Genomic DNA, 240654 nt, shown 5'->3' with positions numbered 1-240654 from the left:
GACAATGTTTTGAACTGCTCATATATACCTATATTCACTCCCATATTCCTCTTAATTGATTTTTTCCTTACTGTCATCCATTAAGACAGAAAGGACACTAGGGTATATAGTACTTTACTGTCTACAGTTTTGCTCCAAGTAGAACCAAAGAAGGAAAGAGGAGGAAGAGAGGGTAATGCTACCTCTGACACTTTGTGCACAGACACTTCATATGTATATATTTGTTGAATTGAACTAACTTAAATTCAAAACTTATGTTGTATGTGCTTAACACTCCTTTGAGTATTGTAGAAATTATAAAAAGAAGCTTTTAAGACAGGGATTCTTAACCTTCCTATGAGATGTGGATCCAAAATCTTTTTCAGAATAATGTTGTCAAATGAATAAGATAAAATACATAGGATTTATAGAAGAAACCAATTTTATCAAAATAAAGTTCTCAATTAAAAAAACAAGTTCACAGACACCAAGTTAAGAATATATAATATATAATATATAATATATATTTTCTTACATACACACACACACACACACACACACACACGACATTGTGTGCTTGGTTCTGGGAATACAAAAGACAAATATGACATGGACCCTTTTCTCAAGAAGCTAAAAATATAAATCTGGAAAAGATGAGGACATAAATAACTATGATAAAAGAGAGATTAAGATAAGTGCAAAGGAGAGATTCTGGCACTTTATTAGAGATTTTAAAAAGAAGAGGTCACTTTCACTTTAATCACTTTCACCTAGGTCCTCAGAGAAAACTTTTTAAAGAAGTGATTGTTGATTGCTTTTATAAAGGAATTGGAATCTGAATGGAGCCTTGAAGCAAAGGAAGGTTAAAAACAAATAGAAGTGGGAAAGAACAGGAAAGTGAGTCTAGTCTGGGGAGTGGGGAAGATGCCCAAAGTGGGTGAAGATACAGAGATGGAAAAGGGTAGTTCAAGGACAAAGGATGAAGGTTAGTCCAGATAGACTAGAATACAAGGTATAAGAGGAAAATTTGAATGAGATAAGGAAAAAGTAACATTGAGCCAAATTTTAAAGGACTTTGAATGGCAGAATCTGGAATTTATTATGCTTTATTCTATACTCAGTAGGTAACCATTGAATTCTTTTGAATAAAGTTGTGACTTCATAGAAATGTAGTGGAAGATTACTCCAGAAGGAATTGGAAGATTGGATAAGAAAACTATTGGAGGGGCAGTTAGATTGTGCAGTGGATAGAACACTGGCCCTGGAGTCAGGAGGACCTGAGTTCAAATGCAGCCTCAGACACTTAATAATTGCCTAGCTATGTGATCTTGGGCAAGTCATTTAACCTCATTGCCTTAAATAAATAAAAATTTTAAAAAATCTATTGAAGGTTTGAATATTATGAGAAATGTTATTATAACAACATTAGCAAGAAGAAATGAGAATCTGAATGAGGATGGGTTCAGTAAATAGAAGCTGAGAGTTAGAAACAACAGGATTGTCAAATGAATTGAATGCTTGGGGTGAGGGAGAAGGAAGAATCAAATCAAATATGACTTCAAGATAATAAGGTTGGATGACTGGGAGAACAGTCATTTTTTCAGAAATGAAGAAATCAAAAAGAAGACAATGTTTTGAGAAGAAATTATTAATTCATTTTTAAACATGTTCATTTTGAGGAGCTACCTGGATATCTTGATAAAGATATCCAGCAGGTATTTGTAAATATGGATCTAGAGCTTTGGGGAGATACTGGTGTTAGACAAACAAATTTGGCCTTCTGTCTATAGGGGGCAATTGAAACCAAGGGAGAGTTCAAAATCACTCAGAGAGAGAGAGAGTGTGGAGTGAGAAGAAAAGATTCAGACTTGATATCTTCATTCAGAGGAAGAGAAGAAAATGACGATACTGAAATATGTACAGTGGGGTGACCAGAAAGGTAGAAGAAACCAATTTTATCAAAATAAAGTTATCAATTAAACATGACCCTACAATAGCTAAGAAGCTTAAAGAAGAAGAAAATATAAAGATGGGAGACCGAGAAAAATATTTCCAAGTATCTCATGTCAGAGAGGTCAATGATGATAAGTACCTAAACATTGATTTTAGTGATAAGAAGGTCCTTACCACTTTGGATGCGGAATTAGATGATTGGGATGGAAGCTTTGGGTTCATTTAAACATGTAAAAAAATTTAAGGAAGGGGTAAAAGTATTCATTAATCCTCTTTACCCATTTCCCCCATCCCCTACCTCCTATTGACTTTATTTATAAGATCATATGATGTCTTTTTTTTTTTAGCAAGTTGCTGCTAAGGGAGAGGTCTAAGCCAGAGGGAAACCTGGTTGGAACTAATGAGCTTTGCTTGGACCTAGACATTACGTGCTCTCTCTTAGGCCCTTTCCCTCCCTGCAACTGGCCTGGACCATAAGTATTAGAAGCCACTGGAGGCTGAGTGGTTAAGTCAAGTTTCTCTTTATTTCTTTTATAAATAAAAACCAAATGTTTATGAACTAAAACCAAAGGACCTTGGGATTAGCCAACGTGTCAAAGAACCTGGTATTACTATGGAAACATGTTAGCTCAGGGATCAGGGGTTGGGGAAGGGAGATGTACATATAGGCTTGGACATATGACTAAAAAAGCATATCTTAACTCATATGTGTTGAGGAAAATATGAACAATAATGTACTTGAGACAAGGTTAAAGGCCCCTGGTGCCACTTCTTCTTGCCCCTCTTTTTTTTATTACCCACATCTTGTTTGACTACTTTTTGTAATAGATCTTTTATTGTCTTAAGGAAATTGCATCAGTGGCAAAAACACTCCTTTAATTCTGTGACAAAGTACAAGCTCTTAATGTGCATTCATAATATTACAGTTAAGTGTCTAGATGTAGATTGCCCACTCAGCATATTCTCTGAACAAATGATTAATATGAGGTTGGTTTCCAGCATCATCCCCTCACATTTCTGAATTTCCTTTTTTTTTACCTTTGGTCCATATGGGCTTGGGAAAGCTAACTATATAATTTTATAATGGGCTAAGGAAAAACAATTGTTAATATAAATCTATTCTCTTACCCCCAACCTATCCCACCCCAATTTTGTACCATTCTGAGAGAACTACAGGATTGAATTACTTACTGAGCCACTCTCAATGATCTTTGAAAGATTATGGAAGATGGGAGAGGTACCATGGGACTAGAGAAGGCAAACTTCTCAGTTCTTCTCTCTCTCCCCCACAAAAAAGGTAGAAAATGGAGTTTGCATACTATAGATTACTGAGCATTTTTGCTACCTGGAACAATTCTATCATGTATTATAGATGATTAATGAACTACTAAAAACAAAAGCAGTGATCACAAAAAGCCACCATGGCTTCCTTAAGAACAGATTGTGCCAGCTTAATTTCATTTTCTTTTTTTTTTTGACAGATTATTTGACTGGTAAATTGGGGAAATTGCATAGATAGGGTTTATTTAGTTTTTAGCAAAGCATTTGACATTTCTAACCCTGTTCTCAGGAATGAGATAGAAAGATATAGGCAAGATAGGAATGAAGTTAGGTGGATTTGGAAATGGCTGAATAGCTAAACTCAAGGAATAATCATGAATAGTTTAATTTCATCCTTCAAGAAAATGTCCAGTTGGGATCTCTTCTTGATTCTATACTATTAAGATTTTATCAGTGACTTGGATGAAGGTATAGATAAAATGGTTATCAAAATTGAAGACGAGGATGGATAAGTTATAGTTAGGATGGATACAATATATTGGGTAACAGGACTCCAAACATGTCAATAAGCTATACAGTTGAACCAAATCTAATAATATGGAATTTGCTCGGGATAAATATAAATTTTTACACTTGGGTTTTAAAAAATCAACTTTCTAAATAGAAAGAGTGGGAAATATAGGTAGACAGTAGTTAGTTCATATGGAATAAAATTGGAGGGGTGGGGGTGTTACAGGATTACAAGTTTAGTAAGTCAATAGTGATATGTGGCAGCTAAGAAAGCTAATACAATTTTGGGCTTTATGGGGACTTTCCTCATAGTGCCAGGGGTAAAAGAAGATAATCCTATCATCCTTTGCCCTGGACAGGACAGGTGTATTGTGTTCCATTCTGGCTGTTATATTTAGATGCCATTTTGATCAATTAGAAAGCATCCATAATTATAGGAGCCCTTAACATTCTGACCTATGAGTATTGATTGAAAGAACTGGGGGTATTTAGCTGAAGAAGAAAAGACTTAGACAGGATGGTTGTGTTTTCAGGTTGTTGAAGGACTGTCACTTGAAAAAGAAATGAGACTTGTTTTAATTGACCCTGGAGAACAGAAATAGCAACAAGGAATGAAAGTTGCAAAGAGGCAGATTTAGGATTGATGTATGCAAAAATTTCCTAACAATTACAATTTTCCAAAAGTGGAATGGATTGGGAGCCAGTGGGATCTTCCCTTCTTAGAGATCTTCCAGCAAAGGGTGGATGACCAGTTATTGTTCTAGAGAGACTTCTTTTCCATAATTGGATTGGACTAGAAAATCTCTGAGCTCCCTTATAACTCTGAGATTTTTGGGGATTCACATGTAGGTGCTCCAAAAGTCTTGGTGCATTTTAAAGTTTTGACTAAGTTTAAGCTTGCACTAAAGACTTTTGGAACACTGTAGCTGTGAGTGTGTGTATGTGTTTATGTATGTAAATAGATTTATCATATATATACATATGCTCATCTAAATGTATATAAACACATTATATTTCTATAAAAGTGGCCATTTCCCTTAGCAAATAGTAGTAAGTTAAATCACATATTAGAGTGAAGGTTCAAAACCTCCGATGCAGTACAACTTTCCAACCTGCTTAGCAGGACAGAGGTCTTGTCCCTAGGTAGTTTGAATGACTCCATATACTCACCAGTGAGTAGTGAGAATAACTTAGGGAGTTCTCCTCTCCCCCCCCTCATTACCCCCTTTACTAATAAGGCCAATTAAGATGCCTTTTCTAGCATGTTAAGAAGGCAGCATGGTATAGTGCGTGGCAAGAGAACTAGATCTAAAGTCAGAAGTTCTGGGTTCAAAATCTGTTTACTACTGACCACCACCTTTAAGTCATAACTTCTAGGCCTCAATTTCTTGATCTCAGAAGTCCTTTTCAACTTTTAAGACTTGGGAACTCTGAAAGCTACCAGAGTATTTCACACTTTGGTATTTTCCTTTACTTTTTTAAAAAATAAGATAAAATATTACTGGTCTTCAAAATTTGCACCTGAGTTACATATGTTGAAAACTACATCTTAAGGAAAGAGCATTCTGGGAAAGCAGGACTAGTGGGGGTGGGGGGGGAGAAAGTGGGGAGCTGGGGGCTATTTACAAGTATGTAGTTGCCATTATTATTTATGTATGTGTGCGTATTTATTCCTACTATTCCATAACCAAGGAAGTCCAGAAGAGCAGGGAGGGAGGGAAAGAAAGAATACCCAGAAAAATAATATTCTCAGAGTCTGAGCAAGGAAAAGAGATTGCTTTGAGGACACTAAGGATAGCTCAATCCTCTGCACACAAATATAGGTAGATTTGAATGGTTTTTTTAAAAGAGAGAGAAAAAAGTATATAGTTCCTAAAAACTTTAACAGCTAAGGGGTTTTATAGGCAGCACCAGTTCAAATTCGATACAATTCTCTATTGAAATGAATTTGGTGACCACGGCTCAGTTTATAGTTAATATCAGTATAGCTCCATCAGTATTTGTGGTATGGTATGCTAGGTAGACTGTTCTCATAGGAAACCCTCCTTTGAGCTGTGAAGGAATGACCAAGGCCTCCTTCCTCCAAAAGACCCTAGGCATAAGAAGTCATATCTCAGGTGTATGGAACTATAAAAGAGGGTCCTGGGCTGGGAAGGTGAGGTTGGCAAACTCCTAGAGAGAGGGGCATTTATATTTCAAGAGCATTAAGAGTCAACACATGGTGTGATCACAGTTTGAATCTCTTGAGTCTCTTGCTTCTGAAGAAGGCAAAAAAATTGGGCTTGTTGATGGTGGAGTCTGCTCTCCTCTTCTTAGAGTAGTTGGTCCATAACCCAAGGGTAAGAAAGAGACTTTCCTCCACACAATGAGGGAAACAGGATCAGATGCAGTGGCAGAGATTCTCTGATCTCAGTGAAGATAGGTGGGATGATTCCATCGGTACCAAGATCTAGAGTATAGAAAGAAACCAACAGGGAAAGTAAAAACCACATTAAAATAGATACAGATAGCCATAAATGTATGTATATATATTTATATCTATATTCATATAGATATATTGATAATGATACATAATTCTATAGGTATACATATGATACTACATAGACACACATAAGTATTGTATGGGTATGCATATAAACTTATACATATTTATACATAGTTTAGGTAGATGAAATTTATATATTATACATACAAATGCCTGTAACGTAGTATAATAGAAATAGCACTGGATTCAGAATGAGAGATACTGTATTTAAATCTTGGTTCTACCACTTATTACATGCTTCATTTTGAATAAACTGATTCCCCTGTCTGGGCCTCAGTTTCCTTCTCTGTAAAACAAGGATGAGATGACCTCTAAGAATCACTTCCTGCCATAAGATCAACTAAAAGGGTGAATTCTCTTTTTTTCAGGTCTCACTGATTACCTTACTGATCTATATCAGAAGAAATTATCTGGACAAATTGAGGTCCCTAACAACTCTAGATTTTAAAATTGTCCTGGTCCTTTGAACTTGGATCAAACCTCCCAGAATATGTTTCTAAAGTGATCCTTTGCTTCATTAGCAAAGGAGTTCATGATTCCTTAATGAAAAGTCTCTTCTTTTGTGTGTTTACTGGGAGAGGGGAAAGTTAAAGTTGAGAAGGATAGGAAATAAGGAAAGGAAGAGTCTGGCACAGTCCTGCTCCAGACTCAGTGTTTTCTTTGTGCTTAAACAGTAGGTCCATTTTAGAACAGCTTGGAGAATCCAGGGTTTGGCTTGAAATTAGCAGCACACTTGCAAAGCCCAGCACATGATCTAATCCTTTCTAATGGGAGTGTTTGGAAATTTCCATCATCAGAAGAGAGGAAAATGTTGGCAAATCTGTTGACTTCAACTACTAACCAGGAACAGTGACTGTGACTTCCCCTTTAATTCCCACCCTCCCCAGGATAAGCTCCAGGCTCTCTGTTACTCCCTCTTATATTTTTTTTTCCCAACACTTATGGCTTGAACTATTTCTCATGGCATTGACCCCAGCTTCTCATTCTTCTTTCGCCTGAAGTGAGGCATGCTGGGAATCTCCCACCTTACCCAGAGGAGTTAAAACTGGAATTCACTGATGCTTTTGAGTGAGTCTGAGATACACTGGGGCTACCGGCATGGAGTCCTGAGCCAGGAGAAGAAGGTCTGCTGTTGTTCCCAGGGGAACAGGATGACGTTACTACAAAGAGAGGCAAAAACAAAGGTGAAATCCTTCCTGTAGACCTTTCTCTCTTCCCATCAACTCATCTTCACTTGCCTATCCCAGGAGGAATTTTACTCAGTGGCAGCTGGTGTGTCCACAACCTTCTCCATCACTCCTCCCCCTTCCCAGTTCTCAGCACATTTATATTAATACCACTCTGAGCAACCCTGAACATGGTGCTCTTTGCATCCTAGGACTCAAAGAGTGGAAGAGCTTGTTCAGCAAGCCTGAGATTTGGCAAAGGTGGATGCACAAATCAACCTCCTCCAGGAGGACACACCCAGGGCTGGGCATGTACATGGAGCTCTAGCCCTCCACTCCCACTAGCCAGAGAGATGAAAAGGAAGGAAAAGAGAAAAGAGTATGCAAGAAGGGGAGGTCTTTAAAACATGTCCAGTTTTCCTGACCCTTTCCAGCTTGATTCTTCTGCTTTTCAGAATTACTCAATCTCTTTTGAATCATCCTTATAAACTTACCTGCTCCAGGCATGGTGCTGTGAACAGGAGTGACAGACAGGGGACCAAGAGACCCTGTAGTAGAGACCTGAAAAGCAATAGAGTTTAATTATAGTCTAACTCCTTTGTATACTTCCTTGAGATATCCCTTGGCATGCAACTCCTAAGTTGGGCCAGAGCATGATCCCATATACACAGTTTGTTGCCTTTCTCCCAGGAGAGTCTTCTACACTGGACATGTATGAACATCCAGTCCATGTGCTCCACATACAAGCTCTCCTAGTGTATTGGTGAACGCAATGCCACAGTGCCTCCTGGTGCCAAGGCAGGGATAGAAAGCTGGATGCCTCAATCCAATGCAGCTCTTTCCCAGAAACAAGATGAGCCAAAAGAAGCTGGACCAAAGAAAGGGCAGGAGGACAAATACCCAGCTTTCTGATAGAAACACTTGAAAGACTTGAATTCAGACCTTCTCCAAATTGCCCTGGAGATTTTAAAGAATTATAGATTCGTACTCGTTGGAACTGGAAAGGACTTCAGGAATCAAGCAATAAAGAGCAGAATTTAGGGCAGCTAGGTGGCACAGTGGATATCAGTCTGACATCCAGACCCTCGAATCAGAGGACCTAATTTCCAATCCAGACCCAGACACTCATTAGCTATGTGATTTTGAACAGGTCATTTGACACCAATTGCCTCCAAAACTAAAAAATCAAATAATTAACAGAATGTAGATTAAAATAAAAATCCATAGCTCTTCAATCTTAGACTTGAAAAATTCAAAGACTCTTCAGTAGTCTACTTATGCCTCCTATTCAGTGCAAGATTTTGTGTGTTTTTTTTCCTGCATAGGGGTTTGAGGAATGGATTTGGAGTCAGGAAAAACTGAGTTCAAATCCTGCTTCAACAAACTGGTTATGTGATCTTGTAAAAGTCATTTAATTTCTATCAGGCTTAATTTTGTCATTTATAAAATGAGAATAATAATAGCAATAATCTTTCAGATTTGTTATAGTTAATTTTCAAACATTGAAGTGACCTATAACTGGTATTATTTTTATTAGACATCCTTCTGTAAAATGTAGGTAATAATGTCATCTATCTCATCTTGTTAAAGTTTTGTCATTTCCATCCTGACTGTCATGATCCTATTTGGGGTTTTCTTGGCAAAAATAATGGAGTGTTTTGTCTTGTCTTTCTCCAATTCATTTTAAAGATGAGGAGACTTAAGCAAACATGACTAGTAAATGTCTGAAGCTTTCAAGCCCAAAACTCTATCCACTATGCCACTAGCTGCCCTTGCTCACAAGACAGTCCCATTTCATTGTCATTATTCTGAATGGAACCTTATGTAATGGTCCTTTCCTTTTCTATTTCCCCCCTTAAATCAAATGGGTTTCTAATTGTCTAGATGGAATAGTAGGCAAGATTTGGCTTTGAAATCAGGAAGTATTGAGTCCAAATTCTCTCTTGTGTCATCACTACCTGTGTATCTGTGGGAAAATAAATTAACCTTTCTCATCTTCCTTATCAGTAAAATGTAGATAACAATAGCAACCACCTAGAGGAAAGATCTAAGGATTAAATGAAATGAATTTGTAAAGTACTTTGTAAATCTTAAAGTGCTAAATAATAACTATTGACTATGTTGTTGTTATTATTGTCAGTGGGTTTTGGAGGCAATGGAGTTGTGACATGAGCCAAGATCACATAACTAGCAAGTGTCTGAGGACAGATTTAAACTCAAGTCCTCCTAACCCCAGGGCTGGTGCTCCATCCATTGCATCACCTAGCTGCCCCTATCATTGTGACAATGTGGTGTAGTAGAGAGAGTCAGTTTTGAATCCCAGATTTGGGTTCATTTCTGACTCTGATACTGATTGTGTGACCCTTGGCAAATTACTTAATGTCTTAGTGTTCTGAGCAATTCTTTTGGACTACAAGTGGCAAAGAAAGTAGCAATCTGCTTTGGTAGAAGGAGTTTTCTCACTCAATAATTCCCTATTTAATTAATTTAATCACAGGTATAATCCCTATCCCTATTTTTGGGACATGATTATAATGGGACATCTATTGATTGTTTCAGTCTATAGACTTTTGAAGGTCTAGATGTTCAGGGAATTGTGATTTTTTTTTCTCCTACATTCTGGGATCCACAATTCAAATATTCCATTTCGGCAAGATGCAGCATGCACTTGTTTTCTAATTTATTAGACCCAATTCCAACTGTGGTCTTTTTTCTTTTATTATAAGGCTCATCAGTAGGCTGGAAATGCACAGATATGGGAATGGAGTCAGGGTAGGGGGAGAAGCTCCTAGTGACATCCTGAGAAGTTCTGCCACATAGTCCCAGACTTGTCATCTACAGCCCTCTGATACCTTTTATCTCCTTTGTCAAATTCCAACTCTGCCTCTAAAAGACAGTGTGACCTTGGGCAAATCATATCCCATCTCTAGAATCTAATTTCTTCCTCATTAAAATGAGGGTATTGGATCCTTTGGCTCAAATATTCTCTGATTCTGCCATCCCCTTGTCCCTCTCTGCCTCTGTCACAAGAGCAACTCATTTAGAGCAGTCTTAATTCTTACAAAGAATAGAAAAATCAGGTGTGGCGTGATGACAAAGGAGAGTGAGGACAAAGGAATTACAAAGCAGGACCCTTTCCTCCAAAAATCCGGTTTAGGTTATCTTGGTCAAGTGAGCTAGCAACACTTTAAAATACTGAGAAGGGTAGATAGAGAAATTCTTTCTTTTCTGCTTCTCCCTCCTTCTGGCAGTGAAGTTCAGTAATACCATGTGCTGGGAGAGAACCCAAACCAGAACCTATCTAGCTCTTGATCTAAGCAAAGTCTGACCCTGAGCCCTAGGCAGGAATCCTCTGAGTGGACACTTCCAAACCACAGGTGCTGAAACAGAGACAAGACCAAGGAGATGGAAAGAAGAACAGCATCTCTAAACAGAGACCCCATTTGGACATTGGAAGGAGACCCTTTTGAGTCTTTGTTCTATTTCCCAGAGAGCACAAAATTTAAGGGAGACTAAAAAAGACCTTCCTATTTCTCCTTTCTCATCTTTCATTTTTCTCTCTTCTTCCCCCAGAAAGGTGAAAAAGCAGGCTATTGCCATCCTTATGTTAGGTGATGTTTTGTGAATTGGAGTAAAGTGAGGCAGGGTCATCTGAGTCCAGTGGCAAGACATACATCAAGACAACTAGAGATGGCCCTGGATGCAGTGGGAGAGCTTAGCCTTTTTAAATTAAGATCTTTCCAAGGTCACAGTTTGTCTGAGGTATTACCCATTCAGTAATTAAAGGTTAGGTAACAATGGAGTCAAAATAAGGCCAAGATTGCCTTCACAAGAGAATTAATCCAGAAGGGAAAGACGCTTAGAGTTTACAGGAATAATAGCTCAGGTAATGGTAGTTACCACAGAAGGGACAAATTTTGTGCCAAGTCCAGGGTAGATTAACTCATACTCCCTGCAGTGAGCAGGAAACTAGGGCAGATTTGGGTTGACCCTATGGTCATTTTTTTCAGTGCTTCCATTAATTGAATTCTCATAATTAATTGAATGACTATTTCTATAAAAATAATTCTTAAATCTTTATCCAGTCCTGGTTTGTCTCCTAAATGAAAAACTAATCATGTCATTATTTGTTGACTACTTCTACCTCTACCTCAACATATCTACAGTGTCACTCATTAGCTTTTTCATGAAACCTATCCCAAATTGATACCTCCTTATTTTTGGTAAGGGTCTCACCATCCTTCTAGGCATCCAGATTCATAACCTCAGGTTTATCCTTGACTCTTCCCTTTCCTTCACTATATAGATCCAATCAACAAATCCTTAAATTCCACTTGAACAATATTTTTTCATCTGTACCCTTTTCTCCATTCACATGATACCTATTTTCATTTGAGCCCTAATTACATTTCACTATTCCATTAGCTTCTTAAGTGACCCCCCCCCAGATTACTGTCTTTTCTTTCTCTAATCTCTCCTCCATATGGCTACCAAAATACTTTTCTTAGTGCATTGGTCATCCTCTTTCTCAAAAACCCTTAAGGTTTCCCTATTATTTCTAGGATAAGATGCCAACTTCTTAACTTAATATTTAGATCTCAGCAACCTACCTTTCAAACAGTTCATATTATACATAGTCTCACTTTATCAGCAAAATTTTACTATAAACCTGACTTCTTCAATCTTCATGCAATTTTATAAGCAATTCCCCATACCTGTAATATGCTTCTTTTTTACATCACCCCTATCACTTCCTAAGTATGACTTTCCCTGATCCAGGAAAAATTTGAGAGCTTTCTTTCTTCTCCAATCATCTTTTATTTCCTATCTATGGACATGTTATATCTCCACAATCAAATTCAAGCTCATGAAATCCAATGACTGTCTCTTGTATTTATGCCTGTATCTTTAGCCTTAGGAGAGACCCTGTGCAAAGCACTTCCAGTGTCCGTGGAAATGAATGAATTTCCATCTGCCCTAGGGGGATGAACAAGGAGAAGAAATAGAAAATAAAGAGCAAATAGAATAAAGTGGACTGTTCATAGTAGAGTCAAGAACAATCAAGCACTCTTCAGTAGATTCTCAGTAGGGTTTTTCTCAGCTTGCCTTTAGGTCTTAGAGATAGGGAAAATAGGACAACTCCAAAGATGGCAGCTTTATAGATTCTTTTCCTGGGAGACACCACTTTGTATTTTTCAATTTCTCTTTCTTTTTTTTTCTTGGGAATAGCAGACTGTAGTGGAAAAACATTGGACCTGGAGTCAGTTGTACTAACTTTCCATTTTGTATCTTATTGCCACTTAATAAGTGTATGATCATGAATAAATCACTTAACTTTGTTATGTCTCAATTTCTTCATCTGTAAAACAAGGAGTTTGAACTAGATAGCTTCTAATGTGTTCTAAATCCTATAATTCTCTCATCTTGGCTTGATGCAACTTATTCATTCACATTCTCAAAAGGCCAATAGAAATAGACCTGATGGTCTCTCTCTTCTCCTGAAAGCTCCAGTTGCTACTGTCAAGTCCTTTAAGTGGTCCAAGGGGGAAGAGCATTGGATCAGTTGCCCTGGCTTTAGCTCTTGGTGATGATACTTACTACTAATATGCCACTAAGTCAGTCATAAAGTTTTTGAATCTCAGTTTATTTCTCTATCAAGAGATTAGACTAGATAATCATTTAATCTAAATTATGATTGTCCTCCTCTTTTTCCCATGCCCCTTTATCACAGGGAACTAGAAGGCATCTTAAAGGGCATTGAGTTCAATCTCCTCATTTTTATAAATGAGGAAACTGAGGCACAAAAGAGGTTAAGTGATTTGTCAAGTCTCATATTTAGTAAGTGGGATTTAAACTTTGGTCTTCTTGACTTTAAGTCTAGGGTCATACCAATTTGCCAAGCTGCCTGTCAAAAACAACACTAACAACTCTCTTGTTATCTTGAGAAGTTACTTTTCAGCATTTATCCCTTGTTCTTCTCATCCCTATATGGTGGGGGGGGTGGAGTGAGATAGGAACACTGATCCAGATTCCCAGTTTTTTGAGTGACTGTTCTATTTCCCCCCAGAAGAAATGGAAAATGAAGAACAAATTGAATAAAGTAGACTTTTCATAGTGGAGTCAGGAACAATCAAGCGGCTCAGAAGAGGAAATATATTTTTTCATTAGTCCTTGAGTACTTGGGAATTCAGGGCAAGATTGGACTAGAGTGACACTTCACCCACTCTGTTACCCTTCACGCATCATTCCTTTCACACTTTTGTGGGCTACCATACCAGCCTTGAGTTGTAGATGGGTGACTTCATTGGGGTGGCCATGGGACAGTTGATTCGTTTTTCTTTCTGGCGCCGATTGCAGAACCAGACTCGAACCACCTCCTTCTCCATAGAGAGCTGTTCAGCAATTAAGGAGATCTCTTCTGAGCTCGGCTTGGGGTTCTACAAGGAGAAGAAGGCCAGGAAGGGGAAGTATAAGTGAATGGTCAGGACTGGGGAAAACAATGGCCTTCCAGGCAGCCCTGAAGAAGGGAATCTAGGAGGGGGGTGGAGTATGATAACCAAACACTTGACTGGTGGTCTTAGGAGGGGAAGTAAGCTTATATACTTTGCATTTTTCCAGGTCAGGGGAAGAATGATTCTACATGGACTGATATTCTGGGAATGGTTCAGAGAAGATGGACCCACCTAAATGAGAAATAAACTCACATCCTGAAATCTCTTTTCCAGAGTCAAGCGGATATTAGTCTCAATGCTGGTCCTCTTCTTCCTTTTGCGACCAAAAACCTCACTGAGGGAGGGGTAAGAGCTGGGGGTGCTTACTGTGGAGTCTGAAGGAGAGGACTCTGTAAAGAAAAGAAAGGAAGCACAAGAAAAGCCATCAGGAGAGAAAAGGGATTAGTATAGATCCCAATTCCAATGGTCTGGCCATGTTACTTTTCGTTTACTTCAGTTACTTCCATGGCTCTCCATTGCCTCTGGGATAAAATACAAACTGGCATTTAAGGCCATCCATAATTTCTACTCACCTTCTCTGTCTTAGAGTATATCCATTCTCCCACTCCCAAACTATATTCTAATCAAACAGGACTTCTATCTTTTCCTTCTAGGTGTTCTCTGTCTCTCATCCCTAAATATTCATACTTGGAATGTACTCTCTCCTCCCTCTCTCAGAATTCTTTGTTTGCATAAAAGGATATCTCAGGTATTACTGCCTAAGTAAATACTTCCCCAATTTTTCTGGTAAACACTCTCTCCCTCAATTTACTTTATATTTTGTTTATTTGGGCACATAATATTTACACTGCCCTAATGAGTCTTTGAAGGCAGAAAACTATTCCATTTTTATCCTACCTTCAGTTTCACACAACAGAAAGCCTTAATAAATATTCATTGAATTGAATTGACTTAAAGCCAGAAACCACTGAATAGGTTCTGTGTGAACATGTAGTATTACTTCCATTACCAGGGCTGCTCAGGAGGGAGAAAAAGATATGTTTGGTTGGGAAGAGCCTGCCAGATTCATATTTTTTTCATCTGGGTTGGTCCAAGACTTCTTAATAGTAATGGATCTCAGATTTGTAGCTCATGGTAGAAGGAAGCTTTAGGAAGTGAGGGAAGGTATATGTGTGCAAACAGACACAAACTAAAAAAGAAAAAAAAAATATATATATACATATATAAGTATATTTGCAATAGTTTAAACAATTCATTTATTTTATCTAACATGCCTGGAAGTTTAACTAAAATTAAAATATAATTTGGCATTTCAAGCTAAGAAGCTGATACTTCAGGAATTGTTATAGTTGTTATCATTATTTTGCAAGATTACCTCTTCACTCTCCTAAATGTCTCATTGAAATCTCCCCAAGGTATAATCAAAGCTGACAGACTCGAGTAACCATTTTTATCAAGTTCTCAAGGATCAGGCACCAACCTCTTTGGGTCTCTGAAATTCCCATGCATGTCATCTGCACTACCCACCTGCATCGTTGAGCCACTTTTCCAGGAGTGGTTTGAGTTTGCACATGTTCTTAAAGCTCAGATTGAGGGCCTCGAATCGGGAGATCGTGGTCTGACTGAAGTCATTGCCATACAGCTTCCCCATGGCCAACCCTACATCACCCTGCTCATTGGAACAAAATGGAGGACTATAAGAGAGACCATCCTTCCCTTCATTTCCAACTTCTCCCTGCTTCCCTATTTTTTCACAAACCACCCATGATCCAGTCCTCATCCCACATATCATATAAGTTTCTTTACAAGCCCTGTTTCCCATTAGACAAGAAGATTAGTTAATTTCCATTCAATCTCTGAGTAAAACTACCCTATCAGCCCACCTGGATCTGTCATCTCTATACATTGAAAGTTCAACTTTTTCCTTATTAATACAGCATTTACTTGTCTTTCTTTTGTCAAACCTTGAACCAGTGACTTTTCTTTTTGGTTGTTTTGGGAGGCAGAGTGGAAGATATACACAGTGTAGAAAACACACAGGAATAAGAGGAGTAAATATGGTTTCTTCAAATGACAAAAGGGATGCAGAAGGCAAAAAAGTCTTAGACCTTAATTGGGGAAAAGGCATGACTAAAGATGATGCTTCTCCAACCAGTTCTGATGCCAGTCCCTAAGCCAATCACTCCCACTTAGGATGTCTTTGAGAGGATAGATAGCCTATCTATACCATTAGTTTCCCTATATGTGGTCTGAATTTCAGACTTCTCCAACTTCCCTACTAATAAAACAAGATTTTTTTTCCTTCCCTTTCTCAAAATTTCCTCTTTTTCTCCCTGCCCCAAATCCCAACCTGAGTGAAGCCAAGCTTGATGCGTCTCTGCTTGAAGGTCTTGGCAAACTTTTCTAATTCCTCCAGGTCACTGGGTTCATCTGGCCCTCCAGAGTTGGGCAAATGTTTGGAGACTTGAATATGTTGTGACACATCAAGATGAGAGTCTAAGGATGATCCTGGCAGCCCAGGGCGACCAACTGCCTGTTGGGTTAAAAAAAATATGAACCCAAACTCACAAATACTCTGAAACCCAGGAGGTTTTCTGTTTGATACTTCTAAACAAACAGATTCTGAAGAAGTATGCAGGCCTACTTGCATTTCAGGGGTGATAATGTCATGATATTTAGAATTGGAAGAAAGACTTTTCAGACCTATATCTTCTGACTCCAAATCCAGGATTCTTCTCATTTCATTATGCTACTTCACTCTGAATGCAACTTAGAATACAAATATAAGTGCTGTTAATCACTCCCATTTTACAGCTGAGGAAACTGAGGCAGATCACTTTTAAGTGACTTGCCCCAGGTCACACAGATTGTAAACATCAGAGGAGGTCTTTCTGATTCTGGATCCAACACTCTACTGTATCACCTAACTACTTAATCATAGTTAGTATTTATATAGTGATTTAAGGTGTGCAAAATGTTTTATAAATTTTATCTCACTTGATCCTCCTGACATCCTCATTGTAGGGGCTCTCATTATCTCCATTTTGCAGATGAGGAAACTTAGACAAACAAAGATTAAGTAACTTGCCCAGGGTCATCCAGCTAGTGTCTGAGGTCACATCTGAGCTTAAGTTTTGTTTTATCTGTTTCTTGAGGGCAGACAGAAGGTGTCCAATAAGTATTAATTAATGATGACAGAGGGAGGTAAGACAGCTAGAGAATGTATCATTAGGTTTATTACTCAATTATCCTAACAGAAGTTCCAGCCTTCAATACAGACATTTTCAAACTATAATGACTACTCTTTTTACTTCCCAAAACACCGTCATCTTTTCTGGGAGGAGTTGATTTTATTGTTAACAGAGGATACTGTTTTGCCTTTCTACAACCTTGTATCATCATATCATCCCTTGGATATGCAATAACATCCCCCCCCTCCATTTAATCTAATATTATTAGTACAGAGGTGTGGCTAGAAATTTGGACTTGAATTCAGTAAGGCCTGAGTTCAAATCCTATCTCAGATACTCACTGGCTGTGTAATGCTCGACAAGTCACCTAATGTCTCTGAGTCCCAGTTTTATCACCTATAAAATAGGGATAATAATACCTCTAGTACTGACATTATAGGGTTTTTTGTGAGGTTTAAATGAGATGATCATGTATATAAAGCACCTCATACACTTTGATGTTAATAATAATAATAAACTAACATTTATATAGCATTTGCTATGTACCAGACACTGTGCCATTATTATCTTATTTGATCCTTGCAGCAATCCTGAGAGGTAAATACTAATATCATCCTCATTTTACAGATGAGAAAACTGAGATAAATAGAGGTTAAGTGACTTGATCAAGGTCAGACAGTTAGTATCTTAGGTTGGATTTGAACTAAGATTACTGATTTCAGAACCAATGCTCTGTCCATTGTGTCACCAAATCCCCCATATTATCAATACATTAAAATGTACCTTACAATTTACATGATACCAGTGTTGGGAGGAGGAAGAAGGGATCTGCTCAATTTTGCAAAATGTACTTCATTCCAAAAATGATGCAAAACTCCATTAGCTCTGGATTCTAGAGTGGTTATATATAGATTCCCAATTAAGTGAATAACTGGGGCAAGTTCCTTCCCTTTGACATTAAGATAGCTGACTCTTCTAAAGAGGTATATTCAAAAGGGCACTGGATTTGGAGTCAGACAGCCTTGTTTTGAATACTGGCTCTGCCATTTAGAACCTACATGAAACTGGCCAGCCAATTTTCCTTCTTTATGTCTCAACTTCCATATGTAAAATGAGGGAACTAGGTGATCTCCAAAAACCTTTCCAACTTTTAAAAGTTGACTGAAAGTGTCCCAGAATATTGATGTTGATGATGAAAGAAGGCAAGTCAGATAGAGCGCTATAATTAGGTTTAATACTCAATTATCCTAATATAAGTTCTTGGTTTCACCTCTGAAAATAGAACTCAAGTCTCATAATTCCTTCATTAGTTCTTTAAAATGGAATAGATAGGTACTTGTCTGGGCTGATTTAGATAAAGGCTTGGTTTGTCAAGGTCCTCATAAATATTTTTTGAGGACTTATATAACTAAGGTCAACTAAGATCCCTTCCAGTGCTAATATTTTCTTATTCTAGGATGCTGATAAAGATGAGAAAAAAAAAGGGTGGTGATGGAGGAAAGTTAGAACCTAGGTGTCCCCACTTTTATAAAACCACCAGGTGGCACTCTCTCATCTTGTAGACTCAATCAAGGACAGACTTCATGGAATTCATCACCTAGCTTGATTCCTGGAACCTAAGGTGAGGAATAGGACTTTTTTATTTTACATATACATGAGAATTCCAGGGAATGGATATGATATTCCTCTCTCCATTAGATTATTCCTAACTGTTTTCCTCATCCATCTCAGGATCCTCCATCAAGATCTAGTGGAAAGAACATTAGATTTGGATGAGAAGACTTCCTTTTTAATTCTAGTTCTGTTATTATCTATGTGACACTGAGTAAATCACTTTGGCCTTAAGTTTCACTACTTGTAAAAGGAAGGTGGTTGGACTAACTGATTTCTTAAGTCCTAGCTCTAATTTTCATCATTTTTCTTCCTTGTGCAGCACCATAGCAGAATCAAGCCATAGGTATTCTCTTTGCTGGCCTCAAAGGAGTTCCAGAGCTTACTTAAATGAGACTCTAAATATTCCTCTTCCTGTGGCCACATGGCTTGCCAGTTCATCATAACTTTTAGCTATAGAAATAGAAATTTGGGAAGCTGACCTGGTGGTCACCAACTTGAGGAGCCTAGGAAACTGAAACAAGTTCCGAAAGGTGTGATGCCAGTTCAGGATGTTCTTCCTAGAGGAGGAGGCAGCTGGGTAGCACAGTGGACAAAACATTGACTTTGGAGTGAGTTTGAGTCCTGCCTCAGACACTTATTAGCTGTGTGACCATGGACAAATCATTTAACTGCTGCTTGCTTCAGGTTTTTTTAACCAGTAAAATAGAATGAATAATAGCAGCTACCTTCCAAGGTTGTTGGGAGGATTAAATGAGATAATATTTGGAAAGTGTTTTGTAAACCTGAAAGTACTCATGCTAGCCATTATAATCTGAGAAGGTATGTGACTTGATGGGGAGAATGCCAACCTGGAAGTAAAGTATTTTGGTTCTGGGTCTAGATCTCTTGTTGATATTAGGTAAGCCATTTCCTCATTGATGTAATTCTGGTTTCCTTATCTAGGACAGTAAGATCATAGAATTGAAAGGAACCTTAGAAGCCTTTAAGTTCAAGTCCCCTCACTTTACAGAAGAAAGTTCTGTTAAAAAGAGAATGTTTCTTGCTGCTTTCTCTGCTCATACTTGCCAGAGTAAGGTTAGAAATGAGAACAAGTAGGTTCCTTAGAGAAAATATAGAGAATATTGATTACCTGAGATGCCAGGCCAGGTCCTGTCTGTGGGAGAAGGAAGCTGCTTTGTTGCTGAGGAAATGGGAGAAGATTTGACTGTAGACCTGAGGGAAAAGAGAGAGGGAGAAACATGGTGAGGATAGGAGAGGGAGAGAGACAGAGCCAGAGAGAGGGACAGAGAGACAGAGAGAGAGATAGAGACAGACAGACAGACAGACAGAGACAGAGAGAGACAGAGACTTTGGAGTTCTAAAGCAGGGTTGATGCCACATCTCTCATACCTGTCCCTTAGTACATTTCACACCCCATGAAGACCTGCTCTCAGGGCTGCCAGGCATTGATTGCCACATGCAGGCGGTGGTGAATTAATGAATCAGACAGGGGGACAAATAGGGATGGGAACAGTAGTCCCCAAACCAGTCCTTCTGCTAGTCAGGGAGAGGTGTGCAGAAGAGTGAGGGAGAGTCAAGCTGATAACTTAGGGAGGTATAAACAAGATAGGAATCAGATAACACAAAGACTGTTCATGAAGACACCTAAGAGGGGAGGAGACCTGAGGGCCCAGGCCAGGGGGTTTCTTCTGAGCATTCAAATGGGAGTCCAGGTATTTTGGTTTATCTCACAAGAAAACACAGCTGGGCTAGGTATGAAGATGCTGGCCATGCCTCAGGAAGCCCCCAAGCCTACACCTAATTGGTCCCTTGTGTCACATCCTGAATGGTAAATGTCATACTCCTTTTCCCTTTCCCCTCTAGTAAGACAAACTATGGGGGAACCATTCTGACAGTAGTGCTTTGGGACTCAAGCTATCCCAGAAAAAAATGAAGCAATGGTCTCCTATGATCCTCTTCAGAGACAGGGACATAGAAGTCAAAATGGATCCCTGTCATTTTCAGAACAGGAAGGAAATTTTTAAATCATATAGTCCAACTTCTTTATTTGCCACTTACAGAAGCTGAAATCCAGGGAGACTGATCAAGAATTTTTTAATTGCCTACTTCTGTGTGCCAGGCAAGTATAGTAGACTGCTACATGCTTGCTATATGACCTTGCTATGTGATACTTAATCTCATTGGTATAGTGCAGAGATGGGAGCTCTGCAACACTCCCAGAATGAGGTCTAATGAGTAAAATGTAACTGGGAAATATTTAACAAAATAAATAAAAATACAATAGATGATATGTGGTTTTCTAAGTCACTGTGTCTCCTCAGCGGGTTGGTTTTTTAATTTGTTAGGCAACTCTCTAAGAAGGTAAATTATATCTGCTTTGGTGGAGGAAGCTTTTTTGAATGAGTATTCTTTTTACCAGTGAACTGACAGCTTGGATCCCTACCCTTTATCTCCTATCCACTATATGCCAATCACTTGAATTAAGCACTGGTGAGGTGATTTGGGGCGTTACCATTACTTTATAAAGGACAGAGCCAGTGGCTGTCCTTACTGTCTACATGGAGTAGAACTTACACTGATGCTGACATTGATTCTCTAAAAAATAAAAACAAAAAACTCCCAAGCAAGCACCCAGGAGGGTCAGCTATCTCATAGCATTGCTGAACTTTGGGGGTGCTTTCTCTGAATTCTTAGAAATAATGAAAATTAGCCAGCTCTGCTTGTCTCAGCAAAGGGATGAAGAAAAGCTAAATAAATCCTTGAAAGGAAGATTCTCAGCACTGTAATTTTTCCTCAGAAGCTTGAAAACTGAGTCTAGGTGGTACCTTCCTGACAAATGTTGGAAATAAAAGGAAAGGATGAGCAGATTTTCTTCTTTGATTCCCACACAGTCCCCTGGCATTTTCAGGAAGTAAAAGTGGAGGTAAGGGGCAAGGGAGTATTTAGAATATAATTATAGTATGGTGCCTTGCCCATGTATTTTCTGGCCACCCAGTGTAGAAGGATGGGTTTGTGGGTGGATGGAACAGAGAAGGAGGGATCCAGGAAGTGAGAAGACTGGACACAATATTCTTGAGCATTCTTCCAAACTGCCCAGGACAGTCAAGTGTAGCAGCTTACTCCACCAACTCCAGACCTCCCAGCAGCCCTCCATGCTGCCCCTGGGTGGCACCATTGTTCTGCCCAAGCAGAGCCATCATTGTTTAGCCCCACCCTGGGGCAGTAAGGTTTGGAACAACCTTCTTACCCACTGTAGCCACAAGGGTGGTCAAGATAGATTTCCATGGAACTAGGATTTCCTGGTGCCACATTTACTAGTCTGCTCTTGGAGTGACTTATCTTACCCCCTTTACCCCTGGTCTGGGGCTTAGAGAGGGGAGAGATTGAAACCGATCTGGCAAGAGATGGGACATAGGGACAAACAGTAGAACCAGAATGAAATGTTTCAGGGGTCCATTTCTTGAGTACAGGCTCTACTCCCACAGAGGGGTCAGCTGTTAACAAATGGGCACTCAACAAAAATGGTATTTGGGTTCAGGGAAAGAACCTTAGGGCATCTTACCTTGTTGCCCAGACTGAGATTGAGACAGCAGGAACTGTGACACAGACTGTAAATGACTGGGAACCAGGACAAGTTGCTGGAGAGGATGGAGGGAAGCCATGTCCTAGACACAGGGAGATGTAGTTTACAAATCGTATGAGTTGGGGTTAACTGTTCCAACCCAGTTGAATCTAATCTTTAACATAGCCACATTTTCTCTCCCTAGCCCTTAATCACACAGATCCTCTTGAAACCTTTTGTACTGTTCTCCTTTCTTTGCCTTGTCATTTATTTTTTAAAAGATAACTGCTAGATTTATCTGCCTAAAGTCCCTTATGCTCTTTGAGAGCACTGAAAGCTCAGAAGCATTCCCAGACATCCAAGCTGATTTAACCCAAGAACAATGATCAGAACAGAAACCTTGCTAGGAATAGCAAATTGGAGACCATAACTTTGGCTAGATGGGGCTAGGTCAGAGACCTGGGGTCTAGGAACTCATTAAAATTTTTTTGATTATTGTATTTTAATATAATTGGTTGCCTTTGTACTTTTCTATATTTTATTTTAGGCATTTTAAAACATCATTTTGACAAGGAGTCAATAAGTTTTTTAAGACTGCCCCACCAAAAGAAAAAGATTAAAACTCTGAGCTATCTAGGTAAGAGAATTCCATCAAATCATTCAAGAGCAACATGTTGTACAAGAAAGCCTCCTGATGGGGCGGCTAGGTGGCACAGTGGATAAAGCACTGGCCCTGGAGTCAGGAGTACCTGGGTTCAAATCTGGTCTCAGACACTTAATAATTACTTAGCTGTGTGGCCTTGGGCAAGCCACTTAACCCCATTTGCCTTGCAAAAGAAAACCTAAAAAAAAAGCCTCCTGAATTTGAAGTCATAGGTCCTGAGTTCAAATTCTAACTCTTATATTTACTACTTGTATGACACTGACCAAATGACTTATTATTTGGGTCTCAGTTTCCTCATCTGTCAAATAAGGGTGACTGTAGATGATCACTAAAGTATCTTTCCAGTTCTAATTCTACAATCTCTTTAAAAAAAAGTTTTGAAATGAATTATTGGCTTATATCAGACCTAGATCAGATGGATACTTCTCTCCATGGTCCTTTTTCCAACTTGCCATAGGATATTTGGGAAGCTTAATGAATCTTGTCTTTTCTGGTGCCATGAAGTTCTCACAGAGTATAGCAGAGTTCATAGCCAAATGTTCAAAAAATATTTGTTTAAGAAACAAAGAAGTCTCCTAGAAGAGGAGACTCCTGTCTACCCAAGTCACCAATTTAAAGAATGGGACATTCCCTTCATCTCTGTTCTTATTCTTCCCCAACTTGAGTTAATTCTGAGATATGTTATATCTGACTTAAAACCATGATAGGAAGGAAGCCACTTAGGACTGTCAGATCATTCAGAAGTAATTCTTGATGAACATTGTCAGCGGGCCTTTCTGAAGACATTGACATTTCTGAAATAGCCTTCTATTTTGCATCTTTGACTTTCAGCTTTCCAAGAGAACTAGAGTACTCCCCCCCACAACTTCTTAGCCAGGCTGGTTCTTTGAAAAATCTCCTTTTCTCTCAGTTTTCTACCACTCACTGCTTGGGGTTTCTTTTATTTTTTTTTTTTAGGTTTTTGAAAGGCAAATGGGGTTAAGTGGCTTGCCCAAGGCCACACAGCTAGGTTATTATTAAGTGTCTGAGGCCTGATTTGAACGCAGGTACTCCTGACTCCAGTGCCGGTACTCTATCCACTGTGCCACCTAGCTGCCCCTTGGGGTTTCTTCAGACAAAGTATAGGCTGACTTTGGAGGGAATAGGTTACAGGGTGCCAGCTCTGCCTTCAAGTCCCCTCTGAGGAATGCCACTTTCCCACTGAAAAAATCCAGGCTTCCAGAAAGTGACTGATAGTTACCCCAGGCATCTGGTTTCCTGACATCATAGTAGGTCCTTGAGACAGGTGGCAGGGCCTGTGTGACAGTGTTGGCTGCAAGGAATCACTGAGGTCTTCAGTTTTGATCTACAAGAAGAAAGAGGAGAAGAGGTAAAGTAAGCTTCTTCCAAAGGGGTAGTTCTGGAATAAGCCAAGAAGAGGTGGGAGAGAAGGAGGAGGAGAGCAGAAAGTTATCAGACTTTGTAAATGAATATTTGTTTCACTACTCTGAAAAAAAAAGTATGATGAGCACTAGTTATCATCTTGCTTCAACTGGCTTTCCTACCTTATGCAGGCAGGGTGGTGGTGTTAAGAGTGTCAGACTTGGAGTGGATAGAGGGCTAGATTTAGAGAAATGAATACCTGTATTTATATCCCTGTGATGCTAGCTGTATGGTCATGTCTCCTGTAGACATGTTAAGTTCATGTTATCTCATGTAGAATGTAAGCTCCTTGAGGGCAGGGCTATTTCAGTTTTTTGGTTGTTTATCAAGCACAATTCCTACAGTATAGTAACTAACTTGCTGATTTATTTTTTTTTAAGATTGGGTCTCCCTATCTTGTCTGGGCTAGAATTATAGCAACTATGCATCCACTGACCCCCAAAGCTGATCTTCACAAGCTTTGACCTGCTCTATTTCCCACCTGGGCCAGTTTGTCCCTTCTTAGTCAGCTTCCCTCAGGCTAGGCAAGCCCATAGTGTAAGAAAAGGGCCAGACACTGTGAATACTTGTTTACAAAGCAAAGATTCTGCCACCCTCCAGCCCAAGGATTCCCTTCTGATTTGTAAGGTATATTGCAGATTAAGGGTTAAGGTTCATTTTTCAGTGTCCCAGCTTTTTTCCCCTCCCTTTCCACTCTCCCATTCACCCCAACTTTCCTCCTCCCAGTTTACTCCATCTATTCTGTATTCGGACTCTACACCTATCTGAAATATAACTATTTATTTATTTATACAATTATGTCCCTCCCATTGGAGTGTGAGCTCCTTGAGATCAAGAACTGTCTTAGACTTTTCTTGGTATCTCTGGGATGTATCAAAGTGCCTCAAACAATTTAAAATTTAGTGAATCTGGGTAATCCATTGATTGTGCAGGTAAGTTTAGATGACCTGTGAAGCTATTCTAATTCTGCTATTCTGCAACCCCACAGCACTGTTATTTCCATTGCTGTTTGCCCTTCACATGTGAAGCTGCCACCACACCCCAGTGAGTTTGGTGACAATCTTTACCATCCCACCCTCTCACCCCCTCCACCCCATTGTCTATTTGCAGGCATCAACATGTCTACTGACTTAACAGCAACTGCCTCAACAGGGGCCCAAAGGGTCTTTTTATGCTTCTTAATTCCCTCTCCTATCTCCACCCTACAGTCAACAAACCAATTTGGTTCCTAGGGAGTTCTTCTCCCTGTCCCACCAGAATAATTTACCCATGCTGCTCCTTTATTGGATGACCGAGAATTAGTTTGAGGAGACTGGCCACAGACCATTGCTTGTCCAGTTTGTCATGTATTCCTTTAGCACTCTGGGCTAGACCTGGGGGCCCAATATGTCTTGAAACTGGTTTTCAAGTCTTTATAGGGAAATAGGGTGTTAATCCTCCTAGGCCTCTCCCAGGGATTACTTTGTCTTTATTTTGTATTTATTCATCTTTGTTCATACTAATGCCCCCCCCCCCCCCCCCCCGCAGAATGTGAGATTTTTGAGGGCAGGTACTTTTTCCATTTATTTTTGTACCTCTAGAAAGAAGCACAATTCCTGGGCAATATGCATAATGAAATAAAGAAATAAGGAATGAATGAATGAGGAAAAAAAGGAATTTCAACTCATTGCAAAATTCAATCTGCATTATTAATATTTCCCCATCATTTTCTTAAGTCTAGACAATCAACAAAATAATAAACCAAGATCTGATTTATAGGATGGAGCTCCAGGGAGATGGTTCCAGAATACACACACACACACACACACACCCCCCTTTCCAGTCTTCTTACACTTTACTTCCCCTCCATTCTTACCTTCCTTTCCTCCTCCCCAACATACTCTTTGATCCAGTGACATTGTCCTCCTTGCTGTTCCTAGCACAGGATCCTACACATATGACTACAGCCTGGAATTCTCTCTTCCTTTCTCTCTCTTTATCTCTTCCTCCTCACTTCCCCAGTTTCCTTGAAGCCTCAGCTAAAACCCCAACTTTTTTGTTTTTTAGATTTTTTTTCAAGGCAATGGGGTTAAGTGGCTTGCCCAAGGCCACACAGCTAGGTAATTATTAAGTGTCTGAGGTCTGATTTGAACCTAGGTACTCCTGACTCCAAGGCCGGTGCTCTATTCACTGTGCCACCTAGCCACCCCCCAAACCCCAACTTTTTACCAAAGCTTTTCCTGATTCTCCTTAATGCCAATGTCTTCCGTCTGTTGTTCACCTCCAATTTTTTCCTATATATACTTTTCTTGTTTGTAGCTGTATACATGGTGGTTAAAATATGAGATCCTTGGGAAGAGAATTAGTTTTTGCCTTTTTGTGGCAAATAGTAGTCTCTCTTTTTCTAAATTATTTTTTGAGTTTTACAATTTTTCCTCCAATCTCGCTTCCCTCCTCCCACCCCCCCATAGAAGGCAGTCTGATAGTCTTTATATTGTTTCCACGCTATATATTGATCAAAACTGAATGTGTTGAGAGAGAGAAATGATATCCTTAAGGGAAAAATAAAATATAAGAGATAGCAAAATTACATAATAAGATAGCTTTTTTTAAAAAAAAAATGAAAGGTAATAGTCTTTGGTCTTTGTTTAAACTCCACCATTCTTTCTTTTGATACAGATTGTATTCTCCATCACAGACACCCTAAAATTGTTCTTGATTATTGTGCTGATGAAATGAACAAGTCTATTAAAGTTGATCATCACCCCCATGTTGCTGTTAGGGTGTACAATATTCTTCTGGTTCTGTTCATCTCGCTCAGCATCAGTTTATGCAAATCTTTCCAGGCTTCTCTGAATTCCCATTCCCTGCTGGTTGTTAATAGAATAATGGTGTTTCATGACATACATATACCACAGTTTGTTCAGCTATTCCCCAAACATAGTAGGCTCTCATCAAATATTTATTGACTCATCAATTATCAAATTCATCATTTTTTAAGCATTTAGAAATTCAGCACAGGTGGTGGGGGAGCTGTAGATGAAGCCAGATAGAATCTATTCACACTTCCCCTCCCTCCCCTAGTGGAGCTTCTGCTAAATATCCATGTGAAGTTCCTATGTGAAGAAGATTGCACTTACACTGTTTTTCACTGACAAAACCTACTATGGCTGGAGAGACATGAGGATCTATCTAGTGACTATCTAGTGGCATCTGAGAAGTGAATTACAGAGATTCAAATTTCCCATGGTCTCCAACATGGCATATTAAAATTGGCCTGGAAATTAGGACACTTGAGATCTAGTTCTAACTTTGCCACAGATTAGAAATGTGCTCTTAGGTGAGTTAATTTTTTTGGATCTCACATTTTTTTAGTAACTATTATAGACTATTAGAGATGGGAGTTTATGTATCATCTAGTCTATCCTTCCTCTTTCCCCATTATTCTGATGAGGAAACTGAAGCACAGGGAAGTTAAAGGACTTGCTCAGTCACACATCTAGGTCCTTTCCTGCTAAAGTGTTATGGTTCTATTATTTTTTAATTTATTTTTTAAAATTTATTTAAGGCAATGGGGTTAAGTGACTTGCCCAAGGCCACACAGCTAGGTAATTATTATTAAGTGTCTGAGGCTGGATTTTAACTCAGGTCCTCCCGACTTCAGGGCCTAGTACTCTATCCACTGTGCCACCTAGCTGCCCCTTGTCCTATTATTTTAAGGACCCTTCTAGTGCTAATATTCTCTCATTCTATGATTCCTTTTCATCAACCTATGAAACAAAAATGGCAATCCTTATGATTCCAGAGATTGGGGTATTTGGTGAATATAGGCTTTGCCAGTGCTGTGGAGGTGTTGGGTAATACAGAGTATAAAAGAGATCTGTTTTCACAGACATTAGTTGAAGACAGTTCTTTTTGGAATGGTTTTACTAATTTGCATCTCCCTCTCCTCCTCAGCAAACCACTCTTGGGTCTTTCAAATAAGGGTCGAGAACAGAGAAGAAAGGATGAATCTCATTCAGAGGAGAAGTGAATGCCTCAGGAACCTGTAAGTTACTTCTCAGGTACTGGCCCACAAGAGAAATCTCTGAGACTCTTACCCCACTTGCCCCTTCACCTTTTCCACCCCCGCCTTGGATGGCACCATCATCTGATCATCTCTGAGTTACTTCTAGATGTCCTACTGTTGCCCCAAGAATTTTAGATTTCCACATGCCAGATTCCAAGAAGATATTTGGCAGCTGGTTTTAAAAAAAGAGTGAGAAATGGAAGAGTTTTTTTAAAAATGCTTAAACCATGCTCTGAAGTTGAGGGAGATGGGGATTTGGGGATGTAGTGATATTGTTACTCATTCTAAGTGAAACCTATATAGTTGGGTACCCGAGGTTCCATAGAGTTCTACACTATAATCTTTTTTGCAACCCTCTACTCCTTGTTGTCATTGGTAACTTTGGGAGTTTAAGAATTAGGATTGCTGGCAGGGGGTGGGAGGAAGGGAATGAAGGGAGGATATGGAAAATGGGGAGCCAGAATCTCTCCAGTGGAACCACCTCAGGCAGCTTGGCAAGGTCTTAATTTGGGAGGCAAGTAGTAGGGTTCCTTTACAGACTCATTATGCGCAATGTGAAGATAAGGAGGAGCAGCTATGACAGAGCTCCAAAACATGTGCTCTGCCTCCAAACTGGGTGCTATCTGTTAGAATCAGTGCCAGGTCTTCCTGCAACACTTACTTTCAGTACCCAGTGCTATCATGAAAGTAAACTCACCCTTTCATCTGTTCCCTGGATCAACTGCCCTCCAAACTAGGGGTCTCCTGAGTCTCCAGTTGATCCCCTGCTGAAAATGATGTTCACAGCATGCCGGAAAACATCCTTGTGATGTTAACGTGGGGTTTCATACTCTTCTCATTCTCTTGCTTCATAGGGACTCTCTTAACCCTCATCATTTCATATTGATGTCTTGATTATCCATTAGGCATGGGGTAGGGAAAGCCCCCCCTCCAAGAACAAAACAACTATTCTCAAACAATCTGAATTTAAAAATTAAAGTAGCAGATGATTTCTCCATTTTTCCAATCGAGTTTGAGGATTTGGCTATCTGGATTTTGTGGGTTTTTGAGACTCCACAGCTGGAGAAGAAGTGGGGGGAGATATTACCAGCTTCTATTGCTGCCAACTGACTTCTCTAATCTCAAGATGGCCTCCAAAGAAGGAGCCAAGTGTACAAGAAACACAGTCCTTTCCAATGGGGGGAAGGGGGTAGAAAACGTTTTCACAGCTGCTGAGGGGAAAAGGTTGGATCCCTTCCAGGCAACTGGGTGTTGCTGTGGATTTGGGAGACAAGATAGAAAAGACTTCAGTTGGATCCCATAACTTCATAACATGAGAACCTGAGGCAAATTGGATGAAAATGTGATTCCTGCCCCCCCGCCATACATTTTTGTGAAAACTAAATCAAACCCACAGCCTAACTGGAAACATAGAGATTGTCCCCTGGCTCTGCCTCTGCCTCTGTCTCTGTCATTGTTTCTATCTGTCCATCTTTCTATCTGTCCATCTCTCTCTTTCCCTCTTTCTTTGAGGCTCTTCACATAGTGTAAAGTACTTCTTTAGGCTCTAAGTTTCACTAAAGCCTAGGGACATGGATTGTGATATTTGGTCCAATTTTGCCAGTTAGTCACTTGAGCATGGCCACCTACTTACCAAGTCTCAGCTAAAATCCCACCCTCTCCAGATACCCTTTAATATTAGTGCCTTATTTTCACTGATTATCTCTACCAACTGAGATGGATATTCTGGTACCCTATTTCTTCAGTGGTGACTAGGATGGTTAAAATGGCATCATGATTTATTTTCTTCCCTAATCCCAATGAACTCCTTGGCACCACTCACATCAAAAAATAGTGAGCTCATCTTGGAAGGAGATAGCCCCTTGAAAGGACCTGAAAACATTTTACATAACACTTGGCGTCACAACCCAAAGGGAAGATAGAGGACAGGTGTTACCAGTGCCATTTTACAGATGAAGAAATAAAGACCTAAAAACATTAAAAGACAGAATGTAAAATTTCTCTTTGAAACAGTTGGCTCAGCCACATCAATAACCCAAGTCTCCAGATTTACTCATTTAGTGTCTTCTCTAAAAACAACGACAATAACAAAACCCAAACTTCCTAAAACTGAGGAAGATAATGTTGACCCTGGAAACGAATTCAGGATCTCCCAGGATCAAGAGGGATAAGATACGGAAAGGAATGCATGTTTCTACTAGGATTATTTCCCACCCATCAGCCCCTGTCTTGCTTTGCTGAACAGAAGTGAGCAGGTAGTCAGTCACCTTCCACAGGAAGAGGTCGATGACATTTTCACATGACCCACGAGGGAAAAACAACCAAACACTAATGAATATATCGCTGGCGATGAAAGTGATCAAAGCTGTTGCCCTAGTTGCATAACTCGTTTGTGGAAAGTGTTTCATAAACATTTCACAAGAAGTAGAATTTCAAAGCATGAACATCTCCCAACCTGCCTTCAATTACTGCCCAGTTTTTTTTTTCCTCCCCTCTCCCCCTTCTCTACTTCTCTCTACCAGTGAAGAACAGTTTCTGTTTTGTAACTGATCTATAAAGGTTTGGCAAAGGTGCTGCTCATGAAAACATCCTGCAGACATATTGCAAGTGGTGGAATCCAGCTTCAAGCAGGTAGATAACTCATCATAGGTGAGCCTGCAGTGACCATCGCCTGTGCCCTAACTTAAAGGACTCTTTCTTTACTTCCTGCTCCATCCCACAGGCCCATTGCCTCAATCTCTTTAGACATCTGTGCAAACCTTGCTAAGTATAGGATATCGAGAGGTCCTTTCTTCCATCCTTCTGTTTCCAGGCAGGCCTGGAATGAAACCAACTTGAGCAGGAGAGCCTCCTTTGCTCATACAAATTGTGCAGATTTCACATTTGGTTTAAATATGTGACCTTGGGAAGGTCATTTTAGCTCCTCTAAACCTCAATTTGTTCCACTATAAAATGAGGGAGTTGGATTCCACAATGTCTAAAGTCCTCTTTAAATCTAGAACTTTATGACCTTTAGATTTGCTATTTACTGGCTGGGTGATCCTTTCCATAAACTCTACAACCTATCTATATTAGCCTATTCAAGGCTCTTCAAAATGACAGGACATTCCATTTCCTGTCTCTGTCCCTTTCTACTTGTTGTCCCCTATGCCTGTGAGATTGATACTCTGCTTCCTCAAATGCAATTCCCTCTTGGTTTCCTTGTGCCCTTCAAGACACAGTTCAAATCCTGCCTTCTGCAAGATGTCTTTCCAGTGCTTAACATAGTATCTGGCAGATGCTTAATAAATGTTCATTGATTGCTGAACTGATCTTCTGGTTTCTGCCCCTCTCCCAATTCATTCAGATGACCTTTTAGCTTCTTTATACATAGTTTATAAGTACCTAGTTATTTGCATAGTGTGATTCCCCCTACCCTCTATTAGAATGTCTACTCACTAAGGGTAGGGACTGTTTTTGCATTTCTTGTATCTTCAGTGACAACTTCCTCAGTCACTTAATATAGTGATAACATATAGCAAGTGACAACTTTTCTGAGCTTTGATTTATCTATCTGTAAAATAAAGAGATTGGATTAGAGGTCTGCTAATGCCCCTTCCATCTCTAAAAAGTCTATGATTTGGTTCTCCATCTGACACTTGAAGCTGACACCTCCAGAAATGAAATTCTCAAAATTAGAGATAACCTAACGGTGTTTTTTTCCCTTCTGCTTGTAGTTACCCTGGAAATACTACAAGCTTATCAGTCACAGTATTTCAATACTTTTTCATTCTCTCTCTAGCAAGAAGGGAGATTTGCTGCCAACTGTTACAAGCATGAAAAATACCATCATGTTATGCCTATAAGACTCTACTACCTCCTAGGAAAAAATAGAGAAACCCATTAAATCACATATAAAGAGCATAGGAGACCTCAACAGGGGCCTATAGAAATATTTCTTTTCTCACTGAAACCTAAATTACAAAAATCACAACCTTCATAGTTGTTGTTGATCTGTTACCTATTTAACTAGTAACAACACATTTCAGGATTTCCACAATCCCCATGTCTGATTTTCTGGAAGTTGTAGGCAAGTGGCTCCATAATTCTAAGATGGGAGTTCTTTGGAATTCTGATCCCTAGGGAAAGGAGGGAGACCCCTGGGTTCCATTTTACAATTTATTTGCCTGGGATAAATGATATAGGTGAAACAAGGGGGTACAATGGAAAAAGAAACTGGGTTTCAAACCTTGTCCTGTAATTTACATGCTTACATGACCTTAGGTCAGTCATTTCCCCCTTCGAGTTAATTTTTCTGATCTAGAAAATGAAGACAATTTATAAGACTACTTCCAGTTCTAAATCCCATGGCTGCTTTCCCAGCAGAAAGAAATGACTTCAATCTTGACTAGGGGCAGCGCAATAGACTAGATAATGATTATGATAGATATTAACCTCTGAAGATTTTCCCCAAGACTTTTTTTCGATTTAATTTGATAAAAATCTCCACCACTTCATCATGTCCATAGGTGGTGTAATGGATAGAGCACCTCAGACTCTTGACTCTTACTAGTTATGTGACCTTGGGTAAGTCATTTAACCTTGATTGCCTCTCATCCAGGGTCATCTTCAGTCATCCTGATTCATATCTGGCCACTGGGCCTAGATGGCTCTAGAGGAGCACAACACCCCCTCACTCAAATCCAATTCATGTGCTTGTCACTGCATCACCTCCCTGATGTCATGGTCTTCTTCAAAAAATAAAAGACATATTCCTATACTGCCCCTTGTTGCAGAATAATGACTTTCTTTTCTTAATTGGGAATAGTTAAGAGAAATACAGGAAAAGAAGAAAGGAAGGGACAGAAAAGACAGAAAGACAGAGGCAAGCAAAGACCAAAGGACAAAGAGACAGGAGACATAGAAGGAGAGATAGAGAGAGAGATAGAGAGAGAGAGAGAGCGAGCAATTTCTCCTTTTCTATTACTTAGCCTGGAAACATGCCTTACCCTCAGTGTGCTCTTCTCAACAGTCACACATGATAATTCCATTTTGAACTTGTTTTGCTTTTTACTATTCTGGTCCCCAATTTTAAGAAGAAAATTTCAAAAAGAGGAGAATAAAATATGACCTTGAAAGAAATGCATATCCTAGCATTTATTTCAAAGGTTTTAAATGAAACTAATAAAAGACAAAACAAAGTCACCACCTATTGCAGGAAAAAAAGAGGGTTTTATAAAGAAATAGTCCCATGTTTACAAAACTACCACTCTCTCTTCTTCCTACCATGGCAGCCAGGCACAGCAAGGGAAGGGAGTGTGTCATTTAGAGTTGGAAAGAACTTTGATAATCATCTAGTCTAGGGATTTTAAACCTTTCTTTGTGTTTATATACCCCCTTTGCTGCCATGGTGAAGCCTAAAGTCTCCTGAGAATAATTTTTTTTCCTAAGGCATAAAATAAATCCATAAAATTACCCCCAAAAGTCAATTATGTTGAGATTCAGTTGTCTATCTATGTTAATTTCATAGGTCCCAGAATAAGAACCCTTGGTCTAGTGTGACCCTTTCATTTTATAGGTCAAGAAACTGAAGTCAAGAAACTGAAGTCAAGAAAAAAGAAATGATTTTCCAAAATCACATAGATGATAATCAGGATTCAAACCCATGTCTCTAATTATAGTCTCTAGAACAAGACCATTCCATCTAAAGAGACGCTTAGTTCTGTCTGTCACTCTAAGTAGCTTTTATTAACAATCAGCATAGGTAGCTCTTCAGAGGAGAGCTTTCACAAGGGACTCTAAATGTACTTTGCATTTCCTTGCTAACTGAGGATTAACTACAATTGGGGTGGAAAGTTTCATGATGTTGCTGTATGGCTATGCCAGCTACATCTTTAAATACAGAGAATAAGAGAATCTATCTCTTGTACAATAGCTACAGTTGTCATCTCCCTGAGAGATTTTGAGACCTTGGTCCATTTGAAAATATTCAGGTCCCAATTGGAAGGCCCTCTCACACCTCCAGCCTTATCCCATAGTGTGCTGGTAATAACTCTCTATCTCTAGAAAAAAAAAATGACACCTTTACTTAAAGCTGTAATGTTACCTTTTTCTCCATCATTTTCTCAAGTCTAGATAATCAACAATAAATTAAGCCTTGATTTGTAACATTTGTTGATTTTTTGAGGTGTAGAAGCTCACAATGAAATTTTTTATATTTGGTTCTTTAGAATGGTTCTAGCAGTGTTATGTCTGGGATTTGAGCAATATAGACCCATGAGGTCCAAAGAAAATGAAAGCACAATTCATACAATTATCTTAAAATAAATCATATGATTTACTGAACTGGAAGAAAATTTGTGGGTCATCAAATTCAATCCCTCATTTCATCACAGTTAGTAGAAATTAAGTGACTTTCCTGAAAGTTTAAGAGAAGTAACTAGTATCACAGTAGATAGAACACTGAACCTAGAAAGAGGAAGATTTGAGATCAAATTTGAATTCAAATACTTAGTAGCAAGTCACTTAACTTCTGATTGTTTCTGTTTCCCCATCTATAAAATGACACCACCCTCCCAGGGTTTTTTGTGAAAATTAAATGAGAAATTGTCAAGCTTAGCCCCTACAATACTTGGGGCTCCCTATTAGAATTAGTTTAGGGGCAACCAGTTGTCACAGGAACAGACCCTGGAGTCAGGATGGACTAGAGTTCAAATTCAGCCTCAGACACATAAAAATTACATAGCTGTGTGACCTAGAACAAGTCACTTAACCCCACTGCCTTGCAAAAAACTAAAAACAACAACCAAAAAAGAATTTGTTTAAAACCATTTCATTTTAAAAATAAAAATGATGTTGGTAGGTATTAAGTCAGTTGAATTTAATAAGTATTTTAAATACCAAATTTGTACAAAGATGTGCTAGAAACCTTAGCTATAAAATAGTTCCCCATCTTAAAGATTGTTACTGGGGAATGGGGTGGGATGTAGTGGGATGGGGGTGGGAAACAACATGAATACAGATAAATAAAATCAAATTAATTGACAGAATCAGGAAAAGCCTTAGTCCTTAAGTTGCATCTTGAAAGGAGTTTGGACTCTAAGAGGCTATCACCACAATAGCCCACAGAGGGCTGGACCTTATGGTCAGAAAGATCTAGGTTTGAGTCCTGCTTCTGATACCTAATGGCTGGGTGTCCACAGCCAAGTCACTAAACCTAGCAGTGCCCCAAGCTACTCTCCAATGCTTAAGTTAAATGATGCATTGCCAATCTGCATGAAGGGAGTTTCCACGCTCATGAAATCACAGGCCCAGACCAAAAAGAAAAAAGAAAAAAGAAGCCAGTATCCAATATTATCACTTTATAGAGAGGCAATCTGGCTACTACTTCACACTGGTGATTCACATAGACCTTGAAGTCCACTAAAATCCCCAGAAGCTTTTTAGACAAACTCCTGTCTAATCCTGCCTCCATCTTATTCATGAGAAGTTGATTTTTTGAATCCAAGTAAAAGACTTTACATTCATCCCCACTGATTTTCATCTTATTACAATCATCATATTGCCATAATTTGTAAATATGCTTTTGGATTTTGACTATCAGCTAGTATGTTAGCTATCTATCCCAGCTTGGTGATATTTGCAAATTAGACAAGCACTCTATTCATATATCCAAGTTACTGGTCAAAATGTGAAAGAGCACAGGGCAAGCTCAGGTTGCTTGGGATTTCCACTGGTGTTTTCCTGAACAGTTGAACTTGTCATTAATAATTATTCTTTGTCTTCAGTCATTCAAATTCTTCCAATCTATCTAACTTTTCCCATTTAGTCCATTTCACTCTATTTTCTCTTTAAGAATATTGTAAGATACATTATTAAATACTTTGTTAAAATCTAGGTAAATTTTAATGTACTTTTATCACCTCGATCTACTATTTAGCTATGCTGTCAAGAAAAAGAGGATACAGTTTAGTCTGGCATGGCCTGATCTGACAGAAGTAATCCTAGTTAATTATAAAACTTGCTTTCTTTCCTAGATGTTCAATAAGGAAGGGAGAATTATTTATTAAGTACCTACTGTTTGTCAGGTACTATCTAATAAGCAAATATTATCTCTCACAACAACTCTAGGGAATAGGTGAATATTATTACCTCCATTTTACAAATGGGAGAACTGAGGCAGACATAAATAAAGTGATGCCTAGTATCTGAAGTTGGATATGAACTCAGGTCTTCATGACTCTAGATCTTGCCCCTGTCCACTGTGCTTCCTAACTAACTCTAGAATTTACTTAACTTTAAGTTTTGAGCATCAAAACTTTATAAAACTATCAGAAGTCAATGAAGTACTGACCATTTTAATAACATGCATTTTGTTATTATTATTATCATATAATTATTATTAGTAGTAGTATATGTATTGTGGTTCAATTATTTTCAGTAGTGTTAGACTCTTTGTGACCCCTTTTGGGATTTTCTTGGCAAAGAGACTGGGGTGGTTTGCCATTTTTCTTTTCCAGCTAATTTTTTAGATGAGGAAAACAAGCAAACAGGGTTAAGTGACTTGCCCAGAGTCACATAGATTGTGTCTGAAGCTGAATTTTAATTTGAGAAGATGCCTTCCTTATTCCAGACCCCGGCACTCTACTACTATATCACTATGGGATAGAGGAAATCATAGAGTAATAGAGCAGAAAGTAACTTCATTTTATAAGATAAGGAAACAGAAGCCCCCCAAAAAGCTAAAATGATTTATTTAAGGTTTTTTTTTAGGTTTCAGGTTTTTTTTTTGCAAGGCAAATGGGGTTAAGTGACTTGCCCAAGGCCACACAGCTGCGTAATTATTAAGTGTCTGAGACCATATTTGAACCCAGGTACTCCTGACTCCAGGGCCAGTGCTTTGTCCACTACGCCACCTAGTCGCCCCAATGATTTATTTAAGACCATACAGCTAGTATTGGCAGAGCTGGGATTCAAAATTAGGCTTTCTAACTCCAAATCAGCATTCTTTTTACTATACTATGCTGATATGTGGTATCACTTGGCTTGGTCTTAACAATAAGGACAGCTAGTTTATTATGGTAGGGTGTTTTCATCTGAAACCTGGATAATCAGAGTATAAGCAAAAGTAACTAATTTCAGCAGTTCTCTTCTCTTTCAAACTCCTCTGATCCTATGGTTGTGACTGTTGGTGATGGTGGTGGTTGTAGTGATGGTGGTGGTGACATCATTGATAAATGGAAAGAGTGAGAGAGTATGTAGACACACAGCCATTCTTCCTCCTAGCTATGTTCTTGCATTTATCCTGTTCAGTTTGCCCAGTCTCTGAAGGAATGAGGGGTTCTACGTTGAATACATCTTGGTACTTGATCCTATTGTCAGAGCTATTTCAGCTATTGTCAGACTTGAGAAAACTCACACCCCATATTATGCAGGTTAAAATGAACATTTAAGGTGGGGAAAGAAGCCATCAATGGGCAACCTGGAGCCTGAGGTAGGGGGTGTGGCAGAGGGAAGGGCAGGCCTAGTCCTTTGCCAAGGAGGTGGGGGGGGGACTATTTGTATGTAGATGTGACCTGGGGATTTTCAATATTCTGTAGGCCTGCTTCCTCTCCCCAAATTACTTCCCCTCACTACCCAGTCACTGTCCAACTAATAGAGGCCCCTAGAACACAAAGTCCATGTCAATCATCCAAATTTTCTACATAGTAGGAATGAGTTTCTCTTAACCTTAAATCTACAACCCTTTCTTCTCACTCACTCTCTAACTCTTGTATCTATGGGCTCCCTCCAGAAATGTTAAAATCCTTGAAGCAGTGGCCAATAGTTCTTTCAATTGATCTCAGTCATACTACTGAACTATCATTAACATTCCTGCAAGTGGTAAATTCAAAAATTCTGAGAAGAAATTCTTTGGATGATTCACTTCCTCTTGTCCCCCTCCCTCCAGATTGTGATCATGGAATGAGAGAGCTCTGGATTGGGAGTCAGCCAATAAAAATTTTAATCTGAGTTTGGGGACTATTATGTATGAAAGTTTGGACAATTCAACTGGAAATGAACATTTGATAAGCATCCACTTGGGTCTAGCATATGCAGAAAGTGAGCTTGGTACTGATACAGACAAAACCCCAAAGAAATCAAATCAAAATACAAAGCAATTCCAAGGAATTTCCAGTGGGAAGAGGAGGGAAGCAATTGAGTTTCCTGACCCCATTTGGTCCACAGCTAGGATTTCCAAAAGGGGAGGTGAGGAGGGAGAACATTGTTGTTAATCTTTTGGAAGAGGACCAATGACATCACCAGGGTGATGTTTTGATTTCCATGAATTAGATTTAAATGAGGCAGAGCAAAACTATGCAAAGTCACCAACCTCACTTTGGGGAAAACTAGCTCAAAGTCAAAGATCACCCCCACACTCAATCTCATTTCTTCTCTCCTCTTTTTGTTTCAATCTTTAAAGAAGAGGTCCTTCTTTTTTGAGGGCAGGGATTCTTTCCTGTGAAAGAAACTACTATAGGCATCCTTATTATTATTATTTCCATTTTACAGATGACAAAACTGAGGCTCAAAGATTAGATTACTTACTTACAGTGCCCCAACTAGTAAGTATCAGTAGAAGGATCCTAACATAGATCTCTCTTGACTTTTCCTGGTCTTTCTATGTTTTCTAAGATTGAAGGACAGTAATGCTAGCAATGAATTCCTAGAACTGGTTATCGTATTTTTTCTCTTAGTAAAATTCTGGGTAGGTGAACTTGAGTCAAATTAAACTTAAACTTTTAACCCTTTGGTCTCAGTTTCCTTATCTGCAAAAAGGAAAGAATAATCCCTACCCCATTTGTAGCCCTCAGGGATGGTCTGAGGATAAATGGGAAGATGCCTATAAAACCTGTTAAAGATGGAGCTTATTAAAGTATTGTTATTATTAGCATTATTTTTACTGCCATGATGCTAGTGTGACATCTTAAAGACCTGGGGTGTGTTGATTAATTAACTGAGTCTTTATCATACATAGGATTCAGAATTCAGATGATGCCAGACAGTTAGTCAACAGTATTTATTAGGCACCTTCTGGGTGTCAAGCACCAGGGTTACAAAGAAAAGTAAAAAGCAGCCTCTGACATTAAGAAGCCCACATTCTAAAGCAGGTGACAACATGTAAATAACTAGATATATATATAAGATTTAAAGAAAACAGATTAAGAGATTAAAAATGTCTGCCACATAACAAGGAGATTTCTCTCTAGCAATAGAAACTTGTAGGAGACTTAATCATATTGTTGCTCTGTGTCAGTACGAGGTGAATTCAAAAAATAAAAGTAAAATCAATTTATCAGGACACCAGAACCTGCTGAGGTTACTATACTTATAATTGGTTTCAATTTCATTCATTGAAATTGGCCAGAAAAAGGCTGACCTAGAAGCAACATTAAAACAAACCTCTTTTAGCTGACAGGGCTACCATCAAGACTTGAGAAGGCCTTCTAAGGGCTGCTCTGATCTGAACTCTGCCAGGTCTCCATGCCCTTGATCAACTGCTGACCTCAAGAATATGGGCAACTGGGTCAAACAGCCTTTTCTCACATAGTGCTTCTCTTCCCCTTTCTTTCCTACTGCACTGAATTCTCTGACTAGGCCCCCATTCCCTCAGTTCCTACAGACCAAACAGCTGGGATGCCTCAGCAAACAGTTTCCAGGGCCAGAGCCAGGGGTTATGGAGAATTGGAAAATATTTACCAATGGCTGGCTGGATTGAATCCTTTCCACACCTCTCTTTGTATAGAGCCAATCTAATCCCCTCCTAGTAAATAAGCTCTACCTTCTTGTGCCCCCACCCCCCTGCCTAGGTGTGAGCATGGTCCTATGAGCAGAGAAGTTCCACACTAGTCAATGGAAAGCTGAGGCAATATAATCATGGGACATTTGGGCCAGGTGGCCTATGGCAGTATATAGAAAATCAGGGAAAACAGATCCACTGTTTCAGATTTAACTCCTTTCTCTTATTTGTTTCATTTATTTCTTCTTTTAAAATGCATATTCTACAATGCTCTGAAGTTTAAAAATCACTTTTCTCACACCAGTAAATAGTGTAAATTTCTTATTGCCATTTTTCAAGAGAATAAAGTAAGTCTAAGTGGAAAGATTTAAAGACTCATAGGATTTGTAGAGCTCACCTAGTTCATGTTACAGATAATAAGGCTGGGACTGGAAGGTCCTCAACAGAAATGGGAAAGTAAGAGGAACACTGGGTTTAAGGGGGGGAAATATAACAACAATATTTATATACCATTTTAACATTTACAAAACACTTTACAAATGCTACCTCATTTGATCCTCACAATAATCCTATAAAGTAGGTATTATTATCTAGATTTAGCAGGTAAGAAAACTGAGGCTGAGATTAAGTGATTTATCCAAGATCTCACAGTGCCTGAAGCATAATTCAAAATCCTGGTCTTCCTAACTACTTCAGCACTTCAACTATTTCATCTGTTAGTTTCCTGAGATGAAGAAATGGGCTCACAATGCTTAAGTGTCTTTGAAAATGTTGACTGGAGGCAGGCAAACCATGATTCAAACCCCAAGCCTCTAGTTCCAAATCCAATGTTCTGTCCTTTAGACCTGTCTGATTCTTGACTTCACCATGTTGATCTTTTGTTTTCTGGATCTGTCACCCTTTCTATTTAAAAACATTGTCTTTCCAAAAGAAGAGATTTTTTCCCCCTCATTTCTTAAATGCAGGTCATTGAAATAAAGGAAAAAGCAGCTAGGAGATATTTGGAATTCTTAGAGTATAAAGTCCTGGAATAGGTATGGAGAGTTAGACTGGGAAGAAAGGGGGAGTTCCTCCAGTACTATTAGTTATTTGCCCTTATAGCCTGTAAAGGGACCTAAACAAAAGCATTAATCCTTAATAATGCTCAGAATCAGAGCCTTGGCAATTGGCTGACCTGTTTGACAGAACTCATCCAATTTGATTGATCACCATTCTATCAATAGTTCCATTCCACCTGAGAGCTAGGAAAGACATTCTTCTTAAGGACAAGATTTGGGTAATTTTTTTTCACCTTTGTTCCTCCGCCGTCTAGAAAAAATGTCTTGCCCATAATGGAATATAGGGACTAAACTCCCTTGTGTGAAAGTTTCCTCTACCAGTACAAGTCAGTGCTGTCTCTGAAACTTGTCTTCAAGAGTTACCTAGATCACTTAAAAGAACAGCTGGGGGTGTAAAGGTTAGAGTTCTGGGCCTAGAGTCAGGAAGACCTGAGTTCAAATTTGATCTCAGAGACTTAAGAGCTGTGTGACCTTGGGCAAATCACTTAACTCTGTTTGCTTCAGTTTTCTCATCTGTAAAATGAGCTGAAGAAGAAATTGGCAAACCACTTCAGTATCTTTGACAAGAAAATCCCAGATGGGATCACAAAGGATCAGACATGACTGAATAACATCAACAAAAAAGCACAAAAAGTTAGTGGTAGATTCCTAGTTCTGAGACCAGGTCTTTATCTACTATACCTCTGTTGTCTTTTAGTAAAGCTGAATTTATTTGCTACTATAATGATTCATACTCATATAGGACTTTTAGGTTTGCAAAGCACTTTCCCTTGATGGGTACAAGTATTAAGAAGCAGGTAGGTAGTATAGTGATTAGAACATTGGAACTGGTGTAAGAAAAACTAGTTCAAATCCAACCTCAGACTACATATTAGTTATATCACCTTGGCCAAGTCAGTTAGCTTTTGTCTGTTTCAGGTTCCTCATTTTTGAAATGGGAATAATAATAGCACCTACCTCCTAGGGTCATAGTGAAAATAAAATGAGATGACATTTGTTAAGTACTTTGCAAATTTGAATATATTAAATACTAGCTATTATTGTTGTTATTGTTATTATTTCCATTTTACACACCATTAAGAAGTTATATGTCTAGGGTACAGAGCTATAAAGTGTCACCTAATATGAAGACCTTTGTTCCTGCATGAGATGAGAAATGACAGGTAAGAGAAAGTTAGGAGTTCATAAACCTAAATCTTCATCCTTTTGGATCAAATTTTCCTTTTCATGAATTTTACAGCAAAGAGGTCAAGCACATGGCCTGTTTGTCGAGAGTGCAATCTGAACCAAATTAAAATGTAAATGGGAAATATTTAACAAAATAAATAAAAATAGAATAAAACAGAGATAATATAATATTTTAAAAATAAGCCAAGATATGCCCACCAGAGATCTTTAAGTTTGGTTGAGTTATCTCTTTTTTTTTATTTGGTTCTAATATCATTGCTTTATGACAAAGTAGTTCAGGAATGCTCAAAGTATAGGCCACACTGAGTATAGGAGTGACCTCTACTTCTTCTTTACCCTGGGAAAAATACAAAGAAGTACAAGAGCTCCCCTGACCACAGGACACTTCCCTGATTCTTGGGGAATGCCTTCTCCTGCTGCATAGGTTAGGAATTCCAACATAGAACACTGTGGATCTAGCTAAGGTGAATAGGGGTGGTGATGGTGCCAAATGCTTATTCAGATAGTTGGTTCTGGCCCCATTTTCAAATCTGAAAAATGGGATTTAGCCTAGACTTCATAGAACCTCATTGTCCTCTCAGATCTATTTAACAGGCCTGTGTTAGGAAATCTTCAGTTGTATTTTGTCCTGATCATTTTAATCACCTAAGTGAGAAATACTTCTCTAGCATGGAGGCTCAGATCTTCAGAAATAATCCCCAACCTTTCCAACACCTGCAAAGTACCACTCCCCACCACCTAGATCTGACCTCCTCCTTTGGAAGGCTTCATGTCCATCAGGTAATAATGTCAATGTACCCCCAGAAATCACCCACTCTCCTGGGCACCTATTTGAGTAGTTGTTTCCAAGATTGTACTCACCATTCACCTTGTTTGGACAAGAAATCATATTCAAAATTCTAATACTGTGCCTGAATTTCATACCAGAAAGCTTGAGATAGTGTACTAAACAGAACCTGTTAGGGGATTTTGCTTTCTTTGAAAAAGCAAAAATCATTTTTTTAAAAGTAGGAATATCGATGTATACTCCTGTCTGACTCTGACCCTCTTCCCCACCATTTAAGGAATTCTGATGTGAAAATTCCTTTTGTTTAACAAAGAGCACAGACCCATTCATTATTTTACATTAGATTTACCACCAAATTCCTTTAATTAGCAAGTTCCCTTGTTTCACTGAAAATATGCTCTAGCAAAAATTTCAATTCCACACAACTTTTCAGGAATGCCTATGATATAAAAAGAAATATGCTTTCAGTTGTTTAGAAACACTTAATTTCAGTAAATTCCTCTGTTGTGCTATTAATAGGCTATTAGTAATAGATATCTAGGCACAAACTGGCAAAGGCAAACATCATTTCAGGGAAGATCATAGCATACAAGAAAAGATATCAGATCTGAGTCATCTATTCTAACTTCCTAATTTTACAGATGAGAGAATTGAGGTCCAGAAAGATGGGACAACTTGTCCAAGGTCATAAGGAAAGACAGCAAAGCTGTGATCTCATCTCAGGTCCTGCACTTCCAAACTTGGCACTCCTTCTGCCATAGCACGCAGGTCCAGGACTGTGTCCCCAGCTCTTGGTATTACTCAAGAATCTGAACAAAACTCATATCCTCAATCTGGTAGCAAAGAAGAAGGAGCAAATCAGACAAGCCAATGTAAATTGGGAACTGGCATGTTGGAGGGAGAATTGGAGGAGGATACCAGGCATGGGCAGAAGCCACAGTGAGGAAAAGCAAAGCAAAATATGAATGAAAATTCCCCAAGGAAGGGATCAGAAGCAAACTGGCTTTTGATAGCTTCCTAGAAGTGAAAGTCCTGGTGACAGAGATAAGAGGCTGAAATCAGACCCAAGTGGGCTATTGGGGTAAAAAAGAAAAGGAAGACTTTGGAACAATTTGAAAAAGGTTGAGAACTAATATCAATATTTGTGGGATTTTGGTTGATGGGCAGCACAGACTCCTGGTTGGAATACAGAAGGGAAACGGACAATTCATAATACTTTGTATCCATATTGCGCATTGTGATTTTCCAAATATTTTCTATATATTGTTTCATCTGATGTTCACATTAACAAGGAAGGAGTGGGGTAGAACAGAGATGGCAGGCAAGTTCCAAAAGTCAAATCCAGGGTCTTTTGGGGTCCAGGAAAGAGAGAGAGAGAGAGAGAGAGAGAGAGAGAGAGAGAGAGAGAGAGAGATCTGAAGGAAAAATTGTGTTTGTGAATGAAGCCTGTGATGCTGGGGAGGAGTTAATCTGTTCAATGTTGAAATAGTCATTTCTAATGGAGAACAGAGGGAGCTCTGTGTACCCTTTCTCTTCCCCTCCCAGCCCCTCTCTCCACCCTTAACTATTATACACACCCAAACATCTAGACTCCTTATCTCTGGCATCTGCCCCAGGGAGTCTGGGTTGATGCTTACCACAGGGTCGGAGGCACCCAAACTTTTCTCATCCCTACTCAAACCATTCATCAACCAATGTTTATTAAGCCCCCACCAAGTGTCAGACTATACTAGACTCTTAGAGATAAAAATGAAGGTCCATGCCCTCAAAGAGTTTATATTCTATAAAGGGAGAAAACATGTTCATGAATAAGTCTACACGGTATATGCACAAAATAAATGCAAAGGTGGGGAAAGGTGGAAATGAGTAACTGAGGTCAAAAACTTCATATAGTGCTCGAGTCATTTTCTTTCTGAAAACACTTTCCTATACCTCTCCCTAAAGATACTCTACCAGTCCCAGCTGAAGGAGGAGAATCATTTCTTAGAAAACTTCCCATTTGGTGTTGAACTGGATTGCCCTTCAGAATATACCCCCATCCTGAAGTGTACCCAAATCCCGAAGCCTACAGTCTCATGAGTGCCTGTCCAACAAAGTGATCCTCTAGTGACTCTGGGGGAAAACAGATTTTCTCCATTTTCTTTCCTCTTTCATGTTGTCTCCCCACCCTCACACCTGGTCCTGGAGGAAAATTCTATCTTTAGTCTAGGTTTGGAAACTCCCATTGCCTGGGGAACTTGGGGGGGGGGGGGAGAGAAACAGAAGTATTTCTGGAACCCAGCTGGGTTTGGCCAGGGTTTGAGATGGCGGGGATGGTAGAATTGATAGGAGTTGGGGGTTGTACCGGGGCATATCTTATGAACAGTTAGGTGATCTTTCTCTTTTTCTCTGATGGGTCTGTCTCTTTCTCCTCTCCTCCTGTTTGCCCCTCATTGCTCAGAACTAAGAAGATCTCCCCTCCCCCTTACTTATAGCTACTGCCTTAGCCACAAACAGGAAGCTGATGAGGTAGCACCTGAGCCTGGGGCCAAGAGGTTGGACCCAACTGGCAGAGGAAGGGCCCAGACTCCCACCTCTTTGCATGCAATCATACTTATCAACAACTGCTTTCCCATGAAAGTCATGGTGGAGTTTAAGGAACGAACATAGGTGCATTAAAAGAACAACAGGGAAAGAGAAATTTCCTATTATGAATCCTTAGTTTTTTTGAAACTAAGGAGCTCAACTGAAGAGACCAGGGATAGGATGATTAGGATTTAAGGCTGAGAGATCAACCAGCCCAAGCACTTAATTTTACAGAGGAGGAAACTGAGACCCAGAGAAATGAAATAATTTATCCCAGACCACTGAAGTAGTAAGTAACCAAGGTTTTTGGACTGCAAATCTAGAGTACTTTCTACTCCTCTGAAGGGAATATTTTATTATTGAATGGTAATGCATGTTGTAAGAGATTTTGGTGGAAGAGGTAGGAGGTAGGGGTATCCTCTAATGCACTGGTAACTAAACAGGAATCAGTTTTGTGAAAATCACTTCTTCAAAACCTACACTTGAAGACTAAAAATTTTAGTCACTGCCCAGTCCTCTTTCCCATGGTTCCAAACTGCTTTCCAAAATGGTTGGATTATTCAGAGCTCCATACACAGTGCCTGTTTTCCACAAGTTGTCCAATATTGACTATTTTCATCTTTTTTTATCTTTGCCAATTTGTTGGTTGTGAGGTAAAACTCCTGCTTTGTTTTGATTTGCATTTACATTTCTCTTCTTATCCTTAATACAGGGAAGTCTTTCATATGGCTGATCATAATTTGAAATTCTTTTAAGGGCTATTTCTTCATATCCTTTAACCACTTATCTCTTGGGGAATTACTTTTGATCTTATATATTTGTTAGTTGTCTAATTATATCTTCAACCTTTATCAGAAATATTTATCACAAAGATTTTTTCCCACTCAACCATTTTTCTTTTATCCTAGTTGGAATAATTATGTTCATTCAAAAATCTTTTCAATTTCATATAATTAAAATGATCAATTTTGTTTTTTTTTATAATTGCCTCTACTCCTTACTTGGTTAAGAATTCACTTCATCATAACTGTGAAACATACCTGATCTTGCTCTCCTCTATGTTTTTATGGTATGACTTCTATTAATTAATATCCATTTTGTGTTTGTTGTGGTATGTGGTGCAAAATGTTGGTCTAACCAGTGGTTTTTTACTTGGGATCTGGGGACTAATTTTTTTAATAACTGTACTTCAATACAATTGGTTTCCTTTGTAAACCTATGTATTTTATTTTATCTTTAATCTACCTTTAATTCAATATTTAGTTTTTTAATTTATGGAATAAAGCAAGCATTTTCATAATAGTATAATAAAAAAGATGATTGCATATGAAACTGGAAATCTCCTATGTACAACTTGCTATTCCTTTCAAATATACAACATTGTTTTATGTATTTAAAAATTCCATTCTAAGGAGTGGTCTTTAGTCTTCACCAGATTGCCCAAAGAATCTATGATACAAAAATAGTTATTTGACTCTCTAGTCTACTTTCCACCAGACTTTTCCAGCTTTCCTTGAAATACTTATCAAAAAGGAAATTCTTTCCTAATTTATATCTTCAAGTATATTAAATATTAGGTCATTAAATCCAATTATTTCTTATTCTTCCTTGTCTAGTTTACTTCAATGGGTCATTTTTATATTTTTAAGTCAGTTCCACAGAATTCTGATGATTATTCACAAACACATATAGTTTAAGGTCTAGACATGTTATTCTCCCTTTATTCCTAATTTATAAAAGTCTTTCCTCTGTATTCTAGATTTTTTTGCCTTCAAATACATTTAGTTAATATTTTATCTAGCTTGATAAAGTAGATTGTTGGTAGCTTTCCCCTGTTTCTGTTTTCTTAGTGATCATATAAGGATGGTTCTCTGAGAGAGAACTTTAATGGGAAATTAAATGTGTAAAAATAAAATATATCAATAAAATTATTTTAAAAAAGAAATAGTGTGTATGGGGGAGCTAGATGGCTAAGTGAATAGAGCACTAACCCTGAAGTCAGGAAGACTCGAGTTCAAATTTGACCTCAGATACTTACTAGATGTGTGACCCTGAGCAAGTCACTTAACCTCAATTGCCTCTTCTCCTCCCTCCAAAACAAGAAAGAATAGGGAGAGTCTGCTTCTCATTTTACCTGGAGAATACTCAGTTAAAATAAGGAGGGGATCTCAGAGAAAGGAGCCATCACTATTTACCAATTCCTTCTCCCTTAAATGAAGTCTTTCAAAATTTCATTCCTCCACTCTAGTCATCACCTCCAGGAAGTCTCTCCTGACTAACCCCATTCAGTTCAGGTCTCTCAGATTATTCTGTAGCTCGTCAATGTATATAGATAGTTAATACCAATCCTTGTAACAGTCTTGTACTTATTTGTCTATTTTTTTGAACTGTATTCTTTTGCTTGATTTATTATTTTGTGCCTTCCTCCCTTATTAAATTTTAAATGGGGACTAAATTTTGAGTCTTTTCTTGATGTAATAGGAATAAGTTTGAGTTTAGAGTCAGGAGACGTGGATTCAAACTCTACCTTCTAAAGTTGCTTCCTATGTGACATAGATAACTCACTGGAACTGTGAGTCTCAATTTTCTTCTATAAAATGAGATTAATAATACTTATAGTGTTACAGGGTTATTGCATGAATCAAATTAGATAAATGCATATAAAAAGTGTGATTGTTTTTCATGATGTCTAGGAAAAGGACTGACTTCTCTAAGGTCATGTAGGCAGAAAATAGAAAGACCAGGATTTGAATCTAGAAAATCAGAATTTATATTCAGTGCTCTTGCCACTACATCACACTGTTGTTGATGATTAACTCTTCTTGTTTCCAAGAACAGGAGTGAAATAGAGGTGGAATCAGACTATTTCCCTTGAAAATCAGATGGAAAGGACCAAAGGAATACAAACCTCTTGGAATCCTTAATTCCCTTTTCTAGTGTCTTCATTTTTTCAGAAGAAAAATTTCCCTCTTTATCACTCACTTCTCAACCCTTTGGTGTCTGCCTCCCCCCGCCCCCAATTCCAGTTGAAATTGCTCTCGCCTTAGCTTTTATATCATTAGTCTTTACTTGGCTTTCTGGAATATAAACCTTTTCCTTGGCTGTCTTAGCTTCTTTATCCCAACAGTGTTTCCCTAGTCTCATTACCCATAGAAGAAGTTTAGCTTTTCTCAGCCTGGATTGATCTTGGCAAGTAGGAAAGTGTTTTCTGAGACTGTGGACAGGATTGTAGCTTCTTAGAGGTGGAAAGGACCTTAGAGATAGATCATCTAGTCAAAGCCTCTCCTTTTACAAATGAAGAAACTGAGATCCAGAGATAAGTGACTTTCCTAGAGTCAACAAGAAGGAGATAGCAGAATTTAGATTTCAATCTAAACTCCAAATCTATTGCTTTTTTCTACTCCATCATTCTGGGACCTGGGATGGTGACTGATGCTATAATTTAGGAATCCTGTTCATAACTTGCAAGTTTTGGTTAACTTCCTGATGTAAGCTTTTTTTTAACTATCTAAATAACTTCATGACCTAGGGACTAGTCGAATTCTTACCATATACTCATAGAAATTCCTTACCACTAAAGGCAATTCCCTCATTGTGGATTTACTAGGGCTGAGAGTACTTTCCCATGATATAATGCTGATGATTTTCTAAAAATTCCCTTTTCATACTATGGTATGAAAGCTCTGTTGAAAATAATTTGAAGACTCCTTGACCATTGTTCAACCCCATCCAAGAAAGACACATATGCAAATCTACTACATTTGAAGGGTAAGTCAAAATGACAGAATAGAGTAGCATTGGATCAATACCAACTGGTATGATTGCACTAGGTATTGCCCAGGTTGAGGCTCAAAGAGAAACAGAGAGTCTTTAGGAATTCTTGAGTTTCTGTGCCCCAGAGATAGATCATTCTGGCCTGAGGAATTCCCTAGTTGTGGCCAATCAAGAGGACACACAATTTGCCAATTAATCAATCAGCCAATAAACATTTATTAAGTGCTTAGTATGTGATAGGCACTCTGCTAAATACTAAGAACCAAAGAAAGGCCAAAGTATTAGGAGCCTTAGAAGTCCTGTTGAGCATGAATCATAAAACCTAAATACTCTGTAAAACTGTTATTATTATTATTATAGAATCATAAAATGCCAGAATTGGCAGTGACATTAGAGATCTAGTCCACCCCCCCTCCCCTACTTGACAGATGAAGAGAAATGACTCACTATAGGTCAGAGGTTTCTTGTGTAACAGAGCTAGGGCTAGGCACCAAGTGTTCCTTGCTCTTAAGCTAATGTTTCCACAATAATATGCTTTGTCTTACTAGGACCCCATAGCACTTGTCATCTCATCTGTGTTTCTCCATTCAACCTCCCAGTTATCTCAAAAGGTAGGAGGATCATGATATAATCATGGACTTAGAGATAGAAGAAATCTAAGAGCATTTTTTAGTCCCAATCTTTAATTTTTCAGAGGAGAAAATGGAGACCCAGAGAGATAAGATCATGGATCTGGATCTAGAAGGGACCTCATATGCCATCTAGTTCAACCTGCTCCTGCCATTTAATAGATGAGAAAACTCAAGGTAAGGTAATTAAATGACTTGCCCAAAATCACACAGACAATAAATAGTGGAGCTAGGATTCAAACCCAGAGCCTTTGATTCTTAAATCTAGCAATCTTTCCAGTGGCCCATTCAATAATCCCCTTCATCTTTGTCCCCTTGCCTAACACTCTATGTTATGCCTTAATTATAGCTAGAGTTTATATCATACTTTAAGGTTTAAAAATGCTTTACAGATATCTCATTTGATCCCCACAATAATACTAGGAAGTAAGGGTTATTATCACCCTCATTTTCAGAAGGAAACTGAGGCAGACAATGAGGTTGCATTTTTACTGACTTGCTCAGAATTATACAATCAGTATCTGATGCCTGATTTGAATTAAGCTTTTCCTGACTACAAGGCTAACCTGCTCTCCATTATGGGTTTTTTGGGGGACAAGGCAATGGGTGAAGTGACTTGCACAAGGCCCCACAGCTAGGTAATTATTAAGTGTCTGAGGCCAAATTTGAACTCAAGTCCTCCTGACTCCACTGTGCTACCTAGCTGCCCCTAATATGTTTTCCATTGTACTACCTAGCTGCTTCAATTCACTAATGTCATTGATCAAGTATTTATTTGTGATTGTGTCCTATCTCCCTACCATCCAGTAAGGTCCTAGAGGGCAGGGGATTTTTTTTTATTGAAACTTTTTATCTTCCCCCCAGTTTCTAACACAGTACTTTGCACACAGAGCTTAATAAATATGTATTGAATTTAATTTGAGAGGTAGCATAGAACCCTAGATGGAAAACAGAATGGTCAATATTAATAGCTGACTCAAAAGTCTTAGATGTTGGGAAACCTTGTATATATGACTTTAAGGTGTTCAAAGTTCTTTAAATACATTGTTTCATTGGATTTTTTGAACCAACTCTGTCAGGAATGTACTACATAGATCCCCATTTTACAGAAATCCAAAACTCAGGAATTAAATGTCTGGCCCATGGTCACATTGGCCACAAAATATTGCAGACAGAATTTGAACCCAGTCCTTTTTTTTTGACTTAAAGTACAGGATTTTATTTTAATGACATGTTGCTTCTCTGGAATGAAAGTCATTGAGAAAGTTTGAGACCAAAAACCCTTTCCCATTCTCCACCATCTCCTCAGACTGCCTTTCTAAATCTCATCTGCTTTGCACAGCCAAACTAGAAAGATTTAGGTATAAGTCACTGTCTTCACTTCCTTACCATCTTCATACTTCTCATCTCTTTCTAACAACCCCACTACACAGCTGAAACTATTTTCTTTCTAAGATTACCAATGATCTCTTAACTGTTATATCCAATATTCTTTTTTCTATCTCCTTCCTTCACTGTGTTGAATTATTTGACACTATCAGATACCCCCTCCACTTGGATATCCTCTCCCCTTTTGGCTTTCATGATATTGCTCTCTCCTGAGTTTCTTCTTACCTTTCTTACTGTTCCTTCTCAATATCCATTGTTGGATCATCACCCATCTCTTCCCCTCAAAGCATGGGAGTCTTCTAAGGCTTTGATTTCATCCACCTCATTGGTTAAATTATCTTCTTTATGCTGATAATTTCCACATCAATAAAGCCCATTTTAATCAATCTCCTGAATACCGAGTCCTGCATCTCAAACTCACTTGCTCCATCTGAAGCTCAGGCTTAACATGTCCCACCTTTTCTTCAAACTATCCTAATTCTGTCAATTTCCCAATAATCCATGATCAAAAACCTTGCAACCATCCTCAACTCTTCTCTATCTATAACCCCCATACATCAGTTGCTAAATCTTGTGGATTCTGCCTCTATAACTTCTCTCACATCCAGACCCTTCTTTTCTACTCACACAGCCTCTATTCAAGTTCAGACCCTTCTTATTTCTCTCTTGGACTATGGTAATAATTTTCTACTTGATTTCCTTGTTTCTGGGCCCTTCTGGATCTAATTCACCCTTCACTCAACTGCTAAAATAATGACCATGTCACTTCTTTCCTTAAAACCTCTCAGTGGGGTCAGCTAAGTCGTGAAGTGGATAGAATACTGATCCTGGAGTCAGGAGGACTTGAATTCAAATCTAGCCTATGACACTTAATACTTAGCCATGTGACCACTGGGTGACTTAGGCAAGTCCCTTAATGCCATTGCCATGCCAAAAAACTAAACCAAAACCAAAAATCTTCTCAGTGGTTCCGAACTGTAGCTAGGGTATAATAATCCTTTTCAGCCTGGCATTCAAGAAGTTTGGTGATATAGTTCCAATGTAGCTCCCATTTCACATTACTGCTCATGATACATTCATATATTAGACGGCGAGAACACCCCCCCACCCGTGTGTTCTCAATAGATGGTAATGCCCTTGAAGCCAGGGACTGCCTTGTACAGAGTAGGTGATTAATAAAATATCTTTTTGAAGTGAATTACTGAAGGAATTAGAGGCAGTGGCCTCTCTGAATCTGGGCATTTAATGCTTATAAAGCATAACACTTTCTAATGATCCTACTTTTAATCTTACCATCTGTACCTCCTGCTGCTTACCAAGGGCTTCATCTATTAACTCCCAATTATACCAACTAACTTCCAGATTGTTTTGTACTGAGGACAAAAGCTATTGCTTTGCTGTGAGGTTTTTGCTGACACCCTCACTGTCTCATAGATTGAAACACCTTACACAATCACTCCCTGTTTCTTCCCCTCCCTATTCTCTCTTCCCTTTCCACCTAGTTAGTAATGGTGAGGTCACACTCAGCCTCCCCAACTCCCATGTCTCACCTTATAGAAAGACTGATGACTTTCAAAGGTGAAATATAGACTTTGTGTTTATTGTGGGGGGGGAGAGAAGGAAGGCAGGATAAGGGAGGAGAAAGATGGACAGAGAAAATAAGAGTATATGAACAAATGGGAACAGGAGTTTGAGTGTGTTGGCATGAGAGAGCTCAGGTTCATATAATATAGACCTGAAAGGTGTGTGTGTGTGTGTGTGTGTGTGTTTGGGGGAAGTGATGTTGAGAGTGCTATGAGAGTATGGTACCATGAATTTTGAGTCAGTGGTTCTGATCTTGACTGCTGTTTACTCTTTGTGTGACCCTAGGCAAACCATTGTCACTTCTTTAACTTCAGTTTCCTCTTCTATAAAATGGAGAGGTTAGATTAGAAAACTTCTGAGGTCCCTTCCACCCCTAAATCTATGATCCTGGAGTGTAGTCCAACTCTGGGAATATGGCTATGTGTGACAATGTCATTGGGAGAGCAAGAGAGAATTGGAATGGGTACAGACATGAGAGACTGTGCATAAGGGGACATTCAAGAAAACAAGTGTGTTTTCTAAACCCTCCCCTCCCTACAACATTTTAGGAAGGATGAGACTGGTTGACACTTGTCAAGAGTGATGAAAAATTCAAAAACCCCTCCTGTAGGAGGAGAGAGACAGGGAGGGAGGAATGTAGGGAGGGAAAGAGCTTCCCCTTAGGGCTTCTATGAAGGAAACAAATGTAATCTCAAGACACTGGACAGAGAGGAGACACCTTTTTCAAGATCTCAGAGAATCAAGGTTTTAGAATCCTTGTGGGTCAGAGAGCCAAGGGCATCCAACTAAGGTTTGTCATAGAGCGGTAGAAGATGCCATTACCAGTTTCCTACCATCAGGATGAGGGTTTCGAAAGGACTAAGTCAGACCACACAGGCAGTGAAACCTGTACAGCCTGTGGAGTGAGTTGGTTTCCCAGTGCTCCTGGCAGAGCCTTGGCTTGGTGTGAGATTGGTTCAACATTTTGTTTAGGCTGAGGGCCCAGAGGACTTGGGGCCAGTAGACCCCCCAAGCCCCAGGGTAGAAAGCATGGTGGCCAAAGCTCCTCCCCAAATGCTCAAGATTCTCTTCTGGAATCCCAGAGCTCCTGGGAAGTCATCTAGCTTGTTGTCCATCTCCTAGGGAGGCTAGCAATCCAGTCATGCTGCAAAGACATATCTGTTTTCCATTTAAACACTTTTGGGTAGGAAGGTGAATCTGTAAACTTCCCTTCCCTTCTCTAAAATAGTCTTCACTATTGGGAATTCCTTTATCACTTCTCACCTAAAGCCTTCCAGCTATGGTGAAAGAAATTCCTTACTTACCTTAGAGTGAATGTAGAGGACTTCACCATGAAGCTCAACAGATTCCCCAAATCTAACATGCTCCTTTCACCTCCATCCTCATAAATCAGTTGATGATAGCCAGGAAAAACACATTAGTTTTTGCTTTGGGGTTGCTTATGGATATTTGCTCAAGGTTTGAAATTTCTCCTACCACTATGTCAGAAGACCTGACCCTGTACAGAATTTCCTAGATTAGGACTATCCTGAGAGGTGTCTGTAACCATATTAAGCCACATGGAAGATAAATGGGGAAAGGAATTACTGTAGGCTCTCTACCAATTGCCCACTCATACCTAGGCCCCCAACTAAATACCCTTATTGCTTACTATACAATTTTGATTCTCCCCTCCAATCAAGTTAACTGAGTTCCCATTCTCTCCACTTTCTACCTCCCAACTTGTCACCTTTCTCTTTCTCCAAGCCTCATTAGTTAAATAGGGAAAACCCTGCTCCACCTAATATCTGTCGGGAAACCCACAATCCCTCCTCATTCCATCTTGACCCTGCTCAAAGAAATCCCTTTTCCCTTTAAATAGGTCTTCTCTGATCAAGATCAACCCCTACTTGATTGAGTAGCCTTCAGATACTACAGCACTTACATTGGCACCTTTGCTGAATTGCTCCCTCAGGGCAGCTTCCCTTCTCTGGACTTCCCCACAAAGCCAAGTATCAAGCATGAAGGGACGCCCATGAGGCACATGACTGGATCATACTTACTGAATGTCCTAAAAATTTCCTATGCATGTTAGTTTGGAAAGGGTAGGGGCATATCTTTTTTATGTCCTGTATTATATGTAGTTTGCATCTAGTCCTAAATAAATAAATAAGTACTCCTTCAGTCCATCTGTTCTTTGAGTGAATCAAACTTTTCCTACATCCCAAGCTGCATAGAATTACTTTTGACCTAGATAGGAAACTCCTTACCTGTCTGTTGAAGTCCAGGCCATTTCGATCACTTCCTGGAAGAGAAAGAAAACAATTAGTCACTTGAGTAGCATGAGGAGAGAAAGAAAGCTAGAAGAGAAATAAAACATTAGGTAGGTAAAATGTCTTCACTTTCAAAGAGAAACAAAAATTCTACTTCTTTGTAACTCAAGTGCTTCAACTTACCTCATTCCCCCAATCACAGAAACTTTGGAAGTCTTATCAATCTATCATATAATCAATCAGTGCAAGAGAAGAGAGGGAAATTGGTTTTTACTAAGGTCATATTGTATCAGATGTGGAATTTGAATTTGAAACAACTGTTTCTTTTCTGCTGCACAGCCTACTGAGTTTTCTACTACTACTACTACTCAGGAATCACCTCTAAAATCCTTCTTCCATACATGAGCAAGAACAAATCAACCGTAGGATCCTATGACTCAAAGGGATGTCTGTAAATCATCCTGTCCCTCCTCCTCTAGGCGGAATTCTACTGAAACTTCACTAGAGGGATGGATGTCAGTCCTGTTCTTACAGATCTCCAGGTAAGGAGATTCTGTAACATCCCTATAAACCTAAATATAGTATTTCAGGATCTTTGCCATCAGGAAGTTTTATCATTTTTCTTCTAGGATCAAACTAAATTTTTCTCATCTCAAGCTTACTTTTGAATAGTGACCAGCATCTACTCTCTAAGTGACTCTAAACAAGTCGTTTAACATCTCTGGGCTTCAGTTCCCCAGTATATAAGGTAAAGTTGGGAGGAGATGATAGATATCAGCAAGAGCACACTTTGTCTGCATCACAGACTAGGTTCTTTTTTGGCCAGTCTTCTCTTTCTCTGTCTCCCATGTAAAAAGAGATTGGACTAAATCATCTGCTTGATCCCTTCCATTCCTAAATCTAAAATTCTATTCAGAGAACAGATGTTCTGGAGACACTCACTCATGACCACCCCCTCACCCCCACTCCCATCTTTTTTGGTCTGATTTAAGAATAATTTTGGAGAACAGTGAGACCATTGAGCCTAAAGTTGAAAATGGTTCTGTTATGCCTAAGAAAGCTTCAGTGTGAAGAGTGAGTACTGGGGTTTAGAAGGAAGAGAGTCCCAGTTCTGTCTCTGAGATTGGCTAGGTAATGCTGGGTAGGTCATTCCAATTCCTCTGAGCCTTCCTTTCTTCATAAATCAAATAGGGATAATAATCCCTGTTAGCACTCTCATCAGGTTGTGAAGAACAAATGAGGTAAAGAACGTGAAGGTCTTTGCAAACCTTCAAACACTCTCTATAAATATCAGTAAATGGAATCGGAAAACATGGGTTTTGTCCATGACTTGAGCATTTACTAACTGTATGACTTTGGGCAAAATACAATTTTCATGAGCCTTCATTTTCTCTTTTATAAACAGAGGAATGAAATTTTTCCTACTACTTCATAGGGGCACTGGGAAAAAAGTGCTTTATAAACTTCAAATATTAAATAAATATGAGCCCTCATCATTATTGATTGGTCTATATGGAAGGCTGACGTCAAGAGCTAGTAGAAAAGTAAGGAGGCTTTGAAGAGAATTAAGATGGGTTCCACCTGGCACCACTTCTTCAATCTACTTAGAAGAGAAAAACCTGGAGAATAGAACTAAAATTTGGGACTATGGGGTTTAAGCTTAGAGGAACTTAGGTTAGTTTTTCTCAGCCCTCAATTTGCTCTTTGGAAAACATTTTGTCCTAGAACTTTGAGGAGAAATAATTACCATCGTTCTATTACATATTGTTACAAATATGAATCAACCTCTACTATAAAAATGACCCATCCCTTTTTACGATGTCTCTGAAAGGAGTTAGATTTTGCTTAGAAATAAAGTTGACTTCAAACTTTACCGAAGTTGGATAGACAAGTGTATTTATCAGTATGGAAAGGTATGAACATTATATACATTACCTAGAAATCACACTTATGAATTTTCTTCAAATCTTTTCCTCCACTAATTATTTTCCAAGGATGTCCACAAACACCTCTATTAAAGTCTAATTATGATGTTTTCTTGGGGAGGTGACCTTGATTCTCAAAGGTTCTTTCCCTGGTATGTAAACTCTGGTAGTTTCTACCAAACTTTTCAAGTTTTCAGAATGGGCCCAGGGACAATCCATATTATCTAAGGACCAGCTTACTCAGTGGTGACTGCAAAACTTGGTCACCCTGTAATAAACATTTTTTGCTCCAGTACTTCATGAAGACCATTCAATTCAATTCAAATTCAAGAAGAGAAGTCAAAAGATTTGCAATTTTCTCCTGATTAAATGGGAGAGTTGATAGCAAATATTGAAACTTTTAAATTCAAACTTAAGAGATTTGAATTAGTATCATTATCACTATCAAGAAAAAACCCCCACTGAGTACATACAGATCACTTAAGAAAGCAAGTTCCTTAGACACAATCCCTTTTCTTTCTGGGTTTAAAATTCTGGCTTTGAGAACAATGACAAAGACATAGATTCATAACATTTGGAAGAGATCTTAGAGGTCATCTAAAGCAATTCAAAAGAATGAGAAAGCAGGATAGGAAATTGGAAGATCTGGGATAGATTTCTTGGTTTAGAATATAAACTTTTGGAAAGCAAGGACAGTTTCATTTGTGTTTTTGTTCCTCCATATACTTTCCATATATATGTTGTATTTTTTAGTCATGTTCAATTCTTCATAATCATATTTAAGGTTTTCTTGTTAAAGACACTGGAGTGGTTTGCAATTTCCTTCTCCAGCTCATTTTACAGATGAGGAAACTGAGCCAAATAGGGTTAAGTGACTTGCTCAGGGTCACACAGCTAATAAGTATCTGAGATCAGATTTGAACTCATGAAGATGAGAATTCCTTACTCTAGGCATTTTGTGTATTGTACCACCTAACTGCCTCACTTTACATACAATAAATGTTTAATAAATATTCATTATCTGTTGTTAAATTCCTGATTTTTTCTTGGGGAAGGCATAGAATCCAGGTTACCTCATCTGCAAAATGGAATTGATAAAATTTGTATTCACTACTACATGAAGTATTTGAACTTCAAAGCAGAAAATACATATAATGTCTTTTGTAAACTATATTACAAAAATGACAGATTTATTATCTAGTTCAACCCAGTCTCTTTTTATAGATGTGGGAACTAAGTCCCCGGATTAAACAATTTCCTTGTGGTCACATAGTTGGTTTGTAGCAAAGCCAAGATTCAATCTGGGTCTCTTGGTCACCCATCTCATACTCTTTCCATTACACTGTTACCTCTTATAACTAACACAAAGCAACTGTGTAATAAACATCGCTAGAAATACTTTTATGAAGGGATGGATAGAAGACAATGCTTATTAAACTTGCTAGGGGAACAAAGGTTGGAGGGGATGACTGATATACTGAATAAGAAAGTGATAATTTTAATATATATATATATATATATATATATATATATATATATATGAATTGAAACTAGTTAAGCACAAATTGAATGGCTTTAGATGTAAGGTTTCATTCCAAACTATCACTTGTGCAAGGACGAGATAAGGGAAGTATACTTTGAATCAATTTGGAAAAAGAAACAAGGGTACTATACTTTGAGTCTAGTCTCCTGGTCTATAGTCTCAATATGAATCAGCAGTATATGATTCAGCAGCCTCGATTGCTAATTAAAACTTAATAGTGTTTAATAGTGTTAATAGTGGTCTGGTCAAATCATGTTATGAGTATTGTGCTGATTTCTAGATACAACATATTTGTAAATGGAGCCCATCCAGAATCATGTCAATCAATCAATCAATAAACATTTATTAAGCACTCTTTTTTATACCAGGCATAGTGCTAGGCTCTGGAGAAACAAAGTCAAAAATACAACAGTCCCGGCCCTCAAAGAGCATGCATTCTAATAGGAAAAATGCACATTTTCTATATACATTCTAATATGCACATAGAACACATGAAGACAGATGCAAGGTACCTTGGAAGGGAAAGCACATAGGGAGACTAATGGTTCAAAAACTGTGTTTGTGCTGAGCCTTAAAGAAAATAAGGGATTCTAAGAGACAGAGGGAAAGGAAGAACATTCCCAACATTAGATGTAGTCAGTACTGTTATAGAGACAAAGTGATGGAGTCTTGTGTAGTGAGGAAGAGTAAAGACCATTGTGATTGGACCATAGAGCACAAGAAGGGGAGTAAGAAGGCTGTAAAGTAAGAGGGGTAAAGTACCAAAAAGAGTTAAATGCTAAATAATTGTTGTTCCTAGAAGTAAGAGAAAGCCACTAGAGTGTAGTGAATGGGGGAGGGAGACATAATCAAGGCTGTACTTTGGGAAAATGACTTTGGGGAAATAACTTTGGGGGTTATATGGAGGATATTGGAGTAGTAAGAAACTAGAGGCAGGGAGACCAATTAGGAGGCTATGGTATAACTCCAGGGTTTGAGGTGATGAAGATTTGAATAAAAGGTAGAGGGAAAGGGATATAGGCAAGAAAGAAAGAAACAAATTTTGGCAACTAATGCCATTTGAAATGGGTTGACTGGGAACATTCAGCCTAGAAAAGAGAAGACTTGGTAATTGTCTTCAAACATCTGAAAGCTTATCATATGGAAAGGAAATTAGATTTATTCTACTTAATCTTGGAAGGTATAACCAGGTCTAATGGTTGAATGAACCAAAAGCTAATAACTCAACATAAGGAAAAATGAAATTTCTCCTTTGATGTCTTAGTGTGGTATGGAGCTAACCTAAACTGAAATGGACTGACTTGGGGATTTATCAACACGGGAAGTTTTCAAGAAGGCCTTTTATTAATGACTACTTCTGGTGGACATCATACAGAGGATTCATGATTTTAGAAAGAGTTGAACTATATATATCCACCTTTTCTTGTAGAAATATGTACAAGTTCCCTTTTCCAGTCAAGTCTATGCATTTGTGATTGAATGATTTTTCTAATGGCTTTGAACTTCCTGACTATAATGGTTGCCCTCCAGTGTAACTCTAGTTTATCACTGTCTCTTTTAATAGAGAGTACCTAGAATTAAACAAAGTACAGCAACAGGATGATCACTTACCTTTTTCTGAGAATAAAACTTACAGAGCACACAGTCCATTGCACATAATAGGTGCTTCATAAGTTTTAATTGTTTGCTTAGTGGGTTAATAAAAATTAATATTGAAATGGCTTTTGAGGGACAACTGCTATAATCTTTTTTTTAACACATGATCCATTGTCCAGCCAATCTCAAACATTATTTTTCTTATGTAATTTAATATTTATACTTAAGTATAGGGTTTTACATTTATCTCTGTAAAATTTAATTTTTAAAATTGTTGTCATTTGATTCCTAATTCTGTCCTCCAATTCTTGTACATTTCAAACACATCACATGTTTTTCTACCTCCATTTCTTTGCTTTCAACTGTTCCTTATACCTGGAATGTCCTCCTTACCACCCTTGCCTTTTGTTATTCTATTTATCCTTCAATATCCAACTTAAATGCCACCTCCTCCAAGAAATTGTCTCTTCTTCCAGCTAGAATTAATTTCCCTTCATGTGGGATGGGAGAAGCAATATGGTATAGGATAAATTCTATCTAGGTTCATACTCTAGTTCCTGGTATTAACCTTCTTTAGCCTTAGTTTCTTCCCCTCTAAAATTGGTAGGGGATGGGACATGATTCCTAAGTTCCTTTCAGTTCTAACATTCTATGATCTCATATAACTTCATATTTCTCTTCTGTACTTGCAGTCCTATATGACGTAGATGATATTAATAGTGCTATATAAAATATTATGTATGTAAATTTTTATGAATACTTATCTATATACATGTTTCTTCTCTTTCACTAATAAATAGGTAAATTAGCAAATTAGGGACAGCTACATAGCACAGTGGATAGACCTCTCAACCTTAGGTCTTTTCAGGAAGCCTTGAAATCAAATATATATATCCATTGACAGTTACTGGCTAAATGAGCAATCTGCTTAACCTCCGTCTGCCTCAGTTTCCTTAATTATAAAACAGGAGTAATAATAGCACCCATCTCTCAGGGTTGCTGTGAAGATCAAATATTTGTAAAGTACTTTTCAAATCTTATAAATGTTAGCTATTATTAATAAGTTATAACTCTCTTGAAAGGAGGAACTCCATTTTATATATTTTTGTAATGCTGTCAATGATATCTTCATTACTAAAGGTCCCCTAGTGGTGACTGGAGGACCAATTGTAATCCTGCTCAGGCATGTCTTGAATTAGATGCTTTTGGTTTTTTTTCCCCAGATAGTAGGACTCTACATCAAGTTTTAAGGTTTCTTCTTATAAGTTTTTCTTCACAAATATTTCTGCCAGTGAACAGGAAAAAATCAAACTGTTTGACTCCTTCTCTCCTCCAGCTGCCCCAAAGCAAATAAGCTGTAAATTTCAAAAACATCTCAAACAAGTCTCTCTCCTTTAACAGATGAGGAAAACTGTTATTCAGAAAAGAGAAGAGACTTGTCCAAAGTCCCACAAATCAAATGATAAATGGCAGAGGTAGGGCTTGAACCTAGATCCGGTGTTACTTTAGAATAATGAGCTCTTTCCCTGGAAGTTATCATTATGCCCCATTACAAATGAAACAACTGAATCCTAGATTAAGTCAAAGATCTTGTAAGCAATAAAGGATACTTAAAAGTTTCAGAGGAGGGTCTGCTGCTTTCCAAATGTAGTGCTGCCCTCCCCCCAATATCACATTATGCTCAGAAGTTTTTGAAATTCATGAGTTTCTGAAATATAAAAGGAGAAAAATTTTTTACGTCTCAGTTTTGGTTTTCTACCCTGCCTACTCTATTCCACCTGCAAATGTTTCACTGATTCCATCAAAGATTACTGGCCTCCATCTGAAAAGTCAACAAAGAGCAGGAATAGGTTTATGCTGGCATGAGAGATTTTGATTAGAACTAAGTAAAAATCTTCTAACCTATAAGAAACTAGAATGAGGCAAGTTAGACTTGATGAAGGCTGAATCTCCTTCTCAAGGGGCTTCTTGATTGTTTTTTAAACACCATTGAGTTTGGTCAGGATAGCTAGAGAAGGTTAGTGACCAGTATTACAAGGTGTGGGGAAGGGTCAGGGAAAAAAAGAGGATTTATAAAGAATAGTTTCCATCATCATCTTGTCTCAGAGAAGCTTATCTAGTGGGAGCAGAAGGAGGGAGACAGCAGGGTAGCTGTATCCTTCAACAAGGGGATAGGCTCCCAGATAACTCAGAGTGGAGGGAGTGTGGAACCCCTTTGAGAGTCTTTTGCCCTCCCAGCTCTTGGATCTAGGAGCCTGGAAGTCCTAGCTGATTTGCATAATTCTGGCAGCTGCTGGATTTGAGTTTGCCTGAGGACTTTTTTCTGGGTGAGGGAGGTGGAAACAGGAAAACTGTTCCAGCTGGAATTTTTACTTTTTGCTGGTAAACAAAATGCAGAGAGCACCCAGCAACTGAGGCCACTTCTCTCCCAGTGCCATTCTAAGCTTCTTGTTATTCTCACCAGTATTCTGCAACTCCCCAGTCCAATGTGTGATGATTTCTAGTTTAATCTTAAAGTTGGAAAGTGACTGGGACATCTGGAGTTGCTTTTATTAAATGACAATCAGCCCTTGGAAGTTCTCCAGGGTATTCACTAGAATAACTGAGAGAGAAACAGTTCCAACAGCCTGTAAACTCCTTGAGGGTAGGGATTATTTCAGTGTTGTCTTTGCATCTTGGGGCGTCTAGCACAGTACCTAGCTGTTTAATGATTGCTTGATTCTTATTAGCAAAGAACTTTGGACAATAAGGCAGAATACCTGGGTTAAAATCCCGAATGAGACGCTTACTATTGAGAGTGGATATTTGTAGAGTACTTTACATGTGATTCTACTGTTGGCCCCAATTTAGAGAAAAGGGCAGAGTGAGGCTTCAGATTTAGGTCTTTATACTTCAGGACTAGAGTTAAGATGTCGTTCATTTTTCATTTCCCAAGAGGACCAATGATATCAAGGGGTGTGGGGTCTTGACCAGTGTGAAGAGAACTGAATTAAGTAGAGTTGCCCCAAATCATCAGCCTGACTCTATCTTCCAGAGTCATCAAAACCCAGTAGAAGTAAAAAAGTCAGGATGATTGGCAATGCCTTGAGATGAAGTGGATAACAGCTAAACTTAGGGATCTTTAAAAAAAGCCCTTTTCAATTCTGAAATTCCATAGGATTTGGAATATTTTTATAATGTCCACTGAAAAACAAATTCAAGATATGAGAATGACACTCTAAAGTGGCATTCTCCCATTTCTTCTCACAAATTTTAGGGACAGGGTCTGGAGTTAGTAAGACTCCTATTACTGAGTTGAAATATAACCTCAGTACACCCTTCCTTCCTTCTTTCTTTCCTTCCTTCCTTCCCTCCCTCCCTCCCCCCCATTTATTTAGGTGTGATCGAGCACACACACGCACACACAAACACACGTGCACAGCTGTGTGACCTTGGGCAAGTCACTCAACCTTGTTTACCTCAGTTTCCTTATTTGTAAAATGACCTGGAGAAGGAAATGGCAAACCACTTCAGTAGCTCTGCCAAGAAAACCCTAAATGGGGTAATGAAAAGTTGAAAGTTGAACACAACTGAGATTAAATAATAACAACAAAATGGTTTTAAAGATTCCAGGAAGAGGAAAGTGCCACCTAATCATGGACTCAGCTTGTGATGCAGGGTTTACTAAAGTATCTACCAGTATATATGTATATATATATACATATATATATATATATATATATATATATATATATATATACATATTTCCAAAGAATTTAAAGTAGGGAAGAAAAGGCACCCACCATAAGAAACTATTCTCTCTTGCTAAAGCCTCTCTCTTGAATATCCACTATTTTTTCTTTTATAGGTCTTGTTTGTACATGTGTTGAGTTATATTTAGTTTCTTTATCTATAAAGATACACATAGATACATATTTGTAGATATGTAAGTGTATATCTGACTGTATATAATGTATTTGCTTATATATGTATATTTGTCTATATATATTTAATTTACATATATATATATATATATATATACTTACCAAAAAGATGATTTTATGGAGAGCTCACACAGGATAAGCACTCACAAGAGGGTCAGCAAAAACAATACTGGGACACCCTGAAGGTCTCTCTTAAGAACTTTAGAAATGATTGTACAGTATGGGAAACACTGTCACAGACCATCTAGCATGTCATGCCCTTGTTAATAAGGGTGCTGAGGTCCATGAGGAAGGCAGAATTGAAGCAGCCCAAAGGAAACATGGTAAGTTTAGAGTAAGCATCCCAGGTGCTCGCATGTACTATTTGTGCCCAACTTGTGTTAGAGCATTCTGAGCTGTGATTAGCCACAATCAGTCACACTGTAACTTGTTTCAAACACAGTGAGGCATTTCAATCTTCTTCAAAAACAAAGAATAAGAACTTGAACCATATGTATGCATGTATATATTATATGTATATATATATATATATATGTTTAATTGTATGTGTGGGGAGAATAAAATAAACAGTGCATAGCAGAGAACAGAAAAAATCTGCAAAGAAGCAAATAAAAGGACAATTTTGAACACCATGTGTAGTATTTTTAAAAAAACTTTCTTGAAATGGAAATTCATTGCTTTTTATTATAAATCCTCTTGTTTTTTCACACATTATAATATTTTTTCATATTTTGTATTTGTTTAAAATTAAAAAAAATAAAAATAAATAGCAACAAAAACAAAACAAAAAAAAAAAGCATTTACTGATGCCAATTACAAATTCAAGACATGAGAATGAAACTCCAAAATGACATTCTCCTATTTCTTTTCCTCCCAAATTTTAGGGTCTGGAGACCCATTGTCAGGAATAAGACATGCTCCCAACTTACCCAGTTCTATTTTTTTCATCTCATTCCCTGTACAATGCATATCTCCACCAGTCAGTCAATATAAAACATCTATTATATACCAAGTACTATGTGAAATGCTGGGGGAAACAAAAGCAAAAAAACCCTGAACAAACTGTCCTCACTCTCAAGGAGCTCATAGTGTAATGAAGGATTCAGCACATGAACAAACAAGATATATAAAGCAAAAAATTGTGGATATTCAAGAGAGAGGCTTTAGCAAGAGAGAATGGCTTATTATGATAGGTGCCTTTTCTTCCCTACTTTAAATTCTTTGGAACTATACTGTGTGTAACTAGTTTTATCCCTTATCTCCAGCTCTGTTTCTCTATTCCTTCACTCATTGTACTTCCCTCTTATCCTTTCTCCTAGGAAAGCAGGACGGCATGAGACAGATGGTATAACAAAGAATTCTAGAATTAGAGTCAAAGACTGAGGTTGAAATTCTGTCCCTGCTAGTATGTGCAATTTTCATATACTTGAGAAAATTGTCCAATTTCTCTGGGCCTCAGTTTCCTTGCCTCTAGTAAAAGTGGGAGGATGGATTAGATGAGCTCTAAGGTTCCTCACAGTTCTACCCCTGTATTTCTATGACAACATCCTTGAAGTAGGTCAGGCAAGTTTCCAAGTTGCCAGGTCCTGGGAAAAGAGTCCAGTGGCTAAGGCTGTGGCTGTAGTACAATGGAAAAGGTGATACATTTGGGGTCAGTGACTCTGAGTTTTAATCCCAGTTCTGCCATTTATGAATCACAGGTCCTTGGGTCTGTAGTGTCATTTAATCTCTCTGAACCTGTTTCCTTATTAAGAAAATTATAACATCTACACTATTATTGTAAAGATAAAATGAAATCTAAGAATAGAGTCACCAGTGCAAGTCCCCATTTTGTCCCCATTCCTGAGCATATGCACCACTGCTCAGATTATGATTATATGGGTATCCCTACATGAATTGGATTTAAGTGAGGGAGTGCTGTGCTAAGTCATCAGCCTCACTTTCTCTTCCAGTGACCAGATATGGATTAGGATAACTGGAGATGGCCATGAATGAAAAGTCACACAGCTAATAAGTGTCAAGTGTATAAGGCTAGACTCAAACTCCCATCCTCCTGACTCCAAGGCCAGTGCATCCACTTTGTCATTTAGCTATCCCTCTCAGTTCTAGTCCTCAGCAGACTAGTCCAAGTACTCTCATTCTCAGATGACTTCAAAATATAAGATAACAGGGGCAGCTAGGTGGTGCAGTGGATAGAGCACCGGCCCTGGTGTCAGGAGGATCTGAGTTCAAATTTGACCTCAATACTTAATAATTGCCTAGCTGTGTGACCTTGGGCAAGTCACTTAACCCCAGTGCCTTGCCAAAAAAAAAATAAGATAGCAGAAATCTAGAAATATAGATGGGAGTGATTGTAAAACTTTTATATATCTAAGGATCTTATAGATCCTTATTTTATAGATAAAGAAACTAAGTTTCAGAAAGGTTAAATGACTTGAGCAATGAGGATAATGGAAGAAAGTAAAAAAGATTTAGGTGAGATATGGTAGCTATCTTTAAATAGTTGAAGGACCATCATAGAGGGGAAATACTAAATTTGTTCTATTTTGGAAGACAAAACTAGGACAAACAAGTGACTCTAATCAAGTTAGATCTGGACTCAACAAAGGGGGAAAAATAACTTTAATAACCATAAAACTGTCTACAGGTTTAATGGGTTAACTCAGGAGGAAGTGTCTTCCTCACTCTTTAAGGTCAGGGGGAAATGTTCAGGAATAGTTTCTAGATGGTATTTGAAGTTCCTTCTAGCACTAAGATGTTGTGATTCTGACAATGTGACTCACTGTATACACTTTATTGAGATATGGTGTGGTGTATGGAAAGAATAAGGAATTTAAGAGTCTAGACACTTCATGCTTGATTCTGGAACTTGCTAGCTATTGTGACCTTGGACCAGGTCTCTGTCTCCCTGAGCCTCAGTTTCCTTGTCTTCAAAATGAAGATAATAATATTACATTATTTAACTCAACAGGTTGTTGTGAGCAAAATGCTTTATTGACATTGAATGGTATTTAAATGTACCACGATGTTATTATCATTAGAGAGATGGGGATTGTTAGGTTAAGCCATTTGCCCAAGATCACATAATGGGGAAAAGTTAGGATTCCATGTTAACACCTTGGTTTCTCATTTTGCGTCTCTTAAAACATAAGGATACTTTGAGAAGTTAGTTTTGGTGTCTTAAGAAGAGTGTGGGGTCTTGGACGAAGGAGAAATAGAAGCTGAAATTGTAAGTAGAGAAACCATCCTATGTTTCTGGGATAGGGCTTATTTAAAATGTAGAAGTGCTGAGTCCCACCCTCCCCCAAGCATCCCCAGGGAAGTCTGCTGGGTGTGCCTGGCGTCACAGAGACCTCTTGCCCCAGTCTTCTGAGAACCCGGCCCTGACAAAGCCAAGATAAGTCTCAACCCAGCCCTCCTCCCACCCTGCCTGCCACCCATGAGCCATTAATTGGCAAGGACTCTGTCAAATACGGTGGGAGACAGCTCCTAAATAGGGCTGTGGAAGTAGTAGTCTTTCAATGAAGTTTCCTCCCTTACCAGTCAACTCCCCCACCAGTTTTAAAAGGAGTCTAGAAGAGTCAATGTAGTGTTTAAAGAGAACTTATTCTTCCTATCAAATCTAAGATCCTTGAAGGCAAGCAGGGATCATTCTTGTATTTGTTTTCCTTTTATCCCCAGCATCTAATTCAGTTTCTGGCACAGAAAAAGTAATCAATAAATGTTTGGATGAATGGTACTGAAGGCATTCATCTTGTTTTCACACCAGGTCAAGAAAAGTCTTCCCATATACTGTGTATGGAGTAAAGGCTAAAGTCTCTCCTGGGAGCTTGAGAACAATTGGCACCATGGAAGAGAAACAAGAACTACCAAGAAACAAATTTTGAACTCCTACTGTGGGACATTCATGCCTATGAGGGGATGAGCAAGATTTGCAGTCTCCACAGGAGAGTTGTCCATGCTTGTGGGATACTGGAAAAGAAAAGTTCTAGAGACAGGGAAAGATGACAGGTGAGATGTAGATATAATCTATAGAAATCTATTTACCACTGCAAAAGGGGGTCAGAAGATGTGTGGCACTATATTAGGAGTCACAAAGATGTTTTAGGAGATGATAGTCAAAAAACAGAGGAGTCCATGGGTGCCCAAGTGCTAGCTGTATTTGAGTTGGCAGTTGCTACTATCTAGCTGCGACATGATGAGTCCAGGGACCTCTGTAGCAATGTGGTATAGGGGCAAGAGCCCTTGATCTAGAATCAGAGTATCAAAGTTCGTAGGATCATGTGGTCAAAAGTTCAGACAAGGAAACTAAGACCTGATTTTAAGTGACTTGTCTAAAGTCATATAGCTAATAAGTCATGAAGCTGGGATTTCAACCCAGTTCTCCTTACAAGAGACCCGTAATCTCTTCATTATCTTTGTACAACTGATCTAACAGGACAGCCATAAAGAAGAGTGAATTCAACTAGAAAGTATTATAGAAATAAAAACTTTCTCAAGGCTTTCAATGCCAGGTGTGGGATCTTTGTGCCTTATCTCTAATAGAAGGAAGTTGAATTAAATGATATCCAAGGTTCCTCCTAGACCTATTAAAACATCCTTTGCTCATTTTCTATGCAGAGAAGGCTCTGGTCAAGCCCTGGATGTTCTTTTCCTCCCTCATTTTCTTTAGTTGGAATTGATTCTTGATACAGATCACAGACTGAAGAGATTTTCAGAAGTCTAAGTATAGCCAATGTGTTCGGTGTTTCCTGTGAAGAATCACTACTGGACCCAGGAATGCAGGTGTAAAAAGAACATAGAGATTTATTAAAAAGAAGTTACAGCACAAAAGAAAGTGACAGAAAAGTTAGGGAGAGATTAAAGAAAAAACCATGTGGATTGCTAATTAATCCTGGCAGGGTGGCTGCCAGGTTAAGCAGAAGTTCAAAAGCCCCGAGTCTCACCCTCCCCAAATCTCCTTAAATTCCCCCCTTAGGGTCCATGGGAAGAGGTGGTGACTTGGGAGTTGTCCAAGTTCTGCATTGCAGAGTTTACCTTTTGGGGAGGGGTCGAGGGTCTTAGATTCGTGTCTAGGTGCTCTCTGATGTTGTTTCAGAGCCCATATAACCTAGCTTGCCTTACTCATGAGAACATGGCCAAGGTTACACTGGAGGTCAAGACTGAGGATTTTGACTGAGTGATAGAGGAAGAATGAAGATTTACAAAATTGTGTTTCCAATTAATTTCAATATTCCCTATGCTCATGGTTCTCGGCATCATATGGACATAGGACACTTGAATATAGGCTGGACATCCCTTGTATTCTAGGGGTGATTGATAAATCGTAACAACTTTTGATTATAGATTTCTGAATCAAAAGAATTTTTTTTTTAACACAGGTCAACAGAGACCCAGAAATGTGAAGTATGTTACCTAAAGTCACAGTAGAGGAGTTGTGATTTGAATTCAGAGCACATGTCTATAGGGGAATTATATCCACTGAACTCCAATTCCAGTCCTGCAGGATTTCCCTTCACAGAACATTTCTAGACCCTCTCTGCAGCAAAATGAGAAGCAGGAACTTTTTTCAAAGTTCCTGTAGCTATTTTTGGGACAGGAATCTTTTATCCCTCAGATTCTAAACATTAGGGAATTGTAGGGCAGAGATCCCATTCCTACCACATCTGAGGCTCTCTGGGAATCCGGAGAACATAAATTTACACACATAAATGTTTTTTTTTCCTTATAGATATCATTTTATTTGTTCTGTTGTCATCACGGAGACAGGGAAGAGTCAGGGCTTTTCTTACAGAATGTGATTTTTGGAGGGGGCATTAAGATGATTTAGTTTATCATTACTAACCTCCCATTTTATAGATGAGAACACTGAGGCCCCAGAGATGAATGACTTACTTGTCATCACTCAGTAGCAAAGCAATGATTATGAGCTAGCTCTCTGACTCCAATTCTAGTATCCAGTTCACTATTGGCATACAGCAACTCTATTTCAGATGGGGAAACCAGGACTCAGAGAGACTTGACCACCCATGATCAAAGAGTAAGGCAGGGGTCAGAGTTTAAATCTGGACTCAAGGGTCTAACTCTCAGGGTTAAGTTTCTGATATCTGACAATCCAGGCTGACTTCCTTAAGGGGTTCAACACCTTCTCGTTCACAAAACCATAGGCTTTTGATCTGGAAAGGCCTTTACAAAAGAGTTTTAGCAAGAAACAAAGGCTTGGAAACAGGCAATTTATTTTAGGGTCCTCACGTAGAAAGTCCTTTGACTCCTACATCATCTCTCCTCTCCCATGATCACAAATCCCTTCATGATGCTGGTGGAGATACTAAGTTCATTACAAACAGATAAGATGTAGACATTCATAGAGTGGAGAGAATGGCTTGACCCTGTTTTCTTGGAGGGTCAGAGGCAAAGTGAAAAACAGGTTTCAGCTGATAGGAGTTCTGTTCAGAGAAACTTCTGTCTAGAAATACCTGTCTTAGAAAGACTGCATAAAGATGGGGTATCGTGGGAGATGGGGTATCTTGGTCCTGGCCGTAGGAGGGATGGCAGGCTTGGAACGTGAGGCATTGGAGAGGAGCCAGTCAGGTGGGCCCCTCCCTTAGATAACTTTCAGTTAAGGAGACAGACATTTGCTAGGCGGCTTTAACCCCTTTTGTCCTCGCTTCCCTCCTGGAGAAAACCTTAATCATCCTCATTTGAATTTCAAATGACCTCTCCCCCCTCCCCTTAAGCCCCCAGCAGGCTCTGAGGCAGAGATATGGAAATTTGTAGGGCCTCGCACTGGGCTGCAGTAGGGAAATGAGCGCCCTATGCAAATCAAGGCTGAAGCCTTGTTGTCATAGCAACCGCCAGGTTCCCCTTTCCTGGCTCCTTAGCTCTACTCTGCGCCTCTGCTCTGGCCCTTCCTGCGCCCTCACTTGCCTTGATCTTTGCTCTATTCTTCCCTAAGCTGCTCTGGGAGTCAGGGAGACAGGCATGCTGCCATGGTCTTCATCCTTAGCATGGCGGAGGCTCTCTTGAGCTGGCCTTGGAAGACCAGGAGGCTCTCCACCCATGGTGCAGATCTAGACTAGTCAGTCAGAGCAGTGGAATGAAAGCTGTAGCCTCAGTTTCCTCATCTGTAAAATGAGGGGTTACACTTGGTGATAGTTAAAGTCCCATCCAGTTTAAGTGGCTATGAATCTAACGTAACAAATGAATTTTGTTTTTTCCAACCTGGAACAAACTAGGGACAAGAAGAACAAAGAAGGCAGGATTGGGGACCTATATTTTCTCTGGCATGGAGATTTTTTATTTTATTTTTTACAGAATATATAGGATGTTAGGATTGAAAGGCACCTTAGTAATCGTCTTCCAACCCCCTCATTTTACAGATGAAAAAAACCAAGGCCTAAAAGAAACGCAGTCCAAGAATGCACAGCCAGTGACTCTTTTGAGCTGGGTATTGAACCCAGGTTTTTTGACTCCAAGTTTAGGGCTCTAGTAGTCTAACATTAAAGGAACTGCATGGAAATTAGATGCAAACCAGTATACAAATTAACACCTATTATTTTTTTGAGTCAACAGCACCGACGCTTTTTGGGAGAGGCCCACAAGGCTGTTTCCCATGCTCAGGACTTGGCAAGAGGGGCTTCTCTCTTCTGGGCCCCCTAACTTCCTAGCAAACTTCCCTTTTTCACCCTGGAGGGCAATGGGACCATAGCCCAGGAGAGGGAAACCTGCACTTCTACTTTTCTAAGGAGGAAGAAAGGAAGTAGGAGAGGCTTTAACCCCAGAAAATTCCCTGTAGGGTAGGAAAGTCACTCCTCCCTATTCTGAGGGTGATTTCTTCCAGGTAGACTCTGGCCCAGCATCTGCCAAATGAGACTACAAGGTCAGCTTCAGGAAAGAATTAGGTTGACATTCTGTTTGATTGACTTCAAGATATTCTTCTTAGCTTACAGCTTCTCCAGAGCCTTGGACTCATATTGGAGGGTAAATGGTCCAGGTCTAGATGATCTCAGGCAGAACTGAAGAGAATATAGGCCTATAGAAGAGACCTTATAAGTCATTTAATAAAATCCTCTCATTTTACAGATAAAAAATGTGAGGAGACTTGCACTAACTAGATCTCACAGGTAGTATGCAGAAGAGTTTGAATGGAAACTCAGATTTTCTGACTCCAAATTCTATATTCTGTCATCTCCTCTCCCATTATTGAAAACCCTTTCAAGATACTGATCTGAAGAGAGTAGAGATACTAAGTCCATTACACAGAGAGGTAAACCTTAGCTTACACTCCAGTAGTGAAGTACTTTCTCCACTTTCTCCTCTCCTTTTTCTCTTTTAGCAAGATTTAAAGCAAAACAAATCCTATTGTAAGAAAATGTTAAGATATTATGATAAATGTTAAGTTGCTATTAACCAATATTAAAATAACTAGGATTTAATAAATACCTAGATATAACTCAGTATATTACTTACTAAACTTTAGCTCTTAAATTATTGCTTGATCTAAGATTAATTTTCCATATATTATACTCAGAGAAATCCTTAAAACACTACTTCATTTATATCAGAGGACAGGTATCTTTGGATATCTAAAGTTAAAATGCCAAATTCTGGTTGTGTCAACTTTATTTTATTTTATTTTTTAAATTAGCATTCTCATTCTCTCTCTCTCTCTCTCTCTCTCTCTCTCTCTCTCTCTCTCTCTCTCATTCTCTCTCTCTCTCTCCTCTTTCCTTTAAACTCAAATTGCTTGCCTTTAATCCTCCCCATGAATGACTATGAAATTGGGAGGAGGAATTATAGACCAAAAGAATTTGGAGCTGGAAAGTTCTTTAGGGATTCTCTAGTAAACCTTCCCATTTCTTGTAAGAGATAAAAGAGATCCAAGAGAACTTAAGTGACTTGCCTAAGATACACAAGGAATTTTCTATCCAACTGGGAAAAGAATCTACATATTTTGTTTATTTCTACTCCTACATTCTACCTCACTAAGGGGAACACCCAAGGACTCTATTCCCCCTGAGGCTCATGCCTCACCTGACCAGAGAAATCAACAGCTTCCAAGAGCTACCTTCAATTGTTCTACAACCTCTGCCTCCCTCCAATAGCCTCTTTCTTCAAAGAGATAAACCAACCTAGATACAACTCATGCTTGAGGTTATTCAAGTCAGTCAAGCTTCAGCCTGGGTGACCAACCACAAAAACCCTGGTCATTCCCTCTAAGCTTTTCCCACTTTCTAACTCTACACTCCCAGGTTACACATATCCACCTCAAGTCCCAAATGTCCTTCCAAATGGTAAACTGAACTGGGAAGGGAAGATGGTTGGTAGTAGGTCTCTTTCTACTTCTTTCTTTTTCTTTTTCTTTTTTGATGGGATACGAAAGAAAGGATTTCTGTTTTGTGATAGTGGTGGCTTGTTCAATCCTCTCTTTCTTATTTATGTCTTTTTTTGCTTAATTTACTTTTGATTCCCTTTTCTCTGCTTAGTGATTTTTTGAGTTGGTCTTTTCATTTGTTTTTGAGAAGAACGACTGCCTCATAGATCAGAAAATGTGTAACCCTGGTCTATGGTGAACCTGCAATTTTGGCTTCTTTCAGGGAAAGGGGGAGCAGCATTGGTCTGGCACCCCTGAACATTCTGCCCCGTTGGTAAGTCTGCCTCTGTGAAATTGTCCTACTCTTCTGGGCAATGAATTTGTGAAATAAACTCCCTCTCTCCTTGCCACGGTGATGGAAAAGTAAGGTGACTACTACCTCATCCACTTCTTATCCATGAATATGGGGGTAAAGAACTCCACCAGTTATGAAATGCCAACAGGGACAGAAATCTCAAAATAGAAGAGGAAAAAATGATTAACTCATCTGGAACATCAATGTTCCTGAATTACCCACAAAGCTGGGGTAGACATATGACTTCTGATACAACTCTTCCAGGAAAATGACATGGGTTGCCCAGATTACTTAGAAACATAGATATAAGGTGCCTACCAGTCTTATTTTAAAGAAATTCATGCCCTGTCCTAGTATGTTGCCTGGCATATAATAGGTACTTAAAATTTAAAAAAAAAAACTAAATTGGATTGAATGGAAGTAAGGTGGTGGTGGAATGAAGATGAAAATGATGGATAATTTTCTCTTACAATAATGACAGAATAATATGACAAAATTTTGGCTATATCATCAAAGATTTGAGCTAAACATTAAGAATAACATTAATATTGAAATCATGTATGAATTAGTGACCAAGGAAGACTATGGAATTATCTTCTTTTTGTAAGAGGGTGAAAATATTCACTTTGAAAAAGTCTTAACTTCTGAAATAAATTAAGAAAGCATTACAGTTGTAGAAATGAATAAGATGACCTTTCAGATCCTTTTTAGCCTAAGACAGTTTCATAGATTCCCTTAAACAAATGTTGCTAGATGGCACAGTGGATAGAATAATGGTTAGGGAGTCACAAAGACCTGAGTTGAATATGGCCTCAGATACTTCCTAGCTGTATCACCCTCAGCAAATCACATCACCTCTGTCTACTTCAGTTTCTTCAGTTGTAAAATAGATGTCCTAGTGCTTAAGTGCTAGAATTAGAGCAAGGCTCCCAAGGCTCCAAGGTTGTCTCAAGGATCAAATGAAATAATATTTGTAAAGTGCTTATTAGAGTGTTTGGCACATAGCAAGCATTTAGTAAATGCTTATTCCTTTCCCTATAGAAATAGTTTGGAGGAGAAGCTGGTATGACCTATTCTTTTCAACAAGAAGAAATGCAAGCATAGGGAAATTAAGAGTACAAAATATAAACAATGGTGTACTGGAGTGTGCTGGAGAGCTGGTTGTTAAATGTGTTCATTTATATATCTCTGAAATCCTCAAATCCCTCAAATCCATGCTTGATTTATTGTTTTATAGATTCCTTCATTTTAAATAGTGATGGGGAAAATGTTAATAATGCAGGTTAAATTTCAATGTATATTGTGCTTATACCTTTTTTAGAGCTGGTTGTTGAATACCCACACACCTTTGGTTATGACACAATAATATTGTAAAACTCATATGTGGGGGGTGCCTAGGTGGCACAGTGGATAGAGCACCCGCCCTGGAGTCAGGAGTACTTGAGTTCAAATCCAGCCTCAGATACTTAATAATTACTTAGCTGTGTGGCCTTGGGCAAGCCACTTAACCCCATTGCCTTGCTAAAAAAATCATATGTGTATATTTATTTATATATAATATGTAATATGATAATCCTCTATATAATAGAAACAAGCTGGAAGGAACCATAGAGAACATCTACTGCAACCTTCTTATTTTCAACGCTAATCAGTTGAAGGTAGACCCAAACCTTGAAGTTTTAGCTCTCCAGTCTTCCAGGCTGGTGTTCTTTCCAGAACAACAAAGGAATCATCTGGATCTATTTCTTTTCTTTGGCAGGGTTTGTTTTTCAATGTGTTGTCACACATACAATCCCATCTGAATAGGAGCTCAGGATGAGAATTTGTTTATCCCTAATTCTTTAGTATCATTATCATGATATTTCATATAATTCTTTCTCAAATCTAACTGCTTTTCAGCTTCTCATCTCCAGCTTTCTCTTTCCTTGGATAGTTATAAACAGCATACCTATCTAAACCCTGATTCATTGGTTTTCCTGGATCCACCCCTTTCCCTTTGGCACAATGCTTACTCCTTATTACAATAATCTTGCCTAGAGCCAAGGTGATAGACAAGGTAGGCATTCACTTAGGGCACAACTCAAAGATGGTCCCTGATGGTTTTTATTCTTCATAGGTATTTATCAAATTTTGTAATCCATATTGTACTAGAAGATTTCTAAGGTTCCTTCCAGTTCTAAGCAGTAGAGTGCTAAATTCCTTCAGAATATACCATATATCCTGAAAGGAAGATATCATTTCACAGACGGAAAAGTTGAGGTTAGTATATATAATAGTCACAAGAAGAGGAAGTTGGGGTGGCTAGGTGGCGCAATGGATAGAGTACTGGCCCTGGAGTCAGGAGTACCTGAGTTCAAATTCATCCTCAGACACAATAATTACCTAACCGTGTGTGGTCTTGGGCAAGCTAACCCCATTGCCTTGAAAAATCTAAAAAAATAAAAAAAAAAGAGAGAAGAGGAAGTCAACATGCCATCACTTCTCTCTGTGATCTGCAGAAACTCCCACTTAACTGTTGCTTCTATCTAGTAACCATTACCTTCTGGAATTTTCCAACATTTTGGAAAAGACTGGGATGAGGGAGAAGGTAAAGAGAGCAAGTAGAATCCTTTCCAAGTTCTAGGATAGTACAAGATAGAAAAATAAAACTACTTGCTCCACATTCAACTGCATTTAGAAAAATCTCCCTAACTAGGACACCCTGACAAAGAGCCAGAGACTGGTTGTTGTAGGGAATAGGGAGAGGGTGTGTTACCTTAACTTCAAGTTTCTTTCTATTCTCCATGACTCTGAAGGTAGAAGGAGGAAGTGGGGGACACTACTTTTCCTTCCTTTTCAGGCAATCTTAGATAAAGATAGATAAAGCTTTCAACCTCCTAGATCAACTCATATTTTCTCAAATCACTAAAGGCTTTACTCTTCTGACTAATCTGTTGACATCTTGAACAATTGAGAGCTACTCTCCACAACTCTTGTCCTCTGCCCAAGTGTATCAACTGTCTGGCTTTCTCAGGTTTTATCCCTCCCTGTCTCCTGCATCCACACTCTTGCCTTACTATTTTCCCAGTCATCCAACTGGATCAGAGAGGAGAGGAAAAGAAAGAAAGCAAGGAGAGGGAAATGGAAAGAATGAGGTGGAGAAAACTTGAAGAAGGAAGGCAATTGGGATAACACCAAGGAAAGTGGAGAGAGAAGGCAAGAAATCTATATTAACACCCACCCACACCCACCCACACACACACACACACACAGAATAAAATGTTCAGAAAAGTTAAAAGAAATTCCTATAAATGTGAGTTTTTCTTATTAGAATCTTAACATGTTAGAACTAGAAGAGACTTTAGAGATTATCTAGTCCAGCAATGATTTCTGCCAAAACAAAAAGTCAGTGTCTGTCTGAACTGGAAATAGAATCAAGTCTCTTACCTCCTAATCCAGTGTTTTTGCCATTATACTATATTGCCTATTATTATTTTAATATTATTTTAATTTAATGTTAATATTATTTCATTATTATTAAATAATGTCATCAAGACTATGCTAAAATCATGACCAGTGTAGGTTAGCAAATCCTTAACCTGATAATGTGCCTAATCTTTGTATCTTAGTTTCCTTATCTAGAAAATGGGGATAATAATACTTGTGCTCTACTACCCCAAAACCCAATGCCTCATTGTGTCACAGTGTCATTGTGACACCTGAAACCTATGCCAATGGAAGGTCTTTCCAAGACAGAAGGACTTAAAGTAAAAATCGGGCGACAGACTTTGCCCAATTCTTTTTTCTAACTTTCCTACTTTGTTGAGGGCATCACCATCATTCTACTCATCCGTATCTACAATCTTTGCATCATATGTCAAACTTCCCCTTCTCTTTCTTCCTTTCACCAATCCAATTGTTTGCCAGGTCTTGTCCATTTATAATTCCATATCTTTAATTTCTATGCCCTCTTTGCCTGCAGTCATCATTCTTCTTCAAGTCCTCATTTCTGCACTTATGAATATTTGTAATAGCTTCCAATTGGTCTCCCTGCTTCCATACTGTCCTCTCTCTAATCCATTGTTCTCATCACTGCCACATTAATAATATTCATCCAAATTCTCTAAGATAAAACACAAACTCTTCTTTCTGGTATTTAAAACTCTTGTCCACTTACCTCAAGTTCCTCCTCTTCATGCATAACCCAAATTATCAAACTGGCCTGCTTGCCCTTCCCATGTCATAACATGCCCTTTGTACCTGGGCATAGGCTGTCCCACTTGCCTGAAAATGCATGTGCTCCTCAACTCTGTCTCTTGGAATCTCTAGTTTCCTTGGAGGCTCAATTTGAGTGCCACTTCTTGCTCAACTCCTTCCAAATAACACTAATTTTCTGACATTCCCCCTGAAATAGCTGCAATTTTGTTATTCAGTTATTTTCAGGCATCTCTAACTTTTTGTGATCCCATTTGAGGTTTTCTGGGTAAAGACACTATTTCCTTCCCCAGTTCATTTTACAGATGAGAAATTGAAGCAAACAGGTTAAGTGACTTGCCCAGGGTCACATAGCTAGTATCTGAGCTTGGATTTGAATCCAGGCCTTCCTGCCTTCAAGTCCAATGCTCTACCCACTAAGTCATATATCTACTTTATATTTTCTTTTAAAATATTTTGTGTCAATTTAGCTGACTAAGATGTTGTTTCCTCTAGTAGAACATAAACTCATTGAGAGCAGGAACTGTTTTGATTTGTCTTTGTCTTTTCAATTCTCAGCATAGTGCCTGGTGATTAATGAATGCCTCTTAAATCACTGGAATGAGCTGTGAGTAATATAATATTTACAGGCACAGCTACTTAAGAAGCCCTCTGCTCTTCCACGGAGAAGTGCACCCATCTAGATGAAACCACAAATCCTCGAAGTCATAATTGCCCTAGCTCCCTTCTGGGACTGCTGTAAGGAAAGATCTTTGTTAAAATCTATAACATTTAAAAGTAAACAATTATTGTGCCTATATTGTAGGTTCTATGGGGTGGGGGTGGGAAGGATGGGGAGATTATGGATGTTAGAGTTAATTCTCAGATATTAACTCAGTGAAAACACTATATAATATCCCTATCCTTCTCTCACCTATCCAGGGTAAAGAAATACCATTGATGAGATAGGAGTTGAGAGAGAGGAAGGTGAAAAAAACTGAATTCAGAAAACCCTGGTACTCCAGGTGAAAACACTGTTATCCTTTCCTCACTCTTTTCACTAGGTAACTATTGGGGAATTCACTAAGTACAGAAGCTGTTCTCAGGGAGTGCTGGGACTTTCTAGGGTGCTTTTGTTTATAGTTCCTTTAAAACCAAACCTTAATTCATGAACTGCTGGGAAGGTGATTCTGTCTTTTAAAAACCCAAAGGTAGCCTTTAAACCAAATCAGTAACCATTGTGACTCATAATAAGCCTTCCTCTGTTAATAAAAAAAAAAAGCAGAATGACTTTCCAGGAAGTTTGGTTACTTTAATTAGCTACCTCTTTTCTCAGCCCTCAAAAACATGCAATTATTTGGATGATCAACTCATTTTGGTCCAGGTCTGCCCTGGAAAGAAAAATTCTGGGTTCTGGAGGACCCTATTAAGTTTATTTTCACTGAGTCCTTGATTTCCTGAACAATACAAATGATACAACCTCTTAACAGGAAAGAAGAATCTCAGAATCACAGAATTTTTAGAGTTGGAAGGAATTTCTAACTCCTAGTTTAACCTCTAAGGGTCCTGTAATAGAATGCTAATCCTTTAAGAAGGACAGGGGTGAATGAAGAAGAGAACAACTTTGTAGCCAATAGTAGAGGAACCCTGCCTAACTTCTAGGGAGACACCCAAGTCCCTAATGGCCACACATTGCAGGTTACACATAACATCTTTTGTTGCAATTGCATCAGAGAAGGGACCTTTACCCCTTTATTTCTTAGCTAAACTCCCACAGATTCTAAAGCCCTGTTTGGGTTGTTTCCTCAAGCAGGAGCCAGGGTAGATATTTTCTCTGAAGAAAGAATGGTTCTGTAAAGGGGACAAGGGCCGACATTCAAAACTTCAAATCTATTAGCAAAAACAATGCCTTATTACAACACAGCTCCCCATCTTGCCCAAGTACAGAAAACTAAATAAAAAAAGACTGCATGTGTCTATTCTTCAAACCTCCTCTCCTCCAACCCCACTAAAAAAATTAGAATATGAGTCCATTTCAACATTTGGATGAGGAGCAGGAAGGTTCTTTTCTTCCAGGTATGTCTGATCCCTGCTCTTGAGAAATGAACTCTCAGAATGAAATTTTATGCTTAGAAGAGCAAGGGAGGGGTGTAACTCCTGAAGAAAATGAGAAAAGATCTTAGGCCTAGGGATACCCAGGGGATTTAATAAACCTTTTTGGCTTCTTACTTTTCTGGCCCTAATGATTCAGATGAAAGACTAATTGTAGTGTCTTTGAGATGCTCTAATGTTCCCATTACTTTACACCCACCCTTTCAATCCATTTTAATAAACATTTATTAAATACTTACCACCTACAAGGCACTGTACTAGGCTCGGGGAAGCAAAGACAAAAGAAAAAAAAAACTGTCTTCACCTCACCCTTAAGAAGTTTACATTTAAGCCTTTAGGCTTAAAAAATTCTGTAAGAGTTTTGCACATAAAATTTCTACTAGGACTAAAAAGCTATCAAGTTAGGAAAATATATTCTCATTTCTTAGGAAGCTTTTGGCAGTCTTGATTTTGCAGAGCTGACTCCTCTATCTCCTCTATGTCACCCTGAGCCCATTTGGCTGACTTGAGAAACAAACATTCAGATGACATGTTCCTTTGAGCTTCCCTTGAATTGGACCATCAAGTCATCCCTCTTCTGTTAAATCTGAATTTTTCTTCTTTGGTTAATTGCAGGTGGTCTGATGTTAGTGATGTCAGAAATACAAATTGAGTGTGAACCTCATCTTTCACCTGTTTTTCCCAGGTTTTGACCTCTTCCTAGGAGTAATAAGCATTCCCTAATATTTCAGTGACTACCTTTCTATTCAGATCAGCAAATAATCACTGAGAGACTTTAGTGTTCTAGCACAGGTCTCTCTCCCTCTCTTTCTTTTTCTAGGAGGCTCAATTTACCAGGATGTAATAGGGCTGTCTGACTGGGGGTGGGGGGGTGGGGAACAGCAAGCAAGAAAAAAGGAATACAATCCATACATTGTATGTTATCTGTAACTTTCAGCTTCTCTGTTCTTCCCCAGGCCTTATTGTCCCTTGTCTTCCACCCAGGCTGCTTAGGGATAATGGTACAGGAGACGGAGGATCCCCTTACCTGTCTCCACTTGGCTAAGGGCATTGCGAGTGTCCGTAGAATCTGCCACATCCCCATTCATCTTGATATCTGCAAAGAAAACACAGCTGATTTTAATGATAGGTCACAACTTGTCATGCAATGACATGTGTGGCTTTAACTAAACAGCAAAAATGAATGTGTAATTACAACAACCATCAGACTTTCAAATGCCTTATTCCTGCATATACAACCATTAGAATATTCATAAGCTTGGGGTACAGTTCCCCTCTACAGTGGGTGAGCTGTGTTCTCGTTCTCTCTCTCTCTCTCTCTCTCTCTCTCTCTCTCTCTCTCTCTCTCCTTTCTTTTCCCCTTCCTGCAGAACTGCTTTTGGGTCTCTCATCTTTTGTAACATTCATTTTCTATAACTTTCCATCACCAGGGCTCAGCTGGTAAATATTTTAAAAGGAGAATGCAGTACAGCAGGGAGAAGATGCCCTCTTCTTTCACAATCTGTTTCATCTTGTCCTCTTCTGGGGTAGGGAGATAGAGGTTCATTTTGTTTTTGAAAAGGGGTAGAAAATATTCCCAGACTTTTGAACCCTAGCCATAAAACTCTAGACTGGAAAGTGAGTGTATTAGAGCATAACCCAAGTGCTCTAACATCTCATCTCTCTCATGCCAACTCCTCCCTTGCCAGAGGAGGGTAGCTAACTTGCTAGGGACTAAGCTTCCCACTCCCCACCTTGGCCCTCTCCCAGGAGATTTCTGTTCCTAGGAGCATTCTGTTCTCTCATCATCCTGCTCTGTGTGTGTGTGTGTGTGTGTGTGTGTGTGTGTGTGTGTGTGTGTGTGTGTGTGTGTGTGGTGTAAGGGCCTTAGTCCTATCTAAATGGCCATAGAACAGCTATCAAATACTTGCCAGTTCTCCTCTCCTCTCTCTCTCTCTCTCTCTTTCTCTTTCTCTCTCTCTCTCTCTCTCTCTCTCTCTCTCTCTCTCTCTCTCTCTCTCTCTCTCTCTCCCCCCCCCCCCCAATAAATTAAACATTTACCCAAAACTGACGCTACCACCACCTATCAGACCTGAAGAATCTTCCAAGGGTCGGCAGAGTGATGGGGAAAAACAACTTTGAACTAACTCACTGTGTCTCCTGGCTCCTCTCCTTATTAAATCACCCAAATATTGAATCAGTTAAAGACAGAAGAATATTTTATTCAAATTATGCTGACCCCCCCTTACCCCCCTTTTCTCTGGGGCAGCATTTTAACTCTTTCCAACCAGGTAAATTCTGGGTGAGCTGATTTGCATAAACTAGACAGCCAATCCTAGTTGAGCAGACAGGCCTTATTTGCATGCTGTAATCAGGCAGTTAGCAGTCTGGATGTCTGTGATCTGGAGAGTGCTGGGACAGAGGGAGCAGTATGGGACAAAGGCATCAGAAAGAACATGGAGAAATTGTAGCCCAGCTGGCTTCATAACCCTAGCCATGTCAGCCAGTGGAATGCTCCATCTCTGGGATGCATGAGGTGCTGTAAACATTGACCAGCCACCAGGGAAAGAGGAATCCCTGGAGAACCAAACCTGTCCAGGAACTTCCAGGCAGGAAATGAAATGGCTAAATGGGGTAAGAGACCCTTAGATGTCATATAACTTTTAGAGTCACCGAATGATAGAAACACAGCATGGATTTTTACAATGCCATCACCCTAACTCTTGAGCAAAATCACAAAATTCTCTCCTGGACACAGGAGAACAAAGCAGAGAAAACTACAACTTAAGAAGCAGTATGGGATAGAGGAAAGAGCTCTGGTAATCAAGAGTCCTGGCTCTAACAATGAGTAACTTCAGGCAAGTCAAAATCATTGGATGGTTTTGTGCCTCAGTTTCCTCAAGTGTAAAATAGGGATTAATAATGCTAGTACTCTTCACCTCACAGGATTGTTTTGAGGAAAGTTCTTTGTAGCATTATTATAAATTCTCTCATTCCCTCCCCCTTTTAAAGTTTAATATTCAGTAAGTTCTTCCTATTCTAAGTGAACATGAAGATCATGTTCTCTGTATGCTTTGGAAAGATATGTCCTCCTATTGCTTCTCTCCTGTCTGGGATCAAGACTGCCTCAAACAATGGAATTAACTATATTTCTTTCAGCCCTAGACTGAACTTGAAGACTTGATGAATTCCCCACCTCCTGTCCCTTTAGCTGATGCTTCTCTAACAGAAACCCTAAGTAGCAGAAATGAAGGAATAGAAGGGGAGAGAGAGCCTTTTTCCATGGGGAAATTTTAGCCTGAGACCTCTTCAGCCCTGCTAATTACCCTCTTTGCCTTCTTGTGGTTACCCAATGACCTTAAGTTCTTGTTGACTGCATCAAAATTTTCTTTAAAGGAAACCAGGGCATCCCCAAACAGAGACTTTCAAGTGAAAAGAACTGTGAATTATTCTTTCTTGAATTTATTTCAGACTCCTAGGATTAAAGTAAATTTGTGCTGTGATTACATATACTTTTCTTTAACCTCTACTCAGCTTGGAGTAAAGAGATTTGCATTCAAATCCTGGTTTTGTGTGATGGAATACTATTGTGCTATAAGAAATAATGAGCAGTTAACTTTAGAAAAACAGGGCAATACTTGCATAAAATAAGAAGAATCATAAGAATATTATATAAGTGACAGCAATATTTGAAGAATAACTTAACAACCAAGTTATTCTGAGAACTGTCAATAATCAAATCAACTACAAAGGACCTATGAAGGAAGACACCATCCCCCTCTAGGGAAAGAACTGATAAATAGAAGTATGCATAATATGATTTTATATATGCATATGTAATCTATCTATCTATCTATCTATCTATCTATCTATCTATCTATCTATCTATCTCTGTGTCAAATGGTGATCTACTCTATCCCAAGATAGAGGAGGGAGACAGTTCAGAATTTAAAATGTAACAAAAAATTAGATTAAATTAAAAAATAACAAATCCTGGTTCTGATACTTCACAAGTCAGGTTATTCTGAATTTGAAACTCAGTGTTATCTTGTGTGTAATTGAGAAGAATCAAACATATCATACATTCATTGGGAGGAAACTTTGAGATCTGGTCTATTACATTTTATGGGTAAGGAAACAGATAGAATAACTTGCTCCAGGTCACATAGCATATGAACCAGAATCAGAATCTAGATCTCCTGATTCCAAGTCCAACCCTTTGCATTATGGTGCATTGTCTTCTAAGAAAGTACTACTTATCTCCTCAGAAAGCACTTTGTAAACCTTACAGCATTAAAGAAATATGGCTATTTTCTTTTCCTTTTGTTTTTAACACACATTCTCAAGAATCTAGAACTACAATAGCAACAGAATCACATTCATTCTTTGAATTGGCTTAATATATAGTCCTAACTTAGCTATGGCTAAGAATGCCTTTTGATGTGGTATGAGACACACTTAACCATGACAAGGAAATGGGATTTTATAGACTTAGGACCAATGATAGGTGTGAAATAACTGTAGTGCCAAGCCCTATTGGGGAAGGGCCCAAAGTTAGTTAGCAAAACAACTCATGGAGTCTCAGTCTATGAAGGAGAACATGTTACACTCTTAATCCTTTGCATGCAGAATAGAATTTGCCAGGCATGGATTTAAGAAGACTTCAGGTGCTGTATTCCTGAACTCTTTTCTTATGATAGTCATCTTTTGAGTGGGTATCCCCAATCACTCCTTTCCTTTTTCAAGGGGGAGAGGGTGGAATTGACTTCTTGACACAATAGATCTTCTGAAATGCTAGGCATAAACCACCCAGCTATCATTTTAGCCATGTGTGGAGACATATTGGAGCATAGTCACACATATGAGCTGTTGGGAGAACAGATATTCACATTAGCCTCAGTGAAAGACCTCAGGAAGAGTTCTCTCTTCTCACATGCCTGTATGCATATGTATGCTCTTACCAACACATAAACCCAGTGAAGTCCTGCCCCACCTCAATCTCCTTAGTATTCTGTGGAGGGTTCATTTTCTAGCTATACCTAAGGAAGAGATGCTTGCTACCTGAATCCGGAACTGCTCCTCCTTCTGTAGACTGTATAGTATTTGTCTACATACAGGACACCTTGTTAAACCCCTTTGTTTTCAGAGACTAGTAGAAAAGGTATAAAAAAAACAGCGGTGGATCAGGGAGCCTGATTTCAAATCCAAGCTCTGCTTCTTATTACAATGTGATTGTGGGTAATTCACTAATAAAGCCCCCATCTCCTTGTCTGAAAAATGAGGGATTGGAAGGGAAAGGAAGATGGTGGAGTGTAAGAAGCAACATAACTAAACTAATTAATTTTCCCCTTCAAACAACTCTAAAATTGTGCCTCAAATCAAATTTTGGAGTAGCAGAGTCAACAAAAGTTTGAGGTGAGCCATTTTCCCAGCCTATGACAACTTAAGAGGTCAGCAGAAGAGGTCTATGACCAAGAGGTGGGGGCCTTTTCAGAGCATATGTACATGGCAGCAGCACCAACTGCAGGTTTCAGGGACAGCAACTTCAGAAGTTCTCAGATGATAAAGGCAAAGGGTCAGACAATTGGTCAGAAAGGATTACAGGCAACCTTTTTCAGCATTGGGTGCAGTTGGTCTTGATTGGTAACTTTATTGCATGTAAACAGTTTTGGGTTGTGGTTTCAGGGTGGAGAGCAGTACTAGCATTTGTGGCTGCAAGAGAGTAGGGGAGCAGTTCCAGAGCCAAGAGAAACTGTCTGCAGGGGAGCAGAGGCCCTTTGAGGGTAAAGGCCATAGTGCACATCAAGAGAGCAATAATCAAACCTCTCCCCAGATCACACCATCTTGGAAACACTGAAAACTTGCAGACCTACAAGAACTAGCTCTGAGACCAACAGAATGAAAAAACCTGAAATTTGGTACAGTGTCTTCCTTCTTTCAGGTGAGCACATCACAACTTTAACATAAAGTTAAAAGACAAGAAATAGACTGGAAAATGAGGAAATAACAAAAAAAGAACTTGACATAAATAGTTATTATGCTCTCAGGGAAAACCAAGGCACAAGCTCAGAAGAAAACAACATGAAACCAGCTACAATGAAAGCCTCAAAGATAAATGCTAATTGGACCCAAGTCCTAAAAGAACTAGAAACATTAAGGAAAATAATAAAAATAGTAGAGGGAAACTTTGGAAAAGAAATGAGAATGATGCAAGAAAATTATGAAAAGAGAGTCAATACCTCACCCATAAAATAGAATGGATTAGAAACTAGAATCTAACAATATGTTGTTTAAAAGAGACACTTGAAATGGAAAGACACAAAGTTAAAATAAAGGGTTGGAGCAATATCTATTATGCTTTAGTTGAAGTAAAAAAGGAAGAGGTGGCAATCATGATCTCAAACAATGCAAAAGCAAAAATAAATCTAATTAAACAATCAGGAAAATTAAATTTTGCAAAATTATTGAAGTATTGAAGTAATCTCAAAAATTTTTTACAAGTTTCTCTGATAAAGGACACCATTTCTCAAATATGTAGGGAACTGAGTCAAATTTATAAAAATAAGAACCATTACTCAATTAGTCAAAGATAAGAAGAGATAGCTTTCAGAAGAAGAAATCAATGCAATTTATATATTCTCTAAATCACTATTGATTAGAGAAATAAGAATTAAAAAAACTTTGGGGTATCACTTCATATCTGTCAGAAATGACAAATTCCAAGGGAATGTGGGAAAATAGGTATACTAATAAACTCTAATGAGTTATAAACTAGACCAATCATTCTAAAGAATAATTTGGAACAATGCCAAGGCTATAAAACTGTGCATTTCCTTTGACCCAGAAATACCTCTACTGGGTCTGTACCACAAAGAGATCATAGAAAAAGAAAAAAGGACTTAAATGTACAAAATTATTTATAGCAACTCTTTTTATAGTGGTAAAGAACTGGAAATTGAGGGAATGTTCATCATTTCAAGAAGGACTGAATAAGTTGTGGTAATATATGAGTATGATAAAATACTCTTATGATTTAAGAAAAGTTGAGCAAAATTGTTTACCCCGCCCCAACAGGGGGCAGCTAGGTGGTGTAGTGGATAAAGCACCTGCCCTGGAGTCAGGAGTACCTGGGTTCAAATTCCGTCTCAGACACTTAATAATTACCTAGCTGTGTGGCCTTGGGCAAGCCACTCAACCCCGTTTGCCTTGCAAAAAACCTTTAAAAAACCCCCAACAAAAACATAGACCTATACGAACAGATATAAAACAAGTATGAAGAACCAGATCACAATAACAGCAAATTTGTGATGATAATCAGCTGTGAAAGACTTGGTTATTCTGATCAATACAATGACCAACATAATTCTAAAGGACTCATGATGAAAAAATGTTTTTCACCTCTAGAGAGAAAACTGATGAACTCTGAGTACAAACTAAAGTATAACTTTCTAGCTTTATTTTTTTTAACTTTTGGGGGAAGGCAATATGGCTAATATGGAAATGTTTACACGATTTCATATGTCTAAATGATACTTTGTTGGTCTCAGTGAATAGAAAAGTGGTGGAGGGAGAGAAAATTTGAATCTCTAAGTTTAAGAATAAATAATAATTTTTTAAAGAGAGAGGGAATGGATAGAAGCCATTACAGTCAAAAATCAAAATGGAGACCTGCCCAGTTGAGCACAATGATATATTCATTGTGACTATACTGGGGGAAATGGATCCTTTGTTCTTCAATACAATTTTATTTCAAAAACATTTACATTGGGTGGGCATTTCCAATTCGTCTTTTTCTTGCTGAAATTTTGTATGTGCAAATATATATATATGTCATATATATGTCATATGTATATATATATATATACATATATATATATATATATATATGTATATATATATATATATGAAATCTTCACTTTTTGGTGTGTTAAAGTTTAGAAATTGTGCCATGAAACACTCTTTGACCTTTCTATAGATCTAAAGTGAAGGCCCAATATGAAAGGTATTGTGCTTCAACTAAAAATTAAAAATACAATATTTTCAATCATGATTTAGGGACAAGAAGATGGTAAAACATTATGGGAGATAAAATATTATGCCTAAAATATTTGGGGGAAAATAATATTAAATAATTTGATTCTTCTAAAAAAATAAGAGATTAGATTAAATCTTGTGGCCCTCTAAATCTTGTGACCCTCTAAATCTTGTGGCCAGAGGATCTCAAGACTTAATTTTTCTCCAGCCCTTCTCTCAGAAGGGAATCACCTTCCCCCGTCTTTCAAAGAAAAACTAACTTCCCTTCAGAATACTCCTTAATTGACGAGAATAAGGAAGGGGCACTTTTATAAACAGAGTCAAATCCCATAGGAAGGGACCTTAAAAGTTTTGCTTTTCTCAAGTAACCCTGAGACCATTCTTCAAATCAGCAGATCTGGACAATGAAAAGAGAGCTGACCTGGATGTCTGAAGACCTGAGGCTTTGTCCCAACTTCCCTGCTGATTACCTATATGACCTTGGGTAAATCATTTGACCTTTCTGTGCTTTAGTATAAATGCTTAGTAAACCATAAAGGAAGATACAAATTCAAGCTGTTATTAAAAGGATTCCATACTATCTTACAGTGAATGTTGCCTTTTGGTCCAAACAGCATTTTTTGATCTCTAACTGGCATCCCTCTGCTGAGATAATTGCTTGTTCTCTTTTGTCTGAGTTTTGATGAAAACTGAAATAAGTTTTTGGACTGAGTAGAGGAGGAGCAGCAGTTGGAACGGTCTCTCTGAAAATAATGAAGGAAATACTGATCTGGGAGTCTAGAGACTTGAGTTCTACTCCTGATCCTGCTACTAATTAACTATGTACCTTTGATAAAATCATTCTACTCTGGGTCTTGATTTTCTTATTAATGTAATAAGATTATTCTAGATCAGCTTTAGGATTCTTTTGACTCTAAGACTGAAATTTTCTTTGTTCTCTGTCAACCTTCTTTGTGATTAGTTGTTTGACACCTGCTTTTCTCTGACTAGGAGAGAAGAGCCCCCTTCCTTTGCCAAGGATGCTCCCAGGGCAGGTGACCTCATGCCTGCTCAGGCTTTAGGGATCCTTTTGTGAGAGATATTTAATAAAGTACAAAGTTCCTTAGCCAGCCAAGGTTGCTGGGCTGGAGTGAATCATGGATTTAACACTAGACTATCAGACAGAACTTGGAGACTTTCTAGAAATGAGAAAAGAGAATGATGGTAAAGCATTGGCTGACTCAGGGTTTATACAAGTCTTTCCACCCCTGCCCTCCAGGTTATTTCTAAAATGGAAAAACAAACAAGTAAACAAACAAAACATTATGTCTTTCTAAAATTGACTGAAGCTTTGATGGAGAAAGAACTTCTTTGAGCATGGGAGCAGGGAAATAAAGGGAAATTAATATTTATCTGGCACCAACAAGTACTTAATCAATATTCTTTTGACTCATCAATCAGTTACCAAGAATAGTAGGATACCGGAGTATAGTGAAGGCAAAGTGGAATATCATTCCAATTATAGTCCCTGAGAAGGCACAAGAGTTCATCAATTAACTTGAGAGTGAGATAGATTACATTGCATGTCCCAACCAAGGGTACTTTAGAATTAGAAACCTTTCAGAAGAGTCCCCCAAAGTGAGGCAAACCCTACAGAAGGTCCCATGCTGGAGTGGACTCCACCCATAGCAAGGTGGGTGAGAGACCCCCCCACACACACACAAAAGAATTTATTCATACAAAGAGAGACTCCACAAAAGATCCTAAATACTTTCCAAAGAATTCAGACCAAGGAATCAACACAGAGTCCACAAACAGTATCAGAGGACCCTAAATAAATACAACAAAATCCAACAAATTCCACCAACCTTTATGAAGTATCCTCCTAAACTCATAACTTTGGAAGGGACCTAGAATATGAGAGGTCCCTCTAGAGGATCTAGAACCAAGATAAATCCCATTTAGGACTCAGAAAAAAAGTAACTCTACCAAGAAGGTACATACTGAAGGAGATTTCATAGGGTTTCCATTTGAGATAAACTCCTCAGAGGAAACTCTGAACTAAGAAACCCTATAGAGTAGCCTAGACAGAGAGAGGGATCTCATAGAAGACTAGGTGCTACATTGAGAGACCCCACAGAGAAGACTTCATGCATAGATTGCCCATCCACTGATCAAAGCAAGAATTATCTGCACCATCTTTCACTTAGTCCTACTTCTCCCCACTCCCTATCGCCTAACCTCTTTGCTACTAGAAGTTGACTTACAAATGCAGGAGAGAAAAAATGAGAGTTCTCTTCAGGATTTAGAGGATATGCAGAATAGAATGCTGTCCTTCACTTGTTCTCATCTTAACTCTCAATCTCCTTGGATCTAAAATAGACCAAAACCCTTCAACCCCCCCCCCCCCAACCATATGAAATACCCCAAGGCCATCCTTGGCTGCAGCAGGTTCTTGAGAATTTTCCTCTGCTGGGTCTTGGCTCTCCCTCAACCTCCACCTCTATTCAAGGGTCAAAAAGTTATATGAATTTGTACTGCTATCTACTACTACAATTAGTAATCAATTAGACTTAGAAGGTCTCTGATCCTCAAACTGAAGATCACTTCGGGGATTTCTCTGGCCATACCCCCCCCCCCCCGCCCCATCTGTATTGTGATTGCAATATCTGAAGAGAATCCCAGCTTCCATTCCAAGCAAAGGGGTCTTCATTTTAAGGGAGGTGCGTGTGTGTGTGTGTGTGTGTGTGTGTGTGTGTGTGTGTGTGTGTGAGATCTGCCTACTTATCCAAAACTTGAGTTCTTGAATTAAGTGGAATCAACCCCCCAACATTCCCAGTCACATGTTTATGGACAAATGAGAAAGTATAGGGAAGCATTTTGTAATTATCACGCAGAGAACTCTACATATGCTGATAGGATTAATATTACCATGGTGGTCATGTTTATTTTTTAAGGTCTAGAAACTACTCTTCCCCATCCCCTCCAACCACCTTCTGTCCTGGTCCTTGCTCACACTCAAGTTATACAAGCCAGATCTGTGAAAGAGAAGGCAATTTTCCAGCTTGAATTATGTTTTTGTCCTTGGGAACTGGACTGAGCCCTTGGAGTCCTGGCTAGTTCAACTTCTGGTATTCACTTCTGTCCATATCCCCCAAAAGGGTTCTGAGTGTCTTCTTTGCTGCTTTGAAGCTGTGGAATCCAGATGCTTTAATAACTTCCCTATTCCTATGGGCTTGTAGAAAGAGGGCAAACGTCTTTTGCCTACTCTAATTTTCTGTGTTGGAATTGAAGAAGTGTCCCCTCTGTACCCTTAAGGGCAGGAACAGACTCATCAAGATGTTAACTGCTCCAGTCCTGGAATCTAAAAGGCAAATAGTCCAGTTCCCAGTTTCCAAGTCAATGGCATTGGAGAATTAAATGGGAAAATAACTTGTCTGAGGCAGGATCCAGCTCAGTGCCAACTCACAGTAAGAGCTCTTGTCTCCTTGGCACTTTTCTCTTCCTGCTTCTAGCCTATCCTAGGTGGGGAAGGAAGGAATCAAGAGAAATGAATTTGGACTTGATCTCTCCAGATCTCAGTCACTGTTTATCCAGCAAAACTAACTCCAGGCTGTGTTCCCATTGACCCCCTGCCCCTACCCAAGTCAAAGGGGACCTTGGGAATAAGATAGCCACCCCAGGACAGACAAATGGACACAAGTACCTACCCCACAGACCCATGTGCATGCTGTCCCCTAATCCGTGGCTCCGATCAGCTCCCACAAAGGACACAGACCCAGCCCAGAACATGCACACGGGCTCTTGGGCACCGCCATGCACTGAGCCTATCGAGTCAGCCAAGATCCCCACAGCACGTGGGCGGACACACCTCCTAACACATGCAGACACACCTCACACACATGTGCAGGCATCTTCAGCCCCCGCAACCCACCACCTGACATATGGGTAAGCTCTTCAAGACTTTGCCCCAGGACACACATGTGGATGCATCCTCTGACATGTATGATAGGAGGGGGCTGCAGTCCAGTGAACATGCCTTATAAACTCACATGTAGATACTCTGCCCCCTCCTATGCCCTTTTCTAGATAGCTTCAATAAATACCTTCATTTAAGAAATGAGCCCATATCTTCAAACCCACCCGGACATATGCGCCCATAACTTTGAGTCAGAAGGGTAGGTGAATTTCATATATATTCATTGGCTCCCAGTTTCTGAATCCCCTGAATTGGTGAATTCAGACATAGCTCACAGATAGATACCATTCCTCCAACTATACTACATTTCCTAAATCAGTCCATACAACTGCTCATATTACTCCCTGCCCCCTCCTCCCCCACCCATTCTTTTCTGCAGCATTTCTTCCACGTTCTTTCTTCTGGTTCTCTTATTTCTTTATCTTAGGCTGTCCTTTTCTCTTCATACATTCCCTAATTTAAGACACCAAAGGCCAGATGACACCAATATCCCAAGGGGGGTAAATACCCCAATTGAGGATAAACATTTAGGAAGTAAAACTTTCTTCATGCCCACCCTTAGCTTACAGGGCTGCCCAGAACCAATGGGTAACTACCCAGGGTGACACCTGTCAGATCCCCTTCTCTTCATCCCCTCACCTGTGTGCATGGATTCCAAATTCACCATCCTGCCCGAGATGGGGTCAAAGTCAGTACCCACCCAGGCCCTGTTTGTTCTTCCCAGCTGGTCCCCTTGGGCAGCCAGGATCCCCTTATCCTCCCAGCAACCCTTAAAATCCACTGCCGACCAACAGCTGCTATTAGCCCAGAGCTGCTGAGGATACTTCTTTAGGTGAGCATGAGGCACTGGCAGAAGGAGCCGCCCGCCAGGACTGAGTGGGGCCACACCCTCTCTGGCAGGGTCCCCTGGTCTGGCAGAAGGCCCATGCAAATTGATCATTTGCATACGGGGAGCTGGGGGATCAGGTATGGGGATGAGGGCAAGGAGCTGCAGTAATGGGGATTCGGACGCTCTGGGACAAATCCCAAGGCTGGAAACTTACTCCGTCTTCACTCTAAGATTCACTTCTCATCTCTCTAATTCAGGAACTCTGGGTAGGCTTTTGGTCAAAGGTGAAGTCAATTTAATAGGAAAAAAAGACACATCCTATTTGCTGTCAGATGATCTGGTTTCTTACTTTCAACTTGTGGTCCTGTGACCTGTTGGACAAAATTAATTCCCCTGCCTGGGGCTTTGTTTATCTAAAATGGCAGGCTGGACTTGATCAGAGGTCCTTAACCTTTTTTTTTTTTAATTTTATTTAAGGCAATGGGGTTAAGTGACTTGCCCAAGGGCACACAGCTAGGCAATTAAGAATCCGAGGTCGCATTTGAACTTGGGTTCTCCTGATTCCAGGGCCAGTGCTCTGTCCACTGCACCACCTAGCTGTCCCTTAACCTTTTTATATATCATGATCCCCTTTGTCATCCAGGAGAAACCTAGAGCCCTCTCCTAAAGTAAAATACCTACAGAGAAAGTCAATTATACTGAAAGGCAGGTATCTAATTTTTTTTTTAATGACAAGTTCATGGATCCCATGTGAAGGGCTTCTGGACTAGATTGTGTCCAACGATCCATTCAGCTTTAGAGCTAATTAGAAAACAACCAAGCATCTCTTACCCAGATCCCTGCTCAGGTTCCATCTTATTCTCTCTCAAAGTCTAAAAGCTGGAAGTCTTGGGTCCCATTTGCCCATTGACCAAAGGACAACTGCCCAGAGTGAAATTCTAGAGCTCTCAGTGACATTGCTAGGTACTGCTCACATGTTTCTCTTGTATGTCCTTTCCTAGCACTAAGCACATTGTAATAATCATCATAATAAATGACATTTGCATATTGCTTTAGTTTGGAAATCATTTTTCATCCATCATTATTTTCTCTCATCTTATTCTCACTTCTTGGGGAAACTGATAGAAAGCTGAACTTGGCATCAGAAGACCTGGGTTTGAATCCTGCCTCTAACTAACTGTGTGACCCTAGGAAAGTCATTTAACCTCTCCTGGCCTCAGTTTCCCCACCTATGAGAATTTAATTCCATAACCTCTGATGTCCTTGACAGTTCTGATCTCTGTGATACTACGGTCCCTGTGATGTTGGTAGTGCAAGTAGAATTATTCCTGTTTGATAAATTTCATAACCAAACCAAATACTGAGGCTCAGCAATGATACATGACTTATCTAAGATCATAAAGCTAGCAAATGGAAGTCTTTTTTGGCATCCTTAAGAAATCACCTTCTCGCAGCTTGCTTTGTCATGATATCTTTTCCTCTCATTCACTCTCCTAACTTGAGAATGGAAGTGAAGGAAAGAGAGAAATCTTCCATTAGTTAAGGAGACAAAAGGTTAAAAGAAAAAAGCAGCCAGAAATTGTATGGAAGCACAGAGGGTTCAATATATTGTTTCAGAGGTATAGAGTATCCAAGAGGCTCTGACTTCCAGTCAAAATTAGCTACTGCTCAATTTCTTCTCTCCCTTTGTCCCCTCACCCTTCCAAATGCAGGCCCCCTTCCCCTCTGCTGCCTTACAATTGTTACCTTAGAAAAAGTTCTGGACTGTGACACTCATTTGCATACCATCTAAATTTGCATGTCATTTGCATACCAGAATTCACAGAGTGGCTACATGTTGGGAACATGTTGTTCATGGCTCCAGAGACTGACGTTTTTCTCCTATGCCGCCATCCCCTAATGGGTCAGTAGTACTTTGGAAAAAAACAACAGATGGGTTGGGCTCAGTCTAGATGGGGCTGGCCTCCCTTGCAGGCCAGAGGGGCCCTATCACTAGTTGGTGTTGGAGTCTTCTAGCCTGAAGACTGTTTTCTTACCAGTTTGAAAAACCTGATGGCCCAGGGCATCTTGACCAAGGTAGAGTGAGATTGGAACAGAGGTCAAGGTGGAACATTTCCCCCTACTTCCAACCTCACCCTTCTCCCCTAGCTATAGGTTTGACAGAGAGGCAATGTTGTATAATGAAGAGCAATGACTTCAAGTTCAAAGTCCTAGGCTAGAACTAAGATTCTTCTATCTCTGTGACTTTAGGCCAACTGCTTCAATTTTCTGGGGCTCAGGGGTTTGAACTAGATTTTTCTAAGGTCAGGGTGGCTAGGTGGCGCAGTGGATAGAGCACCGGCCCTGGAGTCAGGAGTACCTGAGTTCAAATCCGGCCTCAGACACTTAATAATTACCTAGCCGTGTGGCCTTGGGCAAGCCACTTAACCCCATTTGCCTTGCAAAAACCTAAATAAATAAATTGTGACTCTCTGACCTGAATTCCATACTCTAGATATGGTCTGACCAGAATAGAGGACAGGAGGATAGCTACTTCTCTAGTCTCTTAGTGCAATTTAAGATTGCATTAGCATGTTAGGTGCTACTTTACATTGTCGACTCATTTTGAACTTGCATTTCACAGAAACCCTTGACTCTCTTTTCAGCCTGTCTAGTTGTTTCTTCCATCTTTTACTTCACAAGTCAATTTCTGAACCTGAATGTAAGAGTTTGCTATTATTCCTATTGTTATAAGATTTAACCCAACATTAAGGCCTGTGGAGATCTTTTTGAATCTTCCAATTCTGATAGGCAATGGGGTTAAGTCACACAACTAGGCAATTATTATTATTATTATTGTTATCATTTTTTAGATTTTTCAAGGCAATGGGGTTAAGTGGCTTGCCCAAGGCCACACGGCTAGGTAATTATTAAGTGTCTGAGGCCGGATTTGAACTCAGGTACTCCTGACTCCAGGGCCGGTGCTCTATCCACTGCGCCACCTAGCCGCCCCTTTTCCAATTCTGATAAACATAAGATCTATGATTTTAATCAAGTTATTGATTAGAATGATATAGCATATGGCCAAACAAAGATCACGTTCTTTTCTTTTACCCTCAGGGTGAAAGTAGCATGCCTTTAAGAGTGGACTAATGGAATCAGGGTTTGAAGGACCTAGGATGATAGAATTGTGTGGGCAGACAGGTGGTATAGTGGATAGAGTTCTGAACCTGGAGTCAGGAAGACTCATTTTCTTGAGTTCAAATTTAGCCTCAGATACTGTGGGACCCTAGGCAAGACATTTAACCCTGTTTGTCTTACTTCCCTCATCTGTAAAATAAACTAGAGAACAGAATGACAAACTCTCCAGTGTCTCTGCCACAAAAACCCCAAAATGGGGTCACAAAGAGTCAACATGACTGAAAACATTTTTTTATAGTTGAGGAAACAGGTTCAGAAAGGTTAAAGGACTTGTTCAAATTATAGATCCAATGAATAGCAGAGATGAAATTCAAACTCAGGTCTTGGGATGACAGTTATTTCCACTATACTACTTGCTTCTTGAACTACTGGGGTCGGGGATTCTTTCAGGGATGAAAAGTATGTTCAAGATTTAGAGGTGGGAATTAGCTATTTCTATAAAAACCTAAAAACTTGGCAATCTTTTTTCCTTGGCTATCAGTATTAAGCTTTTACTTCTTTCTCCTCTTCTTCTCTCTCTCTTACTCCCTATCACTTTCTGAGATGACTCTAACTTTCGATCTAGATTAGAGAGATATTTTGGGGCAGATATCTAATGGGAGGGATAAGTAAGATTCACTTGGGATACTTGGGAGGGGAGAAAACAGGCTTGGAAAAGGAGCAAAGGCTGGGGAAATTTCAATGCTTTTAGACATCAAAAGAGCCCTATGCAAATGATAATGCAAATGAACATGCAAATTATCCAGTATAATATTTTTTTTTTAAGTCAACAGCTGGAGGACTTTTTCCAGAAAGGAACAGCCAAATGTCTGGCTCCAAGACATTGCTGGTCAGAATTCTGATGACGTTTTATCCCTCCACAACTTTTCCTGGTTCCTTTTTAGGTCTATCAGCTCCCCAACTCCAGTCCTTCCCTTTTCCCTTCTGCTTCATCTCTTTCTGGCTGATGGCCTCAGAAAAGGAGATTCCAAGAGAATGATCATCTCTACCTCTGAGGCACATTTACTGGAGAGGCAGTTCTCTTCTAAGACAAGGGCAAAGCAAGTTCCCAGAAATCTCTCTCCCTCCCTCCCTCCCTGCCTGCTTGTCTGTCTTGGCGACTGGCCCCTGCCACTCATTCCCATTTCCTGTCATGTCAAGTCGATTGAGTTGTTAGACCAAGGAAGGAGTGAGCGGGGAAGAGCCCTGGAAGGCTGCCCAAGCAACAAGTCCCCTCTAGCTCTGCCAGTCTGCCAGCTAAACCCTAAGGTTGGCAAGTATGAAGGTGAAGGGAAGGGGAAATCACCTTTGGAGTAGGCAGAAGATTTGGGAGAGGGAATCAGGACAACATGATTATCTTCCTGCAAAAGAGGCAAAGGAAAGTTTGGATGCCAAAAAGGACTTCCTATTCATGAAGATTGAGTGATTGGTGATTGTAGATTCTAGCATCTTGTTCTATTGGAAAGAATGTAGGAATTGGATTCAGAAGACTGGATTCCCGGTCCAGCATTTATGTGCTTCTGGATGAGTGACTTTGTCCTTCTGGGCTACATTGGAAAAAAAAGGAAGTATGTGTATTGAACCAAATGATAGTTCAGGGTTCAGGAAGGCCAGGGTTCAAATCTATGCTACTTATTAGCTGTGTGACTTTGGGTGCAAAAATGTTATTTACATTAACATATAATGGATTTTTAAAATTATTTTTAATGAATATATTTTTAAAAATTTCAGTTTTAATTTCTAATACAGTGAATTTTCTTATTTAAAATTAGTCATTAATAAGTTAGCAATTTCTGATATAATACTTGGAGTCAACTCAATCTGACTTTAGAAATCAGTAAATGCTTCAAAATAGGGCTTTTAGTCATCTTGACTTAGCAGAATAATGGAGAAAATGGCAAACTCAATCTGGCTTCATCAATCAGTTAAATGTTTCAAAATAGGGTTTTAAATTGTCTTCACTTTATAGAAAATGGAGAAAATATAAATAATACAAGTCAATTGGTTTTTGTTTTGAGGCAATGGGGTTAAGTAACTTGTCCAAGGTCACACAATTAATAATTATAAAGTGGCTGAGGCTAGATTTGAATTCAGGTCCTCCTGACTCCAGAGCTGGTGCTCTATGCACCACCTAGCTATCCCTAAATCAGTTTTAAATATATGTCCTGTGTACATGTTTTCCCAGAGAGCTGGCTGTCAAAGATTTGTCAGCACATCCAAAAGAATATAACCCATACAAAAGAAGTTCTTTGGGTGCTCAATAAATTTCCAGAGTATTAAGGGGTCCTGAAACCCAAAAGTTTGATAACCACTACTCTATAGCATCCACTGAACTTACCACTTATCTAACTGCCTATCTATCTGTCTACTATCTCTCTCTCTCTCTCTCTCTCTCTCTCTCTCTCTCTCTCTCTCTCATTTCTTTGTGTTTCTGTCTCCTCTCCCCTCCCCTCCCCTCCCTTCCCTCTCCTCCCCTCTCCCCTCTCCTATAAATTCCTGAACTGAGAGATTCAGATTCTTGGGGGCATTAACCAGCTAGAGGATCTGAAATTATATTAAACTTCCCTGTTCCCAGAGTTGGAAGCACTGTCTATTATTCTCTCTTGGCTAACTAAGTGTGGGGCAGGGTTTTTCTTTTTCATCCACATCACATGTATAGTCCCGAATGGTTCTTTAGGGGCAGTCTTGGTGGTCATGGGTTGAGGAGAGGTGAGAACAGTGCTCAGGGTGATAGTTGAGGTGATATTACCAGATGATTCCCTCAGAACTGTCAAAGGCTAACTATTGCAGGCTATCCTGAGAGTCTTCACTGGAGGCAGTCTGGTATAGTAGTTTGAACACTATCTCTGCCACTTGCTAGCTGAATGATCTTGGGCAAATAACCTTAAAATCCTAGCAAAGACAGGGGTCTCAAAATGTGGTCTGAGGAGGGAGGTCCCTGAGATTCTTATTTTATTTTTAGGTTTTTGCAAGGCAAATGGGGTTAAGTGGCTTGCCCAAGGCCACACAGCTAGGTAATTATTAAGTGTCTGAGACCGGATTTGAACCCAGGTACTCCTGACTCCAGGGCCGGTGCTTTATCGACTGTGCCACCTAGCCGCCCCTAGTCCCCGAGATTCTTTCAGGAGGATAAAATGTTTAAAAGTATTTTCGTAAAAATACTAAGATATTATTTGACTATTAAATACTAGCTTTATTTGGCTTCAGGGGTTCTGATTAAAGCAAATACCTGGGTTCATGATTTCTAAAAAATTGGTACTTGGGAAAATAATGAAATCAATACTTCACTGTCATTCAATGTAATAAGCAGGTAAAAATGTATCTCTATATGTATAAATACTGAATATAATTGTATGTGTAAATATATAGTTTGGCATGCTATATATGGCATGTATATGTGCATACACACATATATGTAAAACGTGTTCACACACATATATACTAAGACAATATAAGCAGTCAATAGTTAGTCCTTACATGTAAGAAATAGGCTAGGGAAGAGGGAGACATGTTAAAGACAGAATATGCTCTAAGTTGGGGTTCAAGTGACAAGATAATATACCCTAAAAATGGGCTTGGTTGAGAAAGGTAATTGGAGTCTGATGTAGGAGGGATGTTCCTAATCAGACCCAGATGTGGTAGAAAAGTTCTTAGAGTCTCTAATCTATAGCAGACTTGGATGAAGCTCCCATCTTTGTCTTGACCACAAAGTAGTGGGAGGGTTTAGTGTTAATTAAGATAGCAGGATAATAACTCAGGATCCCCCATAGTAGATCAAGAGTCCAATCCATCAAAAACTTCAAACCTTATCCAATCAGAATCAGCAGTGGAAAAGCATAATTGTCTATTTTGTCTATATTTCAATGGGCATTACTTTAAATAACAATCAAACAATCACTTCAAACAACATAAAGTTTTTAATCTGGATTTGAATTCAGATCTGAATTTGAATGAAGATTCTGATATTTCTGAAACTTAGTAAAATGGGGATATTATTGGCTGCATTACCTATCTTCCAAGAGGAAGACCTTATTATTAAAGAAATGTGATCATTTCCAAGATAATGCTCCCTGGTAGCTACATGAGGCTATTAAAGAAAACCTCGGATTTTCACAAAAAATCAGAGCATTTTAGAGTTGGAAGAAGAGAGAATCTAATTAAATTCTTGCATTCTATGGATGTGGAAACTGAGACCAATATAAGGCTAGGTGACTTGTTTCAGTCCAAGTTCTGGTCATTTTTCAGCTTCCACAAAAATCATGTTCATGTTTTCCATTGCACAGTTGAAGGTATAGATTGAAGAAGTATATCATGCATTTAAAAAGTCCTCAGAATTTGCTCCCAATACCATCCACCTTTCCCCTCAAATACTTGACTAATATAATCACCCCTACACTTTGAAGCTACTCCTTTAGAATACTTGGTCCTTACAGGTTGCATATCTGGACTCATGATGCCCTCTTGTGGTATTTGGGGATATAAGATTCTGACTTGAGAATTCAAGTACAAGAAATTTCAGAGTTTTTCCAAGTTGTAAGAAACTTTCAGTTTTTTTTTCTTTGTTACTGCTTTTTTGGTTTGTTTGGAACTTTCCTTGACAAAAATACTGAAAAGAAAGATACCATTTCCTTCTCCATCTCAGTTTATAGATGAGAAAACTGAGGCAAACAGGACTAAGTGACTTGACCAGGGACACACAGCTAGGAAGTACTTGATCTCTTAAAGACAGTCTTCCTGATTTTAAATCTAGTGCTCTATCCACTGGGTCACCTAACTGCCTAAGAAACTTTAGTATTCACTTAATAATCAAGAATAATGATATCTAGCTTTTATATAGTGCTTTCAAGTTTGCAAAGTTCTGTCCATCTCATTAAATCCTTTTGGTTTAACCCATACTGTAAAAAAATCCTCTAAATCTTCTAAAAATTCTCCAAAAAATTCTTTAAAAGCATCTAGTCATTGCCTAAGGACCCCTAGTGAGAAGAAACTCACTGCCCATGGAAGTAGATTATTCCATTTTTAGTTAAGCTTTAATAGAAAGACCAAAAATTTAGACTATCTCTAAGGACCAAACTGTGTCAATTGATGCATTACATTTTTTAAATCCATAAAGGAAAGAAAATAGTGGTAGGGTGAAAATATTTTATTTCAAAGCAAAATTATAGCAATTTTTTTGCATCAAAAGACATCCAATCCTTCTGTAAGGAAGTATTTTTCTCCTGACAAACCCAAATCAGTCTCTCTGCAATACTTTCTCATTGCTGGGAATCTCTGGACCTACCTTTCATGTAGCAATAGTAATTCACACTATTATAACTACAATACTCTTTTCCTCCGTAAAGTTGATAGTACAAGTATCAACACTTCTGTTTTACAGATGAGGAAAATAAAACTCAGAGATAAGCTCAGGATTGCCCAGTTTATAACTACAGAGGCATATTCAAACCCAGGTCCTATTGTTCTTCTCAATTACAATGCTACCTATTTCTAATCTAGTTCTCTTAATGTATCCAAGAATTTTGACACAAAATGATGGTGCAAATGGGAACTCTGTTCTGTGGATGAGAGAATCCATGGCTAAGGGTTATGTTTCAAACCAAACTTGATTGAGAAGTTGAGATAGCTAGGGGTGTGTGTTTGTGTGTGTGTGTGTGTGTGTGTGTGTGTTTGTGTATTTGTGTGTGTGTGTGTGTGGAGTGTTTTAGAATAGATTTGACATATTAGAACTTTCTAAAATTCTTTTTCAGTCTAGGAAAGTGGACTATAAATTTGGGAACTTGAAAGGAACCTGAGGGATCATTTATTTTACAAATGAGGAAACTGAGGAGAGTTGGACTGACTTGAACAGCCTTAAGCAACTTATTAGTGACACTTTCTGGCATCCCAGTCTCAGGATCATCATCAAGCAAGTAACAGTGTGATAATTATCATTACTACAACTCAAACAAGCATCATCACTATCATACTATTTCCACAACTCCAGAAACTGATGCTTTTCAAGACTCTATCCTTACAATAAACCCAGAAGGTAGATAGGTAGAGCAAGTATTTTACAGATGAATGCATTGAGCCTTGGAAACTTTTTTCTGGATCATACAGAGATAATAAGTGGAGGAACTCTGTGGCACAGTGCTGGTTCTGGAATAGGAAAATCCTGGGCAAACCATTTAGTTTTGTTTGCCTCCATTTCTTTCTCTCTGTGAAAGAGAAGGAAATGGCAAACCATTTCAGTCTCTCTGCCAAGAAAGTCTCAGATGGAGTTATGAAGAGCTGGACACAATTTAACAACAACAATTTCTGGTTTCAAGTTGAGTATTCTCAATACTCCCATTCTACTACAGATTTCTTAATCTTGAGGCTGAGAAAGGAGCTCTTTTAAGTCCATCTAGTTCACAAGTCCTTAACTTTTTTACATCTTGTATTCCTTTAGAAATAGATTTCTGGTGAAGTCTATGGTGCTCTTCTCAAATTGATGAATAAAATACATAAATACACAGGATTACAATAAAATATATAGGATTACAAAGAAAAAACATTGAAATATAGTTATCAAAACATATATATATATATTTATTTTGTTTTTATTTTTCCTCATTGTATGTAAAAATAGACTTCAACATTCATCCTTTTGTAAATTTTTGAGTTCCAAATTTTTTTAATCACCTTACCTTCCCCCCCATTGTGATGAGCAATCTGACATAGGTTGTACATAGACAATCATGAAAAACCTACATTTTTAAAATTTCAGACCCTGATTAAGTATCTTTGACTAGCTAACTTCTAACCAGATTCTTATGATGCTGAATTCTGGACTGAATTTAGAGGCAAAGGAACAAATCTATAAATCAAAGAGATTAGTTTATACGGGATCCCTTCTGGCTATAATTTCCATGGTCCAGGACAAGGGATTATTCAAATTGCATAGTAGGCACTTAATAAATGTTTCTTGACTGACTGTTCAAACATTCCTATTGATGGGGAACTTTAGTGCTTTCCCCAACCCCACCAAGCCCAATTCAAGTCCATGCCCTATGTAAACTTCAGAACATTTACTCCTGGACCCTATTCCCCTTTCTGTCCTGCTAGGAAGGAAACAAGATAAAAAGAGAGAAGGGAGGCAGAGAGAAATCTCCTGGAGGTGCCAGTCAAACATGACCAGTGTCTACACTTGCCACTCAGTCTGCAACTCTCTCTCGGTATTACTACTATCTTTTTCTTCCTCCTTAAAAAATCAGGAGGCCACAAAATATACTTATTTATATGATTAGTGATGACTTGACTTCAGAGTGAGATTTTGGAGACAGTTTTTTTGTCCTTCTTTGAAGAAACAGAGACATAATCTCTCCTGTTCCATTTCAGCCAACTTAATGGAAATGATGGAGTTCAGGTCTTTTCATAATTATAATAATTCAGAGAGTATTATATGTCAGGCTTTGACTTGGGCAAGCTGTCAAGGACCCCGCAGACTAATGGATGAAACAATATGCAAACAATTAAAAATAAACAAGCTATTGAAGGGATATTTGTAAATCATCCTCTAGAGGTATCAAACTCAAATAGAAACAGATCCCTGAAGGCTGCATATTGACTTAGAAAACCACAAATTAACATTATTTATGTTATATTGTAATTTTTATTTATTTTGTTAGATATTTTCCAATTATTCATATATACATATATGTACACACATACTTTAGGTTGTACATGGACAAATTATGTTCAACATAGTATCATATTAGAAATGTTTGTCCTTCATTTTCAAAGATCAGGTGATGCCATGATTAAATGCACATGAATTAGAGTTTAGTGAGGGGAATACTGTATTGTCACCAACCTCACTTTCTTCTCCAGAGCCATCTGGGTCCAGTGGCCAGATATGAATCAGGATGACTGGAGACAGCCCTGAATGCAAGGCAATCAGGGTTAAGTGACTTGCCCAAGGTCACACAGTAGGTGCCAAGTGTCTGAGGCTGGATTCAAACTCCTGTCCTCCTGAATTCAAGACCTCAAGACCAGTGCTCTATTATCCATTGCAATGCCCCCCCCCCGCAATGTCTAGGCAGCCTAATCTACTTTTGGACAGCTTTAATTTGTTCCATATTAGTCATATGAAAGAGGAGTTAGAACTAAGAGAGAAAAACCACAAGAAAGAAAGAAAATATATAAAAGAAGTTTTAAGAAATGAATATATGCTCTGCATCCAGATTCCATAGTTTTTTCTTTGGATGCAGATGGCATTTCTATAACAGTCTCTCAAGATTGTCCTTGATCAATGAACTTGATCAATTGAGAGGAGTTGTGTCCATCATGGTTGATCATCTTACAGTGTTGCTGTTAATGTGTACAATGTTCTTCTTGTTCTGCTCATTTTATTCAACATTAGTTCATGTAAGTCTCTCCAGTTTTTTCTAAGATCTGTCCACTTATAATTTCTTACAGAGCAATAATAGTGCATAACATTCATATAATAACTTACTCTACCATTTTCCAATTGATGGGCATTCCCTCAATTTCCAGTTCTTTGTTACTATAAACAGAGCTGCTATAAATATTATTGTCTGTGTGGGTTTTTTTTGCTGGATCAAAGAGTTTGCAGTTTTATTGCCATTGGACATAGTTCCAATCCCAATTATATTTTAATCTGAGTCAAACCACTCTCGGGAGTTTTCTGGGCTGCTTATCTCCTGTGGACCAGGAATTTGATACATCTGCAAAACCATTGAGAAAAGGTAAGCACTGATGTTTTGAACCTGGAAGAATTTATAGCACAAAATCCATTAACTTTCTTCAGTGAACCATGATTGTCATTCTCATCAGCACCTCCACCATCATCATCACTAGCAACAGTAGTATCCTCATTACCACCACCACCACCACCACCACCACCACCATCACTATCACCTTCATCCTGGGACCATTTTCTAAGTTACATGTTTAGGGAGCATCATTATAATAGAATCCCTCCCTTTTCTGAATTTCAATGACTGCTTAGATTCAATAATTTCTGCCTTGCACTGTTTGATAACTGTTTCATATGACAACTTCAGCTTACCAACTATTTAAGAGTGAGATGATTTGCTTCTTCTAAAATCTTCATCAGGATGGAAAAAGTGCTTGGTGACTACGTATGTACTTAATCAGTACTCACTGAATTGCATTGAACACCTGAGTTTTCTGCTTTGCACGTTACCCTGTTTTTCCCCTTGGTTCCACTTTCTAGGACATACTAATTGTGTGACCCTGGGCAAGTCAGGGGACCATAGATTTAGAGCCGAAAGCAAACTTAAAGGTCTCTAGTGCAGAAGATGGGGGTGAAGGACAATTAAGTGACACAGTGGATAGAATACTAGGTTTGGAGTCAGGAGAAATCGAGTTCAAATATGGTCCCAGACACTTACTAACTGTGTGATTCTGGAGAAGTCACTTAATCCTATTTGCCTCAGTTTCCCCATCTGTAAAATGAGATGGAGAATGAAATGACAAAACAACTCACTAGTTTTACAATAGAACTCCAAATGTGGCCTTGAACTGTTGAACATGACTCAACAACAAAAGCAACAAAAGTGCAGGGATTTCCATGTCATGGATCTTGCTAGCAGTCAAGGAAAGCACATAAGAATGCCTTGTCAGAATAATATGGTTAAATGAATAAAATAAAGTGCATAGGATTCTTCATGAATGAAATTCCAAGAGACAAAGTTTTCTGGCATTAAAAGTAAAATTATGAATTAAGGGTCTTGGATCACCTTAAATGCCCATCTATCTTCCTGTCAGGATTTTATTGGGATCTTCCCTAATAAGAAAAAGGCAACCCTAATGGATGAATACTAATAAAGAGGTGTTCTAAGAGACCTCAGTGTCTCAATTACTTCATCATTGAAAGAAGTCAGTGGAGAACATGGCCTGGTCATGAGGTTTGAGACCCTTTTAGCAATCTGTGAACCCCATCAGGATTTCTGTTTTATTTTTTTCATGAACAAGGCAATCCCAAACTCTAATGAAGGAAGCAAGGACACATGTATCTCATTGGGGAGCACTTACCAGCTCAGTTTGGTTCCATTTACAGAGTAAACAAAAACTAGGGTCCCATTTGAGTGGGACCCCACCCCAGCTAGTTATAGAACCAATGGCCTGGGTTAATCACATTAGTTGATCATATTCTTCAGAGACTGACTGGCCTTTTCAGGAAGAGGGTCTTAACAAAAATAAGAAGGAAAATGGATGAATCACAAATTAATAACTGGTTATTACCATATTTGTATATTAATTTCTTTCAGATTATAAAGGAAACCAACTGTATTGAAATCACTATAAAACTTTTTTTCTCTTTAAAGAGTTAGCAAAATCTCCTGTGCAGAATTCCCTTTGTAGTCTAATCTCATTTTACGGAAGAGGAAACTGAAACCAAAGAATCATATGAAGTGTTAAGTTGAAGAGTTAAGAGTTAAGAGCAAAGCTCCCCTTACTTCAAATCTAGTGCTCTTTTCATTGAAACATACTGTCTCCCCAGGTACTGTTTCTTTTTGAGGTTCATTTTTTTCATTTATAAAATGAGAATAATACTTATTACTTCCAACTACCTCACAAGACAGTTATGAGGGAGCAAACTTCAGAAGTATAAGTTACAATAGCAATGATGATCCTTTGAATGAAAACTCAAGGGTCTTGAGCTCTAATTTTGCTTCCATCATTAACTAGTTATGCAATCCTGAACAAAGTTATTTCCCTTTCTGGGTCCTAAGCTAGTCTTCACTAAAAAGAGGGGGCTTAGGTTTAAGCAGTCTCTAAGATTCCTTTCAATCCTGATTTATACATCCTATTAAATTATGCAGCCTCAGCCACAGTCTATGGCTACATACTGCCTGAAGATCCTTTTCTTAGAAAATGTGGCCTGGTTATCCAACCCAATGCCATTATGCTTCAGACTACTGTGGCTGCTCAATCTGTCCTTGAGTCTTATATTATATATAATTATATATAATGCCATTATGCTTCAGACTACTGTGGCTGCTCAATCTGTCCTTGATTCTTATATTATATACATACATACATACCAATAGGTCTGAGAATGACCTTTCTAGGGGATTTCCTTCCATTTGGGCTTGGAAAAATGTATAAAATGTATCCCTGGTAGATCTACCCCCATCTCTCCCAACTCTGCCCTCCAGGGGACCTATTTACCTGTTGCAGAAGTTGACAAATTCCCCCTAGTCTGTTCCTGTCCTCTGGGATGGGGACTGGCACATGACCAACCTTTTGGGGGATGTTGGGCTCAGAAAGGAAGAAGCTTTGATCCTCGTCTCTCAGTTCCCAGAACCTTCTTGACTTCTTCCGGTCCAGGAAGCTTCCAATGACCCTTCCCCTCTCCCTGCCTCAGACTCTGGAGGTGTCTACTTCTAGTTCCAAAACTCTAAGGCAGAACTGAGGTACAGTAAGTAGGACCAGGGAACCTCAGACCGAGTAATAATCATGCAGTTACAACTGAACTTGTAAAGAATTTGAGAATACATCATAATAAGGGGAGATTGAAGGTAGATGCAAATGAGATGCAGATTGATGTTTACAACCAGACTCCCTTAATGATGTTCTTGTACCTGGATACTAGTCTGGGAGAGTTCCAGTGGAGACAAGAACTACCACACAGATTCTTCAGCCTTTAGAAAATGCACAGGGAGGGTGGGGGTTCGGGGGACACCTTGCAGAGAGCCAGAGGCTGAAGGAAAGGTTTCTTTTTTTTTCTTTTTTTCTTTAATATTTATTCTCATTTTGTACAAATAATGTTTTTTACATTAATAAAATATTCTTGTTTAAGAGTAAACGAAATACCCCCTCCCCCCATAAATATAGACTTGCTTGAGCGATAAAGTAAAGGGGAGAGAAAAAAAATTAAAATTAAAATAAAAAATAGTAATAATTGTAGGTATGGCCAGGTGGTACAATGGATGAAGCACCAGCCCTGGAGCCAAGAGCACCCAAGCCCACATCTGGCCCCATACAACCAACAATCACCCTGCCATGTGACATGCAAGCCACCCGAACCCCACTGCCTTGCAAAAAACCAAAACAAAAGACCCCAAATAAAATAAAATAGTAATAATAGTAGGGGTGGCTAGGTGGTGGACAAAGCATTGGCCCTTGAGCCAGGAGCACCTGGGTCCAAATCCGGCCTCAGACACCCAACAATCACCCCGCTATGCGGCCCCAGGCAGACTACCCAGCCCCATTTGCCCTGCACCCCGCCCCAAATAATAATAATAAAAAATGTGCTTGAGTCTTTGTTCCAACACCAACAACTCTGTTGTGAGTGGATCACATTCTTTATGATAAGTCCATGGCAAAAGTTACTTCCATATTTTTCCACTGTTGCCATTGCTGATCGCAACTCCCTCCTATTTCTCCACTACCATGTACTATATATTCTCTCTCCTTTCACTCTGACTCTGCTGTAGGGTAGCTGAGTGGCACAGCAGACAGATCCCCGGCTCTGGGGCCAAGAGGCTCTGAGCCCGCATACCACCCCTTAGGCCCAGCATCCACCTGGCCCTATGGTCCCAGACAGGCTATCCAATCCCAGCCCCTTGCAAGAAGTAAAAAAGAAAATGTGTTATATCTGACCACTCTCCCCCCATGGTCCATCCTCTCCTCCATCACTCACATCCCCGCCCTTCCCCCTGTACCCTCCTTCTTACTCCAGATGCCTATACCCCATTGAGTATATATACTGTTTCCTCTCCTAGCTACCTCTGATGAGAGCAAAGATTCCTTCATTCCCCCTTGCCTTCCCCCCTTCCATATCATTGCAATGGCTCATCATAATAAAGAAAAATCTTATTATATGAAATATCTTGGCCTATTCCCCCCTCTCCTTTTTCTTTCTCCCATTACATTTCCCTTTTTTCTATTGACTCCATTTTTACACTATATTTTATTTTCAAATTCAGCTTTCTCCTGTGCTTCATCTATAAAATCTCCTTCTACCTGCTCTGTTAACTGAGAAGGTTCATATGAGTATTATCAGTGTCATTTTTCTATACAGGAATACATGCAGTTCATCATCATTAAGTCCCTCATATTTTCCCCTTCTCCTCCAATCTCTTATGCTTCACCCGTGTCCTGTATCTGAAGATCAAACCTACTGTTCAGCTCTGGCCATTCCAACAGGAACATTTGAAATTCCCCTGGTTCATTGAAAGTCCATCTTTTTCCCTGGAAGAGGACATTCAGCCTTGCTGGGTAGTTGATTCTTGGCTGCATTCTAAGCTCTTTTGCTTTCTGGTATATTATATTCCAAGCCCCACGAGCTTCCAATGTAGTTGCTGCTAAGTCCTGTGTGATCCTGACTGCAGCTCCATGATATTTGAACTGTCCTTCTGGCTGCTTATAATATTTTCTCTTTGACTTGGGAGTTCTGGAACTTGACTATCATATTCTTAGGGGTTGGTTTTTTGGGATCTCTTTCTCAGGGGGATTGGTGGATTCTCTCCATTTTTATTTTGTCCTCTGCTTCTAGAATATCAGGGCAATCACCTGTAGTAATTCTTTGAAAATGATGTCAAGGCTCTTTTCCTGATCATGACTTTCAGGTATTCCAATAATTTTTAAATTATCTTTCCTAAGTTTGTTTTCTGTATCAGTTGTTTTTTCAATGAGATATTTCACATTTTCTTCTAATTTTTCATTTTATTTTGGTTTTGAAGTATTGATTCCTGATTTCTGGTAAATTCATCCATCTCCCAGAATTCTATTCTTTGTCTAAAGGATTTGTTCTCCTCAGAGAGTTTTCTTATCTCTTTTTCCATCTGGCCAATTTTGCTTTTTAAAGCATTCTTCTCCTCAATAACTTTTTGAACTGTTTTATCTATTTGACCTAAGCTGGTTTTTAGCATGCTATTTTCTTCAGCATTTTTTTGGATTTCCTTGACTAGGCTGCTGACTTCATTTTCATGTTTTTCCTGCATCTCTCTCCTTTCTTTTCCCAGTTTTTCTTCTAACTCCCTCTTTTGATTTTCAAAGTCTTTTTTGAGCTCTGTCATAGCCTGAGCCCAATTTCTGTTTTTCTTGGAGTCTTTAGATTCAGGAGCTTGTGCTTCCTCATCTTCAGACTGAGTATTTTGAACCTTCTTGGGCTCATTTGCAAAATATTTCTCAATGGTCTTCCTCTTGTTTCTCTGCTTGCTCATTTTCCCAGCCTGGGCTTGGTTTTGGGGTGTTTCCTGAGCTTTTGGGACACTCCCACAAGGGTCTCCGAGTGTGAGGCTCTGTCCTCCCTCCTGGTCTGTGAATGACCATATGCGCCCCCCTGCCACAGGGCTGAGGTGGGGGGGGGGGCTGCTGTTCTATGGGGGGGCCTAGACTGCTATCAGGATCTGAATGTGGTCAGAGCCCCAGAGTCCTGTTCCAGGGACAGAGCTTGGCAGTCTCTCTCTTCACTCCCTTCCCTCAGCTCAATGGGCTCATGCCCTGGAGGCTCTTGCTTATGGGCTCTGCCTGCTTCTGTTTCCTGGATCTAGGCTGGGGTGGCCGTGCTGCTCTCCATGTGCCCTGAGGGCTGGGCTTCACATGCTCACTCTGGCAGAGGTCCCCCACTGTTCCCCCAATTTGTACCCGGTGCTCCCTGGGGCATAGGTCAGGAAACTCCCCTGCTGCTGTGAGACACTCTCCCAGTGCCCTGGGGCTGCCTCCCGGAGGCTGAAGTTCTTTTGTTCTGGTGGGCCACCCCTCCGGCGGGCTGCCCCTCCGACCCTGGAGAGCAGAGCCTTTCTGCTCTTTTCCAGGTTACCTAGAGTAGGAGAACTGCCTCTCTGGGTCCCTCTGTGGGTTCTGTCTCTCAAAAGATTAGTTAGAGTCCTTAGCTTATGAGTTTTATGAGAGAGCGCCTAAGACACAATCCATTCTTGTCGCCATCTTGGCTCCATCCCTGAAGGAAAGGTTTCTTACACCCTAAGTTGTCTGTATCAGATGGCAGGAGGATTTCAACTTCTGCACTGTTTTTCTCTTTCTTTTCTATTCTCTCTTCCTAGTCTATGTAACCCTGACCCATGCTCCTAAATACAGTGCCCTCAAAGTGACTCCTATTATAGGGATATTCTCCCATACTCCTACAAACCCTGAATTATGTACCTCCTCACCTCAGGAGCTTGCTAATCAGATAAATCAATTTAGGTAGTGGGGATTGGTGGGTTAGTGGATTAGCATACATCTTCATAGAGGCCCTTGTGGAGATGGTACTCTTAAATCTGAAATTAATAACTCTTGTGGTGAGAATTTTAGACATTATGGCCTTTTGGTTAGGGATAGATTTTAGGGTGGTAACAGGGCTTCCCCAAGCTATTGAAAATATCCTTGGCTATATGTGAAGTTGAACCAGTGTTGTTGCCTGCTTCATAGTAATAGTAATACATGTAGACCTACATGTAGCATAAGGAAATAGCAGAGGCAGAATATTCAAGAGATACTTGATGTCATATGATGTCATATGATATTTATACTTAGGGATTTCTTCCCTTGTTTTCTCTCATCTCTCACAGGCAATAAATTAGCTCTGGAATCATGAGATTTGCAATTGTTTTGAATTTGTCAATTGGAAAATACAGAAGAAATTCTCCAGAGATTTGGGAATGCTTTTGATTGGCCTATGGAGGATGTAGAAGAAATCCTCATATACATCTGAATAGTCCAATACTAGGGTAAGCCCCCCCACCCCTGCCCCAGTCCCCTTTGAACTTAGTTCTTCAGTTCTAGCACACTCTTTATACCAGGTAAGGCTTGAGGAGACTGGTCCATGGCAGATTTGCTTCTAAGGAGGGTTATTCTAAGCAGCTTCCCTCTGTAGGCACCAGGAAAGAAAATTTGAATACTTTTTTTTTAGTTTTTTGTTTTTTTTGCAAGGCAAATGGGGTTAAGTGGCTTGCCCAAGGCCACACAGCTAGGTAATTATTAAGTGTCTGAGACCGGATTTGAACCCAGGTACTCCTGACTCCAGGGCCGGTGCTTTATCCACTACACCACCTAGCTGCCCCCGAAAATTTGAATACTTTTAATGTCCTTAGTTCATTGGTATGAATATCCACTTTGCTAATCCTGATTATATTCCTTCCAAACAGTTTCATGAAAAATTGAGTCCAAAAATTTTTTCCAAACAGTTTCATGAAGAATTGTTGAGTCCAAAATACTTTCAGCTAGCATCCAGATTACTTCATGTCCTGTCTTTAACACAGGCTGTGTGACCAGGTTTTAAGTGTCTACCTATGTGTATCCATGGAATATATAATATATACATATTACACAAGCACACACTGTATCAATGCATATATGCATATATGTACATGTGTGAGAAAATAATATATGCAAAATACTACATATATATGTATATGTATATACATATATATATACATATATATATATATATATATATATATATATATATATATATATATGATTTTTCCTTTCAAATAGATATCACTTAGGGAATTGAATGGTAGAATGGAATAAGTATTCAGAGGCAGAGGACTTAGAATCCCAATTCTGCTATTTATGTGTGCTTCCCATAGTCTGGAACTCGGCTTTCTCATCTATAAAATGATATCTAGATGACTTCCAACTCAATCTATCATCCTCTGAGGATAGCCTGCCTTTAGTCCAGCATTGATTATTGTCTTGTATTGCTCACTGCTCTTTCACAAGCATCTTCTTGAACTGTGAAATGGGCAAACTAACAGCAGCATCTACCTCCCAGACTTGTTGTGAGGATCACAAGAAAGGATATTTGTAATGCGCTTAGCAAGATGACAGTGAATAAGTGCACCTGGCCTGGAGTCAGAAAGACCTAAGTTCAGATTGGCCTCAGGCTCTTATTAATTATATATGACCCTAGGCAAGTCATTTAATGTTTGCCTCAGTTTCCTCAACTGCAAATTGGGGATAATAACAGTTTGTTTCTCCTAGGGTTGTTGGTGGATCAGATAAAATAATAATTGGAAAGTGCTTAGCTTAGTGACTCGAACCTAGGAGGCATAATATAAATGATATACTATACAAAAATATAACTATTATTACAATTATAATCCTCCAAACTTGGAGCCCAGACATTTGTTTGCACTTCTCTTTGCATAGTATATAACTCCTAGCTCCATGTGGGCACACAGCAAGTTTTAATTTAAAAAATATTAATAAAAATATCGAGAGTTGATTAACTTTTCTGGCCCAGTTGCAAAGGGTCTGCATAGTGTTATTTGAGCACCAGGTGGCAGCATTGGCTCAAAGTTATAACCAATATGTACTGGAGCAAGTGTATGGATCAAACATTGATAAAGTAAAAAGTTCTTTTATTTCTAATACAAATGATAAATACTTTGCATTAAAAATCTGGAATTCAACCCTTCCCCTCCCCCTTCCTTACAAAAATAATCTTATGAAATGGAAAAAATATTGCTGGCAATCATACTGGTTAGCTAGGTCCTGATCTGGAAGATAAAGGCACTATGGTTGGGTTGGGGGAGGAATGGGGAGATCTCTCCACCCCACCTTATCCCCTGCTCCCTATCCTGGTTTTCTAAGGGGAGGAGAGGTATGGCTTATGATCCTCTCTAACCCTTCCCCCTTTGTCCTTCAGAGTAATTCATTGATGCCAACTTCTACCTCTATCCCCATACTTTAGAGGGGGATATCCCCAGAAGTTCTGCTGCTGAAGAAGGGGTACTGTCAAGCCCCTTGTGGAAGGGGAGTTGTATGGGTTCCTTCTAAGTGAGGGAAGAGAAATATGAATGTGGGGAGAGAGGTAGAGAACAGACTTGTACTCCCCCCAAGCAGGGTTTTCTTAAGGTTTGAGCTTTTCAAGAGTTAAATAAAAGAAATGTCACATTTTGGTTACTTGAAAATGACATACCTTAAGGGGAGGGAGCTAGAATGGGTTCTTCCCTACCCTCAATAAAGAAGCAGAGACTAGGGTTTGGGGATGTGAAGGGGTGGTCATAAGCAAACCCTTGTGTTAACTTCATCCCTTTTCACAGTCATAGAGCAAGGGGCCTGAGGTTCCAGAAGGGATGAATGATGAAAGGAGAGACTTTGGAGCCCCTTTCTCTGCTCCTGAGAGGAGCAACTCACTTCATTCCTCCCTGGCTCAGTACCCCCAGCCCTGGCTAGGTGTCTTCATCCCAAAGGCAGAGTTGTTTTTGGGGCACATAATAGTCAAAATTATAGCTCTTCTGGCAGCTGCGGATGCCACACTTATAGGAGGAGAGGCGGCCACTGGGTTCCCGACTGTGGCAGTACTTGAGTAGGCAGGGATACCAGGCTAAGCTGAGCCCGTAGTGACAGAGGCAAGGTTTCCATCGATCACCTACCAGTCGGCAACTAGAAAGGTCAGCGGGCTGTGAAGGCAGTACTTCAAACATAGAGCCATCTACACCTGTGGGAGAGTGGGATGGAAAAAGAAGATTGTGAGAAGAGCCTTGCATTTCTCATAACTTTCCGTCCCTCTCCAATTATTTCCTGGTCTTTTTCTATGACCTTGGAGCTGTGTCCTGAGGCCTTGGTCTGGTCTGTGCAAGCCTTTACTTCCAGGCTCCAGGCCACTCCTACTTCAACCAGAGTACCTAATCAAAGGAGGGGACAAACTGCCCTATGACCTTGGTGTTAGGAAGCAATCTAACTCAACCTTTGCCCTGAAAGCCTTGGTGAGCTGAGAGCCCAGGACTGGGTGTCAGAAAATCTGAGATTGAAACCTGCCTCTGTAACCCCTCGGGCGCTCTCTGGTTCCTCTGCTATAACATGGGAATGTCTTTATCTAGTTTTAGATCCTAAGAACTCTCTGGGTAGCCAGGCCCTAAATAGGAGGAACGTGGGGGTAATTCTGACTTAGGACTGTCAGCATCTCAATTTATTTTTGCCTCTCTATGGAGAAAAGAAGATAGCTAGAGTCTGAGGCTGGGGTAAGGAGTTGTAGGAAACAGGAAGACAGGAGAAGAATTGAATTCAGATAGGTAGAAGCAGGGGAAGGTAGGGTTCAGTCAAGGAGGGCCAAGAAAGTGATGGGAAGGCCTTCAGCTCCCAGGTCCTGGTGCCCACTTCTCTTTAGAAAAGTAGGGCAGTAAAATGAAAGTGACAGACATGGCCCCTAAGGTTCCTCAAAGGTTCTCCCACTTTCAGCAGCCTACTAGCCCAAGTCCCTGATGTCCTTCTGAATAAGACTCAACTCTCAAGATCTCTAAACAGCAGTTTGTATTTCTGATCTTCTTTCTCCCAAAACATTGAATGACAACCCATCTCCTTAGCATTGCCTTTGGACTTTGTCTCTCTGCATGAATTTCCAAGTCCCTGTTCTTTTTTATTTGTCTGTTTGTATATAGCCTCCACCCTTAGACGGAAAGTTCTCTATGTCTGGGGCCTGTGTGGCCTCCTCCCTAATTTGACAGAGCCAAGGCTGGGGCTCCAGGCCCAGTGCTGGAGAAGTTATCTGCCTGACCTCTCTCCAGCCAGAATTTGACGTCCTCTTCCCGGGTGTAGATGGCCTCCCGGGCTTCAGCACACACATTGTGGATATGGGGGCTCAGCCATGCTCCCTTGCTGAAATTGACTGCCATGTCCATGTGGAGTTGTTCCAGACCCCGAACCTCTTCAGCCTGACGTATTGCTCGAGGGTTTTTCTGTTGGGGGCAGGTGGAATAGGGAGGGGAGAAAGTAGGGTAAGTCTGTTTGTAGTCTCACAGGGTTCCTTTTCCTTTATACAGTTCACATACCCTCCCCCCAAAAGCCTCATATGTGACTAGCCCTCATCTCTCACCATATGTATTCTGGAACTATAAATGTTGTGGGGGGGCATAATTCAAGGAGTTAGTAAGGTCCTTCTCCCTGCTACTTCTTTCCTCTTTTCCTTCTCTCCTAGATTTGGTTAAGTTTTGGAGCGGGGAGAGAGATGAGGTGGGTTGGATACCAGCAGGATGAACTTGCTCTTATATTAGGCCAATAGTGGGATTGGAGAGTGATATTATTTCCACTACATTTCTATAAACTTTTATCTGGACTTCCTATCCCCACACCATAGCTGAATGGCCTTGGGGGTTCCATCCATTTCAAATCTAGGAAAGTGGACAGGTGGTAGTATAAGGGTAAGGAAGTACTGAGAGAAGATTCTTATATTATGGTCTTAAGGATTGGAGAAGGACTTTAGGGGAAGAGTCCAGGGATTTGAGAAACCAAAATGGGATAACTGCAGGGGAATTGGGTTGGAACAAGGAGTAGTAGCTCAATTGTGGAAATGAGAGATAGAATATTAGGAAAAAATGGATTGAGGAAGAAGTTTGAGGTCCCAAAGTTTGAGGAGTAGGGGCAGGGTGGGAGGCTAGTCCTACGTGGGTTGGGAGTTGAGACTCAGTTTGGTGGGTATGGGCTTGGGTCTGGGTGGGGAGTTGGTTTGTCATGGATCTGGGCTCTGGTTAGTGGGACCAGGGTAGACTGAAGAGCCAGAGGTCATAGATCAACAGTAGTTGTATTTGGGTCTCTCACCTGCCGAAGTTTAGCCATAGCCTCACTGGGGATAATCTCGTTGTGATGTAGCCTTGTGATGAAGCAGAGAGCCTGGAACTGACTCTGGCCCTTCTCCAGCTCACCCAGGATCAGGGCTCTGAAGATCTTTACATCCTGATTGAGGAGAAAAAGAATAGGGTGGAAAGAGAAAGGTAGAGATCAGTGGAATTCATTTTTCCCTCCTCAGATACCCCAGGAGAGCATAAAACCCAAGATTGGACAAAGATATCCTAGGGGGACAGAGTAGTTCCTCTCAGCTGTGGGAGACTGCCCAAACCTTTTCTAACCTAAGTCCCAAGTGAATCATCACTAGGTTCATCAAAGGGTAATGACTTTTTTTAATTACAGCAATTTATGAAATGGTTTACTGAGGAACAAGGGTTTATGATCTGCCCATCCAGGCAAATTCCATTTAAAATAAGAACTAGAATAAAACACTTCCAAGCACACCAGCTCCTGTTGGGTCAGATCATGCCACAGGCTTTTCAGTCTGGAAATTTTTCCAATGAAATCATTTAAGAGGGCAAAGCTTCCACCAGAAGAAAATATTTCATTTTCAAAGTATGTTATATTCCATCATTGAGACAATCTCTAAGGTCCCTTCTAGTGCTAAAATTCTATGACTCTATAACTTTCAATTATCTGTGTATCAATTATTCATAGCAAATTAATTCATTCCATAAACATTTATTTCACTTGGGGATTGGGTTCCCCACCTCCTGTTGTCAACCTTCTCACTATAGCTAGAGGATGAAGAAAGGTCAGGGTGTCTTAGGCAAAGATAACACAAGGTTGTAAATGCAGAGATAGGCAGGTGTCCCAGCTGCTGCTTTGTGTCCAACCCTGATATCAGAGTCCATCACTTCAGAGACATAGCTGTTATAAATTACTCTTTGCTTTTACTTTCCTTTCTCCAGATGGGGCAGCTAATGGTATTAGCAGCAGGTTAAGGGTTTCTTCCTGTTCTTGATTCACAGTTTGAACTTTGGCTCAGGATAGGGGACAGAAGGGGCAGGGGCAAATTGAGGGGCAGAGGCTCTCCACCACATTTAGTAAATACAATTTAAACTTCTTAGCCTTACAGTTGAGGTTTCAATGCTATATCTCTGACTCACTTTTTCAGCCTTGAAAGATACTCTCTTACATAAATTCAGATCTTCCAGCCAAATTGGTTTATTTCCTCCAATATGTTGCTTGTATTCTGGCCTTGGGGGCATCATTCAAACTTGGCTAGTGTCTCCTCTTCCATTTGTCTAAATTCTAGTCATCCTTCATGGCACAATTCAGGTCCATTCCATTCATGGAGCAGACTATATTCCAAATCTTTGCTGAGGCCTCATTTCTGGACTCCTCTGGCATCTGTGTGTATAACACTAATCTGGCCTTTAGTCATGGAATTCAGAGGATTAAGACTTAGAAAGGGTCTTAGAGATCCTCTGGTCTAAGCTTAGAGCTGAGCAAAATGAGATCCAGGGATGTTAAGCAACTTCCTCAGGATCACACTGCTGGTAAGTGCCAGAGGCAGGATCTGAACTCAATTCCTCTGATACCAAATCCAATGCTCTTCCTCAGTAAACAACACTGCTTTAGATTCAAGCCAAGTTTGAATCCAGTCTCAAACATTTACTAGTTGTGTGATCCTTCTGTTTACTTCAGTTTCCTCATCTGGAAAATGGGAACAATAATAGTACCTACTTCACAGGGTGATTTGTGAAGGTAAAATGAGTCAATATTTGTAAAGTTGTTTACAAATATTAAAGCACCACATAAATGTTAGTTATCATCATTAAAATTATTACTGACCACCAGTTCCCTGATGGGCTCATATTTTCTATGACTATATCCCCCTTTTCAAGTACTATATGCCTTTCTTCCAATGTCCCAGTCTACTTCCTGCTCGGACTCCAACCAGCTCACCCTGTGCCAACAGTTGTGGTCCTTCTAGATGCTGGGTTGGCATGGCCACTCCCATTGATTACTATCTGTAAGGGCCTTCCTATCTGTACCATCTTCAGCTGAGCTCTTCAATTTATCTGTATTGTTTTCTCTGATTAGAATGAGAACTGCCTCATTTTTTTTTAATTTCCAGTAAATACTATTAAATACTTTCCTACTTTATTCCATCTTCTATCCAGTATACCCTCAAAATTTATTGTTAATGACGATTCAATAGAAACTGTCAGTGGGTGGGAGAAGAAACAATTGCTGTAAACCAGTGAAACCTAGCTTATTTCTTAAGTGCTATTCCCTTCTGAGCTACTTTTAACTTCACAACATTCCTGGGAGTGGAGGAGCAGTTATTTTTTTTAATGAATTTTAAAGATGGTGACGGCCAGCCAGTGTCCTCTTCCCTCTCCCCTCCTAAAACATCCCAACCAAGACAATCTCTCTCATACAGGAGGAAAGGTTCCAATTCCCTCATGATCTGGGAGACCCGAGAGGAAGGTGAATCAGGGCTGAAGGCTTATTTGGCCTTCTCTCAACAGGAAATCCTTTCTCTGATAACTAGCTCCTGGAATCTCCCTACCCAGGCACACTGAGCCATCTGAGCTCTTCTCTCTCTCTCTCTCTCTCTCTCTCTCTCTCTCTCTCTCTCTCTCTCTCTCTCTCTCTCTCTCTCTCTCATACTCTCCCTCCTTCATTCAGGTCAGCAGGAGTGGCAACCAGGGGTAAGGCACTTGAGGTGGTCGGATTTCGTTTCCAGGGCTCATCTCTTGCCAGGTGAACCAGAGCCAGATTTCCTATCCTCAGACTTGAGTCAGAAGGAGATGCCAAATGGTATAAAAAATCCATCCTAGCATTCATTTCAGATTCTTCCCTTTAAAAATAACTCTTCTCAATATATTTATAGCATTTTTACAGTATATTCAAATCATCTGAGGCATATGGAATATGGACTGGCCACATCTCCTTGTGACATCATCCGTCATTTTCAGTCTGAAAGAGGCATCAAATAAATTTTAGATTAGAAGGTGCACAGAAGAAATGAAATTATCTATTTTTCCTATTTTGCTAACAACTCTTACAGTAAATACTAACCCTTAGGACTCTGCTAGGAGCATAATGATATCTTTTAGGGCAATTGATCTTTTCTTTCCTTAACTCAAATCTGATATCTAAATTTCTAATGTTTTTTGTCCATATAGCCTTCTGTCTTTATGTTCTCTATTATTCTGTATGAATATTAATAATCTTACATGTATGTAGTCCTTTAAGTATTATAAAAGACTTTTCCTACAACAACCACAGAAGGCAGGTATAATATATATAACCTCCTTTTAACAGTTGAGGAAACTAAGGCTCAGAGGGCCCAAGACTTCAACTCAGTTCTTGTCTCCAAGACTACTGCTACAGCATGATGAACTTGTAAGTTCCTATAGAGTGTATGTAAATTGAGTAATTTTCTAGTTCAGTACTTAGGAGGAAATATTCTGAGGAAGATGAGACACCCAAAAATATCTCCTCAGTGAAAATACTTCCCTCATTATAATTTTTTCCCCTCCCCTAATCCTGTCCAAACACTAAAGTCCTCTTTTCTTCTGTCTCTCCCAGGGAGCCAGTGATTCTCCTCTGAAGGCAGTTTCTGCTTTTAAGGGATATACTTTTGGAATCTATGCCCTTTCATCCTAGTCTGTCTCTGAAGCATCTCCTTCTCTGTGATTTTACCCTCCCCTTCCCCTATAAATTTTTCTATCCATCACTATACTGATTTTCTTCCTCACAAAAGGACATTATCTGGACGAAAAGTTTGCCTGGTTCTCAGCCTCCCACAGGGCTCCCAACTTCCTCCTTGATGGGGATTTCCCAGGGCTGATTCAAAGGGAAGTAGTCCCAGAAGCCCATGCTAGGTAACAGAGATATGAGAAGAGGGTGGTTTTTATTGCCAAAATACATCAGATAGTAGGCAGGTGGGAAGGGTTCAGCTAGCTTTCTTTTCCCAGACATTTCCAGGCATCTCCAAAATAGAAGAACCATGTGGACTTTGCATAATTGGGAAAAAATACTTAAAGAGAGTAACCAAGTCAATGCAGAGGGTGGAAATATGGATTTTACTCAGGGATGAGGTTGTTAGGGGAGTTATTGGGAGAAATCATGAACCTCCCTTATTTCTCCATCAATGTGCTCTGCAAGAGCATGCACATGGAGACTATATGGAATTGAGTTGAATTTGCCTGGGGGAAGGAGGGGAAGGGAAAAGACAACAAACCTACTATGTGCAGGTATTCTGCTAAGCATTTTATAAATATTATCTCATTTGATCCCCACAACAACCTTAAGATGTAGGTGCTATTATTATGTGGAAATTGAGGCAGACAGAGGATAGGAGGCAGATTTGCTTAGGGTCACACAGCTGGTAAGTATATGAGACTGATTTTGAATTCTAGTCATCCTGACTCCAGACCTAGCAATAAGCACTCTATCCACTATACCACTACCTAGCTAGCTCCAAGGACATCAAAAGAAGAGGAGTGCTAGCTCAATGCTGAAGGATTTGGTGTCTTGGGATGATGAAAAGGATACTTACATTGGCCACTTAACCAAGAACTGCCACCTACTTAGTAGACTTTAAGCTCTTGCTCAGATCTATTCTCTAGAATATGTAGTATGAAACTATCTCTCCGAGAATTTTCTGACCCCTTCCTTCCCACCCAGTCCTCCACCCTAGTCCCACCCCTGCCAGTCCCTGGTACCTATGATGACTGCTTGCAAATGGTAGGTAAAGTCCTTGCAAATCCCACTAAATCTGAGTCTAGCTCTCAAGCCTGGAGATGTATTCTGTTTTGTGTTTCCCCCCCACTGAACAGAGGTGATTAAACAGTGATCCTGAGATCAGCATCTCCATCTTAGAAGAAACCTCATGAATTTGAGAGACCTGGAGCTTCTGGGGTCCCTCATTCAATAAGGTTTCAATGCAGGAGATGTTCTCTGTAACTACTATACATTTCTCAGAGAAGATGATAATTGACTAGAGGATAAGCCAAAGCCCCAATGTTTATTAAGTGCCTACTATTCATTCACTCCTTCAATAAACATTTATTAAGTACTAAACAATTTAAAAATATATTATCTCATTTGATCCTGGACTTGAGGAAGTTCTTAAGAAAGTGAAGATTTGTCGTGAAAATGAAATGCCTATTTGACAGTGTCACTAAGTTTAATACTATAAATATCAAGTTCACAGGAAAGTATAATGAGAATTATAGATTATTATATTGTGTTTTAAGTCTTTTTCAATGTGTGATTTTGTACACATTTTTTATTAGGCTTTTGCAAGGCAAATGGGGTTAAGTAGCTTGCCCAAGGCCACACAGCTAGGTAATTATTAAGTGTCTGAGACCAGATTTGAACCCAGGTACTCCTGACTCCAGGGCTGGTGCTTTATCCACTGCACCACCTAGCTGTCCCAATTTTGGCCACATTTTAAGGCATCTCTTTTTAGTGGAGGAAATAATGTCTTCTACCTAACCTATATTATACCTTGGGTACCCTTTTAGATGGGAAGACTATAGATATAGGAACCAAACTTAAATTTCTGTAAGTGATATTTCCTAGGCCTCCCAGGGTGGAGATGTAAATAGATGTTAGGAAAAAAAATAACTTCTTTCTTTTGCAGTTGGTCTTCATACTCAATTTAGTTTGGTCCAAACATGCACGTAGAATTGGGGATTGCTCAGGGTGGGGGTGAAATTTTAGCTTCCCTGGGCTAAGCACTAATCTGTTGATATATTACTTTAAATGCTGTTAAATAGGGAAGGGGATCATAGATTTAGAATGAAAGGAACATTCAAGACAATTTTATCCAACATCTCATTTTACAGATGAATAAAGAGAGGTTCAAAATGTCAAATAACTTGACCAAGGTCATACAAGAAAATGAGATGTAAAACAGGTCCCCAGATTATAAACAAAGTCTGCTTTATATTATATATCAAAAGGTTCTAAGAAATGCAGTTCTCCCTAATAGAAATAACATAGCTCTGCATTTCTGATGCTTGAATTCTCAAAAATCTCAAAGCACAGAAAGTGAAATAATCATCAAATCTATTTCATGCCAGTTAAAAAACAGAAGAATTCAATAAGTTCCATGGACTTCCAAGAGTTCAAAGAGTTCTATTAATGGGACAGACTGGACAGGCAAGACCTAGAAGCAACAGAACAGAGGTGAGAAGAAAAACAGCTGGGGGACAAAGACTTTATTCTTACAAGAATTACTAGGGAAAGTGGAAAGCAGTTTGAAAGTAATTGGGTTTAGGACAACATATTATACTACATACTATAATAAGCTCCAAATGAACATATAACCAAATTTAAAAGGTCACATGATTTTAAAACATTTTAAGGAATCATGTCACATAATCTCAGGGGAAATTTCTTAAACCAAGCAGGGATATCAGAAATCATAAAGATATAATAGACCATTTTGATTATCTAAAATTAAAGAGTTTTTGCAGGAACAAAATGTTATCAAAAAAGAGAAGAACCTCTTAATCCAAAAAAAAAAATCTTCACATAAAATCTGATAAGGTCTGCTATTCAAAAAGGGATAAAAAAATGGATGGATTTAGAGGGGGAAATAATGAATTGAGATTATATGAACAAGAGAGATGATATTTCACAGAAGATAAACAGTCAAAAATATGAATATTTTTCAAAAGAAGAAATGCGATGTATCAATGAAGAATGCTCCAAATTACTTAAAATAAAAAAATTTAAAAATACTGGCATGTTGGAGAGGCTATTGGGAAGACTTGTATAATAATGCATTGCTGCTGTTGCTGGGAATTCATAATCTTTCTGAAAAATAATCTGGAACTATACTAGAAAAAGTCACTGAATTGTAAATACCTTTTCAACCCTGTGATATTACTAGTGGACATACTGTCCAAGGAGGTCAAAGTCAAGGGATAACAGAGGGGGTGACAAACAAATGGAAAAAAGGCTTAACAAACTATGGTTTATGAATGTAATGCAATAGTACTGTGCTGTTAAGAAATGATAAATATAAAGAATTAAGACAAAATTAGGGAAATTTTTATGAACTGATAGAGTTCAGTTATGATAAGAACCAAAATCAAATCAGAAACATAATCAAAATTATGATCAATGCAATAAACAGTTACTGACTGCAGAGGACAGGAACACCCATCTTTCCTTTCACTGGAGGGGTATTTGACTCTAAGTACAGAATGAGGCAAAGGTTGTTAGAGGTGGTCAAAGTACTGATTTGTTTTGCTTAAGTATATTTCTTTGTTACATGGGAGGGTTCTATTGGCAGGAAGAGGATAGGATAGGGATAAAGGATGTCATTAGGAAGTGATGAAAAACAAAAAGAATCAATAAAACTCATTTTTCTAAAATTCACAGACCTTTGCCTTCATTGGAGGCCTTCCAAAGAAGCAACCGAAGCTCAGAGGCTAGTCAACATGGCCAAGGTTCAGATTGAGTTATTGGTTTTGGTTATTGTTTTCATCTCTGAACCAGATTTCTATGGTGCTTTAAGGTTTACAAAGCATTTTTCTCAGAACAATCCTTTGAAGTAGATGGTTCGAGCATTTCTATTCTGATTTTTAGAAATGAGGAAAGAGAACTCAGATGGAAGCACTAGGTAGCACAACTACTAAGTGTTTGAGATGGTATGTGAAGTCCAAGTATACTTCTCTTTCCATTTTGCCATGCTGAACCATAAAGTCTGTCTCTATAGTACAGTGCTCCCCACTCTACTAATGATGCTCAGTCCAGTGAGTTAAAGGTCAGGCTGTCATTCCTTCCAATTTTGCTCGTGCAGACTTTCCCAACTAGCATTTAAACTTACAAGCTCCACACCACTATTTATTTCCCCACATTTTCAGACACTCCTCTGCCAGAGGGTGAACAGGTTCAGATCACTTCAGCTTCCAAGAAGAAGGCTCCTTCTTGACCCTTTCCTTTCTCTCAGCTGTCTAGTGCCTACCCTAAAACCTCAGGGTTGCTGGTCTCCCAATTGTTATTACATCTTGTCCTGTCATAGCTTCCTGCCCTGAAGCAGTGGCTTCATAGGATTGACTTCATGCTCCCAGTGTGTGTGGGGAGAGATGCTTTTTCAACTCCTTTAGCCTACAGGAGAGAATTCTGAACTGAGGTCTTTCCCAGGCTTCAAATGAGATTGCTAAGGGCATGGAATAGTCTCTTTTGCCGTTTTCTTTTTTTATTAGACCAGAGGTTACATTCTGGGTCAAACTTTTCACAAAACTGCTTGATGAACTCTCACTGTCCTACACTCTCTATCTCTCTGTCTCTCACACACACACACATAAAATTTTTATTGATATCTTTTGTTTTTATACCATCTTCATCTTTCAATATTTCCCTCTCCCCAACTCAGAGAGCTATTATTTTTTAATAATCAAAACAAAGGGGGGGGGGGGAAGAAAGCAGTTCAGCGAAATGAACCAACACCGAACTAAGTTTGATAGTCTCTACAGTGTTCCACACCATAGTGATCCCTCCTGCCTCTGCAAGGAGAGAGGGGGAAACTTGTCCTTATCTACATTTTCTCATATACATACACCATGACACAGAAGATCTCTACCATTTTGTTTCAGAAACAGTCTTTCTCAGCCAGTTTCTCTCATGAATGCATTCACATTAATAGCCCATACATGGTCTCTCTCCTGTTTCTACAGCCTCTGTCTTAGATACATTCTCTGAGATGATTTCTCTCCTGCAAAGCTTGTCTCATATAATGTCTAACACACATAACCTTGGATACAGACTCTGCCTAAAAGTCTCATTTAACTTCTCTTTCATATACTGTCTTATGTATACATTCTCTCTTCTGCTCTGTCTCACTTTAAAAAAGTTTATCTGTGATAGATTCTCTCAAATGCCCCTGAGCATTCTCAAATACTTATGATCTCATACAAACATTTTCTCTCCTCTTTCACACACTCATTCTTCTGTCTTCCTTCTCTAATACCACTAATATTACCAAATATACTTTCTCTCATCTGTCCTCTCTTGTACATTCTCATTCTCTCTCTCTCTCACACACACACTCTCCTTTCTTCTTAAATTCATGCCAGACCCAATCCTCACAAAACTCATTCTGATAGACAACAGCTGGAATAGTATCTATCCACCACAGATACGTCAATTTATGAACACACTTTTGACAAAGGAGTGTCAGACAGAAAAAGGGTACTTGGAATGACTAACCTAGGTCAACTTGCGAGATTTCATCTTGAGAACTATGTGTGTGTGTGTATATGCAGGCATGTCTGTATACACATGTGCATGTATGTGTGCATGTGTCTCTACCTTAGTCCATCATTTTGTCCTGAGTGCCTGGATGGGTTTTGAGCCATCATACCAAGGCTCACCATGTTTGCAACTTAGCTCTCCTTCCCCCCCTCCCCTTCTAGCTCTTCAGCAGCAGTTCTCACCCCCTGGGATTCTTCTTTGCTATCTTGGGCTCCTTCCCATCACACTGGATTGCGTGATTTCTGTGCCAGAGTTGAGCCAATCTAAATATTTATCCACTCTTTTCTGGATTGGGGCTACTTTATAGGGTAGGAGGGGAGGATGGTCAGGGGCCTCTCTTGGGGTAGATAGCTATAGTTAACCTAACTGGGTGGTGACAAGGACAGAAGAGGGAAACTCCTAAGAGCAGCCCTAGGCAGAGCAGAGAGAGACACATGGTATTTAATGAATGATGGTGTGGTAGCCAGTTGGGATGACAGCAGAGTTGAAGAACAAAAGGTCTCAGACAGTTCTGCTCAGCCCCTACCAGAAGACATAAGGTGAGGTCTAGGACAGATCACTCTCCTGAGGATGCCAGGCCATGAAGAAGAGTATCTACAAGCCCAGGTCACTCCTAATCACAAAGAAGTGGTTAATCAACTCAAAGCACAAATGTCCACACATCCTCAGGGCAGTCTCACCCCAGACAGAGGCTCTTTGTGAGGGGGCTTTGCCAGAATGAGTGGTGTTTCAGAGACAAGGGCCTGTAGTGGTGCCCCCTGGCCTCTAGAGAACTTTCCTTCCCCCAACACATCAGTGCTCTGTCAGCCAAATCCCAAAGGCCATTACTGTCCAGACAGCTTTGTCAAACAATGTAGGGCTTTATGTGGATCAGTGATGCCCCATTGTCTTGCTGACTCAGGGCTTCCCAGATCAAGGGCTTCACTTTTCTCTTTTGCCCAAATTCCCAGAATGGAGGCCCCCTACATAACTTGCTGACTTTCCAGTTAGACAAATCTGACAATTTGTTGAGCTAATCAATCTCCTACCACCCCAAAGGATAAGCCAAATAATTCCTAAGTCTTTTTAGAAGGGAGCAGAAAAAAGAAGATGCAACTTCTAAGTCACTGGTGATCTCATAATTGCCAGATACAATGATATTTTCTCAGTCATCATCTGCTATGACATCTTTGTAACATTTGACATGTTTACCACCTTATTCTTACTAGTCTCTCCTTTGTTTTTTTCCCCCCAAATTGCCTTCTACTGGCTCTTCTATCTGTATCTTTTCTGTCCTCATTCCTTAGTTCATTAGATCCTCGAATGTTAGTACAGTAAGAGACTCTAATAGTCATCTAATCTAACCCCTTTTCTGAAAGCAACAAGTCATTATTAAGCATCTATAAAATGCTCAAAAGGTTCCAGGTGCTGTACATACAAAAAAAAAATGGGAAGTTCCTGCCTGCAAAGAACATGCATTAGACTAGGACAAAAATCACATGGATATAGGTATATCAATATAAAACATATATAAAGTGACTATAAAAGCACTTTTTTTGGTGGACTGTAAACAATAACTGAGGGATTAGGAAAAGATCTTTAGAGCTGGGCATCTAAAAAGTTCCACATTAGCTATGTAGTTTTTAAAAGTAAAAGTAAAAGAGCTTAAAAACAAAAGTTTTTAAAACTAAGAAAAATAAAGAGAAAAAAATGTTTCAATCTGTACTTAGGCTCCATCAGTTCTCTCTCTAGAGGTGGATAGCATTTTACCTCATGAGTCTTTTGGAATTGTTGTGGATCACTGTACCTAAGTCTCAAGTGCTGAGGTGGGATTCAAACTGCCATTCTCTTGATTTCAAGACCAGGGTTCTATTTTTTGTGCCACCTAACTGCCCCCACCTCAGCACTTGATACTTACTAGCTGTGTGACTTTGGGCAAGTCACTTAACCCTGATTAACTTGCATCCAGGACTATCTCCAGTCATCCTGAATCATATCTGGTCACTGGACCCAGATGGCTCTGGAGGAGAAAGTAAGACTGGTGTCATTGCACAGCACCACCTCATTCAAATATAATTCATGTGCTTGTCATGGCATCACTTCCCTGATATCATGGTTTTCTTTGAGAATGAAGGACAAACATTATTATTACCCAAGTCTCTTACTGTTGATCTTAATTAAAATATTGCTGTTACTGTGTAGCACAATCTCTTAGTTTTGCTCATTTTACTTTATATCAGTTCATGCAAATCTTTCCAGGTTTTTCTCAACCATACTGCTAATCATTTCTTTTTTTTTTTTTTTTTAGGGTTTTTTTTGCAAGGCAATGGGGTTAAGTGGCTTGCCAAAGGCCACATGGCTAGGTAATTATTAAGTGTCTGAGACCGGATTTGAACCCAGGTACTCCTGACTCCACAGGCGATGCTTTATCCACTGCGCCACCTAATCGCCCCCGCTCATCATTTTTTTTCCTGCTCATCATTTCTTATAGCACAATAGTATTCCATTACAATCATAAACCGTAATATATTCAGTCAATTCCCATTTGATGAATCTCCCCTCAGTTTCTAATTCTTTGCCACCACAAAAAAGCAAAAATTCATATATATATATATATATATATATATATATATATATATATATCTCCATCCTTTTCCTCTTTCTTTGATCTTTTTGGGATATGGAACTATTAGTGGCATTGCTGAATCAAAGGGTATACACAGTTTTATTGCCCTTTGGGCACAGTTCCAGATTGTTCTCCAGAATAGTTATACCAGTTGACAACTATACTAATAATGTTATTCCTACATCGCATACAGTATTCGTCAATTTTCTTTTCTGTCATATTAGAGAATCTGATGGGTGTAAGATGTACCTCAGTTGTTTTAATTTGCATTTCTCTAATTAGTAAATATTTAGAACTTTTTTTTCAAATGACTATTGATGGTTATTATTTCTTCTTCTGAAGACTGTTCATATTCTCTAACTTTATCACCTGGGGAATGGTTGAACTACCTTGAAGGAAAAATCAGAGGCGAAGAGAATTAAAGGCATGGGAGATAACTTCTACTAAGACATAGAGTTTGTAAATAGAATATCTGAGAAGTGTCAGCAAGTTGGGTAGTTTGGCTGGAAGGGAGAATTCATGAAGGGAAGTAATAAAAAATAACCTGGAAAAAGTTCATTGTCAAATTGTGAAGAACTTTAAATGACAAAGAGAAGAGCTTGTATTTTATCACAAAGGGAAAATGGGACCATGGAAGCTTATTATAAGGGAAATAATATCATCTTACCTGTGCTTTGACAATCTCAATTTATCACAGCATTTATAGACTAAGGTTTGCAAAGTACTTTTAATATGTTATCTCAGTTGATCTTCACAACCTTAGTTATTATTCTAGTTTTATAAATGAGGAAACTGAGGAAGAAGTTAAGAGACTTGCCTAGGGTTACATGTCTGAGGAAGGAATTGAATGCAGGTCTTCTTCATTCTGTAACTAGGTAGTGCAATGGATAGAATACCAGTACTGAAGTCAGGTTAAGTTGTAATTTCTTAGTCTGGCATTCAAAATCCTCCTTATTCTGGTTCCAATCAATCTTCCCTGAAGACAGAACTAGACGAAAGTGGGGAAACAGCTTTGGAGGTAGATTTGGGCTCCATGCCATAGCAGAGGGAGTTCCTGGTTAGGCAAAGCTTGGATTGAGAGTCTGCTAAAGTTCCTTCTGACTCTGAGATTCTGTGACTATATCTTATACTTTCCTTTCCCCCTAGTGTGCCTAGAATAATGTCCTCCTTGTACAAAGAAGCTCACTAAATGGCTGCTGTGATTGAAAAACTATTCCAATTTCTCTCCAAAGGTTGATGAGGCAAGAATCTTACTTATACTTTTGTCAAATGTTCAGAATCCTAAACCTCACTGGGCCAGGTGTGGGATCTGCAGGATGGTCTCTCCCTTGCTGCATCTCTAGTCAGAGGTACTGGGTCCTGATCTTATCTCTCATACTACCAATGTAATCTTGGTTAAGTCCCTTCCTCTCTCTGGGACTGTTTCCTCATCTGTAAAATGAAAGGGTTTGTTAAAGTAAATATCTTCTGGGTTCTCTTTCAGCTTGAAATCAATAATCAGGTTGATTTGATTGATTGATTGATCCCAAACAGAGGGGAAGGTGCTGAACAAAATAAGACTATAAAGATGTACAATTGTCCCCAGATTCTACCTTACCTTGCTCCAGTTGGTGAATCTACTGAGGTTGAAGCATGCTTGGAGGAGGAATATGTGTAAACTCCTTTTGAGCAGGGGCTTATCTATGGTAGTCTTGATGCCCAACGTGGTCTCTAGCACACAGTAGGTATTTAAGTTAGGAGTGGCTCTCAGACTCACTGACTACAAGACCTTGGAGAAGGCATGATGTCATTTTTCTGAACCTCAGTTTCCTCATATATAAAAAATGGGTATAATATTAGAACTGCTAGAGAAGGAATGGCAGACTACTCCAGTACCTTTACCAAAAAATCCCAAATGGAGTCATGAAGAGTCAGACACAACTGAAAATGACAGAACAACAAACAATATTAGAATGGCCTGTGTCATACAAGTTGTAATAAAGAAAGTATTTGGTAAACTCTGAAGTAATATGGGAATGGAAGCTACCATACAATGAGAATAATGATGATGGTGGAAGTGTCATGACTAGTAAGTGAGCTATTAAGGGGAATTCTCCAGGTGTAAATTTTCTCTATTCCATTCTATTCAGATTTGGATTGGCCTGGGGGCATGTGATATTCCATCCTCTTTCCCTGCTTATCTCCCCAGTAGAATTGAAGCTACTTAAAATCTTTGTAGCACCAGACATGTATAATGCTTTGCACATTATAGGCAATTAATAAATGCTGTTTAGGGTTGAATTGAATTGAATAAGGGAAACTAGAATTGAGGATCCTTGATTTCCCATCCCAAGCCTCCTTGTGCCTCCAGTCCAGTTCCCTCTGAGCTGTCTCAGTATTGTATACCTTGTTCTCTCTTTTACCAGCACCCACCACCCACTTTGCCTCAAGCAGCAAATGTCCCAAAGTTTGAACCAGGAAAAGTTGTTAAAAACTTGCTTATTCCAGACTTTGGTGGGTGTGTATGGTGGGGGGAGGGGGGGAAGCTCTCCATTCAGGGTGTGGTGGTAGGAACAATGCCTGCGCCAAGTTCCAAGGAACAAGCAACTGGATCTCACTGCCCTCTGGAGGTTTTCCAAAATTAACCCTTAGAAACCGAACCAAAGACCTTTCCATGCTATGCCTGATGAGTCCTCTTTTGGAGAAAACTGGGTGGTCTCCTTATTTCCATTATATATAGCCTATTGCCAACCCCATATTCTGCTTCCTAGGGGCAGTGGAGAGAGAAGGGAGAAGCTAATCAATCAAGTCTATACCCAGTGTTCCTTAGGATGCTGCTTGAGAGGCAGGAGATAAAGATTAGTTTAGAAGTCCCAATGTGTTTGGGGGAAAATGTCTGGAGAAAAAGGAAAGGCAGCATATCATCAAGTACCTGTCTAGTTCAAAGAAAAGTGAGAGTTCTAGGTGGACTGGGGAAAAAAAATCAGGGAAGTTTTTCTGGAGCTAAGTAACTTGAGCTATATTTTAGGTTGATGTAGGAGGGGAATAACAACAACAACAAATATTTATACAGAATTTACTGTCTGTCAGACACTGTACTAAATAGTGATATTTATAATTATTATCTTATTTTGATCCTTACAACAAACTCAGGTAATGGATGTTATTATCTCTTTTTATGGGTGAGGAAAATGAGGCAAACAGAGGTGATTTGCCAAGGTTCATAAAACTAGTAAGTGTTTGAGGTCAAATTTGAACTCAGATCTTCCTGACTCCCTTGTCATTTCTCTATCTAATGGGCCACCTCACTACTTCTAGAGGCAGCTGCCCAGAAGACCTGGACTTGAATCTCATCTCTACTCTTTATCCCTTCTCTGACCTTGGACAAATCATTTAACTTTTCTGGATCTCATTTTCCTCATCTATAAAACAAGTGGCAATAGATAACCTCTAAGGCCCTTCCCAGTTCTAAATATAGTATACTATAATCAGGGGCCCAGGGCCTCATGCTCTCAATAGGTCATTCCAAATATCCTGTCTCATTGTCTAACTTATTACATATGGGTTGTCATGAATGAGAGGGAATAAGGAGGAAATATCTTTACTAAAAAAAAACCAAGTAAAGAAAACAAAACCACAGAACTTCAAGAAGTCTCTCCCATTAACCTTCTATCACAAGGTGATTTTTTTTTGTTCCTTGTGAACTTAGAGATTCAGTTTGTATTAAGTTAATTTTCAACTCATAGATCCAGAGCATCAGAACTAAAAATAACATTAGGCACCATCTAGCTAGTCCTTTTGAAATTTCTGTTGTTTATATTTTGATTATCCCCTGTACTTTCCAACCCTTTCCTATCAGCCAGATACACAAAGGCAAGGACCATTTGTGCCTCCTTTCTTTGATTTGTTCCCTAGTATAAAGATCAAATGAGTTTCCATCTCCCCGAGTCACTTAAGAGACACTAGCCTTAATCTGAACTTTGTGACATCCACCATATGACTTTTTTTGACTTTGGCCTTACCTCTGGTCTCTTCAGTCATCAGGAATAAAGAATCACTTTTGGGCATCAAAATCCATCTTTGGGAATCTCATTGCACCCTCCTCACCCATTATGCAACTCCCTTGCCTCTCCCACTGATCCTTGTCAGTTAGCCAAACTGGGACATGACTTACCCCCTCTCCAGGAACTAATCCCATTGCCCTCTTGGAGAGAAAGGGAAGGAAGGTAGGGAAACCAAGAATCTCCCAAGGATTTACAGGAAAAAGATGAGTTGGAGGCCTGAGGATATGGCAGTTATGAGGTATAGATTATTAGATGTGTATCTAATTACACACATATGAGTCTGATTACATAAGAGGGTTATTATGAGGGGTGTAGACATTATGAATTTGAATTACTGTACAGAAAGGATTTAATTTAAGGCTGAAATCCTATAGGGTCTTTATGAGGGTTACTGTATATAGGACAACCTTGCCCATAGACTTTGATTATATTCAATTTTTATTTATCCACCTATAAATAACATGTTTTCATATCTCAGCTAGAAGGAAAGCTCAACTCTAAATCCAATGAGTTCAAGTCATAAGTGATGAAGAATGCCTTCTAAATAGTCTCAACAAATGGTCTAAACATATCTTTCCTTGAAGATTCAGGAAAATGGTGCTAATGCATTCATTTTGGGGTAACTCAAATTCTTAAGGAGATTTTCCCTTATCTTGACTTGGTGGCTTCCACTTACTGATTCTGCACAACTCTGATTTCATTTAACAGTCCTTAATATCCTGGAGGGCTATTCATATCCTCTCTAAATTTATTCTGGGAAGCAGTTAGATGGCATAGTGAATAAAGCACTGGTCTTCAAGTCAGAAGACATGAGTTAGAATCCAACCTCAGACACCTGACACTTACTATCTGTGACCTTGGGCAAGTCACTTAACCCTGATTGCCTTGTACCCAGGGTTATCTCCAGTCATCCTGATCCTTATCTGGTCATTGGACCCAGATGATTCTGGAGAAGAAAGTGAGGCTAGCAACTTAGTACAGCAATCCCTCACTTAGATGCTTGTCTTGGCATATCTCTGATGTCATGGTCTTCTTTGATATTGAAGGACAAACATCACCATCAAATTTATTATGGGTTAAATGTTCTCAATTCTGTCATTCAAGTCTCATTTGGCATTATTTTGAGTCATCTCACTAACCTAATTATCTTTCTCCATCTATACTCTAGCTTAACAGACCAAATGAGTTCTCATTCTCACTATTTCTGTTTTGTTTCCACAGTCATAAAAGAGGAGAAAGAGATAATTTTCAACTAAGATGTCAAAACATAGGATCTCAGTGTTGGAAGGACCTCAGAAGTCATCTAATCTAACTAGTGCCTAAAGCATTAATCTCTAAAACATCTGAAACAAGTGATCATTAGACTTTTTGACAGAAGACTAGGGAAAATTGCTACTTTCAAAGATAGTCCATTCTACTTTTTATCATTAGGAAGGTTCTTATACTGAAATTCCCTGATCAACAGGCTCAAAGAATGAACATCAGCCTGAAGTTGGTAGCAAGGATGTGAAGCCATAGAGTCCAATCTATTTTACAGATGAGAATCTGAAGTGCAAAGAGTTTAAATTACTTCTCCAGAGTCACAGTTAGCATCTGAGTATGTATCTGAGATGGGATCTTCTGAGTCCCAAGTCCTAACTTCTGAGTCCCAACTCTTAACTTCTATATTGTGATAACCCTCAAATTCCTAAGAGAATCAAATAAAAATAGAAAAATAAGAAATAGGACATTTCATTTTCCTTCAGACTGACTACTGAATGAATATTCATTAGATCCTTTCAAAGGATCACAAACCTAGAGCTGAAAGGAACCTATTTTATTTTAACATTCTCCTTTTTACAGAGGAGGAAACAAGACACAGAGAAGTTAAGTGACCTGTCCAGAGTCACATCTCAGCAAGTTTCTGAGGAAAAGTTAAAACCTAGATCCTCCAACTTCCCATCCAAGCACTCTTTCCACTGTTCACATACTTTGGACCTGGGGCATAGGACCAATTCTTATCTTCCTTGTCATTCCATGTTATATATGATAAAGGAACAATTATGATTATGTTGATTCCAGGACATGGCACAATGATGATTATTGCATAAATTCTGGGACATGCAACACAGGCTCCAGAAGTTGAAATGGATAGTACCTTGGAGGTCATCCGGTTCTTTTTTAACCACTCATTTTATAGATGATGAAATTAAGGCCCAAACAGAAGTTCAGTGACTTGCAATGATAGAAGCAATATCTGAACAAAGGTCTTTGGACTCCAAACTAGTTCTTTCCATTCCCCCTCCCCCCAAAGCTTATGTTATGATCTTCTCTTATAAGTCTATCAAAAGTTTCAAGAACTACTATGAGGAAAAAAAAAGTCTTCCTCAAATTACTACTCTTATCACATTTATACTTTTAAGTTTTTCAAGTTGGTCAAAATTGTCCCACTGGCATAGCCTTTGTACCTCTATATTACCATGAGGTATTAAAAGTAATGTTTGAATGCAGATATTAGAATTAAAAAATGATGGCAGAAAGCTAGGACAATTGTATTAGACAGGTTATAGACTGTGTTATCCTCATCCAGAGGAAGAAAAACAAAACAAAACACAAAAATACCAACAACCCTTCAGAAGCTGATGAACACTTTTAAAAAGTTATCTCATGCATCTCTTTCCCTTAATTCTAATTCCTCAAACTGAAAATAACTAATCTGTAAACATGTTTATAAAAATAGGTATGTATAATGCTAACCTGACCAACACTGAGGGGAGGGAGGTGGGAAGCAAGGGTGGAAAGTTATTTTGTAACTTAAAAATATGCATATGCATTTAGATGAAAATAAATTAAAAAAAGAAAAAAAATTAAAAAATGATGGAATGTGTCATAGGTAAAAAGGGTAAATCTAGAATGGAGGAGGGCCTTCTCTGAGCCAGGAAGCAGTCAGAGGGAAAATGGAAAGCTGAGTTTACAATTAAAGGCTGTGATCACATGATACCAACAATCCAGGGGAGATTCTGGAACAAACCCTAATAAACAAGAAGAGAGCTAGGCAAAGAATAATTTTCTTTCCCTGATGTTTTCAGGGCTAAAGGAATAGGGTGAGATTAGAATTACTCTTAAATTCTTCTAAACTTAATTGCTGACTTTGCTAATTGACCTTGGATCAATCACTCAAGCTTCTCTAGTCACATCTAAAAGAAAAGAAAGTTACTTTTTTCAATGCTTCACCATAAAATGGTGAAGTTCCTAATGCCAATCTTTCTAAAATGGTGAAGTTCCTAATGCCATACTTTCATAAAGGTGCGCATACACAACAAAACTCAATTGTCCTTGTGACTTTTTCCATCAGAGAAAACTATTTCTCCAGGTCAGAACATTCTAATGAACAGCACTCTGACTCTTCCTTCCCTTTCCCTGGTTTCTCTACACCCTCCCTGCCTCCCCCCCACCCCCCAGCCCCAAGTCAAGGTGCTGGAGACTCTACCAAACAAGCAATAAATCCAAAGAAAAAGTCAACCATCCATCTTCAAGGAAGAGAGTCCAAATTAAACATACTTCTATAGCCAATGGATAGGGGGTGGGGTGGGGGAAACCTAGGTTTCCACCACTAGTGCCACTAAGCTCTGCCTTAGTAGGTAACAGAAAACTCAGTCTCCTATTCCAGTTCCCTTCATTGCAGATTTCCTTACTTGCTATTGAAACTGGAGCCACTAAATTTATGAAGCTCCAATCTGTGGGTCAAAGCCTAACTTGAAAAGCAGACTTTGTAAACCTGGATAGCGAAGTCTCAGGCTCCAAGGCTGTGGCACATCAGGGGTTAAACAAGCTAAATTCAAATGGACTCTGCAGCTGGGCCTACAGGCTCTAGGGGCTACTCCCCCAATTCCCTGCCCCCTGCTCCCATCCCATTCCTCTAGCCTCAGCCTCCACCCCCACTCTCTCCAGGCCTCTCTTCTCCCTTCCCTCCAGGGCAAAGCAGTAAAAAGATTAAGTGTTGGCAGCAGCTAGTGGTTGTAAAAACTAGGCCCAGTTTCCCCATCCCACCCCTTTTCACCTCTGTCCCAGAGCCTTCCCCAAGCTTCCAGAGCAGTCCCCAAGACCGCTATAGGGAAGTGTAGGCTCCTCTGAATTGGAAAAGCTTCCCTCTAGCATTCCTGCTCCTGGCCTTGCAGTAAAAGCAACTGGGAAGTTCCAAGGGTTGAGAGGAAGGTAAATAAGAGGGTTACACCAGCCCTTTGGGGACAGTCTGTGGGTTAAAGAAGGCTCAGAGAGAGACCTGAACAACTGACAGAACAAGAGGGCTGGGTTCTGTTGTTTCTTAAGTCCAGAGATGTCCCACTACTCTAGAGTTGAGAGCCCAGAATCTGGCCATCCCTAATCTTTTCTTCCCTAAGGAAGTGTGAAATAGGCAGCTTTGGCCCAAATTTTCCCACTTACAACTAGCCTGCTTGGTCACTGGGGTTTCAAGGCCTTTATCTATGCTAGACCTTATTTTACTATAACATTCTAGCCCCCCCCCCCCCACCCTACCACTCAAGTAGTGATAGGATCCCTAGAAGGCTTTATTTTACGGCCAAAATCCTTTGAGGCATAGTTTGAGGAGTCATGAAGGATGTCCGAAGAATCCCAGTTTCTCCCAACACCTTTTTGGACCCCAAAGAGCTTCCATGCCACAAGGGCTGGGCAGATCAGAGGGAGTCTCACATTTCCACTTATCTCTCATCCTTTTTTCATTTTTATTTAGGATTCCTGCCTGGCTATATAATTAGATACGCACCACAGCATCTAAGCTAACTAGTTTCTTCCCTCCATCTATTCCCCCAAATCCCATTTCTTTTCAACTTCAAGACTAGACCAGTCTAAGCCCCTGTCCCCCCCCCCAACTCCAATATAACCAGGCTTTTCATCTGCTAGGACAATGGCAATGGGTACATCATCCCAGGGCAGGAAAGCTGAAGAGAAGGAAGAAGGACAATGGACTTGTGTGTGACACAGAGAGATAGACAGATAGATGAAAGACAGAGAGAGAGAGAGAGAGAGACAGACAGACATATACAGGCACCTGGAGACAGACAGAGGGACCCTCCTCTCAGGTAGACCAGCTGTTTTCCTTCAGAACAAGGTAAGAAAGAGTTTATAGAGGAGAAGGACAGACCATTCTTAATCTCATCCAATCCCTTCATCTGAACCCACGAAGAAAATGGGACCTAAAACACTTTGTCTAAAGTCAGAGGCTTAATGGACGGCATATTCGGAGCAGCACTAGCCTGTTCTACACGATCCCCCTCCGTCCCCCTGTCACCCATCCTGATTCTTTATCCGGTGCTTGCCTGGATTCCTTATCCAATTCCAAAGCAGCCCTAGAAATTCTGTCTGGGAAGGGACCAGAGACCCTTTAGCCTAAGTCCTTCGATTTACAGATGGGGACACTGAGGCTCAGAGAGGCGTCCCTTATGCTGGACGGGTCAGCTGTGCCAGGGCTCAGGCTGCCGCTTCCTCCCCCCGCCCAGTCGGCACTGAAGGGGGTGAGCGGCTCTTGGGGGGGTCGAAAGGAGGGGGTCCCTTTCTGGGACCCCCGTGTGCCTCGAGGTCAGGGGTGGAGGACGAGCTTGAGTTACAGGGAGGGAGACGCAGTGAGCGGGAGAGAGGAGCCCGGGCGGGCGGAGGCCGCGCGGGGGCCGGTCCCTCACCCTCCTGAAGTCTGCGGTGAAGGAGATGAGGGTGCCGTCGGGCTGGCGCAGCTCCAGGCTGATGCAGTCGGCCCGGCCGTCCGCCTGCAGGCTCTCCTCCGCCACCTGGCCGTCGGGCAGGCGCACCCGGACCTTCAGCTCGGACGGCGCGGCGGAGCCCCGGGCGGGCGCGGGCAGCAGCAGCAGCAGCAGCAGCAGCAGCGGCGGCGGCGGCAGGGGCAGCGGCAGCGGCCGGGGGGGATGCGGGGCTCGGCGCCCGGGGGAGCGCATCCCCACGCCGGCCCCTGCTCGCCCCGCGCGCTCCGGGGGGTGGGGGGCGCCGAACTTGGGCTGGAGTCGGGCCGGGCTTAGCGCGAGGCTCTGCCTCTGCCCCGCGGCCGCGGGCTCTGGCCGGCCGGGGGAGGCGCGCGGCGCACCCAGCGGAGCCCCGGGGCCCGGCCCCCGCCGCCCCCGCCGCCCCGGCCCCCGCCGCCCCGCCGCCGCCCGCTCCCACTCGCTTCTGCACTTTTCATTCAATCCCGTCACTTCCTTCAGAAAGCAGAAACCCCGAGGACCTGCCTTAAAGAGACAGCGCGGCTCCGCGCCTTAAAGGGCCAGCCGCGGTCCGCCCAGGACTCGCGGGGCTCGGGCAGCCTGCCCGAGGGGAGGGGGCGCGCTTAGGGGCGAGCGCGCCCAGAGGGCGGAGCCCGGGAGGGGGCAGCTGCAAAGAACTTTTCCCACAGAGCTTTCTCAACCAGCTCCCCTCCCCAGCGTCCCAGTCATCTTCTGGGGCGGTGGCCCGTTCACTTTTTTTGGGGCATTTTTCTCCCCTCCCGGTCTGGGTGGAGCCGGTGGGTTCAGCCTTTTTTTTTTTTTTTCTTTTCCCTCATCAGCGAAATGCTAGGAGACTTCCCCAGGGACGATCCGTTGCAATTTATGTCCCTCATTTCTTGGCAGCCTCCTCCTCTAGTTCCCTGGCCTTCTTCTCTACCCGTTACCTCGTGGCTGTACTCATGGTCGTCTCGGCCCCCAGAACCCCCCCCCCCCCCACTTTAGGGAGCACTACTCAGTCAATCGAAGATTTCTCCTACAACAAGCTGAGCAGATCTGGCAAAAGTTAGAGACTCTAGGCTGGGGAAGGCGGGGGGTTCCTGAGGTTTGGGGCAATTCCCAATCCACCCAGATTCCGGGAAACGGAAAAGGCAGGTTTCCTCTCAGCCTTCCAGAAAAACCTGCGGTGGGTTATCTTGGTGCTTTAGAATAACTGGACTAAGAGTCTGGGCAGCCAAGCTCCAGTTTGGACTTTGAAATCTTTCCAAGCCGCGTGGCTTCAGAGAAGTCATTTCACTTCCCAGTGTCTCGGTTTTCTCATGTGTAAAACTAAGGGGAAAACTTGTTTGCTCTGCCTTCAGTAAAGGACAATTCTGGGGGTGAAATGAGAATCTCTATTAAAACTTTTGTAGGAGTTTACAACTCTGAAGATTACCGGAAAAAGCGCTAGACTTGAGGTCAAGTCCCGGGTCTGAGATGTACTATCTGGGTTCTCATCTGTGAAATGGAGATAACAACACCGCATTACCTCTGTGGATTACTTTGAGGAAACCACTTTCTTAAAATGTCAGTCACTGTATAAATCATAAAATTATGAGACAATTATAAAGGATTATTACCCTGCACCCTAGCATTGTGGAGCTACAAAGGAGTCTACAATGCATCGTTCCTGCTCTTAAGGAACACAGTCTCATTGAGGAGACAAGACTAATACCTATGAAATTATGCTCGGACAATCAATAGAATACAGAATATAATCGAGTCCCAGAACGTGTAAGACTTTGAGGGAGTCCTACCCTTGGTTGGACAACTGGAAGGGGCAGACGTTTTTTCCACTTTTCCTATTATACAGGGTCCCAGAATCCCCAGGGAAGACAGGGTATATAGGGAAAGAAATTGACCAGAGCGTCTATAAAGAAATCCTTATTTTTTTTCCCTTCTGGAAAGAACAGATTGAGAAGAGTCTAGATCTCTTTGTCTATCCAACCTTGGAAATAGTATTTCTGGAATGTTTCTACCCAAGGACCTCACCCACATTTCCTAATGTCTCCACCCTCACCTCAAGATCCAGTTATCAGCACCTATCTCTAACTAGCTGTTTACTATACATGATGTAAGTGTGACAACTTCCTGCCTTAAATGGATGTGTGTGTGTGTGTGTGTGTGTGTATGTGACAGAGAGAGAGACAGAGACAGAGAGACAGACATAGACATATAGAGACAGACACAGGGACACAGACAGAGGGAGGAGGAGGGAAGGGAGACAGAGACAGGGAGGAAGGGAGGGAAAAGAAGGAAGGGAAAATAGAAAAAGAGGAATTAGGGAATTCTTGATGTGTAATTCTTCTAGGGGGTTTGATCAGGTTTGTCCACTGTGTTCTTGAGAAGCTCTTCAAACCCACTGTAAGTCTACCCTTACAGGATAATGGACCTTAATGATGATGATGATAATGATGTTTGTCCTTTGTTCTTGAAGAAGTCCATGACATCAAGGAGATGATGCTATGACATACAGGTGAATGGGATTTGAGTGTGGGGGATGCTGTCCTAAGTCACCAGCCTTACTTTCTCCTCCAGAGTCTTCTGGGTCCAGTGGCCAGAAATGAATCAGGATGACTGGCAATGGCCCTGAATACAAGGCACTCAGGGTTTAGTGACTTGCTTAAGGTCACACAGCTATAAGTTTCTGAGGTTGAATTTGACTTCATGACCAGCACTCTCTAAAACCTTGGACAGGGGAAAGAACTAGAAAGGGAGAGATGGATGAAGGGGGCAGGAAAAAGTGAATGAAATGAAGAACATGCTAGTGGCAATTCATCAAGATGGTTTTAGGGAGCTGAGACAGAAGGCCCTGAGTCATGGGCTGGTAAGAGTACACACGTGCATGTGTGTGTGTGTGTTAATATGTGTAACCCTACCCACAGTAGTTTTTTTTTTAGTCTTTTTGGAGAGGTCAACCCTAGGACAGAGTTATAATGCTGGTGAAATGAACTCCCCCAGAGGTGGGCTTTGATCTAAATGATTGCTCCTGTTTCTGTTCCATGCCCTCTTTCCTTTCTCTTCTTTTGATCTCCCCTTTCCTTCTTCCTGACCCCTCTACCTCTCCATAGCAATCTTCTATGACTGGATGACGGTCATAATAAGTAGCATTTATATAGCACCTACTATGTGTAAGGTACTGCCCTAAATTTTTTACAAATATATCTCATTTGATCTGCACCACAACGCCAGTGAAGTAGTTGCTATTATTATACTTATTTTACAGATGAGGAAACTAATGCAAACAGAGGTTAAGTGATTTGTTCAGTTAGCTAAGTTTCTGAGGTTAGATTTGAACCCAGGGTTTCCAGAGTCAGCACTCTATTTACTGGGCCATGGCTTCCAAACAATTGGGGTATGTGAATATAACATAATATTTTTTGTGAAGTAAGATATGATGAACATAACGAATAAAGAGAAGCATAGGAAAATTTATATGAACTGATACAAAGTAAGCAGAGTCAGGAAAATAATGTATACAATGACTACAGTCATGTAAATGAAAGAGAAACAAAACAATTGAAGCTGAATGTAAAATTATGACTGAGCTTAAAAGGCACCTCCCTTTGTCTTTCTCTTTTTCAAAATGTTAGTTTTGCTGAATTATTTTTTCTTTAGCTGATAGATTGCACAGGTGATAAAGCCCTGGACCTAGAGTCTGGAAAATGTGATAATAAGTGTCTGACTCTCAGAATAGCTGGGAGAATAAAATGAGATAATATTTGTAAAATGTGTTGTAAATCTTAAAAGTGCTAAATAAACTAGCTATTATTATTTCTCCTTATTTATTCTTAGTTATAAGAGATAGCTTTCTGGGAGGGGGAGGGGAAAGGAACACATTGGAAAGTAATATAAAACAAAAGATATCAATAAAATTTAATTTTAAAAATGATTTCAGCTCTCCCAAAGTGGAATGTGCTGTCTCACACAAGACTGAATTCTTGGATACTGGAGGTCTTCAAAAAGAGGACGAGGATGACTTGCTAAGGACATTTTCCAGGACCTTTGAGCTTCAGGCAAGGTTTAGACTAGAAAACTTCCGAGTTCCTTTCTAATTGAGGTTCTACAATTCTAAAACTAATTCTAGCTGCTATCAGTCTCTTCCTAACTGTCTTGTAGTGTCAGTTGACTTTTTCGTGCTTGTGATTCTTATCTCCTCATTGAGATTATCACTGACTTGGAGAGTGTGGGTGATTCACAGAACACTGCCTGGGTTTGCTTAGCCTGTTCTTGAAAGGGTCCTCAAAGCTAGCCTATGCTGCCCCTTCATGGGTTACTGGATTATGATATGCTGGAAAGAGAAACAGAATGGAAACAGAGAGAAAAGAGATGAATGGAAGGGGGGGGAATGGAGAGGAAGGGCAGAGAGGATAGGGCAGAGAGAAATGGAGTAGAAAGGCAAGGGGAGGTCTGTAGTGGAGGAGGAAAGAAGGGCAGAGCTCTTGTGGAAGTCTTTACAAAGACTTTTTGACATTCTCAACGAATTAAAATTTCCCCGATTCTAAGAAGTTTTCACCTAAATTATCTGAGACTAAGCAATGTTTATCTGCCTTCAAAAATCCTCAGAGGAGAGATCTCAAAAACTTAATTATCCAGCCAAGGGCTCTTTGTGAGAACTCTTTTACTTCAATCAGATCAATTACCAAATTTTAGGAATATCAAGAGATTATTCAGTATTTTCTCTCTTCATTTTACATATTTGGAAATGGAGTCCCTAAGAGGTTGACTTGTCCATGATCATGTGGTTAAGAAATTGCAAAACTTGGGCTCGAACCTAGGTCTTTCTGACATCAAATGCAATACTCTTTCCACTACACCAGTTCTCTCATTTTTTTTGGTTTTTTGCAAGGCAAAGGGGTTAAGTGACTTGCCCAAGGTCACACAGCAAGGTGATTATTAAATGTCTGAGGTCAAATTTGAACTCAGGTCCTTCTGACTCCAGGGCCAGTGCTCTATCCACTGTACCACCTAGCTGGGGTGGAGAAACTACTGATGATGCTTTGAGTAGCTTGAGCTAGGAAATGAGTGCGCGTGTGTGACACACACACACACATCCTATTCTTTCTTCTTAGATGTGGTTACTCCTTAAATCTTCCAGCTTTCTAGGGGATTGAGATGAAGACAAGGTAACCTTCTTTCCTTTTCTGTGGGAGCCTGCATATTCTCTAAGTCATGACCATCACCCAAACCCTAGGGGATTCAGACAGCATTCTGAAAAAGGACAAGAAGGAAAACGATCCAACTGACTGATAGGAAAGATGAAGTATGTAAATGTGTATGGGGGAGGGGAAAGAAGACATAGGTGAAGATAGGTGGAGGGGGAGGGTACTGCATCTTCATTACAGTGGAAAGACTTTCCATTTTTTATGGTTTTGTGTGTTTGTTAATCTTACACTATTGTTATTACCATTATATCTTTACAGTTAGTTCATTTTCTCTGGATTGGCAAAAAGGAGTAGAGATTTCAGGCTTGAAGAGAAGGGGGTGGGACTTAACCTTTCTGATACAGAAGTGGGGTCCCAAGATTCTGAGCACTTCACTGTGGGAGTTAAAGTGAAAATTAGTTTTATTAAACATAGCACAATTTTTATTACACACAGAATAATTATTCAGTTACATGAAAAGATAAAAATTGCAGAGAGAGAGGAATAGAGTCCTCGGAAGGAGAAAAATCTGACATAGGATATAAGACTGAGAGGGGGTCAGGAGACACTTAACTCTAACTCAGGCATTCCCTTTCCTTCCTCCCTCCACCAAGGGGAGGTTTATATAAGGGTAGGGTGAGTCAGTAACTTCCAGAAACAGAGGAAGGAGACTTTAGGTCAGACTTATTTTTGGCCAGGAGATTATCAACTTCTTGAAGACAAGATCTGTGTCCCATTTATCTTTGTATCTCCCAGGACATAAAATGTTGAATTGAGTTGATTCCTCTTACAGCTGGAAAGGAATCTCCAGTGGTCAACTGTTTCACAGTATTAGAAGGAAAAGGATCTTAGAGATATGGTTCAGCTCTGACATTTTACACTCTTGGAAGAGTAAAGTGATGCTCAAAGTCACATAGCTCATCTCCCAGGAGAGATATGACTCTAACTTGAATTTCCTGATTTCTGGAGATTTTCCCAAGGAAGCAATCAATCTTTTGATTTGGCAGCACTTGACCTGACAGGTAGAGATAGAAAACAACTTCCCTCTTTATCTATTAAATGCCTGGACATCTTTTAAGTCACACCTTAAATGCTACTTCCTCCATGAAGTACTCTCTGAAGGAATCTCTAGCTGCTGGCATCCTTCCTCCCACCCAAATTATCTCATTGATTTTATATATACTTATATTTGTAAATGTTTTCTCTGATAGAGTGTTAGCTCCTTGAGGGCAGGGACACTTTCTAGCCTACTGGAAATTCTTAGAGGGAAGAACTGGGAAGAGTAGCAGAAAGACTTGAAAGATGAATAATACAATTGGTTATTGAGCACAATGCCCCCTTTTAAAAAAGTAACTTAGTGAAATATATATTTTTAAAGCCATGTTTTTTTGGACCAACTGTTTATTGTTTTTTCAGAATGGGTCCTTGATATAGCACCATCATTGTGCAGGGAAGCCCTGTCCTTTCACCTGTGATTTTAGGAATGGACTGTGAATGTATATGTGTATATGTAGGTATGTACATGTTCATTGAGGATAGATGTCATGTATGAGCCATACCATTATTTATTCTTTCTTTTTCTGACTCTCCTACTGAAAATCAGCCAGTGAGTTGTCATTCTGTCCTGTCACAGATATAATGAAGTTTACCCTAGAGAAGTTAAACAAGTGAAGCAGGCTAAGACTAGAATCTAAGAGTTCTAGGCCTCTTTATCTGTCTGAGAAGAAAATAATTCCTGATTAAAAACCAGAATCATACAATATGCTGCTTACAAGAAACTCATTTGAAGTAGAGAGATACACATAGGGTAAAGGTAAAAGGTTGGAGTAAAATATATTTTGCTTCAGCTGAAGTGAAAAAAGCAGGGGTAGCAATCCTTATCTCAGACAAAGCAACTGCAAAAATAGATATTGCTAAAAGAGATAAGGAAGGAAACTATATCCTCCTTAAAGGTACCATAGACAATAAAGTAATTTTAATACTAAATATGTATGTAACCAATGGTATAGTATCAGATTCTTAGAGGAGAAGTTGAAAGAGCTACAGGAAGAAATAGACAGCAAAACCCTACTAGTGGGAGAACTCAACCTTCCACTCTCAGATTTAGATAAATCTAATCATAAAATAAACAAGAAAGAAGTTAAGGAGGTAAATAGATTGCTAGAAAACCTAGATGTGATAAACTTGTGGAGAAAATTGAATGGGGATAGTAAGGGATATGCTTTTTTTTCTGTATGGCATTTACACAAAAATTGACCATGTACTAGGGTATAAAAACCTAATGATCAATTGCAAAAAGGCAGAAATAGTAAATACATCTTTCTCAGATTATAATGCAATAAAAATCATATGCAATATTGGGCCAGGGAGATATAGATCCAAAACTAATTGGAAACTAAATAACCTCATTTTAAAGAATGAGTGGATCAAACAACAAATTATCAAAAGAATTAATTATTTCATCCTAAATAATGACAATAATGAAACAACATACCAAAACCTATGGGATTCATTCAAGGCGGCTGTCTGGGAATATGTTATATCTTTAAATGCAACCCCCCCCAGTTAAATACCAAATTAGAAATTCTAAAACTTAAAGGAGAAATTAATAAAATTGAAAGCAAGAAAACTATTGAACTAATAAATAAAACCAAGAGTTGATTTTATGAAAAAAAAAACAATAAAATTGATAAACCTCTGGTCAATTTGATTAAAAAAAGAAAGAAGAAAACGAAATCACTAGTATCATACATGAAAAAGGTGAATGCACCACCAATGAGGATGAAATTAAAGTAATAATTTGGAATTATTTTGCCCCTATGCCATTACATTTGACAATCTAAGTGAAATGGATGAATATTTATAAAAATATAAGTTGCCCAGGTTAAATGAAGAGGAAATTACATACCTAAACAACTCTATCTCAGAAAAAGAAATTCATTATTGAACTCCCTAAAAATAAATCTCCAGGGCCAGATGGATTCACTAGTGAATTCTATCAAACATTTAAGGAGCAATTGGTTCCAATTCTCTATAAACTCTTTGGAAAAATAGGTGAAGACGGAAATCTGCCTAACTCTTTCTATGACACCAATATGATGCTGATACCTAAACCAGGAAGAGTTAAAACAGAGAAAGAAAATTATAGACCTATCTTCCTGATGAATATAGATGCAAAAATCTTAAATAAAATCTTAGCAAAACGATTACAACAAGTTATCGCTAGGATAATATACTATGACCAAGTAGGATTTATCCCAGGAATGCAGGGTTGGTTCAATATTAGGAAAACTGTTAGTATAATTAATTATATCAATAACAAACATATCAGTAACCATATGATTATATTAATAGATGCTGAAAAAGCTTTTGACAAAATACAGCACCCATTCCTACTAAAACCACTAGAGAGTGTAGGAATAAATGGTTTGTTCCTTAGAGTAATAAGCAGTATCTATCTGAAACCATCAACAAGCATTATATGCTATGGGGTTAGGCCAGAGGCATTCCCAGTAAGACCAGGGGTGAAACAAGGATTACCCATGATCGCCACTACTATTCATTATTGTATAAGAAATGTTAGATTCAGCAATAAGAGAACAAAATGAAATTGAAGGAATTAGAATTGGGAAGGAGGAGACAAAACTCTCACTCTTTGCAGATGACATGATAATATACCTAGAATATCCCCCTCAAAATCATCTAAAAAACTACTAGAAATGATTAGCCACTTTAGCAAAGTTGCAGTATATAAAATAAACCCTCATAAATCCTTACCATTTCTATATATGACTAGTAAGATACAACAGAAGGAGCTAGAAAGAGAAATCCCATTCAAAGTAACCTCAGACATTATAAAATACCTGGGAGTCTACCTGCCAAGGCAGATGCAAAAACTTTTTGAAAAAAAATACAAAACACTTCTCACACAAATAAAATCAGATGGGCAAACATCAACTTCTCATGGATAGGTCGAGCTAATATAATAAAGATGACAATTCTACCTAAACTAAACTACCTGTTTACTGCCCTACCAATCAAAATTCCAAAAAAACTACTTTAATGAGTTATAAAAAGTTGTAAGTAAATTCATATGGAGAAATAAAAAGTCAAGAATTTCCAGGGACTCAATGAAAAAAAAGGGGCAAAATAAGGTGGCTTAGCCTTACCAGATCTAAAATTATATTACAAAGCATCAGTCATCAAAACTGTCTGGTACTGGCTAAGAAATTGGCTGGTAGATCAGTGGAATAGACTAGGTACAATAGCAGGAAATGATTATGGTAATCTGCCATTTGGTAAACTCAAAGAGTCCAGCTATTGGGATAAAAACTCTTCGATAAAAACTGTTGGGAAAATTGGAAGTTAGTATGGAAGAAACTTAGATTAGACCAACATTTCACACCCTATACCAAGATAAGATCCAAATGGATACAGGATTTAGACATTAAAAATAATATAAGCAAACTAGAAGATCAAGGAGTAGTTTACCTATCAGATCTATGGAAAGGGAAGCAATTTATGACCAAGGAAGAGTTGGAGAACATCATTAAAAACAAACTAGATAATTTTGATTACATTAAATTAAAAAGCTTTTGCACAAACAAAACCACTGTAACCAAGATCAAAAGAAATGTAGTAAATTGGGAAACAATTTATATAAATAGTATTTCTGACAAAGGACTCATTTCTAAAATAGAGAACAGTCAATTTTTTTTTAAAAAAAACAAGCCATTCTTCAGTTGAAAAATAGTCAAAAGATATGCAAAGGCAATTTACAGATGATGAAATCAAAGCAATCCATAGTCAAATGAAAGATTGCCCTAAATCACTACTTATTAGAGAAATGCAAATTAAAATATCTCTGAGATACCACCTCATACCTCTCAGACTGGCCAATATGACCAGAAAGGACAATGATCAATGTTGGAAGGGATGTAGGAAATCTGGCACTCTAATACATTGTTGGTGGATTTGTGAACTCATCCAATCTTTCTGGGGAGCAGTTTGGAATTATGGCCAAAGGGCAATAAAAATGTGCCTACCCTTTGATCTGGTAATACCACTACTGGGTCTATACCCTGAAGAGATTATGAAAAATGGTAAAAGCATTACTTGTACAAAAATATTCATAGAAGTCCTATTTGTGGTGGCAAAGAATTGGAAATTAAGTGAATGTCCTTCAATTGGGGAATGGCTTAACTAGCTGTGGTATATGCATGTGATGGAACACTATTCTTCTATTAGAAACCAGGAGGGATGGGAATTCAGGGAAGCCTGGAAGGATCTGCATGAACTGATGCTGGGCAAGATGAGCAGAATCAGAAAAACACTGTACAGGCTAACAGCAACATTGGGGGTGATGATCAAACTTGATGGACTTGTTCATTCCATCAGTGCAACAATCAGGGACAATTTGGGGCTATCTGGAGTTTGAACAAAAACCAAAGACTAGGGGGCAACTAGGGGGCGGCTAGGTGGCGCAGTGAATAGAGAACCGGCCTTGGAGTCAGGAGTACCTGGGTTCAAATCCGACCTTAGACACTAATTACCTAGTCATGTGGTCTTGGGCACACCACCTAGCCCCATTGCCTTGAAAAATTTAAAAAAAAACCCCAAAGACTATTACCTTTAATTTAGGAAAAAAATCATTGTCTTATTATGTAATTTTGCTATCTCTTATACTTTATTTTTCTTCCTTAAGGATATGATTTCTCTCTCATCACATTCAACTTAGATTAATGTATACTGAAACAATGTAACTGATAGCCAGCCTTCTGTGGGGGGTGGGGACAGAGAAGCAAGATTAGGGGAAAAATTGTAAAACTCAAAATAAATGAAATCTTTCTTTAAGAAAAGAAAATAATTCTTACCCATTGTTGTGTTGAAAAGAATTTTTAAAAAGAGATTAGGCTTTGATTCTGTTATTTTTTGTAAAAGTTCAGCTAAAGTCACAGAATGTCATTTGACTCCTAAGTCATCTCCAGATTCAACCTTCTCTTCTTTAATAGTGCAAGAAACAAAAAAAAGACATTCCGCAATTTTGTGTGTGTCTGCATATGTGTGTGTGTATGTGACTTTGAGTCAGTCATCTAACCTCTATTTCCTTGAATTTCCTTAATTGTAAAATGTGGATAATAATAGCACTGATCTCCTAGGGTAAGAGTCAAGTGAGATAATATTTGTAACTTCTTAGCATCATGACAGGTACAGAGAAGGGACTTAATAAATGCCTCTTTCCTCCCTCCTTCCCTTCCTTCCTTCCTTCCCTCTTCTTTTTCTTTTTTTTCTTCCCTCACTCCCACCCTTCAAGCTCTCTCCCTTCTTCCCCCCATCCTTTCCTTCCTTCCTTCCTTCCTTCCTTCCTTCCTTCCTTCCTTCCTTCCTTCCTTCCTTCCTTCCTTCCTTCCTTCCTTCTTTCCTTCCTTCCTTCCTTCCTTCCTTCCTTCCTTCCTTCCTTCCTTCCTTCCTTCCTTCCTTCCTTCCTTCCTTCCTTCCTTCCTTCCTTCCTTCCTCACATATGGTACTACTTCCATAAATGCAAGAAAATGAGAGATGGAATGTCATATACTCAGAATAGCTAATAGACCACTTTAACTAAAACTAATTAAACCAGAAATACTTGAAATGGAATAAAATAAAACAAAACTACATAAGTGGAGTTAAAAGAGTTTAAATTCAAGACTGAGGAGTATTCATTTTATTTTAGAGGCAATAGGGAGCCACTGAAGATTTTGGAGTAGGCAGATGACATGTGGCAAATGTGTGAAGGATGAACTGGAGAGGGAAGAAGAACTGAGGTAAAGGACCACTAGGAGATTATCGTAATAGTACAAGTGAGAGGTTGTGAAACTATGTGAAGACTATTTAGAAAGGGATGGATGAAGGAGATGTTGTAGAGCTAAATTTAAGATACACAAGTACTGGCAATTGTTTCGCTATGGGGTTTAAGGGAGAAAAAATGTAGTGAATTTAGGTGTCTAGAAGAACAGCATCACCATTAACAGAAATGGGAATGTTTGTAAGATTTCTCTGGGGGTGGGGTGGGGAGAAGTATAATATAATGAATTCACTTTGGGACATGTTGAATTTGAGATACCTCTGAAATATCCAGGTAGAACTGTTCAGCAGGTGATGTGGGGTTGATATTCAGATTAGGGCTAGACTATCTTGATTTGGGAATCATCTGCATGAATACATGGGAGCTGATGAGGTCATTGAGAGAGAGAGAGTGTGGAGAGAAAAAAAAGGCTACAGATCAGAAACTTTATACTATTACTACTACATGTAGAGAGCAGGATAATGATGCTGATGATAAAAGACTATATAAATTTCAAGCATTTCCAGCTGCAAAGAAGACTGATAAGGGCAATCAGACAAACATGAGGAAACCTGGTGTCATAGAAACCAAAGAAGAAGAAAAATATGTCTAGGATGGGGACTGACACTTTCAAAACCTGCAGAGATCAGGTGGAGAGCATACTCTATGAAGCCACTGGGCTGTTTCATTTTTGTTTTATTACTCTTAGAACCTAATGCCATGTCTGGCACAGAGTTAGTACTTAATAAATGCTTTTTGACTGATGAAATGATTTAATAGTTAAGAGAATAACAGGGAATTCACTCTTTCCAAAGGAGTGCATTCTTCTTTTGGACAATTCTAATTGTAAGAAATTTTTCTTCATAGGGAACTAAAAACTGCTTTTGCAATTTCAACTCACATTCCTTCTAGTTGTCTTCTGGGCAACAATTTAATTAAATATTCATTAAGCACCCACTATGTGCAAAGGTCACCTTTGAGGGTCACCTAAAAACAATGGAGGGGTACATCAGCCCAAAACATGTTTTAAAGGAGAAACCGTATAAAGGTTATCATCAAAGATTGAAAAGGAAAATAAGCTTGTCATGTGGTCAGGGTTAACCTATAAAACATCAGCAACTGTATTCCACTGGTTGTTTACTAATGTCAAGAGAACTTGGAGAAAGGCCCATATTAGTAAACTTAGCATGAATGTGTGAAGTCAAGCAATTTGCTTTGTTGGGTACCCATATCACTGGGATCATAATTCCATAGTATGCTGCAATTCAAGCCTTTCAATTTCTATCTGCTCCTACTAGGTAATACAGTGGATAGTGTTGGGAGTGTTGGATCTGGATTCAGAATAACCTGAGTTTAAATGTGACTCCAGACTCTTACTAGCCATGTGACCCTGGGAAAATCATTTAACTTGCCTGTCTGTTTTTTTTTTTTTTTAGGTTTTTGCCAGGCAAATGGTGTTAAGTGGCTTGCCCAAGGCCACACAGCTAGGTAATTATTAAGTGTCTGAGATCGGATTTGAACCCAGATACTCCTGACTCCAGGGCCAGTGCTTTATCCACTGCACTACCTAGCTGCCCCTCTGTCTGTTTTCTAATAGTAAAATGTGGATATAATAGTATGTACCATATGGAGTTGTGAGAATCATATGAAATATCAAATGAGAATCAAAAACTTTTAACATAGTGCATAATAAATATTTGTTCCCTTCATTCATTTCCTTTCTTTTTTTCTTTCCTTTTCCCTTCTTCCTTCCCTTCCCTCCTCTCCCCACCCCTCCCCTTCCATCCTTCTTAATAGAGAGTAGATATTTATCCTCCCTCCTATAAGATACCTTCCTAGGAATTAGTATGATTCAATCACTTCAAATTACTTCAAAAACCCCCAAACAACAACCAACTCAAACTGTTCTTTATCCACAGACACAATTTTTCTTTAAGTCCTCATTCACTTTCCAGCATCTCCTTTTGCAAGCATGCTTGTTTCTCAAAGTTGTGAAGCCTGACTTCAGTTTCTGATTGAAAATAATCTGGGCTCCTCTGCGGGTGCCTTAGTGCCTCTGAGCACTAAGCTGTTTTCATCTATTAAGGTTTGTATAATATTCTCTTGTGATTTTTTTCTTTCCTGGGGAATAAACCTCAATCACACCATCCAAGGATAAATGAAGAATTCAGGGTTCTCAGGACAGAAAGTCTAGAGATCTTTATTTATCTAATTATTGGGTTAGTCCTGAGTAATTGGTACACAACTGACAAACTAACTTAGATGGAGGAAAGACAGCAAGCAGGAGTTGGCATCTTGAACTTAAAACGTCAGCTGTCTTTTGGGAGGCAGTGGGCCTGAAATTTCAACTCCACACTACCTTGTTGGCATCATAGTGGGGCTTAACATCAAAGAAAATATTGCCTGCTTCAGTTAGGATGACATAATTTTTACACTTTCAGGGAGGAGGAGTATATATATGACACCAAATTTGTAATTTCTCTTCCTCCTCTGGAGATCTTCTCATCTTTCCCTATCACTCTATCTGTAGTAATGCTACACAAAAGCTCAGTCTTCTAGCTACTCACTTAACCACCACTTTAGCACCTCTAGAATGTCAAAGTCTCATTGGTTTCAAAAGTATTAGGAATAGAGCTAACACAAGGAAATCTGTGTGGGGTATGTTTCTTGTTTACTGAGACTTCAACCTTTCTATTCACTTCTATCCCCTCTGATCTTTGTCTCATACCTCATCTGCTTTCTTCAGTTTACTCCGATCCCTCAGAAACACTGACATCAATCTAAGGGCAAGAGAAAAAAGAACACATACATGAGGCATGAAGGAAAGGAGGTAGAAGCAGATCTGATTCCAGAGATATGAAGTAGGTAACCCATCAATGCTTTTGATTACTCCTTTGTCTTAAACAGTTTTCCTAGGAAAGTTAAGCCTCTCACTCTAGCCAGCCTTTACCAACTTTTAACTTTTTAGACAGCTATAGTACACTGTTGATTCATGTTGATGTTCCACTAAGATATTCAGATTTTTTTTTCATGGATTACTCTCTGACCTCAAGTTTTTTCTTCCTCCTGTCATTCATTTATTTTTTCCAACTAGTATTTACTGGCTGTCTATTATTAACTTTTTACTATGAGTATACCAAAGAAGGAGACAATGAGATTCCTGATCTCTCCTTGAAAAACCTATTCTCCTTTCTCTTCCCTTTATGTTCCTCTTTAATATGCCTTTCCCCTTTCCTCTTGAAGACTGCTTCCCACAATTATTGCAGGCCAGAAAAGGAACTACCCTGTTCTCAAGCTTTGTCCCCAGAGCATTTGGTAAGATTTCCTCCTTGAGTGCATTTTCTATGACAGATTGTTGAACTCCAAAGGCTTACATGGCATCCCAGCATGCAATTCAGCAGTAGAATTGGGCAAAAACCAGACAGTGCCAATTAACAATAACGAGGATCCCTCATTGCCCAGGCCTGTTTTGAAGCTTCAGTAATTAATACCTTTGCTATCCTTTGGGTTTCTGGAATGAAGGGTTCAGGTTGCCACAGGCTATTGTCAGATAATGCCTTATAACCGTTCCCAAAAGGGTTTTTTCCCTGCCCATTGTACTGATGGGAAGACTGAGATCTAGGTGGTAACAGTGGTGTTGGGAATAGAATTCAAGATTTTGGATTCTTAGTCTTCTAAGCTAATAAGGACTGATAATCTACATGCATCACCCTTCAATCAGCTGCCTACCCTATTGGTCTCTGATAAAAGGGTGAGGTCAGATGAGAGATGCTCATCTCGATGATGTGTTTAGCACCATTTCCCCAAATCTATCCTCATATTTGGAGAGAAAAAAGGGAATTGAAGCTTGAGCAGGGGGCTCTACTTCCATCGCTCTCTTGCATAAACTTCATGCAATCTTCTTGACAGGAGATGACAGGTCATTTTGATTTCTTATTTCAATACTATCTAGACACTCAGTGAATAGTTGTTGAATGAAAGAATTTAGTCAACGATCTTCAGGAACTTACAAATTTTCTACCAGATCCTTCTCAAAGCTTCTATCTACCTTTTGTTAATTATCACCAATCTATGCTACAGAATTAGGTAGGTAGATGGAGAGGTGGATAGAGCAAAGACCCTAGGATCAGGAGCACTTCAATTCACATAAGACACTTACTATATGTGTGACCTTGGGCTAGTCACTAAACTTTGTATGCCTCAGGTTCCTCATCTGTAAAATGAGCTGGAGAAAGAAATAGGAAACTATTATCTTTGCCAAGAAAATTGCAACTGAGGTCATGAGGAGTTGAACTGACTAAAGCAACCTAAAATAACAAAATCCTGTATATCTCTTTTGTGCCTAGTTATTTGCATGCTGTCTCCGTTATTAGATTGTAAGATTTTGAAGGACAGGGACTGTTTTTTTGTCTTTCTTTGAATTCCCAACTTTTTGCACAGTGCCTGGCACACAGTGAGTGATCAATAAATGTCTATTGACTTTTTTCTGTCTTCTCCCTATGCTTGGTCTAGGCTCAGTTTAAGGGAAAAATAGAGTAAGTGTTGGGCAGGAGCAAGTAGAGCTACAAGGAAGGAAAAGGACATGATCTAGAAATATGAGAAATATGAGATGCTTATGGATAACAATACAAGTTAGAACTGATCAATGCCTAAGGAGGGCCAAAACACTGGGATTAGAAATTAATGAGTGAAGAGTTGCTTGGAAGGTCTGGGAAGGCATTATGGATATTGAACCTTACAGGAAGGGAAGGATTTCAATGCAGGAAATATGGGGATGTGCTTTCCAGACTTGGGTGGGAATGGTGGTAGTTACCTAAACAAAGATGTAAAAGAGAGACAAGGCAAGATGAGATGGAAAAAAGTGAAACAGGGTTAAGTCTGGTTTGTAAGGAGGAATAAAGTGTAATAAGAGTAGAGAAGTAAGTTGGAAATAAAGTCAATGGTTAATAAACTTTTATTAATTACCTACTATGTCTAAGGTATTATACTGAGAGCTAGGAATAAAAAAAGGCAAAAACAGATTTTTGGGGGACATCCTTAATCGAGTAAGAAGTTTGTATTTTATTTTCTGGGAAATGGGGAAACACTGAAGGTTTTTTGGAACAAGAAAATGATATACTAAATATTTGTGTGGATTACTTTGAGGGTAATGAATAAGATTCAGAGTGAAGAGCCTGGAGATAGGGAAGACAGTTAAAGGAAGAGATAATTAGAACTTGAGTAATGTTAGTGGCAATGAGAATGGAATAGAGGGAAAAAAAAGAAGTGAGAGATGCTGTGGAGGTGGAATCAACCAGATTTAATACTCCATTAGATAGAGAAGATACAGGAGTTGATAAAATTAAAGATGATTCCAAGATTTTAAGACTGGGTAACTAGAAGATGATGCCAAATAATAATAATAGAAATAGGAAAAACAGTTTCAGAGGATGGGTGGGATGAAGATGATGAATTCAACTTTGAATGTACTGAGTTTGAAGAACTGATAGGACATCTAAGTTTGGAGATGCAATAAGTTGTTGGAATTTTGTCACTAGAACTCAAGTAAGATTAGAAACAAAGATTTTAAAATAATCTGCATAGAGATGAATGGGGCTATTGAAATAGATGAGCTTGTCAAGAGAAGGACTATATTTCACCTATGAGACATAAAACAATATAATAATTACTATAAATATAGAAATATAATATATTATATATATTAATATAATATATCATAATATATAATATTAATAGCATTAAACACATAGATAAATATGAAGAGAGAGAGAGGTCATGAAGATTAAAAGTAGAGTCTTGGGGGATGCCTGAATTTAGGGGTCCAGGGGAAGAGAGGAACTAAAAAACATGATTTGAGGAAACAGAGAAAAAAGGAGTGAAACAAATAGAATAAAGTCATGGAAACCAAGGAAGGATAGAGGATCAAACAGAAAAGAGTAGAAGATAATGTTATTATGCTTTAGAACAAGCAAAGAGAAAGAATGAATATGGAGAAAAAAAGTCACTGGATTTAGCAATTAAGAGGTCATTGGATACTTCAGAAAGAGATGTTTCAGTAGTGTATTATATGAGAGAATATATTGTTGGTTGGTTCTTATCCTTCATTATTGAAGAAGGCCAAAATGACATCACTATGTTTGAGAAAAATTACAGTGTCCAACTGTGGCTGATCAGACCAACAGGAGCTCAGTATGCTCTACCACAAATTGGGCACAAATAAATTATTTGTTATTTGTAATATAATGTCCAAATGAATGTTATGTACAAAGATCAGGGAAAGATGGGCTGAAGTCAAATTGTGAAGGGCTTTAAAAGACAAATGACAATTTGCTTTTTATAATAAAGGCAGTGGGAGTCAGGGAGTGAGTGTGTGTGTGTGTGAAGGATGGAAACTAGTTTGTTGAGCAAGGGAGTAACATGCTCCAACCTGTGCTTTAGGAATATCATTTTGGTAGTTATTTGTCCTTTTTTCTTGAAGAGGACCATGATATCAGAGGTGATGCCATGACTTGCAAGTGAATTGAATTTAAGTGAGGAAGGGCTGCCCAAAGTCACCAGCTTCCCTCTTACCTCTAAAGCCATCTGTGTTTAGTGGCAAGATATAGATGAGGATGGCTGGAAATGGCCCTGGGTAGGAGAGCTTGGCCTTTTTAAACTACATCTTTTTCCAGATCTCAGTTTGACTGAGGTAACACCCATTTAGTAATTCAGGCTTGGTAAGAAATGGGGCCATAAAAGGGCCTCTTTTACCTAATTAAAAAAATCAATCTGTGAGAGAGAGATCCTCATGTTTTCTGGCCAAAACAGAAACAATTGCTACTTTTTTTTCCACTCTGAGTTGTCAGGGTCCAAACAATGACCTTGGGCTAGGCCCTGTTGTTGGCCAATCAAATAGAACAACAGTGATTTGAAGATAAGGTATGCCTTTTAAAAAATATCAAGTGGGGAGTTATTTGGAGGCTGGAATGGATAGAGAAGAGTCTGCAGGCAAGGAGACTAATGAGGAGAGAGAGGATGGAGGCTTTGGCTAGACTGGTTGTGGTTTGAGTAGAGATAAAGGGATGGTGGTAAGGAGGTAAATTGACAAGACTGGAAAGTTATAAGACTGGAAAAATAGTGATACCCTCAGGAAGTTTAGGAGGAAAGATAACAACAAGATGATGATGATATTTATTTAATGCTTTAAGATTTCCAAAGCTCTTTACACATATAATCGTATTTAATCCGTACAAAGATCCTATAAAGTTGATGCTATTTTATCCCCATTTTATAAACAAGACTGAATGAGGTTAAGTGACATCATATAGTTACTAATTGACTGAGTTGGAATTCCAGTTTAGATTTTCCATATTCCTTGAAAAGCATTATATTTCCTAATATTAAAGTGGGTCACATAATTAGGTTAGTTTTAGACAATTAATTTGAGATATTTTTGGGACACTGAGGTGGTGGTGGTGTCCAGTAGGTATTTGGAGTTGGAGAACTGGAACTCAGAAGAGAAATAAAGATGTAGATTTGGGAGTCATTTATAAGGATGTTAGTTGAATCATTGGGACATACTGAAATCACCTAGAGAGAAAAGAGAAAAAGAAAAGGGAATGCCTCAGAAGGAAACATTGGGACACAGGGGGCAGTAAATAGGTGATGAATCTCCAGAGGAAATCTAGAAGGATTGATTCACTAAGTATGAAGAGAATTACAGTAGAGCAGGATCATGAAAGCCCAGGCAGCAGAGAGAGGGGATGATCACTAGTGTCAAACCTTGCAAACAGCTGAAGAAGGAAGAAGGATGATAAAAGTCCATCAGGAAGGCAATAAAGATATCAGTAGTCTTTAGAGAGTAGGTTCAGTGGAGCACTAAGGACAGAAGCCAGTCTGTAAGGGACTGAGAAGTAAGTGGGAGGTGAGAAAGTGAAAGCAATGAGTGGAGACAGTTTTCCTAGGAGTTTGGTCATGGAAAATGTTGGAGGAGAGGGAGGGAACAAGAATTTATTAAATACCTACTATGTACCAAGTGCTTTAGGAATATTATATCATTTGATCCTCATGTTCTCAAAGAAGACCTTGACATCAGAGAGCTGATGCCATGAGAAGCTCATAAACTGGATTTGAGTGAGGGGGTACTGTACTAAGTCACCAGCCTCACTTTCTCCTCCAGAGCCATCTGGATCTAGTGACCACATATCAATCAGGATGACTAGAGATAGCCTTGGATGTGAGATAATTAGGGTTAAATGACTTGCCCAAGGTCACAGAACTAGTAAGTGGCAAGTGTCTGAAGTCAGATCCTCATGACTCCAGGGCTGGTGCTTTATTCACTGCACTACCTAGCTAACCCTCACAATAGCACTATGAGATAGGAACTATTATTTTCCCCATTTTATAGTTGAGGAAACTGTGGTAAATATAGCTTAAGTGACTTGCTTAGGGTCACACAGCTAGCAAGTGTCTGACTTGAATTCAAGTCTTACTGTCTCCAGGCTCAGTGCTCTGTCTCCTGTGCCACCTACTTGTCTGGGATGTTGGATCATGGGAGAGATGTTGGATCATTGCTTGAAAGATTGGTAGGGTCAAGTGAAACTTTTTAGGTTGGAGAAGATCTGGGTATGTTTGAAGATAGCAAGGAGGGAGCTACTAGACAAATAGAGGATAAAATTAGAGAGAGAGAGAGAGAGAGAGAGAGAGAGAGAGAGAGAGAGAGAGAGAGAGAGAGAGAGAAAATTTGTCAAAGGAGTAAGCTGTCTGAAGAGAACATAACAAAGACTGAAAGTGATAATTATGAACTAGCAGTGCCTTGACAGTGCCTCCTGGCCCCAGAAGAGGTCAGAAAAGAAGGCATTAGAACTCTTACTCTTTTCTACCTTGATTGGTGAAGCCCAAAGGTGGTGACTTTCTCCCATAGAAATACCCCCAATGTGCTTTTACTCTTTCCATACCCAGCTTTTGATTCTGATTACTCAAAGTCTAGAGACCAAAGAGAATTCTAGCACTTCTCTGTATTTCTCTCATCCCAGAGAGGGGAATAAAAAAACATCCATTGAGGTATTCTAATAATAAAGTAACTTCAGAATTGCAAACCTCCTGCCCCAGGCTCAGATTTCTAAATTTCATCTTAATTTTAGAATTGACCAGGCACTCAGGAAAGATCTAGTAAAAGACTGTCTTTTGCTCAACTCAAAACATGCATTTGGATCCACAGTCCATAGAATTTGACAGTAAATATACAATTCATACATTTATACATGCCTGCTACACACATACACATACATAGAGTTATCCCTTTCACATCATAATTTCCAACACATTGTGGGTTGGCATAAGAAATTAAATGGAAAATTTTTGAAAGTTTTGCAGAAGCTACAGATGACACACAAAGGCCAACAAATGACACAGAAAAAGTTTTGGAAAATCATAAGGTCATAAAATATTTATGTAGTATTGTATATATCAACATATTTTATATTTTAATGCCATAATAATTCAGACTTCTTCTCTGGTACAGTGGGAGGGCCAAAAAATTTTACATAGATTTTCTAGATCTTGGGGGGGGGTGCCTCTAAACTGAATAACTGTGATATGGAAGGGATAATTGTACATATATACACACATACAAAATACAAACATAAATGCATATGGGTGCATCTATCTATGAATTTGGGACAGACAGTATAGACCAATGAATTTGACCGAGAGTTGAACAGAAGAAGAAGAAGAGGAGGCTGAATTATCTTTGGGAATTTATAAAGCTCTTTTAACGATTTAAAATTTCTTATGAAGGCAAAGGGCCATTTTTTTAATATCAATGATGTAGTATAGTAATGAGACAGAATATAACAGTCTCTGAAGATTTAAAAATGAATATTACATAGAGGCAGAGAGAGAGTTATATGGTGAGGGCAAGCATACTGCAATATAAGCAGAGAACTCTAAAGATGAATGTGAGCAAAGGGTATCATCCAAGAACTATATGATAGGAAGAGAAGGTGGGCTGGTCACATTATGAGGAGATAATCATAAGTGAACAGCTAAAGAGTTCCATTGTACCAAAGGATCCACTCAAATTTATGAGAAGACATGGATGAGTATTTTATAGGAAGTCAGAAATGGATGCATTATGATCCATATCATTAAAATGAACTTCCAAATTGATGAGATCATTGGACCATTTGAGTATATTTCTTGAGATCCAGGGTCACTAGCTCTTTTTTTTTTTTTTTTGGTTTTTTGCAAGGCAAATGGGATTAAGTGGCTTGCCCAAGGCCACACAGCTAGGTAATTATTAAGTGTTTGAGACCGGATTTGAACCCAGGTACTCCTGACTCCAGGGCCGGTGCTTTATCCGCTTCACCTAGCTGCCCCAATATCACTAGCTCTTAAAACAGTTTTTTGGTCCACAATAAGCTCCTAATAAATGATTTTGTGATGGGTTTGAAGTTAGTTGCCAACTCTTTACCCTGTTTTTTTTTTTTTTTTTTTTTTACTTCTCATTTGATGGTTATCTACCAGTCTACCCAGAGTCAGCTAGGGGAACAGTGGATACAGCACTGGCCTTTAAATCAGGAGGACAGGAGTTCAAATCCAGACCTTTGGCAAGTCACTTAACCCTGATTACCTCACATATAGGGCCATCTCTAGTCTCCTGATTCATTTCTGGCCACTGGACCCAGATGGTTCTGGAGGAGAAAGTGAGGCTGGTGATTTAGCACAGCATCCCCTCACTCAAATCCAATTCATGTGCTAGTTATGGCATCACTTCCCTAATGATATGGTCTTCTTCAAAAACAAAGGACAAAAAGAAAAAAAAGAAAACAAAGGACAAACATCATCATCATCACCAGTCTACCCAATTCATTTTATGCAAAATGCAAAATCTATGGAAGGGCTAGGTTCAAGCCATAGAAAATTTGCATGAGATGAGCTAAATGATTTCTATTGTAATTGTAAATCTATTTTTGCTATCTTACTGTTTATCAAACTGAGTTGAAATTGGAAAGTGCTTTGAGATCTCAAGTTGAAGACTCAAATTCAAAGACCAATCCTGAAAGTTGCAGGCTCATACCAAAACATGACTTTTCTGTGGTCTCTGTTTCTCTTTTCCCAGCTGCATCTGATTCCTCCTTTCGTAGTCCCTCCCCATTCTCCACATCTGGATTCAACTAAGAAACAACAGACTTACTGTAAGTGGTCTCCGCCTCCCTCTGCCCTCTGCTCTGTGGTTCAGAGCTTTGACTTGAATGGATAGGAATGAGATAGAGGAAGCAAACATCTTGCTCTCTGCTAAATTCTGGGGGTCAGGGAAGGGAGATGTTCTTAAAAGAAGTTTCAAGGTTCTATCATCTTCTAAAAAGATCCAAACTGCAGTCTTTGCAATTTACTCAAGGTCTGACCCAGACAAAATCCCACTTCTCTTTTCAGATTATGAGAATGAGAGCAAGAGGGAGTGGTCCCAACACAGAGAAGAAATGTCAGTTCCCTGGGGTACCTAGACTAGTTATCACAGTCATACTTCCCTTGAAAACCAAAATTAAAGTCTAATTCGATGGACTCTAGGCTGAAGGAGGAAAGGATATAAATTGAAATCACAGCTCTCACAGTGGAAAGCCCCTGTAATTCTCTTTAAAGCAACATACGCCCAACTCCAGCATTGTGCTATAAATTCAGGGAAAAGAGGCATTCATCTATGGACAATGGCAGGAGCAGATCAAAAATCCTGTAAATAGAAGGAATGCAATATGTGAGGATAATGACCCAGATCTAACTATATTATCAATCTATATGCTTTAATAAAGACTTTCTATGTATTAACTTCTATGCTAGTTGCTGCAGATACAAAGACAAAAGGGAAAACAATCTTTGCCCTCAAGGAATTTATAGTCTAGTGAGGGGAGACAGAATGCATATGTGTAGCCAAAGACAAAATAGATACAAGATAATTTAAGGATCTATGGGGAGTTGTTGAAGTTGATGGACTAATCAATGTCTAGAGAAAAATCAGGCAAAAGAACTCCCAGAGTCTCAAAAATAATTTGGGGATATTTGCTAGGGTCTAGCAAAGCACCCCTCCTCCTGTTTGCTGTCTTTTTTGGGGAGTACTAAAGATATGAAGCAACTTCAGAATACCTGAAAGTTCTCTTTAATGTTCAATGTACACACTTTCCTAATAATGAGGAAGCACTATAAACTGATCCTAAGTCCCACCCTCCTGGTATCTAGATCCTGATGAGTCTGTAACAGGACTGTACTCTTCTCTGGCTCAATCTCAACATTACTTTACACAATTCCATTGAGGACCACCAATCTCTCTCCCCAAATGGCACCTAGCTTGTAGTTGACACCATCATCACCAATTTCTCTTTAGGGATCTAGTTTGACTTTTTCCTTTCCAGCTTTATCAGTAGTGTGATTCAGCAATCCTGCTCTGAAGAAAATTCCTGAGGTGAGTTTCTGGTAGATGAAGTAACAAGAAGCTGTAAATATTCATTTTAAATACACCCCAAACCCTGAAGTAGGCTGGGCTTGTTCTTCCTTGGATTGCCTCTGTGGCCCTAGGTTTCAGTGTCCCAGAAGACCTATATCATGTGTCCAAGACCCGTTTTCTTATCTCTCGATCCTGTCCCTAATTACCCCAGTGGGTATTGGTTGTCTAGAAGATTATCTCTAGAACTCCATTATGGAGAAAAGCAGTAGTAAAGGATGAAAAGAGAGCAGAAGACTGAAGTAAGAACATGCTGAGATGATCTGAGCTGTAAATATCAGGTAAATTTGTCTTAAAGGAGAAGACAATAAATCAACTTTTAAAATATCTAGAAGAGATGTTCCAAATCACATTTGAGAGCAGGAAATAGATTTTCTTCTTCAACAGGGAGAGATGGACTTTTCTGAGAGTAAAGACAAGAGTACATTTTAACAGTAGAATCTAACAGAAGTATCATTTTATTTGTATTGTTTTTTTGAAAATTTTAAAAATTCTGAGCTTAAACACCAAAAAAGTATTTCCATATACACAGAACACAAGAGAGGATTCTTTATGAAACTATGAATCTCCATTTCATATTGTTTTCTTTGAAAAATAAGTATATAATAAATTATTTATATTATTTTCAAGACTATCTTGCTTGTTTGTGCTTCCTTCAGAATTTTTATTTTGTTTTCTTACGAAAAATTAAAAAAATTTATAATGGCTATCTCTCTTTTTTTGTTGGAATAACCATTGCTAATTTTCTTCCCCTCCATTTGGCATCACTATTTCTCAATTAAAATAGAGAGACAAAAAACCCCAAAGAAATAAAAAAAAACAATTTTGAAATAAAAAAGCAAAGTCTAGTGAAACTAATGCTCAAGTAGTCATGTCCAAAAATATGTGTCACATTCTGAACTTTATGTTCTTTGCTAGGAGATATGGACTCACCCAGAGTCACACAACTAGTAAGTATCTGAGTTAAGATTTGAAATCGGGTCTTAAGTGGGGCAATGGATAGAGAATTGGTCTTGGAGTCAGGAGGACAGGAGTTTGTATCCAGCCTCAGACATTTGACACTTACTAGCTATGTGATCTTGGGCATGTAACTTCATTTGGCATTATATCCAGTCGTCCTGAATCATATTCTCCAGATGACACTGGAGGAGAAAGTGAGGTTGACTTAGAGCAACATCCCCCTCACTCAAATTCAATTCACATGCAAGTTATGGCATCACCCCATCTGATGTCATTGTCTTCTTTGAGAATGGAGGACAAACATCATAAGGATATTTGGATAGCATACTTCATTACAGATACTTTGTAGATGTAATCGATCACTTTATTAATAAGAATTCTAGTCTTTCAAAGTTGTTTTTCTTTACTGTGTTGTCCTCCTTGTAGAAATTGTTCTCTTTGTTCACCAGGTCAGTTCTTAGTACACATCATTCTCTGGCAATGTATTTTTTGTCATTTCTTTGGTAATATTCTATTTTATTCAAAACCCACAATTTGTTCAGTTACTTCCTAACTGTCTAAGAGGTAGTCTAAAGTGCTCATCAGATTTCTTTTCTCTTCCTACCTCAACTCATTTCAGGATCAGGAAGTTTATTTTGCTAGTGGATATTTCCTCCCAGGTGTCATCCCACCTCTTAACAACCTATTCCTATTCCCTCTTGTTTCCTGTTTGAACTTGATGTATTTCTTTACCAAATAGGGTTTTTTTTTGCAAATTTTAATATACAAACAATTTTTAATATACACACATCTATAACATACACGCACCAGTATATGTTCAATCCTTTGTCTGTTTGAGATGAGTGAGGTCCACTGATACTGTCTTTTCTCACTTAGGAAATAAGCTCTACCCCCTTTTTCCTCTTTTCTAAATTATATTGCTTCTTTTACTTTATGTTCTCTTTTTCTTTTCAAACCCTCATAACAAAACCAATTCACCTCAGATCCCTTGTTTCTCTTATTTCACTTTCTTAATACACTTTGAAGACATTAAGTTTCTGAAGTGACATTTGTTTCTTGTCCTTCTATTAGATTCTCATCATTAACTACATCATTAAATAGTTGATGATCCTTCCAATTGAGCAAATAAATTTACCTTTCTTGGTTTCTTTGGGTACTTGCTCTTGTATTTTAAAATGCCTACTCAGCTCTAATCTTTTAATCAGAAATGCTTGAAAGTCTACTATTCCATTAAAGATCTATCTCCCCTCAACTCCCATAAGATTACACTCATTTTTGCCAAGTAAATTATTCTTGGATTAGGCTAATTTTCTGTCTGTTAGAATATTGTATTCCAAGATCTCCTCTGATTTTTAGGAGAAGCTGCCAGGTATTCTTGATGTTTGCTATAGTTCTTTATGATTTTTCACTTGTGGCTCCTAGAAGTTACAGCATATAGTATATACTTTGGTAAAACCTGGTTCAGGGTATCTGACAGGTCTTAAACCTGTCCCTAGGGGGACATTTAGCCCAAACATGTGAAGGCTTCTCCTATTGGAATGGAAGGGTCATAGCCATTTGTTCCAACAGCAGTGAAGGTGGTTGAAGCAAGTACAGTGGAGACTTAGGGTTTGGTAAGACAATGATGATACTAAATTCACCCATTGTGTTCTAGATTATGGCCAGTCATCTTGACTTTTCTTTTGCCAGAGACTCTAAAGACTTTGAAAGAGAGTAAAGCTGATGACTGAGAAACTCAGTCTCACTTAAATTCAATCAAGGCATCACATGTGATGTCATTGGTCTTCTTTGAAAACAAGGGACAAGGGCTGCTAGGTAGTGCAATGGATAGAGCACCGGCCCTGGAGTCAGGAGTACCTGAGTTCAAATGTGGCCTCAGACACTTAATAATTACCTAGCTGTGGCCTTGGGCAAGCCACTTAACCCCATTGCCTTGCAAAAGTCTAAAGAAAAAAAAAGAAAGAAAGAAAACAAGGGACAAGGGGCAGCTAGGTGATGTGGTGGATAGTGCACCAACCCTGGAGTCAGGAAGACCTGAATTCAATCCAGCCTCAGACACTTAATAATTACCTAGCTGTGTGACCTTGGGCAAATCACTCAACCCCATTGCCTTTAAAAAAGAAAAAGAAAACAAGGGTCAAAACCAACAATAACAAGAAGTTTCTTATTTTTTAAACAGCCTTTATTTTTCTGACTTTTGCATATTTTTTTCCTTTCCTGTGGGAGTTCTGGATTTTGGTTATGATATTACTGGGACTTTTGCTTTTGGGATGCCTTTCAGGAGATGATCAGTGAGTTCTACATATATTTACTGTTTTCTCTAGTTTCAGAAAGTATGATCAATTTTCATTTATAATTTTTTGAAAAATAGTATGTAGGCATTCTTACTGTAATTTTCAGAGAGTCCAATGATTCTTAAATTGTTTCTACTTAACCGGATTTTAGGTCAGTTCTGTTTTATGTCAAATCTTCAATTTTCTTCTATTTTTCACTTTTTTTTGGTTCTAATATTTCTTGCTGTCTCACTGAGACATTGAATTCTATGTTCTGTTTTAGTTTTCAGAAAGTCCATTTTTAAGATTACTATTTTCTTTTTCTTCTTCAAAAAATTAATCTGTCCTTTTATTATCCCTCTTCTATATTGAGCAAATTTTTAAAAAGAAAGAAAAAAGTTCTTAATACATACATGCATAGCTGTCAACACAGATCTCTTGTCCATATTCTGAAATATCTGTCTCTTTTTGCAATTTGAGTTCATTATTTCTCTTGTAGGAGGTGACATGTACATCTTTATTTTTGTATATTTGTGATTTATGATTTTATCAATTCAAATTCTAAAATTTCTCAAAATTGTTTTTCTCTGTTATGTTCTTGTCACTGTATATATTGTTGGAGTTCTGTTTAGTTTGCTCTGCAATATTTCATATGGATTTTCCCACTTTCCTCTGAAACTTACCTTTATAATTCTTATGATAATATTTCACAATATTCACATTATGTCAATAATGCATTCACATAATACTGCTTTTCTCCTAAGGTTATTTACTCTGCTTCCAATTCTTTCTTCAAGAGTTTTTATTTAAATTTCTTATATTTTGCTTTATTTCTTTTAGGCATTATTAGTCCTTGTGGGAAATCCATTTTTTATTTTGAATTTCTGCTTGTAATTATTCTTATTCTTGTAATTCTTGTAATTATTCTTATTCTTTTCTTTGGAGATCTCAGAATTGACATTTATTTTTGTTACTAGTCAGTGTTTTCTCTGATTTATTACTCTTTCCAGTTTTGGGGTTTCCATACCAGGGTCAGGCTCTGCCTCCTGCTATTCCTTTTGTGGTCAAGTCCTGATGTCTCCGAGATTCCTCAGGTTCTTGTTCTGACCTTTAGCTCCTGGTGTCCCCCCCCCCCCCAACTTTAAGTTCAACTTTAAGTATCTTCTGTATTCTTCCTGGCATCTCAGAACAGAGTGTTATGAGATTCTCTGGCCTCACTATCCCAGAGCTAAATTTACTTTATCTTCTCAGGGTTCCATAAGTGCCCTTGATGGGCTAGGGTCTCTCTTCTCTAATGCCACTGACATGATCTTCCATTGTCATGTATTCCCCATCCCCCCACAATTAACCTCCAGTAATTGGTGCCCCAGTTCCATTTAACTATTCAAAAGCAATTCAGTTTTATGAAGGGAATTCTACTTCAAAGACTTAGCAAGAACAAAAGTGCAATCATTTCTCCTCAACTTCTTGGGAACACATTTTCCCTTATACCACTTCAATCTCTGGGGAGATGGGCTGAGGCATAATGCAGTTTCTATATAGCATTGGTCCCACCAAATTCACATCCAAATGAAGCATCACTCTGCGTGATTCTTTTATGGGTTGAGTCCTGAAGGCTTCTTGTGCTGGGGTAGTTGCAAAACCCGAATGGATTTTATTCCGCTCCTACTGCTACTTGAGAGCCTCCTAGGATAGAGATAAAACTCATGGTGCACAAACTGACAGCCAATCTGTCCCAGGTGTCAATCCAGGTGTAGATAAAACAAGTTTAGAGTGATTCTAAACCCAGATCATCGATGAACTCACGTAATGGAGCAGTAACATTTGCTAATGACAAAGGAACTAGACCTATCAGATCAGTCACTAAACTCATTTATAATGTTAAAGGTGAGCTGAACTAAAGAGTTACTTGTATTCATATGACAATGCTCAAGACTGACTGTGTGAAATTGTCTTGTATGTAATTGCACTTTATTACTGAACATATTAATTAGAGCTTGCTTGCTTATTATTTTGCTATCACATGCACTTGACTATTATCTGGGTTCTATTCAAAGCAACTGTTAATTGTTTTGCTCATGTTTCTCTCCACATAGTTATATCTTATTTTTATATAGGCCTATTGACAGTGTTATTGTTTAGTTAACTAGCATAGGTGTTAATTAGCCATGCTTTGCTTTGTTATTTATGATTATTGCTGTGTTCTGTAGATATTTATATAACTCTTGAGCATGCAAAGCTCTATGTCCTACATATAACTGGTGCAGTTAAAGCATCCTGTTGGGTTCTGCTTCATTTAATGCCATAACTATTACATGTATCAGTAATGGGTACTTATTTCAAAAGCATCATAAACTGGCTACAAGAAACCAGGAAAGTTATCCTTAAAGCCCTGGTATTTTGTTTATCCTGTAAGTTTCAAGTTTACCTTGGCTGATTTTGCAAATGACTACAAGAAATCTTGGACTATAGGAAGGATGCTTTTCCATTAAGCATGGGCAGTTTCTGGAAGGACAGTCCTGTTACACTACTTATGTGTAGTGGATGTGATTCTTGATAAGTTAGAAAGAATGAGGGAAAAAGAGGTAGGAAGGAAAGAGAGTGAACTCCTTTGGGTCTTTTGTATGTGCTCAATGTTTTGACTCAGTAACCAGCTGAAAGTCCTTTTCTTCACCGTACAGTAAGCAGTCAATCAATAAACATTTAGTAAGTAGAGCTAGGTGGTGCAATGAATAGAGAACTGGACTTGGAACCAGAAAGTCTCATCTCCATGAGTTCAAATCCAACCTCAGACAGTTACTATCCCAGTTAAGTGACCCTGGGCAAATCACTTAATCCTTTTTACCTCAGTTTCCTCATCTGCAAAATGAGCTGCAGAATGAAATGACAAACCATCCCAATGTGTTTGCCAAGTAAACCCAGGGAAAATCACAAAGAGTTAGACAAGACTAAAAAAATGACAACAAAAGTGCTAAATATTAGGGATAGAAATAAGAAAATAAAAGACAGTTCTTGCCTTCAAAGAGCTAACAATCTGATGGGGGAAATATAACATATAAAAGTAGGCTGAAAAGGGAGAGGAGGGAGGAAGGTACAGGACCACGAGGATGTCCAAATCAAAGGGGTAAAGCCAAGTGAGAAATGAAGGGATGCCAATCCTGGGAACTCTCTTTAAATGAAGACTTTGTTCTTTGCTCCTCCCTCCAGCCCTCCAATCAGAGGGGGCAGTGAATACTGACAGTATTTATGAAGCATGATGACTAAAGCTGATGCAAATGTGAAAGATAAGTGACTGACAGCTGGTGGGAAAAGGCCCTTTTTTCCCACTTTGGTAAGTAAACAGGAAACAGTCACAGACTACAATGCAAATTATGAAGTTGAAACACTCTTTTTTGTAGCATTTTCAACTTGCAGTATCAGGCACATTAAACAGTGATGAGTCCCCTGTACATGCTCCCAGGACTGGGCCCTCACTGACTACTCATATCAAGTTAAGAAGTAAAACAGAGAAATGTATACTTGCTGAAGGTATATTCCAATATCAGGGAAGATATCCAATAGTGCAACTACAAAAGGAAATTCAAAAAGAAATTTAGATCATCTAGATGCTCTTTCTTGAAGATGACATGATGCTGATTATATGAAGACAGATATATGACAGAGCCTCCTAATGAGACAATGGATCAAGAATTTGTCCTAAATATGAATATTCAGATGGAAGGAGAAGATATTATCTAACCTAAGACAGAGTTGGACACTCAATGGACAATGAAATGCCCTCCCTAACCCCCTCTCACTTCTTATTGGATAGTTTTTAGTGGTACAAGGATGGGACTCCAGTAAAAGAAGAAAACTTCACATGCTATTTTGGAAAAAAAAGTTTGCTCTTGTAGCATTGAAATGTGAGCACTGAAGTGGGAGGTAATCCAGATTGCATTTCTAAATTTCACATTGATTTTAAAGACCTTAGTTTTTCCCTGAAATAAAGCATAAACTGACAGACCAAAAACACTGCTGTTTTGGGTGGAGACTGAAGAGATCCAAGAAACATGTTTTCAAAAATACAGTTTGGCATTTCATTAGGTCTTTTATATGAACAGAAGTCAGTTTGTAAAGCAACAAGAAGTGTATTGAAGAATCAGAGAAAATTAGAAGCTATGAAAGCTAACTTGTTTTGATAGTTATCTTGTTCTTGATTCTCCTCCCAACTCTCAAATTCCCAGCTGTTGTGGTAGCTCCCTAAGGATTTATCTTAAATTTATTTCTATATTGTTCTTAGATATTTATGTCCACATTGTGCCCAGATTGACTGTAAGTTCATTGAGAGCAAAGATGATTTCATTTTTGTCTTTGTTTCTCCAGGGCTCAGAATTTAGAACTATCTATTTATTACATACATAAACCTTCAGTGTAATTACCATTGTGGGGATTCTTAGCTCACGCCACTCTTCATCTGATATTCTGTTTTGTTTCGACTCCTTGTAAAAGGTTTTCAGGTACTCCCTATCTCCCTCCCCCCATCTTCATGCCTCCTTTTGTATGTTGTCTCCTCCCACCAATAGATTATTGGCAACTTGAGATTCACTTGCCAGATATATTTTGTGTATAGGTTGGACAAGGTAGCTTCTGAGGACTTTTTCAACTTTCCAGTGCCTTCATGCATTCCCTCCCCATCTCCTGAGTTTTGTATAATTCCCAACTTTCTTAAAAGCAACCTCAATTGCCTTGTCCTTCTAAAATACTTTCCTGATGGTCCCAGTTATTAACTTTCTCTCTTCCTTTTCAAATTGTTCTTTATCACTGTGCCTTTGCCTAGTTTTATATACATATTTCTGCCTACTATTCTATTCCTTGTAGAATTTAAAGTCCTTGAGGGAAAGGATAATACACTTTTTGTGTCTATCACTGTGAACACATAGTAGGTACTTAATGAATGTTTCTTGAGTTGGATGATTGTAATAATTGCTGAATAATAATTGAATATGTTATAAAGTCAGAATGAGAGAATAAAGAGATAATAGAGGAAAGCTATGCCAGTCAAGCTAGACTCCATAAGGGATGTCTTAAATGCTGATTCCCATGTTCTAAAACTACAATTTTGGTCTTTATTCATTTTATGACTTTCCCCTTTAGGTCCTTGTTTCCTCTTGACTACTCCCACCTTGCTCCTCCAGTAGAACTTGTAGTTTTGTTTTGTTTTGTTTTGTTTTGTTTTTGCAAGGCAAATGGGGTTAAGTGGCTTGCCCAAGGCCACACAGCTAGGTAATTATTATTAAGTGTCTGAGGCTGGATTTGAACTCAGGTACTCCTGACTTCAGGGCGGGTGCTCTATCCACTGTGCAACCTAGCTGCCCCGAACTTGTAGTTTTGGAAGCAGGAGTTTGCTGGAGCAAGAGCTAAGGCCTACATTTTCAATGAGTCCATTAATACCTCAGACATCAGCAAACTTGATGGGTCAGGGCTTGATTTATTCTTTTGTTGATTGTCTAGTGATGGAGAAAATTTTAACAACATAGATTAAATTTCAAAATGTGTCATGATTACATCCCCCTCCCCCCAGAGAGTCAGTTGTTAAACATTTACCAGGATAATTACTGTTTGAAACCCTTAGGAGCTGCTCCCCCAAGTTCAAGGTATGGTGTGTGCCAGCACTTCTAAAGCCAGAGCTTAGAAGCTTCCTACTGGTGTACTTGCATTTAATAGGAAACCAGTAGACACAATTAACTGAAAGCAGAGGCCTTTACTGAGATAAAATTTCCTCCATGAAATTGGGTCACACTCTCCCAAGGATACACACTATGTCAGTGGGAAGAGTGGACACATAAATGGAGCACATTTATTGAAAAAAGTACATTTTTAGAGAATGCATGCGGCCAAAATGACTCATGTCTCTGATGTTGTAGAACCCCAATATTCTTTCTCTATTCCAGTTATGCTGCCTTTGCTTCACATGGGCAGAATATCTTTGGTGGGCATGTAACTTTGCTGGGCATGCTTCCTGATAGGAGTCCTCTGGAGTAGTTTCACCTCAGGATGCTAAAGTTGATGGGGATGAGTAGGAAGAGAGAGAGATCTCTTTTCCCCAAGAGATTAAGAGTGATTACTTCCCTTTCAAGAGTTCTTACAAGAGTTCTGCTTCTCACCCTGACCTCCCAGTTCCTCAATTTCCTTATCTTGGGGCAGCTAGTGGCATAGTGAATAGAGCACCAGCTCTGGACTCAGGAGGACCTGAGTTCAAATGTGACCCCAGACACTCAATAATTACCCAGCTGTGTGAACTTAAAATTGCCATTGCCTTAAAATAAAAAAAATAATAAAATTTCCTTATTTCATAACCTATTTTCCCAGTGCCTGGCTCCCAATGCTTGGTTCCCCAAGTCTCAGGTAGATGCAAGTTACATCAAGCTCAGGGACCTTGTTCCTTCAACTAAATTTGCCTTAGGGACTGGGATTCTTAACTTCAGGATGAAAACCAGAGTACAATGTAAGGTCAGAAGGGGAAAGTTACAGGGAAATCAGGGAGAATTTCATTGAGGAGTTGCCATATTTAAAAGTTTTTATTGATGTTTTAAAATTTTATATCATCATTTCCAAACACTGCTTCTTACTTCACTTTCTTGCCCAATGAAACTTCCCTTGTGAAAAAAAGAAAAAAAAGAACAGTTAAGCAGTCAACTGTTACACTAAGCAATAATAAAAAAGAACATTTATATAGCACCTACTGTATACCAGGCACTATACTAAGTGCTTTACCAATATGATCATCACAATAAGGTGCTGTGTGATTATCCCCATTTTACATATGAGGAAACAGGTATATATAGGTGAAGTGACTTGTCCAAGGTCCAGCCACTGTTAGAGGCTATATTTAAACTCAGGTTTTCCTGACTCTAGACCAAGCCCTCTCTATCCACTGTGGCAGATGGCTGCCTTAGTAGGTGTTATGATATTCCACACCTCTAGTTTCACCTTTCTGTCAGGAGGGAGTTATATTTTTTTCATCTCATCTCCTAGGCCAAAGTTGGTCATTGTATTTACAAAATATTCATCTTCATTTTATTGTTCTTTTCATATTTTGTTTTAATTATATAATACTTCCTGACTCTTCCTACTTTACTTGATCATTTAATGCAAAGTTTTCTCATGTTTTGTTAAAGTGCTGTTTGAGGGGGCAGCTAGGTGGCGCAGTGGATAAAGCACCGGACCTGGAGTCAGGAGTACCTGGGTTCAAATCCGACCTCAGACACTTAATGATCACCTAGCTGTGTGGCCTTGGGCAAGCCACTTAACCCCATTTGCCTTGCAAAAAACTTAAAAAAATTAAAATAAAGTGCTGTTTGAATTGAATATAAATGGATAGGTAGGGATTCCTCTAGAAAACAGAAAGAAGAAAGGTGTTACAGGTTGAGGAAAGAGCATGAGCAAAGGCACCGCACAATCTGGGAGGAGAATAAGTCAGCCTGGCTCATGGGGAGTAGTATGAGGTAAGACTAAATATGCAGGGTGAAAACAGATTATTCAGATCCTTGAATGCCAAGTAAGACTGAACTTTAAGCAATAGACAACAGTGAAGATTCGAGGGGCAGAGGAGTAACAAGGCCAGCTCCAGACTTAAGAACATGTCAACCTGTTTCTTTTTGGCTGTCCCTCAAAAAATCCAAGTCTACAAAGTTCAAATCTACAATTCAGAGTGCTATAACTAGGGTGGGACAACTTTGCTTTATCCCAAGGTGATAAAATTTATAAGGTGCTGACACTATCTCTTCAGGGCATGTTTCCTTCCTACCTACACCTTGTTCCCTTCTGGACATACTCTCAACAATTAGCAAAGTATAATTATACAGACTGGATACTTCTCTGAGGGTCAGGTCAATGAACAGTACTCAGGGCTCTGGTCTCTGTCCCTGCCCTGCATAAATATGGGAGCAGTCACAGATTTATGGAGCAAATGCAGACTCTGGCTTGAAGCCATTTACCTTTCAGATGAACTGATGGACTAAGAGACCAGCTAAAAGGCTGTAATTTATACAAGGTTACAAACAAAACAAAAATGAAAAAAAAAAACATGAACAAGTGAGATGAACACAGGTGGACTGGCCAAGGAGACATCTTCAAGCTTTGCTAAATACAATACCCCCAACAACCAATAAAACATTTTCCTGGGAAATTTAACTTCCTCTTGTGAAGTCAGCCCTGCTTTAGAATCTGGGACCAGACAGAGCCTGAATCAAGGAATTAGGAAGAACCCTAAAGAAGTTGCTTGCTGGCTCATTATTGGGTCAGTCTGGTTTTTAGATATTCTCTCATGTTATACTATTCCTTAGGGGTTAGGTCCTGGTCTACCTTTGAATCCTTACCCTCCTACCCTGGTCTTTACAGGAGTAAATCCCTCCTATCTTTTGTCAGTTATTTTGACTCTTCCTTTCTGTCTCCCTATCACTGATCTAGGAAGACCTGAATTCTATTCCTGTTTGGTATATAATTATTAGCTTGGTAACTTTGGATGTCTCTAAACTTCTTGAACTTCAGTTTCTTTATCTGTCAAATGAAGGAGTTGGAATAGATGACCTCTAAAGTCTCTCTCAGTCTCTCTGTTATGCTATGAACACTTCACTTATTACTAGATTATATTTTAGCTACATTTGGGAATGTTGTAGGCCACTTATGGCCCTCAGAGAATGGTTGACACCTCTGGCCTAGAACATTAAGAGGTTAAATATCTTGCTAAGGGTGCCATACCCAGTGTGTGTCAGAGGTTGGAATGGAACCCGGGCTTCTCCTGGCTCTAAGGCCTTCTCTCTGTCTTTGAAGTCAAGCTACTCTACTTCTTGTGAATAACAAAAACAGTAAAAATAGAGCATGTGTTCCATCATCAATGCTCTTTCTACTAAAAGTCAACACACCAATACCAAAATGGCTTCATTATCTTGTTGATATGGGTCTATTCTCCAATAGTGCAAATTTTTACATATCTTTGCCTAGCCATCTGGTATAACACTTATCCATGATCTCATAAATTCATCACAAGTAAGGGTGGAGACTGTCCAACCAATGTACTGGGCTCCGTCTTGGTATTCTCTTGACATTGTATGACATGAGCTGAAATGTAAATGCCTTCAGGTCAGAATCTGAATTTTTTCAATAATCTGTGGCTACTACTATATTTATGCAATGCAGGGAGAAATAGAGACCTGAATCATTGGACACTATTTGACCTGATCCACAGAGAAATATGCAGCCAGTATAATTATACTCCTGCTAATTACTGAGGTATAACCAAAGGGGACCTAGGTTTCAGATGAGAAGGAGACATGCCCTAGAGAGATGCTTTCAGCATATGATATGCAGTAACATGTCTCACATTCTTCTACCTATCATTTTTTTGGTAAGGTTCTGAATTTTATAATTTTCCCCCGTCCCTTTCCTCCCTCCTCACAGAATGTGCCTCATTTTTGCTACATTACCAGTCCATCTGTGTTTATCTCCCCCCCCTTTCTGATAATACATTTTTCTGACCACATTATTTCCACCACTTCTGTGTAACTCCACAGTTGTAATATTTGGCAGTCTGTTCAAACCCATACTTCTCCACTGCCCTTTGGGTGATCCTTAATTTCAGCTCTTTAGAGACTGTAGTAATCCATGACTCACAGTCATACAATGTTGTTGGAAAAATATTGATGATAAAAAGATGTGCTTTTGCTTCAGACTCATTTTCCAGCTCATCGTCCACCTTCTGTTCAAATCTGAGTTCTGTTTACTATCTATTTGAAGTGTTTTGATGGATGAACTTTACAGATTATCCATCTAAGTGATATGATATCATTGTCAGTTAATAAATATTTATTAAGTACCTACTATGTACTTAATTAAGTACCACACTGCACTAAGCACTGGAGAGACAAAGAAAGGCAAAGGATGTCATCAGTTTCAAAGATCTCATAGTCTAATGGAGGAGGCAACATGCAAACAGTTGTGTACAAACAGTATTCAGGACAAATGGGAAATCATCAGTGAAAGGAAGACCCTAGAAGAAGGGGTATGGGGAATGGTTTCCTATGGAAAGTGGGGATTTTTATCTAAGATATGAAAGAGACAAAGACCAGGTAAAAGATACGAGGATCGAGAATTTTTCACTATGAGAGGATTGTCAATGAAAGCTCAGAGTGGAGAGATAGTGTCAGATGGGAGAAAAAGGAAGGTCAGTGACTCTAAATAGTAGAGTACATGGTAGGGAGTAAAATGTAAGAGGATTAGGAAGGTACTGAGAATGAAGAACTTTGAACATTAAACAGATGATTTCATATTTTATCCAGCAGGTGATAGGGAGTCACTGAAGTTTATTGAGTGATGAATGGTTTGTGACATGAGGATGGGGTAGTCAGAATTTCACTCAAATTTTAAACTCAACATGCCTTTATTGTTTCCCCCCAACCTTCCCCCATTTCCCAAACTTCCCTATTATTTTCAAGAGTACCCCCATTTTCTTTGTCATCCAGGTTCCCAATCTACAAGTCATATTTGATTCTTCACTCTCTATCATTCCTTTATACAATCTTTTTGCCAAGGCTTGTTTATTTCACCTTTGTAATATTTCTCACATATGCCTTTCTCTCCTCTAATATTGCCACCAGCCTGGTATGGATCCTTATAATCTATTGCCTAATAACTTAAACTTCATAAGTACTGGTTAGTCTCCATGCCTCAACAATCTTCTAAGTCTATCTCCCATGCAGATGTCAAAGTGACCTTCCTAATTCAGACCTCTGACCACATTCTCTTATTCCAGAATTTCCTTATCATTTCTAGGATCAAATGAAAAAATTCTGTTTGGTATTAAAAGTCTTTCTCTTGCCCCTAATCTTTCTAATCTTCTTACATTTATCCCCTATCACCAAAAACTGACAGAAATTTCCCAGGTTATATGACATGAAGAGCTTATCCCCCAAGAATTCAGGGATGCCTCCATTTTCCATCCCTTTAAATTGAAAGGGAATAGATTGTCCTGTGACAATCACAGGGGAACTTCTCTTTTCATTAGTGCTGGTGAGATTCTTGTCAGAGTGCTTCTCAATAGGCTGACCCTTCACCTGGAAGATAGTCAAGAGCCAGTGTGGCTTCAGAAAGGGTAGATTAACAGTTGATATGGTGTTTGCTGTCCTACAACTCCAGGAAAAATGCCAGGAACATTTGTAGATCTGACCAAAGCCTTTGATACTGTAAGTCATGAGAGTTTATGGAAAATTATGTCAAAATTTGGTTGCCCAGAGAAGTTCATCAGTACTGTACATCAATTTCATGCCGTCACACTTCCCTGGGTGCTGGATAGTGGACAATGCCCTTGAGATTTCCCAGGCACCAATGGAGTAAAACAAGGAGAGGTCCTTGCTCCCAAGTTTTTTAGCATGATGTTTTCAGTCATGTTATCAAATGTCTTCACTGAGGATGAACATGGTCTCAAGGTCAGCTACCGCACTGATGGCAAATTTTTCAGCTTGTAAAGGCTACAAGACAAGTCCAAAGGGAGGGAGTGTTGGTGCATGATCTTTTGTTTGCATATGATTGTGCACTCAGTGTGCCATGTCAGGAAATTGAATTGCTTCCATTTAAATTGTCTTAGGAAGATTTTGAAGATCACCTGGCAGGAGAAGATACCAGACACTGAGATCCTTTCTCAAGCTAAACCACCAAATATTCCAACATTACTATGATGGGCTGGACACATTGTTAGAATGCCAGAAGTACGTTTGCCAAAAGACTATTGGAGAATCACAAAGGAGTCAGAAGAAGTGATACTGCAATGCCCTGAAGATCTCTCTTAATTGACTGTGCTGCATGGGAACCATTGACACAAGACTGTCTAGTATGATGTGCCCTCATCAGTGAGGATGCTGTACTCTATGAGAAAGGCAGAATTGAAGCAGCTTGAAGGACATACATAAGCTTAGAATACTCATCCCAGATGTTCATATGAACTACTTGTGCCTGTCCTGTGGTAGAGCATTCCAAGTTCATATTGGGCTGATCTGTCTCAGTCGGACACACTGCAATTTGTCTCAAAGATAGTGATATCATTTTGGTCTTCTTCAATAACAAAGGAAAAGAACCAACCAGATTCTGGGCTTTTTTACTGGCTTTCTCTCCATATCTAGAATGCTCTTCTTCCTCATCTCTCTCTCTCTCTTTCTCCGGACTTCCTTCAAATCTGAAGTAAATTTTACTTTGCAAAAGAAGTCTTTCTTTCTATAAGAAGTCTTTTCTTATCCCCCTTAATGTTAATGCCTTTCCTCTGTTGATTTATCCAATTTATCCCCTCTATGTATCCTTGTCCATAGTTGTTGGCAAGTTGAATCCCCAATGAGATAAATAAGTACCTCGAGGGCATAGAGTTTTTTCTTTTCTTTGTATCCTCAATGCTTGGCATAGTGTCTGGAATGTAGTAGATGCTTAATAAATTCTTGTTAATTGATTGATTATCCTGAATCACATAACATAGTGTACAGTTTGAAGTCAGTTCTTCCAGATTACAAATCTATTGTCCTATTCATTGTTTATGTGAATTGCCTTCTCAAAGGAAGAAGGGATGTGGCTTCATACACTTGGGGGGGGTGGTAGTAGAAGAAGGGATCAATACTAAACCAGTCAAAGATTGAGAGCCAAAGAGGATCTTAAAGACCATCTCATATAATTCCCCGCTTTATAGATTAAAAATAAAAAAAGATTGAAGTTAAGTGGTGTGCCTAATGTCACCCAGATAGCAATCAGCAGAATTAACATTCTACCTGGAACCTCTGGTTTCAAGTCCAGGGCTCTTTCCATTACATCAAACTTTTCCCTTTCATTTAAGGTAGACACATAGAAGGAACTCTGGCCTTGGTGTCCAGAGAGCTGGGTTGAAATCCTGACTCTGTCATATTTGGTTGAATTATATTGGACAGTCCTCCAACCTTTTAGTCTAGATCTCCTCATTTTTTAATGAGTAGGACAAGGGTATAAGGAGGAAGCAGTGTCAAAGTAGGGGAAATTAATCACAATCTGGAAATTGAGATAAGACTGAGAGAGTTATTGGTGAAGATCCTGCTGTTCTATTTCTTCACCTACCTTTACTCCCTTTCTTATTTATGCCATCCAGTGAAGATAATTAGTTATTTCTCCTGTGGACCTGGGAGAGATACCATGCCCAGGCCTTGTGACCACTGATCACCAGGAACTCATCAGACACACACACACACACACACACACACACACACACACACACACACACACACGTGAGAACAGGGAAGTCTCAAAAGGTAGAGTGGGGCAATCCGTTTTCACAAAACTTGTGACACAGAGTCATCACTATCCACATGTTTGGAATCATTTGTGCCCAGAATTTCAAATAATTTACAGCTTAGGGCAACAGTCAAGACTTTTGCCAAGGATTTATACAGCAAATGTACATGAATGCCAACATTCAGACAAACAAATTCTCTTGAATTACAGTGGTTTCCCCTGGCTCATTTTTTTTCTCCTTCTTCTAAAACACAGTTCTACCACCAGAGATCAATGGGCCAATCCACAAGGTTACAGAGATGCAGGCTCTTCTTGCTCAGTGGAGCCTAGGATTGCATTAGAGTTTGGGGTCTGCCATATTGCTTTATTGATATATTGAGCTAATATTACACTAGACTCTCCAAATTTTAAAGAAGCAGTTGTTGCCTAGTCAACAATCTTAGCTTTGTCACTACCTGCTTGAGTTTTCTTGAGTAAGCCATTAACTTTATGAGACCTCAGTTTCCTTATTTGTGTGTGTGTGTGTGTGTGTGTGTGTGTGTGTAATAAGGTATACCTAAGAAGCAGCTCCTGGTAGGCAGGAAGATGCATGCCAGATCCAGTTTCTTGTTGTCTGGGATTAACCTGGGAATAGCACAGGGCAAGGTGGTACTGAAAACATCAATAGCAAACATCACCAGAAGCCCTTGACATGGTAGGCAATGAATAAAAAGAAAGGAAGTCTTTTTTTTTACTTTTGATTTTGATGGGGGAGGGGAGCATTAAAATTTATTGATAGCCTTTCCTAGCTGCCATTCAGCCACTGATCAGGCTAAAAGTAGGGTGAAATATTGCTAGATCTGAGCTTGACAGAAGAAGTACTACCAACTCTTTTGCTTAGGATCATGGCACCTTTCCATCTGACTTGGAGCCAAAACTGTTAGAATATGAACTACTTGAAAACAATGACTGTCTAATTTTTCTGTTTGTATAACTAGCACTTAGTACTAGTGCTTTGCACATAGTAAAAACTTAATAAATGCTTCATTCAATCACTTTTTTTGGAGGCAGAGTTAAGTGACTTTCCCAGGGTCACACAGCAGTAAGTGTCTGGGGTCAAATTTGAGCTCAGGTCCTTCTGACAATCCATGGAATTGCCTAGCTCGCCGCCCCCCCCCACCCCCTGTTCATTCCCTCTTAAATCTTTGTGGGGGTAGCTAGGTGGTGCAGTGGATAGAGTACTGGCCCTGGAGTCAGAAGTACCTGAGTTCATTATTATTGTCTCAGACAATAATAATAGTCTAACTGTGTGACCTTGGGCAAGTCACTTAATCCCACTGCCTTGTAAAAAAAATAAAAAAATTCTTTATGGAAAATTAAATAAATTTGGAGGCTCAGAAGAGAATTTGAAACAGGTGTGGAAACCAAAGCATATCTGCATAATGCTAGGTGTCCCTTTGCATTCTGGAGTGTTTTTCTGTTTGCTGGTTGAACATCCTTTTTAAAAATTAAATTTTATTTTATTTTCATTTCTTTATTCTTTCCTACTCACTCCCCTTTACACACCTTCTGAAAAAGTAAGAAAAATAGAACCTATTTCAAATATGTATAGTTACACCCACATTCAGAAAAAAATCAAACTAAAAAACTCTATGGAGTCTTTGCAGAGCAAAGCACACTATATTCACTTTTAAAAATTTCTTTTATGTATTTTCTTTGTCGTGGTTATTTTCTCTTAGTTCTAATTTCTCTTTAACAATGTGACTAATATGGAAATATGTTAAACATGATTGTACCTGTACAACTTTTACTAGATTGTTCAGTGCCATGGGGAGGGAGGAGGGAAGGGGGGGGTGATAGAAAAATGTGGAACTCATAAACTTACAAATGAATGACTGTTGAAAACTACTTTTGCATATAATTGAAAAAATAAAAGTGCAGAAAAAAGTATAGTCATGCAAAACAAATTCAAATGTTAGCTCTGTCCTTTTAAAAAAAAGAGAAAGAGTATATGCTTCAATTTGTATTCTAAGTTTATCTACTTTATCCATAGGTAGATAGCATGTTTCATTAGTCCTTTGTAATTGGTTGGTTATTGCTTTAATTAAAGATCTTAAATCTTTTAAAGTTAATTATCTTTACAGTATTTTTGTTATTATATACATTGTTCTCTTGTTTCTTCTTAATGATTTTGCATCAGTTCATACCGTCTTCCCAGGTTTTTCTAAAACCATTTCCTTCATCATTTCTTACAGAACGATGGTTTTCCATCACATTTGGATGTTGTTATTCCTTCATTTTCAAAGAGTACTAGTGACATCAAGGATGATGTCTTGACTTACTTGTGAATTGGATTTAAGTGAGTCAGAGTTATGCAAAGTTGTTAGCCTCATTTTCTCTTTCAGTAATGTCCAGTAGCAAGACAAAAGTCAGGACACCTGTCAAGGGCACAGGATATAGCAGATGACCTTGGTCTTCCATGACTGAACAAACTAAGCACTTTACAATTCCTGCTTCAGTGGCCTTTATGGCCATTGGAACAAATTATTCTCACCTGCCTATTCTGCCACATCTTCACATGTTTGGGGTAGATATCCCCTTAAGTCACTGAATGGTTATGAGATCTGTCAATTACTCTTAACATGGTTTAGCCTGTCTGGTATGGCTCCTGCACTTGTTACAGCTTCTTGGAGACACAGGTGAAAGCTGGGAGACAGGTGGCCTACAAAGATGAATAAGCAGGATTTAAGCTCTTACACCAGAAGTACTAGTCCTCCATGAACACCCCATACAGATACCATAACTTGTTCAGCCATTGATAGACATCCTCACAAAGGCATTTTTTATACCAAAAAAGAGCTGCTATAAATATTTTTGTATATGCCTCCTTTATCTCTTTTTTGATCTCTTTGGGGGGCATAGACCTAGTGGCAATATTGCTTGTGTCAACGGATATGCAAAATTTAATATTTTTTGGGTACAATGCCAAATTGCTTTCCAGAATGGTTGAATTAATTCACAGCTTCATTATATACCAGGTAAATATCTTAGAAACCTGGGGGCTTTGCCATCTTCTGGCATCCAGTGTAGAAGGTGATTGAGATTTCTATCTGAACAGTAGATTCTATCAATAGACTTGTCAGCCAAGGACAATTAACAACAGATTAGTCTAAGCTATAAAAACAAAGAGTAACTAGCCTTTCTCTCATATTTGTCTGCTCTTGGCCTGCTAAAAATAACACAGGCACTTGCTTCATACAATGAAGTCTTTCATTGTGAAGATAGAAATCTGGTTATAGGAAGGATTTCCAGAAGCTTCAACCCCAGAATTGACATTAATTTATCAAGTCTCCTTACTGCCTATTTAACTATTGTTTACATAAACCCTCATTATCAGGTACTGAGATAAACTACTTTTAAAATGGTGTTCAGAAGGCCAGAATCTTTTAAAGGCAGTCAGGTACTTCAGCCAGGGACTGAATATTTCCTGAACATTGAGAGTAGGGAGTGATGTGTATATGGCTGGTGCATTATTTTATTTTCATGAGCAAAAATCCTGTGATTAAATTTGTTTTCTCCTAGCTATTTTGTTAGCTGAGGTGTTTGCATGCTCAATACCACACACTAATATTTTCTTCTTTAGCAAAACACTAATTATCCCACCCAGCTCCCTTTCCCCTAGCTTTTGTCTGGCTCCAATATCACCAGCTGTTTGGCATAAAGCAATTTCTGTGTTTTTCCATCATCTCCATGGCTTATTGTAATGGAGAGAAGGCCTATTTGACATCTGACTTCATGGGTGAGCTCAGCTCCTGTTCATAAGGAGATCATTAATTTTTAGGGGAGAAAGAGAGAGGTGATTGCTGCAGATTGAGCCTTAGAAAATCAGGCAAAATAGAAACCCGACAGAAAGAATAGGAGTACTGATCCATCAACCATTCCTTTCTCTCATAGATTTGAATCAGTCCATATTGGGAGCAGGTGGGGAGATCACTCAGGGTTTCCTCCAAATTTGCTATTTCCCTCATTTGCTCCTCCATTATCATTATTCACATACATTGGAATAATAAGACCTTAAACATCTGAACAACTAGGGTATTCTCCCTCAGGTTGAGAATTCTCCATTTAACAGTTAGAGAACCTGAGAGATAGAGTAAATTAGAGGTGGAGAACATCCAGCCCACCTTATATAGCCTGAGAAGTAATTTGGTCTGGTGTTGCTAAGGCCTCTACAGAAGATTTTTAGGGGTGAATTAACTGTTTGACCAAATATAGTGGGCTAATTTTTAAGTTGATAATTTTTTTTAGGTTTTTGCAAGGCAAATGGGGTTAAGTGGCTTGCCCAAGGCCACACAGCTAGGTAATTATTAAGTGTCTGAAATTGGATTTGAAACCAGGTACTCCTGACTCCAGGGCCGGTGCTTTATCCACTGCGCCACCTAGCCACCCTTAAGTTGATAATTTTGCATGGCCCACAAATGATGTTATAAATCCAAATGTCCCCTAGCAAAAAAAGGTTTCCCACCCCTTTCAGTGACAGAGTAAGTCTGAACACTTGTGGGGTTACACATCTAATGATTATCCAAGGCAGGATTCGAATGTGTCTTCCTGACTATCCACTATGCCACCTAGCTGCCTAATATGGTAGTGACTTGGTATTACTTCCCTGCAATCATTTTCAAGAAGGGCATTGGACTGAAATTATATATATTATATGTCAATTATCTGAATTTTAGGAACAAGGCTTTTTGTACTTCCACATAAAAGCAAGTTTTTATGTTTGTTTAAAATTACTTTCCTTCATGTCTGCCTTTGCTAGTTAGGGTATGGGTTGATGGAAAAGTGGGGCAGGGGAGTAATTCTTTTTTTTTGTTTTGTTTTGCAAGGCAATGGGGTTAAGTGACTTGCTCAGGTCACATAGGCTTTTGTTGTTTAAAGGTCAGCCACCCTAGGTAAGTATTAAGTGTCTGAGGTCAGATTTGAATTCAGGTCCATCTGACTTCTGGGCCGATGTTTTATCTATTGTGTCACCTAGCTGCCTCAGGAGAGTATTTCTGCCCCAAATTTGGAAGGTAATTTAGTTTAATATTGGCTGCCTTAATTTGCCTTCCCACTTTATGCTCATTACACAAAAGACAATCATGAATAATGATCAAACATATTTATCAAAACAAGCAGGTAAAATAGTATATTAGGAAATTCAGGAATTAGGAGGTTCCTCAGCCTAGATGTGAAATTAAATTTTAGCTTAACTGGGGAGAAACCATTTTGCTTAATGTCTTCTCTTAGCAGTGTTAGAATCCAAGGATATGCTCCCATGTCAGTTTTTCCCCATATGCCTAACTGCTTAGGGATGGGGTGTCTCTCATTTAAAGCTCACATCTTTTTTTCCTTGCCTCATTTGCCTCTCCTTCCTTCTATGATTCTCTCCCCCAGATGTCTCTCAGTCAATAACAGAAATGTCTCCTTACCAGCAGACAGGATTGTAGACCTATCCTTTAGGGTACCTTCAAATCTGTAGTGGAGGGGATCCCCTATTCTCCTAGATATCTGTAACAGCAGAAAGCTCTTTATATACATTAAAGTTGGGTGATCAGGATTCCACCTGGAGAGTAGCCAATGCAGTTCTAGGGCCTTCCTGGCCTTCACATCTTTTCTCAGAAGTGTATTTACTAGATGATTAAAAAAAATTCCAGACCAACCATGAGAAAGTTTAAGGAGACTCTTAAAAACCACATGAATTTTAGTGTGGTATTGGGAGAGATCTGGAGACCAGAGCTGATCAAGTTTAGGATAGAAAGATAGTATAGACAATAATAAAGAAGTAAAAACATTAACTTCTACCTTAACAGGGAAAGATACCTGCAATACCCTGAATCCAAGAGAGAATTTTCCTTGTGGTCTACTATCTCCCTTCAGACATTATTGATCTACTTCAGGAAGGGGTCTATCTTGCTCTAAACCCCATGCTCTGGGAGAGGGTAGGGATACACTTTTGTACATCCTTGAATTAGACATTAAACCAGAAACCTTTCACCTATTCTCCTATTGAAATCTTAGATTTAGTTCTGACCTTGTTTGCCAGTTAGAGACTTTTGTTGTTTGAAGGTCAGCCTCCCTCCACTCCCCACAGATATTTTCCCCACTCTATGAGTTATGAAGCCTGGTTCTGTTGCCCTGTTCTCTAGCCCATACCAAAATATGTCTGTGTTTCCTCTGGAAAAATTCTGGGAGGTCTGTTTATGACTACATCAGAGGCAGCACACATCTATCCAAGGGCTTGGACTTCTGCAGCTACAAACACAAGAAATGGAATTTGCAAGAATTTGGAATAGGGCATATAGTTACATACACACACACACACACACACACACACACACATGGAAACACTTCACTCTGTTGGGGAAGTATATTTTATGATTTGTATGTTTAGGTTCATCAGCTAATTTAAAAATGAGATTTATTGATAATTTTAAAAATCCTGTCACATCAAAAATGATCAATTCAGGGACTTCACTATTGCTCTCCTTATTCAGTGGGTTTCATATCACCTTTCTCCTCTAGAAAGGGCCTAGCCTTCAGGGCAGCCAAGTGGTATAATGGATAAGAAATCTGACAGACCTGAGTTTAAATCTTGCCTCAGTTATTTGGTAATTGTGGGATCCTAGATAAGCCTCTTAACCTTTGTTTCCTCATCTTTAAAATCGGGGAAATAGAAGCAGCTATCGCACAGAGTTGTGAATAACACAAAGCTCCATAAAAATGTTAGCTCTTCAAATTTGATATTATTCAAAGGCAGGGTCACAAAATGTCCATGATGACTGCCATGACATATATACATATATATGCATACATACATACATAGATGCGTGTGTGTGTTTGTTTGTTGTTGGTGGTGGTTTAGTTTGCTTTCCTAGTTTCTTCAGAACCAGTCATCCATGTCTTCCCTTGCTACCAAACAGCCAAGCATTCCATTTTTTCCCTTCCTGCTAGTCTTGGAAATTTGTATATGGATTCTCTCCCTCTTTGTCTCAAAAGATTTGGGCACAGGGGGCAAAACGACTGATGAAGGTGAAGGACACCACACCCCACTGTTGGCATCTGGAGAACTCCAAAAGGCTTTCATCCTGGTCGACTGGGTGAATCTTGAAAGGGTATTTCAAGCTGGTGATGTGGCAGTCCCTGGCAGGGAACAGAAAAGAACAGGGCATGAATATTCTAAGACTCAGAGTGCTCAGGATCCCCTGAGGCAAAGCAGGTCTGGTCTCACTTGAAAGGGCAAGGGTTGCCAGAAGTTAGGGTGAAGGGATCATGACTCGATGTGACTGAATTTCTGCTTAGTATTTTATTATGAATCATTTGTGAGTGTTTATAGGTTGGGGGTGGGGGCAGAAGCTGGGGAGCCAGAGTTGCTTGCCACACATCTATATAAAATTGTGTTGTGAGTTGATATATGTTGCTTCTGGGTGTCAATGGGTGTGGAGTCTTCATGTGTCTGTTGAGCATGTGTTAAGGAGAAAGCAGTGGGAATATGTGAGAGGACTTTGGGGGGCTACTCCCTGTATCTATGGACTCTGTTAGGGGACTGGGAGGAAGGGAGAAGGCAGGATGATGTGCTCTGTATATGTGTCTAACATTATGTATCAAATAAGTGTAGCTGGAACTGGGTATGGGCAACTGTGCCATGTGTGTATGTATGCATGGACTTGTTCATATGTTTGTATATGCCTTTGAGCTGTGTATCTGCAGCAATTACTGTAACTGGAGAAATAAGGGACTCTTTTTTTTTAGGTTTTTTTTTTTTTTTTTGCAAGGCAACCGGGGTTAAGTGGCTTGCCCAAGGCCACACAGCTAGGTAATTATTAAGTGTCTGAGACCGCATTTGAACCCAGGTACTCCTGACTCCAGGGCTTGTGCTTTATCCACTATGCCACCTAGCTGCCCCGCATAAGGGACTTTTAAAGTCTGATAGCCCCACAATGCATAATTCTGGTCATTGGGATTATTGTGTCCTGTCTGGACATCGTATTTTGATAGCAAAAGGGAACAAACATTTCTTAAATTCCTACCATTCATCAGGTGCTGGGAAGACTGAGGAAGGTGACTAGGATTTGAAATCATGCCACATAAGAATTTATTGAAAGAAATAGAGAAGTTTAGCCTGGAGAAGAGGAGATGAGGAAAATATAATTATTTCTTCAAGTCTTTGAAAAGCTCTCATATGGAGGAATGATCAGGCTTGACTACCTTTGCCCCAGAGGACAGAGTGGAAGCAATGGGTGGAAGTTGAAGGAGGCAGATTCAGATTTAATATAAGAAAAAAGCTTCCTCATGATGACAGCCATCAGCGAGTGAGATGTAATACATAATAGGATGTCTCTTTTCTGGAGATTTCAAGAGGAAACTGGAAGATTATTTGCTAGTTAGGTTAGAGAGGGAATTCCCTCTCAGGGTCTGATGAGAGGAATTAACTTCTAGGGTCCTTTCACTAGGATTCTGTTGATTCTATGATTCCTCAGGGACTAGGGTAGGTTTCAGCCCAGCTGTGCAAGGGTTAACTCTACCAGGAGGAATGCGGCCAGTGGGGTCTACGCCAGGGCTGCAGATTGTTCCCAGATGCAGATCCTGGCAAGGGGGCCTCTTGCCCTGAACAGGGACAGGCCTCCATTCCCTAGTCATCAGAGTGAGGCATGAGGAAGTCTGCATCTGTTTTTTCTAGTTGGAGCTAACTGCTTTCCAGTCTCTACCTCTGCTCTTAGGGTCAGGTCCCCTTTCCTAAATTCTCTAGCCAGATCTCTCTGGCCAACATAAAACCAAATGGGGTCCTTCCTGTTATCTGGAGGAGGAATGGAAACATCCTCTGGGGGTCCATTTTTGTACCAGTCCTTCAAAGAAACCAAATTGGGCTGAAGCAGCAGTTCTAGAGTTTCCATTTTTCTCAGCTTCATCCTTTTCTCCCTGAAGAACAGATAGCAATTGAAGTGGAGAATTGTGCTGTGCATTCAAGGACTTTTTCCTTTGTCCAGTGTACTTTTCTTTCACCAGGTCCCCTTCTCCATTATTAGCCAGGACATCCTGCAAGTATAAGGACAGATAGTTGATTGATAGATTCCTATTTTGCCCTATTTTGTCTTCTCTTTCTCATGCCTTCTGCTGCTGACCCCTCCCCCAATCCTTGTTTCTTCCCTCACTTCTAATTCCTCAACTCTACCTCACTCATTCCTAGTTCCTGATCTTCAGGCTTTCTGAGATTCCAGAAAGCCATCTGGACTAGATAAGAATGCCCTCCCAGAATAGTCATTTGGGGGAAAGGAGGAAGTGAGGAGGGTGGGGAACAAGCTGAAGGATAGTGGGGGAAAGCCTTGGAAAAATATAAGATGAGGTGAGGCATGGGGTGGGAGGAGAACCCTAGTCCATCCAATCAGCTGTCAAATTGATTTTCCTAAAGTACAGGTTTGACCATAATCAACACACTCTAGTGATTCCTGGTAAAATCCTTTGCTTTTTAAGGCTTTTTTATAACTCGGTTATAAAACTCCATTTCCTAGCTTGCTAGTGTTCTTGCACTTTCCTTCCTTCTAGATATTCTGTCATCCAGTGACACTGGCCCCTCTGATATTCTATACACATGATCTTCGATCTTCCTAAACTGGGCATTTTCTGGCTGCCCCCCCCCATGTTTGGAACCCTCTTTGTCATCACCTCTGCCTCCTAGTTTCTCTGGGATTCTGTTAAGTCTCAGTTAAGTAACATCTTCTGCAAGAAATCTTTTCTAGCACCCCCTTAATCTTAGCACCTTCCATCTTAGATTATATCCAATTTATTATGAATATGTATATGCATAAGCAAAATATAGATAACATAACTTATGAAGAGCTATTTACATATTTACTTTCTCATTGTTCCTTGAGAGAAGGGGCTGGATTTTTTTTGGGGGGGTATTTATACCCCTAGAGTTTAGCAGGTACTGAATAAATGTTTGTGGACTTGGTGTAACAGAGCAAGCATTGAGTTTTGAGTCAGAGTATCAATGTTACATCCTTGGAAAAATCATTTTACCTTTCAGTTTTCACATAGAAAATGAAGGGGTTCCAACCCTAGATTAGATAAGTAATTCTTAACTCTTTTTGATTATAAAGACTGCTTAATATTAGATATATATGTATGTGCATATATATATATATATATATATATATGTTGTGCACCACCTCATTATAGTAATGTAGTATTATTTTTTCTTAATAGACAAAACAATGACAAAGAGCATAAATTCTGGACTTCAGTACTTAAATGGACTTGATATTTTTAAGGGGCAAGTTCAGAATCCACCTATGCTTTTTCATTGTGAATTATTTTTCCACACTGATACAAGTCAAATGAAAAGGGCTCTGGGTGAGCTGATAGAGTTTATCATCTGACTTGCCTGAAAAAGGGTGTGTACAGTATACCTTTAAGTTTTATATACATTATTATAATTTTGTCCCATCATTTTCTTAAGTCACTGTGAAAGCTCAGCCTGAAAGTTTAATAATTAGCTTTTGTGAGTTGGATGAGCTGACTCTAGCACATTCCCAGAAAGGGCCCATGATTCTGCAGATGGTATTGTGTCTTCCTTAATAATAATGTGTATCCTTTAATTTCCATTGATAAAAATAATATCTATTTATAATATTGAAACATTTCACAGTTTCAAGATGCTGGAGCATTGGTCTGTCCACTGGTCATCTTTTTGCTGTCATGCTGGCCTACCTGTTTTTCTTTAATATCTTTTATGTCCCTTCTGCACAAATTTACATAATTTGCTGTAGCCTTCTCATGTCCACCCTCTCTTTCATGATGAGACCTATTAATTCAGTAAGATGTTTAAGTGAACTTATATTTTATTCATCACGACAGCATCTTTATGCATTTGAAAACAGTGATACATATATATGTGTGTGTGAGTCATATTTCCACTACAGAAAGTACAGTTAATCTTTAATATATTGAGTCATTTCAGGAGAGGGACCTCTTATTATAATGAGTCCCAGAGCTTCTGAGATTCTTAGGTTAGGGGGTCGAGGACCAGAGCTCTTTCCTATAGCAATCCTGCAAGTCTGGCCATCCAGTTTCCCTGGGTGTCCTTCTGAAGTCAGGTCTGTCTGCTGTGAATTTTAGGAGTGCCTTGTATGTTGATGTTGATTTTTTCTGATTTTTGAGGTGATTTAGTGAGAGGGGAAGTTAGCTCAATGATTACTGAGGAACTGGAACAACCAAAAGCCTATTAGGCCAGAAGGACGTCTTGACTGGCTGAAAGCCAAATAGGGATTGTGGATTAGTCTCTGAGTTCATTCCAGCGAGTGAAAACTGGTGGGTGAATGACAGACAGCCTTGACTTCCCAGATACAGGTGTACTTCAGAGATATTGCAGGTTCAGTTCCAGATCACTGCAGTAAAGCAAATATCACAATAAAGCAAGTCACAGAAATTTTTTGGTGCTTATAAAAATTATGTTTACATTATTCTGTAGTCTACTAAGCATGCAATACTATTATGTAAAAAAAACTACATACTTTAATTAAAAATACTTTCTGGATAAAATATACTAACCATCATCTGAGCCTTCAGCAAGTTGTAAACTTTTTGCAGGTGGGGGTGGGGAGGGAAGGTGTCTTGCTTTGATATTGATAACTGATGACTGGGTGGTACAGTGGATAGTGTTCTGGTCCTGGGATCAGAAAGATTTATATTCCTGAGTTCAATTCTGGTCTCAGATATGCTTTAGCTGTGTGGCCCTGGCCAAGTCACTTAACCCTGTTTGCCTCAGTTTCCTTACCTATAAAATGAGTAGGAGAATGTAAGGCAAATCACTCCAGTATCCTAGCCAATAAAACCCCAAGTGGGGACATGAAAATTATACATGACTTGAAAAATGACTGAAGAGCCATAAAAAAGTTTGCTCAGTGGTTGCTAAAGGCTGGAATGACTATAGCAATTTCTTAAAATAAGACAATAATGAAGTTTGCTGCATTTGATTGATGTTTTCTTTCACTTTGAGGGCATTGTAGGGATATTAACTGGTATAATTTCAATGTTGTTGGCCTCAAGGAATAGGGAAGCCTGAAGAGAGGAAGAGAAACAGGTCAGTGGAGCAGTCAGAGCACACATTATTAATTAAGTTCATCATATTATAAATGTGTGTCATGGCCTCCTCCCTCCCAAAGCAGTGACAATCAACAATAACCAATATTACTAATCATAGATCACTATAACAAATACACTCATAATGAAAAAGTTTGAAATATTGACCAAAATGTGACACAGACCACAATAAGAGCACCCACATGTGACTTTACAATAAAGCAAAGCACATTATAAGGAAGTATGTCCACACTCTAGAAAGCAAGAGATCTGGGTGGTAGAGTGTCCAGAGTTCCAGACTTGCAATTAGGAATACCTGGGTTTGAATGCTGCCTCAGGTATTCCTAGTTATGTCATCTGGCGTCATGTAAGTCTCTGAAATTCAGGTTCCTGATTTGTCAAATAAGGATAGTAGTGCCTTCTTTACCACATAATATGTGTATAGTGCTTCTCAGACTTTAAATTGCTAGATAAATGTTGCCTTTAGAAGCTATACAGGTCCCTGAGGGTGCTTGGTATTGGAGCAAATATAGCTGGGACAAACTAATCTTCATGGTATTATAATTAACTGGAACAGTTAGGAAGTTTTTGGTTGTTCAGTTGTTTTTGACTCTTCATGACCGAATTTGAGGTTTTCTGGGCAGAGATACTGGAGTATTTGCCATTTCCTTCTCTAGCTCATTTAAAGATGAGGAAATGTAGGCAAACAGGATTAAATGACTTTCCCAAGGTCACACAGCTAGGAGGTTCCTGAGGCAGGATTTGAACTAAAATGTTCCTAACTCTAATCCCAGTGTTCTACCCACTGCAACACCTAGCAGCCTAAAGCCTTTCAAAAACTTTCTAAACTGAAACTAGGTAACTTTCTTTTCTTTACATCATCCTTTATACTATCCTGGTTTCTATTCTCTGAATTTTTATATGCTCTTTTATTTATAAATAAACCCTAGAAAATTCATTCTTGTGGATAACGTGTGTGTAAATGGGGCAGAGGGGAAATGGAAGCTGGAACTGAGAACTCAGGAGTAGAGTGTTAACTTCTTGAGGGTAACTACTCATTCATTTTCAACTTCTTATTCCCCATTGCTTAGGATAGTGACTGACAAATACTAAGTTCTTTGTTAAATGCTTATTTGATTTGATTGGGAGTAGAAGAAAAAGAGAGTATTTGTGTGTGTGGGGGGGAAGGAGATGGGGACAGTGAAGGTTTGACTACACTTTTCTCTTCTTCCAAGGAACTAGATAAGGTAAGATTTAGGTGGGGTGGGGTTAAGAAGCCATGGAAGTTTAAAAAGCTGTGAAAGTAGAAAAACCTTGGGAGCTGAAAGAAAAGTTAGCTGAACTTGCCCTGGAAACTGGCTAAGCTCTGCAGGACTGGACAATTCATACCTTTCTCACTTTTCCAGTGAAAAGGAGATAACTTCCTCTGCCTCCTGGTCTTTTACTAATTCTGTCTCTGTCTCTTGGAGTAGCTAGGTGGTTCAGTGGAGAGAGTACAGGCCTTGGAGTCAGAAGGACAGGATTTTGAATCCAGCCTCAGATACTTGACACTAGTTGTGTGACCTTGGACAAGTCACTTAACCCTGATTGCTTTGCATTCAGGGTCATATCTAGATGACTTTGGAGGAGGAAGTGATAAGTTTGCTATGGCATCACCTGATGTCATGGTCCTCTTTGAGAATGAAGGACAGATATTATTATTACTCTGTTCTCTGTTTCTGTCTTCCTTTCCCCTGTTACCCTCTTGATAATGAAGGGAGACTTGTCCTAATGATATCACTGCTGCCTTCTAAGAGATGACATTTTCCTAGTTCTGTAAAGTAGCAACAAAGGGTAGATTGGGGTGGCAGCTGGTCAGTGTGCAGTTGGAATACACTAGGGCAGGACTGCCCTCCACAGGCTGTCTGGAACCCTGCTACAGACTGTAGCTTACAGACAGGGCTGCATGATTCAATGGGAATACCCAGGCTTTTATCTCAGTAAGTGACTTCATTGACTTGTCCTTTGTAGCAATCTATTCTGAGGCTTCTCCCCGAGTTGTGTGGATGGACTTCCAGTCACTCACACTCACTGTCAGTTTTTCTTGTGTTTGTAAGCACCCATTTGCAAAATTGCTGGTCAAGTTCAGGGTGCAAGTTAGGAAGTTAAAGGTCCCAATCTAACCACTATGGATATGGGTCCCACTAGCCATGTTCTCTAATACCTGTGAATACCAGTGATATTTAGTTATCTGGGTTTGGACTGCTTGGAATTGAAGCTCAATGGGTCTTCCTAATGCACCACTTGGTTACATTTTTGGTGAAGAGTTCATAAAATCATAGATGGTCCATAGAGGCCATCTAATTCATTACGCTGATTTTACATATGTAGAAAATGAGGGTCAGACATAAGAAATTAAGTGCCTAAAGTCATCCAGAGTAAGTAATTGATCCAGGATAGATCCAACTCCTCTGTCTCTAAATACACTCCCCTACCATCAAACTCTCTTTGTACCAATTTCCTATTCTCCATAGTGCCCATACTTTTTTGATGCTAAAGACAATGCTAATTTTTCCTTATTCCATCTGCATTCTAAACCCTTTCCTTTTCCAGCTAAAAATCATCTCAGATCCCTTTAGCCTTTTCTTATATATTATTTCCAAACCTATTCATCATCCACAGGGTTTCTGACTACAGTGGGTCATTGTGACCATACCCTCATGTTCTTTTTATGATCATATTGTTCTTAGCCTGGAGTAAGATCACAAATAGTAATCTTGTCTACCCCACTGCTTTCAGGTGGTCCTACTCCCAAGACTAATGGCTAATTGGAACTCTTTTCTGTTCCTTGCTCTCATATCATAATACCAGAAAGGAACTGGATCCAATAGGGGTTAGGGGAAAACATGACTGCCATTCAAGGGACAAATGTAGTAGTTTTTCATTAACTCAAAACCCCCCCCTTAAATTTCCATCATCACAATTGTTTAATTTTGGGGGTTGGGTGAGGGAAGGAAAAAAGATAGATGGAGGAGGAGGAAAAGACCAAAAGATTGGGGAAATATACATTCTGCCTGAAAGGCATCCTTCCTCATCTCCCTTCTTCACCCAAAGAGTATTTGTTCTACTGCCTCCCCTGATCTCCTACAGTTTGCTTCCTCCTAATTCTTTTCCCCTCTGTGTTGGCTGCAAAAAATAAGTGGTATTTGCTGGAAACTGACCAGGAGAGCCGAGTCACTAAGTCAAAACCTTGAATTTGTCCCCTTTAGCCCTCCTCTACCCCCAGCATACGTCAAACATTTTCTTCTCTGTACTTCGACCAAGGTCAGCCACACAGAGACACAGTTCAGAGGCACTTTCTGCGTCATCCAGGCTAATGCCCCAGAGGATAGGGAATAACAGATTTAGGCTGAACTGGACAGGGTAAGAGAAAGAAGAACTAAGAGATGTTTCCCAAGAAATCCTGACATTTCAACAAGCTTAGTAACCAAAGGGCACTCAAATGGGTCATTGAATCCAATCCCTTGACTCCATTCTGAACTGTCTTAAACTCATAGAGAGAAAGTAGTATGTTTTAGTACTAAGAATCCCCTCAAAAGGGAATTCCTTAGTTCTTCAAAGCAATATATTCTACCTTTATGAATAGGAACTTCTTCCCATTTTTTTAGGCTTTTGCAAGGCAAATGGGGTTAAGTGGCTTGCCCAAGGCCACACAGCTAGGTAATTATTAAGCGTCTGAGACCATATTTGAACCCAGGTACTCCTGACTCCAAGGCCGGTGCTTTATCCATTATGGCATGTAGCTGCCCCTTCTTCCCAATTTTTTAACTAAACCCCTCCATTGTAGTTTCAGACAATCTTGGTAAATTGTCAAGGCTTGAAGAGATTATTGACAAGTGAGAGAATTTATTTCTCCCCCTCAATGCTGAGATGCTAAGTAGGTCTGGGTTCCCTCCCTTCACTCCTTCTCCTCATAGCCAACTCTAACCTCCACCCTCCAAGTACCTCTCCTTTCTCAGCCACATGAGAAAAACCATCGTTAGCACTCCCAGTCATGCAAAGAGGCCAGAGACAAAGGCAGTGAGCAAGGGAGGAGGAGATCATGGGTGGGCCAGAAAGAACCAGTCCTTTGTGCTGAACTTCGATCCTTGGGGGATGAGTGTCTTTTTGGCATATTTAGAAAGATTTCATTTTATAATGGGCAACAGAGGAGAAAGGAGAAGGGAGGGGAAGAGAGGCCAGGGCTGAGGGGAATAGTTGAGACTTTACAAAACAGATGAGCGTGGTAGTGGAAGGAATTAGGAGGAATGATTTTTATGAGATTATAGCAAGAGATTAGAAATGGGGAGAAAATAGGAAACTGAAGGGAGGATAGGAAAAAGGTGAGGGGTATGGTAGGGAGAGGGATAGATCCTAACAAAATTGTTATCCAGTTTCAATTTAACTATATTCAACAAATATTTATGTAGCACCTGGGGTACTTCTACTTGCAGATAAGTTTCTTCCCCCTGCTGAGGATACCTCAGATTCAAGAAATTCTATGTATCTATTCAAACCTTAGTTTATTAACCTCCCATTGCTGTGTTTGCTTTTATTTGGTAGCCAGAAGAAACAATTCATTCAATTCAAAGACATTTAATGCAATACTGTAATAAAAAGTTGCAAAAGTAGATTTTCCCCCATAACTCTGGGACATGATATCCTTCAAATACATCAGTGAGAAGAGTAGACATATTTAGGGAGTCTAAGGGTAAAGGCATATGTACATATGCAACAAGTGTAGAGGAATCCAAACATAGAAAATATGTATGACCATTGTTTACATGGAAGGACAAACATGCAGAGAACATAGGTAGTCAGGGTTTATTTTGGGGAGGGATAATTCTTGTCTATTGAGTCAATCTGCTCTTAGCTGCCAAGCTAATAATGTCTTTTCATGATTTCTTTGTATTGCTTACATTCTAGTGGGGAAAACAATATTTAGATAGATAAGTTAACACAAAAATATACAAAACAAATAAGAAATAATCTTTCAAGGAAGGAGGAGGGGAGTACTAAGAATTGAGGAAATCAGGAAAGGTCTTACAGGGTGGTTGGGGTTCCAAGAGACAAAAGGGTGAGAACAAGTATTGGAGAAGAACCTCTCAAAGGCACTGAGATAGGGAATGAGATGTTGTATGTGTGGTGCATCAAGTAGACCAATTGGATTAGAATGAAGAGAAGATACAGGAAGTCAAAGTATAATCATTGTGTAAAGGGAAACGAGTCAGATTGTAAAGGATTTTAAAGGCTAAGAAGAGAAATTTGTATTTGATTTCAGAGGCAATTGGGAGCTACTGATACATCTTGAGCAGGGGAGGGAGGGACATTGTCAGACTTGTGATTTAGAAATATCAATCTGACAATCATATGAAGTATAGATTGGAAAGGGAAAAGACTAGATAGGAGAAAAATATTGCAATGGGGAGAAGCTTTATACCACTGTACCTGAGGGAGGGTCTTCTTTCAGAGGGATTGTCAATGTTCAATTCTGGGAGGCTGAGAGAGCTTATGAACTCTACCCCTTGTTGCTGTCACAATTCCCAGGAAAAACCACCTAGATGGAATTGTTTCCCAAAGATAGGGGAGGTACCAAGGTTCCTCAGAACCATCCTGCAAGATAGATATGAAACATCAATTATTTATTCTTCTTTTAATTATTCTGGATGCAAGAGAAAGAGTAGCAAGGAAATTGAGAATCTGCAGAAGTGAATTCTAGTCCAAGTTTTACTGCCAGTGTGACCTTGGGCAAATTACTCCCCCCACCTGGGCATCTTCTTTGTAGATTTTGGGGGTTGGATTAGGTGATCTCTGAAGTTCTTTACAGTTCTGATATTTTGTGATTCTATGCCCAGGATTTGTTGTCAGAAGTCTGGAATTAGCTATAATAATTACTATTAGACTTTATACAAGTCACAACCTCTCTGGGCTCCAGTTTCCTCATTGGTAGAAGGCAGATAATAGAATTTTTACTATTACCTCACCAGGTGGTTGCGAAGAAAAACACTTTGCAAACTTTAATGTGTTCTATAAAACTGTGAGCTATTATCATTTATATTTTACGGAGAAGGGAACTGAGATTTTCAGAGACTAAGTGATTCATTCATGGTCAGGCTGATGCTCTGATGTTAAGTTAGGATGCCAATTCAAGTTTCCCAAATGGTCCAGTTTCCTGAAAGGTCAAGTTTTTTTGTCTGTGGAAAGGGATGTGTGTTTGTGGGGTGTGTGTATGTCTGTAATATGTGGACCTATATCCAAGGGGACATCAAGGAGCTTTCTTGCCTTGGTGCCCTGGATATCTATAATCTCCTGCCTTTGCAACTTAGCTTTGTACTAATGCCATTAGCGGTGAAGACCAGGCTGGCCAGAGAAAGCCCTGATCCCATCACCATGGTGATGCTAATTCAAGCTGAGTTCAAAAGAAACAGTTCCAGGGAAAACTAACAAGCTGGAGCCAGCCAGGGGAAGGAGCAGAGCCAGGAGGAGAGAGGCTGGCTATTAAGTAAATAGGAAAAACAAACTTATGCACCCATGGTCACATACTCCCACTCCCTCTACACCTTCCCCAAAGCTTGGGGCCCCAGAGGCCACTAAAAGGAAACTGGAGAGATCAGCTTGTCCTTTCCCTGCACCCAGAGTAGATGACTCTAGAGTGTAAGCCTGGTGAAGTGACAAAAAAGCCTGGACACAGGTCAGGGGATCTAGGTTTCACTGCCAGCTCTGTCACTGACTTCCTATGCAAACTTTAGTTAACCTCTCTGAAACTGTTAATTGGTAGATACTGGAGTCTATTTTAACATAGCCTTTTCAAAAACTCAAATGAAATAATGCCTGAAAAGGACTTTTTGTGAAAATGTCAGCTATAATTTGACAGGATAAGTCTACTCTGCCTTCCATATGATGGCCCTTTAAATACTTGAAGTGATCTATCATGCCTCCCCTAAGTCTTTTCCTTTCCAGTCTAAATATCCATTTATCTTTTAACTAGTGCCCAAATGACATAGTTTTCATACCCCCCCATGATGTTAATCATCATCTTCAGAATGTTAAGTGAGAGATACAATCAGATGGGCAAGGTGAGACTAATGGTTCATGTGGACAATGAAATTGCAAAGACTGGAATGAAGAGAGGATAGTTGGAATAAAGGATCTTAGATGTAGGCATCTTTGGAAAATGCTTGAACAACTAATTAGCAAGAAAATTTCTGTGACCCAATACATATTTTGTGTGGAGTGAACTTTTTTTTGACCAGAGAAACAATAGGTGCATTTGTGAAAATGGAGAATTCAGGCAGACAGGACTTTGGTTCTTCCTTTATACTTTTTTTTAGTTATTTAAGGCAATGGGGTTTGAGTGACTTGCCCAAGGTCACACAGCCAGGCAATTTAAAGTGTCTGAGTCCACATTTGAACTCAGGTCCTCCTGACTCCAGGGCCCCTGCTCTATCCATTGCACTACCTCGGTGCCCCTAAATCTTTATACTTCTTTTTAGTTGACTTTGGTTCTTCCTTAACCAGACTAAGGTCATATAATCATGACTCTTCAATTTACAGATAAAGTCCCCAAAAGTTAAATGACATATCTACGACTCTACAGAAAATATTGGACCTCAGCAGATCTTCATTACTTTAAGTTGAATGTTCCATCCATTATTTCACCCTAATAGAGGAAAGGGAACTTAATTTGGTTTGGGGGAAAAGGCAAGAGGTGAAACTAGACAGTGAAACTTGCAGTCAAAGCTCAGTAAGGCCTTGATTCATGAATTAAGCCCTGCTAAGCTATAATAATGACAATGATAAGGCCTAAAAGGCAGACTCATCACATTTTCAGATGACACTAAGCTGGGAGGGATAGCTACCACATTGGTTGACAGAGACAAGAACTCAAAAGATCTTGACAGATTCGAGCACTGGAGTGAATCTAATAAGAGGGAATTCAAAAGGGATAAATGCAAGACCTTATCCTTATGTACAAAAAAATTAACTTCCCAAGTAGAAGATTAAGGAGGCAAGGACAGGAAGCAGTTTGTCTGAAAAGGAGTTGAGAGATTCAGTAGACTGTAAACTCAATATGAGTCCTTGGTGTGATATTGTGGCCAAAAAAGTAGATGCCCTCTTGGGTTGTATTGAGGGACATAGCTTCCAGGAACAAGGATGTGGGAGCTCCATTGTACCTGGCTTTGGCCAGATCTTGCTTGCAGCATTGTGTTCAATTCTGGGTACCACAGTTTAAAAAGCACATTGATATTCTGAAGAATGTTCAAAGAAGGACTATTAAGATGATAAAGGGCCTTTCCTAATCCAGGTCATATTTAGAGAGACAGTAAGAATTGAGCCTATTTAGGCCAAAGAAAGAAGGCTCAGGGGGTGAGGGCATGAAAGCTATGTGCAAGTATTTGTCTTGTTAAAGAGGGATTAGATGTGTTCTGTTTGACTCAGAGGGCAGAGTCAGGAGCCCTACAGGTGGGAATCACAAAGAGGAGAAGAGAGAATTGATGCTGGGAAAAACCTCCCCACAGTGAGAGCTGCCCCCAAATGGAACAAGCTGCTTCTAGATGTGGGAGGTCCTCCTTTGGTGGAGGCCTTTAATCCGGAGCTGCTTTGGAGAGGTGTCCTTCCAGGGATGGGTTGGCCTGGGTGACCTTTGAACTCCCTTCCAATTTTAAAATTCTTTGATTTAGTGAATAATCAAAAAACAACACTGGCTTGGATTTATATTGCTCTTTATGGTTACAAAATATATTAAAATGTATTATCTCCTTAGAGCCTTATAACCAGTTTTGGATCAGAGGCAAGTAAATAAGGTCATTGAGTTGTCTAGACTGCAATATGAGGGGTAGGAGAAATTTTATATACAGCATGTCCTAAAAGTCTGAGTGCATCTATATCTGTAGTTCTACCCATGCCTATACCCGAATGTATACCTGTACCAAAATCAATACCTATGCCCATGCTCATGCCACTAACTACACTTATACCTTTATTTATATGTTCATATTTTTACCAATACTTATATCATAGCAATACTTTTACCTAAACAAGTTCTGATACTAGTATTGATATCCATATACTTTCCTATCCTCATTTCCATACCCAATGGACATATATCTATTGTCATAGCTATGCTTGTAAATCCATACTGATAACTCTACTCTTTCTGTACTTATCTTTATGCCTTTACCTATCTGTATCTGTCTACAGATTTTATCATCTATTACTGAATATAGTTATAATCTATATCTGTCTATAGATAAAGATGCTTATAGACATTTATATGGAGAGATATTTACATACATCTTAACAAATGACTCATTGAAAGAAAAGTATGCAGGGTATACCTTCAAGTTTAATCTGCATTCTTAACATATTCTCCATTACTTTCTTAAACCTAGTCAGTTAAACAAAACAATTAATCAAAGCCTAATAAATCTTTACCAATATCTGAGGTGTAAATGATCATGCTGAAAATTTGAGCTGGTATGACCTGGCTTCAACACATCCTTATTTATACATGTATATATGCATATTTGAATATAACACATGACCCCACAAATACATATGTATAGACATATACATGTGTGCACATGTAAACATATATATTTTCCCTCCCTGCCTTCCCCTTCCCTTCCTCCAATTTCTTTGTATTCATTTTCTATTAACTTGCCTATATTGTTTTTTAAAAAGACTATTTTCCCAATTATATGTAAAGATAATTTTCAACATTCATTTTTGCAAAGTTTTCTCCCTTTTATCCTTTCCTATCCCCCCCCCACCTTAGGATAGTAATAATCTGATATAGACTATGCACGTACAATCAAGTTACACATATTTTCATAGTAGGCACTATGAAAGAATAATCACAACAAAAAGGGAAAGATAAAAATAGTAAAAATAATATTCTTTGATCTGCATTCAGTTTCCATAGTTCTTTCTCTGCATGTGGATGACATTTTCCAACACAGGTCTTTTAGAATTTGATTACAGTATTTCTGAGAAGAGCTAAGTCAATTATAGTTGATCATCACACAGAGTTCTCCTGGTTCTGCTCATTTCATCAGCGTCCATCCATATAATTCTTTCCAGGTTTTTCTGAAACCTACCTGTTCATCATTTCTTATAGAGCAGTAATATTCCATCACATTCCTATACCACAATTTTGTCATCCATTCCCCAATTGATAAGTATTCCCTCATTTACCTATTCTTTGTCATCACAAAAAGAGCTGGTATGAATATTCTTTCGTATGTGGGTCTTTCTTCATTTTGTGATCTCTTTGGAATATAAACCTAGGAGTGGTGTTGTCTCTCTCCAGTATGATCTAAACTTATTGAAGGTAGGGAGTATCTTGCTTTTTTCACATTTGTATCCCTAATCCCTGGTATGTAGTAGGTACATACTAAATGATTGTTGTATTGAATTGAATGGTTTCATGAATCACCAAGACTAAACAATTCACCACTATTGGCCTATGATGAACCTCTACAAACTTTGGCAAGCGGACAAAACCTATTATCCAGTCTGTTCTTGAATCTTTCCAACTTGAAATGAATAACAATAGTTCCTGATTCCATAGTCCTTTAAGATTTACTAAGCTGGCTGGTTGGTTGGTTCTTGTCCTTCATTATCAAAGAAGAGCAAAATGACATTACTATGTTTGAAACAAATTATAATGTATCTTATTGTGGCTGATCAGGCCAACATGAGCTTGGAATGCTCTACCACAGGTTGGGCACAAATAGTCCATGTGAATACCTGGGTGAATACTCTAAACTTACATATGTCATGTTTCCTTTGAGTTGCTTCAATTCTTCCTTCCTCATAGAGTGCAGCACCCTCACTAATGAGGGCATGTCATGCTGGGCTGTCCTGTGCCAGTATCTCCCAAGCTGTACAATCAATTTTAAAGTTCTTCGGTGAAGCCTTCAGGTATTGAGATATCTCAATATTGCTTCTACTGACCCCCTTGTGAGTGCTTGCTGTGAGTGAGTTCTCCATAAAATAGTTTTTTTTTGGCAAGCTTAAGTCTGGCATTCTAACAATGTGTCCAGCTCATTGTAGTTGCACTCTCTGTGGTAATAATGATGGAATGCTAGGCAGTTTAGCACAAGAAAGGACCTCAGTGTCCACTGTCTTCTCCTGCCAGGTGATCTTCAGAATCTTCTTAAGATAATTTAAATGGAAGCAATTCAGTTTCCTGACATGGCTGGTAGACTCTTCAAGTTTCACAGGCATATAGAAACAAATTCAGCATGACAGCTCTGTAGACCTTCAGTTTGGTAGTCAGTTTAATACCTCTTGTCTCCCACACTTTTTTTCAGAGTCTCCCAAATAATGATCTGAGTCTGGCAATGCATGTGTCACATAATTGTCAATGTGTTCCTCCTTGGAAAGGACACTGCCAAGGTAAGTGAACTTGTCCACAGTACTCAAAACTTCTCCATTTGCCGTAATCAATTAATAGTTCCAAATATGGATGTTGTGGTGTTGGTGTTCATTGTTAGACCAAAATAAGCACAAGTAGCAGAGAAATGATCCATATTCATTGTATCTCAGCTTCAGAGTGTACAATCATCTGCAAATGGAAGATCTAAGCACTTTCTTCATGACAACCTTATTGGTCTTGAAATTATAACTATCGACATTTTATAGATGATTCCTCTGGCTTTCCATTTTCTTAACTACAAAATGAGAGAATTAGAAAGGATTTCTAAGGCCTTCTTCCAGCTCTACATCTTCTGATTAAAAGTCAAGTTTCAAGAGTTACAGAGAATGAAGACTCAAGGCGTCCAATGGACATTTACACACTATTCTCAGATTTTTGCTTGTGGTACATCAGACCCTTATCCTAAATTGGCCTACAACACCTGGGTCGGACAGATGGTACTATTCTTACTTCACCTTACAGATAAAGAAAAAAAGTTCAGAAACCAGAATCACCTCATCGGTGATGCACTTAGAGCCCAGGTCTTCTGCCTCTTTAGTTCATTGTGCCTCTTAGTCAAGGTAATAAGATTGTGAGTCTGCAGTCATCCTATCTTCTGGAGTTTGGATCCCTTCAGTAATGAAGAAATTGAATGACTGACAGTGAGTATTATCAAAGAGGAACTAAAGAAGAGTGAAAAGGCAGGGGGGCCATGGTATTAAGGGGAGAAGTATAGACTGCTCCCTGCTTTGGAGTTCAGAATCCTAGCTCTGACATTAGGAAAGTCACTTTACTTTTTTTGAGACTTAGTTTCTTTACATAAAAATGAGGAATGTTGTAGAAATGCCAGTCATTATGGTTTGAAGATTCACAGAGGCTGCTTCATCATTAAGGTCAAACAAGGACAGTGCTTTCCTGGGGAAGGCAGCAGGAAGTCTTCTTGAGAAGAGTTTCTCTGCCATGGGCAGAACCCAAGCTTAGGAATTAGGTATCTTGGAGCTGATTTTCAAATGACCTCAGGCCAATTGAATTTTCAAATTTTATATCTTAAAACTCCTAGAACCCCACCTCAGCACATCTTACTTTATAGGGGATAAACTCTCCTGTCTCATTCTTATTTCAGAAATGATGCCTAGCATCATGCTAGGTACCAAAATGTTCAAATGATGGAAGTTTAGTTTGAGGAGAAGATTGTGGGCATCTGAGGGTCTGACAACTGTACCTATCTGTGATCTGCTCTGTGATCTTCTTAGCATCATTTAGTCTTATCTTTAACAAAAGAATAATAGTGTCTAGCTCAACTGGGTTGAGCTCAATTCTCTGGGTTCTTAAAGAGGAAAGATGAAAGAATATTCAGGAAATTCCTTAGAAATGCTTGATAAATTTAAGTTGTTTTTAACTTTCTCCCTGCTCTCTTTGCTCTTTCTCTTTTTTTCTTCCTTGTAGATAAAGGCATTTATCTATCTTTCCCACCCCTACCCCCTTCCTACTTGTATCATTTTTTCCTTTTCTAGATCCTGGGGACTTGGCAAGGATTCTAGAGCTCATGCTAAGTTCTCTGTCCTTACCTATTTTTTAACAAACTGTGAATCTTGCCTCACCCAGTCACTCCAAGGTTTACAGGAGAGAATCTTAGGGCAGAGGGGGAGGAAGCAACTTAGCTAAGACAACGCAGTGACTAAGCATGGGAGCAAGGAGAAGAGGTAGAAATCCAGCACTCCCATTCTAGGATCTGTAATAACTGAACTTTAAACTCATCTAAATGACTTTTATCCTAGGATCTCAAAGCGCCTTTTATGCTAGTAGCAGCCCCAGGAATTGGGTAATCAGCCTGTGTCATCATTCCAATTAGCAGGAGAAAGCAGATAAAAACTGGGTCTGAGATACTTTCCCCCTAAGGTATCCATTGAGTCACTTGTTTGGGCAGGGAACCCAGAACTCACCCAATCCCTAAGTCTGGGAAGAGAGGTTATCTGTGTCTAGTTTGAGGCCCAGGTAGGCAGCATCTATGGAAGACATGGAATCAGGAATCCTGGGTTCAATCCCCTTTCTACTACTTAATCCCCCAGTGACTCCAAGAGGTTGTTTCTGAATGTTTCTCTCTTCTCTCTATTCCACAAAGGGGGAACAAAGGTCACATTGTATTTGAGGCAATGGTAGGCACTATGGCCTTCTGGTACATGCAGAGGGCATGAGTCTCTGGGAGGACCTAGGAGAAAACTGGCATTTTGTATTTTTCCAAGATCTACATGGGGTGTAAGGGAAAGGAGCAAGTGAATGTCAGAATTATACATCCAATTTCCTTAGTAGCATTATTAGAAGAAGTAGGAAAAGGATGAAAAATCTCTGAATCAAATAATCAAAAACTAGGGACCAGGAAGATCTTGGTTGAGAAATAAATTTTGAGAAAGATCTCTAATTTCCCTTTCCTCAGCACTAGAATGACAGAACTAGATGGAACCTTATTGATCTACTAGTCTAAATCTCTCATTTTTCAAGGGAATTGAGGCACAGAAAGGGGATCATATTTGGTCAGTCACAAAGCTATAAAATGATAGGGTTAGGACTTGAACACTAAAGTCCTAATTAATATTTTATTTTTCCAATTACATGTTTTTTTCAACATTCATCCACATGCATAGGCATATTTATAAGTTACATAATTTTCTTCTACCCTCCCTTCCCAATCCTCTTTCCCTCAGTGGAAAACAGTCTGGTATATATTGTACACATACATATACTAATCTCCTAATTTCCATACCAGTGGTCTTTCTTCCCATCTGATTGCTTCCTATCATCAAAACAAGAAATAATGATTATCTACTACATATATCCAAACTGTGCTTGATGCTCTGAAGAAGACAAGAATCATTGAACTAGAAGGTATTGTAGAGTCCTTCAGATTCACTTTTACAAAGGAGGAAACTGAGGCTCAGATAAATTAAGAGATTTGACTAAAGTCATAGAGTGAGTTAGTAGCAAGGCCAGAATTTAAGCTCTGGTATACCTTCCCTTCATGATGTTTATGGATAGGATTGAGATCCTCCTCCATATGCCGTGAGCTTCAGTGACTCAGGACAGGGAAACAAATGCTAGGCTTCTGTTCTCAGCAGATTAGGTAAGAGGCAGCTATCCTGCAAGGCGGGGAGGAGGCTGGGGAAGTCGGGGGCAGAAGAAAATCCCAGATATTGCATAAGGGAGAGTGGGAGTAGGGGAGGGTCCATTTTAATGAGTCGGCCAAAGTAGAAGAGTGGGCAGGTCTTGGTGGACAGATGACAGGCAAACCTGGTGATGACTATGGATGGATCAAAGCTTGGCCCAATGCATCATGCTCTGGGAACAGCGTTGGCTTCACTAAGTCCCTGACTTTAGGACGTGGTTGGTTTTGATGCCACTGCCTTGTTTTTCATTTTCTCCTGCCCACCACCCCCAGCTTTCCTCTGAAGAGCTTCATCCCACCCCAATAGTTTTTGCTTCCCACCACTGACTCAGGGAAGCTGGCTAGCCTTCAGTAGAACTGGTGATTTCCAACACCTGTCATATGAATTCCAAATTCTTCTGTCTAGTCAGGTCTATGAGCACCTTCAATCAGCAAATTAATTTCCATTAACTTCCTGTTTCTCTGATTTTAGCCCTTTGACAAGGATTTATTTATTCTCACAAATTAATTTAAGAATTGACAAATTGCCTACTATCTGCTGTAGAAGAAACCTTTCCATCACTTCCCATACCCACTTACCTCAATCCATGTTCTTCCCTTTTTCAAAATCCAATCCAAAAAATTTTCACTGATTAAGTTCAACTTACTCTGTTTGTTTTCTAACCTTGTAGTCTCTAAACTTCTGGGTTTTTCATTATATTAATTTGCAGTGGTTCTCATATCAGTTCTAAGGATCTTCATGTATTTTTCCTGTATATTTATTTTCCCCTCAGTAGTCTGGGAATTCCCTCAGATGAAGAGTTCCATCTTCACTTTCTTCTGAGGATCTAAGGAGAGCATTTATCTTGTGAACTTTAACGGTGATGTATGGATTTGGCTGAATTATTTTGATTTTGAAGGAAATGGGAAAATTAATAATCTTTTCTCCTCTTCTTCCTCCTCCTCCTCCTTCTCTCCTTCCCCTCCACTTTTTCTCCTCCTCTTCTTCTTTTTCCTCCTTCTCTTCCTACTTCTTTTTCTGCCTCATCATTAATAAGCTTGTAAAGCTTTTACCGTGAGCTTGTCACTGTATTAAAAGCTAGGGATACAAAGAAAGGCAAAACCATGGTCCTTTCTCTCAAGGAGTTTGTGTCTAATAAAAGATACAATGTACAAATGATTTTGTATATTCAAAATATATATGTTGTAAAGGGGAGATAATCTTTGAGAGAAGGCACTAGCAATGAGTGGGACTAAGAAAGATCTCTTGTGGAAGATGAGATTTGAGTTGAGTCTTCAAGGAATTCAAGAATTAGAGATGAGTAGTGAGAGCATTCCAAGTATGGGGGGACAATAAGTGAAAATTCATGAAGTGTTGTATGGCACAACAAGGACAATAGTGTCCCTGGTTTGTACAGTATGTGGAGCAGGAGCAAAGAATAAGAAGATCAGAAAAGTAGAAAAGGATTAAGTTATATGGACTTTTAAAGCCAAATAGAGGGTTTTGTATTTTAAACTAGGGACATAAGGAGCCACTGAAGTTTAATGATATGGTCACGCTTGTGCTTTACAAAAATCATTTTGGCATTGGAATGGAGGATGGACTAGAGTAGGGAGATTTGAGGCAGGGATTCCAACTAGCAAGCCATTGTAATAGTTTAAGTGTGAGATGATAAGTGTTTGTAATCACCAAGGTGATTACTATGTGAGTAAAGAGAAGAGAATATATATATATATGAGAGATGTGATAGTAGAAACAAAAAGACTTTGCAAAAAATTGTATGTGTGGGGTGAATAAGATTGAGTAAAGAATGATGTGGAGGTTGCAGTCATGAGTGACCAGGGTAATAGGGAAGTTTGGAAGAGGTGGGGTTTGAGGAAAAAAAAAACTATAAATTAATTTTGATTTGGATGTATTGAATTTGAGATATCTACTTTGGGTTGTCTAAAAGGTAATGTGATATGAGACTAAAGTGAGAAGAGGAGTTGGAACTGTACAAAATGATCTGAGTATCATCTTCCTAGATGGTGATGTATGGATTTGGCTGAATTATTTTCATTTTGAAGGCAATGAGAAAACTGATAATCTTTTCTCCTCTTCCTCCTCTTTCTCCTCCTTCTTCTCTCCTTCTCTGAAGTCTTTCACTATTCCCCACTCTCTATCTCTATTTTTGTGTAAGTTCAAATCTGGCTTCAAATACTTCCTAACTGTGTGACCCTGGGCAAGTCATTTATCTGTTTGCCTCAGTTTCCTCATCTTTAAATGAGCTAGAGAAGAAAATGACAAGTCTCTGCCAAGAAAACACCAAATGGAGACATGAAACATTAGATGTGACTGAAAACAACTGAACAATTTACCATGCACTGTCCTAAGCATTGAGATATAAAAGAAGGCAAAAGACAGTCCCTGTTCTCAAGGAATTCACAGTCTAATAGGAGTGACAACATATAACAACTTTGTACAAACAAGATCTTTATAGAGTAAAATGGGAATCATCAAAAGAAAGAAGGCACTGAAATTAAGAAGGATTTGAAAAGATTTCTTGTAGAAGATAGAATCTTAACTGTAAGTTGAAGGAGACCAGGAAAGTCAGGAGGTAGAGATGAGGTTACAATATTGGAGATCAGGTTCCAAGACTGGAGGTCAGCCATTGATGACAATAGAGCTGAGAGATGGAGTGTCTTGTGGAGGATGATCAGGGAATCCAATGCCACTGAATGGAAGAGTACATGGAGAGAAGGTATTGCAAAGGAAGGATGAAGTCATTGACTTTTTCATTCTTGGAAGACAGAATCATAACTATCTAATTCAAATCTAAATGCAAACTTTTCTGAAAAGAGATCATAGATTTGGTGTATCTATGACAGTGGTTTTGCAATGCTGTAGTGTACATAGCTTTATTTAGCACCATCTTCACTCTTACTCTTCTGAGATGGGTCTTGGGTTTCCTTTGTACAAAACCAAACAGCCTGAATATGCATTTAATCCATAACTTTGACCTCATTAAGATAATATCCTAACCTATTGAATGACCTGGTCACTTGATCTTTGTAGTACTTAGAATAACCACATGCAAATAGGTGCTTATTAAATACGTAATGAATGTATAAATGATCAGTTGATTCATGTTTATGGACACTTCCTCTTTGTCCTAAGTCTACCTCTTTTGATTACAACACATTCCAAAGTGTGTCTGTGAAAGAGATGCTGGCTACTACTCCTAGAGAAAGCTTTGCTTTGGAAGCTTTATTTTTTATAGTAGTTTTTTGAATTCTTTTTGTAGTCTAGACAGACTTTGACCATGGCATGCTTTTTTGTCAAAGACTCAAAGTAGACAAAAATGATGCCACTTCCTTAACTTCTTTCACTTCTTCCTGAAAGTGAGGCATGATATGTTTAACAAACAGCTTTCTTGGGGGAAAGAAGGCATGCATGGCACTCTTATGATTTTAATCTATATTTTTAACATTTTCTTCATCATGTTCTTAAACCTAGACAATGAACTAATAACTAATCAAACCCTGATTGATCTCAATTGTTGAATTTCAAATAGCAAATATCCATAATGGAAATATAGCAACTGGTTTTCCACCTCAAGCCTGAGACACTGGGCTCTTGGGTACTCAGAAGAAATAGTATCTATGCCTCACCCTAAAGAAGACAGAAATCACTCTCAGTTCCTTGTCCAAGATTATAGTATTCTAAGCCTTAAATGTTGACCCAGGCTGAAAAAAGCTTCTAATAAATTCCTAAGCAGGGTCTATACCTACCATTCTGAGGGGAATATGAAGTCTTCTCTCAGTGACTCAAAAATACAACATAGGGATAAATATAAATGGACCATGGAACTGGCTCAAGTTGTGACTACCATGTTCTTAGATTTTAATCATGATATCCCAAGGCTGGATAGGTCCCTAGATGTTATAATGCCTTCAGGAAGGGTAATTCCCCCACCCAAGCATATCAAAAATGTAGCGCTCCCTTCTAGTTTTTGTGCTGTATTTCTTCCCCTGTTCCATTGGATCTGATGTTTGTCCTTCATTCTCTTTCTCTCTCTCTCTGTCTCTCTCTCTCTCTCTGTTTCTGTCTCTCTCTCACTCTCTCTGTCTCTGTCTCTGTCTCTTAGGTTTTTCAAGGCAATGGGGTTAAGTGACTTGCCCAAGGTCACACAGCTAGGTATTTAGCAAGTGTCTGAGGCCAGAAATGAACTCAGGCCCTTCTGACTCCAGGACAAGTGCTCTATCCATTGTGCCACCTAGCTGCTTATCCTTCATTCTTGAAGAAGGCCAAGACATCAGGTGAGGTGATGCCATGACAAGCATGTGAATTGAATTTGAGTGAGGGGGTGCTGTGCTAAGTCACTAGTCTTACTTTCTCCTTCAGAGCCAACTGGGTCCAATGACCAGATATGAATCAGGACAACTGGAGATGGCCCTGAATTCAAGAGTATCAGGGTTAAATGACTTGCTCAAGGTCACAAGCTAGTGTCAAGTATATGAGGTTTGATTCCTTCTCCCATTCTTCTCACTTCAATGCCAGTGCTCTGTGCACTGTGCTCACTATCTAGCTGCCCCTAAAAGGATTATCTGTTCTAGAAAGGAGGAAAAAGTAACATGTATCTTATAACTGAGGTGCATGGGATCTAGCATCATTTTGGACATCTTTAGATATGCTGTGAGTACTCCATTGTGTCATTAATATCTTCACTCAGATACCCTTCCCCCGAATGGAACTACACCCCTGGAATCATCTTGTGTTTGGCTATGCCAGCTTTGACATCCACATCCCATCCCACCCCTGGTTCCAAGTTTCCATCTACATTTCCTAGACATTTCTAGCCAAAGCACTATATACCTTCTCCATCTTCTAGTTCTCCTTTATGCATTAATTGTTTTTCTTCAATTAGAATTTAAGCTCCTTTAAGGAAAGAATTATTTTGTTCTCTTGTATTTAAATCACAAATGTTTAGCATAGAACCTGGTAAGTCAGTCAACAAGCGTTTATTAAAATCCCAATAGGTAGTAAACACTTATACAAAGGACTGGGAATATAATTGCAAATATACTGTGGAGATATTGCAGGTTCATTTTCAGATCACCATAATAAAGTAAATATGACACAAATTTTTTGGTTTCCCAATGCATATAGAAGTTATATTTACAATATTCTGTAGTCTATTAAATGTACAATAGTATTATAGCTTTAAAAAGTACATGCCTTCTTTAAATAATATTTTCTGAAATAATATTTTCATCCAAGTCTTCATCAAGTCACAATCTTTTGCTGATGGAGGGTCTTGCCTTGGTGTTTGGCTGCTCATTGATCCAGGTAGTGACTGGCAATTTCTTAAAATAAGACAATGATGAAATTTGCTTCATTGATTCATTATTCCTTTCACTTGAAAATTTAGAGGCCATTTTAGGGATATTAATTGGTGTAATTTCAATATTGTTGTGTCTTAGGGAATAGGAAGTTCTGAAATGAGGAAGAGAAATGAAGAAACAGCTGGTCAGTGAAGCAGAGCACATATATTTATTGATTAATGTCATTGTCTTATACTCAGTTTGTGATGTTCAAAACAACTGCAGCAGTAACATCAAAGATCACTGATCACATTTTTGGCATAATAGATATAACAATAATGAAAAAGTTTTAAATATTGTGAGAATTACATAAATGTGCCTATGAGACCATGTGAGCACATGCTATTGGAAAAATGAAGCAGATGGACTCACTCTGCAGGATTGCATGAACCTTCAATTCTAAAACAAAACAAAGCAAAACAACAAGAACAACAAAAAAATCCCACAAAATCTATGAAGCACAATGAAACAAGGTATGACTACACTAGGAAAAAGAAATTTTACTTGTCCTCAAGTAATATATAAAAGAAACTGGGGAAGGCAAGGAATTAAGTTGGGTGGGAGTTGTCATAGAATGAAGAAATCCAGGGGAGTATAACCAAGTGAAAAATGAAAAGATAACTTGGGACCCTCTTTAAATGGAGATTCTGGGAGGAGCCAACTAATCAGTGGGAGGGACTCATGGACATAGTAAGGACTTGATGAATACTCTAATACTATTTCAATACCTCTTTCTCTCCATCTCCCTCTATCCATCCATTTCTCTACTTCTCTTTTTCTCCATATCTCTATCTCTCCCTCTATCCCTCCCCCTTCCTCCCCTAAACAATCATTATACTAGTTAGGAATTCTGCGTATTGTCTATCATCTATTTTGTTGTTCAGCCATTTCAATTATGTCTGATTCTTCATGAACTCATTTAGGGTTTCTACCTTTCTTGGTAGAGATTCTGAAGTCAATGGAAGTCATTTCCTTCTTGGGTTCATTTTACAAATGAGGAAATTGAGATGAACAATGTTAAGTGATTTGCCCAGGTCATATGACTAGGAAGTGTCTGAGGCCAGATTTGAACTCAGGAAAGATGAGTCTTCCTGACTCCTGGTATTCTATCCATTATACTATCTTGCTGCCCTTTGCCTCTATTATTTCCCTGTAAAATATACTTCAGTTTTGATCCCAAGAATACCATCATACCTCTATACACTGACCATGCTCCTCCCATCTGAAAAAGAGAGTCATGGGATAATATTGGACACGTTATTCAGTGTCCATTAATTTTGGTCAGAGCACCTTGGTTAGCATCTTCTACTTACTGGGCTGTGTGAGCTTCTCAAGTCATTAACCTCTCTGCTCTCAGTGTCCACAACTGTTGGAAAAAGGTGTTGAATTAGATGATACTAAGTCCTCTTTCTACTCTAAATCCTCTAAGCTTATTGTGGTTCATTAGGATCATCTTGAGTCTTGAGAAATTCATGTACTTTTAAAGTTTGAATGAAAAAGTCTAATATAGGGGCAGCTAGGTGGTGCAGTGGATAGAGCACCTGTCCTGGAGTCAGGAGGACCTGAGTTGAAATTCCACCTCAGACACATAATAATTGCCTAGCTGTGTGACCTTGGGCAAGTCACTTAACCCCATTGCCTTAAATAAATAAAATTTTTTCAAAAAAGAAAGTCTCATTTGCATCTGAACAACTGGACATCATAGATGAGGCTCCCCAAAATTTCTTATTCAAGCATCTCTAAAAACCATAATAAGCCAACAGCCTTTTGGACCACAATTAACAGTAGTGTTACTAGCATTGCCCTTCACTTCCCTTAAGTGTTTCTTGTGCTCTCCGAACTCTTCTCTGCACCTCAAGGGTATAGATATATACCAGATCCTAGTCACTAGGTGGGATGAGTAGAGCTATACAGGCAAATATGAAGGGATATGAGTATTTTTCCACAGCCTCAAGAAAATTCTTGGACTCCATTGCCTGTGCCCTAGGAAAGGAGAGGGATGAAAGGATTTTGATCCCCCTAACTCAACTAGAAGTGAGGGCTGGGGACAAATGGTTGAGCCAGCCAATTTGGGAGATCTTCACAGAAGCCTCTGGGCTTTTATGTGTGTCCTCCTGGGTAGAGCTGAAGATTTCACTAAAAATAAGAGAGCTGGAAATGTGTTAACTAGCTCCATGGCATCTTGGCTCATTGCTTCAGTCTAGAGCTATAACACCTTCCTGGGGAATGGGAAATAGATAACCATGACAAAGGTGAAGTAAGAATAACCTTCTGTGAGAGTGAGAGACCAGGACAATGTGGAGATGCTTAGGGACCAGAGAAAACAGATGCTGAAAGTACTTAAGAAACCTCAATAGCAGAAGTTCCAAAGTAGGAGGTAGGAGCAGAGATTAATAGAACAAGGTCCTAGGATCCAAGAACCAGAAGGACTGGAATTGAGGAGTAATGGGGCATCACTAGAGCCCCATTTAAAGGCAAATTCAAAATGTGCAGTTTGCCATACTATGGGTTAGATGGACTGTGTGTGTGTGTGTGTGTTTGTGTAAATTTCATCAGTTCTCTTTTTAAAAAACATTATTTTAAATTTATAGAATAAAACAAATATTTCTATAACATAGTGCAATAAAATATATGCACATGAGACTGCAACTCTACTGTCTACAACATGCTATTCCTTTCAAGTATACAACAAAATTATCATGTAAACTTTTTATTCTTCTTTATTCCCCAGCCACCACCTCTTGCCCTAGAGATGGCTACCATAGACACAAATAGGTATGTATATGTAAAATTATTCTGTACATATTTCTACTTGTCAGCTCTTTCTCTGGATGCATCTTTCTTCTCATGTCCTTTATAGTTAATTTGGAAATTTGTAATAGTTGAAATGACTTTTTCACTCAAAGTCATTCTTAAAACAGTATTGATGTTATTGTATACAGTGTACTCTTAACTGTGTTCATTTGGCTCTTTTTTATTTTGTACAGGTCTTTTTATGTTTTTCATGTTAGTCAATTCTCTAGCCATTCCATCCACCCACCCCAGTCCCTGGAAAGATAAAAACTACTGAGATCATTAATTATTGAGAAGATTCTAGTATTGAATCTAATCTATGTATACTCAGCTCAGTGGGTTCTGATCCCTGGGTTCTGATCTATATCTATATCATATCTATCGATATCGATATCTATATCTATGTAAATAAAAACCATTTCACAGATGGAGGAAGCTTTAGTAGTAACCAATTGAACTTCAATTGGCTATCTGAAGTGGGATACAGGAATCTTCTCTCCTTGTAGCACAATCCTTTCCTACTCATGTCTAAATAAATGGAAATACTAGTCTTTTTTATCTTTGTTTGAATTTGCTCCCCAGCCCTTTCCTCAGGCTCCCTCTTCTCTTTTCTTCTTCTTCTTCTTCTTCTTCTTCTTCTTCTTCTTCTTCTTCTTCTTCTTCTTCTTCTTCTTCTTCTTCTTCTTCTTCTTCTTCTTCTTCTTCTTCTTCTTGCCCACTGGGCCTTTTCAGCTCCATCAAGACTCTGTGGGAGTCCTGGGAAGGTTGTCATAAAATACTATCCCAATCTCCACCTCCTTCTCAACCTCCTCAGCCTCCACCTCCACTTCTACCTCTTCTCCAAATATATCAAAGGAAGTCAGGGCTGAGCTATCAGCTCTAGGGATGGGCAAGGGGAAGGATCGAGGAGAAGATGCTTTCCAGTGTTGGCAAGGAGAAAGACAGTTATTAAATATTTCATATCCCAATAAAATGTGTTTCTCCAAAGCCAAACCCTGGGGCCCTTTGAAGCCTGGACTTGACCTGACTTTCCTTCCTTCTGTTTCATAGGAAACCAAGCTCTTTGGGTTCTTTGACTGAGTTCTTCTGGGCAGTCCATTTCTCAGGAGGGTATAATAACCTTTGAGGCTTCCCAAGGTCTAATAATGGCTAACATTGATTTAGGCCTTTAAAGTTTGCAAAGTTCTTTATATGGATTATCTCATTTGATCTCCATAACAATCCTATAAGGTAGGTGCAGTTTTATAGTCTCAGTTTATTGATGAGGAAACTACATCAGAGAGAAAAGAGGTGACTTCCCCAGAGTCACATAGCTGATAAGTGTCTGAGACACTATTTGATATCTTCCTTGCTCCAAGTCCACTGCATGTGTTCAAGCTGCTAACAGGACAGAATGGACCTAGTTCCTTTTAGGGAATATATGTAGGATGTTTCTAGAGAAATATGTTGATTTGTAGACTTTCCTGTGTTGCTGGTATTAACCTGGAGCCCTGGAGCCAGAAGTAAACAGATGGTTATGAGCTGGAGTACATTGAACTTGTCAGAAGGGAAACAGGGGAAAGACCCTATGTGACCTTGGGCAAGTCACCTCACCTCAGTCCTTTCTTAGCTCCCTTTTATTCCTCATCTGTTAAATGGAGAGATCAGGCCTTAAAAAGAGATCTTTATAGGTCATTCCTGTTCTGAATCCTATGGTTGTATGAGTTTGAGTGTGGATGGAGTTGAAATAGGGGCAGCGGGACAAGGAGACCAAGTCAGTGTTTTTCTATAGGGTGGGTAAAAAGTGGATAATGGGGAGATGACCTTATGTTGATATCTCAATAGGGATTCCTATTGGGATATCATCAAAAGGTCATTTCCCCATTATCCGTTCTGATTGAGGCAACCAGAGGCATGTATAATCTCAATCAGTGAATGATTAAAAGTCTGCTTTGCTTGGGACTCCATGAGTTTCTTCTGGCACAACTTGACCCTCCTAATGACGTTTGCTCACATTAACCAAGATTGTATTTCCTGTGCACAGGCTGACTGATGGCAAGATCAGCAACCTGAGCAGCCTTCAAGGAAAGACACCACCCTGGACCTCAACACTTATCACGCTCATCCACAGCAGGTCTTATGCTGAATGTATGAGGATACTAGCAAGACTTAAATTCCTACATCATTTTTTTGCCTCATATATACTTTGTGCCTTTTTACTTACCGATGCCTTCACCATCTCTGATCTCAAAGCATTCTTCTATTGGTAGGAGGTTGTCAAGTCAGAGATAATTATCTTGATCAGACCGTATCAGAGAAGCCTGCAGCTTAGTAAGACCTTGTGTGGAAGCAGACATAACTTTGTCTGGGAGTCAGGAGGTCTATGTTTAGTTCTTTCTTTGGCAGGTTGTGAATATAGTCAGGAAGACTCATCTTCCTGAGTTCGAATTCAATCTGAGACACTTTTCAGCTGTGAGATCCTGGGCAAGTCATTTAACTCTGTTTGCCTTAGTTTCTTCAACTGAAAAATGAGCTGGAGAAGGAAATGGCAAACCATTCCAGTATTTTTGCCAAAAAAATTCCACAAAGAGTTGGACATGACTGAAAAATGACTGCACAATAACAAACATTTGTTTTTTGCCTACTATATACTAGGACAGTATTAAATACTAAAAAGCTATGTGACCTTGAACTAGAAACTTCTCTTCTGGTCTCAGTTTCCTAAAGGGGATTAGATTAGACTAGAGAGATCATAAGGTTGACTGTGGTTCTATTTTTGTATTATTTTATTCATTCAGTATTAAAGCAGGTCTTGAAACCAGGAAGAGCTGGGTTCAAGTTCTGCCCAGACATGTTAGCTGAGTAACCCTAGGAGGGTCTCTTAACTTCTCTTATTAATTTTTTAAAGTAAAAAATCAGCTTCCATTCTATGGAGGCAACCAGGGGAATTCCCTCTACAGAAGTCACAACTCTGGATTCCTTGTCCCCTTCCCCCCAGAAAGCATAAGGCCCAAATTACATAATTACTTAATGGTAAAGCTGGAATCAGACCCTAGTTCTCCTGCCCCCACCCTCTCTAGTTCTGTCTAGAGTTCCTTCTGTTAAATCTAGAACATGCATTGGGCACTCTGATATTGGGGAAAGGTTAGAAGGAGTCAGCACTGTGTTTTGTGATAGTCCCTTTACCTGGGGGGCTTGGAAAAATTAATCTCTAAGGTTCCTTCAAGGAAGCTTAAGCTTCTATGATAATATCTCACATTTCTGCAGCATTAGAGAGCTTACAAGACCTTTCCTCACCTTTGTTGCTCAAGATAAGGAGCACAAATATTATTATACCCATTTTATAGATAAAGAAACTAAGACTCAAAACTATAAAGTAATTTTCCCATATTCACAGAGCCTGTATTTGAAGCTAGATCTCCAATGCTCTTTCCACTAGCCAGCCCTGTGGAGAGGGACTGTAGTGGGGGAACTCATAGTCCTTGTAGAGATGAAAAGGCAAGGGAGAAGGCAATTTTTAAGATAATTAATTCATTATTGCAAGCGTTAGTTATTTTCTCCTTCCCCTCCTCAACTGAACAATGGGAAAAAGTCCTTTAGATTAGATATACAGAACCTAGCAAAACAAATTTTCACATGTCTGAATGCCTGAATGCCATGTCTGAATGTGTCTTATTCTTCATTTTAGGTTCTTTCTGGAAAGATTTGGGTGATATGTTTCATGTATGTCCTCTGTACTTGGGGCTTGTCTTCACATTGATCAGAGTTCAAAAGTTTTTCAGAGTTGTATTCCTCTATAATCTTGACGTCATCATACAAATTGTTCTTAGAGTTCTGCTCATTTCATGCTGAATTAGCTCATAGAAGTCTTCCTAGTTCCCTCTGAAATTGTACAATTCTTAATTTCTTATGGCACAATAATGATTACATTCATTACATCCATTACATTCATTAATGTTCCATTACATTCACATCTATAAATTTCTTTTGCTATTCCCCAATAGCAGGGAAGCCCCTTGGTTTCCAATTTGAGGCTACTATGGAAAGAGCTACTATAATATTTTTGAACATGGAGATAATTTTTATGTCTCTCTTTTTTAATGTTTTGGTGGTATATGTCTAGTAGTGGTATTGCTTTGTCATGTTTTAACGTCTTTTGGGGCATAGTTCCACACTTTTACAAAATGACTGGAACAATCCACAGCTCCATCAACAATGCACTGGGATATCTCTTGTCCTATAGTCCCAGGAAGGGAGTGTTTTCCCAAAATTCTGCAAATGAACCCTCACTCTCAGAATTCTGTCCTGGAAGGATTGTGGGGATTTGCCTTGTTTCTTCTTCGGGGTAACTCATTGAATCTTATCTCCTGACTAGGTGGGATGGGGAATGCATCTTACCCCATTCCAAACTTCCCCTGTCTGCAGAACAACAAGAGGCTACCCACTCCCAATAAAACCAACTCATTTCCTAAATCTGTTTTTCCAGATGGCCCTAAAAAGTCTAATCAAAGCCAGATTCCCTGCCTTTGGTCTCTTCCTTTCCTATGCAGCTGGTCCTTCCTCAGAATCACAAGCTCTGAGGTCCCCTTTAACCATTTCATGCCTGACTTCTACATTAGACATACTTTTGAGCTGTCCCCTCTCACTTTCCTAAACTGAAGTCATGGAGACCATCTGACAGTGACTTCTAGGAATGAGCATAGTAATGGAAAAAAGCATTATATTGACAATTAGGAGACCCAGGTTTTTAATCCCGATTCTATTATTTGCTCTGTAATCTTAGTTAAGTTAGGCCATTTCTGTCCCCTAGTTTACCTCTCGGTCATAGAGGAATAACAATTCCTGTCCTAGCTACCTCAAAGGGGTATTTTGAGCAGAGCTATAACTAGGACATTTTGTGCCTAGGGCAAGTACTGTAAACCATATCAGAAGCGAAAGTCATCAGGCAACTCTACAGTTAAGGGAATAGGTGGGAGAGGAATTTAGCCCCTCCCACCATTTCACAACTTGATAGAGCTAGAGTCCTCAGAAGTCATCTTGTCCAAACTGGCTTAGAGAAAAGAGGCTTCCCCATGGTCACAGAAGTTGTATGTGACATAGTTAGGATTGTTATCCATGCCCTCTGTCTCCAAATCTAGCATCCTTTCCATTTGTACTAGTCTACTTCCCAAATTAATGTTCAGTTTTAACTAGTTATTCTTACTAATGAGATGCTAAGCTCTATTGTTTCTAATTATTGATCTTCTGAGTGCTATCATGTCCTTTAATTTCACATAGTAGGACAAAACTTTAGTTGCTCTGCCCAATTAATGGCCCTAGTTTTGTGACTTAAATAGGGCCATAGATGATAATGGACTTAGAAAAGTATTAAGTACTATGGAGACAGAAGATATTATTATTATTATTATTATTATTATTATTATTATTAATTTTTATTGTCACTGTTACATAAGACTGAGGTTAGAGAGAGGTGTGTGTGTGTGTGTAGGAGTAGGATAAGGGGAAGGTAGTACATCTGAGTAAGGTGATACATGACTACCCCTAAGGCTTCTGGGAACACTAGGAGCAGAGACACCTTAATAAAAGTAATTTGTAAACCCTGGATCAAAATTAGACATTATTGGAGTATCTCCTAAGAAGGCAGAAAACTTTCTCCATGGAGACATTGGAAAAGGTCACAGGAGGAAAAGCTAAAGGCAGGAAGGTTATTTGAACTAGAAAGGAAAAGTCTGAAACATGATTTAATATTCTAGTGTATTTTCTTCAGTGCTTCAAAATATCTGTGGTCTAATCTGCATGTTCAATAATAGCCCCCCCCCCCCAATCTCTGTGACTGGATGTTTAGATTTTGATGGTTTAGAAAGACTGTAAATAGCAATTGTTTCCTGTTATGGCTAGAAACTTTGAAGGTCTTCCTCTCCTAAACTGATAGTTTTGTGATGGTAAACTAGGCCACCTTTTGTCTCAATTCTTGCCTAGCTCCTAGTAACTGAATGGGCATTGCCTCAGACAAAGTGAGATCTGGGAAAGATCTTAATTTAAAAAATATCCCACTGCATCCTGGGTCACTATCAGTCATCTTGACTTTGTGTTTTGCCACTAGACTTTGCTGACTCTGGAGGAAGGAGTGAGTAGAAGGAATAACTGTAGTGAATATCAAAGGCAAGATTAGAACTTCGGTCTTCCTGTTTAGCACTTATCAACTGTAGCACCTGGATCCCCAAATATTTCAACCAATTATAATGATGTAGTATGTTGATGAAATTTCATAGAGCTAAATATAAAATCATACATATGGGTCAAAATATAGATTTCAAAAGAACAAAATGGACCAGGTTTACCTAGACCACAGTTTGCCTGAAGCTCAATAATCAAGACTAGAACTACAGCTGCTTAAAAAGCTAATGGAATTATCAAATTGCCTTTAAAAAGACATAGTGTCTAAGTCTAAGAAATGTTATAGAGTTGGGCTACACAATTAAGTTGGATGGTGTTTAGGTATGGTGTTTAGGATTTTACTTTTTCAGTAGGACATTAATATGAAGGAATGTATCCACAAAAGGTCACACAGGGCCTTGTAACCAGATCACGAGAGTATAAGTTGAAGGAAATGGAGAAGGGAAGACTTTTTTTTTTCCCCCCTAAGCAAACATGATAGCTGTCTGAAATGATATCTGTCTTTTCACTTTTGAAGAATGGAAGAGGAATTAGATTTGTTCTGTTTGGTCATAGAGTATAGAGAAGCAACAGGAGATGTTGGAAAAGGATAGATTTGAACTTTGATATTAAGGAAAAAACTTCCTAATTCTGAGAGGTATGCAAAAGTTGGAATGACCTTTCTTGGAGATAGTCAATTTTCAGTTGTTAAGAGTTTTCTGGGGGTAGTTGGATAGTACAGCACAGTGAATAGAGTACCAGCCCTGATGTCAAGAACTCTTGAGTTCAAATCTCTATGAGACCCTGAGTAAGGCACTTAACCCCAATTGCCTCTAAATTAAGAAAAAAAGTTTTCCAAGCAAATCCTGTGCTGAATAAGGGGAAGAGAGGACCCTTTTTCAGTTATGAATCTGTTTCAGATGACTTCTGTGGTTATCTCCTATTCTTAGACTCAGGGATTCTATGATACCCAATTCAAAGAAAGGAAAACAGGTTTAGAAAGAGATGAAGTCAATTGCCCACAATTTCATGACTACTGTGCAGCATTAGGTACAACTCAGACTTAGGTGGATTAGTCACATGTCCTTTCTTTGGAGCTCAGTTTCCTGATCTGTAAATTGGGGTTGGGTTGCTCAGGATCGCTTTTAAAGTTCTCCTAATTCTTTACAATCTATGAGTCAACAAATTTTGTCTCTGTGTCAGGTGCTTTTCCCCTTCAAGTCAACAGCATTTATTAAATGTCTTCTATGAGGAAGTCACTGTGTTAAAGCTGAGGATACAAAGGCAAAGACAGTCCTTGCTCTGGAGGAGCCCACAGTTTAATTATACATACACATACATATATCCATGCATGCATACATACATACATCATATACACACATGCATATACATAAGCACACACACATATAATGTATATATCTGGAATACACACATACATATGTGTATGTGTGTGTGTATATCTATATCTATATCTCGATATCCATCTCTCTCTCACTCTCTCTCTCTCTCTCTCTCTCTCTCTCTCTCTATGGGGTTAGGGTGGAGGCAAAGGGATGGTGCATTTCAGTAGAACCCTTTCTCTATTCTTCCCCCTTCAGCTCTCCCAATTCCATTCTATTTTCTCCTGCCTTTAACTACTTCAAACATTGTAATTGGTCTATTTGAGCAGTGGAAAAGAGACATCTTGTGGTACATGTAAGGTACAACAATTCATTGTTTCTTAAGAAACGAACCTTTTTAGGAGAGGTTCATAAGAAACAGTAATTGAATGACTATAATAATCTCCTGTTTGACAAACCGAAAGGAATTAGCTTCTGGTATAAGAACTTACTATTTGACAAAAATTGTTGGGAAAACTGGAAAATAGTATGACAAAAACTAGGCATAAACTCACATCTCACACCCTATATCAAAATAAGGTTAAAATGGGTACAGGATTTAGGCATAAAGTGTGAAACCAGAGATCAATTAACAGACCAAGAAATATTCTACCAGTCAGATGTAAGGAGAGGGGAGGTCATTCCCCAATTGATAAATGATCAGAATATGAACAGTTTTCAAATGAAGAAAATAAAGCTATGCATAACTATATGGAAAAAATGCTACAAATCATTATTGATTAGAGAAACACAAATTAAAATAACTATGAGGTATCACCTCACACCTATCAGATTGGCAAAGATGACAAAAAGGGAAAATGATCAATGTTGGAGAGGTTGTGGGATGATTAGGACATTAATGCATTGTTGGTAGAACTGTGAACTGATCCAACCATTCTGGAGAGCAATATGGAACTCTGCCAAAAGAGTAATAAAACTGATCATATCCTTTGATGTAGCAATTCCAAACTAGGCCTATATCCAGAAGAAATCATAAAAATGGGAAAAGTCCCACATGGTCTAAAATATTCCTAGCAGCTCTTTACAGTAGCAAAGAACTGGAAACTGAAGGGATACTCATCAATAATGGAATGGCTGAACAAATTATGGTACATTAATACTATGGAATATTATTGTTCTATAAGAAACCATGAATAGTTTCTAAAGAAGTATGGAATGAATCACAGGAGTTGATGGTGTGTGTGTGTGTGTGTGTGTGTGTGTATGTGTGTGTGTGTGTGTGTAGAGATAACCAATAGAGGGATGGGGCTAGCATTAAGAGGGAATTAGAAGGCTTTCAAGATAAAGAAACAAGAAACAAACAAGATCAGGAAACCCTTATTATCATTTTTGAAAGGCCAACTATATGTAGATATTGTGCTGAGAGTAGGAGGAAGTCCAGTATTTAGATAAGACACAGTTTCTTCCCTCATGGAGCTTATTGTCTAATTAATGGTAGAGCCTGAATTTAAATCCTGGAAAAAACATTTTAAGAAAAAATATGTATATAATAGTTGTTAGTGACAATGTAAAAATATGTGTATATTAATATATGTACATACATACATATATATGGATTCTTATATTGAGAGGCATCAAGGAATTGTGTTAGGTGTACATGATCATCTTGTATCTATTTTAATATCTACTTCTATGTATGAGTGTATACCCCCTTGGTTATACTAAGCTTGAGAATAGGGACAATTTCACCTATGGTCCTAGAACCTCAAAAAGCACCTGGAACATCATAGCTACTTAAATACTTGCCAATTGGTTGGTTGAGATCTTCCATAACTACTGGAGGACTTGGCACAAATTTCAGGGCCTATTCTTTGTAACTATGGAAAATCCCTGATTTCTTGAAGTTTATCACTTCGAAGACATGATAAGAAATATATTTACTAACAATAAGGTAGAATATGAAATGACCATTAGAGGTATGAATAAGTTGCTATGAAAAAATCACTGGAGGATGAGAAGGCTTCTGGATACAGGTGGGGTGCATTTGAGTGGAGCCTTACATCATCAATAACACTATATATTTGATGGATGGATGGATATCCCAAGCTTGAGTGGAAGGTAGAACACAGGATCATAGTTTAGAGTCAACTTCCCTATTTTACAGGTGAAGAAACTAAGGTCCAGGGAATAAAAGATGATAAATGACTTGCATAAGGGTTGTACAAGAAGTACAGAGGTTGGATTTGGGACTCCTGACTCCAAAACCAATGCCCTTTTCCACATACCCATCTGCAAACAGACTGATATGGTGGTTAACAGGGCCTTAATGGGTTCTTTTCCTCCACCAAAGCAAACTGCCCTGGCAGAAGAGAAAGGAGAATATTAATTGGTCCATGGGGAAAAATTATTTGGAACCAAGTGTCAGGTCTAGAAGCATGGCATGCCTATATACTTATCTTATTTTAGATATTGATAGCATGGTGAAAGAGGATTGGAATCAGTACTCAGGAGCCTTGAATTTTGGTCCTGACTCTGTCACAATCTCTGGGTTATTCTGGGTAAATTCCAGGAATCTCAGAATCTGAAGGGACCTGAAAGTTCAGTCATGTAAATAGCCTCTAGCTAAAGACATGAATCTTCTTTTCTACATTCCTCATAAGTGATCATTTGGTTTCTTCTTGAAGACTCCCAAAGACTGGAACCTCTGAGGAAGCTCATGGCTTGTTTCACTGGTGGGCAACCCTGATAGTTCTATTTAACTGAAATTGCTCTTCACTTTCCCTTCTCTTTTCCTTCTCCATTTTTCTTCCCAGTCCCCTTCTTTTCTTTTGCCCCCCACTTACTATTCCTCTTTCCCTTCCTTTCTTGTTCTTCACTTATCTTTCCTTCTCCTCTCCATGGTGGATAGAGGGCCAGTCTCAAAGTCAAGAATACTACTAGTACTACTAATAGTTAACATTTATATAACTCTATGTGCTGAACACTATGCTAAACACTTTACAATTATTATCTCATTTGATGCTTACAACCACCCTGGGAGGAAGGTCCTTATATAAATGAGGAAACTGAGGCAGACAGAAGCTGAGTGACTTGCAAATAGCTTGGAAATATCCAAGGTCAGATTTGAATTCATCTCTTCCTTATTCCAGGTCTGGTAATCTATCTGCTGTACCACCTAGCTTCCCCAGGTAAACTTGGTTTCAAGTCCTGTTTCTGAAATAAATTGTTTATGTGAACCCAGGCAGTTTACTTAACCTTTCTCTTCCTAAGACAATTCTCTCAGTTACAGAGGTATTGATCTGCATTGGTATGGAGAATTAGCCCATCTGGGAATTCACTATATTAATGAAATTACAGGCCCATTCACTACCCCTAATTCAGGTATCTTATATAAGAAATTTAGGAAGTACAGTGCTGGAACTGGACTCAGGAAGACCTGAGTTCAAATCCATCCTTAGACACTTATTAGTTGTGTTACCCTAGAGAAGCCATTTATCTCTGTTTGTCTAAGTTTTATCATCTGTAAAATGAGGAAAATAATGGTTCCTACCTCTCAGGGTTATTGTGAGGATCAAATGAAATAATATTTGTAAAGTGCTAAGTATAGTATCTGGGACATGGGAAGAACTATATAAATGTGAACTAGTCTTTCTATTGATTTGTAAACTGAGGCAACTATCTTGTCCTTCCTCCCTCCTAAAACAGGTGAGAAATTAAATGTGAAGGTGCTTCAGAAAATGTAAAATATATGTAATGTTATCATTAGGATTGTGAAGTTGGTGTCCATGTATTAACACTTTGTGATTTAATTCAATTACACTATAATTGTACTGGGGAGTGTTCAAGGAGAGTTAAGAACCAGCCATTTCCTTCAAGGAATTCACTGTCTCTCTATGTCTGGCTCTCACTCTCTCTGTCTCTGTCCTACTCTCTGTCTTTTCTTCCTCCCCTCAAGATGTCACAGAGAGAGGATCAATCAATCCTCAGTCAACAAACACTTATTAAATACTTTTGAGGTGACAGGTACTGGGTTTATAGAACTTGAAATAGTTCCAACATCAGATTCTCTGCTGCCCCAAGACTGAACCAAAAGAGAGCATACTTGATTGATCCTCAAAGTACTCCTGACACATGTCTAGGAGACCAGGACACTGGATAAAATGTTTGGGGGAATAAAACCAAAGCTAGTCCTCATCTCCTAGGTCTCCTGCCTCCAGAAAGACTTTGCTTCTTCCACAGACTCTTTGTTACTTGCTCATTGTCCCTTGGGGGAGACAGGTCCCAGCATATGTGTGTGTGTGTGTGTGTGTGTGTGTGTGGTGTGTGTGCATGAACATGTATGTGTGCATGCACAAATACGTCATGACTCTAGGACACTGACTATAATCCCAACTGGATAGACTGACAGGATATATCCTCAGCTGAGTCATTTGAGCTTCTGGGCATCCATCCATTTTTCCTGGTCCTGACTGTACCAGCTCATCCTTGAGCCATCCTGACCTCATTTCACTTATTTCACCCTTCAACTGTCACCTCAATAGGAATAACTCCCAAAGCCCTATATCCAGCCCTGACATGTCTCCAAAACTCCAGTTTCACATTTCTTATTTCCTGGTGGGCATCTGCATGGATATATACCACTGGGTATGTTTAAAACTAAATTATCATCTCTCTACCAAATTAACTCTTCCCCCGATTTCTCTTTTTCTGCTTATTGGCCACATCTTCCCACTCACCAGGGATCAAAACCTCACTTTCAACTTTGGATACTCCTTTTCCCTCAGTCACCACATCCCATTAATGATCACATCCTGTCATTTCTATTGCAAATCATATATTGCATCATTCCCTACTTTCTTTCCAATTCAACTCATGTTCTCATTACTTCTCACCCAGATTATTGCAATACCCTAACTATAAGAATAATACTAACCTGGCTACTGCTTACAGTTTAAAAAAAAGGAAAAAGTTTTATTAATGACATTTTTTCCATTGCTGCTTCTTGTTTGCCTCATTCCCCACATCCTTATTTCTAACAAAAAAGTATCATTAACTACACAAATGAAAACTATGACTGTGTGGACAAGCTATGCCTCTTCTCCTTCCCTTCATTCTTTCCTTTTTCCCTTAACCCTCCTCTCCTTTCTCTTGGTACGCAAGCAGGAATCAAAATCCTAGAAGCCCACAGCATGAGCTCCATGAAAGTGGGTGTGAGGGAAGGGCTACCTTTTCTTTCCCCGACTTGGACCCTGTATCTCCAAGGAATGGCCTTGTGATTAGATCTGTTTCCTTTTCCCCTTTCAGGTCTAGATATAGGCAATAGAACCTCTGGCCTTGAGAGTTAGATCTATGACCAATTTTGAGGCAGGTTTCCAGGCTGGATGTTGCAACCAGTCCAGCAGAGAAGTCCCAAGAAGCCAGGATATCCAGGTCTTGAGCCCAAAGAAAGCTTTGGACAGAACTTGGTGGGAACTGAGTTCAGCTATGAATCTAATCCTCTTTGCTCTCTAGAAACTGGGATGGTATGATGGGGAGATTATGCCCCCCATGTATGTGTTGAGGTAGATATTTGTATGCTCTTGCTATAAATTTTGAAGTAAATATTTCTTTATAAAAGAATTATCTGTAAAATGATTAAATGGAACTGGGGTATAGGTTGACCCTTAAAATTTAGGGAAACAATCTGTGGGGTCTGGAGTCAATGGCAGAGAGAGACTAGAAAACCCCTCCCCTATTAAAATAAAAATCCTCATTAAGGGTTCAGGAGAACCTTAGAGAAAATATGAAATGTAGCAGCATATATGCCTTTTGGCATTGTGAGTCAGAATACTCATGGTTAGATATTCCTTAAGACACGTTGTATTCTACTTTATACTATAGCTACTTGCTTATATGTCTCCTGCTACTCCTTCCACTAAATGGTAAACTCCTGGAAGGGCCTAGGTCTTTTGATAATAATCAGTAGCCAATAAACATTATATTAATTGATACATTCAGATACAATATGAAAAAGAAAGACAATTCCTATACTCAAGAAGCATACAGTGGGGAAAGACACAAAAAAGGAAGCTGAAAAGGGAGGAGGTAAGATTAGGGGAGGTGGGGAATGAGGTATAAGTGTGGGGATATGGTTTTTGTTGTAGTTGAATTGTTTTAATCATGTCTGACTCTCTATGACCCCATCTGGGGTTTTCTTGGCAAAGATACTGGAGTGTTTTGCCATTTCCTTTCCCCTCCAATTTTATAGATGAAAAACTAAAACAAACAAGGTTAAATGATTTGCCTAGGGTCACACAGCTAAGAGTGAATGAAACTGGATATGAATTTAAGTCTTCCTGATTGTAGGATGGTACTCTATTCACTCTATCTGGCTTCCTGGGGATATGGTAGGGGAGTTAAAGAAGTCTAATAAGAGTGTAACCAGATGGGAAATGAGGGGATGTTTGCGGAGATATTTGTCCTGTCCCTTCTCTTTAAATGGAAGAGACCAATCAGATGGCCAGAAGGTAAAATGAGGTGTGAGTAACAACGTGGTTTGGATCATACCTGATGAGATTTCTCAAAGATGAGTTTATTGCGGGAATGGTGGAGAAACCAAAGAAGTAAAAAATGATTATGGTGGGTTGGAAATGAGAAGACATCTAATTTTCATATCAATGTAGTCTCCATTTCAGTACCTAACTGAAGATTGAACATAGTAGGCATTCAATGAATATTAATGGTAGTGAATTGAACATATCTTGGTTTTGATGTACTTCTTATGAGATACCTACCCCTGAATTTATAAGGCTTTTCCTTATTAAACATAAGGAGGAAGGAGATCATAGCAATAGTTCTGAGAAAAGAACTTATTCATGGGAGGGGAGTGGAACACTAGATTGGCAATAGAACAGCAGGACCAATATAAAGCCTCAGTGAGAGAAGTAAGGACTCTATCTCTGAGATGGTTGAGAGACAAACTCAGGGAACAGAAAGTATTGTATTTTACTTGAAAGAATCCTAGATTAGGAAGATGGGGGTTCAAGTCCAACCTTTGCTATTTAATACTTAGGATATTTCTTCACTTTTCTGAGCTTTCATTTTGCCAACTGTAACATGAGGGAGTTGTACTGGATCATATGGCATAGACAGAAGAACCTAGAGACTATTTATTCTCTATAGTAACATCCAGCAATAACATTCTGTGATTCTGAGTAAGGTCTCAGAGTCTCCTATTCCTCTTAATAGGCTATAAAGAAATGACTTACAATAGATGTGTACTGACCGTGTATTTATATTACTCCTGGTGGTCTGGATGTTAGTCACAGTCTTTAAACTGCAAAGTAACCTTTAAAAGTAGGACTTGGGACTGTTGGTTCTGACCCCATTATCTTCAGTGAGAGATAGGAATAAATTTAACTCTATGTCCTTTCTTTTTTCTTGAGAAAGAAAAATAGGTTATCAGTTCAACTTCCATTTGGAAAAGTAGGATTCTAGAAGCCCTAGTCAGAAGATGACTTAGAGATTATGTAGTGCAATGCCATGCAAAATTTGGGCTTTGGGTGTTTCTTAAGTAGGGATTCTTAACCTGGAATTCATGAGCTTAAAAAATTTCTAACTGTATTTTGACATAATTGGTTTCCTTTGTGTTCTTATGCATTTTATTTTATGCATTAAAGAATATTATTCTGAGAAAGGCTCAGATTGTGCATGTGTTAACCATGACACTTATAAAAGGTTCTATTGTATCCCTGACAAATGGTCATGTTGTCTCTGACCAAACCATTCCAATGACATGGAGTCCATTGTCTTAATAAAGAACCCTAATCCATCTATTGCTGGATGGAATCAAAGTAGGAAAGGACTATATTGACCATTTAGAGTCGTAATAGGCTATTGTTATTAATCATTTCTCCTGAGCACTGTTGAAGTACCTATAGAAGAAGAATATTCTCTGACCTTGAGTCTCTCTGTTGAAGACTACACTGTTTTTAGAGCTTCCTAGTTGGAGCCCCTTTTGTTGGGCAGTTTCCCTTAGACCCCTCAGCAGACTTCACGACATGGACTGTTGAATTATTTGGTTTTCTGGAAAGTTCTTCCTAAAGTTCTTCTGAGAGATCTGAGGGACATTGCACTCAGGGAAGAGGCCTGGCACAACAGAAATGTCTACCTTTGTCCAGGGTAGGGATGGCTTTCTGGGAAAAGATAAATAGTCCATTGCAATTGGATACAGGGAGGCTAATGGGCAGAATATTGAACTCTACTACTGCCATTATTCATCCTTGAGAAGTTCACAAAATGTCAGCTCTCAGGCCCCAGGACACTTGCCCATGACTTTTTGGCATCATCATGTAGGAGGGGTGGAAGCTGAGGGAGCTTTACACACCTTCCTCCACTAACACAAAGTCCACTGCTCACTCAGGGGGATAAAATAGAACTTTGTGAAGGGGTGGAGAACAGCCATCAAAGACTAACAAGCTGGGGCAAGCCCTGGGAGTGATGAGAGCAGGAGAGCTACTTTTTTCTCACAGGTCAACCTCCCCGCCTCTCCCCTCCCCCAGTCTCCTATCTTGCCTCCTCCCTCTTTCATCTTCCAGCTTCTCTTCCTTCTCCTTTCTCCTCCACACTGGGGTGCTCTTTCTTAGCTTGGCTTTCTATTTTCTTTTTTTTAGGGGTTTTTTGGTAAGACAAATGGAGTTAAGTGGCTTGCCCAAGGCCACACAGCTAGGTAATTATTAAGTGTCTGATTGGCTTTCTATTTTCATAATATCTTCACTTCACTTCTCTCCTTTAGTGTCTGATACTATTTCTTGATTGTTTCTCTATTTTTCCCTTTCTTCCTTTTTCCAGACCTCCACCTTATGCCTTCTTATCACCATGGACATACTTGCCACACCACCCTACTATACCCATTCATCACCACATCTTTACTATAGCTGTCTCTGTTTTACATTTCCACAGTGCTTTAAGAAAGCATTATTCCCATTTTGCAGATAAGGAAACTGAAACCCTGAGAGATTAAGTGACTTGCCTGTAAGACACTTGGCAAGTGTCTGAGTCCTGACTTGAATTCAGGTTTTCTGACTCTATAGTTCTCTATTTCACCATACTGCCATTACCACCATCACAGCTATTACCACCACCATCTTCATCACTACTATTATCATCCCCTTCACCATCAGACCTACCCTTGGACAAGGGTGCTTGACTAGAGCAAATCACAAATTAGGACTGATGTAAAGAAATGACCTAGGAATCAATCATCCAGTCAATAAGCATGGGCTATGAGTCAGATACTGTGCTAAATTCTGGGGGATACACAAAAGAGGTAAAAGTCAGTCCTCACTCTCAAGGAGATTATAATCTAATGGGAAGAGATACCATGCAAATAAAGATAGATAAAGCAAGCTATTTACAAGATGAATAGAAAATAATTAGCAAAGGGAAGGCATTGGAGTTAAGAGGGGTTAAGAAAAACTTCCAGTAAGAGATGGCAAAGAAGAGAAACTAGAATTTTGGTTTTTTCTCATGGAATATCCAAGGAAGAGTTTAAGGAAAGTTTTTATATAATGATGGGAGATCTGAGCTTAGGGTATGGCTTCTGAAACTATAGGTTGTTTAAGCAGTGATTCAGGGAGGTTACTGATAAAAGTTAACTAGTCAATAAACATTTATTACATGCCCACTATGTGCCAGTCACTGTGCTAATCAGTTTGTACAAATATTGTCTCATTTGATCCTCACAACAACTATAGGAGGTAGATGTTATTATTTCTATTTTATAAATGGGGAAACCAAGGCAGATGGAGGTTAAGGTGACTTTCCTAGGGTCACCCAACTAGTAAGTGCCTGAGGCTGGATTTGATCTCAGGACTTCCTGACTCCAGGCTCAATGCTCTATTTACTGCAGGCCTGCTGAGCTGAGACCCACGTGTTTTAGTTACTGAACTGCACTTGAGCTAAGAGTCTCTCACTGGCTTCCCAGTTCCCTCTGACTATCCACTCCCCCTTTATTCACATGAGACAGACATTTCCTGAAGTTCTTTCAAGATCTTGAGCTGAAAAGTTGTGTCACACTGTATTTTTGTGCTGTCTTTTTATTTTAGGGTTTATTTAGAAGCGTCTTTTAAAGTTGTTTTAGGGGGAGATTGGAAAAATCTCCAGAAGCTTCCTAGCTTCTCTTCATTTTGTTATGGAACAGCATTGAAGAAGAAAGTAAACCATATCTGGAAATAGATGACTTGGGAAGGCCATAGTGACAGAAGTTCTCTTAAGTCTGGGTGATTTGGGGTGGTGGTGGAGGATAAAGACTTACTGGATATATGTGTGTGAGCTCTATAACCTATCTTAAAAATACTAGTTGACAGCTCTACCTCCTGTTACCTTCCCACCTGGTATCCTGAATGCTTAGCATTATAATGGGCCTTTTATAAATGTTTATAGATAAAACTTCTTTTCTATCAGTTGTCACTCTGAATCACTATTTATCTAGCCTGTAGTTGCAGAAATCTGAGGCACCTTATAACCCCAAGCAAAGAGCAGCTCAAGGTCCCTATCATTATCCAGCAGCTTTCCTAACACACTCTCTTAGAAGTGCTTTCCTAATACACATGCCTAGAAGGAACATAAGCCTGGTAGGATGGAAACTGTTCTCTCTGGTGAAACTGGGCCTACAGACTTCCCTTTTTCTTTGCCTTAATTGATCCTCATTCATTTGCACACAAAACTTTTGGAGGATGACCTCTTTTGAAATTCTCTAACAGAGCCAGCAGATTGCCTAGGACTCAAAACACCCAGACTTCTCCTGGCTTAGGAACTTTCTTTCCCCAGTGCCAGAGGGATGGAGGTTGGGTTTTTCAAAAGGACATTATTAGCCATTAAGAGAAAGTACAAATTAAGTACAGAACATAGTAATCTTATCATAAAATGTCTGTTATCTAGCTATAAAATCTGTCACAACTTCCTGAGCTAACTAGGTCAATTCCCCATTTAACTTTTCTCTGTCTCTAGCCAGATATATGGTCAGTCACCATGCTGCCTGGGAGTAAAGATCCTGTATGTTCTTTCCCTTTCTTTCACTCACTCTAGATTTGTCTTCCAATTCAAAGATGGTGCCCCTTTCTGGTCTCTCTTTGTGTCTTCAGGGTCAGCATTCAATCGATCAATTCTAAGACAAAAATAATTACTTTTCACACAGTGCAGTAGTTGATATAGTGCATATTAAATGCATACATATGATATCTCTCCTCTGGGAACTTACAATCTTAAAAAAAGAGATAAGAATGTATTGACAGTATGATAATATTTGTCCTTCATTCTCAAAGAAGATCATGACAACAGGGAGGTGATGCCATGACAAGTATATGAATTAGATTTGAGTTGGGGGGGGGGCTATGCTAAGTCACCAACCTCACTTTCTTCTTCAGATCCATCTAGATTTAGTGGACAGATATGAATCAGGATAACTGGAGATGGTCCTCAATGTCACACAGCTAATTAGTGTCAAGGTTCTGAGAGTAGATTTGAACTCAGATCCTCCTGACTCCAGGACTGGTGCTTTATCCACTGTGCCACCTAATAGTCCATATGCAGACAGTAACTTAGAAACATGAAATCAGTTTATGAACAAAGAAAGAGATTGTCAATCTGTCAAGCAATTAGAACCTACCAACAATGTGCCAGGTACCCTGCTGGAAATTGAGGATACAAATACAAAATGTTCTCAAGGAACTTCCATTAGTATTTGTGAAATTTGGGAAATCACAGGTGAATATGGTTGAATTACTCTGACTTTCAGATCTAAATAATTGGAAAAATGTCAAATGCTCATGGTTAGGTTGAGCTAATATAATAAAAATGACAATTCTACCCCCTATTAAATTACTTATTCAGTGCCACACCAATCAAACTACTACTAAATAACTACTTTACCAAGCTAGAAAAAATAGTAACAAAATTCATCTCGGACAACAAAAGGGCAAGAATAGCAAGGAAACTGATGAAGAAAAATATAAAGGAAGGTGGCCTAGCTCTACCAGATCTTAAACTATACTACAAAACTTAAACTATAATAAAGCAGCAGTCATCAAAACTGCCTGGTACTGATTAAGAAATAGACTCATGGATCAGCGCATTAGGATAGGTTCAAAAGAAACTGCAGGAAATGACAGCAGCAATCTACTATTTGACAAACCTAAAGACATCAGCCTCTGGGATAAAAACTTACTATTTGACAAAAAATTTTGGGAAAACTGGAAAATAGTATGGCAAAAACTAAGCATAGATCTACATCTCACACCTTATACCAAAATAAGGTCAAAATGGGTACAGGATTTAGATATAAAGAACAATACCAGAGATAAATTAATAGACCAAAAATACTCTTATCTATCTGATCTATGGAAAAGGGATAAATTTATAACCAAACAAGAATTAGAGCAGATTACAAACTGCAAAATGAATGATTCTGACTATATTAAATTAAAAAAATTTTGTGCTAATAAAATCAAAGCTGTCAAAATTAGAAGGAAAGCAGAAAGCTGGGAAACAATCTTCACAACCAGGCGTTCTGATAGGGGGTCTCACTTCTAAAATATATAGAGAATTGTTACAAATTTATAAGTCATTCCCAAGTTGGTAAATGGTCAAAGGATATATGAACATTTTCAAATGAAGAAATTAAAGCTATGTATAATTATATGAAAAAATGCTCCAGATCACTATTGATTAGAGAAATGTAAATTAAAACAGCAATAAGGAATCATCTAATATCTATTAGATTACCTAAGGTGAGAAAAAGGGAAGATGATTAATGTTGGAGAGGTTGTGGGAGGATTGGGACATCGATGTTGGTGGAATTGTGAACAGATCCAACCTTTCTGGAGAGCAATATGGAACTATGCACAAAGAGCAATAAAACTGTTCATACCCTTTGACCCAGCAATTCCAATCCTAGGTCTATATCCAGAAAGAAATTATAAAAAATGGGAAAAATCCTGCATGTTCCAAAATATTCACAGCAGCTCTTTTTGTAGTGGCAAAAAATTGGAAATTGAGGGGATGCCCATCAATTGGGGAATGGCTAAACAAGTTATGGTACATGAATACTAAGGAATATTATTGTTGTATAAGAAACCATAAAGGGTCAGACTTGAGAGAAGCATGGAATGACTTATGGGATCTGATGCTGAGTGAAGGGAGTAGAGTCAAGAGAACAATATACTCATCAACAGCATTATAAGATGAACAGCTTTGATGGAAGCAGCTCCTCTTGACAGACCAGAGAGCTTAGACAACTGTATTTGACTGGATATGGACTATATTATTCACAACCAGAGGAAGAAAAACAAAACAAAGCAAAACAAAACACACACACACAAAATAGCCCTTCTGAATCTGATTAAACACTTTATAAAAATTATCTCATGTATCTCTCTTAATTCTAATTTCTCATGTCAAAATTACTGATTTGTAAACATATTTATCAAAACATGTATGTAAAATGCTAACCTGAGGGGAGGAAGGTGGGAAGGGAGGGTGGAGGGAAATTTTGTAACCTAGAAATATGCATGTACATATGGATGAACATAAATACATTTTAAAAAAAGAATTACTCTGACTTTGATGGTGACTGAAACATTGTCCATTTTTTCCTTGTTCTTCCCTTTGTTTGGGGAAAGGTAATAATCTGAGATATACCCCCCAAAAAACACCCATAAACAACCTTATTTTTTTTATCAGGGTCTCCCAATTGTCCGATATTGACTTTGACATTACAGAATAAATCTTTAGGGTTTGCAAAGCTCTTTAGTATGTATGTGTGTGTATCAGCTAATTTTATCCTCATAACAACCCTGGGAGGTAGATGCTATTATGATCCTTATTTTATAGATAAGGAAATAGAGATAGGCAGAGGAAAACTTACTTGCAAGGCTCACATGGCCACTAAGAGTCTGAAGCAGGATTTGAAGTCTTCTTTCTTATTCCAGTCTCTATTTGCTCAGTCACCTAGCTGCCTAAGTAGCCTAAACCAGAGTGCCCAGTCAGACCAATTCCAAATTGGTGTTTTGATGCAGAAAACACCACCATCTTTTAAGAGTTGGAGTGAGGGGCAGCTAGGTGACGCAGTGAATAGAGCACCAGTCTTGGAGTCAGGAGTACCTGGGTTCAAATCCTACCTGAGACACTTAATAATTACCTAGCTATGTGGCCTTGGGCAAGCCACTTAACCCCATTGCCTTGGAAAAAAAATCTAAAAAAAAAAAGAGTTGGAGTGACCCAAATACTAGGCTTAGATATTCAGTCTCAGAGGATCATGGGCCAAGTTAGTCCCAGGGAAACTATAACTTAACTCAATGATAAGTTCTGACATCATCCAAACTGTATTGTTTTATTGCCTATCATTTATAATGAACTTCTCTTGGTATATTATTGTTGAATTTATATATTATTTTTTTCTTGCAAATAAATGCTAGAAAATGCTCTCTTGTGTTTTGGAGTTATGTAACTACAAGGGAAAGAGAAAAATAGACAACTAATAGAAATGAGCATCAAAATACAGTGGCAGCAATGGTGGTGCAGGTGGGCAAGTAGTTAGGGTACAATAGGTCTCTAAATTTAGGAAACCAAACCAATACTTCCCAGGAAGGTATAGTGCTCTCCACCTGGGTATGGGGTTTAATGATCTTGGAAGATTAGAATGGAATGAAAGTTCTGAATCCTTCTGCAAAAGTCCTGAGGATCAACTATGATAGAGGAGAGCTCACAGATGGACTTTTTATCTCCCCCAGCACAGTATTGTATATACAACAGATACTTAATGAAAATTTTCTGAAATGAAATTAAACGGATTAGTGAGGCCTAAGACTCAGACCTTATTAAAGAGGGCAGTAAGGGAAGAAGGGGATGTGTGTGTGTGTGTGTGTGTGTGCGCATGCATATGTGGCATGGGAAAGAGAAACTTAATTTTAAGCCAAAAAAAAGGGGGGGGATGCAAAAGCTATCTTCTCCCTCTATAATCAAATCTTTCTAAACTTCTGCCTCTGGATCTGGGGTTAGGTTAGCATCTCACTATCAGCTTAACTTTGGATAAATCATTTGATCTCATTGGACCTGAGTTTCTTCATTTGTAAAAGGAAGGTGGCAGACTAAATGATCTCTGAGGTTTTGTTCAGTTTTAAATTTATGATCCTATAATTCTTTCCTCTAACACTGGGAGTTTCCATTTCTTTCTCTCCTTCATATGTTTCTATTTCTCAATCTCTCCTTTCTTCCCCAACCCCTTTCTTTTTTCCCTTTCCTTTGCCTATTTTTCATTGCTTTTTTTTCTGTTTTTTTTTTTTTCCTGATTTGCCACTGCTCTGATTCCTTAGTATTTTTCCTAACCCTCCCCTGTTGCCTTAATATCTTATCTAGTTAGTTGGGAGGAAGGCTTTACTTCAGTCTGAGTGCTGCCTTCTAGAAGGCAAAATTTATCCATAGGTTACCTTTGTCTAGGCTATTTTCTATTTGGTTCCCTGAAGAGGCCAAGGAAACTCAGAGACCAGCTCCCAGACTAGAACGTGGTCCTTCTCCCTCAGATCCCTTCCCTCTCCTTTCACTTTATGGCCATACTTGGTCTTTAACCTTGGTCAGTATTCTCTCTGATCATCCTACTCTTGCTAGGCATTCATAGAGTGTGTTGGGGGGACAGGGTAGCAGAAGTCATCAGGGAAGGAATGGCATAAGAATAGGCACAGCTCATGCTCCAAGGTCTGGTGCAGACACGATTTCGTCTCTCACTTTGTTTCTCAGGGCTTGCAGGTTCTTAAGAATGTCACAGTCCAGAGTCAGGGATTAGACTTAATTTTCCATGCCTATGATAGGGTGTCACTGCCTGCCTGCATCATTCAGAGCTCTAGAGGAGGGGGCTGGTCTCAACTTCTTGCCAAAGAGGCCTGCCAGCTGCTGGGCACAGCACATCCCTCAGGCGCCTAGTGAGTTCAGCTCTCAGGAAGGGCCCCACTGCATAAAACAAGGGAAGCCTAAATGTCCCTCCCACACCGTTCATCTGCCTCCCTCTCCTGTTGTCTCCTTATTCCCCTCCACCCTGTTCCTTTGATTCCCCCTCTGCCCCTCCTTTCTTGGATTCCTTCCCTGATGCCTAAGGGTGGGGGAACAAGCAGATGACTAAACCTGAGGTTGTCCCCCCTCACTCCCTACCTCATGACTCATTCCTGGTGTCACTTGTCTCCTCCCTGCTGTCATTCCCCAATAGTTTTACCTTTCAAGGAATTGTGTTTGGCCTGAGCAGTTAAATAGAAGTCAATGAATAGGAATGGAAGGTAGGTATAGCAATGGGGCTGGAATGGGAGAGCAGAAGAGACAATATGGGTCTATTCTTAGTGTAAGATTGGGAGATTGTTAGAAGGAAGAGTTTGAGTTCTCTCTGCACCCTCACTCTCTCCTACCATCCTTTTCAATCTTGCTGAAGGCCTGTCCAGGTCCTGGCACAATGTTTGGGGTTGGAGCTGGGATGAACAATGGGATAGGGTGTGGTCATATCTACTTCCTGTAACAGATTTCCCAGTCAGAGAATCTACAGCAACATCCAAGACACGGAAAGAATTTTAAAGGGACATCTTGTAGATAGCCAACAAGGTCTGAGATCAGTCCCTTAATTGTTGTGTGAAAAGAAAAAGAAACTATATTTGTTGTTCTCTGTTTCTCCATTCCTCTGATGATTGACCCCTGCCAATCTGAACTGAGGAACATGCTTGCTGATTTTCTCTCTCAGTTGGGATGAGCTAGAGAATGCAGAGTAAAACACTCCAGTCCCACCCCCTACTCCCTCCCAGGGCAGAGAATCTCTATCTGATCAAGGCTCTGTAGAGATATCTGGCCTCTGTGATTTATCTGGGCTGGATAGAGTAGTAATGACTCATTTAAAACTAACCAGTGGCCCAGCCTACCCGAGGGAGGGCATCTTTGCTGGGATCAACTCCACCAGAGTCTCTTTGTAATAGTATAAGGGGGGTGCCTTGTTCCCTCCAAGTGTAATTCCTACTAACTCATAGACTTGCTAATTGTGATTTATAATCTATTTTTTCAGAGATTAGAAATTAGACCTAATTGGTTTCCTAGCCTCTAGGGCAGGCCTACTTCTCTGCCCTTACCTGTTCTGTCTGCTTTTGTCTTGTACATATCAAGTGACAGCTTTCTTCTTGTGCCTCACCCTAGGGTTTTCTGTTTCCAGAATACAAACGGGTGTGTTGATGTGTGAAACCCCAAAGGTGGTCTAGTCCATCTCATGGTCTCAAGTCTAAATATCTACCTAAATCCCTTCAGAGAAGATAATCATCTCAAAATGCTCTTGGGAGCAAGTTCTCATTTGTTCTTTGTTGAGACATATGTCTAACTGTCTATCCCAAATCCCTTCAGTTGTGGGTCTAGGCCATCATCTCTTACTAGGTCTTGGTCTAGCAGATACATTCTTTAGAGTTTAAAAGACCTTTGTTCAAATCCAGATTTTTTTTCTATGTACTAATTTGCTACTGAGAGCAATTCTTTCAATGCCTTTAAAAGGATTCATCTTACAGATGAATTGCCTTCCTGTATTGTTAGAAGAGGGAGTTTCTACTCAGAGAATTCCCTCCACATACCACCCCCCCAAAAAAAGAAAGGTGGAAAATAGCAGGCCAGCATTCTCCTTTTAATCAACTTCTCTTCTCTGAAAGGCTTTAATTAACTCAATCCGTCTCCTGGCTAAATAATCCCAGCACTCTAATGCTTTCCTCAGAGCAACAATTCTCCAAGTCTTTAATTATTTTCATTTGCCTCTCCTTGTATCTTAGAAGGCTAGCTCCAGAATAGGGGTTCTTATTCTGGGGTTCATAGACCCAAATTTCAGGGAATTTCTAAAATTGCATGGGAAAATATGCATCTTTATCTTAAGACAATTGATTTCCTTTCCAACCTTGTGTGTTTTATTTTATGCATTTAAAAAACATAATCTGAAAAGTAATCCATTGTATTACCAGACTACCATATTTTTAAAAAAGGTAGATTACTTTTTCAATCAAAGAATCTTTGACCAGAGAAGAGCTGGAAGGAGTCTTCATATCCTAGCATCCAAACCCTCTCATTTTGCATAAAGAAACCAAAGTCCTCCCAAAATTAAATGACATAATTAAGGTCACTAGGTAAGTGGCAGAGAAGTTGAGTGTCCTGACTTAGTTCAGGACTATTTCACCATATCACACTGCCTTTTGCCAACTTTCCTTGGACAGAGTGGGCAGGAGTCTTACTCTGCTCATTTGCCTGAATTTTCATTCCTCACCACTCTTATTCTTTATTTTTCCATTTGTTTCCATTCATATCTCAAACAACTATGAGCTGAAGTCAGATGACTATTAGTGGGGCCAAGGAAACTTCACTTTGCTTTTTTCATCTTCTCTGTTGCTCTGACCCCCACCATCCCTCAATACTGTAATAGATCTTTGGGCTTTCTCTTCATCTGTGGGGCAGAGCGAAAGGAGACTAGAGTTAAGTATGTATTTCTCCTAGACCTTCCAAGGAAATTGGAGGGCCTAGGAGTTCAACTCCATTTTACTGAATGGAGCTTGCTAGTAGGGTCACTCTCAGTTAAGCTGATTGGTTTGATTGGTTCCTGTCCTTCATCATGAAGAAGATCAAAATGATAGCACTATGTTAGAGACCAGTTAGTGTGTCTGACTATGGTTGATCAGACCAATGGGAGCTTGTAATGTTCTACCACAGATTGGGCACAAATAGTAAACTCACGCATCTCACATTTTCTTTGAACTATCTCAGTTCTGCTTTGCTCATCAAACACAGAATCCTTTCTGATGAGGGTAGGCCATACTGGGAGATCCTATGCCAGTTTCTCCTATGTTGCACAGTCAATTCCAAGTTGTTGTTTTTTTTTTTTTAGGTTTTTACAGGGCAATTGGGGCTTGTCTAAGGCCATACAGCTATGTAATTATTAAGTATCTG

At 39.2% G+C, this 240654-nt stretch overlaps 2 protein-coding genes and 1 long non-coding RNA gene across 7 annotated transcripts; 1 reads left to right on the top strand and 2 right to left on the bottom strand.

Moving 5' to 3' along the window:
- Window positions 1-2165: 2165 nt before the first annotated feature.
- On the bottom strand, window positions 2166-93109 carry POU2F3 (POU class 2 homeobox 3). 2 transcript variants are annotated; one of them, XM_074215278.1, is made up of 13 exons: window positions 92014-92123; window positions 81339-81407; window positions 55369-55403; window positions 24158-24262; window positions 22254-22356; window positions 19821-19903; window positions 16237-16419; window positions 15414-15555; window positions 14139-14275; window positions 13710-13871; window positions 7929-7995; window positions 7299-7428; window positions 2166-6172 (listed from the first exon to the last, which is right to left on the bottom strand). In XM_074215278.1, the coding sequence occupies exons 1-13, from the start codon at window positions 92093-92095 to the stop codon at window positions 6133-6135; spliced, it is 1338 nt and encodes a 445-aa protein (XP_074071379.1). In that variant the 5' UTR covers window positions 92096-92123; the 3' UTR covers window positions 2166-6132. The 2 variants fall into 2 exon arrangements, with proteins under 2 accessions (XP_074071379.1, XP_074071380.1); XM_074215279.1 differs by lacking the exon at window positions 92014-92123 and adding an exon at window positions 92922-93109 and having other exon boundaries at window positions 2167-6172.
- Window positions 93110-112777: 19668 nt separating this feature from the next.
- On the bottom strand, window positions 112778-138941 carry OAF (out at first homolog). Of its 3 annotated transcripts, XM_074215275.1 has the most exons (5): window positions 127931-128608; window positions 119422-119730; window positions 116773-116907; window positions 115733-115913; window positions 112788-114676 (listed from the first exon to the last, which is right to left on the bottom strand). In XM_074215275.1, exons 2-5 carry the CDS (start codon window positions 119596-119598, stop codon window positions 114408-114410), a joined length of 762 nt encoding a protein of 253 aa, XP_074071376.1. In that variant the 5' UTR covers window positions 119599-119730; window positions 127931-128608; the 3' UTR covers window positions 112788-114407. The 3 variants fall into 3 exon arrangements, with proteins under 3 accessions (XP_074071378.1, XP_074071376.1, XP_074071377.1); XM_074215277.1 differs by lacking the exons at window positions 119422-119730; window positions 127931-128608 and adding an exon at window positions 138357-138941 and having other exon boundaries at window positions 112778-114676; XM_074215276.1 differs by lacking the exons at window positions 119422-119730; window positions 127931-128608 and adding an exon at window positions 117909-119415 and having other exon boundaries at window positions 112790-114676.
- Window positions 138942-202576: 63635 nt separating this feature from the next.
- LOC141522257 (uncharacterized) lies at window positions 202577-219437 on the top strand. Of its 2 annotated transcripts, none has more exons than XR_012478171.1 (3): window positions 202577-202892; window positions 214146-214189; window positions 216231-219437. It is a non-coding gene; the product is annotated as an uncharacterized LOC141522257 (long non-coding RNA). The 2 variants fall into 2 exon arrangements; XR_012478170.1 differs by lacking the exon at window positions 202577-202892 and adding an exon at window positions 210046-210349.
- The last annotated feature ends 21217 nt before the right edge of the window (window positions 219438-240654 follow it).

Source organism: Macrotis lagotis, chromosome 1, assembly GCF_037893015.1.
Source record: "Macrotis lagotis isolate mMagLag1 chromosome 1, bilby.v1.9.chrom.fasta, whole genome shotgun sequence".
Lineage (NCBI taxonomy): Eukaryota > Metazoa > Chordata > Mammalia > Peramelemorphia > Peramelidae > Macrotis > Macrotis lagotis.
Note: the sequence above shows the minus strand (reverse complement) of the source record. Positions and strands in the feature narration are given on the sequence as shown.

What these genes read in the sequence shown, in the direction of transcription:
- POU2F3 (XM_074215278.1), bottom strand. Translation starts at nt 92,095, where the DNA reads ATGTTCTGGGCTGGGTCTGTGTCCTTTGTGGGAGCTGATCGGAGCCAC. An exon ending in ATCTCAGTCTGGGCAACAAG is followed by an intron (nt 19,904 to 22,253) that starts GTAAGATGCCCT and finishes CTTTTCCCTCAG; the next exon opens with GTCTACAGTCAAATCTTCTC. An exon ending in CAGCACCATGCCTGGAGCAG is followed by an intron (nt 7,429 to 7,928) that starts GTAAGTTTATAA and finishes CTCTCTTTGTAG; the next exon opens with TAACGTCATCCTGTTCCCCT.
- OAF (XM_074215277.1), bottom strand. Translation starts at nt 138,626, where the DNA reads ATGCGCTCCCCCGGGCGCCGAGCCCCGCATCCCCCCCGGCCGCTGCCG. An exon ending in TCACCGCAGACTTCAGGAGG is followed by an intron (nt 116,908 to 138,356) that starts GTGAGGGACCGG and finishes CTCCTCAATCAG; the next exon opens with GATGTAAAGATCTTCAGAGC. An exon ending in CTATGGCTAAACTTCGGCAG is followed by an intron (nt 115,914 to 116,772) that starts GTGAGAGACCCA and finishes TGCCCCCAACAG; the next exon opens with AAAAACCCTCGAGCAATACG.